The following is a 277,019-nucleotide window of genomic DNA, read 5'->3' as shown; positions in this document are numbered from 1 at the left end:
TATACATGGGCCCACAGGTAGGGTGAGCATGACTGTGGGAGGAAGCTGGCAAGCTGAGCATGTGACAAGGAGACAGCTTCTACTTAAGAGAAGGGTGCCGCTATGAGCGTGGGGGCATGGAGCTGGTGTGCTGATCGTTGCCACAGGAAAGAGAAGGCAGGAGGAACTCTGTCCAGCCTGAAATGCTGACAAATCGCAGACTCTCAGAAGGGGTGAGATCAGGCTACAAGAGGGTGTCTCTCAGAATGTTTGTCACTTTTCGAAGAGCTATGCTCTACTGCTTTTAATGGTGAAGTGAGTGGGGCTAAGTCTGTGATCCTTGCTTTCCCACCATATTTTTCCCCCCAAGAGGTTAAACTAGAAGCCCAGAACAACCACAACCTCAGTGGAATTCTGTGTGAGCGTAACTGTGGGAGAAGGAGGGTGAGCTGGCTCAGGAGGCCCCAGGCACTGGTTTCAGGGTCTAGGGTGGCTGGATTAGAGTCCTATGTCCCAAACAAGGATATCAGACCAGAGATCTAAGTGTCTGAGGGTATCCTGTAGACCCAGGTCTAGAAACCGTGACTAGACTCGACCCAGGCCACTTGACATGCAGGCAGGTGGGTTCACTTGAACAGTCTGGTGACCATACAGAGAGGTAGTGGGCCTTGTTATAACAGTGACTACAATGGGTCAGGGCCTCAGTTTCATGCCTCCTTTGCAAGATACTCTCTCTGTAACACCATTCCATAATATTGATAGGAAAACCCTTAGGTAGATTGATAGAACATGGATAAAACTAGAACTGTTTTAGCAACACTGAAATGTTCCATGACTAGGATACTGACTGGGTATGTGGGAGACCCAGGTTCAAATCCCTGCTCTCCAAGATCAGAGTACCCTTGCATGAAAAACTCTGCCCTGAAGCAGACAGAGCACGTGCCCCATGCTTTCTCTTCTCCCCTTCCTATAAAACCTCTTTTGACCCAGTTTGAAAGGTTCGGGTTTGGATTAGGAAATTAACATCTCAACCAAACTCTGTTTTTCTGCAAATGTAAACTTTGGGTGGGCTACTTTACTTCACTGCCCTTCTCCTAGTGCCTAAAAGCAACTCCCATAGAAAAGCACATGGAGACCCAGAATTCAGACATTGAGACTTTTCAGCAAGGATTGCACAGGGTCAACCTCCCCACTATCAAGTCCAAAAGGAATGAAATTAATTCTGAAGTACCAGCTTTATAAAATCTTATGATGAAGAAACATAAATAATAATTACCACTTAATTTCTAAAACATAGTTACTTTATAATCCACATACGTTATCTTGAGTCCCCCTCTGCTGAAATCACTCAGCTAACTAATTAACCAACCGCTCAGTTTAAGTATATAGATAAAAAAAAACCTCTTACAAGAAAAATACACACCTGCTCCTCTGAAACCTGAAACAAAATATAAGTAAAAAGAACAGGAGTACTTGTGGCACCTTAGAGACTAACAAATTTATTTGAGCATAAGCTTTTGTGGGCTACAGCCCACTTCATCAGATGCATAGAATGGAACATAGAGTAACAAGATATTTATACATACAGGGAACATGAAAAGGTGGAAGTACCCATACCAACTGAAAGAGGCTAATTAATTAAGAGAAGCTATTATCAGCAGGGGAGAAAAACTTTTGAAGATGGTCCATTTCGGAAAGTTGACACGAAGGTGTGAAGATACTTTAACATGGAGAAATAGATTCAATATAAGTGACTCTTTCCCCATCATGACATTCAAATAAGAAAAAAGTTGGCAAATGATACTAGTTGAGACAATTTAACTAAAAGAGTTTGGCTAAAGTCAAATAACATTCAAATACACAATTAAAATAAAATATTTCCCCCTCCTAATTTCCCATCTATAATTAACACTGTCAGGGCTTCCCTGTTGGAGGGTTAACAATATCATTAACCTGCTGCAAAGTGCTTCAGATTAAGGGGAAACAGCCTGCTTTCTGTACCTGTGGCTCTACTTCTCCCAATCCACACTCTGCCCATGGCCTTTTGCAAAGCAGCTGCCCTGATTGCTTGCCCTCATGTAGTCTCAGTCCAGCAACAAGGAACCTATTGAGCATACCCAAAATTACCACACCCAATTCCAGATACTTCTGATGGCTAGTCTACACTGGCAACGCTAGTGGCTTGTGTGGTCATGACAGAGCCACCTCCATGAGAGGCGAAGCTACCAGCGCTGGTGCGCTGTTTACGCTGGTGCTTTACGGCGCTGAAAATTGCTGTACTCAGGGGTGTGTTTTTCCACACCCCTGAGCCAGAAAGTTGAAGCACTATAAATTGCCAATGTAGACAAGCCCTGAGTGTAAACAGCTAACTGTGCGTCCGCCTAGCAACCATGACCCAGACACAACTCATTCCTACTATAAGGGGCTACTATAAGGTGGGTGCATAACTGGCTGGATAACCGTACTCAGAGAGTTGTTATTAATGGTTCCCAATCCTGCTGGAAAGGCGTAACGAGTGGGGTTCCGCAGGGGTCTGTTTTGGGACAAGCTCTGTTCAATATCTTCATCAACGACTTAGATATTGGCATAGAAAGTACGCTTATTAAGTTTGCGGATGATACCAAACTGGGAGGGATTGCAACTACTTTGGAGGACAGGGTCATAATTCAAAATGATCTGGACAAATTGGAGAAATGGTCTGAGTTAAACAGGATGAAGTTTAACAAAGACAAATGCAAAGTGCTCCACTTAGGAAGGAAAAATCAATTTCACACATACAGAATGGGAAAAGACTGTCTACGAAGGAGTACGGCAGAAAGGGATCTAGGGGTTATAGTGGACCACAAGCTAAATATGAGTCAACAGTGTGATGCTGTTGCAAAAAAAGCAAACATGATTCTGGGATGCATTAGCAGGTGTGTTGTGAGCAAGACACGAGAAGTCATTCTTCCGCTCTACTCTGCTCTGGTTAGGCCTCAGCTGGAGTATTGTGTCCAGTTCTGGGCGCCGCATTTTAAAAAAAGATGTGGAGAAATTGGAAAGGGTCCAAAGAAGAGCAACAAGAATGATTAAAGGTCTTGAGAACATGACCTATGAAGGAAGGCTGGAAGAACTGGGTTTGTTTAGTTTGGAGAAGAGAAGACTGAGAGGGGACATGATAGCAGTTTTCAGGTATCTAAAAGGGTGTCATGAGGAGGAGGGAGAGAACTTGTTCACCTTAGCCTCTCAGGATAGAACCAGAAACAATGGGTTTAAACTGCAGCAAGGGAGGTCTAGGTTGGACATGAGGAAAAAGTTCCTAACTGTCAGGGTGGTTAAACACTGGAACAAATTGCCTAGGGAGGTTGTGGAATCTCCGTCTCTGGAGATATTTAAGAGTAGGTTAGATAAATGTCTATCAGGGATGGTCTAGACAGTATTTGGTCCTGCCATGCGGGCAGGGGACTGGACTCGATGACCTCTCGAGGTCCCTTCCAGTCCTATAATCTATGATTCTATGATTCTATGATTCTACCTACCCCTCCAATAGATTTCTTAAGGAGATATCTCCCTATTAGGCCATGTGGGTTACACAAGGTTTTTGTTTTCTACTCAGCGTGGAATGAAAACACATTCTGAAACCTTGAAAAGTTCCTGTGAAACAGACTTGTCATCCTCTGATCAGCTCTAGATGTAACCAAAGACCATGCTGTAATAATATATACATATAAGGAGGCAGTATCAAGTTGCTCTCACTAACTTAACTCTTTTTTTCCTGACTTTAAACATGCAACCTTCACCCTTTGTTAAAGTATTTTGCATAGACTGTATGTATATGTGTGTTTTAGTCTGTATTTGTGTAATTAAGACATACATATTAACTTTTCAGCTGACATAACAAGATACCATTTCAAAGTATTAGAAATTTACTCAGGAAAGAACACATCTTCATGTCCTCCATTCTATAAAAAAACAAGTGATATTTACAGGAATGCTTCTCTATGTAATTACACAATTATTAAAAACATAGTAGTGAAGTAGGAGCTTTTATCAAGTCATTTAAATTAGAGCTTTTCATCATAATCACTATCTACTTGAATATGTATTGCTTGGATGTAACTGTAAAATGCTCATTAAATAAATTTTTCTTTAAAATTTAATTACTGGGAACTTCTTCAGAAAATAATGATTGTGGCTTATAATTAGGATCTTTGTTTCTGTTTGTTTTTATACGAAAAGGTATAGACTAAGAGAAAAAGAGAGAAATTGCAGCCCCAGCATTTGGAAAAGGAGCTGTCAGAAGTGGAATGGAATGTTAACAAGAAGAAAGATGGAGCATAATTTGATGCATTTATTTAAGTCATTCGTTTTGGGTGTTAAGCAGGTTTTATTGCAGTTATCTTCTTGGAAATGTGGGATGCCGATTGGATGGTGTTTCCATTCAACGTATCTGTGTGCACTAACTTCAAACAATGATGCACTTGCAACTTTACTTTGGCAATTAGAGTTTATCCAATATGTGATTTTTTTGTATGCCTCAGAACCTGTGTAATATCCAGCACTTACACCAATCGAAATATGGAAGCATATCAAACTAAATCCCGATATATATATATATATATATACACACACACACACAAGAACTGACAGCCATAGATATGCAATTTAAACTGCAGAATACTCTGCAAACTCCTGTTAGGGAATAAACATAAAATTTACAGGCCAGGAATATTTTTTCAGGGAAGACATAAAAAGGTAAAAATTATTTAAAGCAAAAATGGAATATCCCTTAAGTATGATTAATTAAAAATAAAGAGTTTGATCTCCCAAATCCTTCCAGGAGTATAGCCCTTTACCACAAATAGGCCTACTGAAATCGGTGAAACAGCTCAAATCCGTGAATATTTTTTTCTGAGTCAGGGTTGTAAGACATTAGACTTACAAGTAAAAATTAAGTGACAAAAGTAACCATTCATTTTCTTACTGATTTCTTTCATTTCATTTTTAAATTGGGTTTGTTTTAAGAAATTTACTTAAGTTAGAGATGTGAAGAAATGATATAGTATGACATTCTGTGCCCTAAAGAGACACCTGACACCCCCATATTCACCACTATCATATAATTATATGTTTTGTACAAAGTATGCCTTGTGAGGGATCATTCTAAAAGTCTTAATCTGCTAAACATTAATATCTCATTGGATTATATGTGCTATCAGGGTATGTGAAGTTACAAAGTTTTGCTATGTATGTGTTACTGAAAGATGTGAAGTTGGAAACACCCACAACTAGCCTTTCAGGTACAACAATGAAGATGCTAGACTGTGCTAATGGCCTATCAACAAAGACAATGGACCATGGAAAAGGATTGTCTTCACCCGGGGAAGCTTCAGACAGCCTATGGGCAATGGCTGCCATAACTCATCAGGAGCATGGAAGGACGTGTGACCAGACCACATGATACTGAACTCCATTTTGGTACCTGTATTTTTCCACAAACTGGGCTGGGAACTTAGCTTGAAATGAAGGGTTTCCGCCATATGGAGAAACTATATAAGGTGGGGAGTGACATCATGACTTGGCCTCACTCCACACACAAGAAAACACGTGGAAACATCTGAGGAACAAAGACTAAACTGGAGGAAGTGCTGGTCCCAGGCTAAAAAGGTTTGTAGCCTATGTATGCTTTTATCATCAGTCAGGGTGAGATATTGCTGATTCAAATCCTATCTAGTATATTAGGTATAGTTTGCGTTTTTGTTTAATTTCTTAGGTAACCTACTTTGATCTGTTCGTTATCACTTATAATCACTTAAAATCTATCTTGCTGTAGTTAATCATACTTCACTCAAAACCACACTGGTTAAAAAAAGGTTAGGTCAGACTAGATGATCATAATGGTCCCTTCTGACTTTAAAGTCTATAACTTGTAATAACTTGTTTTATCTTAACCAGTGTGGTTTTGAGTGAAGTGTTAGCAAAAATCTCAGCTCCGCTAGCAAAGGCTTGGGGCATATCTTTCTCACATCGCGGGGGAAGCGATCTATATTAATGAGCTTGCATTGTATAGATCCCTGTGCAGTGCAAGACAGTATCATTCTGGGTCTATACTCCAGCAGGGGTGCAAGGTGGGGGAGCTGGGAAAATGGCTGGTGCTCCATTGTTGATCTATGAGCGGCTTAGGTAAAGCACTCAGGTAACTAAGTTGGGTGTGTGGCACCATGTGCTGTCATGTTGGGTGATAACAGGGCCTGGAGAGGCTGGCTGAGTCATCAGCAGAGCAGTGTGAGAGGCGCCAACCCAGTGGAATGGTTAGGTGGCACAGCGGTTCCAACAGCTCCCAGACTGCACCCCAGGGGGTACAACCCGTCAAAATAGGTATCTACAAAGACACTAGAAAGACAGAGGACAAAAATGGAAACCTTAATTTTCATTTTCCTCCTAAAACTCAGAGGACTTTCCAATAATAACTTTCTGTTTACATTAAAGACAGGCCTGGCCATTTAGCACCCTGAAACTACAACTCTAGATCCGATATTGGCATTCGGATCTGCATTTGATTTACCTACCCTATTGTCCCCCATCCTAAAAATGGTAAAGAATGCTAGATACTTTATGGGCAAGAGTATGACACTTTACTCAAGTTTGGTAGTAACTTGCTGGGAAATACAAGCAGACTCTGCCTTACTGATTTATCCTGTTCTGATCAGCAAGACTCTGAACATCTTGTACTTCAGTGGGTGTGTCAGAACTGATGTTGAAGGGCCAACAGGAGCTATGTCAGTTAACGCCACCTGAGGATCTGGCCCAATGTATTCAAGCTAGGATCTTTGCAGAGGATCCGCAGTTTGAGTCTTTTAAAAGGAGACTGGATGAAGAAATTGAATATATAGTGCAGGTACTAAACCTGCATTGACAAGAGTATGCACAAGAAGATCTGATATTTGGAGAAGATAAACTATAGTGGTTACCACTAAAGATTTAGCATTTGTCCATGCATACAGCACAATGATAGCTGAGTTAACACAATTTCTCCTTCTGATTAGAATGATAACACTGAGATAGCTGTTGGCAGATTTTTATGATCATGTAGGAGACCGAGAGACTGATAGCAATAATAGAAACCTACCAAACCCACCATGCCTGACTTTTTTTCTCAGGGGAAGGCTAGGGTTATTGCAAACCAATGAAAATAAATAATGTCACCTCTTGCATAAGGAGTGCAAAATATTTGACTCTTTACAGGAAAACTGTGCCTAGAAACCAGCAGTTGTTATGTGTGTCCCCTGAGGTAAGAGCACATGGTTACTGACATCATGGAAAAACTGACCAGTTACATTATTTAAGAATGATTGCAACATCATGAAAGTCATAGAAAATGGCATCTTTACATATAGCCCCGGGTTTAATGTAATAGCATTGTTTAAATCACATATGAAATTTTCTCGGGAGCAATAAAAGTAACTTAACTAGCACTCAAGAATGTGTTGTGTTGTTGCTTCAGAAGTACTTCTGCAAATACAGCTAAAACAAACTAGGCCCACAGATTGAAAACCCACAGAGGAAAGCAGTACGAACACGGTCTCTACATATTAGTGCACAATAAAGCAGAAGGTATTCATTGGATCTTTGAACAATGGGTGCTAATGGATCATTTGTGCTGTATACTATAGCCTTTTGAGTCAGGAACAAGAGAAATCAGCTCTGATGATGCTTATATGAGCCAAATTCTCTTAATCAACCAGATTAGAAAATGAAGACATCAGTGAATAAAACCATCTTTTATAAAATGGAGAGCAAATTTGGTACTCAATTGTAAATAATCTACTGGACAGGATGGAAAGTGATTTTTAGATTATATGGGATGGTGTATCAGCAGGATATATACTGTCTACTTTCCTTAGTCCATGCTTTAAAAACTTTCTTCTTCTGGATTAATGTGAAAGGGCTTGATTACAATCTTAGATGAGGAATGCAGTGTAGCAGCATTTTTTTTCTAAAACAGCTCGGATTCTTTCTTTTGTCTGAAAGATGAACCCTAAACATTTCATTCCCATATCCAGAAGAAGAAGAAGACGTTTAGCCAGAATGTTTCATAATCAGCAGCACTGTCAGTCTCTGAGGACAAAAATATTCAGGAGCCCTTATTTCCTATAGAATGCTACCTAAGAAAATGACAAAATCTGATCGGTTTGTTGTTGTTGTTATGATTTGTTTTAAAGGCACTTTGCATGCACTTTTTCCTTCAGAACTGGAGGTCAAAATTGAAAACTGAGGTTAGGTTAGGAAAATGAAATGAACCAGCAAATCTCGCCAGAGGACAGGAATGATACATTATAAACCAGTATGAGCAGTAAAATTCCCTCTCCTCTCATGGGAGGGATACCAAGTGAAAATTATGATTAGAAAATTTTGCCCACTGGTCTCACAAAACAAAACTGATGAAACCGCAAAATGCTGGACATGTCATTGTGTAAGGAATCATCTTCCTAGCCTCTGGGTTTTCCCAATTTGAGATTAGTAAACTAATTCAAGATATATTTCAGGTATATAGCCCCCACTTTCTTTTAAAGGATGGGCCTGGGAGATAAGGTTCCAGTCTCGAGATGTGTTAGCATTAGGCTAGAATTTATGTTTCAATCCAATTCAGGGGGAGTGTTCTGTCTTGGTTTTGAATTCAGTGGCACCAAACCTTCAGTCATAAGTGATTATATGATCATTCAAAAATGTAACATAAGACTGAATCTCTTGCACCTTTTGGCATAGTTTTTTCTGGTGCCTATTCCATACTCTAGCTATCTACCTACCTACCTACCTACCTACCTACCAACACAATATGGAATTGTCAGTGATCATTAACTTTTGGGTTCATGGTAGGTTTAGAAACAACAGGGATCAAATCGCATGGGTAGTCATGGAAACAAGACAATAAAAGCTCATACAAAACCAGAAAGATTTTTTAAAATCTTTATTTTAACTATGAAACCTTTGGCATTATTGGCCACTGCTGCATAAAAGCCTCAGCAAAAGTTTGATTGTATCAAACATATACATATCAGCCCTGGCCCTAATCCAAGCTCATAAAAATGCTACCATCTCCTTGATCAAAGAAATGCCCGAAACATGCCGTTCTTAAACTGCAATTCTACTCTGAAAAATGACTGCATTTGAGTAGCATCTTCTTCCTAGCATACATTTTAATTTTTGATGTGTATTCACCCTGCTGTAACATATCTGCTAACTTAACTAGGTCCAGGGTCAATTTACAGGGCCTGCATTTAGGAAAAACATACCTTAACCTGTAAACTGAGCAATGATCTAAAAACCATGGAGAAATCAACAAGGAAACCCACTATGCCAGTTTTAGAGACACTTTTTAGAGCAGAACCACACTTTTAATATTATTGTGATGGTTACACTGCCACCGTTCGTTTATGGTAACTGATCTGGGAAAACTGAAAACATTCTTATGTATTTGTTTCTGCAGCATGGTTTCAAAAGTGGCTCACAGTTAGGCGACTTGTCTCCTTTTTCTCTTATAGCCAAATGTATCAGGTTACAAGGATAGGATAAAAAAGTTTGATTGATTTATAGTTGTGAGGCTGTATGGAATATGGGAGACACTTTGATATGGTTAATACCAATATTATAAAATTGCAATGAATTGCAAATATGGCATGTGAGGTATCCGTGAAATTGTTATAATTTGCCAACTATGATGATCTTGTTTATATGTTTGTATCACCTTTGTATCATGAGTTATAGATATGTAGGTTATATCTGTATTTCCAAACTTGTGCTGTGTTTCTGGGTGACACCCCTAGACAGATTTCAGAGTAGCAGCCGTGTTAGTCTGTATCCGCAAAAAGAAGAACAGGAGTACTTGTGGCACCTTAGAGACTAACAAATTTATTAGACTAATAAATTTGTTAGTCTCTAAGGTGCCACAAGTACTCCTGTTCTTCTTTTTTCTAGACAGATTGGCATCAGCACTGTTTGATGCCCATCAAGGGTCATCAGCTGTACAATGAACCCATTGCCTGTTTGATGGCCCATCAAGGGTCATCAGCTGTACAATGAACCCATTGAAAGGTGCCAGGGCTACACCTTATGACACAGCAGGACTTGTAGGGGCATGCCTGTGGGCAGAGAACTCTAAGGGCTTGTCTACACTGGCAATTTACAGTGCTGCAACTGTCTCGCTCAGGGGTGTGAAAAAACAACCCCCCTGAGCGCAGCAATTTTCAGCTGTAAAGCACCAGTGTAGACAGTGCACCAGCGCTGAGAGCTGCACTCCCAGCTCTGGTAGCTATACCTCCTTGTGGAGGTGGATTTTTTTAGAGCGCTGGGAGAGCTCTCTGAATTCTGAATTCAGAGATGAGTGGTTCTTTACAACCAGTCTGATCAAATAATAGATTCTTCTGATCCCAAAGGACCAGCCACACACCAGGTCAATATGTAACTTAGATCTTACCCAAAAATCACGCTGATGCCAATCCTCTAGTATCTAAAATCGAAAGGTTTATTTATAAAAAGAAAGAAAGAAAGGTGAGAGTTAAAACTGGTTAAAGGAATCAATTACATACAGTTCTGGCAAAGTTCTTGGTTCAGGTTTGTAGCAGTGATGAAATAAATTGCTGGCTAAAGTCAAGTCTCTGGAGTGCATCCACAGCTTGGATGGGTCATTCAGTCTTTTGTTCAGAGCTTCAGTTTGTAGCAACTCCAGAGGTAAGAAGCAGGATTGAAGACAAAATGGAGAAGATGCAGCTGCTTTTTATAGTCTTTTGCCATGCAGCCTATGCTTCCTTTATTTCAAACACAAGTTTCACAGCACATGGCTTGGAAGCCTTAGAGTTCTGTCCATGGGCATGCCCCTGCATACCTTGCTGAGTCACAAGGTGTATCTGCCTTCACTCAATGGGTCAGTTGTATAGCTGATGATCCTTAGTTGGCCATCAAGCAGGCTAGGCAGTGCTGATGCCAAACTGTCTGGGGGTGTCACCTAGAAGCATAGCATAAGTTTGAAATACAGACGTACATACAATAGGGTGATCAGACAGCAAGTGTGAAAAATCAGGATGGGGGTGGAGGGGGGGGGGTAATAGGAGCCTATATAAGAAAAAGACCCAAAAATCGGGACTGTCCCTATAAAATCGGGACACCTGGTCACCCTAACATACAAATCCATAACTCATAGTACAAAGGTGATACAGACATATAAACAAGATTATCATCTCTGGCAAATTATAACATTTTTGCAGATATCTTACATGGCATATCTGACTGTGACTGGTGTCCCAGTGTGGGATAGCTATGGTCACTCAATTAGGGTGAGCTGCAAAGAATGGAAAAAGAACAGGAGTACTTGTGGCACCTTAGAGACTAACAAATTTATTAGAGCATAAGCTTGCGTGGGCTACAGCCCACTTCTTCGGATGCATATAGGCTGTAGCCCACGAAAGCTTATGCTCTAATAAATTTGTTAATCTCTAAGCTGCCACAAGTACTCCTGTTCTTTTTGCGGATACAGACTAACACGGCTGCTACTCTGAAACCTGCAAAGAATGGGGCAGACAATCCCCATAAAGCTGGTGGATATTCCAATACTTATAACTTCACATACAAAAATGATACATGCATACAGATAGCATAATCATAACCAGCAAAACATAACCTTTTCATAGACACCTGACTTGACAACCTTTGTACAATATTTGCTGCAAATATATAACAGTGGTTGCAACAATGATCTATATGATCATATTTTAATCAGATAACATCACACTTCCTAAATCCTATAGTCCTAAAAACTATTTGTTCTTATCCACGAGCATGAATGTCTGCTGTAGAAAGAATAAAAGCAACAGAACTGCTAAACCCACATCAAAGCTGGGTAATCTTTCATCAGTAGCCAGAGGTTTGTTAGAAACAATAGGTGTTAAATTTAGCATTGAAAGAGCTAGTTAATCTGCCTGCTAACATATAGTTATTTGTGACACAGCTAACTGAACAAAACATTTGTCACTTAAATTATGTCAAGCTGTATCGTAAGGTCACCATTATAAGCTGGGTGTTACAAAGAGTACAAATGTCACCGTATCCCTGCCAACTCACATCTTCTCCTTAGAGTACGTCTATGCTTACCTCCGGGTCCGGCGGTAAGCAATCGATCTTCTGGGATCGATTTATCACGTCTTGTCTAGACGCGATAAATTGATCCCGGATCGATACCGGAAGTGCTCGCCGTCAATGCCGGTACTCCTGCTCGGTGAGAGGAATACGCGGAGTTGACGGGGAAGCCTGCCTGCACGTGTGGACCCGTGGTAAGTTCGAACTAAGATAGTTCGACTTCAGCTACGTGAATAACGTAGCTGAAGTTGCGTATCTTAGTTCGAAGTGGGGGGTTAGTGTGAACCAGCCCCTCAGTCTTAAATGCTGCATTCACCTGCAAGTACCCATTGCAATACATTGGGAGAGGACACCTGTGTGCCTGCCTCATTTGACTAAAGTGTATACGGGATATGTGAGGAAAGGTTAATCTTCAGAACTCCTATTGTTCCTCTCTTTAGAGGAGGAGGAATTCTTGTTTCTTTTTGGTGCGGTCTGCATAAAACACCCATACAGCAGAAGTTTTCTTAAAAACAAGATTTATTAAAAATTAAGAGAATGGTAGTAAAACCAATGACACCGTTTGCATTATATACCTCATATGAATACTTTGCAAAAGCCCAGTCACCTTTGTTTCAGAGAAAATAAAATCTTGCATTTCACTAAACCGGTCTCACTCTGGTCTCTCTCTGGTTAGCCTGACCGACTCTAGTCACTGTGTCCACAGATCTCTCCTACCTCTCTTCTCCACCCTCTCTATATATCAAATCCTCATCTTTAGATTTCATCATTATATCAGGGTGAGGTTTCATCAACATTTCCACAAACAGTGTTTTGTCAGAATGAAATGCCACATCTTTGTCTCCCAATCCAGCAACTCAACAGGCCAGCTTGCTCTCCAGCTCCCTAGAAATACCATCCCAAGTGAAGGTGGTTAGCTTCTGATTTGCATCTTCACTGTTCTCAACTGTAGGAGTTCTCAACTTCATGCCTCTCTCTCTGTTCCTTTGGAACAGGAAATACACTGACAGACCCCACGTGATCTGTCACATGTTTATATTTTATTAGATAGGACAGTAAGGCGATGAATTCTGTAATTTATATAGAAGTGCTTGGACTAGAACTGGTAAGAGAAAATTTTACAGAGTAGAGAAAATGGGGTCTGTAGAGGGGCCAGGAATCACTAATCAGTTGTTCCTTGTTATTTAGAACCAACTATTTTATTCCTAATGTAAGCACCTTTGTAGTCTAATGAATAGTGGCAGTATTTGTGAAGGGACACCACTGATATCAAGGCCAGTAGCACAAGCCTCATCCAATTTAGCTATTATTTTATTTTATTTTTATTTCTTATTTGTCTTAACATAGCACCTATGAACTCTAGTCATGGACCAGGACCCCATTGTGCTAGGAGCTGTACAAACACAAAATTAAAAGATGGTCCCTGCCCCAAGGAGCTTACAATCTAAGTATAAGACAAGAGGTACCAAATGGATACAGACAGACTGAGGTGTATAAAAAAAGTAAAGATACAATATTTTTCAGCATGCTAGGCAGTGGGCTCAACACACCAGCAACCTAGGCAACATGGTAAAGGAGTGTTTTGAGGAGGGCTGTGAAGGTAGTGAGGTAGCTTTGTGGATATTCACGAGGAGCACCTCTCAAGCATGTGGGGCAGCATAGAAAAAAGCACTAAGGTGCTTTTTTGAAAATTTAATAAATGGTCAGTGGAGGCTGGCATCATGATCCAATCGGAGCTGAGCACCGGCAACTTGATAGCAATCTCTTTACCTCAGGCTACCAGCTTTGAAGAAGACATGAGCACATGCACTAGGGCAATGTCTTACACTCACCTGTAGACAAGCTTGTCCTGAATATCTGAGGCCTTCAGGAGTTCAAGTTTCATCTTGGGTGCCATTTGCAATGCACCATGACAGCCTACATACAAACACTGCATTACACTGCCTGGGACTTGCAGCACCAAAAATGCAGGCCCTTGTTACTTGAGCTAAAGGAAGACTCCTTTAGGTGTGAAAATCATTGCAGGTTCTGCAATCTGTGGGGTCTCCTACTGGAAATGGACCCAATGAAGCACCCAACTCATTGTATTGCACTAGTAATAGCAGAAAATGGCCTTTGTGCTGTACCAAAATAGATAAGATATCCCTGGTATGTGACTTAAGCAAACATCTCCAGATCCAGAACAAAAATTGATTATTTGCCTCTTACACCAGAATACTTTAAATTTTGTTGGAAAAAAAAGCAATGCATGCCCATGTCACTAGGTTTCATATTCAATATGTTTAAATCCTGTAGGATGCAGAGTTAGCCATTCCTTCCTTCCCAAGTTAATCATGTTTCTGAGAGTTCATTTGCAAAGTATTATAAGATGTATTAGAGCTAAGATGTGAAACAATTATCTAACGGGTGCATTTGAATCATAAAGTATAGAAATTGTGATGCACTAACAACAATTTCCTTTGGGCCTTATTTCACGCTGAATAGTACCTTACTTGACAAGTGGCCCATCGACGGGACTACTCATGGAGGAATGTACTAAGCACTGTGAGTAAGAATATTACAATCTGACTCTTTGTATTTCTTAGGCTTGGTTACTCCCTTCTTCACCGGTCTGGCCAAACGAACCTATGCTATTAAGCTAACATACCTGTTTGCTTATGTCTCAGTTCATGTGCTGTTTTTGTCTCATGCTATGGTTCATTATTATTATTTATTATTATTATTATTATTCACTCATAACCTCTGAAGGTTTTTATTTATTGTTCTCTGTAATAGAACAGTGCCTCCATTAATGCTCTCTATTTTTAATGCCTTCCTTAATAATATGTTTTCATGAAAGCCCTTTTATTACAGATGGATGTGACCATAATTACTGGATGTATTATAATGTTATTTTTGAAATTCTATGATGCAAAACTGTAGGCCTTTTTGTTTATTTATTTATATATTTATTTTGAGGTGGTGTTTTGGGAAAAAAACACCAAAGCGCAAATTCGTACATTTTTCTTTTAGAGGTGAATCATAGGCAATTAACAGGAACACTTCTAATTAACTGACATAATTAAAAAACTAATAATGTTTAACATTATTGTTTTATACAATGACATTAGCTTTAACAGCCTAGCAACACATCAAGACTTCATTTACATAGTCACTGAGTATATTATTTATTCCTGGTTTCTTTGGTAACCAAATTGACAATAGGAACAGCAGTGTGAATTCCTAAATTGTTTTGCCATATAGTTTCATAATTTATGCCATTGGCAGTAATTGTAATGTCTGTATAATTTCCTTTTAATTATCAACTAATGAAATTTACATTCATTTGGGTAAAAAACAAATATTCACATTCAACTTTCAATCACCTGTCCAAGTTTTCATTCAGTTTGCTGATGTTTGGTACCTTATATTTATTTATATTTTAAATGTCAAACTGTGAAAGATGTATTGAAATCTCTTTGATTATTATTGATTGGAGGACTATTGATTACTGTATATATTTCTATGGCACTCTTCTGCCTTCAAAGTTTTAGAAGATGCTTCTTTCAGAAAAGAAGAGATACTACTGGCTTTTCCACATTAAACTCTAAGGATCTTAAGTGGAATTAATTCCGTAAACTTTAATTGCAGAATAATCTCTGCCTGTTCCCTTATCTCTTGATTTATTACATGCATTTATTTCTAGTTTGAAAAATTCTCATCAGTTTCCCAGGGAATTAATTTAGATTTCCAAAAAGAAAAAAAGAAAAAGAAAAAAAAAAGGGGGGGGGAGGAAATTGCTTCTAAATTCAAATTAAGATGCTAATTACAATAATTATTTCATGAAATTATATAGAAACTTTATCCAAATGAGTATAGTTATTTTGGAAAAAAATTGATTTGCAAATAATCTTAATTGAACTCAACTTTTGAATGGAACAACGCTTCAATTCAGTTTCTCTTAAATAATGACACTTGGGGAAAAGCAGAATAGACCTATTAATCTGCTTTTAGGCCCCGATTCTGCAAACACAAGCCTTTAAAGCACATACCTAGGTATCTGCAGGATCAGAAACTTACACTGATGCAACCCCATTGAAGCCAAAGGTATTCCATCTGTGTAACTAAGTTGAGAATTTGTCCAGGTGGACCAAATTCTTTGCCTGGTGCAAGCTCATTGTTGCATCAGGAATTGATTTGGCTGACTATGTTTAGTGGGCATAAGTGGCAGGGTCATCTCAGGCAAGATGCCAGTGAGACAAGTGAAACTACTGAATTTAGTGAGACCAGTGACTCAGTGGGCCAGGTTCTGGGAAACTCCCAGAAGCAACTTGTTAAAATGTTGAAAGGAAAATTAAGATAATTTCCCTGATTCTGGTGGAGTTGCCAGTTCCTCACCCTTTTTCTCTCTGCAACAGGTTAAAGGGGAGAGTGACTTTTAGTGAAAGCCCCTGGATGCAATGCTGGCAGCACACCAGTGAATGGCCTACATATCAAGTGAGTAGTAAAGTCCATTATTGCCAATTGCCTTTAAGCGATTAGAACATAGATTTGATGTGAATCCATATGAGACAAATTAAATCAATTAGCGGATAATCTAGGCCAATCCTTGATGTGAATCACTCATTGTTTGTGTGGGTTTTTTTTTTTTTTTTTTGTCAAACATGAGTCTTGCACATAGAACCTATTAAACCTTTTTGATTAAAAAAGGAAAGCTTGACAATAATAATTGCTAATGTGCTGTGTCCCTTGACAGATGATGTCTGTTGCCGTTACTGTGCTGAAGACTGAATCCAAACCAAGATTTATGCATGGCTCCCCAAAATAGAACAATCTACGTATTTAAGGGGCCAGGAAAAGCCCCTTAAAAGCCCCTTTTTTACAGTAAAAAACCACAGTAAAATAACTAAAGAAGAGCCACCGTGGCTTAACAACCATGTAAAAGAAGCAGTGAGAGATAAAAAGACTTCCTTTAAAAAGTGGAAGTCAAATCCTAGTAAGGCAAATAGAAAGGAGCATAAACGCTGCCAAATTAAGTGCAAGAATGTAATAAGAAAAGCCAAAGAGGAGTTTGAAGAATGGCTAGCCAAAAACTCCAAAGGTAATAACAAAATGTTTTTTAAGTACATCAGAAGCAGGAAGCCTGCTAAACAACCAGTGGGGCCCCTTGATGATCGAGATACAAAAGGAGCGCTTAAAGATGACAAAGTCATTGCGGAGAAACTAAATGGATTCTTTGCTTCAGTCTTCACAGCTGAGGATGTTAGGGAGATTCCCAAACCTGAGTTGGCTTTTGTAGGTGACAAATCTGAGGAATTGTCATGGATTGAAGTGTCACGAGAGGAGGTTTTGGAATTAATTGATAAACTTAACATTAACAAGTCACTGGGACCAGATGGCATTCACCCAAGAGTTCTGAAAGAACTCAAATGTGAAGTTGCGGAACTGTTAACTAAGGTTTGTAACCTGTCCTTTAAATCGGCTTCTGTACCCAATGACTGGAAGTTAGCTAATGTAACGCCAATATTTAAAAAGGGCTCTAGAGGTGATCCCAGCAATTACAGACCGGTAAGTCTAACGTCCGTACCGGGCAAATTAGTCGAAACAATAGTTAAGAATAAAATTGTCCGACACATAGAAAAACATAAACTGTTGAGCAATAGTCAACATGGTTTCTGTAAAGGGAAATTGTGTCTTACTAATCTATTAGAATTCTTTGAAGGGGTCAACAAACATGTGGACAAGGGGGATCCAGTGGACATAGTGTACTTAGATTTCCAGAAAGCCTTTGACGAGGTCCCTCACCAAAGGCTGTTACGTAAATTAAGCTGCCATGGGATAAAAGGGAAGGTCCTTTCATGGATTGAGAACTGGTTAAAAGACAGGGAACAAAGGGTAGGAATTAATGGTAAATTCTCAGAATGGAGAGGGGTAACTAGTGGTTTTCCCCAAGGGTCAGTCCTCGGACCGATCCTATTCAACTTATTCATAAATGATCTGGAGAAAGGGGTAAACAGTGAGGTGGCAAAGTTTGCAGATGATACTAAACTGCTAAAGATAGTTAAGTCCAAAGCAGACTGTGAAGAACTTCAAAAAGATCTCACAAAACTAAGTGATTGGGCAACAAAATGGCAAATGAAATTTAATGTGGATAAATGTAAAGTAATGCACATTGGAAAAAATATACATACAATATGATGGGGGCTAATTTAGCTACAAGTCAGGAAAAAGATCTTGGAGTCATCGTGAATAGTTCTCTGAAAATGTCCACGTAGTGTGCAGAGGCGGTCAAAAAAGCAAACAGGATGTTAGGAATCATTAAAAAGGGAATAGAGAATAAGACTGAGAATATATTATTGACCTTATATAAATCGATGGTACGCCCTCATCTCGAATACTGCGTACAGATGTGGTCTCCTCATCTCAAAAAAGATATACCGGCACTAGAAAAGGTTCAGAAAAGGGCAACTAAAATGATTAAGGGTTTGGAACCGGTCCCATATGAGGAGAGATTAAAGAGGCTAGGACTCTAGCTTGGAAAAGAGGAGACTAAGGGGGGATATGATAGAGCTATATAAAATCATGAGTGATGTGGAGAAAGTGGATAAGGAAAAGTTATTTACTTATTCCCATAATACAAGAACTAGGGGTCATCAAATGAAATTAATAGGCAGCAGGTTTAAAACAAATAAAAGGAAGTTCTTCTTCACTCAGCGCACAGTCAACTTGTGGAACTCCTTACCTGAGGAGGTTGTGAAGGCTAGGACTATAACAGAGTTTAAAAGAGAACTGGATACATTCATGGTGGTTAAGTCCATTAATGGCTATTAGCCAGGACGGGTAAGGAATGGTGTCCCTAGCCTCTGTCTGTCAGAGGGTGGAGATGGACGACAGGAGAGAGATCACTTGATCATTGCCTGTTAGGTTCACTCCCTCTGGGGCACCTGGCATTGGCCACTGTCGGTAGACAGGATACTGGGCTAGATGGACCTTTGGTCTGACCCGTACGGCCTTTCTTATGTTCTTATGTACTGAAAAAGGTAGCTGCATCTGCATACTCTTTTGTAGCTATTTTGATATTTTTTACGAACTATAAAAGAGCATCCATCCACATAAAAATATACTAAATAAACAGACCTATCAGTTCCTCCAGATCAAATCAAATGCACTGTGGCAAGAGAAATGTATTGACCACATACACAGTCCTCAGAGTCCCACACCCAGCCCACCCAGCATTCATCTGCCTATGGGCAAGGGAGAAAAGGTGGGTCTTGCAATGCACCTTGAAAGCTGATCTACATGGTCAGTTATGGATCTAGGTAGGAAGCATGTTCCAAGGATCTGGGAACACAATGGTCCCTATCTATCACCCTGATCCATGTTGAGAAAACTTTATTCTGCAAATTTTTCTCTCATAACCTGATTCCTTCACCCTGACTCCCACTGAGTAGTTTCCTTACTTTGCAAGTAGTCGCCTGCAGAATGGGTACTATTCAATGTGAAGCCAAGTCCTAGAACTGGGGTTTGGGGGAAAATAGTCCTATGCAGAAGGAGTTTCAAAGTTTTTAATATGATCACAGTGTTCTGAGCTCTGCTTTGTAAGGGCTGCTTCAACCATTGTTGACACGCGATCTTGTGAAGGACCTATTTGTTGGGATACCATTAAAATAAAAAAAAATCCCAAGGCCTAAAAACCAGAGCACCTAAAAATTGTAACAGGAAAAACTTTGGACTTTGAATAAAATAAATATTCCCTGACAAATTTGTGTTTGCAGAATATAAGAAATGTTGACTTTAAAGAATCCTAGTGTGTTCTTCAAAATCCCCCTCCTAATAGATTAAGGGGGAGAGTAATATACACATACTGATCTACAGTAGAACCTCAGAGCTACAAACACCAGAGTTAAGTACTGACCAGTCAACCACACACCTTATTTGGAACTGGAAGGAGGCAATCAGGCAGCAGCAGAGACAAAAAAATAAAATAAATAAAAAAAATACCCCCCTCCCCCCAAAAAATGCAAATACAGTACAGTACTGTGTTAAACGTAAATTACTAAAAAAAAAAAAAAAAAAAAAGGGAAAGCAGCATCTTTCTTCTGCATTGTAAAGTTTCAAAGCTGTATTAAGTCAATATTCGGTTGTAAATTTTTGAAAGAAACAATCATAATGTTTTGTTCAGAGTTCTGAACATTTCAGCGTTACGAACAACCTCCATTCCCAAGGTGTTCGTACCTCTGAGGTTCTACTGTATAACATGAAATGAAGAATTTCTAATGATAACATTAAACGCTTTATTAGTTATATTATTAATACGTTGTAATTATGGATAGTGAGTAAGTATATACATAAGGTAACATGCTGGCCAAGGGTTCACCTAGCATAAGTGTATTTTTGTTTGTTTGTTAATTTCTCTTTGAAAAAAATTGCTGATTTATTTTAAATGATATTGTTGGCAAGCTATGTAACATGTTGTTTTGGAAGATGTAAGAAAGAGGTACAAACATGTAATGATCAACAAAAACTTCCTTTTTCTGGGAAACTGAGAAACCAGGTGTCCAGGGCAACATGACCCAGAAATTGCAAATTCAGCAGAGAAAATTTGGACATTAGGAGATTAAAGCTTGCGCATACGTAATGTAAAGGTTATGTAAAAATAAATGGGTAATGTTTTGAATGGTGATTGGAGGGAAATTAGGTAATGGAGAATGGGAAAATGTTTAAGAGTACGTGTCAAATGGGCTCCCAAACTGGAAACTGAAGAAGGATCCTGAAGGATCAGACCAGGAGAACAGGTAAGGTGATGGCTATCCTGGAGGTGCCCCAGTATACAGTAACTTGGGCCCGTTTACCTATTCCGTCTTGTCTGTTATTACTTGTCTGACATGAATGTATATCCAGATATTGCAAGTGACAATAATTCTGTCTGAAATTGTATTAAATAAAGGCAAATTAAGCTTAAATTGGGTAGATGCGTGACTCAGTTTCCCACTTTACACTCCCAACATAATAGCCTGCAAGCTCCTTAAAATAAAAGGAATGGGGCACTTTTAAGAAATGAACATCTGTGATCAAACGAATTATACTCAGTGAACAGCAATGGAGATCCACGTCTGGGTCCACTGAGCAGCATTTCTGTAGCAGTTGAAAATTCATTTCATTTCATTATCTGAACGGTTCAAGCACCCCAGTTTGGATCAGAGAAATCTTCTTAAATCTGCAGGAAACCCATTTACCCCTGCTGAGGCTGCAGCTTCCTTTCTTTTATTTAGGTAGAGTTGTCTTGCTTACTCACTCTGGCAGATAGATATATATATAAGATTTGTATCGAGGAGAAAAGGAACATTTGCTGAAATCTGCAGTGAATAGGAGCTGTATTATTACCCTTTTCTGTTTTATTGAAGTCTGTTTCAAGGCTACTTTACTGATCTCTCATCTGTTACAAATACAGTTCTTGATACATTAGGAGGCAGAGAGCTGTCTCTGAGGTGATGCAGTGTAGAACAAAGAGAACAGCATCTGCCCTCTGAGATTTTACTAATGAAGGAAGTTGTGGTATCGTTAACTCAGAAAGAAAAAAATGCAGCCATCAATGTGGAATTTAGGGAGAAATTAATGCATGAAATGTTTGTAGCTGCATAGGTCCTGCTTAGTTCACCTGCACAGATCAATGCTCTGCTCTCCACTCCACACTGCAAATCTTGACCTAGATGCAGCTCTCGGTTACGTAGGTGTAAATTCACAGTAACTTCACTGACGTCAATGGATTTATTCCAGATTTGCACCGATATAAATAAGATTACAATATTGCATGTGCTGCACCCATTATGAATATTGAGCTCCCACAAGTGTTGAATATGTAATAGGTTTCCACAGTCTGAGTCAACATCTCAGCCCTGGTACAGCTGTATAAATCCAGCCTGACTGCATTACCCTCAGTGGAACAGAATTGGATATCTGTGGTGTCACCTGCAGCAGCGACCTTTGTGGCCTGAAAGGTATTCTACATTTTGTATTGAGGTTACCCTCAAATAAATAACTAAATGTAACCCTTCTGCCAATGGCGTCAGCAGCAACTAGGTCCTTATTTTAGGGGATTCTCTATCATTTCTTAATGTTTTTTTACTTGAGCCCCCACCCACTAATCTGGGAACCTATAAGCATTCTGGGCACCTTTGCTAGGCAGATCTCTATCCACTCGCGAGCACAAAGGTTTAAACAAACAAACTTTATTGGGGGGAGGAAAGAAAAGGAAAGGCTTGGTTGAACTGGGACAAGTATTTTCAGTGTCGCACCTTCCACCACCATTTACCTCGGGGTGCATAATTCACACTTCCTAACAACTGGGACCTAGAATGGCTGATGCAGTTTGTTCTGCCTACCAGGCTCCCACTCTCAGTTCATGGGTCCCCAACTTCCTCACTTACAGCTTATAGTTCCAGGAGTCCAGGAAAATCATGGTCCCCATTTTGTAGGCAGCTCTGGGGCTCCACCACGTGTCCTCCTATAATGATTTCACCAGCTAGGACAGGGGGGACTCACCTGCATCACTAGGCTGATGTAGACAATTGCTATGAATTTCTCTTCTCCCACTATAGTGCATGCAACTGATCTCCCTCTGCTGCTCGCCTGCTGGAAGCTGTGGCCCAGGGGTGAATCCAACCGCTGTCTTGCTCTGCCTGCTGTCAGGTGACCAGAACTGCTGCTCGGGTCTGACCGCTGTTTTCCACTAGCTAAGACAACCGGGACCTCTGGTGAGCTCTGCGGTAATTATAGCTCTTAACTCTGCTCTTTCAGATTTGAGGTGATCAGTAGCCTTAAGAACTCTTCAAAGTCCCCACCCTCCAGAGAGGTATTCCCAGCAGCAAGCCACGAATGTGCAGTCTTTCTTCTTTCATTTCCTAGCTCTGTGCAGGTCCTCTTACTCACCTTGGCAAACAGCAGTATTTTTTATCAGGGTGATTCTATACCTAGTCATTGCCCAGGCGTTGCCCAGCAGAATAATCTCCAAAGTATAATATGTCATCATACCCCAAACTACCTGCAGTTCATAGGTAAATAAGGTACTGACTCACTCAGTCGACTCCCCTTAGTCTCCAGTGGATGCCATAAAAGAGCTCACTCAATCATTTCCCTTCTATCATAGGTTTCAGGCTACACAGCTTAAATAAAGTTGAGATGATACATACACACATGGAATAATGTACTGAGTCCAATTATTGCAATCAAGGGCAGACCAACGTGTTCCAGAGAGGAATTTCCATATGGGAATATGTTTCATGAGTCAGATTGAGTGAACTATAAGTCCCTCTTGAAATCTTTTTCCAGATCTGGGCTCCAATGGGTTCCAATTATGTAGGAGAAGAATCCTAGGCTATTAGGCATTTCCAGGTTATTTTGTGACCTTGGACAAATCACTTAAGACTTGATATTCAAAACACCAGACCATGCTGACTTCTAATTTCTGCATGCATATGGCCAGTAAGACACACAAAAGAGAGGGAGTTTGAGAGACAGAAGAAGAAGGGAAGAAAATAATAAAAGGGAGAAAGAAAAGAAGAAAAAGGGAAAATGCTACAAAGGTGTAAATGGGAGATAGTAGGAGAGAACAATGGAAAAGATTAAAGAATGGCGAGGAGAAGATAATCTTCCTATGTGTGGGGAGATGGACGAGTTGACCTCTTGATGTCCCTTCCAGCCCTACATTTCTACAATTCTATGGACATTAAGTGTGTGTGTGTGTATGTGTGTGTGTGTGTGTGTGTGTGTGTGTGTGTGTGTGGCATTCTTACAGTGTTGTTTGTATTTCCCTGTCAGCAAGGGAAGGGTTGGTGTAGGGTTGGAGAGGGAAGAGTATGGTAGACCCACCTCAACATATTTAAACACAAAAGGTAACTCTTTTGGCCTATCAAAATGTGTGCATGTGTGTGTGTAGAGGAGTGGCTATATGTCACAGGTAAAGAGGAATATTGGGGTCAGTCTAATCACTGCCTGAAATGAACATACAGAGATGGGGGTGAGGGGCATACTACTATATTCTTTTTTCCAACCCCGGCACTGTTTTGGAGATTAGGGCCACTGTTCAGTCCAAGAAAGCAGTAATGAAATTTGTGTCTGTCCATCTGTTACGTTGGCCTCTATCTTTCATGGAGTGTGTCTGTGCATGTGTTTCTGTATCTGTAAAACAAGAGTGAGAAAGAGAAGTGTTCGCCCCAAAAATGCTACATTAAGGGAACACTTTGGCTGTACAATTAAGTACTCAAAAATAAGAAAATGCCAACGTTGATCTCAACTCAGCCCCCTTTTACATAAATATGATGATAGAGTGTGAGCTTTTCAGAGAAGGGACCATCCTTCTTGTGTGCATGGAAAGCACCTAGGAGTCAGTGAGTGCATCATAAGATACTGTGGAAGCAGAGAAAGAACTGACAGGAAGGGGATGCAATGCATGACAGTTCTTTCTCTGCTTCCACAATACACAGATGTAGTTGTAGTACTGTATTTACACAGCATACTACCGATGAAGCACCTGAAATTGCAAACGCCTATGGACATACTTAACCTTAGTCTTGTCAGTAGCCCCGGTAAAGTCAGTTCTTGGTTTCAGGAAGTTCAAGTTTCACTGTTGTCAGTACTAGATTTCAGGCAGTTCTACGCAGAGCGAGGTGATCAGGCTGATATTTTGATGTGTTGTATTGAGACAGTACTAATGTAATGCAAGAATTGTGGAAAACGTTTGGTAAATGGTAAATAGTAGTGCATGAATATTCTGAAATCCTGACTAGACATTTCCAAAAGTAGCACGCTGCGAATGACAATATTGCACAAACTTCCTGGTTATTGTAAGATAATTGATAAGGTCAAATCTTTCCTTATATTCAGTTAAAACATTTTGAAAGAAATAAGAGGCATTTTTTATTGAAAAAAAATCAATTAAAAATTTCACATTTTAGGTCTAATAGTTTGGAACAAAGCCGGCTGAAGACCCTGCACATACTGATGCTATTATCTGCCAAAGCATGAAATAAAATTCAGCAATGAAGTAACCAGCATAGGCCAGGACCCTACAAATACTTAAACATGTCTTATTTTTATTACTATTTAATCATTGGGAATATTCATGGTAGTAAAGTTAATCACATATGTACGTGTTTGCAGGAATGGAAACACAGAGAAAACCAACACGGAAAAAAAATGTTTAAAGAAAACGGAACCAGTTAAAGCTGTTTCTCCCCAGCACATCCTATTTCACAGCTTTCTCTCTTAGCACAGCCCATATTCAGTTTAAAGGAAAACTGATTTCATTTACTAGGACTCTGGGTAGGCAGAAGAGTTTCAGAAATATTGCACCTGCACAGACTCAAGATTTGGCATATTTATATGGAAAATGAATCCTGGCAAAAGTTGGAGACAACAAATGGTCTTGCTTAAAATGTTGTGGGAGGGAGGAACATAACACCCTTCTTCTGATTGTACCCACATCAGTGCTAGGTGGTTTGGATTGACACTTGGGCCACCTGACCAGGAGTAACATTGTATGACACCCATAACACAATGGATTTGATGCATTGCAGGTGGGTAAATGCACAAATTCACTGGAGACAGAAGTGCACATGATTCCATTAGTCTTTAATGGACTTGGCCTTGCTTATCTCATCAATGAATTTGCCCTCCTGGAGCAAAGAGTCTGACTGGATAGTGTTCCACAGCTACTTTTCTGTGACTAAAACTTTCTATCTAATGATGTACCTCCTTGCCTTTTGTAGAAACAACACTAGGTGGCAATATATTGTCATATTACTGGCATGTTACTCTCCAAATGCAGCTCATGCAGCTATCATTAAAGACTATCTGACTGAAGAATGAGGGCTGCATTGATTCTTACAAATGGTATTTAAAGCAAGGGGGACTGTATTATTCTGGAAAGACTCTTTACACCTTCCAACTGTCCCACCAAGATAGGATACTTAGTTTTAGCTATCTGTGAGTATTCATTTAATGTTACCTTTTCATATTTGGGGTCTGTTTCTTTCTAGGTAAATACCACACACCCCACTATGCAAGGTCACTGCAGATAGAGGCCCTTGATTTAAAAAATGGTCTGAATCACTAACATGGCTTCTCAACCCTCAGGCCACTGATTTCAATGAGCTTTGAATCAAGCCTCAAGAAACCACCCGAAGTATATACCTAAATCTATTAAGTGAAATTGTAGCACCATTAAACTCAATGGGAGAACTCCCATTCACTCCAATGGGCCCAGGATTTCAGTCAGTGAGCACTATTCTGCTCCTATTAGAAGCAGAACGGATCTTTGTTGGACCCTGGAGGGGTCACATACACGGCAAACCGTTTATTACAATTCACTTTCAGTTACAATGAATTACATGATGGCACATTGGGAGGTAACAACGTAACTGGCCTTGACTGCCTCCCATTAAAACCACATATAAATTCAAGGTAACTGTCAACTTTACTGGAGTGAGTTCAACCTCTGGAAATAAGGACTTTAATTGAACACTGATCATCAGCTAAAAATGACGAATCCTTTCAGAAATCATTTCAGACCACAAGCCACCTAACAGTGTTTAGCAGCTGCTCTTTGTCTTTCTGGAGCCTAGAGATAAATTGCACAGAGACTGAATCAGTTTTCTAAGCCAAAATTAGTTGGTCCTTTCGAGTCCTATGATCAATTTTATATTGCTCAACTATAATTATGGTCTTTGAAATTCTGGTACATATATTTCTTTCTCACACTCTGTATTTGCTTTACTGTCCACCTTAGACTATCCTACCTTCTTATATGTTGGTGCCCAGTACTGTGTTCTGGCCTCGCTCTGATCCTCCAGCTGTGTCCATACTCTTAAGAAGAATAGCTGAATAGCAAAATATTGACTCTGAATAGAGTGATCTCATCTTTAATTATAATAACAGTTATTTTACATGAAAATATTCATTTGGGGCAAGCATGACACTTGCCAAATGTTATTGAACAGAGGGTAAGAGGACTTTAGATACCCCCACTGCCACTTCATGGGTTAATCACATCAGCACAGGTAAGACAGAAACCTCTGCAAGGCTGCTACTTGAATTCCTGAGTAGCGGTGGGAAATGGGTAGAGAGGCTTAACCTTCTGCCATCCAATGTGCCAGTAGATCTAAGCTGGTGGGGAGGAGGAAACCAACTGTGCTGGTAAAGGGAGAGCTGAAATTATTTTCCTCGTGAAATAGGATGGAGAAATGAACCAAATTGTGACTCTGAGTCACAATTTGTTCCCTGGCCTGCTCCTTTACTCCAGCTTTCGGGACAAGAAGTTTTTGAAAGTATGTGTGAGGTTGGGAAAGTTAGAGAATGAGCAAGAAAGAGCAAGAGATTCATGTTTCCAGCTTTTTAGTTTTGTTAAGCTTTTGGCTATAATGGTAACTGATCAGGTTACAAGTAAATGTCACCCTGGTAGTTTGTCAAAATCAGGCTGCTGTAAAATCAAAGCAGAACATTTCAGCAAAGGGAGTATGTATGATCAGCAATCATGTGTCAATGCCTAACCTCTTGCTATCACAACTCCACCAATCATTCACACAGACATACTGTAATCTCATTTCCACCTCTGAGCATTCAAGGTATTGTTAGTCACAAGTAATTATTTGTAGAAATAGTAAGTATTATATCCTGGATGTACACCTTAAACAGGCTCAGATGTTGTTTTGATCAGGGGGCTGGGGCACATGATTTAGGAGGAGAGGCTGAGGGACCTGGGGTTATTATAGAAGAGAAGAGTGAGGGGGGATTTGATAGCAGCCTTCAATTACCTGAAGGGGGTTCCAAAGAGGACGGAGCTCGGCTGTTCTCAGTGGTGGCAGAGGACAGAACAAGGAGCAATGGTCTCAAGTTGCAGTGGGGGAGGTCTAGGTTGGATATTGGGAAACGTTATTTCACTAGGAGGATGGTGAAGCACTGGAATGGGTTACCTAGGGAGGTGGTGGAATCTCCATCCTTGGAGCTTTTTAAGGCCCGGCTTGACAAAGCCTTGGCTTGGATGATTTAGTTGCTGTTAGTCCTGCTTTGAGTGGGGATTGGACTAGATGACCTCCTGAGGTCTCTTCCAACCCTAATATTCTATGATTCTTCCCCCTTTCTTAAACTTGGCCTCTAACTTCTTCAGTCTTTGAAACTGCACTAGATTATTGATATTTTGGATTCCTTACTTCCTCACCTTCCCAAATGAAATTCTCAATCTTCCCTTTCTATGTGTGCAAACAGAAAAAAAATCATTTCAGTTTCCAGGGGGTGGCAGGTGACTATTTTGAGCCTACAGAACTTCCCCAGCCTGAAATCAAAGATGCGTCTTTTATACTGGCAGGTGAAAAATAATGAAAAAGCACCAAAAATGGTTCTGTTACAGTTTAAAACAAATCTTAACTTATGCTGCACATATCAATATGGAATAATGAAATCAATACAGCCACATTATCTTCCAAATTAACACGGCATAACACTGTGCCAGAAAGATGTAGGGCCTGATCCAAAACCCTTTGAAGTTAATCAGGGCCTTAACTTTGCCAGTTATTATTCAGTATTTGATGTCATAGTCTGGTTACAAAAAGGGCACAGGGCTAGGTAAACGATAGGACCATGAAGTCCATGGAAAAAAGAACATGCCCTCTCTGCCTATAGAGAAAATGTGATTAAACTGAACCTCAGGTTGTTTAGTTCAATTTTTGCATTGATGGGTGCTGTTGCACAAAAAGAAAAGCTTCACCGGTGTTATGGTAATGGTACGCATCATGCTGCCACCTCCATCTTATCCATGGGCAAATTACAACTGTGTCATGTCCCATAGGTCATCCTTTCTAATTACACAAAGTGCTATCCTTCTACTGTGCATCTGTCTGCTGAAAATGTTGGGAAAGGAACAATTCCCCACAGTGCCATGTGCAATTCTCCTATAACATTGTAACTGTGTATTTGCCGTAAGAGCTGAGAAATGCATGTATTCTACATACTTGGACACGTATCACATTATAGATTTTAAAAATATAAGTGGTAGCACAGCCATTTAAAACATATTTACCAACATCTTTCAAATGAAAGACTAGGGTTCTGTTTTTAGCACATGTATCATCATTCACATGAATTATTACAACTCTTTTCACACTGGTAAAAGATGAAAAATTACTATCTATTTGTGGATCAGTAACTTTATTTCTCAAAGATGATCGTGTGGTGGCCTCAGTGGTTCCCAGCCAGGAACAGTCAAAGAAGAAACTGCTCCAGGTTTCATGAGCCCAGTGATTTTGGGAGCATAGTCAGCACAGTGTATCACCACGGTTATATCAACAGACCGGGCTTGATAGCATTTTCTGACACAAGGTCAAAAAAGAAAAAAGCAGGAGTTGCCACATTTAGGATCAAAATGTGTCTCTCATTATGTGCCCAATAAAAACACCAAGTGACAAGAATATAGACCATGAGTCAAACCATCAAGAGCCAGAGATATAAATGTCCATTACTTGGTCCATTGCTTATGGCAAAAGCGGCAAGTCTTAACGCTACAGAAACTGAGCAGAGAACTTTCACCTTCAGAATCAGACATAAGGGCTAATGGCACATTTTTCAAAACTAGCTAAAATTTTGGGATGCTTTGAGTTTGGGGGCCCAATATAAGCCCCTGGGCTTGATCTGCAGAGGTGCTGAGCACTCACAATCAAACAACTTCAATAGGAGCTGCAGGAGCTCATCACCTCTGAAAATGAGGTCCAAGATACTTCAAGTTGGGTACCCAAAGATGGAGGCATTCAAAGTTAGTGACCACTTCCTACCAATTTCCCAAACTCAGCCCTGGTGAAAGTGATTGCTACTCTGCTGATGCCACACTATGACTGGGTTTTTTTTAACCTTTAGAACCTGATTCTGATTTCAATCACAGCGGTGTATTTCAAGAGTAATTGGATTGAAGTCAATGGAAATCACCGTATAAAACTGATGTAACTGAGATCAGAATGGGGCCCTTAGACTCTACAGAAGCTGAGCCATGAAATTTGGAAATCTGACATCTTGCCTGGCTAAACCCCACAATGTTTTGCATCTTGTTGCTTTTTTGATGCTTTGTCCAAGAGATGCAATTTGATACTGTTGAAACAGTTGGAAGCAATGGCACATCAAAAGATTAAATGGCAGAAATGCAATCACTTCACAAATGCAGAATTAAATGAGAGTCTTACATTTTCAGGAACTTTCCCCCATTACTACAAGAACCCAGATTGGTCAGGACTCTTTCTGTCATTTTTACAGTACAGTTTTGTAACCCTAAGTTTCTGAAAAGTAGAATGAACTGATCTTAGCCACAGTAACTTGGGGCTCAATTTTGAATGAACAGCTTGATTTTACAAAATCAATCTCCAAAGCAGCAGCTGTAGGAAGGGGACAAAGAGACTGATATGGATCGTGGACCAGTCTAGTGGGAAGCAAATGAACAGAAGGGAATTTACCGACTGCTTCCAAGGCAGATCATCAGTTCACCGAAACCACTCAAGCAAGTTGTTGGTGAGTGATTGGTTTGGGGAATTCATTATTCATGTATGTTAACAGCCCTGTGAGAGCAAATAATATAATTTTTTTTTGATATAAATTCATCAAATCAAACGGACTCTATAAGTACAATGTTTCACTTCTGAGGTTTATTTTATCGAAAAATTCAAGGTTAGAGGTTAGATAGTATCCCCGGAACACTTTGAAGGCAAGACGGTGTCATTTAAAACGTACTCTGACCCTGATCTTGCAATCTGATATGCACAGGCTGACTAGTCCAGCTAGGGACAGCCCCATAGGCTTTGCTAAAGCCCCATATGGGCATAGGAGTTCATCTGTGTGTGGAGCCCTATCAAAGTCAAATGGAGGGGTCTGCCCATGCAGATCTGGTTGCACCACTTGGGCCAATATTTGCATGTATAAATCACAGGCAAAATCCTGGCCCCACTGAAGTCAAAGGCAAAATTCCCATTGACTTCAATGGGTCCCACATGCTTGCAAGTTTTCTTCTGATCAGAATGAAATTATTGTCATCTAGGGACCAACAGTGCAAATACACAGGCGAGTAACTTTATTTACATGAGTAAAATCATGGTTTGCAGGATTGGGCTCCTAAACAGAAGACTCAGCCCACATAGAGTAGCTGCATTTAGCTTCATCATCATAATTTATCAAGCCAGAGCTTGAATCCAGAGTTTCTATCACCAAACAACCTAAATATCGCACCTTTTCACTGAGGACTACTGGGTTTCTGTGTAGTGCCTTTAAGATTTATATGTCTATTATATTCATTCACATCAACAAGTCTGAATGATTTCATACATGAAAAAGTAGTAAACCTACATTTCAGTCCTAAGTAAAGTTTCGTGGAGGAGGGTTTTTTTTTTTTTCGGAATTGATGAACCCATTTCTAGTCATAATCCTACATTTTTGTTCCAACTTTTACTAAGAATATTGTAAATATTAATCCAGTGTTAGGGTAACTCAGGGCAGAATTCAAACAGACATGACCCTTTGGCTCAAGTGGTCAGCCAGAATTTAAGGCTACCCTGCTAGGGTAGTTTCTGTTATGAGGAGAAATCAGTAATGTGACACAGATATATTCTTGGTGTAATCTTGTTTATTTACAAAAATGTACAAAGGGTCCCATTTGTCTGAACACAGTAGAAACAAAGCATAGCAGGCAGTTTTCTTGCTCAGGAATTCCTAGGTCTGCCATTCGTGTGAGCTCTGTGCCCAAGAAGCAGCTCTGTTTCTTTGCTTCCTCTCATGGTCATGATTAAAACTCCTTCTCTAGGCTTTTCTGCTTCCAGCACACACAGGCTACAAACAAATATCCTAGCCCTTGTGTTTGCAACCAGGGAAACCTCTCAGGCCACATAGCTTATCTCTGACTTGTCATGTGGTCTAGTGCCTTGGGTGGTAGCCTCCATTGTTTGCAGCTCTCTTTACTACATAGAGGGATTTCATTGCATCTTCTGTTGAGGCTGAAGGAGGGTGCTGGATGCAGCCATTGGCTTTATCAAGGTCTATGATTGTCTTCAGAACCAAGACTCCACTGATGGCAGCCATTAACACCTTTCAGAATAGCAATTCTTTTAGGATTCCTTCTAATGTAGATCAATCTAGGAAGTTTCTGAAAGTTCAAAAAACAAAAATCACTTGTTATTTTTTCGTATGTTTTGTCCCTTTATTAGTACTTCTTCCTCCTCAATAGATAGAGACCCTTCTAGGAGCCTTACACATACATGACATGAATAGTTCCATTGCCTTCAGGGGGTCAACCCACATAAGAGCCATCAATGTGAATAAGGGTTTGCAAAACTGTGTCCTTTATGGCTCTCTCTAAACTGCAAGTCATTCAAATAAATGTAAATAAAATAAAAAATATTCTGAGAAAATTACATATTTACGAAGTGCTTCATCATGTTTTTGCATGTTCTTGAGTAGTTTTATCATTTCTCATTGGACACTATTGGCAAAATATTTCCTGGCCTGAGCACACATTGAAAACAATGAGAAGATGTGATAGGCACATTAGATCAAAGATGAAAGTGTCTGCAGAAACAAAGGATAGTCAGTCCTACACATATGTGAAAAGTGTTTCAGTGCTGGTTCAGATACATAAATTAAACTATCCAACCAGTTGGCTATGGGTTGGTTGAAAAAATGGAAGTAAAATACCATGACTTATAGATATAGGAACAGTAGGAGAATGCAGCTGTTTCCTTCTAGCTCAAGCTCTTTCAATGGCCTCTATGGAACAGTACAAGACTCTGCTGAAGATTTATAGACACTTGAATCCCTAAAAAGGATTCTGCTAATACCCTTCCCTAAATGTAGACAAGTACTTGTGTGTTTTGGAATTATCTCATATTTTCCAAACTAGCTTAGCATATCTAACTTCATAACATTCATCTAGCACATCTAACTCTTCATGTATTTTTGGCAGCTCAGTACAGTGACTTTGGCCCCAATACAGTAAAGCACTCACATGCTTACCTTTAAGCTTGTGAGTAATCCTAGCAAAATAAGTGGGACTACTCATATGCTTAAAGTTAAGCATGTTGTTTGCTGGACTGATGCCTTTCTTGCTTCATTCAGCCATAAGGAAGACATTTAAACATTAAAAAAAAGAACAAAAGGCAGATTTAAGAAGAGTATAAAATCAGTAAAGAAGAGTATAAAATGCAGAGTATGCTGTAAGCTAATTCATAGATTATTTTTTCATTTGTCTATTCCAAAATGTTCTAGAGGCTGGCGAAAAATAAAGACTAAGAACCACCTAACCAGACAATTCAGGACGCAAACTTTATTTGGTAGCAGGAGAGGAGAATGTGTTTGAATCAGTTGTTAGCTTACCAGGTCTTCTCCTTGGCCAAAAAGGATTTGCCTTGGGATATTCTTCTTTAGCATTAGGCTACGAGAATTATTTTAATGTCCAAAACAAGAGCTACATTTGCTGTGAAGAAATTCAGTGACTATGATGACCAAAATTTTCAAAAGAGCCTAGTGATTTTGGGTGTCTCCATTTTTGGGTGTCTAATTTGAGACATCATAAAGGGGCCTGATTTTAGAACAGTATCCTTTAAGGCATCTTAAATTTGGCAACCAAAAACAGAGGGCACCCAAAAACACTAGTCACTTGTGAATATTACTTAAGCCCTTATGTTTTCCTGCATAGTTTGTTGATTGAGTGCTTTCAACAAGGCACATATGGGGAATAGCTGCCATATTCTTCACTATGCATGGGCATCAGCCCTGGGTGACTCATATTCGTTGCTTCTTTGGTTTTGCACCATGATCTGCTACAAATTAATGTGCACTTGAATTTCCCTGAAGTTTTTCTTTTCCCTTACAGTACTGTGAATTCTCTTTGTTTCATTATACTTTACAGCTGTTTTATATAAATACACCTCTACCCCGATATACCGCGACCCGATATAACGCGGTAAAGCAGCGCTTCAGGAGGGCGGGGCTGCGCACTTCGGCAGATCAAAGCAAGTTTGATATAACGTGGTTTCACCTATAACGCAGTAAGATTTTTTTGGCTCCCGAGGACAGCGTTATATCGAGGTAGAGGTGTAGTTTAAATTATATTATGAGACAATTACATAATTGTTTTGATTAGATAAATTGTTGCAAACATTTTTCATTGAGTTCCAACATTCGGTACTTAACACGTCTGATACGCCATCACATTTACATAGCTCTCTTTAGAGTGCAAATCAGTGGGAGAAGTGGTCTCTAAAACTTAATGTCCAGTGTCAAGAGCCAATCGTGCATCAGGGAGCATGTTGCTTCAGCTATTGTCCACTGGTGAATGGGCCATAACCAGTGGGTATATTTTAGAGAACCCCTAGATTGCTTTGAAGTATCTCAGGCCTGGCATGGGAAGGGTCCCAGAATCAGAGATCTGCAGCACCTACTTCCCATTGCGCAGCAGATATAGGGCCCTATAACTCTTAGGAGGCTACTAGGCATGCTAGGGAGGAAAGGAAGACCAGGTCTTCATCTGAAACTGAAGGTTACACTCCTATTAACAAAAGCAGATGGGAAAATGTGCACCTGGCCCTGACTGCCACTCCACATCTAGCACCAGTGTTGGGTCTGCACATTGAGATTCAGACACAATGGACATAAGCCATCAATTGAGGGTGCCTGATTTGAATTGAGCTTCACCCAGCTAGCTCTCATGCAAATCCCTATGTCCTGTATGTGGTTGGTCATCCCCATGAAAGATCATTGGAAAGGACAGGAGCCCTAATCAATAAGGTAATGTGTCTTAGATGTCAACCCCTTGGATTGCATTTGCCCAGACAAGGAAGCAGATAGACAATTTCAATATTTTGAAGAGCCATCAGTGTAATAGGATGAGAATATTTCGAAAAAGAAAAGTAAATTTTTGTGGGATTGTCTGTTTATTAACAATGGGCCAAATTCATCCCTGTTGTAATCCTCTGATTTAACTTCAATTAATTAAAGTGAGATTATCAGTCACTTATACAAAGCACAAATATTTGCCCCATTTACCAATAAGAAACATCCAGAGAGGTGCCCACTTAGTCAGGAGTAAGCAGACTTTTTCTGACATGATTAATGGCTTTTTAAATTGGGATGCCTTTTATACAATACAGGAAGAATCAGGACTTCATTCTTCGGTTAGCATTATGTTTTCTGTGTAGGCAGGATCAGAAGAACTCTGCAGCCTTTTCAGTCTCACCCAAGCTACCCATGCAACAAAATTCTTATCTTAAAAAAGACATTGACAGGAACAGTACTGTATAATTAAAGCAATAAATTAATTACCAGGCTTCCCTGGTGACTATTAAACACTTGAGGCAAAATTGCTGTCTCTTACTCCTTGTTGAAGGATTGTTACTATTTAGTTTCAACACCCGGCTTTAACAATTTAGGTTACTTCCTTTGGGGAAAATGGGTAGTCACAAAACAATATTTATGTGCGTGTAAGAGCAATTGCCACAATACATTTTTCTTCCAGTAGCTTTGACGCCATTCAACACACACTAACATTTGAGTGTCTGGATATTTTTTTGGAGGTTGGCAAAATCCCACAGAGATGGACACATTCATCAACTACAGACATAGCAGAATGGCTGAATTGTGCCTTTAAACTATAATTCGACATAATGCTGTATTGGGAACTTCAGGAGCAATCCGAGCTGAGTCAGCTAGAATCCTTCCTGGCATGCATGCTGAACCCTTGGGAGGAGGGCAACACGTGCTCCTCTTTACACCCAGCTTGCTATGTCATGGCTCCTTTTGGGAGGCTAGCGCTGATACAATCAAGGAGGATGCCAGAATCTGGCCTTTAATGCATGGTTCTATTCCGTTTGGGAGCAGTCCTGAACAGAGGTAACTCCTGCCAGGAGTATGACTAAACTCAATGGTGTGTGTGTGTGTGTGTGTGTGTTTTGCATGCAGCTCTGAGCAGTATTTATTAAATTATTTTTTTTACCAAAGTGAAGTTTATTCTGTAGTGCTCTTTTTCATGAAGGATTTAATTGGGTGGAAAAGTGGTTATACAGGGGCCACAGCCATACAATATATTTGCTCTCTCTCATGCCTTTTCTTGCCTTTTGGATTGAGATCAAGTGAACTATTTCCCATGTGAGGGCAGTCAATGTACGGTTTGTGTTAAACCAGTCTGATGCCAAAATGTCGTCTGTCTGTTATTGAAATAATTCTAACATGAATCCTTTAGCTAAAGAACATTTTTCTGAGGATGTGTGGGTAAATTAAAATGGCTATTTAACTGTTGTGCAGAGAACTCTGCTGGAAGGAACTGCTTTTAAGGTCTTCAGAAAGACTGGTTTCAGCTATGTTATTTTTAGCTCTGGCTAAATGATGGCATTATCTGTGATATTTGAAGGATAAAAAAATTAGTAGGTATGCATTTGGTGGGATCCATTAAGAAGTGGGCATTCCAGAATAATATAGACTGACGTTCATGTTATGTATTAGGACTGGAAGAAACATGAATCAGCCAAAACTGGTTTTCAAAAGGAATGTATTTTGTTCTAACAGGTGTACTTCTCACCAAGGAAATTACTACCTTGGTCTGACCTGAAAAGTGATGTAATACCAAATGCTAATTAAGACTTAAATCTGAACTTCCAAAGCCAATAGATTATACCCAGAGGGCATCCAGTTAAACCCAGAAGACAGATGCACATGGACATATGATCAGACTGAGCTAACAGGCAGAAACAGATAGCTTTTGACTGTGCAAGGAAAGGAATTTTTTGTGTATCATAGGCATTTCAATATTCTTGTGAAATTTACACTCAATACCAAGGCTACAGTCTTCACCCCTTCTTCTCCAAAACATGCCTCTGTATTTGTCATAATCCTTTACCCCAGAAGTTTTGCCTGAAAGAACATTTTGTCCACCTCCATTTATGTTCCTCTGGTGATTAATCCATATAATCTTATCATAAAAGAACTCTCCTCCTCTATTTCAAACGGCTTTCCTGTGCAATAACTAAGTTCACCTGTAGTTCACTTGCATTTCTATAAATTGCTCTTGTAACTTGTATAAGAATGATTTTTTTAAAGAGGATGTTAGTTCCTAATTGTGACAGATATGGTAATTTCCTTGAAAAATCTTAATGAATGAAGTTGAAGTGTCTTTGGGGTCCATTGTACTAAATGCAAAATGTTTGGATTATTATGGGCCAGAATTGTATGCAACCTCTCTAGGAGGAAGAAGTGATGTAAGGCCTGGGTGATCAAAGGGTAATGTGACAGACAAGAATGGACTTTTAGGACAATCTGTGTGAAGTGGATTTCCTGGAAAATACCTAAGGAGAGGTTAATGCAAATTCCTCACCTATGCAAAAACTCTGCCTTTTGAAGCCTTTTCTGCTGATCACATGTTATATGAGGTCAAGATCAAAGCCCCAAGTTGTATAAAGGAAAGACTGAACTATTCATGCTTGTTCTGGTTTGAATCTGAAACCGTTTTGAACTTGTAACCATGGGAAAAACCCAGCTCTGGGTTTTGAAGGCCTGACAGCTACCAGAGCCCAGAGTTGGAGTTGGGGTGAGCTTATTAACATGTGCGTAGGTTCTTTTATTGTTTTTACTATGTTTTCTCTTTAATGCTTTCACCTTAAATTAAATGTGCTTTCTTATAACAATCTATGTGGTAACTTGTGACTGCTGGCAATTATAGCTGTTCATAGTCTTCAGAAAGAAAGCAAAATGCAGACACTGTCCTGTTTAGAACATCTGGCTTGCTGGGGATATCACAGTATAGTTAGGGAAGTGGTCAGCCTGAAAAAAACCCAGTCAGGAGGGAGACAGACATGTGTCTTTATCCAAAAGAGGTGATGTTTGAGGAGTGGGTGCCCTTGGCGGACCATCAAGGGGGAATACAGGTGCATTTGCCCTGCATTGTGACACTAATATGTGTGTTTTTTTTTAATATTTTAAACTCTTTCCTCACTATTTTCCATTTGACATACACTTGCAAATTTAGAGCTAAATCAGCAAGTTTACACATACTGTGCTCTACATTATACATATCCGTGGTCTCAGTCCAGTTCTTAATGAACAAATATCCACATCAACAAAACTACCACTACAATTGCTTCTAATTGGCACCATTGGGCCAAATTCTGCTTGATTTAATTTTTGCCTGATTAAGACCACACAGTAGCCTTTTTTTGCAGTTTAGAAGCCAATGACAGGAAAGGTATGAGACTAAACTATCCCCTCAGAAGGCATCAGGGTGGGTCTTTCTAGATCATGGTTGAAGCATAAAAGCAGAGATGTGAGAGTAACCTTTTGCTATATCACTGTGTTATTGTTCGGATAAACAGTGCACCTCCTTCTCCATCTCCAGGATGCCTATTTGGCTCCTTTCATGAGTACTGAATATAGACAGAAGTTTTGTTTATTCTTGGGCTAAAATGGGCATCACATATGGAGAATAATTGATCCAGATGATTTATTAGACTTTCAGTAAAATAACAATCCAGTTTTCTTTATCAAACTATGAACAATGATCCAAAGGCCATTCAAGTTAACGAGAGTCTTTCCATTGAGTTCTACAGGTTTTGGGATCAGACCCCAAAATTCCGACTAAGCTTAAAGTTTTACTTGTAAAAAACACAAATGTGTAGAATAGGGATGCGGGGAAGAGCAAGTCTATGCCAAAATATGAATTACGCATTCCTCTTTTAATGGATGTGTGGACTTGACTCTGACATTTTATGGCTTACTTAGATGGATAGCAAGATTTAGAACTAAATCCATTGAAAAGCAATACAAGGGTTGAAACCTTAGAGGATTAGAAAATGAGCCTTATAGTGACAGACTCAAGGACAGGGCTGGCTCTAGCTTTCTTGCCACCCCAAGTGGCGAAGCTTTCATTTTTCGGCGGCAATTCGGTGGAGGGTCCCTTGCTCTGAGAGGGACTGAGGGACCCGCCGCCGAATTGCTGCCAAAGACCCGGATGTGCCACCCCTTTGCATTGGCTGCCCCAAGCACCAGCTTCTTGCGCTGGTGTATGGAGCCGGCCCTGCTCAAGGAGCTTAATCTATTTACCTTAACAAAGACAAAGTTAAGGGGTGACTCGATTTCAGTCTATAAGTATCTACCAGGGGAACAAATATTTAATAATGGGCTTTCCAATCTAAAAGAGAAAAGTATAACGCAATCCAATAGATGGAAGTTGCAGCTAGACAAATTGAGGCTAGAATTTGGAATTTTGTATATTTTTAATGGTGAGAGTAATTAACCATTGGAACAATTTACTGAGGGTCATGGTGGATTCTACATCACTGACCATTTTAAAATCAAGATTGGATGTTTTTCTAAAAGATCTGCTCTAAGAATTATTTTGGGGAAGTCCTATGGCCTGTGTTATACAGGAGATCAGACTAGATGGTCACAATGGTCCCTTCTGTCCTTGGACTCTATGAATCTATAGTCTGATCTTTTATACATAAGCTTTTGTGTATCATAGAAAACCAGCTTCATGGTAGCTGATTCAATACAGTATGTAATGAAAAAGTCCAATGAACCCAGGACTAAGTTTGAGCCCTTATGGTATTTCACAGCCCTCCTGTGCATCTTGTTTGTTATGTGGGCTCTAGAGTTATTATAAGAACCCATTCCAGTCTCTGGTGAAATACCTGTTCCTGCGTGACTGCACATTGGACACTCAAGATTGCTTATTTTGCTGGAAAGAGGCATTTGGATTCTGGATATCTTTGTGCTGAAAGGAGCTGTCTTTTAAGAAGAATCATGTTCTATAACTGTGTGGGAGTCAGTAGGACTTAAAAATATTGATTCATTGGATGATTCTACAGCACTCCTCCAATTCTAGTCTGATCCAATTATACCTAAGGCAAGTATCCTCACAGAGTATTTCAAATACGACTATGTTAGGGCCTCACTGCTGTTTGGTCAGGTGGCCTATTCTTAGCTAAATGGAGTGTGGCAAGATGACTGAAGCCATCTGACTGGCTCATGTGCAGGGCATTAAATCCTACAATGTCAAGAGAAGTGTACATATTCATGTACACTCTTGGCTTAGGAACAGCTCTTTGAAAGCTAAAACCTCAAGTCCTAATGCTTTAATGGGACCTGTGTGGGTAGAGTCTTATTCTGCGTGGAACACATTGCAGGTTTGGGGCCAAGTCAATAGAAAATCCCTGTACAGATCAATTGAAACCACCTCTCCCCTTAAAAGAGATTCATACTCCTTCCCCTGTCCCAGAACTCAGCAACAGCAAGATACATAACACTAATCTCAAGTCACTGCTGAGTGTTCCTTGCCATTGAATGCAATTGAGCCATCACATACTCTTAAATGCAACTTCAAAGGGCTTTGGGATTGCACTTTGCCCCAACTCACTGGCACATTAGGCAGCAATGAAGTAGTTAGTGACGACTGGAGTTAATGATTTTGGCTTTTGCACACCTGGAGCCCTGGCTTTCATCCAAGATGGTTATTAACCCCCTGGAAATGCACTGCACCTTGATCATTATTGTGTAGTGATTTATAGATGCTTGACAAAGCCCTGTTAACAAAATAAGACTATTTGTCACTCTAGAGACATAGGGTGAAAAAGAAACTGCCCTGCCTGGCAGTACATTTGCCAAGAGAGATTGTTAATCTTACAAGGGGCAGCGTTGAATATTAAAAAAAAAAAAAAAAAAAAAAACACAATGGCTTTACTCACTGCTCTGACACTCTCACCTGGTTAGCTCAGTGGCAATAGACTTTGAAACTGCCCTGCCTTTCCATTGTGTACATAGCAAACACAGAGGGAAGTGGGTCGAGTTTCTCTCTCCCAGGGGACTCAGCCTCTGCTGCTAGGAGGAGAGAAGGGAGGGGCCGGGGCCGGGGCCGGGCTGCACCGTCCCCGGACGTGAGTGCCCGGGAGAGGAGCGAGTGAGTGGAGAGAGCCGAGGAGAGCAGGCGGCTCAGCAGGTAAGGAGCTGTCGCCCACCGGATTCCTCCATAGGCCAGCGAGCTGGGGAGGAGAAAGGGGCATTTCAGGGCCCCTGCAGCGTGCCCAGGACCTGGTCGCCCCTCCTTCCCCGGATCAGTGAGAACAAGGGAAAGGGCTGCCACTTCCTGTCCCTAGAGATTCAGGGCATTGATCATTTGAGGCTGGAAATGCGCAGGTGTGGAAGCTGGGTAGAGGGGACTCAGCTGATTTTTATCACTCATGATCTGCTGTGTATGCCAGCTCTCTAGGTTGGGGGCTGCCTCTCCTCCACCCCCCCCCCCATGGATGGAAAGCACCGGACACATCTTGGATGCCACTGCATAGCACAAGATTTAATAGGTTTTCCTCTCTCAGTCAGAAATCCTTTGGGGTTTCAGTGGGTTAGGTTTTGCACGCTCTCCCTGGGCAGGAATGCTGTGGGTGTTTACATGTGTGACAGGTGGGAGGTTAGAAATGTGAACAAAGTGATGTGGCGGTGAGTTTTACATTTAGCAGATCTTGTTGGTGGAGAATGTGAGTGCTTGATTGGGACCCATCCTCCCAACCCTTTACTTGTTCAGATCCTCCTGTGAGTAACACTAGTAACTAACACGAGAAAGGGATACAGAGTGAGTGAGGTAATATCTTTCATTGCATGCCAGCTTCTGTTGGGGGAGAGAGACAAGCTTTCAAGCTACACAGAGCTCTTCTACCTCTAAGCTTGTCTCTCTCCCCATTAGAAGTTGGTTCAATAAAAGATATAGCCTCATCCACCTTGACTCTCTAATATCTGGGGCGCAACAACAACACTGTCTACATGAGAAAGGGACAGCATTGCAGACCTCTTAATGTTTGTGGTGAGTCTCTGGTCATGGAGAGGTATTTCAGGGACAGTAACATCTAAGGGTGATTTCATTAGAATAAAGGAGGAATAGAAGCACAAAGAAGGGAAAAGATTGTGCTTAGATGTACAAACAAGGGCACCGATCCTGCAAAAATGTACATATGAGCTTAACTTTACTCATTGATGTCAGTGGGGTTACTCACGGTGTGTAAAGTTAAGTATGTGCAGCATCAGAGCTTAATTAATTGAATTGTGTATCTTCCATCCAACAATATCAGTCTAGACAAAAAGTCAGAGGGGAGACATGTGATTGTGGCCCGGGTCCGTTAGTGGTGATGTTCTGGGCATTTACAGGCTCTGGAGTGTGAGGCTGACCTTGACAGCTTTAATTTTGTTGTGCTGCTGCATCTATTTCCAATGGCACTTTTACTATAATTCTTTGTTTTCAGGTACTTAGAACCTTCTGGAAAAAAATACCACTTCACATGTCTCCTCCCAAAGGTGAGATTTGTTTTTGTTCTGATTTTTTTGGGTACAGTTTGGGAAAATCCTTGTTTATTATTTGTATTACAATAACATGGACAGGCCTCAAATGAAATCAGGACCCCATTGTGCTAGGCACTGTACAGGTATGTAGTAAGAGTCTCTACTCTGAACAGCTCACAGTCTAAAGAAGCTTGACAGCCAGGATGGGAGGGAAAACGGAGGCACCTACAGATGATGTGACTTCATGCACCAGATTGGTGGCAGGAGTAGAACTCCTTTCTTCTGAGTGCTGTCCAGTGTCCCATCACCCTTATTATGGGAATCATTACCACCCCATTTACACATGCTACCTATATACAAATTCCCCTCTCCAGAAGAGCACTGCAGCATATGATTAATTCTAAGTGTGTGGGTAGTCCCATTGAAGTAGATGGGACTGGTATAGTGCTTTGCTAGAGTGGGGCCCCAATTTTAATGCCTGTACCATCTATAGTAAAAGTAAATGCACTTTTTTATTGCTACTGGAGGACCTAACCATTTGATAACTTCAAAAAATCTGAAATAAACATCTCAACCGTAATCCTGTATTAATTTAGCTTTTTGCCTAAATCAGGCATGTACTAGAGATGAAGATTTATTTCAGAGGATGCTTACTGCATCATCTCTTGCAGTTACAGGCAACACAGATAATTGTCCCTTGATACGAGGAACTTTGCTCCCTGTGAATGTAGACACCCTCATTGCACCTAAAGACAGAGTAAATATTTGCATGTTTGTTTGTTTATTAAGTTGAAAAATCCAGGCATGTCTTGGCCCCCGTACTCCCGCCCCCTCCCACCTCCGCGCACACATGCTTTTGGTAAAGAGTAAAATAAATAGCTGATTATATTCTCATGGGGGGAAAATACTCTTGTATGATAGTTGCCTGAACTATTTATTGTAAATAAATTATCCAGTGAATCTAGGTCATTTAGCAGTACACATATTCTTCATGAACCTATCCTGCTTTCTATAAATATATTTGCCAAACGACTCAGAAGAACAATTTTTCAGTTTATGGGTTGTTTACGAATTGTTCCCTTTGACTATTTGCAGTTATATTTGTGCTGTATGATTAACAACCAGCATCATCTGATACTGTTTCTGTACCATGATTGGATGAGAGAAACCTTTTAAATTGGAGAATAATGAACAGTAAACATTCTTCTCTGAGCACAAATAGCAGCGTTCACGTGTAAATACAGGTATTCATACAAACTATTGCTCAAACATGCATGAGAACAAAATAGCCCAAGAAACTTTCCAAAGGTACTCATGAATAGCAAATTAAAAGGTGAATACATTTTTACTGAGTATTGTTGAATCAAAAGGCTACTTTTCACTGAAATTAATGTATGCTAACACTGCATTGCAGTCATCATCCAATTCTAATTTGTAGCATTCAAATGTATTCTATACCGAGAAAAGTTTACAACCAAGTGGAAAATATGTGCCTGCGTCATGCTGGTTGTCTAAAGATTAACTTTGAATGATCCAATTTGGATACTCAAATTCATGCTGCCCTTTAAAATAACTACGAACCAGCCAACCCCTAGACCCTAAAGCTAATCATGTAAAAGAGATTTCCATAAGCAGGTAACAGTAGAGAGTAAAAAGAAGAATCAAACTATGACACAGAATAGGTATTTCTACTTTTATGGGACCTATTCTGAAAAGATGTTTATAGTAAAGGAACTAGTTGTCATGCTTATATGGCGAACAGTGCTTTCGAACTTTTTAGTCCTTCTCAAGTGGACCTTTAAGTGACAGGCTGGGCTTGCCGCACCTCAAACTGGATGGAATTGCGTGGTTCATCCATTCTGGGACTGCGTCTCTGGGTGTCAGCTCCCTATTTTCTGAACCGTGTTAATGCAACAGGCCCGACTGCATTTGCCTCCTGTAAACCCTTTCACTCCAGGGACATGCGATGGTTTAGGGTTCCCATTGAGCTCTCTTCTCAGCTTTGGCAAAGCAGCTCTGTCGCCAGGATTGGGGTTGTGGAGTTGCCTCATCATGCTGTAATTAAACCTGCCGGTTGAGTGTGAGTGTTGGGATGCTCCTTTTCTGGGCCATTTTGTTGCCTTTCTCTTTGGTTCCCCTAACAAGCCCTTTGGATCTAACTCCATAGCAAGTAACCCATCATAAACAAACACAGAAGTATGCACTTTATTCACAAACTATAACACAGATGTTTCCCAGCTTGTCACACCTGGCAGCTGCAAAGCTGACAGAGAAAATGTAACTTACTTCGCAAGTGGCAATTTCAGAATATTGCAGTAGGACACCTATGGAAGATGCAAGTTGGCATCTATCCAGAGTGCCAAAGGATTTCTCCATGAATGTCATGCCCTTTAGACTGTGCTTTCTGAGTGTAAGGCCAGTGAATTTCTTTCTACTCCAAGCTCTGAGCTGCATAAAGTGTGTGTGTGTGTGTGTATCTGCATGGTGGGGCGGGGGGAATCAAGTTCCCTGTATCATTTCATTCTGTTAACATGCTTTAAAACGTAATAGAATGTCACTTCAAAAATTATCTTTAACAAGCTAGTGGTGCAATGTTAATTGTTGGCATTACAAGGTCAATACAGTTCTATTAAGGATCTTATACCGTATCCTTTACCACGGTATCTAAATGATTTTTATTACTCATGATCTGCTTTTTGTGCCAGCTCTCTAGGTTGGGGGCTGCTTCCTTTGTCTTTTCAGGTGCAGAGAATGTGATGGGCAGAGAGAGGGGGTGTTTTGAGGTATTTGCCCCTGCTTTTTATAACTTGAGTCCCCCTCTTGAAAAATATTTCCAGCTGGGAGCAAGGTGACAGGCAGTCTGTGTGGAAGGTCATGCCATTCTGTTTCTTTGCTAAGATGTACCATATATACTCAATCATAAGCCGGTTCGTTTATAAGCCGACCCCCCCCCCATGATGGATAAGTAAAAATGGAAATTTTTTATGACCCATTCATAAGCAGATTCAGGCAAACTTTGGCTCCCGAGCCATCAGGATAAGCCGCTGGCGGGCCGAGACGCAGGCACGGAGGTAAACCTAAGTAAACAAAGTGACCCAGCCTGCCAGCGGCTTACCCTGATGGGCTGGGACAGCAACTGGTAGAGAAATTTTGGGGGGAGAAGCTGGGGGTCAGGGGAGTAACCCCTGTGACCACCCCTGACATGACCCCACCCCTAGCCTGGGACCCCCACACTCTCCCCATCCCATCCCTTCCCACCTTATCTGGGGAGGGCCGGGGAGGATGTCTCTGGCCTGGCTGGAGCTGCTCTGGCAGGCTGGGTGACACAGCCGCAGCCTGCTCTGGCGGGCCAGACCGGGTGGCGCAGCCGCAGCATGTTCCGGCAGGCCGGGTGGGCGGCGTGACTGAAGCCTGCTAGCCCTGGAGCTGCTTCGGAGGCTGGGGAGAGAGCAGCGTGGCCAGAAGTGGAGACACTCTGGCCCCGCCTCTTCCCTTCTGGCTCTGCTGGCTGTGCTGCCTCTCCTTGCCCCCTTTGTTGGGGGGGAGGGACTGTGTCCCACCTCTCCCTCTCTATACCTGTTCATAAGCCGACCCCCTTCTCTGGTGCTTCCATTTTTTACTAAAAAAAAATTTGGCTTATGAATGAGTATATACGGTAGATTTTTTTTGTTCCTACCCACTTTCCTACCAAAGAACGATCACTTAGCAGGTAGTGGTCCATCAGCCTTGTTTACATCTGGCAGAGGCGTCGTCTTGCTCTTTGTCTCTGAGGAACTGGTTTGGCCACCCCCGGATTTATCTGGAAAACATACTTTTGATCATTATCTCAGCTTTATGTTTATAACTTCGCATATAACACATATGTGCATTTTACTGTGATATTATCGATCAGCAAATTATGAGTTTTTAAATGACACCCCACAAGGTGCACCTTTGTGAACATAGGTATATATTCTGTCACATATTTAATGACTTGGAGACCAGGCTGGTTGCATTGGTAGATGGTCTCCTCCTTGCTATGTATGAAGAGGCAGTGTCAGAGCTGACATTATTCAATCTATCAGCGCCTTCAGTACTGTTGATTGCAAGGTGGTGTTGAACAGACCTCTGGACCACAGTAGGAATGGAGGAGGCTATTTTTTTGGGTTGCTCCATTCTTGATGATCATTCACAACTAATTTTTGAGGACAAGTTTTCCTCCTTCCTGACGGTGTTTGTATAAGGGGTTCCACAGGGTTCTGTCTTGTGTTCCCTGTGGAACGTGTACATGGGATCTTTAGGAGGGTTGGTAAGGAGACATGAGTCTTCAGTATATTGGTGATACACAGATGTCTATCACCATTCTGTCCAACCAGGCAAGAGCTGTGCTTTCCCATAATTTTGGTAAGACTTGGGTATACATGACGGCTAATCTGGGAAGACTCAATCTGGATAAAACTAAGGTAATTTTGATTGGGGAAGCAGCTACAAGACATGGCCAGGATTATCTCAGTCTCTTAGACCATGGTATATATCTGTCCTCCTTTAGTTTGTGTTCACAAAAATCTAGGGATATGGTTAGATTTCCAGCTACTCTTAGGTGGCAGCAGTGGTCAGGATGATACTCATCCTCATGTGATTCTAGCCAGGAGGTTGTAAATTTTGGTGCTGGATGCAAGCCTCAGTGCTACTGGTCATGTTTTTGTCATCTTGAGGTTAGACATCGGCTGTGAGCTCCACATGAGGCTATGCCTGTTCAAGACCATTTTGAACTGAAGCAGATATTAAATTTGGCAGTCCACTGATTGTATTATCTCTTGCCATGATCTTCCCTGACTGCCTGGTAGTCTCCTGGTGAAGTTTAAAATCTTGTTCTATGGGTCAAAACCATCAAGTGTTTATAACCCATCTGTTTGAGTAACCATCTTCCACCATGCAGTACTGCTGTAGCTGTGATCAGCGGAGATGTTGGAGCTTATAAGAAAGGGGCTGCTGGTGGGTCTTTCTCAACTTTGGACCCCTCATCTCTGGGACTCACTCCCTGACTCCTGTCTAAAATAGTCCAAATCCCTTGACGTTCAGGGCACTCTGAAATGCCTGTCTATGATCCCAACTTTTGGGTGAGTGGGGAAAAATTGTGAGGTGGTAATGGTGAGTTCTTTATTTATTTTTCTTTGATTGTTGGCATGGGAGTGACTTGAAATTGCTGGATTTGTAATTTTGTAAACTTTTTAAAAACCGGAGTCTTAAATATTTGTAAAGAGCACCCAAAGCTCATATGTTAAAGAAATTACAGTTTCTTTCCTTTTGTTTTCTGCTGGAGATGGGTACTTGAAGTATATGGCAGTTAAAACTTCTGTAGCATGGATTAGTTGCTGATGATTCTTTTAGCAAAATGTGCAAGCCAGGTCCATGCTGCTCATGGTGGTGGTGTCATCCCTCATTTATTACAGCGTTAAGAGTTTCAAATTGCCTAACTGGGTTTCATGAGAAAATGCCTTAATTAATTAAATGTGCTGACTTGATGGTACTTCCTGTTAGTAAGGCAATAATTTCAGTCTGGGATGAATAAACAAGTGCTGATGCTGTAGGCCAAAGCCTCATGTAGCACAGGAATCGGATTGTTGTTGCTGAGTTAAATGGAACTTACTATAATAAGTAAGTTCTTATTAAATTGACATTTTGTGTTTAAATAATCACATTTTAAATGAGATTTTACAAGTACAAAACCCAAAAAATAAGCTGTAAACTTTGGAAAAATCTCACTCTATATCTACTGCTTCCTCTTCCTCCACTAATGTTTTAAACCTTAATAAAACTTTGCACACTACAATTGGATCTTATTGTTGCAAGAGCAATCGTTAATTCATTTAAGATACTCCAAACATAGACATTTAACAACCTGACTTTTTAAAAAATATATACATTAACCTGATTCTGTATATGGCAAATGGAGTGCAATATATGCATATCTTCTGAGATATATTTATATCTGCTGTTTATATACATGTTCACTTGAGATTAATCCAACTGACACTGGATGTCACCATTGTATCACAGAAACAACTGCAAGCAGGTTGGGACCTCATTCTTGGTGTGTAAAGCCAATTTCCCTTGCTTTAGAAAAAAGTGTTTTGATTTGTGACTCTCCCACTGCGATGAAAAAACTCATGTTGTGGAATGCTATAACATTGTGTCCAGTCTTGCCACTTATTCAAAGTGAGCTGTTGTCTTTCAGTGTGAGTAGTCCCACTGATTTCAATGGAACTGACTCTGCCACTCTTACATTGCATAGTCTTGGTGAAATCAATGCAACTACTTGTGGAGTACAGTGTTATTCAGTCTGAGTAAGATGGCAGAGACAGGAACTCCTATAACATTGGAGTTTTGGGGTGTGGAATGAAGTGACAGGTGGAACAATAGTTTTGAATAAGCAAATACTTAAACTGAAATTATTTGGATTAACAATAAAAAAATCACTGATATGTGTTATGCTGCAGCACATTTGAACATACATTCAGTTGCAACAATTGGATAGGGGACTAGGGTGACCAGATGAGAGGAAGAAAATATCAGGACACATGGGGGGAGGAGTCGCCGGCGGAGGAAAAAAAAAAAAGCGGAGTGCAAAATATCGGGACGCGGGACAAACGCCTAAATATCGGGACGGTCCCGATTATATCGGGACGTCTGGTCACCCTATAGGGGACTTCCTTAAGTCAGTTGGGGGGTGGGGAAGTAACAAATCTTGAAGACTTGAGAGGTCCTTTAAAATATGGAAATTATGCACAAGGTCATATTTGCAGCTGTCTTCTTAAAGGCATTTAACTGTATAATATGAACCTTACTGTATATGTTATTAATGATGCAATGGATGTGTAGCTGCATGTACAAAATTAAGTTCGTTCTCTATGGATATTTGTATAAATAAAAGACAAAATTCACTTCTGTCCCAACTATACAGAGCAGTGAAGTGCACATATAATGACTACTGCAGTGAGGCTCACAGAACATGTAACAAGAGAGGACCAAGGGATGGAAGGAAACTCTGTCCTTTATGGATCTTCTTGTGCCCAAATCACTGAAGAAACAGAATACATAAAAAAGGTACAATTTTTTCATTATTCTTATTGTGCTGTCTTGTCCTCTGATCCGGAGGAGAACAATGAATACATCCCATTGCAAGTAAGAAAATAAAAAATCTGAATCCTTCTACACGGTCTAAATTTTCCAAGCTAAATAAGTGTGTGTAAACTTACTGGGAAAATTCACAGTTCACTGTCCCTTAAACTCTTTCTGGTCTAATACCATTATAATGGAGTCTAACACACAACCTCAAGGAACATTGATTAGTTTGAGACAAGGATTTAATTGGGGTATGCACAGCTGTCTTTATAATGAGTCATATGAGGGAGCAGACCAAATGCTTGTCCGAATGTCACTCTGAAAATTTTGTACCAAAATTCTCAAGCGTCCCATGATCCTAAGTCATATTCGTGATGCAATATCTGAGGAAGGGATGAATTTTTGAAACATGTGCGAGACTTATAGCATATGCCCTCTTTTGGGTCAATGTTGATCCTGACACTAAAATAAATAGTTAAGTTCCATGCATCCATTTCTGCATCAGAGATCTCTTGGACAATGTGGTTTGGCTTGTTGAGGACAGATGTTTTATTTCTAGTATCCAAGCAAAAGAGCACAATGGTGATCATTCCCAAAGGCAACTTTTCTGCATTGCTGCTGACCTAAGGAGAACGTCCTGGAATAACTAACCTGGCAGATTGACAAGAAAAAATCATCTTTCTTTTTGTGACCTATTTCTAATCTTTTCCCTGCAGATCAGATCCACACTAGCAAAGATTCAAAATCAGGTATGCAAAGAAGCAGCAAACCATAAAATTGCAAATGACAAATCAAATGCATAGGCTTCCCTTTCCCTGCAGCTCCCAGTCCCAACCCTCCCTGCACAACCGCTCACCATCTCCCGTCTAGCTCCCAGTACCGCTCCCCACTTTCATCCCCAGTCACAGTTGCTCTGTTCACACTCTAAACTCCTTCAGTCTGTCTCGAGAACATGCTCAATCGCTCTGTGGGGATGGCACATACACAGCCTTGTCAGCACTAGGAGATAGGAGGGGCTGGAGCGTGCTCAGTAAGGATGGAATTTTGGAGATTTTAGCAAGGTCTAAGACAGGGGTAGGCAACCTATGGCATACGTGCCGAAGGCGGCACACGAGCTGATTTTCAGTGGCACTTGCACTGCCCGGGCCATGGCCACCAGTCCAGGGGCCTCTGCATTTTAAATTAATTTTAAATGAAGCTTCTTAAACATTTTAAAAACCTTATTTACTTTACATACAACAATAGTTTAGTTATATATTATAGACTTATAGAAAGGTACCTTCTAAACATGTTAAAATGTATTACTGGCACGCGAAACCTTAAATTAGAGTGAATAAATGAAGACTCGGCACACTACTTCTGAAAGGTTGCCGACCCCTGGTCTAAGATCTCTACAGAGCATGTGAAAATGGTGATTATTCAAAGGCTTAGCGCTTGACCAAACTTTGGTGAATATTAAGAAGAATATCAAAAGGCACAGCACTGATAGAAAGGCCACTCTCTAGTCTATGCTCCAAAGCAGGGACTTTCTCTAGCATCATTCTGAAATGGCTGAACCATTTTGGCAGAAACATTCCAAAAATACTCATCCTGAAGGAGACACCTGGCATGAAAAATATTAGCCCAAATGGATAAAGTCTGGCAAATATAAGCAACTAAAAGAGGGTCTTATAATGGGAAGTGTCCGGCAACCTTCATAATAGGCGTTGCTGCTAGTCCCAATACTATAATACAACATATGCTGCAATATTCTAAATGTTAATTAACCTCATGTACGAAGTAACACTCTGGAGAACCAAAGGCAGTTATTTATTGGTAATGATGTGCTAATGCTTTCAAATGTAAAACCCTGGAGAGCTGCACAAATAGAACACTGTTTTATGTAATATTGAAGGTGGGGAATTAGTCAGTACCTGGAAACTGTGGTGATTGTTGCTTTGTAATTATTCTAGACCATGATCCTGCAATGAGCACCATGCAGGCCTGGGTACCTGGAGCTCATTGCAGGTTGGGGGCCTGAGATAGGAAAGTAGATGAGGGCAGGGTTACCTTCATGAACCCAGTCTGCTAACGCTGTCGTTTACAAATTATTTTCATGTTTGTTCATTTTCAGCAACCTTTCCGAGTGCCCAGAAATGAGTTGGAGGGTGAGAAGGACACGCTTAACTCCAGCTACAATCTAACCCTGGAAAAGCTGAAAGAGACTGACCAGCAGCTCTTGCTTGTGAATAGGGAGAATGAAATACTAAAGATCAAGGTGCATTCCGTTTTAACAGTCTCTAATGCATATTTCAGCTTGTCAGCTGAAGAGAAGATCCAGTTTTACCTGGATTAAAGTTGCATCCCAGCAGTGGCAGGAAAGCAATCGTTCATCATGGCATGGCCCTCTCTATGAAGTGCAATAACCCTGCAGAGTCTCATCAGATTTTCTTATTAGGATGAAATAGATTTTTAACTAGCTGATGGTGGAATTCATACTGAAGCCGTTGTTGGGAACTACAGCTTGTCGGGCTGTGCTCTGGGTTTGGATTTTCTTGCAGTGGCTCCTGGCATGAAGTCTGCTCAGCCAGTGGTCTAGAGCAGGTGTGCTTGTAACCAGTCAGAAATGTATCAGTCATTTTAAACCCTCAACCTTCATCTCTGGTCAGGAGGGGCTTTTGTATCACATAGAAAATCTGCATCCTTTATTCAAAAATTAGAATTTAAATTTTATTTGCCATATATTTTTATGGGTTTGTAGGGTTTTTTTTCCCTGCAAGAATTGGTGCTAACAGCTGTTCAAACAGGATAGCAACTGCATCATTTTTGTGCTACCCGATTTCCACACCAAACTTTTAAAGTGTGACCTACGTTATTAATCCTATTGCAATGACCTTTTCCAGCTGGATGCGACAAGAGAAGCAGGTGCACAGTCTCTAAGACATGCCTCGAAAAGTCTATATGAGAATTACTGCAGTCGGTCTGAAGAACTTAAGAAAAAGCATGAAGATGATAAACAGCTGATGCAGGTACAGCACTCTCCTGTGTGTGGAAAAGGCAAACATTGGAGCATACAGGGATACAAGTGTTCCTTCTGTCCAATATGCTGGCAACTCCATATGTCAACATAATAAATCAGTACCTTGGCTGTATAAATAGAAACCTAACTCTTTAAAAACACGACTCTGTGGGTCCAACTGATGGTTCCTTAAAGGGGCCTGATTTTCAGAGGATGCTCAGCACATTCTGAAAACCAGGTCCCTTTAAGGTGGAGACCCAATGTGGAGGGGTCCAAAATCACTAGTCATTCTTGAAAATGTAGGTCAGGGCTTCTAATGCAGACTTCCATTGTCTTATAGGCTTAACTTTAACTACAGTACAATATAAAAATGGAAAGCTTAAAACAAAACTCTTGTTCTGTTTTCCCTGTGTCCAGTCTCAGATTTGATGGGTACAGTGCTCAAAATAAGGCAGGAATAAAGGGCTGGAATTTGCCCTATTCTCTCACTGCTCACTGTTGGGGGGGGGAAATAGCATGGATCTTTCTTGACTACAGGTGGTCAGGATTTTCACAGAGGGCCTACCGGTGGTCAGTTGTGGGACTGGCAACATACTGAAGAATAGCAGCAAAATGGTTTTGCTGAAAATGGAAATCATCTTCATTCATTGGTTTTGGCTTTTTTTTTTTCCCTTCAATTTTCTCTAACCACAGGCCTGCAAACTTGAGCAAGAGCAAAAATTGAAACAAAATCTAGAAAACGTCAATTGTGTAACTGAAAGACTCGAAGAAAAGTACAGCCGGATTGCCGACATGGAGAAACGAGTGCAACGAATGGAAGAGGTATGCTCATAGGGCCCAGTCATGCAGTTCCTGGATAGGCAATAGGAAACTTCCCTATGCAAGGATCACAGCCACTGTCTCTGAGGCCATTATGTGGCTTTTGTTAGTATCTGTTGCACAATACTGAGGCCTGAGCTTGTGGGCTGTTAGCCATGTGGCCAGTCCTTGCTCACTTGCATATTCTTCTTGATCTGGAACAGGTGCTATGAGTAAAGGTGTCAAGCTCTGTGGAACTACAGTAAATATCAATTTCAATTGTATTAGCTCCTACCTCTTAAGTAATAGAACTACAGTGTAAAGGGAAGCCTAAGCACTCTTTATTGTCAGTCTCATGTTGCAATCTAATTCTAAAGAAGAGTTCTATTTCTTTAAAAAGTTTTTGGGCCAGATGCTCAACTGGTATAAAAGTCCCCTTGATTTCAATGAGGCTATCTCAATTTACATCAGCTGAGCATCAGGCCCTTTAAATGTAATTTGTAAATGAAATGAGGGGTCAGGTTTCTTTTTCTTTCTGTTATTTAAAAACTAGATTTTTAAATCAATTAACTTACTTAACCTAAGTGCCAGAAATTAATTCTAATTTACGAGACTTGAAATGTCCTGGTTCCCAATGGTTTCTAAGAGGAAACACCTTCAACTCCTACTCTTGCATTGTCAAAGTACTCTGTATTGCAATATGCTATTAATCTCCTCCCCTTTGTAGTGAACTTCTTTCCAAAATCCTTCCCAAGTTCTCAGCTGATTCAGAAGCAGTGAGTGTTTATAGAGAACAACGTTCCAATTGTAGTAAATAATCGTGAGCCAGTGAAAGGTATTGCAATGAACATATCACATAAAATTGAACTTTCACTATCTGTTCTGGAGTAATTAAGAATGCAGCAAGATTACACATCACTAATACAGTTCTGCCAAAAAGTCAGATTAAAAGCATTTAAATGCAATGTGCTTTCAGGACATTTTTGTCACTTGTCGTGCCAAGCTGTGGTAGGCTCCTGCTACAACTAAGCTGCAGCCTGTGATGGGGCAGTAGAAGAGTTCGGTAGTTCCCCCAGCAATTATGAGTGACTAGAGATAATTCGGTGGGGGAAGCTCATTCTGCAGTGGCTGCTGCAATGTCATTTAATAGGGGCAGCATGTGCACTCTCCCACCCCCATGCTGGATCAGCTCCAGTATCTCACCAGTACAGGAGCTGGGAGGTGGGCCATGTCTCCACCCTAACCCCATTCATCACTCCATCAGTGCTGCTAGATTCTCTCCCTGTTCTTGTGGTTAGGTTCAGATGGACTGGAAATGTGGTTGGCTTATGCTCCTGCAGCCAAGTGGAGGGACAGTTCCTTGTCCCCTCTCCTCACTTTCCCTGATCCCTATCTTTTTGCACACCTGAGTAGAGTCAGCCACAATAACTCATCTTCCGATATTTTTAATATACCTCTGAACATCTTTCTCCCGGAGTATAATGCCTCCCAGCTCCTGAAGCATTTCTCAGTGGTGTTCCCAAGCCCTTCCCTCTGGTACACCCAGGCAATCCTCATGCACATCAATAGGTTTCTTACCCCATGGCCTTTCTTACCTCACTCCAGTTTCTTACCCCATGGCCTTTCTTACCTCACACCAGTTTCTTACCCCATGCACTGAAACTTTCAGAGGTGCCTCCTATACCTCACATCTGACTGGCCAGGCTGATAGCAGATGTGGTTTAGCACTATGTAGTTTGGCATTACAAATCTGCACACAATCTGTTGCACTGTGGAGCTGGCTGAGGAAAGGTGCTGTGGGTAGAACACACAAAGCTTCATTTTCATGGCTACATGCACCACAGCTAGGATCTCTTTCAGCCAGCTCCATAGATAGACAAGGCTTATATGTTGATGTGTTTGACTCATATCTCTTGCTCCTAAAGTTCTTTGCCATATTGAAGTCAGTTGTAAAACTCTTTTGTACTTCATTAGGGTCAGGATTTCACCCTGACAGGCTAAGAAGATACATCATGGGGTGGCTGTATGTATTAATGTACTCTTTAAATTTACAACTAGGAATTATTGTACTTTGGTAACTGACATCTGACTATTTAGTGACCTAAATTTGTCACTTAAGAAGAAGTTTTCTAGTTGGATCAATTTTAATCTCTTGACCCTCAGATCCATCTTTGCAATGCAAAGTACCACTGCCCTTTTGGTATAGTTCCTGGAGCAGAAAGTGAATTGAACACATATCAGTCAAAAAGCTAATCTTCCTTACTGACAGGCTTTCCTTTTAAAAAAAAAAAAAAGATTTCTAATTGAAATAATCATTTTTTCCACTGTAAATCAATACACAGCTGCTCCCTGGTAACCCTGCCTTTTCTGACCCAATTCAGAATGATGACAGATGCTTCTGGACCTCGCAAGGGGATGAGGGTATATCTGTAGGTAAATTTCCAGCTGGTTACACCTGACGTATCTCTGATGGTTTTGTATGTTTTCAGATAGTGATAGAAAAAATAGTTAATCACTTTACATATGTTTTGTATGTGCACATTATTACTTCTTCATTTTTCCGTAGGAAAAGAAAGCATTAATAGAAAAAAAGCAGTCATTTGAAGAGAAGCTTCTATCAAACTCTGAAGATACAAAGAGGTGAGCAAATTGCATATGAAGAAATGCTTTTTCTGTTCTGTAGGATTATTTCAACTGAAATACCTAACAATAACTTGGCTAAGTTCTCCCAAGTAGTGGATATATACATGATGTTAGGCCTAACGCCTTCACTGTCTTTACTTTTTAAAGAAGAATATAATTTCTCCTGTGACATGTCCAGTAGGGTTTCCAGACCTGGGTTTATTTAGAGAATAAGTAATTGTTCTCTACTACTCTGACATCTGAAGGCATGCGCTCAAATCTTGCTGTCTTTACTCTGGGAAAACTCTTGGTTCAATTAACAGGAATTCTGAGTAAAGACTAATTACGGATTGCAGGATTTGGCCTGCAGAGCGGAAACCATTCTACCCACTTCAACCCCCACCCTGTTAACCAGAATTAATATCTTAATGGCTTTTGGGGCCTCTTCCAAAGAATACATTTTAATAATTTCTATCTTCAGTTCAATTTCCTCTAAAGCCCACCTCCCTCCCTAGGCTTCAGAGCCTGGGCTCCTGCCCAAGCCACAACTTCAAAGCACTTTCAACGTAGCTAGCACAAGCCCTACAAGCCCAAGTCTGTCAACCCAGGCTGGGAGGCTTACTGCCACAGGCTATGTAGACGTTCCCAAGTTACTATGCAGTACACTATTACTTTGGCAGTATGTGCCATGATGAACTGTTGAAGAATTACTCCAATATATTATACCTAAACTTTATTCTTCCAGTATGAAGTATGAGTGGTGCTGTTTTTCCTATAATTGAATATAGTTGTTAAAGATAATGTAAGAAATAAACTACAATTGTTCCTTCTTTTATATCAGACTGCGCTTATTACCCATGAATTAAATTAGTTCACATACAGCTGATATGAGTCAAGGCCGATATAATGACTTGGAATCCCATGTGGAATGCAAATTTTTGGATCTGATCACTAAAGGAATCTTAATGCCTGTATTTATAATTCATATATTAATACAACTTTGGCCAAACCCAAAAGGTTGGTGCTCAGATTGCTAGTTGGTATATTCTTAGTTCAGAAAGCATATGTCAGGCCACTCATTAGATCTTTTGGGAATAATATATCCCCTTAATATCCACTGAAAAAGTTATTGGTAATCTGTCTTTTCCCCACCAGCTGTCTTGATCTTCAAGTGGAGATTTTCACGGTACAAGAACAGATTTCTCACTTGCAGCATGTGATCCAGACCCAGCATCAAAGCCTACGCAGTGTGATACAAGAGGTCAGGTTAACCAAGCACGTTTAGTGTATGGGGAACAAAAATTGGAGACTTGTTTTAGTGCTTCCTTCACTTTGTGAAGTTTATTATTGATGATGTGATGATCTCCATCACAGGACATGCAAAAACAGTTAGACATAGATGTTATGTACTATTTTATATATAACTTAAAAGAAAAGAAAGCGGCAACACTTTAAAAAATGGGGGTGATTCTAACCTCCAGAGTGACAGTGATTGAAATAGAATGCTTCAAGGAAGGAAGAAAGGAAGGTTTTTGTGTCCTGCAAGTGGGATGGAAGGACTGAGGTAGCTGCCCAAGGAGCATAGGAGAACAGGCCCATACCGTAGGGTTACATCAGGAAATACTGAGTCCCCAGCCAATTTAAGGTACATTGGGAATATCCCTAAAATGTGACACAGCATGGATACTCACTCCCCAGGAGAAGACTTAATGTAGCTTCTGAAATAGTGTTTGGTTAGCTACTACTGCAGAGGCAGCAATGAATACAAGAGCTGCAAACCTCTTATGTATGTTCCACAAAATGAACCGCCTTTTTATGGGGAACATTGAGTCTCTAATGATGCTTGGCTGCTGCAGTTATAGGCACTGTGTAAGACAGTCAATAAAATAAACAGGTGTCTGGAAATCTATAGGCTGTTCCTTACTAGAGGCTCAAATCCTGCTTGCCTGATGCACACAAGCGCTCCTAGTGAAGTCAGAGACTAAAGCAAAAAGGATTTGGTCCCAGATAAAGCTGGCACAAAACTTGAAGCTATTTTAATATTTATTACTTGACATCCCATGTAAAGAGGGTACTAATATGAGCTACTATCACAAAGAGCTGTGCTCAGCTAATCTACCTGTACAAAATCTAATTCACATTTTGTGAATCGTCATAGGATCATCAGAGAATCGTCTCATCAGCCTTAGCTTGCTTAGGCTAAGAAAGCTGCGTGTGGGGAATAAATGTGTGTTTGGGCACAGAGACCAAGAATAAAAAAGGCAGACGGGTTACCCTAAATGGAAGTGTGACTTCATGATCTGTTTAAAAATAAAAACAAGTCATTACACTTTCTCTAGAGCATTTTTGTTATCATGTAGACTTCAGACTGTATTGACTTTCTTGATCCTCATGCTCTGATAGCATATCCCCCTACTTAAAGTTCGGTTATTGAAAGTGTATCTAATATATTACAAGGTTTGAAAACCATTGCTAACTTTACTTTCTAACTCTTAGATTGAAGAACTGAACAACGGACTACAAAACCAAGATAAAAAAATTAAGGCTATGAAAGAAAAGATAAATATGCTTGAAGCTCAGGTAAAGGGAAAGATTGTATCATAGCAAACTCTACAATTGTGAGCCTAAAACTATTTTAAATCTGCATCTTTTTGAGTCTCCTTTTTTCTTCCCCCAAGTAGTCATCAAGAGATTTATATCATCATCTTCCGCCAACTGTATGGTACAATAAGATTCTTAAAGTATTTTTCTGATGACACAGAAGTGGGAGTGGTTGGTACAGTTGCAGGTGGGGTTTTCAAAAGCATTCGGCAAGGGTCTAACTCTGCTCCTATTGAACACAGTGGTAAGTTTGGTCAAAGTTAGATCAAAGCAGAGTGCTTTTGGAAATCTCTCACCTACATGTCCCTATGTCCCTAGAGCTATTTCTATTCAATATACAATATTGGTGAGTTTGGGGGGAAGAAAGTCAAAACTGCTAATTTCTATTTATCAGTTATTATTTGCACTATGGTAGCACCCACTGCCTGCCAATGCACTTTCCAAATACGTGCTAAGACACTGTGCCTGCCCCAAAGAGCTCAACCTGAGAACACAAACAACGTATGAAAGCATAAAGGTGAGGGATGAAAGGATAATTGCTTTTTTTGTATCCACTTTCCCCAGCCAGCCTTCTGCCTAATCATAATTCCTTAGTAATTTCTTTTAGGCCACAGGCTGGAAGTGGGAGTTAGGGAGGAGAGGGACCGCGTTCTGCATTTCATAGGGACTGGAGGGAAGCAGTGTGCATTTTGGGGTGGCTAGAGAGGAGGTTGTTGCAGTAATGCAGATATAAAATGAGTGCCTGGAAGAGAATTTTAGCAGTGAGGATATAATTTAGGCCCTGATCCTGCAAACACTTACCCACATGGTGAACTTTACACACCACAAATAAAGTGAAGCATTTGTGTAAATATTCTCAGCATAGGGCTTATAATATATATTTTGGGCATCATTAAGAAAGGGATAGATAATAAGACTGAAAATATCATATTGCCTCTATGTAAATCCATGGTATGTCCTCATCTTGAATACTGCGTGCAGATGTGATCACCCTATCTCAAAAAAGATATATTGTAACTGGAAAAGGTTCAGAAAAGGGTAACAAAAATGATTAGGGGTATGGAATGGCTTCCGCATGAAGAGAGATTAATAAGACTGGGACTTTTCAGCTTGGAAAAGAGATGATTAAGGGGGGTATATGATTGAGATCTCTAAAATCATGACTGGTGTAAAGAAAGTAAATAAGGAAGTGTTATTTATGCCTTCTCCTAACAGAAGAACTAGGGATCCCCAAATGAAATTAATAGGCAACAGGTTTAAAACTACAACAAAAAAGGAAGTATTTAGTCACACAACGCACAGTCAACCTGTGGAACTATTTGCCAGAGGATGTTGAGAAGGCCAAAAAAGAACTAGATACGTTCATGAAGGATAGGTCCATCCATGGCTACTAGCCAGGATAGGCAGGGATGGTGTCCCTAGCTTCTGTTTGCCAGAAGCTGGGAATGAGCGACAGAGGATGGATCGCTTGATGATTACCTGTTCTGTTCATTCCCTCTGGGGCACCTGCCATAGGCCACTGTCAGAAGACAGGATACTGAGCTAGATGGATCTTTGGTCTGACCCAATATGGCCCTTCTTATGTTCTGATAGTCTTAAAACATGTGTATTTGGATTTTCTAATAATGTCCCTTGCTCACTTTCAGCTTCTGAGGAAATATTACATGTTGGTATTTTGGAAAGCATTAGGCTACAGTGAAGAACTGTGCATTCTGTCAAAATAATTACCCCATATTTTCAGCATTGCATAGAAACTAGCCTCTTGCAATTTTACATAATCTTCAATAGCAATACTGTTATTGTTTTGTGTGGTTTTTGGCAACATTTTACAGTTTGTAACAATCTTGTGTAATGACACATTGCAGCAATATAGTTCTTGACATCTCATTGTAAACACTAGTCTATAATTCTGGAATTTACATTGGTACAAACATTAAATATATTACAAATAAAATGCTTTTCTGTTATTCAGAATCTTAATTTCAGTCATAGCAGATCCAGTAAATTGATTCTAATTCCAGTATGTGTGGGGCATTATATTTAATCCGCACACACATATAAATATAATAAATACATATGCTATGTTAATTATAACTCTAATTATATAGTTCTAGACATTTTCAAAGTGACCTGTATAGGCTAATTAGTGTTCCCATCCAGCCACCGTATCCCATCCCCTCCCATCCACCACCCATCCAGGTCATGCCTGCCCCCAAGGATCTCAGTCTAAATAATCAAGACAGATCAAAGGATAATGATTGCCATGTTTCAGACAGACCAGAGTCGGGAGATTAATGCATGATGCAAGATGTTGTCCAGGCCATCGAGGAGAATGAGGCACCACAGCAGAATACCCAAATCAAAATATTTTGGGGGCATTGGTTTTTTGATGGAAGAATATATAAATATATAAAAAATTAGTGTAGTCAAAACCTCTTCTTTGTATTGGAAAAACAGATTTGATGGAAAGTTTTTAACCCTCAAAAATGCTTTTCAACTAACAAAAATACTCCTAAACTTCAAAACAGCTGGGCAGGATTTTCTTACCAAGAGAGCAAAATCCAAACAGTGACAGTAATGCTGGGCACAGGAACTTGATGTTTCTTCAGGTTTTGAGGCTCGGCCAGCATACCAAGATTTGCAAAAGTCACTGCATTGTATCCCTCAGTGCCTGTAAACTGTATTGACATTCTGGAAGACCCCAAAGGGCCAAATCCTAAACTGGTGTAAACTGGAATAGCTCTATCAAAATCAATGTACTAATTGGACTTGTTTCTATTTATCTGTGTTGTTGATTTATACAAGCTGAGGATTGCACCCACAAACAGTATCTTTGACTTCCTTAAATGCTATAATGTACTGGTGGAAATGCAATTAATTTAATGTCTCAATTTCAGAATAAAGAACTTAAATACAAGGTGGAATTCTGGTCTGGTCAACCCAAGATTAAAGTTTCAAAAGGTGTCTCAACAATGTAAGATTCTTTTAAAGTTATTGCCATATATCTGAAATCTCTCTTCCTACACTGTCTGCAAATGTTGTTAATCGTAAAAAATTGTGTCAAATGATTAATAGGTGCTATTTGTGTGTTAATGTCACATTTATTCCAAACTGCTTGAATGATTCTATTTTGGTCTTGTTAGAAATAGTCATAACGTTTTTATGCTGTAGTTTCTTTATAAAGAAAGAAAACAAAAGCCTCAATGTGAGAGAGAAATTAAGTAATTGACATTCTAAATAACAGGGGTCTTAAATGTCCAATTGGCAATAAGTCCATCAATGGTGTATCCTTCTGCCTAAATCTCATGTTGCATTCTGACCTGCAAATGTGAATGCCCTCCGTCTTGAAAGAGATATGATGTCTGTCTTATTTACTGAGACACTTATGGAGTCAAAATCATATAACTACACCAACTAGTGAGCATCTGCACAAAATTTTGTCAGATCAACACTAAATATGAAAAGCAGCTTTTAATAATTGGTGAAGAAGATGCTGAATACTGTGATTAGTATGGGCTTAGAGGCTTGCAGTTTCTACTGTAAAAACATTTTACAGTAGAGGAATGCCATCTCCATTAATGTCACTTTAATGATGTGTGTAATTACATAGGAGAGAAAATTACACATTCACCAAAACAAATGTCTGGAGGAAAAAAACATTAAGACCCTTTCAGAAAACCCTCAGGTCTTGTGTGGGATCAACTTTAATTGCATTAGAGGAAGTGAATTGTTCACCCGAGGACCAGCACTGATGGGCTCTGGAGAAGGGAGAGAGTCATTACTACAGAGGGAAGGCAGCCATGATTCAGGTCTCTGAGGAGAGACTGTAAGGGGGGAAGAATGGGAGTGGAAAAGTGCATTTCACACCAATATCTGGGTACAGTAGAAAGTCTAGATGCCTATACTAAGTTTGTTTCATATTGGTGTGCTTCATATTCTGAGTAATCTTTCTTCTCTTTTTTTAGTTCATCCAGGATTGATGGGGTGTCCCCCTACTCATTGCTAGCTAGGCTGCGGAAGCAAAATGGCTAGATGAGGCCATCAGTGGTGTCTGTTTCCAGCTTCCTCATAAGAACCTCTGTCTCTCTCTGCTAATGACCCTCCATTCAGTCCTTTTACATATCTTGTTATAACACAGCATGCTTGGCCACCAGGAATGGCACTTGGACAGAAGAGGCGTCATTAAATGAATAAACAAATTTGGATTTAAGGCAAGAACTGAAGAGACATTGTGTTCTTTAATGGATAGTCAAATGACAGCAGCATCCTGTGAACATTGCTGATGGTGAAATAGATACCATTGTAACAGCTTCTTACATATCGAAGAGTCCATCTTCAACAAGCATTTTATGGGCCAGGAGGTACATCAAACAGTAGTTAAAAGCATATTCAGGATTAACAAACCAAAATTTGCATAATTATATCCAAAAAGGATCGGTGTTTATCAGATTTTAACACAATACTGTAATGTAACTCAAACTTTTTAAAATTGAGATGTTAATTGTAAAAGGCTATTTAATAAATTATATTTCATCTTTTCAATCTTTACATGTTAGCATCTTAAATTTATCATTTCTAATCTAGAGTAAGTGTGTGTCAATGTTTTTTTTTTTTTTTAAGCTATCAGAACACTATATACTAATAAGTTACTTTGGTTTTTATATAAGCAGTTGGTAGCTTCCTCTAATGGTTGCACAAGTGATGACATGTGCTATGCATGTTGATTGCAGTATTTTCAGACTTTGGGAAAAGTCTAATTAAACAGTTTTAGGCAAAGCAAAAGCTTACCTTCTATGACACTTAAAACAGAATTTATTGCTCTTCCAGACAGATGATGTTAAACTATTTTGCAATAACTGTATGTAGGTGAAAATGGTCATCTGACTTAAGTGGGAATGTTGTAGGTCAGCTACAGTATTTATATTTTGAAGCTTTTCCACGGTAAGCTTTCTTCCCAGAGCCTGCCAGTAAGTCTTAATTAAGCTACTGCTACCATCTTCAAGGAGACAGAGTAATTGTTTCTGTACCCTTTCACTGCTAAGAGGGTCTCCCTGGCTGTTTTGTGAGGGAATAAACATTCTAAGACCTGCATGGAACTGAGCTACTTTTACATTGGCTCTATTAGCTGGCAGTGACCAGAATCCAGTGCTAAATTGACTAGATTCAAACCATTGGTTTAGATCAGAGGTGGACAAACTATGGCCCGTGGGCCACATCCAGCCCATGCCCCTCCCCCACTGTCCCCTCTGCTTGCTCTGCCGCCAGCACAATGCTCTGGGCGGCAGGGCTGTGATCTCCTGGGGCAGCGCAGCTGCAGAGCCCGGCCTGACCTGGTCTCTGTGCTGTGCGGTAGCATGGCTGGCTTCAGCCTGGCGCTGGGGTAGTGAGAATTGGATAGCGGTCAGGGGAGTTTGGGGTGGTGGTCGGGGGTGGGGTGGTTAGAGGGTGGGGAACAGGGGGCTTGAATTGGGGCAGGAGTCCCAGGGGGCAGTTAGGGAACGGGGGGGTTGGATGGGGCAGGGGCAAGAAGCAGGAGGGATCAGATAAGGCACAGGACCAGGCCACACCTGGCTGTTTAGGATGGCACAGCCTCTAACTGGCCCTCCATACAATTTTAGAAACCCAATGCAGCCCTTTAGCCAAAAAGTTTGCTAACCCCTGGTCTAGATTCTATGATGCATTGCACCTTTCTACTCCCTCACACCTCTTCATAATATTGGAAGTACTGTAGTATAGTTTGACAGCCCTGCTGGTCACCTTGTTTATTTTCACATTGGGGGAAGTTGCTTATACTAGTGATGGATGCAGCATATAAACTCTCAGAAAATTATTACAAACCCATACATTTAAATGAAGGGGACAATGAAATATCACTTTGCTGTAATCAATGCAAGGCTTACCAAAATGCTAGTGATTAAAGTTAGGTTTTTTTTTTTTAAAATAATTAACCTGTACTGATACACTAGTTTGTGCACTGGTAGAAATGTATATGCTGGGGCCAACCTAGTAGAAAACAGGGAAGAGTAACTTATACCCTCACTACATTTGACCTGTGGCTAAGATGATCTCATGCTGACATTTTATGAATTCTGGCACTTTTACTTTCTGCAAGGAGCTGACTTTCCTGATGTTTAGACCAAATATGACAAGTGGAGGGCTTCGTTCTAGTTACCCAATGTGTGAGCTTTAAGGGTTATTCTTTCCAGCCCAAGTTTACAAGGCAGTAGAATCTCATCAGGAAACACTTGCAGAGGAGCTGAAGATGTGCATTACATACAGGACACAAATATAATCAGGGCCGGCTCCGGCTTTTTTGCCACCCCAGGCAAAAAAGCCTCCGGCCGCCGCCCCTTCCCCCCCCCCCCCCCAGCAGGGCAGGGGAGGGTGGCCGGAGCCCTGGGGGGAGGGCGGCGAGTCCCGGTCGGGGCTCTGCTCTCCCCAGCGGCAAGAGCGCCAGGGGGAGGGCGGCGAGTCCCGGTCGGGGCTCCGCTCTCCCCGGCGGCCGGAGCCGGAGCACCGTGCCACCCCCCTCCAGGTGCCGCCCCAAGCACAAGCTTGGTGGGCTGGTGCCTGGAGGTGGCCCTGAATATAAGTCTCCACTCTCAGCTGTTAGAGGGTTATAGTTTAACGGAGATGAGCAAACTGAGGACTCATCTACCTTAGAAGTGTTACAGCAGCAGACTCCCGCTGGCATAATAAAACCACCTCTTTGAGAGGTTGGCGGGAGACGCTCTCCCACAGACATAGTGCTGTCCACACCAGCTCTTAGGTCAGCATAGCTTATCCCCCCCCTGAGCAACATAATTATGCCAACATAACCTGTAATGCGGACAAGCCCTCAGGAACACAGGGGTACTCTGCAGCAGTGTAACCTTCAATGTTTAATGCCAAGATGCAGACACGCTCGGCGAGATACCCTGTGAAACAGCTGTTTAATGGGAATGGTTGTGGTAGAGATCAAAAGGCAGGGCTGTGACTGCTTAGCAACACTGGCAGTTGTTGGCCATACACCATTTTTCTTACTCTGGCTATATCTTACATCACATAAACTGAGTTGTCCATGCTCTCCTTCCTTCTAGCTCAGTGGCTTGAGCATTGGTCTGCTAAACCCAGGGTTGTGAGTTCAATCCTTGAGGGGGCCACTTAGGGATCTGGGGCAAAGTCAGTACTTGGTCCTGCTAGTGAAGGCAGGGGCTGGACTCAATGACCTTTCTGGGTCCCTTCCAGTTCTATGGAGATACACCTATCTCATAGATGTCAGTAGTTATAGTCGCTATAGGCTGCTGATGGAGGAAAAATATACACTATATGTAGCTAGGAGTGGAATGCCCCATGATCACTTTTGGGCACACTACAACTCCTATTAGTCATCTGTCTTAAAATGAATCTAATTTCAACAAGATCTTAGTCCTGCATGACTTAATGGACTTTGTATTCATGCAGCTTGTCACTTCATTTGTACCTTACAGTGGGCTAATCCTGAAGTTTACCTTCCAGCTAGTCCAGCAGTTAATTCAGATATCACACTGTGCATGATTGAACAGGCTTAGGTTAGGAGGGAAAAAAACAAAAACACAAAAACCACTTGACTCTTGCATAATTACTAGACAATTGTAGAGTGCTAGCCTTGATCACAGCAATTGCTCTGCCCAATGCTGTCAGTCAATCAGATACGCTTCAGTCTCATCAAGCCAATCTTTCTTTCCTCAGTTAAGTGCATACCTCTAAACAGATGTATTTGTATAAGGCTTCAAGCAGCATCCCCTACATATCTATCCGTATAATTATTGAGCCAAATTCTGAATGAGTTTCCAGCCCCTTGAAGGACTCAGTATTTGGCTCTTTGTCATTTCGCAAGCTGATACTTCACTCAAGAGGGAGATTTTTGCTGGAAATTTGAACTGACTTGGCTATCCGATCAACCCTCTCTACAGAGATTGAAAGTATGCCTATTAATAGTACACCATGTTCTATGTCACAATGCTGTATAGCAACCGAGTCATTTTCGGTGACCCTACCAATGTACGGAGTTAGAAGAACTTGATCTGGTCTAACTCTTAGAGACCAATTAGGACCTGCTATATGGAAACAGCCAGTAAAAAATTGTTCCTCTCTCCCCACTTGGTCAGTCATTCTAAACCTGGAAATTTTCTGTTGAAAACACTAGACAGCTGGGTCATTTCATTTATGGAAGAGCTTTATTTTTCTCCCCTCTCCACTCCACCCCTCCCCTCCACACACAGCCAATACAACAGATATAAAATGCATTTTTATTTTGAAAAGAACAGTGCAGAAACTGAATCACAGGATTACATTCCTTGACCATATCATACAAACCCAGACACCAGAGAATCATTTGACAATATATTTTGAAGCCACCAGTAAGTTGGTACAACAAAATAATGTTAACAGTGTTATGCAGGCACCACAGTCTATTAAGGGGCATACATAATAAAAATACTATGTTCAAGAGTTTAAAATCACATTCATATCACTAGGTATAACGTTTACAGATCTGTTGCAAAGACAAACATAAAACATGCTTAAGGTAACAGAACAGAACATTTAAAAAGGTAACAATAAAACATTGTTAGCATTTGTCGGCTGGTTACCTTTAACAAAATCAAAGAACAATTTAACTTCCATAAATAAGGTCCAGTAAGATACAATTGGTATCAGAGTTTACAGTATGTACATTAAAAGCCCTATTGAGTAATGAGGCTTGACACCTTTAGGGTATGCTTTCTAAAGAATATTTTCAGTTTTTAAATTACCATACGAAAAAGCACACAATGAAGTTACCATCTGTATTTTCCTGAACTAGAGAATATAGACAAAGGAAAAAAAATATATATCTAAAAACAGATCTGTCCAACAGCCAGAGGGATGGTTCTCAGCTGACTGCCTAGTTTCCTGTCCAAAAATTGTCCTATATGCAGTGAAGGGAGGGGCGTAGAGCAGATGGCTTACATGCTCTTGATGACAGGAAAGCAGCTATGAAAACAGTTTCCTATTGAAAATACACCAAAAAGACATTGCAAGCCTGGTCTTACTTGATTCACGTGGACATCTTTGGAGTTACACCAGTGTAAAAATGGGGTTTTGAGCAAAATCAGAATGAGGCCTGAAATCAATCTCTCTATATAGTGTTTTGTTCCTGTACTAGTGTAGCAGTTGCTAATTTCTGTTTCCTGTCGAATTACCAGGATCCTTCAATCATGGCACCACTCATACAAGCGACTCCATTGAAGAAAGTAGAATTGTTTACGTGTCTGAAGACAATTCACAGCTAGGTTTGATTACTATTGGAAGTACAGTTCTAGCTGGATATTTTGGTTCTATGTCTCTAGAGGCTGGATGTTGATCAAGGGATCTATTTGTAAGCCTTACAGTATTAATCTTAGGAGATGAACTCTCCACTTTGAGTGAAACAGGTTTTGAAATATTTGCTGTCAAGCAGGTATCAAAATATCTCTATTATATATATTTTTTTAAAGTTAGTCATATGGCCCAGTGTTCTCTAAAGTCTAAACAAGTGTTTGATAATTCTTTACCTATTCAAAGTGTTAACTAAGATTTAGCCTTCACAAAATATTTCTAAGGCAACAGATTTTACAAAATTAGCAGTATAGCAAAACGGCAGCTTCTCTCAACTACATGTTGTAAGACAAGTGATTTAATTGTGGATTTTTGGTACAGCATATCCAACATCAGTCTCATCTACATAATCATGGAAATATGGGAGTAACAGCTGAAGAGGCACCTATGATCAACTACAAGAAAAATGAAATATCTAGGCTCCTTTTCACATCTTTTAAAGAGAGACAGTGTATGTCAAGCTCCAGAAAAGTGCTTTCTTGCCTTCAAGGGCTATGGTATCATATACAAGGAATTTTATATATTTAAGTAAGCAAGTTTTAGTTAAAAACATGCTTAGGCTATTAGCAACCCAAGTATATCTTTGGATACCCAATATATTTTCAGAGATAACACTATCTTTTTAAACATAAAAGGATATGCTCTAAAGAGGAAACATGGGATTTATACTCCCCAAAGGAAGATAGCATTTGGAGCTTATATAAATTGACAGTGACAATTGCAGTAAATTCTCCACCGTATGCAGTTTAAGATTGATTGTTTTGCATTCTAATTTTGGGGGGGAAAAGGTCAGAATTAGAACAAGAGAATTAGCATAGAAAGTTAGACAGATGGATGTATTTTACAAAAAAAGGGGAGGCTAATAGTAGGTTTCATAATGATGTAAAGTATGTAAACAACAAAACGTCGAAGAGCATTTTAAGTTCAAACTTTTTTTGCTGTCACCTTGAGTAGGAGTTTAATCCTGTAACAGTTCAGGATAGGCAGTGGTGCTGCCACACACAAACAGGTGAGTGGCTATACTCCTAAGCATATGATTTATACTGATATCATGTAAAGGCTGCAACCAATCTTTGAGGCAAGTTAATGAAAAAACACTTAGCATTTTCCCTAGTGATGATTTAAGTTTTTCAAATCACTGGATGGTAAAACGCACACCCCACAAAACAAAAACACCCTGTTCACAAACTTCCATAGTTTAAAAAAGTAAGTATTTTCTACACAATTGCATTTTTAAGGATTATTTGAACTATGGTTATTCTACTCTGGCAGTTCTATTTCTCTCCATAAAGGTGCTCCAGCTCCTGATTCAGCAAAGCACATTGGCATACTCTTAAACGCTTTGCTGAGTTGGAGACCTGGTGAACATTTTATGCCAGGTCTAGAACCTAGGGGTAATCTTAGAGACAGACTCAACCCCCTTGACGATGTCACTATGGAAAAACCTATGCACCATGTGAACCCTTAAACTTTGAGATTTAAGTGGTGCACTGGTCCATGTTTGGGCTCCTGTCCTGAGGACAATGTCACCCATAGAGGACGCCTTGTAACATGCAGATTCCATAGGCGACAATGAAGGATTTAAGAAGCCGAGACATCATTTTAGAGCAATGTAAACATGGCCAGTGTAAACTCACTGCAGAAATGGTTTCTATATTTGAAAAGAAGTTTTTGATTCAAGTACCACCACACCAGCCTTCCTTAGTTTTTCCCCAGAGATACATTTGGAACACCCTTAAAATTCAGGCTAGAGGTAGAAAATAAGACTAATTTAGAACAAATAAAAGATATGGAAATGGAGAACCAGGATAAAAAGGGTAACTTTGGCTAAGAGGACTTTCAGCTTTGGGGCGTGGCTGGGAAGGAAGGCTTGTCTAAAATATTTCCTAAAGGAGTTTTGTGGACTCTCAAAATGGCAGTTTTCATGCAGCAGAGCACCACTTATTTCAGAAGCTTAAAACAATGACTTTAAGACAAGTGTATTTACCCGTCTGCACTGGTATTCTTCTTACCCATTGTTCCACCTCAACAGATGGAACTGAAGGCTGGGGTGAAGGTTACAGAAATAAAGATTTTTATAATCTATAATAAATACATTCTAAAATAAATCTTCCTACAACGCTGTGGTTGCTTAGTGTATTAAGCAATGTCACATTTTTACATTCGTGTTTGAGATTAGGAGGACAAAAAATACTTGTAGATCAGGAAGAAATAATGGACTACTACCTGGAGCTCAGAAATGATTTCTGACACTACAGTGAATCAAAAAGTGAATTGAGCATGGATGGAGATGATCAAGAAAACAGATGAAAGACAAAAATCTGATGACCTCTGATTTGTATAAAGCCTGGAGGTTACCTAAGAAGAGAGATGATGAATTTAAGACATACCGGATTCAAATCCAACAATTAAAAAGAAATCAGCATATTAAACCCAGCAACAGAGTCCTTGAAAGTCAGAACTACATAGGTTTGGCAGTATTGTCATGCTGGGTGCTGCATGTCATTCCTTGATTAAGTAGTTACCATGCTCAGGGTTGGTTCATACATAGTGCCATGTATAACTGCAAACTCAAATGAGCACTGCCTAGAGCAGTGGTGTCCGAAGTGGGGTGCATGGCAGAAGTAGCAGCTTTTTTTATTTTATTTTTATTTATTTTTTGCGCGCTTCGGCAGTTCGGGCGGGAGTCCGAGCGGCTTTTTTTTTTTTTGTTCTTTGGCACGGCAGAGGGTGCGTGCTCAAAATTTTTTTACTGATGGGGTATGCAATCAAAAAAAGTTTGGAGACCACTGGCCTAGAAGAGTGTTACAAAAAGGGTATTAAGGAAGGGAATTTTGGAGGAAGGCACACATTTCTAGGAGAGGAGACAGAAACCAGCAGGACACAGGGATCAATGTGTGAATTAAATTTAAAAACAAAGGTTAGCAGGAGCAGAAGGTTTATACTGATATTAAGTACTTATGTATACGCATGTATAACTGCAGGAGTCCTTGTTCCAATACCCTTGGGATAGTTAACCAAGCTACAAGCCTTCTGTGTTTGTACATAAAGCAGATGTTGAGCTTCTGATCTAACTGTGAACCACATAATTTATGCAATAGCAAAATTGAAATACTGGAGTCTAGATTACTTGAAAATGAGAGTGGTCACTCTTGGCTGGACATGGTACATGAAAGTGAATTCATTTTAGGGCCATGTGGTCCTGGGGGTATTTGAAGGAAGGATTATGCTCAAATGCAGTTCTCCAAAGAACAGGTTTTGCAACTGCTAGACTCTGTAGCAATTCAGAACGAAAACCTAAAAGTTTGAACTGGTAAATAGTAGTGTCATGGCAAGGGACTGAGTTCTCTCTACTTCATCATCGCATCTGTGTAGAAATTGAACTATTCTATTAATGTCTCAGCTGCCACCTGGACATTGGAAACTAATAGTTGCACAAACAATGAGTCACAACCAGTCATATGTCACTCGGTATTGTCAGCTCAGTAAGCTATCAGTTATGGAAAAATTACTGAGTGGGATCTGTGCATAGTGAACCTCTAGTGAGTGAAAATCGAAAAGGCTTCAAACTGCAACTGCAGCCATGCCCCCTCTTTTCTTAGAGGAAGGGGTTAAGGAGTATAGGAGCTGGGGCAGTAGGGTAAGACTTCACTACATTAGAGTTCCACTGGATACAGGCACTTTAAGAGCTTAAGACACACTGTTCTCAAGATAAGCATTTCAGGGTAGCTTACAGTAAAAGGACACTAGCATGGGAACTTTCACACTTCTATCGTGTGCAGCAATGGAGACATCTTCACTGACATAAAGGAGTGATCCCTCAGCATCTCGATCACCCATTGAAGGGAATGGGGAATTGCACCTGCTCCGTAGTTAGGATAAGGCCCAAAAGGCTATTACACGAATATAGCAGCCTTCTCTCCACTAGAATGTGACCCTAAAAACAGTGGTTAGGAGGAACAAGAAGGGTGTGAGGAAGTGGAAGCAAGCTGGGGAGACGTAAGAAATAAGCAAGTTATCCAGTTTCTGGCGGAGAAAATGAATCTGGGGAGTTCTACAAAGCAGTTCGTAGCTGATTGGAGTTTATTTTTAATACAAGTTGAATGCTACCCTGCAAAACTTCCAGTGTATCTAAGGGGTAAGGTATAGATTTACTTTTCTTCCCCTCCCTCCACACTATGGTTTGGTGGCTACCAGCCCATCCATATTAATATCTGAAAATAATTTATGGCGGCAGCAAGACAGTGATAATTAAAAATTGATGAGAGCTTTTTGGATGAGCTAGTACATTAAGGCAATAGATACTATACCATACTCAACTGCCTACCGTTCTCAAGTTGTGATTGTTACACATTCAACCCTCAAGCAGTGGAATGTCTTAGAACAGTTCAATTTAGCGGGCCAGTTCTGAGACAGTCCTTTTCCTTGGGAGTTGTCAGGCAATGGAGTTTAATGGGGAGGACTATAGGGTCCTGCTGTAGAGCAGTCTACTTTGGATAACATGAGGGCAAAAGCCATGTTTTCAAGCGTGCTGGCCAAAACGGGGATACTGTTAACTGGGGGTGATTCAGCATCTTTAGGCTGCTTTGTAATTGGGGGTATGAACTCTTCACAGCTTTGCATGCAGTAGTCTCCCTAACTCACTATTCTGTTGGCTAGCAACAGCCATTAGAATTCTCTAACAACTTTAAGACTCTAAACACCAACTTATGTCACTTTAGGAAATGTATTCATACTGAAAGTAAATAAGTGAGCTATTCTGAACTAGGCTCCTCACCCTGTTTGAATGGGCAAAACCAGATACTGTAAATTAAGTACTGATTCTACATGGTTGAGGATTTTAAAAAATGAGGAGGCAGGAAATCCCAGGTTACAACCATTCCCACCCTTATCACAGTCTTTGGAGGACTTAGCTGAACAAAGCTCTGGTATTGTTTAGTATTAAAAAGGAAGAGAAACTCCAGTAACTCAGTTTCCCTCAGTTTATTTTGTGGGACTGTGCTTGAAGTTTAAACAGCCTACTTCAACTATTTATAATCTTTGCCTAGGCAATAGCTACCAATTATAACAGTGGCTGTCTTGCAGCCACTGAAGTTCATGCGTAACGTGTGCTTTGGCTTACAAAAGGGCAGCAGGTATTTCAGAACTTGCTGCATAGGGTATGTCTTCATTTAGACACTTAGCAAACTGAATTTTTTCTCCGATTTGTTTATAGTGGCTATTTGGTTACTCACCTTACAAAAATGGCTTCCCTTATTGTCAGACCATCTGCCCTGTCTACATGCCAAATCTTTCAGTAAGTATCATTGGGAGGGATGGGCAGGAAGTGTGCTGTCCAGTCACCAAAGCAGCTGGTAAACCCTCAATATTTTTTTTTGAAAATGTATTGAATCAGATAGTTTGTGGACTAGCCACCTGGTAAGCTTAATTGGTTCAAAATCACAGTACTTCAAAAACTAAAACTGAAAACCCTCACATTTGATTTAATTTTAAAGCAGCAGAAGTCTGCCTCCCTTCCACCATCTCCCCCAACCCAACCAATTTAGTTTTGCTCTTTGGTAGAGCTCGTCTGTGAAACATTTTTCCCTGGAGTGATTTTTAAAAATTAGTCTGGAAGTACAAATTCATGGAGTCCTTTGAACATCTTGTTAGATCCTTACCTATTTAATAGAAGTAAACCCTAAATATTTTCTTATACTCTTTGCTTTTAAATGAGAAGCCAGTGATGAGAGAGAGACATGCTGTTGTAGAAGAACTCTCATTCCTTCTCTCAGCCACGCTCAGATACACTGAGACAATACAAAAAAATTACTCACATTTTACCTTCCTGCTTTACTTTTTAATGCAACTGGTGGTGCCTTCTAATTACCTGCCATAGCACCCCACTTCTATAGGCTCTACACAATACAATACATTTTATCTAGTGTTAGATCACATTTAATATGTTGGCATTCCAATTCCCCACTCAAGTATTTTACAAGGAGGGTCACTTTCTAGTCTATTTTGTATATGCGAAAATTGTGCTCATTTGAAAGCAAAGCATACTGGCAACATCACAAAATCATGGCAGGTGGTGAGTTCCCAGTCAACAACTCAATAACTTTTTAGAGGATCAGTAAGTGCTATACAATTTTTGCAACTCTTTTAGACAGTGACACCATTTTCACAATTCCCCGTGCACGCCCTACCTGATGCACACAGCCTGTTTTCTGGTGTTGAACACTGAATTTTTCTGACTAGCAAAGAGTGCTTTTGCTTATAGTGAAATTTGTAAGACACACCACGAAATGCATTCTGCGGGCCTCAAACAGCAAGTATTGCCACTTTTCCATGTAGTGCTGGAATTTGAGCATCTTCTCCCTATCCCCCTCACCCTCCAAAGCCTGTTTGATTATTTACTAGCAACACAAATCATGTTGCACGTTTCCCTGGTTTTATTTTTAAAAAAATAGCCTCCACCCCTTTCTCCTCACACATAGCTTATTATCAGTCAGTCACACCATTGCTTGCTTTGTGCAAGTAATACACCACATAACATTCTCTTTACTCATATCTCCACTTTAGCAGATGCATGGTCTCTGATGTAAATACAAAATAGTATAAAGAAGCAAGATTCAATTAAGACAGAGACCTAACAAAGTACTCCCTTTTTAGTTTATCATGATATCCAAATTATTTATCTTTCCCCTCCTCCCCCTATACAAACAATAGTTTTCTCCTTCCAAAGTAGGAGGGAACATCTCTCCTACATTTTCTAGCCTGATTGTATTAAGATGAGGGCGCTTTTAGATCTTCCATGGTGCCATATCAGGAATATTAGTTCCAGCACAGAAGCCTCCCTGAAAACTCAGTTCTCTGGAGAACAAAAACCCAAACAAGACAACTTTGTTTCTGTGCATGGCCAGGTTTGAATTTAGTGGTAAATCAGCCATTTTCAGATCAAATATTTGTATTGGTTCTCACAGTTTAGAGTGAAGTCTAGCAGGCACACTTCTTCTCCTCTGGCTTTGCTGAATCTAGCTTCCCCGAGCTTCCTCCATTGGCTGTGTCAGATACTTGTGTCTTGTCAACACATTGTTCCATGCGCTTCATTATCAAGTCCAGGAGCATTTCCACAGCTTTATCCACGTTTTGCCCAGTAGCTGCACTTGTTTCAAAGTATGGTATGCTAATATGTAGGATATGAAAAAAATTAAAATGAGAGATAGGCCCCAGAGCAAAACTCTTGATCCAAATACCCTTGAACAATTTTCTTGGTGGGGGAATAGGGAATTTTGGAATTCAAATCTGGCTGGCCTTTATTGCACTAAGTGGGCTGAACAAACCCCCAGATCTTTAACATAGAGGGTTGGGGGAACGGGTATTAATATCAAGGTAAGTTTTGCATCTTGAACCAACTGCCAGTTTTAACTAACTTGAAAGTTCTGGCTTCAAACCAGAATGGCAGCATTTGCATAAACTACAGCTGAGAGAAACAGGCCTTCATAAAAAATTTACTTTTTCCAAGGTTCTGTAAAGAAGAACTGCAGTGCCGTCTCATAGAGAGATGGAACAGGAAACAGAGACGTATTGACAATCACTGTTTAGTGCATTCAGGAGCATTTCCAGTTAAGTTTCTACAGTCACCCTCCCTCAATATTTGGCAACATGGATTTCCAGGCTTCAGAACTGAAGTATCTGCAAATTTGAAGTATTTTATACTTTTATCACAGGTATTTTATGTCACCAGAAGTTTCCAGGTGGAAAGTGAAGACAGTCTGCATCTACAGTAGCTCTCAAGGAACATGGAAAATGCCATATCTCCAATAGAAGCATTTATCTGAAGGAAAAAGGTGCAATAACTATCTACTAGACAGTTAGGGAGAAGGCGACCCATAATGGGATAGGATTAAATTTTTCCCTGTGGTGAGCAAGAGAGTTTTAAATTTCTATTTGAAGGTTTTGTTTTTGGATTCTATTTAATGTAGCTGTGGACAGTATGAACTTTGCCTCTAATATCCTGCGTCTGTAAGTTCCACAGGTAGATTCCTGCTTTACAGATTTTAAATTGTTGCCTTTTGATTTTAATGGAACGCATACGGAGAACAGGTAAGTAGGAGTGGCCACAAGGATTTTTAAAATATATATACACCCTCTTATCTAATCTTTTCAGAGAGGAGTTTATAGTCTCTTCATAGGGAAGTTTTCCCATGTTTCTGATCATTGTTGTCTACCTCACAAATCCCTCTATTTCTTCTGTATCCTTTTTGAGATGAATGACCAGAATTGAACACAGCATTCTGGGGCGGGGGGCACACCATTAGTTTATGTTACAGCAGTACATTTTCAGTATTGCTGTCTTCTCGTTCTCTATGCATTCTAGTATTTTGCATCAGCCATCAAACAACAACAGCAAGCAGAAGTTCACATTGAGTGATCACCCATTATTACCAGTTCACTTTTGAGTTGTTACAGTTCATTTAGAGTGTAGCAGTGTGTATGAGTAGTTCAAATTATCCCTTTCAATATGAATGAAAATATAATCTAACAGTGTTCTCTAACTTGTCAAACTTTGAAACATGTGGACCACTACTTTCAAAGTGTGTCAGGGTGGGCAGCACTGTAGAAGATTTTGCACACCAGACGAATTTCTATAGCATATCAATGTATGTAAATCTCTAACCAACCTAACTGGTTTCCCAAATTTCAAAGCTGCATGGTGGCAATTTAGGTTTTAAGAACATTACACTGATGTAGAGATCAGCTGGAGTAATTTTCCATCACAATTTACTTACCCATATTTATCTGCAAGGTCTCGTGCTTGTCTCTCATTGACTTCCCTCTGATCTGATAAGTCAGCCTTGTTACCAAGTAATACTATATCGGGATTCTCACAATATGCATTGGCTTGCAGTTGACCTAAAAAACAAAAAACAAACCTAGAGTAAAAAGTATTGAAATGCCACTAAGGGCCAGGATTTTTTGTTTAAAAATAATAAAAAAAATGAATTCTTGTACCATATGGACTTTTCATAATACATTGGCTCATTAAAGTAATTTTCTACAGGGGAAAATGGAACAGATGTGATTAGGAATTTATTTCCAGTGAACTAGTCACTTCCCCTCCATACAACCTAGAGAAAGAGGAGAATCAAATGCAAAGATGTGTTCTACATACAGTACTTCAGTCTACAAATAACAGACATCAGTACATTTTGGTTAGGTTTCCTTTAGTACGGATAGACATTTTCCTATTCAAAGAAACCCATTAGGAGATCACAGAAATAAATTCCAAATGCTTTTCACAAGCAGTTATTTAGAAATTTGAGGCCAAATCTTCAGCTAGGCTGGAACTATGTAGATCCACTGGTTTCAATATTTAAGTAATTGCCTTATCTCAAAAATTGGGGGTAAGAAAAGATGAGTAGCTGCAGTATATATTATGTGGAAGAAATTTAGAGGAGCAGTGTGGCAAAGGAACCACTGAAGCAGATAGATTCCAATGCATTAACTTTTCCGTAGCCAAATAGCGGACTGAAGTGGGAGCATGGCTATTGTTATTTCTATCAATAAAGCTATAGCTTGCTATGAAGGGATTTATTTGTATTCCCATATTGCCTTTCACAGTGTTCTTCTTGTGTACACAGGCCAGAATACTCCCAACTAGCATGCAGAAGTTAGTTTACTAACAAACAGCACGTTTGAATTATACAGAACCTGAAATTAAGTCTGGTCACCTTTTGCATGTTGTTTTTTTCCTCCACTATAATAGCTTAACCAGTACTGGACAAGAACACACACCCACACCTCCCTATCTTTTAAACACCTTTATTTTAAATCAGGATGATCCATGCTCTCTAGCAATTTTGGTTTAGCCCTCGCTTCAGGTTCTCTCACATGTTGCTTCTGCCTTGCAAAATAAAATAAATAAAAAATAGCCCCCTCAATTGAAATATGCATAAAATACACATTTATTTTCTCATTTTGTTTGGTAGGCTGTGTTTAAAATCGGATGAAACACCTAACCAAACCTTAGGCACTGGACTGTATTAAAGACCAATAAATATCTTTTATACAAATAAAAATACAAGTAGAAAAATCAGAATGTAACACGGCCCAAATAGTGAGAATACAAAATGTAACAGTCCATAACCAGTACATAAGATCATAATAAGCACATATATAGTATGATTGATTTTATTTTACAAGTCCCCAAAATTGACCACCACAAACCTCTTCATACAACCTCCAACCCGTCCCAGAAAAGGCCAGAGGAATAGATGTGCTTTGCAAAATGCTCTGAAGTTTAACAAGTTTATGTAATTTTCCCAGAGCTGGGACTTCAGAGCCCACCTACTCAAGCCATAGGTTTATGACCACCTGAAAAATATTGGACCACTCTTTGAAATTAACATTACGTAAATGAAGACATGCAATATACAGTAACCTAAAAACCACAAGAAGTTGCTAGTTATCGGATACATGCAAGCTGTTCTATTTTACTTACTCATCCAGTTTCTGACATTTAAGAAGCTCTGTTGACTGGTGAGATCAAACATTAATAAAAAGCCCATGGCATCTCTGAAAAATGCTGTGGTGAGACTTCGAAATCTGAAGGAAGGAACAAATAAGCAGCCCTGTTAACACAGACTGACCTCTAATATTACTAGGTAATCATTTTTAGTGAATGACTTATTGGAGAAAAATAAAACAAACAAACCAAACAGACAACCATCCATCAAAGGGGAGATACAAAAAAAGCTTTTTTTGTATCTCTTTTGCAACAGGCAGTTTTAAAAAAATAAAGTCCAAACCCAGAGAAGTTGCACAATTTATCAGCCAAATGTTTTCATAATAGTCAAAACCCTGTGGCCCTCCTTTTGACTAGATTTATCATAACTATCAGTAGTTACTTATCAAAGTGGGTGTAATTTACCAGAGGATGCTTAGATGTGTGAGAATGTTACGTTGTCAGTGACGCATTGCTAGTTCAAATTCTCTGTCCTTTGGACTAGCCTAAAAATTAACATGTTGCTTTTTAAAAAAAATCACAAGAATACAGATGCATTGAGTGCATCCTTAATCACTGGGACACAAAATTGGTTCAATTGATGAACATAAGAAGAGCATTGTGAGGAAACTTTTACTTGATGGATAACCACCACCTAATATGGCAGAGATTAAAAGTATCTGGCCATTTAATCATAGTTTAGAATAAAAACAGTTTACTGGGAAGCTCATCTACAGAGGCCCTGATTTACCTGTAGTTGACAAGCTGAGCTCAATGAAACTTGAGTCATCTCTGAATGCACAAAGCCATGGACCCAGCACCCAAAATATAGCCCCAGTTTGCTGCCACAGGACCACAAGCCAGAGTCTCAAATAAATTAGGAAACCAAACGCATTAAGAAACTTTCCTACAGAGCTAGAAAATAGAAAATGGAATTCGGTGCTCTGTCTTAAGCCACCACATAATCTGGCACACCTATCAGTAGCAGATGTGGTAGATAAGATACCCCAGGGCACATGCATCAAAATTAGAACAGACTACTGCGGCAGAAGAGAGCCACGCATGAGGTTTCCCAATGACAAGTTAGCTGCAAGAGTGCTACCATAAGATCTCTTTTGTAGAAGTGATGCCTTTGACAACCACATTTAGCCATACTGTATAAGAGACAATGGGACAGATTCAAACCAGAAAAATGGGTGTGTCTTAATAGAGGCCAATTTTAATATCGCACCACAGTAAGTGTGCTCGCTATCTACAAAAACTATGAAGACAAGGTCCCTACCTTGAGGAACTTATAATTTAGACACAACACAGACTATGGACACAGGGATAGGTGCTTTAGCTGTGATATTTAGCATGCATCCAGTTCCTCATTTGCCAGTCATTTATTTTGTGTGACCTCTCTCAGGGGAGGTCCAGGGTACAGAGCCTATGAGGGTCAGGAGGGCTTGAAAGAGAAGGATGGAAACATGGTGGTTCAAACCAAAATTAGTCTTTCCAGGTGTGGAAGCCACACAAAGGTGACAAAGGCACAGACAATGCAATTGCACTTGTTTTCCTCTATCCATTGAATTTTGCTGTAAGCAATTTCCTTCAGTGCTTTCAGGTTCCCTTTAGAAGCATGAAGACAGCTTGTACTCATGGTTTCCCCTTCTCCATTTAATGAGTTGTTTTAGGCTGTTTCCCACTCCAGTGCCTCAATATTGTTTCCTGTTACATGACTGATTTCCCTTCCCCTGCCCACTTCCTGTCTCTAGGCACAGCCAATATTTAATCAAGAGTAGGCCAAGCCATATACTGTATGCTAACAAACCACCATGAACTTTACTGCTACTCCAGAGTAGCTGGGGGAAGCTTACAAAATAAGTGAATACAGTATTTCAGTATGATCACAGCAAAGCAGCAACAGTTTAAAGTTATCTTTCAGGATCAAGAGATGGATTTTTGTTTGTTGTCAAAACCAAAATCTGTGACAGAAGAGGAGTGTTTTTTCTGACTCACCTATTAATTTTTCTAAAATTTAGACAGAATTCTGATTAACTGGGTATGAGATGCTGAACTCTGTACATTACCTTTCCTGCCCAGCGGTGTCCCAAAGCTGTAGATGGACCTTAAAGGTTTTTCCTGGAGATCCATTTGGTCCTCTGCTATTGTATATCTGACAAACAGAGTAGAATGAACAAAGAAGTAGTCTTTTGCTTAATTTATTAATGTCTTTCCCATTACTAAAATTTACCCTTAGCACATAGTGCTGTACTGAAACAAAAAGATTCTTCAAAAGCAAATGGAGAATAAGTTGGTTTATTAACCATAGCTTATACTTGCTAGAGATTCACATTCACTAATATTCCACTTCAAAGGGCCTCTTGCAAAACAATATTTCAAAACCAGAAAACCAATACTGTCTTCTGAAGATGATTGAGTATACTTAATACTGCCATTTAGATCCCGATTCTGCTCATCTCATTATACAAAGTGTGCTGAAATCACTTCCTAGATTTAATTTCTTTAATATGGCCTGCTGTGCATTAAAGACCTGCTTTTTGCAAAATGCTCCATTCTGGCTATGATTAATGCTTCCAAAACACTTCACAATGCCATGCAAGCACTTTACATACACTAGTGAGTTTAGGCACTTCCCTTTGAGTTAGGCAAGTATTAACATCCAGGGTTAGAGAACAAGTCAGTTGTAAAACTAGTAATAGAGCCCAGACTTCCTGATTTCCGATCCTATGCTTTATTATGATTGCTATTGTGCTTCAAGCAAACGAAGAGCATTCTTATCTGAAGGCAGAACTTTTTTTCTACATTGTGCAATAAAAAAAACTATCCATTTTTGTCAAGGTCTGTGGACATGCACAATAGTTGTATTCTATTAAAACAGTGGCAATGAATGTTAGTACACATGAAAGGAATCAGGTTGACAGCACGGAAGATTGTTATCTTCCATTTAACATTAAGGAACAAATACACCACAGTACAAGCTAGCCTACACTGTTCTACAAGTGTAGAACTGTAGCCTGAAAGGGTCACCTATAAAGGCATGAAGATAGTTCAATCTACAGCCACATTACTAAAGCGAGTCAAAGAAGTCAATAGTTTGTGCTATAGACACCTTGGGAGGCAGTATTTACAGGGGTTGGCAACCTTCGACACGTGGCCCATCAGGGAAATCTGCCGGCGGGCCACGAGACATTTTGTTTACATTGACCATCTGCAGGCACAGCCCCCGCAGCTCCCATTGGCCGCGGTTCACCATTCCTGCTCAATGGGAGCTGTAGGAAGTGGCATGGGCTGCAGGGACATGCTGGCTGCCATTTCCCGCAGCTCCCCTTGGCCGGGAACGGTGAACCGCGGCCACTGGGAGCTGCGGGGGACCATGCTTGCAGATGTTCAACATAAACTAAAATGTCTTGTGGCCTGCCGGCGGATCACCCACATGGGCCGCGTGCTGAAGGTTACCAACCCCAGATCTAGTTGGCTGAGCATTGGGCAGGAGTATCAAGACATGGGTTCTACTTCCAGTTCTATCATTTACTTGGTGTGTGATCTTGGGCAAGATACTATCGCTGTGCTCTTTCCCCTCCCATTCTTTTTCTGTCACCTTATCTCTTTAGGCTGCAAACTAATTTGTGGCAGAGGCAGTCTCTGTAATGTGTTTGTACATCAGCTAGCTAGCACAGTGGGCCCCACTGGAGGCCTTTTGTGCTAATGTAATGTAAATACATAATACCCCACTAGGTTACCAGGCAGCCATCTGAGGGCAACAGCTTCTCCCCCACTCCCTTCTAATTTTGACTGGACTCAAGCCAGAAACTAAAGCAGAAAAGGCATTCTCAACACACCTTAAACCTTTCAGGAAGAGGAACTGTATACATTTACGTAAAGCACGTTCTCAACACTATTGGAAACTAGAAGAAGTGAAGACATTGACGACTTGAGAAACTTACCACACGTTTTTCCCGAAAGTCTATTCCTACTGTTGTGATGAATTTTGGGTTGAATTTGTTGTCGGTGTATCTGTAAAGGAATGTTGTCTTCCCAACCCCAGAATCCCCCAGGGCTAGGAGTTTGATCAGATAGTCATAGTCCCCATCAGTCATAGTGCTGATCTTTATGAACCTGCAGAGAGAGGAAGAACTGGTTTAAAAACAGTGATAAAGATAAGAACATCCAGACTGAGTCTGACTAATGGTCCAACTACCCCACAGTAGCTTGTTTCTGACAGTGGCCAAATGCTTCAGAGAGAATGAACAGAACAGGGCAATTTTGAGTGATCCATCCCCTGTTGTCCAGTCCCAGCTTCTAACAATCAGAGAATCAGGGACTCCCAGAACTTGGGGTTGCATCCCTGACCATCTTGGCTATCCTCTATGATAGAGGTGGGCAAACTAAAGCCCGCGGGACCCTCCTGCCCGGCCCCTGAGTGCCTGCCCTGGGAGGCTAGCCCCCGGCCCCTACCCTGCTGTACCCCCTCTCCCGCAGCCTCACCTTGCCCCACCGCTGGCGCAATGCTCTGGGCGGATGGCTATGAGCTCCTGGAGCAGCGCAGCTGCAGAGCCCGGCCTGACCTGGTGCTCTGTGCTGCACAGTGGCGTGGATGGCTCCAGCCGGGCAGCACGGCTACCCGTCCTGGTGCAGCCGCGCTGCTAGCCACCAGTGCTCCAGGCAGTGCAGTAAGGGGGCAGGGAGGATTGGATAGAGGGCAGGGAAGTTCGGGGTGGTGGTTGGGGTGGGGGTGTGGATAGGGGTTGGGGTGGTCAGAGGGTGGGGGAACAGGGGGGTTGAATGGGGCAGGGGTTCCAGGGGTGGTCAGGGACAGGGAGAAGGGGTGGTTGTATGGGGCAGGGGTCCTGGGGGGGGGTGAGGGTGGCAAGTCAGGAATGAGAGAAGGGGTTTGATGGGGGGGCAGTCAGGGGCAGGGAGTTCCTGGGGCTGTCGGGGGACAGGTAGCAGGGAAGGTGGATGGGGCAGGGGTCCCGAGGGGGGCCCCCGTCAGGGAACAGTGGGGTTGGATGGGACAGGAGTCTGGGGGAGGAGGGGGGCATCAGGGGGCAAGAAGCAGTGGGGGATAGGGGGAGGGGGCTGGGCCATGCCTGGCTGTTTGGGGAGGCACAGCCTCCCCTAACCAGCCCTCCATACAATTTCCGAAACCCGAAGTGGCCCTCAGGCCAAAAATTTTGCCCACCCCTGCTCTGTGAAGTTGTCTAATTCTTTAATGCCAGAAGTATAACTGGGTTCAACAAATGAATTCTTAGTATACTTAATTTTAAAAACAACTTTTGTTCATTTGACTGAATTAAATTGCTGTTGCCTGTACTCAAGATTGTCTGCTAAAATGTTTACATAGGAAGAGAGCAGAGGAAGGAAACCTTTAGTTTTAGGTTTTAGCCCATGTAACATGAGAACTCAAATCCTAGTTTGAAAGTTTTAGGGCACGGCCAAGGCTAGTCTAATTTTTAAATCTTGTGAGTTGGTGGAGGCTGGGACAAAATTTCAATTATACTTTCAAACACCTCAATTGAGTCAGAATTTAATGCCAAAAAGGACCACCAGATCATCTCGTCTAACCTCCTGTATGCCACAGGCCACCACCCTCACACAGCACCCATACACAAACCCATCAACCAACATTATACCACAAGAGACTAGACCAGCGGTTCTCAAAGAGCAGGTCGGGAGCCCAAAGTGAGTCACGATTAGGTTTTAATGGGGTTGCTAGGCTTGGCTTAGACTTGCTGGGGCTCACTGCTTCAGCCCTGTGCAGCAAGGCTCAGGTTACAGGCCCCTGCCTCAGGCTGAAGCCCTGGGGCTTTGACTTTGACCCCCACTCCACCCAGGGTGGTGGGACTCAGGCTTCGGTCCCCCGTGGGGTTGTGTAGTAATTTTTGTTGTCAGAAGGAGGTCACAGTGCAGTGAAGTCTGGGAACCTCTGGACTAGATTATGATGCGCCACAGACCGAATAGGAGGTACCTTCTGGTACCCACAGGGCAACACCAAAACTCAGGGATACAACCTTCTCATCAACCCATTATTTTACTGTAAATTAAAAGAAAAAGGGTAATGCAGATGTAGTTGCATGTTCTTTAAATTCCTCTAATCCTATAAACAATAATAATCCTGTTAATCGTTCAATGGATATGCCATCTGTACTCAATCTTCACACTGAAGAAGCTCCCACTCACTAAGGTTTACACTGTTTAAAAATCACCAACACTGTAGGAAAGTCACAGACACACTCTTCTTCACATCACTTAGAATATAATTGGGTAACAGAGGAAAACGGCATAGTCTTCTCTTGATGATTTGGTATGCAATAGGCCTTCCAGGCTAAAATCAAAACATTCCTCTAGATTGTTGGATTATTCCTACGAATGGCTTTGTAAACTTCTCTGTATCGTACAAGTTGTGTGGCCTGTTCTACAGATGCTTCATGGGAGGGTGTGGGGGAGGGGGAAGGAAAGGGGAGGGTAGAATCAAACTTAGTTTAAAAACCGATTTACCTTCATGTTCCAAAATGGGGAAAAAAGAGGTTTTCCTTTTCCAAGTACAAGAAAGAAATTTCTATCTTCAAGATCAAAGGAGACAGTCAACAGGAAAAAGAATCTCAACTGCTGTATGTGATCAGAGGACACTATCAGTGCTAGACTCACATACATAGGTAGGAGGTGGTCTACTTTTGCTACTCCATGATTTAAGTTAAATTTCAGTAAGCAACTGTCCAAAGGTCATTACTAAATGCAAGAACACATCTAAAGCCAAGTTTACTCTTTGGCATGGTTATATGGACAGAAATGTGTCTGTCATGTAGATTTCAAGTGGTATATACTAGAGATGCGTGAAATTTTTAGGAGGAAGTTTTTTTTAAATTTTTAAAAATATAGATTTGGATTAACTGAAGTATTTCTTGGATTTGTGTTGAATTCACCAAATAGTTTTGGCTAATTTAAAAAAAAAAAAAAAAAGGGTGACATTCAAAAATGTCAAAATATTTCATTTCAAAATGACATTCCATTTTGGAATTTGGCCACTATAAAAGCCAAGAAGCACCCTAAAATGACCAAATCAAAATGCAACACCCAAACTGTTTCACTTCATTCAGAATGAATTTTCTCCTCAAGTTTTTAAACTTGGGGGGAGGTGAAGGGGGAGAAAGAAGAGAAAGATTTTGGTTCAAAGCGAATCAAATGTTTTTAGGAAACTTTTTGGTTCAGTCCCTGTGACCAAGTCCCAGGGAGCTTCACTGAGGCTACTCAATTAGGGTGAACTGCAAAGAATGGGGCAGATAATCCCCAAAGCTGGTGAATATTCCAATACTTAGATTTGCCAAGCCAGCACAAAACAGCTTCAAAACAGTAACACTTTACTGGTTTCCCAGAAGCCAACACCACAGTCCCCTTAAAGAAACCCAACCTTAGGCCTCCACCCAGACACCCAAGTCAAATATGATGAGGATTACTGAAAATCTTATTCGTTAACCTGGGAGGTAATGTGTCCGATCCTTTGGGATGGTAGAACTTTAATATGATGACTATTTCAAATCATACCCAAACACATGCTTACAGCCAATTCTTATTAACTAAACTAAAATTTATTTAAAAAGGAGAGAATGCGAAAGTGAGTATTGGTTAAAAGATCAATATACATACAGACATGAGTACAGGTCTGAGATCATATTCATAGTAGAGATGGTGAGTTTTGTAGTTGCAAAGAATTCTTTCAGAATTAGTCCATAGGTTTAGTCCAATGTCCACATTCAGGGTGATCCAGTTAGGACTGGAGATCTGTCTTGTGACTTAAGCTTCCCCTGCATGAGGCATCAAGCAGATCTGACATAAAAAGGATCAGGACCCAAAAGGTTTTTATATAGTCCCAGGCCTTCTCTTGACAGAAGAGAGTCCTTAGGCGAACAATAGGCAATCATGGAGATTTTGAAGTAGACCTATTTCCTAAGCATCACTAGTAATTAGCTACAGATTAACATAACACAATTGCCTGTTTTTCCACCATTTGCAGGTGATTTGCTATACATTTCAAAGAGATGAATAGAGTGATATTACTCTGTTTACAGTTCGTTTAAATGTTAAAGTGTCTTTTTGATCTCTGAATTAACAAAGAATGAGGAGTACTTGTGGCACCTTAGAGACTAACATTTATTTGGGCATAAGCTTTCATGGGCTAAAACCACTTTCCACTTCATCAGATGCATGGAATGGAAAATATGCCAGCAATGCCCCTCTGTCCATGTACACGTACATGGACACAAATCAGATGTCAAGAATTAACAAATTAAAAAAAAAAAACAGCCGGAGAACACTTCAACCTCCCTGGAGACGCAATTACAGACCTAAAAGTCACAATTCTTCAACAGAAACTTCAAAAACGGACTCCAACAAGAAACTGCAGAACTGGAATTAATTTGTGAACTGGACACCATTAAATTAGGCTTGAAGAAAGACTGGGAGTGGATGGGTCATTACACAAACTAAAAACTATTTCCCCATGCTAATTTTTCCCCCCTACTGTTACTCACACCTTCTTCTCAACTGTTGGAAATGGGCCATCCTGATTATCACTACAAAAGTTTTTTTCCTCCTGCTGATAATAGCGCACCTTAATTGATTTGTCTTGTTAGAGTTGGTATGGCAATCCCTGTCTTTTCATGTTCTCTGTATATACACATCTTCCTACTGTATTTTCCACTCCATGCATCTGATGAAGTGGGTTTTAGCCCACGAAAGCTTATGCCCAAATACATTGTTAGTCTCTAAGGTGCCACAAGTACTCCTCATTCTTTTTGCTGATACAGACTAACACGGCTACCACTCTGAAACCTGAATTAACAGAATACAGCACAGACAGGGACTGTTTCATATATATTGTTAGAGGTTAACAATGTATATGTAAACACACAAAAATTATCTACCAAAATGTCTAACGGTTGAATCTGGGTCAATTGGCCAGAAAGGATTAAGCAGCTTGCAAACTATGTGTCACACTTTGTAGAAGATTCATTGCAATTATAGAACACTGGTAGCAACAATGATTTGCATGGTGATACTCTAGTCAGATAATGTCACAGTATCCAAACAGAAATAGTTCACTCAGTTCGACTCCCTGCCTTCCCTTTTCTCCTTCTACGTTCCCCCGCCAAAAAGAACAAAAATAATTATTAAACCAACAGTATTAATAAAGTTTTAGTTTAATAGTAGTTGGGAATGGCACGAGGAAAGTCATATGTTCAGGTAGTTACTTGCTTAGGGAGCGTGTACATCCTGATGCCTCCACTAAATTGTTTAAAAAACATATATGGTAAGTTATTCATATATTGAAGGCAAGTAAGAATTTTGCCTAGACTCCAAATAGGTAATGTTAACACAAAACCAACTATCATTTATAATATAAATGCTCAGAATTTAATGTTGTGTTTCTATGTCTAAAGAGAACAATGGAGTAGATCTCTGGAAGCTGCATCATCATACACCTCTGCTACAAATATTTAAATCATTAAGTTATAGAGGATAGCACAGAGTCATGCAAGAGTGAGAAACATTGAACAAGATCTGCCAGGTCTGTTCAGCTTGCACTGAGCATATGCGCTTAGAACTAAATAGCTGCAATAGTAACACTTCTGAGGGACTTCCTTTGCCCCACACAACAGCTGTCTAATCTTGTTACTTACACAGTAGGGCCTTTGCAGGTTGGCAGAGTTTATTTGGGGAACCCAAATACAGCTTCAGCAGAGAGGAAAGGATGGTTGCGAAGCCTCATCCTTTTGTGACAAGGCATATTTTATTTCACTTCTCTCTCCGTCAGCCACCCGGATCACTATTTGCTGGGCACACTACCAATCAATAGAAGCATTATTCTCCAGACCAGGACAGGAACTACAGTATGCCAGGAATCATGATCATGAAAGTGGAACAGTAAATCTCCAAAGTGCTATGTGTACTAGCTTTAGTTATAGAATTGGAAGTCAATATCAAAAATATTCATAGGAGCTGACTGATTCTCCTCTTCTTTTCATAGAATTCATGCCCAGAAGGGACCATTGTGATGGAGTCCAACTTTCTGTATAACAGGTCATAGAATTTTCCCCAAAAATAATTCCTAGATCATCTCTTTCCCCCCCCAAACACCCAATCTTGATTTAAGAAATTGCCAGTGATGGAGAATCCACCCTGATCCTCAGTAAATTGTTCCTAAAGTTAATTACTTATCAACCAAGGGCAGAAACTGCTCTTTTGCTTTCTTTGCAGTAACTTGAGTTGCTGGATCTGGTTGACCAGACCTTGGAGGTATGTTAGTTACTTCATCATACTTCTCCCTGCCACTTTTGTTTATTCAGTTACTCCCTCTCCTTATGATGGCAACCTCAATACCAGGAACTCCCTCCGTCCCCCCAAGCAATAGGGAAAGATGCAGCACCCGGTGGCACTGGTTCCCGCCTGAGCAATTCAGGTGCACACTACAAGGTCTAGCATCTTTCTGTACTAATGAATAACTTCAGCAGGACACTGTGTGGTGAAAGCATGAGAGTGGTATGCAAAGATCAAGTGCCATTTATTAGTAGCCATGGCTCTTACTGGTTTGGGAAAAGAGATGATCACAGTTCTTAACAGTAGTTCTGACCAATTGGGGTCCCAACTAGCCCTCTGTTGTGGTTAATTTGCAGGATGCAAGCACAGAGAGTCCTGCAACCAGACAGTGAACTCTTAATTGGTCAATACCACGCTAGTGTATGTGCCTGACGGCTAAGAAAATGCATTTTTGCAAGATGGTGAACATGTTCACCATCTGTTCTTGCTAAGAAGCACTTATGAAATTTAGACATTGGCTATGGTCCCAAATCTGACAAATTAAAAAAAAAAAAAAAAAGTCTTCAGATTAGCATCAACTTCAAATTTAAGGCACCATAGTTTAGCAGTGAAAACAGGGGTGAATGGAGATTCAGTAGACCTGGATTTCATATCAAGTTTTACTGAGGACTGGTTGCATTATCTTGGGTATTTAAAGCAACAGGGAAACTATCCGTAACAATGTTCCTCAGCTCAAAGGTCATGACCCCCAGGAGTCCCAAAAGGCAAATGGGAAGGAGGGGGTCACGAGGCATTGAAAATTCTATTGCAATTTAAAGCAAAGAAAATCTTGTTCCCCATTCCCTGTGGTACGCTCCATCAACCTCTCAAACACACACTAATTATATGGGCCTATTGTTATCAGATATGTTTTATTCTTACTTTTATAGTAAATCCAATGTGGTTTTCTATTTTTAATTTATTTATTTTTACTTTGAATCAGGTTGGCAATCCCTTAAGAAGCGGATAAATAAAATAGGGGTAACAATACATATCTACTTTTGTAAAATGCTTTAAGATCATGAGATGAAAGACTATGTACGTGCAAGCCATTTTACACGGCCTCTCAGTCTTAGTACTCTTCATAAGTAAAAGCTTTCGCTTCCTTATGAATAGAGTCTAGTGAATCCTTAGTGTAGAAGAGGTTCTATTCTATTCAAACTCTTGTATTGTGTGCATCACCATGGCATCTGAGCTGGATTCCCTGGGTCAAATTCTGTGCTCAGATACTCCTATTTGCACCAGTGTAATTCCAGTAGTTTCAATAAGAACAGAATCTATCCCCCTTGGCACATGAATAAGGAAGTGCCAGCTTGCTTTAACTAACAAATTTTGACCAACCTGAAATTCAATTTGTTTTCATTTGTTATCTGTATGGCTGTGAGAGCTTCCCGAATACAATACAGTTTCGTCTCCATACGTGCTCTTTGACAAATACGAAGCAGCCCAGTGACTGCAAGAGGCTATTTGGCATCTTCCGACTTGGGAAAGATCAAAAGAATTTTTAAAAGTCTAGCAGCATCAGTTTTTGAGACAGTTTATTCACAGACAGCTTGGTATCTCCTTTGTTCTGTATATTGCAGAGAGAGGACAGAAAATTCACTGGATCATTTTAGTTCTTGCCAGAGTACAACAAGCCAATTGCATGACAAGAAATTCTACAGAGTTTTTCCTCATCCAGCATGCATGTCAAAATATGGATCAGAATTACATGGCCTGAAGTACTGTTCTTTACAACCATAATCTCATGTGACCTATTAGATAAAGCAAAGAAAGAAAGGCATCTTGGAAGTGGCCATTATTCATTCACAATCTCAAGTAGAGGTTGTGTACTCTACACCTATTGTATACAAATTTTTGTGTACTACACCTACTGTGGTGCTCTGTCCTCCACTATTCTGAGCCACTTATTAGAGGCTCATAAGTCCACTTTGGCCTTGGCTAACAGAGTTGAATCTTCGATCAGGCAGAATGGAGCATTGAAAACTATCTATAGACTCAGCATTAGTCCCGAGCTTCATGTTGCTTGAAAGCAGTGTTTTAAATTTCTCTATCAAATAAAAAGGTTTCAGTGTACAAAGTGAATGGTCAAATGTACACGTATGGAACTACAACCTACTACTCAGGGTCTCATCGTCAGAATGCATTGGATCTACAGGTGTTGGACAAAGGATACTACCAGATTAGCAAACTGGGTGTGAAAATTAAGTTTATGGGTCTACTGACATGAGTGCATGTGGGAGACCACGACCAATGGCATCAGGTCATCTCCACTCAAAGTCTACTGATAAGCACTAGAGGCTGTGTTGATTGAGGGCACACCTTAATAGCTCAAGCCCTAACAATAAGAAAACTGAGCAGCCACCATCCACCGTCACATGAGGGAAAAGGACTGGCTATTAACTCTGCACTCAGCCAATCTATTATGAACCTCTGTAGACAAAGAGACAACATGATCATTTGTCCAATATATTACTTTTTTTTTCCTTCCACATTTTAAAACAGGGACAACTGGGCTAAATTAATCTCTGCTACAGGTAGAAATTTCCTCCTGAAGTTAACATATCTTAAATCAGGCAGCTTGATTAGCTGTTTGATGGGGAGTTTTACACCTTCTTCTGAAGCATGATTATCCAGTCTCCAATGACTCACAGACTAGATTGCCCTACTTCTATCAAGTGTCCAAAGGCTATTTTAACACACTGTCAACACTTGTATTGCTTGTCGTGCTAATTAAAGTCTTATGGCATTGAAGTTTTCTATATCCCAGACCAATGGCAGTCCTTGCATTCTTTGATTAGAATTATTCAAGATTTGTCCTGAATAATTGTGTTTTTTAAAAGGTTGCTTTAAATCCGTCAACTCAGTCCCTACACCAACTTTAAAGTACTTAAATGTATTCGATTGAGCACACCATATTTTACAAATCCACTTTGGTTTGCCTCTACAATTGCACTACTACAGTGCATTTATGTTGAGTGCACTCAGAACAAGGAATGTTTTACTTTGGTTTATGTGCACAGTTTGTGTTTTGATATTACATAGTATAAACAACCTAATGGATTGTCTCTTAGGAGAAAGGTCTTCTCTAAGAGTTGCCAGCCAATAATTGTATAACCAACAGTAGTGCTAGATGACACCGAAGGTCACACACATTCAATGGTGCACCTTGATGATAGGTTTTTTCCCCTGAACTAAAAACACCTAACAGCTTCAGAAAAAAGTGTTTTTTTTTTTTTGTAAACAGTATTTAGAGAGAAGTGAAGTGATTAATAAGAGGTCTCCACTGGTCATTCATGAGTAACTTGGAAGAGGCATGGCCTTATGTCTGAATCGTGATTCCTGAGTCATGTCTCCCTGATCTGTGATAAATGAGTGCGGTACACATGGGATAGTACAACTCTATTTGTCTATTGCAGAGACCAGTACAAGAAACACAGCATTTCAACTCATTGAGCTCATTCCAGTACTGCCTGTAGCAATGTTATAGTATTAGAACTGCAGCATTTAAAACCCATGGCTATGAGAGCCACGTCACTAAGGCACCCATATTTCCACTTATTCCCTAGCACATTCCCTCCTCAACCCCCTGTCCGCTCTCGTTCACACAAGAAAGGGTCAACAAGATCCACTGTAACTTCCTCCGGCTCCTTCCTGGTCACTGACAGGGTTCTTAGGTGCCCTGTTTCACTAGTGCGGCATTTCTCAGACCATTCTCTCTGGTTTTCCTAATACCTCTCTAATTGCTCCTTCAACATCTCCTGCCCTCCTCCATTCAGTGAGACCCTGCCTGCCTGCCCCTCCTCCCCCCCCCCCCCGACTCCTTACATCCTGTCTAGCGATCTCATTTGCTCACACAGCTTCCAACTAGCACCTATACACAGATGACTCAACTCCACTTTTTACTCCTCACCATGCAATCTCGCCTTCTAGCCAATTCCGTCTCTCAGCCTGTCACCCTGACATCTCCTCCCAGATGGCATACCGTCAATTAAAAAATTTAACATGCCTCAAACTGACCCCCTTACCTTTCCTCCAAAACCCTCCTGTCAATCAGGCCAATAACCAGGGAGGGGTGCATATGTCATTTTTGACACTCTTCTTTTAATCTCCCCCCACCCCCTGCCACACTCAGACTAAGTCGAATTCAAATGTGTGTGGGGGAGGGGGGGTAAGGGGGAGAGAGGGGAAAGAGAGAACAGATTTTTTTTTTTGTACAGACAGCTAAGGCTCTCATCCAGACCATCATTCTCTCCAGTCTTGATTACTGATTTTGCTCTAATATTCTATAACTGTAGTATGGCAGATAATTGAAAGTCTGCCATTTGTCAGCAGATATTCCAGAGTATCTGTGTTGGATCATGATTACTTACGGTGCGTAGATGATACTGCTTCAAATAAGTCAACTGAATATCTTGGAGGCTGGGCTATAAAAATTGCAAGTGGAGGGTATCTGCTCCTTTTATGCACAAATGTGTAGATCCATCACTGTAGTTGAAGCAGAGTGCCTTTTCGAATATCTGTTTCAATGCATGGTTAAACTGCCTTATTGTACTTTGGTGTCTTGATTAATTTGTGTATGCTAGCCTATCAAAGTGCTTTCTGATCCCAATTCTCTACAGAAAATTTGAAACAAAGTTGAATCAAACCACATAATTTAGGTGAAAAGGGTCAGTCTGTTTTAATTATCCAGCCTATTTCAAGATTTAAAAAAAAAAGTCAGCTTGTGGTCAAAGACTACATGTAGTTTGGGGAATGTAGCCAAAATGTTACGAGAATTTGCCAATATTTGAAATTTTACTTTTTCAGTTTGAGATCAGACAATATGAAAGCGGTGGCACTAATTTTTAATGTAAGTGTCCCTTCCCAGCCAGCTTCATTACTCTAGTCCTACATGCTTAGGGCCCTACTAAATTCATGGTCCATTTTGGTAAATTTTACGGTCATAGGATTTTAAAATAGCAAATGTCATGATTTCAACTATTTAAATCTGAAATTTCATGGTGTTGTAATTGGAGGGGTCCTGACCCAAAAAGGAGGTAGAGAGAGGTGCGTGTGTTTGATTTGCAAGGTTATTGTAGGGGGGTTGCGGTACTGCTACGCTTACTTCTGCACTGCTGCTGGCTCTGCCTTCAGAGTTGGGCTTCCGGCCAGCAGCCACTGCTCTCCCACTGCCCAGCTCTGAAGGCAGCGCTGCCACCAGCAACAGCACAGAAGAGTAGTAGTACCACAACCCCCCTACAATAGGGTAACATGGTATGGTATGCCATCCAGCTCTGAAGTCAGCACAAAAGTCAGGATGGCAATACTGTGACCCCTTAAAATAACTTTGTGACCCCCCTGAAACTCCTTTTTGGGTCAAGACTCCCAATTTGAGAAATGCTGGTCTCCCCCCATGAAATCTGTATAGTATAGGGTAAAAGCAAACAAAACCCAAAAGATTCCATGATCCACGACATGTTTTTCATGGCCATGAATTTGGTAGGGCCCTATACATGCTCTATTCATTACCTTTTCCACCCTCCTCTCCTTTTCGCATCCCTTCCATGACCTAGGCTGTATAAAGCAGCAATTTCCCCCTTCCCTCAAATCCTAGAAGTAACATTATCTCTACCAACCATCACTATTCTTGCATGTTGCATCCTTTCCTCCCACCCTTTTTCAGTCTTATCTACTCAGATTAAGCTATTCAGCTAAGGAATGGTCTTACATGCATTTGTATAGCAACTAGCCTCAGTCCTGCTGGGCACTCTAGGTACTACTGTCATGAAAATATAACATGCAGTTTCAGGGCACTGAATCTGAAACACTTCCTAGAATAAAACTGCACTGTTTAAACAACATGACCTGGTACTGTGCTGAGCTGAAAAAAATGTAACAGGGCAAGTACGACCAACTGTCAGCAAGCCCATTAATGGCTGTAGTGTTCCTTGAAGTAACCCTATTCTTTGCCTTTGCTATAATTAAGGTTAAGATTTTGTCACAGGAATTTTTAGTAAAAATGTCAGGGACGGTCATAGGCAATAAACAAAAATTCATGGAAGCCCGCGACCTGTCCCTGACTTTTATTAAAAATACCCCGGGGTGGGGGGCGTGGGGCGCAGTGGACTCTAATAGTTGTGGGTTCACTGCTGCCCCCTGCTCCAGCCCTGCCACTCTGATGGGGCCTGAAGCCAAAGTAGTCATGGAATCGGTGACCTCCATGACAAAAATCATATCTTTAGCTACAACCATAAGGCTCCTCTCTCTGTAATGAGAGAAAGAAGCATTCAACCAACTATATTTTCTGGATGAACCAGACTGTTCCCTAGTGGACTGCACAGGATTAAGGCAGGTGCCACATATTGCTGCTTTTCTATGCAAGGAGGGAATGAGGTGCAGGGAGGAACACATACCAATTTGTTTTCTTCTTCCAATTAAGACTGTACATATATATTGATTATTCCTACCCTCATCACAGAAGCTGCCAAGAACCGAATAGTAAACAACACCTGGTAGTTCATCAGAGACTTTGAAAACAAAATTTCTATGTAAGAAATAAATGTACTTATCAGATTTTCTGTCGGTCGCTTTTCCCCTGTTAATGGGGATGTGTGTGAAGACAGGATCTCTTAATATTCAACCCCTGCAATATTATTTGTGATGTCACTAAGCAGAGCATATTCCTAGAGCAAGAGGAAAAAATGAGCTCTTAAAAAACAAGAGATCTTGTGCTTGTCATTAGTGGGAGATCAGGGAAGAGCTGCATGAACAAGAATCTATTGCATAAACACGATTGGCTCTTAAGAGAGCAGGATAAATTCCCATAGACATATGGGTACAGGGCACTAAGTGTGCTAGTGGGATACTATCCCTTGTGGAGGAGTGACATTGGCAACACTGCTGGGGTTCTACCAAGGATGGCAGCCTTAAGCTCCAGAAAAGACACCATGGGAAACAATGCATGAAAGACTGCCCTGGAGATACACGTCTCTAAGGTTTTCCTATAGGAACCATCACTTCAGTATCCAAGGTTAGCATCTCCTGGTCATACTAGGCCGGCCTACTTTGGGAACTACACTGGTTAGCTCTACGCTCTGCTGGAGTGGGACTTGTGGAAATTTGCACTGCTGTGCCCCCATTCCCAGTGGACTTTCTTCTGCTTGGGCCCAGAGCCTGGCCTCCCCTAACACCGCCAGGCCTTCACCACTGCCTCCTCTTTTTTATAGTCTCTGTAACTTGTATGATATCCAGCTGAAACATATTTAATGCACAAAGAAAATAACAGTGAAAATACAAGTGTTCTAGGTGCCCTGACAATTACTCCTACAAACGCACAATGCAGGCAGCAGCATTAAGGAAAGTCAAACCAACAAATTATATCAACTCAACCATCCTGCGAGAGTCAGCCACATACATACCCTCAACCTTTCATTTATTTGCTCAGGCTCTTGGTGTTTTTAGGAGGGTTCCCATTTAAAAAGAGATCTCCAAAATTTTACCCTCCCCTCTTGCCTTCAGTCATCAGCTTTACCAGGAGATGCATCTTTCAGAGATGAAATGTGTAGTTGCACTACATGTATGTCTGCAAATCCCAGCCAACAGTAATTTTGGAAATGACTAGTAGCTCCATCTAGCGACTGAAATAAACAGGACCTGGGAGAGGATGGATTTAGAAGGATTAGAGACTGCTTATGCAAACATCCTCCCTAGAGCAAGTCTCTAAGAGGAATTGTCTTGGATTTCCCTTGCCAAGCAAACTAATAGAAAAAGTATTAGTGAGAATCCTCCTCTACTCCTCCCATAATTAGCACCTTAAAAAGAAAAAATCATGGAAGGCTATTGCAAGAGTTGATAATTGTATTTGCTTCTGAAATTACATCAAATTATTTCTTCTTCCCCACCACAAGCTAATTTAAAACTCCTGCAAAATACAGAGAATTGGTAAATTCCATATAGCATATGCACAATAGTTATTCTTTATGCTCCACTCAATGAGACAACAAGCAACTTTCCAGATGGATTTCAGTTTTCGGGCACACATTGGCAAAAGGATTTCCCTACCTTTCTATCACCGAAGTAAGTCCCTTACCACAAACCAGATCCTAGCAAATGAGTGTAACCAACTGCTACTAGGATTGTTCCATAATAGAACTTTGATCATTATTCAAAAAGCCTTCAAAGCGCCCAGTGTCTAGGACTGAGTCTCAAGATGGAGTTTTGAGTAGCATATGTAAGAACCCGGACTTAAGAATGACGTTTGGGCTATATCTAAATTCAGAACAAAGGTGCTTTAAAAAAAAAAAAAAAAAAAAAAAAAAAAAAAAACACCCACACCACACACACACACACACACACACTGAAACCCCCTCCCTCCCCAGAGTTCTCTCTTCCTCATTTGAGACATGTTTCCCCAAGGATAGATAAAAGGTGAGGTCACGGGTGCAAAACAGGATGAGGGTGCAGGAGCCAAATTTTAAGGGTTTGAGTTACCCATGGATGGCCTCAGGGCTGCTTCCTGAAAAGGGGAATAACTAGATCGATCACTCACCTTTCTGTTCTAACCTCAAGATAAAACCTTTTCCACCAATCATACCAAGCAAGTTCATACTACTTCATCTGGAATCATGTGGCCAAAAAGGAAATCATCAAACCCCACAAAATAAAAGTTGAAAACCTTTGCAATGAGCCAACACCGTCATCTTTTCTGAAGGAATACTCAACCTGCTGGAATTGAAACAGCATCAAGTTAGTGTGGGATCACAATCAGGGCCCCTTCTCCCACAATAGGAAGAAAACCAAAACCACACATGCACACACTATACTGGAGCCCTTTCAATCCAAATGTGTCATTCTGGTGCCTGTCAATCTGAAAGTGAAATGGATCTCTTGTCATTTTCCAAGCTCAGAGAAGACAAAAATAATTCGCAAGAGTACCAAGCAGTAAGTTTGGTTCACTGGGCAGCACTGGGGACCTTGGAGGGCAGAAATTCAATACATGTATGCACCACTGAAATCAATAGGCTTCTGCATGTGAAAAGCTTTTTACGATCAGAAGCAGACTTCTCACTCCTTCTGGGATGATAAGCCAAGGTGTTATTTGTAGCACAGATACAGATGTATATACAGTCAATTGAAAGTGTCCCTTTAACACAACATACCATCAACATTTAGAAGTTTGAATGCACTTGCTTTGACAGCTCACCAACAACAAAAAGGAAGACACTCTAAAGTACACCCTGTATTCATTTCTTTCAACAATACACGTCAATATTTACAAGGGCCAATTAATTTAGTATGCATACTATAATACAGACTTGCAAAGAAGCCAGCAGATCTTAAGACTCAAATCCTGCTCACATTACTCATTCAAGTAGCCCCACAATGAGTCTATTCATGCAAGTAAGACCAGCGGGATTTGGGTCTAAATTCAGACATTAACAAACATAACTACAAACACCACTTTTAAATGTGGTGGTTAAACAGAAAGAAAAAATGCAACAATTACCCATTCAAATTCACTTTTATTCTAAGGGTCATTCATAAACGCACTATAAAACATGTTCTGAGTCACCCAAGGACATCAATATTTCCTAATGCAGCTTCTTGGTCTCTTGCGTTTAAACAGTCTTCTTTACAACCTCAGGCCATGCTTAAATAGGCCTGAAGCAACACTGAATTCCTTCCCCAATTCCCTAAACAAAAGTTCCATGTAGCACTAGTTCCCTCACCATATGTGCACACAATAAAGTCACATTTGCACGTCTCTCATGCAAAAAGAGTCTGATTGTCTAATGCAATACAGTAATAATTTTTCAGTACCAAACAATATGAAAAATAATTGAAATAAAGAAAATAGTTGATTGTTTCTTAAAGTTATCATTTAGAAATACACTTGGCATTTTTGTTCCATGCTGAGTGAATGGTAAGGCATTAGTTATACCACAAGGGACCATATAAATTCTTCTCCGTTTCAAAAACCTGTTCAGTAAGTAGATGATTCAGATCTGTGGTTGACTAGTCTAAGGTATGCCTGCCTCTAATATGCAATTCATTCTGTCATATTTGAGTGATTGAATAGCGTAACTGTGATTACTGCCAATAAAAATAATAGTATAGAAATACCTACCAAGATTATAAAAAAAAATATATATAGAAATGCTAGGATTGACAATATCAGAAGAAAACTGCTAATGAAAAGTGATGAAATATTTCCAGTTTTTCCACCCACATTGCAGAAGGAAGAAACAAACAGGTATAGAGATTTAAGCAGATTTTTATCAATATCGTCCAGAGGAAAAGAAAAAGGATGGAGGGGACTCAGAGGGTTATTGTACAGAATCATATCTACCTAAATCTAATCCATGGGCAGTCATACATCATCTGAGACGAAATGTTGTGCAAGGACTAAACTTCATGGGGTAATCAGACCTAATGTAGGTGTGATCAGGATACCTACTATAAGTGTGATGTCACCTCTCCTTTATGCTTTAGGGGCTGAATCCAACTCATTGTGAAGTTAATGGGAGCCTTTCAAAATACCACTTTAGCTGCTTTTTGCTGACTTGCAACTTGATTGCTGATCAAAACCTCTAAATCCCTTGCTATCAAAGTGAAAACTATCCTTAATTTTGGTATTTATCTGCCAGAGTGCTAGGAAAAAATAATAATTCTGTGAAATCTTATGAGCTAGTGCAGTTATCTGAAAGACAGAAACTGGGTTAGACTTCCCTTATAACTGCATAAGCATGATATCATTATCCATATTTCATCTGTTTGACCATAGCTAAGTAAGATTTTAAATCTGAAATCATAAGATATCTATAGGACTTCTTTGTAAAGACAAAGTCCTGTCATTAAGATGGAGTACACTGGCTATGCCATATTTTAAATGAATGCGAACAATTAAAAACCAACCAACAGAAATACAGTGATTCAAAACTTTGAAGCATAGGTGAAGAATCCAAACCTGAAAATTACACAAAAGAGACCCAAATATTTGCCAGCTTCTCATGTTTTTTTAATCTTCCTACCTCTTCCTTTAAAATTAGTGCCTGGGTGTAACCAAGGGTTACAGACAGATAAAAGGAATACACTCTAAACCCTAGAATTTGTAATTGAAATTAAGCACTTGTTTGGGGCCAAATCCTCAGCTGGTGTAAATACAAGGAGCTATGCTGATTTTACACCAACCTAGGATACAGCTCACAGAGTACACCCAGATCAATTTCATTATCCTAAATCCCTTTTTAGGGTCTGTTTTTTGTTTTTTTAACTACTTAAATAATGTTTTTGAAGCAGCTATAGTAAAGAGGTGGGAATACAGAGCTGAAAATGATTGGGCCTAGTGATCCACCTAGCTAAGGACTCACCTGCCCACCGTGAGACTTGAGAGAGGCACTGTTATTATGATTTCTATTCAGTAGCGCCTAGTGGCTCCAGGATCACCCGATTGTCTCGTATAGTTTCAGTGTCCTGGCTAGTCCCATCAACAGCCATTTCCTCCCCATCTCCTCCAGTTTCAACTTTCTGGCCGCCTCCTCCCCACCCCCTCCTGTTCCTTGCCTGCCCAACCACCTCTCCCAATATTACATCTCTACTGTCCCAGATCCTGCTGTGTCTTTGTTGGGCCCAAGTGACCCACCTCTGCCAGCCACAATTCCATTGTGTTACCACATTACATGTACAAATAGACATACCCTACAATCCATGGCACTGTAGCCTCACTACATGCATATCAGCAGCATCAGGTCCAGTGAAGGCAGCTAGGGCTTGAAGCGTCTAATAGCAGACAAAGAGGCTGGTAAGGTAGGGGTCAGGGAAAGCGGGGAACGGGAGGAAGTGAGCTTGGTTGTATGATAGAAGAGTGGAAGAATTGGTGACTTGAGGAGTCAATCTCATCCCTTCCTCCCATCCCTGCTCACCCCAGTTGTTAATGCCGGATCACGTGTGCATTCTCTAGCTCCCTGCGTAGTTCCACCCCATTATAGGTTTCCTGGTTTGGTATTAAAAAAAAAAAAATCTAATCATCCTTTACCACCACTCCTGGGGCTGTGCAGTTTTCTGAGGCTCCAGAATTTCTAATGACACCACATAAGCTGTTAGATTCATTTGCTGTGTCTAGCAAACCCCCACCAAGAGTGAATTAGGAAAATGCTGGGCCAGATTCTGATGCCCCATTGAATGGGTCTGTTCAAGGTCAATTGAGGGGAACTGTCTGAGTAAGGTATTGAGCAAGGTGAGTAAGGGGTATCAGAATCTGTCCCTTTAGTAATCAAAGAAAGGAAGGACAGAAAAAGCACACACAGCAATAAAATGGAAGATTAGTGTGCCTGGTATTTTCAGAAACTGCTGGTGGGACTCTTGAAAGAGATTAGTTTTCCTTTATTTGTATTACATTTTAATTTTTAAAGGCTATTTGAGTACTTTTTTGAAATGTGGATCTTAGTTAATCACATCTTAGCTTTCATTTCCTATATTGCTCCAGTGCGGTTCTGCTCTGGCTCTCCGTGGACAAACTTTGATAATTTTCTATGTGACATGTTTCTGTAGCTGAGTGTTCAAAGTCCTCAAACTTTCTGCCTAAACTGTAAATAAAAGAAAAGGGCAAATCTCAGATGGTCAACTGTCTGTTGGAACAGGGGAATAAGAAAGGGAAGGCACCTGAAACTAAATTGTACCTTCAGATACACAGATCTTCCATTGGGTTTAACAGGAATTGTTTATGAGTATCTAAGCACAGAATTTGGCCTCTGGTGACAAAGCTGCCTTGACATTTGCCAAATGGAATGTTGTGCTTCGGACTACAAGCCTGGCCCCACGAACCACAGCGCCTTCTTTGACAGAGGTGAAACTAAATTATCCTCTTGCTCCCACAGCGCTACCCTTAGAGGTGGCTGGATCTCGGTTTAGTTGAAAAATGCCAGTTCGTCAAACCTGAAATTTCTTGTGAAAGCAAGATGGATCCAACGAACTTTTACGGAATCACAGGCCGGTTTCACTTCTTGCTAATTGCAGCAGTGACACTGACAAGAATCTCAATTTCGCGCCGCAGCTGGGAGCAAATTTTGTTTCAGAAACACCATGTGTCAATGTTTCCAAAACAAAGGGTGTTTGTTTGTTTTGGTTTTGGGGGGGTGGGATTTCAGGTTTGGGGGGAAATGTCTAAATAACAAAAGCTCCCATGTCTGAAATGTGGGATTTCCAGATCATCTCTGGTTACTGACTACAATGTGCTTAACCAAAGGAAATGAGGAAACATTTTGACCTCTGTTACATATCTACGGCTAAATACTGTATTCTATACACCAGAATCTACATTCTTTATACCAGAATTCTAAATCCAGAATCACTCCACATTAGCCTTTAGACTGAGAATAGATTACCTGCAAAGTCATACCACATTGTGCTGTCCAACCAGTGGCCAGAAGAAAAGATACATGGCCAAAAATTTACTCTTGCACATATACAATATTTGTGCACAGTTCCCAATGGCTTCAAAAGGAGTTGCTCCTATCTATATGAGGATAGAATTTGGCCCATGATATTTTTATTGGCAGATAAAAATATGTTCTTACTTTTAGAAGAAGGAAGTGAGGAACAGAACAGTCTCTGCTCACAGGATAGAGATGAAGCAAGAAAGACAGACCCTAACTGGAAACAGGAATCTGACATATCAAGGCCCTTCTGTGTGCCTAGGGAGGAAAACAGATATGGGAGCATCAGAGCTCCAAAAAGATTGAGTAGCAGCATTAAAATGACTGGTTGGGTAGGAAATATTCCTTGATTTAGGGAAAGAGAATTGATTGAGTAGGGAGGCAGAACTGATTGGGGAGAGATTTAATTGGAATAGAAATAGACAGAATTGACTGGAATTGAATGGGTTTATTTGTCGAGCACAATAGTGAATGGGGAAGTGAAGATCCAGTAATGGAAATTAAACATCCACTGATGAGCAGAGATGGTGTGGCTTTGGGGGTGCCATTTTTCACCCACTTAGTAGGCTTGGATGAGAAGGTGTTGGTAAAATTTTTCAAGCCCTGTCTACCTTAATTACTGCCTAGTCCGACAAAATGGGTGGGAGAAAATCGAAATGCATATTGTCATTTGGTTTTGGGAATATTAAGGGTAACTAAAAATAATTCCTAAACACTTCTTTAAAATTTGAAGAACCACTACACTGCTGAATCATTTCTTAGACCTGGTTCTAATCTCACTGATACTGGTTTTACACTGGTGTAATTCCATTGGCTTTAAGGGAGTTACTCCTAATTGACACTCCTGTGAGTAAGATCAGGCCCCATTATCCATTTGCAGCAATTTATTTCCAGGCACTGTGGTAGGCTCCAGACCAGGGGTGGGCAAACTACAGCCCGTGGGACGGATCCGTCCCATGAGCTGTTTTAAGTCGGCCCACGAGTTGCACCATATGGCTTGGACCTGCTCTAGCCGGGGTGCCGGGTCAGGGGCCACACCATGTGGCTCCTGGAAGCTGCGGCATGGCCCTGCTCCAGCTCCTACACACTCCAATGGGAGCTGCAGGGGTGGTGCCTGCAGATGGGGCAGCGTGTAGAGCCGCCTGGCCGTGCCTCTGCATAGGAGCCAGAGAAGGGACATGCCACTGCTTTGGGAGCCGCTTGAGGTAAGCACTGCTCGGAGCCTGCACCCCCTGACCCTCGCTGGTCACCTGCCTGGGACATTCTGAGTAATTTCCATCCATGTCAAGGCCTCTTTATGCTACCAGAAAGGCATAAAAGAGCCTTAGCGTAACTGAAAATCAGGTCCTTTGTCTCAGGCTGTAAGTTCTGTGGGATAAGATAAACGTTCTTTAATGTTTGGAATGCACCTAGCACATTGTAAGTGCTACCAGAAACAAATAAGAATATTAATAACTAAGATAAATCATGATAATAGCTGATCCCTCTCCCTACAATATTTTCAGGCAGATTCACATTTCCTGTATTCTGTTTAAATAAAAAATGTACAATAGCAATCAAAATTGTTTGGCTTGTCAAATAATCTTCTATTTAGCGTGACTCTTAAAGGACTGCACATAATGAAGGAAGGTTTCTAACTGGTAGTGGCATTTTAGTCAGGAGTGAATTCTAAAGCATTGGAGGTCTTTTATGCCTTTAAATCATCACTTTTGAAATAGTCAATTATTTCTTCATTCTACGGGAGGCCCACATGAATATTCAAGCAATTTGATTATTCAGTGAAAAGTTCTTGGAGTTAAAACTTATTCCGTTCTGCAGACACAAATGACTACACCAGACTGCTTAACACTTTGCAGTGCTGAGAGAGGAAAAAAAAAAAAAAAAAGCTCTTTCTCAGTGAGCTGTACAGAGGCAACGAAGAGTAAAATATTTCAGCGTATCCTAGAACTGCCCCCTAACATGTTCACTATCTTTCCCCAGTGCAAAAAAGCATGGACTCCACACACCAACAACTGCAATCTAAACTCTAATGTCTCCCATCCACAGCTTCTCCTACCTGCTGCTAGCCAGATCGTGTGCCTTGTTTTCACTTATGACAGTTTTACACACGTGGAACTACGTTGACTTCAATGGAGCTACTGCAGATATATACAGGTGTCAGTGACAAGAGAACCAGGCCCTTAAAGTTTGCATCCAGTAGGTCCCTCTCTCACCTCCAGAAACATCCATTTCTGGTCTCACCCAGCTAATTGCCCAGCCCAAGGGTGGAGATGCAGGTTCCTTGGGGCAGGTAGATTTGAGATCAGTGAGAGACTGTGGCTGCAGGGAGGTGAAGTGAGTCAGGACCAGCTTCAGGGAAGATTAGCAATTTGCTCCACCTCCCTACTGCCAAACCCTTCCTGATACCAGAACCCTTCTGACAACCATCAACTGGCTGTGTTAGAACATAGAATCATAAAATATCAGGGTTGGAAGGGACCTCAGGAGGTCATGTAGTCCAACCCCCTGCTCAAAGCAGGACCAATCCCTAGACAGATTTTTGCCCCCCGATCCCTAAATAGCCCCCTCAAGCATTGAACTCACAACCCTGGGTTTAGCAGGCCAATGCTCAAACCACTGAGCTATCCCTCCCCTAAATATGTACAGTTCCCAGGTACCATTCCTTAAGGTTTAAATGAAAGCCAACATCTTAGATACTCTTTTAGTACAGAAAATGTAGTTTATGTGACCTCTACAAGATTAACAAGCATATAGTCCATTATCTATTGATCCACCAAGGAATCATTTATTGCATTCTGAATTTGCTGTGGTTTAACCCACAGAAGCAATTCTATCTCCTCCTTCTTTCAGGTCAGCAATTAAATCTGTCATTTAATAAAACAACATTAGCTAAAATAAAGACACTTTGCAGATTATTTGTATTACAATACAGGATACTAAGCTGTATACAAAAGGATAGGGGTAAATGGGAAGAAAAATCAGACTCATTTTTCTAACACACTTAGGGCCAAATTCATCATTGCTATAAATCCACTGAAGTGAACGCTATTGCATTTATGTTTCCATGTACAAAGTGCAAAACAAATACTTTCAATCTAAAATGAATGTATTAGATTGAAGGGGGAAAAACAACCTAAAAGAAATAACAGTAAAGTCTCAATGAGAAAGAGCAGAGTGTGTGTTCTCAGATTTGAGGCTACAAAATATAGCTGTACTGTGCTCACCCAGTGAGCTCAGAAATTTAAAGGTTCAGCACAGAAAAAAAAACCCAAAGGACTGTAGAGATTCTCACATCATGACTTAATTCCACTCTCTCTGTCTAAAAGCCATAACAATAGCATAGAAAAATCATGGGTGTTGATATGGCATATGATATATACCACATACTGTACAGTTGTAATTTCTTAGGGGCAACACATTTTACCAGCAGTTCTTAATCATGCCATTTTCTAAATAGCAACCTCTACATCTAAATTCACGTACTCTGGCAGCAAGCACATTGTGTGTCCTGGAGTCCTAGTATACTAAGGGAGAGTTTATTTTAAATGGGTTGCTACACCCTGATGCAGATTATAGTGTTGTTTCTCTGAATGCAAACATGAAGTGCAGTGCCATGAGAGCTGTTGCTTATCTCTACAGCTGTTCAAACTTTAACATCACAACTGAGCCGGACCTGCAAACATTCTGTATGCAGGGCTACCAACTCTGGCTTCTTTAGCATTCACACACAAGCCCTGACTTTTGAGAGTATTGCACCACACTGAAATTCAGTTGAGTGTTTGGAGCTTGGGAAAACTCTCCTGTTTTTAAAAAGTCTGAATCAAGAATTAAAAATGTTTTGGGACAGATCCTCAGCTGGTCTCAATGGGCATAGCTCCAGGATTCAGCCCTTTCTTTTCACACGCCTGAAAGCATGTGATTTATTTTACCCTTGGGTGAATGCTTTTTGCCTCCAGACTGATGTGCACAATTAGTTTAAAAGATCTTATAATACAAAGTTCAGGAGGGAAATAAAATAATGATCTAGTTCTACACCTTCCTAAACACATAAAAACAGACTGCAGAATGAGGTTATAGCTAGAGTTCTGCTTTGTTATCGTTTAAAGGACTAAATATGTTTCCTTGTGGCTGCAAGTGCATGAAATGCTATCTGAAATGGTGTCAATTTACTCTAAACGGATATGTTGTGGCAATAATATTTCTCAATCAGTTACATTGTGAATGAAAAGCTGTGTGTTTTACTTCTACATAGCTGATTTTCTTGTACACGCCACACTATATTCTAGCTTTACTCATTCTCCCAGCAGTGGGGCAGAAGAAGTGTTAACTACAGCAGAATTTGGTGTTCTATGAGTTTGCCTACACATGGAGTTATTCCAGAATAGCTATTCCTGAATAATTCCTTGTATGGACAGCTTTATTCCAGAAGAAGAGTATCGGGTTTTGGTTTTGCAACTACTGTCTCTCTTGCCCCTAATTCAGAATGACCCTGTGCCTCCAAGTGAGTGTATTACGGGTTTCATCTCAGCAGAACAGGAAATTGATTCTTAAAATATACAAGAAGCCTTTTCTCCCCTTCAGCCCACCAAGAGATCAACTGCTTCAAAGGAATGAATTGGGCCACTCAAAATGTAAAATGTCCCACAAATGTATCCACCTATAAAACAGATTTAATATATCTATATCACCCCTTTAATGAAAAAATAAAAATAAAAAAAAAAACTATAAAAAAAGGTTGCAGATCGCTCGCCAGTCGACCCCTGTACTCTACCCCTGGCGAGAAGTATAAGGTAAGTTGATGGGAGATTTTCTCCTGTTGACCCACCGCGGCGTAGACCCCACGGTAACTTGACTTAAGGTACGTCAACTCCAGCTACGTGAATAACGTTGCTAGAGTTGCGTAGCGTAGGTCGATTTACCGCAGTAGTGTAGACATAGTCTGAGTTGCCAAAGTGGATTTGCACCTCTTCTCCTGTACTCCTAGCTGTTCTGCTCTTTCTGAGCCTGTTAAGATTGAAATAGACAGGAATTCTCTAGAGATCACTTGTCAATTTCACTTATCTCCTTCCTCAAGGACAGATTTCCAGAGGAGTAGACAGCTGGCATGATATTTAACTTAATTTATTTAGACATATATAAATGTGTCCACTCCGGCCTCTAAAATAGAAAATTAAATTAGTTATATCCAGACATATACAGACTGGCCCAACGTCCCTTACTAAAACCCCATGACACTCAATCCCGTCCATACCACACTAAGATTATGACCCTCCACTCCTATCTGCCAAGGAGATTAGTGCATCCACAATCACAACAAACCCAACACTCTAGGGCAGTGGTTCTTAAGCTTTACTGCAGCCTGCACCCCTTTGGTTCTCAAAATATGTTCTTGCATATCCCTTAAACCTAGATATTTTTTTTTGTTTGTATATTACAGTAGTCGTTAAAAAATGTATAATGTTAATAAAATACATAGGTTTGATGAAACAAAGTAGTTGTACTTACGTGCCTGAGCTTAAATTTGTGTTTTCAATAATTTACCTTCTAAAAAAAATCTGGCATATCTCACACCCCCAGAAAGGGCATCGTGCACCCCAGGTTAAGAACCACTGCTCTAGGGTTATTCTAAGTGGATCACTGAATTATGGTTTATTTTTTTATTCGGAAAGCTAATTGAGAAAAAAAAATGGGGAAAGTGAAGGAACGAAACATTTTGTGCATGTCAGCCTTGACAGTGTCCATTTAAGTGACATCTGCCAGGAAAATAGGATAATCCAATTTCTGGCTGAAAGTTTGCATAGTCCCCTCATGAGCAATAATGGTGAAACTCAAATAGCCTTTCAGCGTAGCAGAATCAATATAACCTTTTCATTATTGTGAAGCAACTTGCTATTGATTGCAAGGAAACCTCTCTGCTCCCCCAGGAAAACCTCTTAATACATTGACCATTCAGCAGCAGGAATTTATTCCAGATACAACAAGGTTTCAGAATGCAGGAATAGGAGGGAGACAATGTCCATTTTGGTATGCAAGCCACAATTTGAACTGCTCACATTTTATACACAAAAACTAGCCACTATAAACAAGAAGCAGATTTCTGCTCCCTTTTATGCCAATGTAAAACTTGCTGTGAATTCATCTGCATCCTTCAGCTAAATTTGATGTAAATCCAGACTACCCATCAGCAGACCTTGCCCTTAACTGTCCTACATTTTAAATAACACAGAACTAGGGAGACCAGTTCTGCTCCATTTACATGTCATGCAATCCTACTGACTTTCATGGGGCATAACTGAGGACCAAATGATTTCCAGGTTGTCTTGTGCTAGTACTTAACTACAATCACCCTCGACAATGAGTAAAAACTACTGTCCGCCATGACAAAATTATTTTATTTTATTTAAAACTGGAGGTAGAACATAACAAGAATGCTTCAGCAAACATCAGCAGTAACCTCTTATTAAAGTAAAGCAGAACCTTATCAGCATTCAGAAAATATAAAAGAGTGCTGGAAGTTATAAAATCATATACAAAAGTCAAACAATAAAGCGGGACAAAGTGGCAGGGGGAAAAAATCACAACTAAGTTCATAATAAAAAGTTTAAAGAATGGGGAAAAAACATTGTGCCAACCTCTTTTCGTTTTCCTTAGAGCTCTTCAGAAAGCACACGTGTAAGTTCTAACAGCAATAAAATGGAAGCATTGACACCTTGATGCTTTTTTAAACCAGCTGTTTGTTTAATATGCAAATATTAAGCAGAGGGCACCAAGCAACAGTTTTCTAGTGACCTATCCCTGAAGATGTATACCTGCTGGCATATAAATCCACATGCCTTAGAAAAGTGTGATCTTTGCGATCAAATAAAAAGCCTTTACAATATAATCTGAAATGACCAAAAGGTAGAAGAAGCAAAGAAATAAAAAAAAAGCTGTTTGCCATTTTAGGCCTAACTTCCTTTTCACATAATTACGGAGCAGTTATGAACACGCTAGATGGGTGTGAGGACATTCCAGCGAGCAGTAATACACAGCCACTCTCTCTCGCTTTCTCTCCCCTGCTTGACAAACTCACCAGCTTGTAAACTTGGGTGTCGGATTTCAGGGACCGATGTTTGCTTTACCTTTCCGTCCCGCACTCAACTCCTCCTAGGCAAACCCAGTTTTTGGTTGGAAAAGTTTAAAAGTGCCAGCCAAGAAACTTACTCTGATAGTCCTGAGCGATTATGTAGATCCCGCTGCTGTCAGGGCAGGGAAGGAGTTGAAGTCTGTTTTAGCACCACCCCTGGGAGCTAGCCTGACAAGGCTTCTGTCTGAAAGGTTTGTGTGAGAAGAAGGCGTGCCCTGAGTGCCTGTACACGGATGTAAGGAACTAACCTCGAGCAAATCTTGCTTGTGACTCAACTGCATGCACTAACTGCTAAATACACACTCTGCCCTTTGTTAAAGGCTCTACCCTGTTTGATGTTCTGCACACAGGCTAACAGCTGTGTGGTAGCAGTGTCAGGCTTAATAAAATGTGATCAGCTGCTGCAGGTTATCAGCACCAATTTAAGACCCTTTTTAGCATGGGGGGGTTGCATTGATTAACCTAGCAGTATGGTATCGAGATAGAGAGATGCCACTTAGTATGCTTGGGGTGGTATTTTTGCATTCAGTGTTACTTTTTGTGTTTGTAGTACTCTGTGTTGCTTTTAATGATTGTTTTTATGTAACTATATGTTTTATTGCATTATCACCAGACCTCTGAGCCTGCCAAAGGCCAGACATGGGGCACAGTGGATGAAAAAGACCTACAGGACACCAAAAATTATTCATGCAGGAAATTTAAAATGCTGTGATATCCCTTTCTTTAGTGTAAATGACTCTTCCTATAATCTCTGGTCCCTGACTCTTTATGTCTGATTTAAATGATTTTCTATAATAAAAGCAAGGGGGTGCCAAATTTGTTGGCAATTTTGAGAGCAAAAGGAGTAATTTCTCTCCAAATGTGCTAAAGTTGAGAGGTATGCATATTATCTGCTCCACAAGCGGCACCATGCATAGGTTGTGGTCAAATACCCAATGCTTTAGCAAAACAAAAGAAAGTCAAAAAAACGTTTCCCTGGACTGTTATATGCCCATTAAAAGGAACATAGTCAAAAGTCCATAATAGCAGAGCAAAGGGTTAATACTTATTTCCTTGATTAGTTTCATTAGGTGATCTCCCAGTACTTGTGTTATGTGAAGGGGTAAATAACACTTCCTTATTCACTTTCTCCATGCTATTCGTAATTATATAGACCTCTATCATTACCCCCCCCCTTAGTCATCTCTTTTCCAAACTGAACAAGCCTTTCTAATCTCTATTCATATGGAAGCTGTTTCATAATCTTAATTTTTGTTGCCCTTCTCTGTACCTTTTCAATTTCAAATATATCTTTCTTGGAGATGGGGTGATCAGAACTGCAGGCAGTATTCAAGGTGTGGGTGTACCAAGGATTTATACAGTAGCATTATGATATTTACTATCTTATCATCTATCCCTTTCCTAATGGTCCCTAACATTTTGGAGGGGGGAGGGAAGCTACCACTACACACTGAGCAGATGTTTTCTGAAAACTATCCACAATGACTCCAAGATCTCTTTCTTGAGTTGTAACAGCTAAATTAGACCCCATCATTTTGTATGTGTAGTTGGGATTATGAATTACTTTGCATTTATTAACATTGAATTTCATCTGCCATTTTGTTGCCCAGTCACCCAGTTTAGTGAGATTCCTTTTTTAACTCTTAGCAGTCTGCTTTGGACTTAACTATCTTGAGTAATTTTGAATCATCTGCAGGTTTTGCCATCTCACTGCTTACCCCCTTTTCCCAGATCATTTAGACTCCTAAAAGGAGTCTCTGCTTCCATAAGACTCTTGGGGGAGCGATAGCTCAGTGGTTTGAGCATTGGCCTGCTAAACCCAGGGTTATGAGTTCAATTCTTGAGGGGGCCACTTAGGAATCTGGGGCAAAATCAGTACTTGGTCCTACTAGTGAAGGCAGGAGGCTGGACTTGATGACCTTTCAAGGTCCCTTCCAGTTCTAGGAGATAGGATATCTCCATTAATTAGTATTAATATAAGTCCTTGAGTTGTTCTTTGTGGTATCCCAGAAGGAAATAAGACAGAATGCAAGCAGAAAGGAACATCTTGCAGCTCTGTCTTAGAACAAGAGTTAGTCTCAGCTTGTGGGAGACCCAGCTTTCATGTCTGTGTGTCCAACATTGATCTGTAATCTCTCTGGGGGTGGCAGCTAGATCTGCAATACAGGTGTGTTTCTGAGAAAGAAGAAGACTATAGTATTATCAGAAGTAAAGGCTGAGAGATTCAGAACAAAGCACTGCCCTAAATATTCAGCCCATTCATCTACTTATCAGTCTCTGAAATCATTAAGGAATGGCAGTCTTTTAGGTTATAAGATCTTTGGGACATGGACTGTCATTTACTAAATGTATATACAGTATCTAGCACAGGTCAGGGGTCCTGACCTGCTTGAGGACTCTAGATGTTTCTACTATAATATAAATAATAAATATATTTCTATCTAAAGCATTGTCTAACTTTCTAACTAGTCAATATGGGAGGAGAAAGCATATTCTTATGGAATACTGTCCCACTAAGTATACAAAATCACTAGTTAGTGCATAGATAAGGGGTCTGTATATTGTATAGCCTCACTATATTGTAACCAGAGTAATAACTATTGCATTCAGAACGAATTGGAGTATCATGAGGAACTCAGACTACATGATCACAGTGGTCTCTCCTGGTCATAGAATCTCTGAATATAGTTTGCTTTAGGCCATGCAATAAAGTTGTTACAGTATGGTGTGGCCTAAAACAAACTATATGACAAACACTGGGAAATCCGATAATAACAAATGAGAGAAGGAGGAGCTTAAGGAGGCTGGTTTACACTATGTGTTAATGCACATTAACTTTTCAACTTCTGAGACCTGGGTTCAAATCCATCGCCTAGCACAACTGAAAGTGAATTTGCTGGCCTCACCTTAGTCCACTCAAGCAGCAGCTCAGGATTGAGATAGTGAAATGTATTCTAGATCAGTATATTATGCAATGCTGTGAAGGGAAGTTTGGTGGTAGGATGAAGAAACTTGCATCACACCGCTACTAACTGGTACAAGTGAGACCCCAAGCAAAGTTACTCTCCATTTTAAAAATAAAAACACGAGGAAGAGAGAGAGGCAGAGCTGTGGGAAAGGAAAAGCAATAACAGTAAATAAGAAACAAGTGTTTTGATTATCTCACTTTATTTATTTTTCTACTTAATACATAAAAGGAAACAATTGTATCTTGAGGCTCTCATGAAAAATCTTCACTTAGGAGTTATAGTTTTCCTGGAATTCATTGATAAAATTGCAGCCTTCCATATAATAGCATAATTGTCTATTGGTGTGAGTTCAGAGCTCAGAACTGACCAGGAGCTCAGATACCATGGTGATGAGCATGGTATAAATACCTAGATAGATTGAGGAGGACTGTACATATAATATAACTGTATATGGGATATCAGAAAACTAACTGCCAAATGCACTGCTCACTTACCTGTGGAAAACTCCATTGGTATCTGTTAATGTTTGCCCATTAATGCCACTGGTGAAACTGGTTTGAATAGCATTGATGAAGTGCTAGAATTTTGCATTTTTGCCTTTTCTATTTACAATGCTGGACCCAACGGTTAGTGAGTGGTACCTATGGCACATTTTTGGTTTCCATGAAAGTCTTTCAGTGTTTAATTCTTTGGGGTCCTTTAGACTCTGCCATCCTGTCACCCCTCCTTGCCCTCAAAGAGCCAAAAACGGTGGAAAAGAAGAGGTGCATAGGAATTTCCACACTGGATCAGACCCTTGGTCCATCTAGCCCAGTAGCCTGTCTCTGACAGCAGCTAGTACAGGATGCTTCGGAGAAAGGTACAAGAAACACTACAGTAGGTAGATGTGGGATAATCTGTCCCCCAGGAGTGTATTATCCTAATCCCTAATAGAGTCTGAGTAAACTCCGGAGCATGAAGTTATATATCCCTTTTAATGCTCTTTTTTAGGATTAACTATTATAATTCTTGTTTATCTCATTGAGAGAGAGAATAGTGGGGCACAAACTAGGTTGGGAAAGAAAAAAACAGAGTAGGGTTACAAGTCAGGGGAGAAAGGGGGGAAAAGAGAATGGGAGAAGTAGGGCAGGCAGACAGAAGGGGAGCGAGAGAAGAGACAGATACAGGTGGGGAGAAGTGGGCTCCAGGTGAAAGAGAGGGGAGCAGAGAAGTGAGGGAGCAGGGTTGAAAGAAATAAGGGATAAGAGGAAGAACAAAACAAGAAGGATATGAAAGAAAAGAGGTGAGAAACAAATACAATGGAAGAAGAGTATCAGAGGGATAGCCGTGTTAGTCTGAATCTGTAAAAAGCAACAGAGGGTCCTGTGGCACCTTTAAGACTAACAGAAGTATTGGGAGCATAAGCTTTTGTGGGTAAGAACCTCACTTCTTCAGATGCAAGTCTGAAGAAGTGAGGTTCTTACCCATGAAAGCTTATGCTCCCAATACTTCTGTTAGTCTTAAAGGTGCCACAGGACCCTCTGTTGCTAATGGAAGAAGAGGGCAGTGAAATTCTCAAAGCTGGAGGAAATGGGGCAGGGACCCAGTCAAGGGGTAGCTTTCAGGTGGGAGGAGTGGTGTAGGGGACAATGTGAGGCTGAGGTGGATGGACCTAGCCACCCAAGTCCAAGATTGCCTGACCCCCCAAGTCCGAACTCAGGCAGCTAGCCTGAGCTGCCAAGCATGCAACAACATCCACACTGCTCTTTTTAATGCGCTCCCGTGAGCAAAGTTAGCATGAGTCTGTCTACCCATGCTGGGAATCCCATCTCCGTGCTGCAGTGTAGACATACTCAGAGATGCTCCACTTATTCTTCATGTCTCAGGCCTGGTAGATCTTGGCTGGGGGCCTGAATAGATTTATATGATAAACTGTGTGGAGCAGCTGCTATTGTTTTGTAGAGATGTGGGGTGTGTCTGGAGAAACAAAAGGTCTCTGATGGAAGGGGGTGGCTCTCACCTGCAGAGGGGCAGAACAGCTGGGGGCAGGTTGTAGCGGGGTCTCAGTTCGTTGTTATAGAATGTCTAGAGAAAATAACTGAGCGCTCTCTGCCTTAGTAAGAAGCACAAACAACACTGTGATGGCTGATTCTAGTATGCAATTTGAACATGCAGGACCCCTGCTGATTTTGTTTGGTTGGTTTTTTTGTAATTGAGTGGGTTCAGAGAGGCATGCAAAGTGGAATAGCTGCAAGTAAACTTTCATAATCCTTCTGGGCAATTGGTCAAAATGCACATGCTATGTCCAGGACCGAGGGATTACTAGCTTCTTATAGTTCGGTGTAAATGATATCTGGAGTTTGTTTACTGGCTACATTTACAATTGCACCGTCACTACCACTGGCAGATGGTCGGTTTCATCTGGGCTTCTCCACATAGTGCTGTGAGTGTCCTTTTTTATGGCAGTTCCAACACCGCTCACCTGTGAAATGACAGCTGCTCACTTCCGCTCATGTGGCATGCATCACTCTTCCCACAGGTCACTTCCCCTGGTACTTTTTTCCCCTGTAGTCTCCACTGATCCAGTAACAACCAGGGCTTGTGAGCAGATGAAATCAAACTCTGTTGGCAAACACTTCGGTAAGACCCCCTGCTTCAAAGCAGACACTCTCTGATCCCTTAAAGCATCCTCCAAATTGGCTTAAAATTCACAGTGCTTCAATTCTGCCATGTACACATTTACTGACTCTGCAGGTTACTGGTTCCATTTATATTGCTGGAAATGACAGAAGACTTTAGAGACAAGTACCTTCACAAAAAAGTTCTAATTTCTGGATAACTTTTCTCTTTTAGTTTGAATTGGCTGTGAGTACATGTAACAGTCCATATGTTCTGCTTCTTTGGGTCTCTTAAACAAAAGGAATGTCTCTCTCTCAAGGGCCACCTCGATTTCCTGCCTAAGCCTCTGCTAATTAAAATTAAGTATTATTTTCAAGAACAGGAAATGTGTCTGGACCCTGTTCTTTCCAGATACAGAGAAATGTCACACTGTACAAAGTAACTAAACAATTACTTAAAAAAATGACTACAGTAAAAAAATAAATAGATCTCATGTATTGAATGAACCTTCTCTTAGAAGAAAGCTTTGGATCTGAATTTATCATCCCTTTGAATAGAATATTTGCATTAACTGTTATATTACACCACACTAAAAGACAAACACATTATTTTACCTCTTCTGTGAGTACCCACATATTTGACTGAGTGTCCCCAGGCAACTGCTGACTGAATCCTAAGATATGTTTTCCTTCTCTTTAAGAGCAATTTGCAGCCCTCTCTTTCCCCTCATATATTACTCGTCGACTTATCCTTTATCTGGTCCAAACTACTATCATCTCCCCATTCAAATCCCTCTTTAATGCTTGCTCTACATTGGAAAAAATTGAATTTGAATAATTAAATTAATTTTAATTCAATCTAGTTAATCCAATGCAAGCCCCCTAGTGAAGACACACATAAACAAATTTAATTCTGGCTTAAATTAGTTTAGCTTAATTTTGTAATTTCCTGATGCAAACTAAATTGATTTATATTCAATCTAGTTAAACTGATGAAAACCCCTCATGCAAACTCCTAAAACTGGTTTAACTCTGGTTTAAACCAGGTTAGTGTAAATTACTAAATTAAGATAAACAGATTAAGCAAGAGGTGAACTAGTTTAAGTGCATCTACATTAGGGGTTTGCACCAGTTTAGCTAGACTAATTATAAATCAATGTAATTAAAACCAATGCAACTTTTCTAATGTAGACAAAAGAAGATTTACTTCTTCCTCAATACCTTTAAGAAGTCAGTCAATAATTATTATTATTAAAATCTCAGTAATTAATTAAACCATCCAGAAATGCACATGCCTAAAAACTGAGTAATGACATAATCTCACTGATGTAATTTTTATTCTCTACCCTCCTATCCCATGATTTATAGTTTCCTATTTGCCCTTGTCTCATCACCTCACAAATTCGATTGTTAGATCCTCGAGGCATAAACTGCATCTTTCTGTTTGCCCTGTAAAGCATTTAGCATGTTCCTGGGCACTGTAAAAATAAACAAACAAACAAACAATTCCTGGCTCACAATCATTATTTTAAGACCAATTCTCTGAAAACAAGATTTATTTAATTTCGAAAATATACATTAGATTGAAAATCAGCGTGAATGCATCAATTCTGGGTAACGGCCTCATTAGGTAGGCCACATTTTTGGAAACCAACATTTTTTATCTGAAAGCTGACAAAACCAATAAATGGTTTGGCCACAAACTGTTTTTGTGTTTTAATTTCCAGATGAAAAAACAATTTTTTTTTTTGAGGAAAGCCGCCACTTTCCATTTAATAGAAAACCCATATTTCCATCAGAAAAAAAGTTTAAATGGAAAATTTTCAACCAGCCCTAGTAGTGCACTTTGAATAAACATTTGGGCTAGTATCTGTGAAATATTTGACATTCACTAACATTTTCATGACTAAATTAGAGACTGTCCTGATAGTTGCAGATGGGGAATATGAGCCAACAAATAACAGCAGAGAAATCTACCATATTAAATCATTGCCGTATTTAGACAAGACCTCTTGTAACTTTGCCTGTAGACAGATTGATACCTGTCATAATTAGAGACGTTTTAGTGATTAAACCATTGAGTTAATTAGGACAGAGTAAAAGAGAAAGAAACTGAATAATTATCATCACTCCCTAGCAATTGTCATCAGAACTAGAGTGTGCCATGTAACGTGTTATGAACTTTGCTGTAAGAAAGGCCCAGATTTGATTAATTAGGCAGAACCAAAAAGTTTCCATGCAGCTACAAGACATTCATGTTGCTATCACGCCCGAGAAACGTTCAAAATCTGGGCAGAGTATTAGAAGATCATATTTCAAATGTTACATCATTTAAGTACAGGCGCTTGGCACTTATGTAATTTGGCACTTATGTAACACACTTGGGTCCTGATTCACCAGCTTGCACCTTTCGGAGTCATTAATGCTTGTGCAATGTAAAGGGCAATAATTGGCCACCCTGGATGCTGTTTTTTAAATTGGTGCCTCTGCCCGAGCACCACTGCTCCTCCCCTCCCCCCACACCAGCTAGAAACCACACCAACAATGCTCTGGGACCTTAAAGGGTATCCTACACCCACAACAATGGCTTGGAACAGTGCATCCCAAAAGTGTTGCCCCATTAAGCACACAGACACACACACCAGTTACAGGGCTAGTGCTGAAAGCTGTTGCACCATTCCAGCTCTGGTCTGGCCACTTCTTTTGCAGTTCTCCGGGAGAAAGAGGATGACTGCCATTTTAAATGGACTCCTTAGTCCCCTCCAAGACACACACCAGCCACTGCACAAGAGTATCTCCTGCCCGGCTGCCCCATTCCTCCAATATCTTTCTGAATTGATAGTTTACATCCATTTTTACTGGAGTAGATGACTTCACAAGGTTAGGGTTGCCATTGGACAAATTCCTGGAGATTTCATCACATGACATAATCTTTAATTAAAGATTAATCTTGAATTCCTGGAGGTCTGGCAACCCTACACAAGGTGCAAGGCTATGGAAAATCAAGTCCAATACCTAACTATCCCAAAGCACTTTACAAAGGTGGCAAATACCATTGTCCCTAGAGAGGAACTGAAGACTCAGACGTTAGGGTCAAAATTGGAAAACTTGAGTGACTAAAGTTCAGTGTCTAAATCGACATGGTCTATTCAGAGGCTGCTGCTCCTGTTAACTTCAGTGCAAGTTATGGGTGCTCAGCACCTCTGAAAATCAGGCCACTTTATTTCAGGTGCTTAGCACAGTCCACTCCCATTGGCAACTTTTCGCCTTAACCTCTCTCTGTCCTAGTTTCCTACTCAAAGATAATAATACTTTGGTTGTTTTATGGTACAATTTTAGGGAATTGATTTTTCTGTAGTCTAAATGGCTGTAAACCAGCATACAGAGTCACCACCCCGGGAGGGGAAAATAAAGGCTCAGTTACAGGTCTCTTCAGGGCTTGCTATAGTTCCAAAACACAAACTCAAAACCAGAACCAATCAGCTCAAGCTACAGGGTGATAATTACCCAAGGCCTTTCCAGCTATGAGAAGAGAGAGGACACAGTATTACCCTGTGATCCATAGATTGTGAGACCAGAAGGGACCATCAGATCATCCAGGCTTATCTGTAACACACAGACCATAGAATTTCATCCAGTTCCTCTTATTGAGCCCCAAACTTGTGTTTGATTAATGTATATCTTCTATAGCCCATGTCTTGGATAGCTTCCTTTTACCATCTTCCCCCATCCTTTTATAATTCATCCCAGGTCAGCCATGTAATGGGCACAAATCCGGTAATCCCTTATTTATCAGCCAACCTCTACACTTCGTCACAGGTGCCTAACTTTAGGCACTCCAATTTGAACATTTTGGCCACCACTTTTACTTAAGTGGGATACATCAGATGGGCTGCCAGGGGCTGCCATGTCACACAAATGGATCCCTTTTTAACTGTAAAAGCATGATGCACCGAATACTCTCATTTTTGATGCCATATGCAGTATGGGAAAAACCTAAAATGCTTTAAACTAGATTAAATCTCTAATACCTAGAAACTGAGAGCTTTTTAATTAAACTTTGCTAGTCAATGGAAAATATTATTCAGTCTATGGAGTTCTGAGCAAGAGGAACTCTTCACGCATTGTAAAGATTAATCTAACAAAATTGTCAGAAAATCATGATCCTCTCAAAAAGAACCTCTAAATATATCTATGACTAATTCTGTGAAACTGCTGCAAGATAATGTTATTGTTAACAGAGTCCAGATAATCATTTGCTGTGAGTAAGGATTACAGTGTAATGTGTGATAAAATATAATGAGCAATTTTGACCTACCTGTCAACACTTCTACAAAGAGACCAAACTGCTCCCCAGTGTACTCATACGGCGGAGGTCCTGGATTTATGAATTGTAAGTAATGAATATTGACCTCTCTCTCAACAAGAAGCCTAGTGGTAAATGCTTGGACCAACTATTGATCCCTTTTCAACATTCAGGGAAATTAGGTACATTGCAGCAGCCAGAAAAGTTCTGATGATGGAGAAAATTGCATGCTAAATGTGAGGAATCAGCTACAGAAAAAAATCTGTGGAAAAGAGGTTGATGAAGCAATTAGGAGAGTTGTTGAGGGAACAGGAGTGGCAGTCCCCCTGGGAGCCTCATAAAAATTAGAGAGGAATGTGGAGCAATTTGAGTGGATAAGGCAGGGATATGTTAGAGACATGGCCTTACTACAAGCTACAAAGGCTGGAAAGGTGGTTGAGGAAGTTGCTGGAGACTGCACCTGACTATAAACAACAGAAGCAAAGGGAGGGGTTTATTGGGTAAAAAGAAGTGATGCCCAGTTAGGAGGAAGATAAGGAGAAGGAGATTTGGCCAGAAAGGAACAGGTAAGACCATAGAATCTGCAACGCAGTGGGAGAGCTGCAAACTTTTGACACACAGTAGGCTGTAGCACTTCAGATTAAAAGGTTTAACAGAGAGTAAAAATGACCAGGTAAGTTTTCCAGTCTGACTGCTGCATTTTGGAGACAAACTCACTGTCAAGATGTCCTTCGGTGGTTCAAGAGCATGAGTACCAACCTCAGGCCACACTGTTAAAACCTGGGGCACAAACCCCAAACTGGTGGTGAGTACCATACTTAGATTTCACCAACCAATTATCAAGTGTAAACTCCTCAGGCACTAAAAACAGCCTTAATGTGGACTCACAGACAGTCCCTTGGGGTACTCCGATCTGTCTTGCCAGCCAGGCAAGTATCACAGCTATATTCAGGTTATTCCCAGTCCCAAAGGACTAATTGTTTACCCCAGGTCAATTGTGCTTAAGATCTCACATCAAAGACAATGCTTGTAGCCAGTATCTAAAGAGTTACTATATAGAAAAAGGAAACGAGAGTTATTTAGAAGGTTAAAGCAGGTAAACATATATACACACAAATGAGTTCCAAACTTAAGTTTCAAAAAGTAAAAGACACTTCTATAATAAGCACACTCTATATGTCCTTAAGGATGAACTCAGGCTAAGCACTAAGGATCTTTTTCTTATGCCAGGAAGTCCTTGTCTCCCAGAGTCCAAGCAGCATAAAAATACAGTTCTTCCTTGTTAGGGGACTTATACCCTTCCTCCTTTCTGCTTTGAACTGCAAACTCAGCCAATAGAAGGAATTCATTTGCATGACCACCTTCATTAGGGGTGAGCAGACAAAGAAGTCTTTTGTCTCTGTAATGTTCCACTCTAGTCTGCCTGGTGTCGATGGGCCCTCCTTGTCCCCGACCCGCTCTGCCTCTTCCCCCGAGGCCCTGCCCCACTCCCTCTCTTCCCCCGAGGCCCTGCCCCACTCCCTCTCTTTCCCCGAGGCTCCGCCTTCCGCTTGTTCCTCGCCACCCCTGACCTCCGTCACTCGCCCTTAAGGCCATGGCCCATTGTTTCCCTAGCCCGTTCTGGCAACCCTGCCTGCAGCAACTTACAAGCATTCAATAGTCTAAACACTAAACACATTCTTATAATTCTAATACCTATTTTTAGCAATACTAACCCATAAGTGAGCCAGACTGATTTCAGTGATGTATTTGTAAGTATTGTATTGAGCCGTGGGGTCCTCGGCCTGAGCTGGCACCTGGTTGCCAGTGTCACACTCACTAGCTTCCCATTGAGGTCTTATCTAACCAGTTCTTGGACGTCTGCATCGATGATGTCTCTTGTCTTATCAGAAACTTCTCAAGTTCTGACACTGCCTGTTTCCTCTAATTGTAAAGCTAGTTAAAAGATTTCCTTCTTTACTCTCAGGCTATTTCTTTCTTCTTCTTTCTTGTGACAGTGAATAATTCCTTTCTTTTCTTCAGCGCATACTATAATCATGTCCTGCTCTAATCTTTTCTATACTTTTAGCTCCTTCAGTCTCTCTAATCATAAGCATTGTTCTGTTTAGGATAACAGTGTGTGTAAAGTTAGCTTTCTCAAATCATCCTCCAATGTCTATAAGATTTTTGTTACTCTTTGTGTGTGTGTGTGTGTGTGTGTGTGTGTGTGTGTGTGTGTGTGTGTGTGTGAGACCTCCCACCCCGCCGTTTTCCAAGTTTCTGGTTTCTATGCTGTGGGACTACAACTATTTATGATTTTCCAAATGCAGTCACATCAAAGACAGTGTTACAGGATCTATCAGGAAGTCTCAGCCCCCTACTGCAGATCTCAACACTCAGGCACCCCCGGCTTAAAGGAAAACCTGGGCTACTAACAAGATTTAGTCCACCAGAGGCCTAGAAAGGACAGGAGGTGACAAAATCTATAGAGAGCCAGCAAGCCAATTAAGAAGGCTTGCCTGCTTCCTCTGACAGTAGCGCTGGGTGAGACCAAGGCAAGAAGGAGCTCCTCAGAGCTAACCCAGAACCCCTGTGCCAGGTCAGGTCTTGGGATTAAAGCATTGCAACTAGGCACCTATCTTTTATGTTTGTTTGTTTGTCTGTTTATAGGCCTAGACAGCCAGATTCTGATCTGGTTATTGTTTAACCTTGTAAGGCCTATCCGCTGATCTTATGGCCTGCTCTGGACCGATTGCCAAACCTTGTAAACTGCGACAGGATGCGCCTGCAAGGCCATACCCCAATACCAGGGGTGCAATAGAAATGTGTGGAACCACTTACCAGTCAAACTTCTTTTACACCGTATGAGTTGTAGTGCTTTTCACATTTAATTTTATGGTACTGGCTTTTAAAAATGTTTTTGACCCTGCATTAATTAGTATTATTTTTCAACAGAAAATTTTTGACTCTCCCTACTATTAAATCTAGGTCTTGCTGCTTTCCAGAGCTCTGTCTCCTAATTTGCATCTGCACTATTTATTTGCTCTTCCTGAGTATAAGGCTGTAGATTAGGGCTTCTCAAATGTTTGCATAACGTCGACCATTACTAGAAAATGGTCTGACCTCTCCTCCCATTAATTATTATATTATTATAACCATCTCTCCTCCAATGATGAATTCTGATTGAACAGTGATAGTACTATATAATTAAGGATACGCTTTGGTCACGGAGGTCACAGATTCCGTGACTTTAAGAGAGCTCTGTGACTTCTTTGGCTCCAGCTTCAGCCCCCAGCGGCGGGGCTCCAGCTTCGGCTTCAGCCCTGCCGTGACCATACCCCAATTTTGTACATTTTTACCATGACTGCTCTGTGAATTTTGCCTAATTTTACTCTGACAAAATCGTATTGATAGATATACACCTCTACCCCGATATAACGCGACCCGATATAACACGAATTCGGATATAACGTGGTAAAGCAGCACTCCAGGAGGGCAGGGCTGCGCACTCTGGTGGATCAAAGCAAGTTCAATATAACGCGATTTCACCTATAACGCGGTAAGATTTTTTTGGCTCCCGAGGACAGCGTTATATCGAGGTAGAGGTGTAGTTCAATGTTGTTTAAAAAAGAATTTTAAGAAACTTGGGGGAAAACTGATATCAATTGAAATCTATAAAAATATAATAAAAATAAAATCCTTACAAACTGGCTTTTATCTATTCCTTCCAGTCTCTTTTTTTCTTATATCGTTTTTTTCTTAATGTTTCAACTCTTTCACCAATAGTGCCAAAAGCACAAACAATATTGAGTGCTTTGCACAGAGTGATCCTGTTCTCCGTAAAAAGCTAATATATTGTACTTTCCAGAGAAGCATTCTTAAGTACTTTTATAATCTGAGTGACTAAAGGTTTGCTCCTACAAACCATTACTCAGAGCAGTTCTTATTCACAGGAGCTGTCCCTTTTGCTTCAGCTAAATTAAGGAGCAAGCCCTTAGCTGATCAAACTGAAAGATCTCAGCAGTTGTGAGTCCTGAGACTAAGATGTGAAGAAGCTTTGTGACATATGCATTGGGACTAAAAAGAAGCGTGACAGATTGGCCAACGAACATGCATGTCCTCCAGAAAACTGCACTTCTGATTTGACAGCCCAGCTGCATGAAATTTTCTGGATATGCCAGCTTCTGTTCTTTTACAATGTTGCTATTAGAGATGGGTTGATGCAATAATATCTGGATGCAGATGTCGCCAGAATTAGAATTTGGGGCTCATTTTTTTCTCTATTCACTCTGAGCTGTATGGATACAGAGTTTGGATCCAACATCTGAACCAAAGACGCAGAAATCTTCTTCGAAGGTTTCTGCCATTTCCCTATGAATTTTGAAAGGACTTCTGGGATTTGATATTCCAGTGAGCAGCGCTAGCATTGTGGGGCTAACTGCACCATTCCCAGCCGTAAAGGCTGAGGGAAGCTTGTGACAGCTACTACACGCTGGAAGATCCTTGTTGTACCCACGCAGAGTTACTCCCATTTTACACTGGAGTAAGTTATTGGAGAATGAGGCCCAATAGCTGGAAGAGAGGTGTGACCTGCCCCGCTCATCTAAATAGGCAGCTGACTCTGACGTCTAATGAAGATAATTAAGATATCTATCAACATCATTAACTCATTCACTGTTGATGATTCACATATGATGGGCTTGTGAGCGGCGTGGAGTGCAGTGCCAACGTTTTCCCAACCTAGCCCCTGTGGGGTGAAAAAAGAACTATGTGTGTGTGACCATTGAGTAGGCCAGGGGCGGGCAAACTTTTTGGCCTGAGGGCCGCATCGGGTTTCGTAAATTGTATGGAGGGCCGGTTAGGAGAGGAGGTCATGGCCCGGCCCCCACCTCCTATCTGCCCCCCTGGCCCTGGGACTCCTGCCCCATCCAATCCCCCCTGTTCTGTGACGGCCCCTATGGGACCTCTGCCCCATCCACCCCCCCCACTCCCTGTCCTCTGACTGACCCCAGAACCCTTGTCCCTGACTGCCCCCTGCCGCCCCCATCCAACCCCACCCCTTCCTGACCGCCTCCTGGGACCCCTGCCCCCATTCAACCCCTGTTTCCCTCCAACCACATCCACACCACCACCCCCTGAACACCACCCCGAACTTCCCTGCCCTCTACCCAACTCCCCCTGCTCCCTAACCCCTTACCGTGCTGCCTGGAGCACCGGTGGCTGGTGGCGCTACAGCCGCGCCGCCCGGCTGGAGCTGGGCCACGCTGCTGCCGCCGCCACCACACAGCACAGAGCACCGGGTCAGGCCGGGCTCTGCAGCTGCACTGCCCAGGAGCTCACAGCCCCGCCGCCCAGAGCATTGTGCCAGTGGCGGGGTGAGCCGAGGCTGCGGGCGAGGGGGAACAGCGGGGGAGGGGCCGGGGGCTAGCCTCCCAGGCCAGGAGCTCGGGGGACAGGCAGGACGGTCCCGCTGGCTGGATGTGGCCCGCAGGCTGTAGTTTGCTCACCCCTGGATTAGGCTGTAGTCGGTCTGCTCTTTAAAAAAATGAATTCTTGCACACTGACCTTTGCTACAAATACAATTATATCAAGTACCATACAAGTGAGTCATGCCTTATCCTTCCTTCCTCCTCTCAGCCACACCCAAAATTGATAGTGTAGGCAGACAGTGACTAATATTTCAGACTGAAAGCTAATCCAGCCACAATGATTTCAAGTCAGATATACCCCATACCTGCTCAGCACCTAATCCAGTTTCCCTGCATTCCCTTTTCACTCCCTTCCTGCTCCCCTTGAATATTTCTCTCAGGCTTGGCCATAAGCCTGTTCCAAAGAAGGCATAAAATCTAGTATTCTCTTGCTTAAGAGCTAGCATACTCTTCTCTCTCCCTCTCCATTCTCACATTGGGAGCAAACTGTTCAGTTTTCTTTGTCCCAGAGCATCTGGATGCTTTAATGAGCCAAGTGGAACATGCCTATATTCCTGCTCTGGGACTGGGATTCCACACTCAACATCTTGCAAGCAGCCTCATGACAATGCACCGCATTATTTTTTTCCTATTCCAAAGCTCAGGGGCATACTCAGATGGCTCCAGTGTGCTCACATCCATCTTAGTCCATCTTGAAGGAAAATAACTGCACACTAGGGCAACGGCACCACTATTCAGTCCTTTTGATGATCTATGTTCCCATGAGCAATATAGTGCTAACAGTGCGATCTCAGGGAAGAGCATATCAATGTGTACTGTGCATTTTGAGTCACTGTTTCCTTGTCCTCTTGGGACTTCTCTTCATACTCCACCTTTTCGATATACTATGGTTATTTTGCATGGGCACACTGGGTAGCCTCATGAGATACAAATCTCAGGAAGCTGCCTGAGGGCATCAACAGTTGTACAATGTTACACAAGCATAAATCAGTTCAACACATACAATATAATGCTGGGACATTTAGCAGTCATCATTTCAGTCCATTTATACACTGACAAGACTGCTTCAAAATTATCAACACCCTCTACAACGCACCTTTCGAGATCCATGGGTCCTACACATGCCTATCACAAAATATGTGATATCACAACATCATCCAGGGCACTAAATGCACCAATAACCATTATTTGGGTGAAACCAGACAATCACTACTCTCTTGAATGAACTCACACAGGAAAATGATAGAAGACAAAAACACCATATAACCAGTGGGTGAACACTTTTCACAAAGCGACCACTCTATATCTCACCTATCAGTCTTCATCCTCAAATGAAACCTGAAGACAAGCCTGGGAGCTTAATTCATACCTTTGCTAGAAACTGAAAATCATGGTCTTAATAAAGACACTGGATTTATTGCTTATTACAACAATCTATAACTCACTAGCCCCTCTTTTTTGTCCTGTGACTACAGGAGTGTTAATTGGCCACTTCACCTTGAATGATCCTTACAATATGTGCTAACTACTTGTTCAATCTTTTATTTAGCTGTGACACTCTTGGGGCTGGTCCACACTACCAAGTTTTGTTGACAAAACTTATGTCGACACCCAAAAGTCGACAAAACAAAAATCGCCCAAGGGTGTCCACACTTGCGCCCTCTGTCGACAGATCATGTCCACATTGGGGACACCATCATCGACAGGGTGAGCAATGCACCATGGGTATGTATCCCACAGTGCAGTGTTGTGGGAAGGATGAGCTGATCACTGCGCATCTTGGGATTCTCTCCGAGTTCTCCCACAGCCTCCTCTGTGAGCTCTCCATGCTGAGGAATGGCAAAGCAGGACAGCAGTCTGTCCCTCTCCCCCTGCAGCAGCAGTCTGCCTGACATTGTGTTCCTAGCTCAGGGCAGAACAGGAGCATTCCAATGATTTGCTCTTTGTTTGTTCCCCAAACAGAGTAGCACACAGATACTTCCCCGAGCTTTGAAGGGGCACATGCCTGCAGGGCAGCAGTGATCAAAATACTGAGCAGAGCAACCAGGGCAGGCATCGTGGGATATTGGCGGAAGCCCGTTCTGTCAACAAAACAATCAGCAGTGTCTACACTGGCTCTTTGTCGACAATAAAGGGAGGGGAAAAGACAAAAGTCTCTCGTAGGGGTGGAAGTTTTTTGTCGCCAAAACTGGGTGTTTTTTCAGACAAAAGTCCCATTGTAGTGTGTACACTCGTGCTGTTCTGTCGCCAAAAGGCAGTTTTTGGCGACAAAACTTGCCAGTGTAGACAAGCCCTTAGTACAGGGCCAGCGCAACCCATTAGGTGACCTAGGCAGTCGCCTAGGGCGCTAACATTTGGGGGGTGGCGACCGCGGCGGCCGGATCTTCCACCGCTTCTGTCAGGGGCGGCATTTCGGGGGTGGGACCTTCCACCGCCTAGGGCGGCAAAAAAGCTGGTGGCGCTCCTGCCTTAGTGCCTTTCTCAGAACAGAAGAATAGCTCTGTGTAGCTCAAAAGTGTGTCTCTCTCACCAACAGAACTTGGTCCAATAAAAAATATTACCTCACCCACTTTTTCTCTCTAATATCCTGGGACCGACATGGCGACAACAACACTGCATTCTTCAAATTTAGGTATCAGTGTTTCTTAATGAGGGTGGCTGTTTCAGTGGTACTGTAACCAATCAGGAACTACAGCTGTTGCATCTGCCAAACACACACACATGCAGCCTGCCTTTCATTGCAATTTAACTCTAGGCACTCTAAAATGAAGAGGCCGCTTTGAGCAAAGGGCATCTCTGCACTATGCACTGAGAAAAAGTAAATATTCAGTAACTGTGAGGATGTCAAGTGATGAATACAATGGGCCAGATTCTTACCTGGTGTCATTCCATTGAGGTCAACAGAGTTACACAGATATGAATTTGACTCACTATGTCTTTTCATCTCACTGACTTGCATTTTTTGGAATGTGTGATTCTGCTTGTTCATATCTAGCTTTTATTTGTTTGTTTTTGTGGTCTAATGTCTTCTGCATGAACAGCCAGGTACTATGAGACTGTAACTTCTGAATTGTAAAATACTCACAGCATACACCAAGATTAGTAATACTAGTGGTTACAGCTATGTAAATAATGGATTTTTTAAAAGTTCTCTGAAAATTCAAAAAAAAAAAAAAAAAAAAAAAAGGCACACACAAACAAAAATGTTATTTCAGGTCAAAACAAAACTGAAATTTTTTTGAAACTTCCAGCTAATCAAAAAGTTGAAAAAATGTCATTTCTGGTCAAACAAAATGTTTCATTTGAGCTGAAACAAAATGTTACAGTTTATTTTGAAGCATTTTTAATGTTTTTGATTGTTTTTAAATAAAATTAAGGGAAATTTTTAAATGAAAAGCAGTTTTGAAGCAAAAAGTTCACATGCTTCATTTAAAAAATGTTGAAATAAAAGTTTTGAAATTTTTTTATAATTTTTTTCAGGTGTTTTTTCTAACGGAAAATATTCAGTGAAACTGATACAAATTCTCAACATGTTTTGGGGTTATCTAATCTGCATTTTCACAAAGTTATGGTAAAAAAATGTCACCCATCTTTACGGATGATGATGTAGCAATACCTCACTGTACTCCTTCAAGACTCATCTGCATCTTAAAAATGGAAAAGTAGTTTCAGTCTTACGAGGACAAAAAAGACTTCAGAAAGAAACACTATGTGATAGCTACATTTTCACAATGTCTCTCTTGCAATTTTATTAAGTTATTGCTGAAAAAAGTATGAGGCAAAGCAGCAGAAATAGGTACTAAATCAGCAAATTAATTCAGATATCAAACATTTTTATTGAATTTGAAATGAAAATGCCCAGAAAATTAGAGATAAAACATGCAGTCAGCAGGAACAGTGATCAAACCGCACTGTATCTCCAGCAAGTCTTCATGTCAACATTTACCTTTTCCCTTGCTGTGTGTACTTTTAATATCAATGACAAATAAAATACATTCCAAGCAAATCCACTCTGAGGGGAGAAAGCTACCTGAATGACAAACCAGAGTAGCTGGGCTCCCAATGGAATGATGGGTGGAATCCTACCACTGGCCACTCTATTGCTACAACATTGATGAATTAAATTTCACCAATCATGATGTCCCCATTTTAATAAAAAGTAAACTGAGGCATGGACAAACACATTGGCATGCTTGTTGGAACACAGCATAATTGGGAATAGAACTCAGCACTTTCGATGTGCTAGAATGATATAAAACCATCATCCATTGAGGGTATTTCTTGCTGTGTCCTGCGGGGATCAGTTCTTAGCCCTATGCTATTGAACAGTTTTATCAATGACCTGAGAGAAAACATAAAACCATTACTGATAAAGCTTGCGGATAAAGATTGTAGGGTGGTAAATAATGGAGAGAACAGGTGTCTGTTACAGAGCAATCTGTATCACTTGGTAAGCTGGGTGCAAGCAAAAAATGTGTGTTTTAAATATGGCTAAATGTAAAGTTAGACATCTAGAAACAAATAACGTAGGCCATACTTACATAATGTGGGACTATATTCTAGGAAGCAATGATTCTGAAAGACTTGAGGGATAAACAGCTGAATGTAAGCTCCCAATGCGATGCTGTGGCCAAAGGGCTAATGTGATCCTTGGCTGTGTAAACAGGGGAATAGCAAGTAGGAGTAGAGGGGTTATGTTACCTCCATATTTGACATTAGTGGGACCACTACAGGAATACTGTGTCCAGTTCTGATGGCCACAGTTCAAGAAAGATGTTGAAAAATCAGAGAGGATTCAGAGAAGAATGATTAAAGAATTAGAAAACATGTCTTAAAGGGAAAGCCTCAAGGAGTTCAGTCTATTTAAGTTATCAAAGAGAAGGTTAATGGGTGACTTGAGCCCATTCTGTAAATACCTACATGCAGAACAGACATTTAATACTAGAGGACTCTTCAGTCTAGCACACAAAGGTATAACAAAATCTAGTGGCTGGAAGTTGAAAAAGTTAGACTAGAAATAAGGATAATATTTAATAGTGAGGGTAATTAACTATTGGATCAACAAAGGTTGTGGTAGATTCTCCATCAGTAGAAATTCTTACATCAAGATTGGATTTTTTTTCTAAAAGATATGCTCTAGTTCAAACTGGAATTAAAACAGAGAAGTTCTGTGGCTTGTTATACAGGAGGCCAGACCAGATAATCACAGTCCCTTCTGGCTTTATAATCTATGAACTGTCCCTACCAAAATTTTCCACAGGAAGGAGAGTTTGGGGCGGTATTTTGTTATCTAGAAGAAAGGAAGCAAACAGGAATCAGATAATCTGTGCTTTTGAGGCAGAGGGCCACCAGAAACCTGGTTATCAGTGTAACCACACAATCTTATTTTCATTACCCTCATCCTTCTTCTTTCCTTTCATTTGTCACTTCTGCCTCAAATTATACTGTAAGCAATTCAAACCAGGGTCTGTCTCATGCCATGTGTTTGTACAGTGTCTTGTACAAACTAATAAAGTATAAATTTGTAATCACTAATCAATTATTAAGAATGTGTTAATACAATATATTGCAATATATAATTAAGATATGAAGGATTATTAATAAGTAATCAGACACAGAAGGATACTTCACTGATAAAACTGAAAAATAAATGAGGTCTAGACAGACATGCTAAAATATCAATAAACTTCTATTTAAGTGTTTAAGGAGCAGGGTACTAGATCTGTTCTGTCTTTGTACAGCACCTAGCACAATGGAGATCTGGTCCATGACTGATGTTTCTAGGCACTAGCACAATAACAAACAAACAATAATCCTACTTGAAAATTGATTTAAAAAAATCAGTCCTATCAAAATGTTGAGCTGCAAAATAAGGACTGCTATGTTTTGTAATTTTTAAGACACATTCTAGTCAGAAACCAACAATTACCCTACTGTCACTAAGTGCTTTTAACTACATTGCTGAATAGAGTGTTACAGGAAAGAACGTATGAGGAAGCAAAGTGGGATTAGTGTTTGCACCTAAAAGAGCAAATTAAGGGTTGCATAATAGGGGATATAAATCATAATGCGTATCAGAAACTGAAATGTAATTTTTCAAACAAAGCTTTCCCCCTCCACCAATTATACCAACTACTATGCATTCACTTACAATAACAGAGGATAAAAGTTGGTTTTTGTTTCAGAATCAACCAGACTGCATAATCTATGCCCAGAGATGAACTGTCCTGATTATCTTTAGCACACACAAGTGTGGGAACCAGCAATTTACTCTAGAGATAAAAAATGCTACTGGTATCAGACACCTACTTTTACTACGTTTTATTAGGGACCCACTACTACTAGATCTGATAGAAATCAAGACACAGATTAACATATTTTACAGTAGTGTTAAATTTTATAGACTTTCTTTGGAACTTGTGGTGTATATAGGCCAATAAATTCATTTTGGTCAAGGCTAAATGATCAAATAGATATCTCTCGCTGCTCTGATGTATCGCTGCAAAAGGAATGTTAATCATAAGAACAGTGAGGAAAGGAGAAACATATAAATGTAGGTATGTCAAATGATACAATCAAATATTCGGTTTAAAAGAAAGTTACTTATAGTGATAGGATCCTTTTCTCTGCTCAGAGATGCTTTCTTGATATGTTATGTAGGGTCCTTTTTAATGTCATTAAGAATTTTTGGATAGCTTCTCCTTCTAGATTACATGCTAAACTCCTGGATTACATGCCAATCTCCTTCTGGATTACATGCCAACCCACTTGCAAGGCAATGGTTTTATCATCTTCAGGAACATGCCTCTTTATCACCCATGAATTTACAGTTTCTGAATTTTGGAAAAAAAAATCCCTTAAATAACGGCAGACTAGATTCAACTTTCTCTGGTCTCATCGATTCCCAAGTCATATTTGCACTGATTCCACATACCTCATCTTTAAAAATCTTTTAACTGGCAAATAGAATGCTACGCAGGTGGAAAATCCAGTATCAGTACTGTATTTCTGAAGCTGCTTTCATGCATATGGTAAGGTCCATTTCTTATGCCAAAAAGTCAGCTAATTCTGCTGAATTAACCATTTCAACTAACTAAATAACCAAGTGCCTACTTCTGTTTTTTTCAATACAACTAAGTGTTCTTCCAGTGCTCTGGGCACCTACAGCACTCCAATTCCTGATTGGAACTTAAGGCATTACCTTAATACAAATAAATAATCATAATTAATAATCAACAGTTCTCTTGTTTGGGTATCTAGAGGCAGGCGATAGTTACAGAGGAAATTGCTTGGCGGATCATATGAACAAAAAACAAGAGCTAAGTGTAATTTATTGTTATCAACTGTCCAGATTCAGTGCTGACTTACCAGAGCCTCTGCTTTCACTATAGAAAGAGATGGCTGCTGATAATAAGCACAGCGAAAAAAGGGTAATATTTTTCTTTATCTGATCATGGAAACTTTTGTTTCTCTGCTTTATTCAGTGATCTAAAGAAAGATACACAGAAAAGCTATAAAGGCTTACACTCTCTGTACAAAGATGCACACTATAATTTCAAGGTGCTTTTTTGATTTTACTTATGCCAAGCCAAAAGGGACATGGAAGGCTTTGCTATCATTGTTCTTGGGTAGAGAAGTGATAATTACCATTTGTCAAAGCATGTCACTAATATCTCGTGGATTATACGTTCCAGAAGCATGCAGCATTACTGTATTTTGACACTGCTTGAAGGATCTCTTACAATTCATGGAGGCAGTGTTTAGAGGTGGAATAAGCCTAATAGACCAACAAGCCAATGCACATTGTTCCCTAAAGTATATTTCACCATGGTTTTTCAACCTAGTTTTAAGACCCAGGTAATGAGCTTTGAAGCACTTCCCATGTGAATTTTTCCACAGCACTGCCAGGAAGTTTTCCCCGATATTCAGTTGAAGTTTTCTTCATTCTTAGTTTCATCCTATTACTTCATGTTACATCACTATGTCCTCTACCATACTAAATAATTCCTCTACAGTCTCAGTGTCACATGTATCTGAAGATTATCAGGTACCCCTTGGTAACTGCATAGCCAAACTACACATATTTAATGTCAAATCTTTCCTATCATCCATCTGATTATTTTGTTGCTCGTCCCTGAGCTCCCTCCATTTTATCAAAGCCATGCTTGTTATGCACTGCTCAGAAATTAAGATACTAGTCCATGTAGGGTGACCCCAGAGCCTTATGAAAAGGGACTCCTGCTTTCCTAGTCTATAACTGGTTGCCTTTGCTCATGCAGCCTTAAACTGCACTGGCTATTTCTGTAGCCATATGACATTGGAAATTAAATTTACCATCCCATATCACCACTCCGCAAGCCCACTGTGGTTTGCTAGATATGTGCATAGTGGGCAGGTCCCTCAAATGAGCAGCAGGGTGAGTGTATAGTGGGAGCATTGATAAATGCTTCACTCACTCTACCTAGTGCATGTAGCTGAGATAAAACCTCTTGCTCATTCACTCTTCTGGACACTTGGTGGATTGAGCTGTCGAGGTGAACTCTACCCACCCACCCCGTTTCCACCCCAATAATTCAACCCTGTCCCACAAACCTAAGTAATTATGCATAACCATCATTTTCCTAGTCATATACATGGAGTGGAAGAAAAAGAAATCTCGAATTCCCTCCACCTTCTGTCTTTCAGGATGAGAGAGAGCAAGAGAGAGAGGAGGGGTGCAGACCCATTTCTGTAAAGCTGCTCTCCTTTGCTCCTGGAAGTTCCAAATGAAAATAATTGTGCTCACAATTAACCATGGGCACAAGACTATGGGTGAATTTATTTGTGGGCATGAACGTGAGCATCGACTCCAGTGGAGCTCAGCTGATTTAAATCAGTTTAGAAGCTAGTCTTATGTGTCATTCAGACACCCATCAGCTGATTTAGAGCGTTTCATCCCTCCCAGACTGGAGCTAGTGAAGGTGACCTGAGGAATCTCTGCAGGGAGCCTAAACCCCCTCTACTGGGCAAGCCATAGATTTAATGGCTCCTGAAATATTCACATCCATCATCCTGGAAGAGGGATTTGTGTATATGTTGTATATAGTACTACAGGAATGATGCAGGACAGCAGGTGCTGGAGATATGGAAATCCATCAATGCAGGAAACAGGCCAATTAAAAGAAAAGGGTTAAAGAAAGCAAGGAGGCTGCACTTTCCAAGTGTAATACTTTGTTGTTACATCTAAAAGAAGAAAGGGAGCATGGAGTTTACCTCTTATAGCCAAAACAAAATGCCCTAGGGAACTGTGAAAGGTTGAGGATTACATGATTTAGGGTGCCTTTAATCATTTGCATATTCATTTCTCTAAGAACATTCAAATATGCTGGGAAATGCAGGAATGAAAAATATTCAGAGACATGGGTGGTGGTGGGGAGTTGTCATTCAGGAGGGCTGTAGCACAGCCAGTCTTTGGGCAACCTAACGAGCGCAGATGGCCTGTATTAGGCTGCCTGACTAGCGGGAAGAGTCAGCACCGCAGACCAGCTCTTAAGACCAGCAGCAGCAGCAGTTTGGCGGCTATTTGTCCATGGCTGAGATAGCTCCAGCCTTAGCTCCAACCTTGTTTCTCTCCACGTAACCCTACTCTGACCCTCAGCTCTGATTCTTGACTCCTGCTCTGACTCTTGGCTCTGGCCTCTGAGTCTGGCTCTGACCCTGAGCTCCTATTCCTAACTACTGACTCCTGCTCCAACCACTGGGCATGATTGCCTGGTCTCTGATAGGAAATGAAAATGGAAATGTCAGCATCTGGAAAACCTTGACATGGCATGAGACGCTCTACACTCTTAAATAAATGAAGGGGCGTAACATCATGGCTAGGGCCCTACAAAATTCACGGTCCATTTTGGTCAATTTCACGGTCATAGGATTTTAAAAATTGTTAATTTCATGATTTCAGCTATTTAAATCTGAAATTTCATGGTGTTGTAAGCGTAGGGGGACTGACCCTAAAAGGAGTTGTATGGGGGAGGGGCCGCAAGGTTATTGTAGGGGGAATTGCAGTACTGCTACTCTTACTTCTGCACGACTGTTGGCGGCGGTGCTGCCTTGAGAGCTGGGCAGCTGGAGAGCAGCGGCTGCTGGCCGGGAGCCCAGCTCTGAAGGCAGCGCAGAAGTAAGGGTGGCAATACCATGACCCCACTACAATAACCTGGTGACCCCCTGCAACTCCCTTTTGGATTAGGACCCCCAATTTGAGAAACGCTGGTCTCCCTCATGAAATCTGTATAGGATAGGGTAAAAGACCAGATTTCATGGTGGGAGACCAGATTTCATGGTCCGTAACGCATATTTTATGGCCGTGAATTTGGTAGGGCCCTAATCATGGTAATCACGGCAGGCCACTGCTCAAGTGCAAGCAATAAAACCGACTTTTAAAATGAGAAATTAATTCTCCTTCTCATGTTAAACATACATGCAAGTTTACGTAAATGAAGTAGAATGACTGTCATGGCAACTCCTCACATTTAATTTATTTTACTGTTATGAAAAGTGTGTGTCAAAGCCATCTGATATGCTGCACAAGCTTTAAGGGAAAAGAACGCTGAAATCATCCAGTTAAAAAAGACACATGCAAAAGAAAACAAACAACAGGGACAAAAGTCTGTGAGGAAAAGCTGGTGAAAACAGAAGGCCAAAATAGTCAAGAAGGAATCCACATGACCCATACTGACAGCTACAAAGGATGTATACAGAATAGGTCATACTGATGGGATCCTCCACCAAGAATGCCCAGACTCCACCCAAATTAGAAGGACCTCAGGAGAAAGTATGATCAATCCAGTTGATCCCATTTGTCTTGGAGTGACACAGGGGAGAGGCAATCAGGTACCTCTGATCTAGAATATTAAAGGGCTTATCAGTGGTTTAGGCCTTGGTTCTACAAGCTCTTGTGCCGTTCAGAGCAGAATGTGCTAGTTTATTGCCCTCCAATGCTAATGATGACAGTGAAGACTCTGCCTGGGCCAAAATAAGGTTAAGTTCTAGTTATAATCCCCCCACGCTATCAACATCAGTGCTACCATCATGTAATTGTAATCGTCATCCCCAACAGCTGCTGCATGCATACACTGTAAGGGAGGTGCCGTGCTCAAACACTGTGATTCTTACTCATAGACTCATAGACGCATAGACTTTAAGGTCAGAAGGGACCATTATGATCATCTGGTCTGACCCCCTGCATGCTGCAGGCCACAAAACCGTCCCTACCCTTCCCTTGACTCTGCTGATGAAGTCCCCAAATCCTGTGTCTTGGTGACTTCAATTGGCAGAGAACCCTCCTGCTAGCGATCCCTGCCCCATGCTGCGGAGGAAGGCGAAAAACCTCCAGGGCCTCAGCCAATCTACCCTGGAGGAAAATTCCTTCCCGACCCCAAATATGGCGATCAGTAAGACCCCGAGCATGTAGGCAAGAGTCTCCAGCCTGACCCTTGTTAGCCATTATACTATTTACCTGCTATTGCTCGGTATTCCTCAGCTAATATGTTTTACCATTAAACCATTCCCTCCATAAACTTATCTAATTTAATCTTAAAACCAGACAGGTCCCTTACATTCCTGTGTTGGTCTATCACAATGGGATCAGCAGATCTAAAAGCTGAATTTTTAAGATTTTATATAATAAATAAAATAAGTATCAGAATTCTCATTTAGATAGTGTCATTGATGGGCATGACAAGTACAAAATGATGGGTTCTTGCCTTGGGGAATTTATAATCTATGTCCCCAATTCAGCCAAGTACTGAGGCACGTGTCTATCTTTAAACTCATGAGTAGTCCCATTGATTCAATGGAGCCCAAATAAATACTGGTCAGTGGGACTACTCATGTGTTTGTTAGGCACATACTTATGTAGCTTCTTGAGTCTGTTGAATGGATGAAAATAAACAAGGGAGTTGGGATTTTTGGCTGCAGCACATGAGTTCATTAGAAAGGATGCCAAATGTGTAAAGAAATTATCTAGCATTCCTGTGAATCCTGCCTGCACACTTCTACACTGATCAAAACTGGACTGAAAGTTGTTTTATAATACAATTTTAGAAGAATTATTTTGAAGTTATAGAGAGGACTCTAATACACTCTAATACACATGTACAAATTTGAAAGGAGTTAAAAATTTCCCCAAAGTCTCCATCTAAAGAGGGAATGTATAAGCTAAATTAACAGTATCTAAATACAGTACTGTTTATACACAGGTTTTTTTCTGAATGAGCTTTTAGTTATGAAATATATTACAGGATTCAAATGTCTGTGACAAGCATGTATGGTCCTTGATAACACTGTAAGAGGCTCCTATACTGCTCTAAGAGTTATCATCAACATCAAGGATTACTGACAAACAACATGGATCAACACAACAAGTCTCTAGCAAGTTGTCATATATAATTACTGGGGTTATTTTCCAACAATGTCTCCACTGATTTGTAATAAATTGTTGTTTTTTTCCAGATAATCCAGGAATTTCCATGATAGTAAATGTTTATCTTCCCATTACAGTGTACAAAGTAGGAATTCTGATTCAAGAGCTATCCCAAGCCAGACCAGTAAAATTAGAGCAGAAATCTAGGCAGGAAGATACTGCAAGACTGCTTGAAGGGGGAGGGATAGCTCAGTGGCTTGAGCATTGGCCTCCTCAACCCAGCATTGTGAGTTCAATTCTTGAGGAGGCCACTTAGGGAGTTGGGGCAAAAATCAGTACTTGGTCCTGCTAGTGAAGGCAGGGGGCTGGACTCAATGACCTTTTGGGGGGTCCCTTCCAGCTCTATGAGATAGGTATATCTCCATATGTTATTCTTTATAAAGAGAAAAATATAGTAGTGATAAGGGAATTGGGCTGATTCCTGTCATTCAGGCTCCTCCTTTTGTAAAGACAGATTGTGGCCCTACCTTGTATATAACTGTGCAGAGGTGTAAGGAAGGATGGGGGTAAGACCCCACCAGACACAGTCCTCTCCATGATCTCCCTGTATAGCAAGTTGCACGGAAGAGGAGCAGGCTCCATCAGGCTTTTCACCATAAGGTGGGAAGAGGGCAGTGCTTGCTTTGACTGTCTCTCTACCTCCAAGTTCCAGCCTGCACATCTCAGCTAGCATGGACAGGTGGAAGTGAGTTCTGCTGGCAAGGGACGAGTGCAGATTTTTCCCAAAGAGAAGGTGGGAGCAGGAGAGGAATACTGACTTCACAAATCATAACTTCTGCCCAAGGCTATTCCTCAGAGGAAGCAACTACTAGAGTTGGGTGAAATTTTTCAACTGAATTTTTTTTCCAGTGAAAAATGCAGATTCAGTGACACTGAGGGCTTGTCTTCACTACTGAGGAGGTCCATGCTGCGGGTGTTGATTTAGCGGGTCTAATGAAGACAGGCTAAATCGACGGCAGAGTGCTCTCCGGTAGACTCCGGTGCTCCAGCTCCCTAAGAAAAGTAAGGTAAGTCGACGGGAGAGTGTCTCCCGTCAACACAGTGCAGTGAAGACACCTGGGTAAGTCGACCTAAGCTACGTCGACTTCAGCTACGTTATTCACATAGCTGGAGTAGTATAACTTAGGTTGACTTACCCCAGCAGTGAAGACAAGCTCTAGGCCACTGCGTGAATTCATGTCAGTTTTGTCAAGTTCTTTCAACTGGGGGAAAAACCTCTAAAATACAATTCTGAAACAATGTAAACATTTAGTTTTGATATCTTTGAAATGAAATGTTGTGATTTTTCAATTCAAAAAGACTTCATTTGAAAGTTCCTTTAATTTTAATATAATTGAAAAATATTTAAAACACTCAATCTAAATGAAGTGTTTCATTTCAGGGCAAATGAAACATTTTGTTCAACCTGAAATGAATTTATTTTGATTTTTCAAAATTGCCAGAGAACAAAAAGAAATCCATCCTCACTCATCTCTACAGGCTGTATACTAAAGTTATAACCTAGCCCTTAGTAGTAAAATGATTACAATATAATTTGGCTACACCGTGATTCACCTTATGTACTGTGTTTTAAAGTGTTTCCCCAATCACATTGACATGACCCTTCTAACATGGCACACATTAAATGAATTAAAAACTGTCTGATAGGTCTTAAAATGTAGCCGTAAACCGGGAATCATCTGAGCTGGTCTGTTTCCAGTGGGGTTCCTCTGGGATTGGTTCTTGTCTCTACTCTATTTAGCATCTTTATCAATGATCTGGAAGAAAACATAAAATCATCACTGATAGTTTGCAGATGACACAAAATTGGGGGAGTGGTACAAAATGAAGCAGACAGGTCATTGATTCACACTGATCTAGACTGATAAACGGCGTGCAAGCAAATAATATATTTTAATATGGCTAAATGTAAATGTATACGTCTGGGAACAAAGAATGGAGGCTCTATTTACAGGATGGGGTACTCCATCCTGGGAAGCAGTGACTCTGAAAAAGTTCTGGAGGTGGTGGTGGATAATCAGCTGAACACAAGTTCCCAGTATGATGTTGCGGCCAAAAGAGCTAATGTAATCCCTATGCATAAACAGGGGAATCTGAAGCAGGAGTAGAGAGGCTATTTTACCTCTGAATTTGGCACTGGAGCAACCGCTATGGGAATACTGTGTCCAGTTCTGGGGCCTGAAGGAGAATGCACTATAGTGCTAAACTCAAGGACTTGATCTATTTCGCTTAACAGAGAGAAGGTTAAGGAGTGACTTGATTACAGTCTGTAAGTACCTACATGGGGAACAAATATTTAATAATGGACTCTTCAGTCTAGCTGAGAAAAGTACGATGAGATCCAATGGCTGGAAGTTGAAGCGAGATAAATTCAGACTGGAAATAAGGTGTAACTTTTTAATGATGAGAGTAATTGATCATTGGAACAATTTACAAAGGCCTGTGGTGGATTCTCCATCACTGACAGATTTTAAATCAAGACTGGAAGTTTTTCTAAAAGATCTGCACTAGGAATTGTTTGGGGGAAGTTCTATGGCCTGTGTTTTACAGGAGCTGAGGCTAGATGATCAGAATGGTATCTCCTGGCTTTGGAATCTCTGAATCTAAGAATCTATAGCTACATGCTCTGAATTAGTTTGACATTAACGATAGGATTTTAATTTTGTGATGCCACCCATTCTTTGCTTTTCCAGGTTCATCCTCATCATATTATGTAGCTTTGAAAATTCAGGTCACATTAAAAAGGTTATGATAAAAAGGCATTTAGGTAAAATAATATGCAAACATGTTTAACAGGTATCGACCTATAGTATTCAGCAAAAATGCAAATTTTATGCTATATTATTCACACCAAAATGAGTGTAAGGGCACAAATGATTAATGTAACCCTCATAAATATTCATAATACCCCAGGGCACCAATGCATCGAAGATGATCTAGGACATGTAGCATTTGTATTCCTGAATAGTAATTCTCATTATGAACACTACTCTGGCTCTGCCGGCCTACAATCTTCTAATCCACTTTGCTGCACCATGTAGCCAAGCCCTTAGACACTGTAGTGTGATAACTGTTGGTAAACTGTGACTTCTTAAATGGCCAGTACTGTAAGTCTGGCCATTCTCTTACCAGGATGCAGAGACGGTCCTGCACAATACATGTGAGCTACTTGGATTTACTGGAAACAGGTGTTTAGAACTGACAAAAGCCTTCCCATACTTCTGCTCCTCTTCCAGGGTGTGAACACTGCTTCCGGTATATCCTGAGCCATTGGTACCAGTGTTTTAGAGATGAAAGAATGGCATGTCTGGATAAAAGCCCTCCCTGCCTTTATGCAAGAGCTCTGGAGAATGTGGTATCTCCCCTTAGAACTCTTACACTGAGCAATACAATGTGACACCCATTCAGTGCATGGAAATTGAGACCCTCTCATAAAATCTTTGCTCAAGGAAACAAGAGAATGTTACATACTAAGAACCAGGGAGAAGTGATGGAATATGGTATTTTGGATGGCATTTCGCATTTATTTTATGATGCCCTTTCTTTTTTCTCTAAGCACGGCATTATCCTGTTCCCATTAATTTTCTATTCCATGATAATCAAGATGAGTGCTTGCTGAGGACTTATTTTGTTCCTGGCCTTTTTCTTTTAAAAAAAGTAACAAAACAGCACACATTGAAGCTTCACATACCCAAATAAAACAATGCAGTCTCAATACTCTTCCATCACTTTATTCCTACACAGAAGTTATAAAAGTAGGGATGGCTTCATGGTCTAAACATTAAGTTTGTAATATCTAGACCTTTCTGCAGTCACAGGTTCAAATCCCTGGGTAAAGCGAATTGCAATTCTTTACTGTGGATAGGTTCTCTCTGCCCTGCATGAACATTAAAGGTCCCAGGATAATTTCCTAAGACAAAGTTTGCCCTGATGCCTTTCACCCATGCGACATCTCTCTGTAACAATGCTTTGTACCAGCCGATGGCAGCAATACTGTAGTGCATGATTTGTGATGTGCAGTATAGATATGAACTATTATTTAAAGGATAATACATATTAATTGCTCTGTTACAGTAGGGTCTTAATGGAAAACCATTCAAAGCAGCAGGAAAATGAAAAATAGAATTCTATTTTCCATCACAATGTTTCCTGTGATATTGTAGGAGGGAGACAGGGGATCATTAACAAGCAGGTGAGCTTTTCTTGCAATGGCAGCCTAGCATACAATATGCTGGTTGAAGACAAACACAAACCCAATGCTAAGTAAAAGCCTCTTTGCTCCTAGTATAATAGAGAAAATGTTTAACAATCCATCCTCTAGTGATGCCAAGGTCAGTGAGAATCATAGATGTGTTGAATAAATGCTGGGCATAAAAGCTATCTGGAGGCACCTGCAGAATAGCCACCTAATATTTTTAACAGTGCTTAACGAAGAGAATGCAAATACTATAATCTTCTAATATTAGAGAAATTTACACCCTTTCCCACTGCACATCCCCCTATAGGTACCCTATGCATGATATGGATGAAAGCCTTGCTCAGTGCTACATTTTTATTTAGACTTAAAAAAAAAAAGAGCCAGTCTAATGATATTATAAACTACATGATAACAAAACGAATCAACCTCCCTAATAAGGCTGTTAAACCAACCTCACCTCCCCACTAAAAGTCTCTCCAGCCACCCCTGCATATCTAGCATGCTCCTCCTTCTCTGGCACAATAAGAGCAAAAATTCTATCTGATTTGAAGCCTTCTTATCCAGGAAGCACAACGAGAAATAATGGACTTTGCTGCTGAATGGAGTCAGTGAGGATTAACCAACTATCCACTAACTTAGGGGTTCTCAATCTTTTTCTTTCTAAGGCCCCTCTAACATGCTATAAAAACCACACAGCCCACCTGTGCCACAACTGGTTTTCTGCATATAAAAACCAGTGCAGGCGTTAGGGGTTAGCAAGCAGGACAATTGTTTGGGGCCCCATGCCAGAGGGGGCCCGGTGAAGCTAAGTTGCTTAGGCTTCGGCTTCAGCCCCAGGTGGCAGGGCTCAAGGCCCCAGGCTTCAATCCTATGCAGTAGGGCTTCGGCTTTCTTCCCTGGGCCCCAGCGACTCTAACGCTGGCCATGCTTCGAGGACTCCCTGAAACCTGCTCACAACCCCCAAGGGGGCCCTGGACCCCTGGTTGAGAACCACTGCACTAACTGGAACAGGTCAGCTGACAAGGAATTCACAGATACAATAGCAGAAGAAAATGATTCGTGTATCACTAGCATAAGATTTAAAGTCCTCTGTATTTCTAAAAATAGTCAGGAGCAGCCCTAGATTTCCAACACCAGAGTTCTGACCATTTGCCTCAAGATGACCTGTGGGAAAAGGGTGTTTGGGAGCTGCCATATACAGGGCCGGCTCCAGGCACCAGGCACCCAAGCACATGCTTGGGGCGGCACCTGGTAAGGGGTGGCGGGGAGAGCGCGGCGCGGCATTCCGCGGGGGGAGGGCGCGCCGGCGGCGCAGCGCTGGGGGGCGGGCTCCGGTTGCGCGGGGCTCGGCAAGGGGGCGGCGTGGGCGCGGCGCTGGAGGGGGGTTCCGGCTGCGCTCGGCGGGGGGCGGGGGCGGGCTCCGGCGGCACGGCGCTCGGCGGGGGGGGGGTAGCGCAGGGCTCGGTGCTCGGGGGGGTTCCGGCGCATGGCGCTTGGTGGGGGTGCGGCACGGGCGCAGCGCTGGAGGGGGGTTCCAGCGGCGCTTGGCAGGGGGCGGGGGTGGGCTCCGGCGGCACGGCGCTGGGGGGGGGGGGGGCGGCGCGGGGCTCGGCGCTCGGGGGGGTTCCGGCGGTGCTCGGCGCGGGGGGGGGGGGCGGCGCGGCGCTCGGCGGGGGGGCTCGGGGGCGGCGCTTTTTTTTGCTGCTTGGGGCAGCAAAAAAGCTAGAGCCGGCCCTGGCCATATAGATAATTGTGGGCAAAAGACAATTGTAATGTTGTATTAGACTATTTAGGGCAGAAGAATCCCATGCACCGCTACAGGCTGGGGACCGACTGGCTAAGCAGCGGTTCTGGACCTGGGAATTACAGTGGATGAGAAGCTGGATATGAGTCATCAGTGTGCCTTTGCTGCCAAGAAGGCTAACGGCATTTTGGGCTGCATTAGTAGGAGCATTGCCAGCAGATCAAGGGAGGTGATTATTCCCCTATATTAGGCACTGATGAGGCCACATCTGGAGTATTGCATCCAGTTTTGGGCCCCCCACTACAGAAAGAATGTGGACAAATTGGAGAGAGTCCAGCAGAGGGCAACAAAAATGATTATGGGGGTAGGGAACATGACTTATGAGGAGAGGCTGAGGGAACTGGGTTTGTTTAGTCTGCAGAAGAGAAGAGTGAGGGGGGATTTGATAGTATCCTTCAACTACCTGAAGGGGGTGGTCCAAAGGGGATGGAGGTAGGCTGTTCTCAGTGGTGGCAGATGACAGAACAAGGAGCAATGGTCTCAAACTGCAGTGGGGGAGGTTTAGGAAATATTAGGAAACACTATTTCACTAGGAGGGTGGTTAAGCACTGGAATGGGTTACCTAGGGAGGTGGTGGAATCTCCATCTTTAGAGGTTTTTAAGGCCCGGCTTGACAAAGCCCTAGCTGGGATGATTTAGATGGTGTTGGTCCTGATTTGAGCAGGGGGTTGGACTAGATGACCTCCTGAGGTCCCTTCCAACCCTAATCTTTTATGAATCTATGATAATTGGAAGGCTTTTCAACCTAGCAGACCCAGGTATACCAAAATCTAATGGCTGGAAGTTGAAACTACAAAAATAGACTAGAAATAATGGACTAGTATTTAATAGTGAGGGTAGTAAATGTTGGCTCCACAGAAATCTTCCTCCCAGCTATCTGAAACCAAACGGTTCCACAAGCCTCCAAAACTGGATCAATAAAAGAGCTTCTCCACCCCAGTGGAAAAGTTTGTCCCCAAATCAAAATCAGCAGGTGGTAGTTCAAAGCCAGGCTAAAAAAAAGTCATATACAGCATAAACTAGATCCAAATACCAGCTAAGGCGTGTCATGATAATTGGGCCAACAAATTTAACCTAATTGTGAGCTCAACTATAAAAAGTAAGTGAAAGTTCAGAAGATGTCACAATAACCTCTAATAACAAATATTGATGGGAAAAGGTACAAAAGGAAGGCGCACAGATTGATTTAGTCTAAACAAAAAGCCCTACTGATATAAATCAAGGACTGCTCAGTAAACAAGAAAATCTGGGTCTAGAAATGCGTAAACCAAAACTTGTGTGTTGGGTATTAGGCCTAATGGTGGACAACATCATGAAGGGATGGGCTAATCCACCCTTCACTCTCTTTTTGGGTCCTTAAGAAAGATTTTCAGGGGAAAATACAGAAGAACAGACAGAGGCTATTGGAGCAAGCATCACCATCATGTGGGCTACCCTCACCATTCCCTGGGACCCTGGACCTTCGTCATCCTGATCCTGAGAGATGTCCTGAGCAGATCAACCCAGAAAGAGGGACCCACATGATATCACCACCCCTTCCGGCTTAAACTGAATCCCAAACGTTAACAGCATCAACAGCAGCTCCAGCCCATCGGAACTAACCATCTAACAGACTTTCAGCCAAGAGGGGTTTTCCTTCTAAAACTCTCTCCGGCTAGAGCAAAAAGAAACAAATGATGTTGTTAAAATGAAAATATTTTAACTGTTTTTCCTTCTTTTGTTTAGCTTTAATAAAAGGTTAAAAGGATTTTTAATGGTGTGTTTACCATGGCAAAACAAACTGTACACCAAACTCCAAGCCTCCAAACACAGTTTAATGTTGTACAAGGACAAGGTTTATACCCATATATGCCATCTAGATTAATACAACAGGCTTGATACTTCTTTCATTGAAAGCTGTCTGTGTTTTGGAATTAACTTCACTGACAACAGATCCAATTGTGACAACAGAACTCAGATGTATGGTTGTGCAGATCTACAAGTCTTTTGGCTGTTGCTTAAGGCAGCAGCTGATTTTCCTGGAGGCAGTACACAATGTGCTTATGTGTCTGATGTAAGAATCTATAGTTTTAGAGATTTACTGTGCAATTTATAGTCAGAGGTACAGTGTGAGGAGTAGAGCTGGACACATTTTTCAGTCAAATAGTAAATTTGCCTCCAGCTTGTCAGTAAATCCAGGATACATCTTACGAAGTTTTGCCATTGCAAGTTACGTTGGCATAAAGCCACCAGAGTTAGTATAGTGCTTGTGCACATGCATACTTGGCTCTTTGCGTCAGTGCTGTGCCTACTCACCAGGAGCGCTTGTGTCAGTGGGCAATTTTGGGGCACTTTTGATTTAGTTGGGGTTGGTCCTGCTTTGAGCAGGGGGTTGGACTAGATGACCTCCTGAGGTCTCTTCCAACCCTAATCTTCTATGATTCTGTGAATGCACAGTGCGGTGCACTATGGGTAGGTATCCCAGTGAGCAACCCACGACCATTCAGCACACTGTCTTTTGGGTAGTTTTGGCAATGCATGGTGAAACAAAAATGAGTCCTGCAGAGGTGACGGAGAGCAAGGGGTCAACTTTCCATAACACAGTGTTCTTCGTCCCATAATATTAGCTCTGTCCCATAATTTTTGCACCTATTTCAATTTCCTATGAACCTGCACTGGACTTGTTGCTGTCCGCTGCCTCTGACAGAAGCATGGAGCCTGCACAGCACTGCACTATTGTCATGAGCACTACAAGCACAGGATGCATGATCAGCTGGTATTTGCAGAGCCACCAGAAGAACCGTGGGGAACCTGACAATTTCTTGGAGGACAGATTGTGTTGGGACCTAGCACAAATCAATTCACGGCTCTTGGCGGCATTCATGCAGATGGTGGAGCCCAAGAAACGAGCACTGGCTAGTGGGATTGCATCATAATGCAGGTTTGGAATGATGATCAGACTGCTCTGTATATTCATTATTTACCAGTCCCTCAATCTCTGTGTCATCTGCACAATTTATCAGAGATGAGTTCACGTTTTCTTCTAGGTCTTTGATAAAAAATATTAAATAGCATAGGCTCAAGAACCAATTGCCGTTGGACCCCACTAGAAACACAGTTGCTGGATGATAATTCCCCATTCATAATTACATGTTGAGACCTTTCAGTGTAATGTGTGCTCTGTTGATTTTGTATCAGTCTAGCACAGGGGTGGGTAAACTAAGGCCCGCGGGCCGAATCCGGCCCGCCAGAGATTTTAATCTGGCCCTAGAGCTTCCGCTGGAGAGCAGGGTCTGGGGCTTGCCCTGCTTCAGCGCTGCAGCCAGGAAGCAGGGTCAGGGCCCGTTCCGCATAGCTCCTAGAAGCAGCGGCATGTCCACACTCCAGCTCCTACGCATAGGGGCAGCCAGGGGGCTCTGCTCTGTATGCTGCCCCCGCCCCAAGTGCCGCCCCTGCAACTCCTATTGGTCGGGAACCGCAGCCAATGGGAGCTGCAGGGGGGGTGCCTGCGGACATGCCAGCGCGCAGCAAAGCCGCCTGGCCACGCCTCCACAAAGGAGCTGGAGGGGGGACATGCCACTGCTTCTGGGAGCTGCTTGAGTTAAGTGCCGCTTGGAGCCTGCACGCCTGAACCACTCTCCCGTGCCCCAATCCCTTGCCCCAGCCCTGATCCTCCTCCCACCCTCCAAACCCCTAGATACCAGCCCAGAGCACCCTCCTGCACCCCAAACCCCTCATTCCCAGCCCCACCCTAAAGCCTGCACCCCCAGTCGGAGTCCTCACCCCCCGCACCCGATGCCCACTGCCCAAGCCCAGAGCCCCCTCCCACACCCTGAACTCTTCATTTCTGGCCCCATACCTGAGCCTGCATCCCCCAGCCAGAGCCCTCACCCCCTGCTGCACCCCAACCCCAATTTGGTGAGCATTCATGGCCCGCCATACAATTTCTATACCCAGGTGTGGCCTTCGGGCCAAAAAGTTTGCCCACCCCTGATCTAGCATATTAAACAAACTGTTGTGAAATATCAAGGCTTACAGAAGTCTAAGTATATTACATCAACATTATCATTTTTTATGAAGTTACAAGTTTGGTTGATAAAGTTATCAAGCTATTTTGACAAAAATCTATTTTCTACAAACCTATATTGATTGGCATTAATCATATTACCTCCTTTAATACTTCATTAATCGAGTCCCATATAAGTTATTCCATTATTTAGCCCTTGCTGACAGGCTTACAATTACCCAGGTAATTCTGTTTACGCTTTTAAAAATTCTAGCACAATATTAGCTCTCTATCAGTCCTCTGGAACTTCCCCAGTGTTCCAAGAATTATGGAAAATAATCAGTGTTAGTTGTCTAGAGTGCTCTTTAGATAGTTCTTTCAAAACTTCTAGATGCAAAATATCCAGGCTTGCTGATTAAAAAATATCTAACTTCGTAGCTGCTGTTTAACATCCTCCTCAGTTACTGTTGAAATAGAAAATATTTCCACATTATCAATCATCATACAATATGAATACATCATCTGGCTTTTTTTCCCCAAATACAGAACAGAAATCTTTATTGAATATTTCTGCTTTTTCTATTATTGATGATTCTACAATTTCTATCTGGTAATGGAGCAATATTATTGTTAGGATTCCATTTGTTCCTAATATACTTAGCAACTCTTTCTTATTGTCCTTAATACTACTGACCACAGATTTCTTCTTGTGTCCTTTTGCTTCCCCAATCAATTTTCTACAATTTCTAGTTTCTCATTTGTATTTACTGCTATCAAGTTCCCTGCTAAAACAGATTTTTTTAAAGCAATGTAGCCTTCTTTCTTGATTATGGGATTATGGATCATTAACAGTTTTTAAAACATTCCCAATTCTTTCATTTTTTTTGTTTGAATTCTCCCAGATGATTTGGCTCATAATTCTTTTTTGGCTTTGTGAAATTAAAGCATCAAGTGTATATCTCTCTGCCTTTGACTTTATTCTGTTTTCATATAACAGATGTAATTAAGTCATCACTTGCACCTAAGCAGCCACTAATTTTGAATTCTGGAATCGTTTCCTTTTTTTTAATCTATCAAGATGAGGTCTAATATAGAATTCCCTCATAGTGGATGCAATATTTTCAGTTAGAAAATTATCATCTATAATTTTTAGAAATTCTGAGGATATTTTAGGACTGACTGCATGAGACTTCCAGTACATGTCACTCAGATTGAGGTTCCCAATGACAATGCAGCTTTTTGTCCTCTACATTATAGCCAGGTGCATAAGGAGCCAGTCACCCTCTTCTCTAGTGTGATTTTGCAGTCTGTATCAGCCACCATCTAGTACTTCATCAGGCACTTTATCTGACAGAACATTAATATGTAACCTTTAAAGATCATGAGCTGTCAGTGACCTGGAAACAGATAATGCAATTTTTAACAGAGTGACCCTCCCCTTCCCCTTAACCCACTCAATCCTTCCTAAATAGGTTTAACTAGTGATTTTAACATTCCAATCATGCAAATCTTCCCACCAGGTTCCAGTAATGCCAACTGAGTTGAATTTATTCTCATAAATGAGCAATTCCTCGTGTTTATTACGCTCTTTCCATTAGTTTATAGGCAGTTAAAGAATTTCTTCTTTTCATGTCCAATGGTGCCTTGAATAATTTTGAGATCAACATCTTTATTTTGTGCTAAATGAGTGCTCGTTTGTGCCCTTTTTAGCCCTCCCCTAGTTGGAAGTATTCTGTTTGTAAGGACTGATGCAACCAGAACGCTTCAACAGGTCCTGGGGAGAAGCATATTTAAAAGTGGCTCTGTAAGCTCAAAAGTTTGTCTCTTTCCCCCAAAAAAGTTGGTCCAATAAAAAGATATTACCTGAGCCATCTTGTCTCTGATAAATATATTTCATCCAGCTTTGCTGTAAGGGACAGAGAATGAGGAAAGAGGGAAATAATATACCACATCATCCACAAATTCTCTACATTGTTTCAGTCATGTCATAATTAAGGCTACATTTTAGTCACAGGTATTTTTAGTAAAATTCATGGACAGGTCATGGGCAGTAAAAAAAAAATTCACGGCCCATGACCTGTCCATGACTTGTACGATATACCCCTGACTAAATCTTGGGGAGGGAGGCGTCCCGGGGGTGCTGCGGGTGTTTCAGGGGGTGGCTCGGGGGGCACCACGGGTGCTGGGGGCAGCTGGGACCCCTGCTGGTGTGTGTGTGTGGGGGGGCTGGCAGCCCATGACCTGGGACCCCCGCTGTGGGGGAGAGGGCAGGGCTGGCAGACTCCCTACCCAGCTCCGCGCCTCCCCATAAGCTGCGACATCCCTCAGCTTCTAGATGGAGGTGCAGCATGCAGCTCTGTGTGCTGCCTCCTTCCCAAGTGCTGGCTCCACAACTCCCATTGGCCAGGAACCACAGCCAATGGGAGCTGCGGGGGCGGTGCCTACAGGCAGAGGCAGCGTGCAGAGCCTCCTGGCTGCACCTCCCCCTAGGAGCTGAGGGATGTTGCCACTTCCGGGGAGCACCCTCTGAGGCAAGGGTTGCCCAGAGCCCTCACTCCTTCCCACATCCCAAACCCCAGCCCTGAGCCCCCCATCCAAACTCCTGTTGCTGCTGGGAGGGGGCTGTGGTTGCTGCAGAAGTCACGGATATCACAGAAAGTCACGGAATCCGTGACTTCCATGACCTCCATGACAAGCTCTCAGGCTTAGCCATAATATACAAGAACAAATGGGTATAAACTGGCTATGAGTAAATGCAGGCTGAAAATTAGAAGAATGTTTCTAACTGTCAGAGGAGTGAGGTTGTGGAACAGCTTCCTGCTAGAAGCAGTAGGGGGCAGGTAACCTGATTGGTTTTAAGATATAACTTGATAAATTTATAAACATGATTCTATCCCATGGTTGCTTGCAATAGCAGAGACTGGACTCCATTGATTTAAATCACTTTTATTAAGTGTGTGCCTTCAGCCCTGTCACCTCACACTATGTGTTCATTAGATCTTGCAAGCCAAATAGGATTAGGCAAAATCAGTACTTAGGGAACATTTGCACCGAGTTGTTTTGGGTGATTTATTTGTTGGCATTCTTCCTTCGGGCGTCTGTACTGAACAATTGTCCATAGCATGGTGCTAGGAGGCACTTTGCTGATAGAGATGAAGTTTTTTGGATCAGATGTAAAAGATATTTGACCTTTAAAGATCCCAGAGTCAGAGTGCTTTCAGGAAGAGTAGTGGCATTCTCCCTGCTTCTACTGATCACATTCCCACTCAGGTAAATAAATTCTGACTACCCTAAATTCTTCTGCGCTCCCCATCTGCAGCTGTTGCATAAATACAGTGTTGCTATATGCTGTCACACGTTTTCATATCCACATCAGAGGTGATACCATTTAAATGATGATTCAAATGAGTTTTATGCATCCCTTACATAATTTGCAGGATCTTTATAAGGCTTAATTAGTTAATATTAGCTAAGTGCCAGAAGACACTTGGATGAAAGAAGTAGAAGGAATTTGTATTATTTGTGAAATGTGACTCTACTGTGCTTGGAATATAGTATAACTGATGCCTTGACTCCTGGGTCCAAGAGGTTTTATGAAGGCACAACTGACAGGAAGGAAATATAGCCTGTCTAATTTCAGTCGTCTGTCTCTAGTTCATATTAGTGCCTGCAGAAACCAATCTAAGATTATCTCATTCTCAAGCAGTAAAGATTACTCACAGCACAACTGGAGACCAGTTTGACAAGAACATATATATCAGATAAAGAATGTCAGTTATAGCGATGCTGCACTTTCAGAATGGAAAGGCAGCTTACTGTAGCTGCATGGATCAACAGGCATTGTCAAAGAGAAAAGGACATGACATAAAAAAAAAAGCTGTTGTATTTGGGAGGTTTCTCAGGTTGGAACTAAGTGCATTTTCCCAACCCTGTGAATGTAAGTGTTAAACCAACAATACTTGCCACAAGAATGACTCAGAATGCTCCTCCTGAATTCCCCTTAGCTGTCATTGCCTTTTTAACTCACCTCTGATGCCTATGAGAAACTTGCAATCTGATACTGTCATGCTGGTCAAATAACTTGAGTATGATTTATTTGTTCCATTTATTTATTGCTCCCCCTGTTGTCTCTTTCTTTACTTGTCTGTGAGTCACCAAAGTCACTCCTTCTTCTGTGTTTCGTAAGTGCCTACAACGCCCCATCTCAAAAAAGATAGATTGGAATTAGATAAGGTTCAGAAAAGGGCAACAAAATTATTAGGGGTATGGAATGGCTTCCATATGAGGAGAGATTAATAAGACTGGGACTTTTCAGGTTGGAAAAGAAATGACTAAGGGGGGATAAGATAGAGGTTTATAAAATCATGACTGGTGTGGAGAAAGTAAATAAGGAAGTGTTATTTACTCCTTCTCATAACACAAGAACTAGGGGTCACCAAATAAAATTAATAGGCATCAAGTTTAAAACAAACAAAAGGAAGTATTTTTTTACACAACACACAGTCAACCTGTAGAACTCCTTGACAGAGGATGTTGTGAAGACCAAGACTATAATAGGGTTCAAAAAAGAACTAGATAAATTCATGGAGGATAGATGCATTGATGGCTATTAGCCAGGATGGGCAGGGATGGTATCTCTAGCCTCTGTTTGCCAGAAGCTGGGAATGAGCGACAGGGGATGGATCACTTGATAGTTGCCTGTTCTATTCATTCCCACTGAGGCACCTGGCATTGGCCACTGTTGGAAGAGAGGATACTGAGCTAGATGGACCTTTGGTGTGACCCAATATGGCCATTCTTTTGTTCTTATGGTGAGATACCAGGAAAAAAAATGATAATAAAGAAACAGGCATTGAGCACTGTTGTCTTCCAGGAAGTTCTGTGTAGTCTTAGATGACACAGACTGAATATCTATATAGATTTTTCCTAGCCAATGTTTAAAATCCCAGAGGCCACTGGACATGACATAACACCTGAATTTTAATGACTAGAATTTACATGATCAAATGCCAGTGAATAAATAGGGTTTAGCTTGGGATATTTTAGAAGGATCATTATTTTCAGCATTATATAAATCACGCTGTACATTATGTTCCATAACTATAGAGCTGGAAACAGTACTGCACTAAGCAAGGAAGTACATTATTCACTATAGCTTTGATATATTGGAAGTTCTTGATTCTTGTGCCACCATTGCTTTTTCTGGAATTTTCAGTTTGATATAAAAATGTTGATTACTTTAACCCCCTATGGATTTATGCATTACAATTTAATGTCATTAAGCAGATAAATATTCTGGGAATATAAACTAGGCCTGTTTCCTTCTAACTAAGAATCCAAGTGTACGTAGCCAAAGAGCTATAAAATTGATGGGCTAAATCCCGTAACAATTACTCTGTCATAACTCAGGCAGAATTCAATGAGAGTTTTATCTTGGAAAGGCAGAAAGAGGACTGCAGGCTGTGGGGCACTAAGAACATTGGAAGATGTGTGTTGTTGAGCCCCTGGGGTTATTGGTATATCGTACAATTTTCAAAACTCTTCAGTGACTTAGGCTGCTAAGTCCCATTGAAAGTCAATCATACATAGGTTCTTAAGCACTCTGGTGCTTTTGAAAATTTTACTCACTGTGGTCACAGCAGGGGAGTTCAGGATTCATTGGTTCTATTCCCACCCCTGTGACCTTTGGCAAATGGACTTCACCACTAAGTGCCTCAACCTTTAAAATTAAGATCATGTCTTCCTCACACTGGATCTGTGCAGCTTAATCAAAGTTTGTGAAGTGCTCTGAGAACCTGGAATGACTAGCCCTACATATGATTTGATAATACTTGGGTAGAAAATAGTTTGCTCTAGTTAACCACTGATTCCAGTGGAAAGATTCAAAGAGAGGGCAGGCAGTGACATGGTCAAAACAATGGGAGAGAAATAGGATTCTTCTCCAGGCATTTTGGAGAGAGTGAAGAGAGGGTCAGATAAGTATCTAGGAGGATAAAGTAGCCGTAGTCAATATAGATTCTGATTAGGGCATGCACAAGTGATTTTGCAATGGGAATGGAAAAGGACAGATTTAAAAATTGTGGAATAACAAGTGATAGGGTTGTCTCATTGTCCAGATGGGAGAGGAGAGAAGAAGGACTCAACCATGCCATCCAGATTATTGGCCTGGGTGGCATTGGAAGGTGCCAATAGCAGTGGAGAATGGAGGAAGCAAAGCAGGTTTGGGAGCAAAAATTATTAGCTATACCTTCCTTTCAACAATAGTGTCTAATATGAATGATAACCCCTTTCCTCTGTATTATTTTCCATCCTTTGAGAAGATGTTGCTGTGAGGCAAAAATTAGTTGCTCTGCTTGAAGTATTCAACATTTTTGCCTTATGTTACAATAATAATATTCCACACTCATCTAGCACCTATCATCTGGGGGATTTCAGAGTGATCGCTACATTTTACTGAATTTTCATGAATTTATGAAAGAGGAGACATAAGGCTTGTACACACTAGCGTTTACTTCAGTATAACTTAAGTCGCTCAGGGGTGTTAAAAAGCCATTCTGAAGCTCCCCCGCCAACATAGCTACCGCCGCTCGGGAAGGTGGAGTAATTATGCCAACGGGAGAGAGCTCTCCCATTGGCATGGAACATCTGCACTAGCAGCGCTACAGCAGTACAGCTGCACCATTGTAGGGATTCTAGTGTAGACCAGGCCTGAGACACAGAGTGGTAAATAACTTCCCTAGGTACACAGGGTACATCTATACTTACCTCCGGATCCGGCGGTAAGCAATCAATCTTCTGGGATCGATTTATCGCGTCTTGTCTAGACGTGATAAATCAATCCCGGAAGTGCTTGCCGTCGACGCCAGTACTCCTGCTCGGCGAGAGGAGTACGCGGAGTCAACGGGGGAGCCTGCCTGCCGCGTGTGGACCCGCGGTAAGTTCAAACTAAGATAGTTCAACCTTCAGCTACGTGAAGAACGTAGCTGAAGTTGCGTATCTTAGTTCGAAGTGGGGGGTTAGTGTGGACCAGCCCACAGTCTGTGGCAGGGCTGAGAACAGAATTCAGAGTAACAGCCGTGTTAGTCTGTATCCGCAAAAAGAAGAACAGGAGTACTTGTGGCACCTTAGAGACTAACAAATTTATTAGAGCATAAGCTTTCGTGGACTACAGCCCACTTCTTCGGATGCATATAGAATGGAACATATATTGAGGAGATATATATACACACACATACAGAGAGCATAAACAGGTGGGAGTTGTCTTACCAACTCTGAGAGGCCAATTAATTAAGAGAAAAAAAAACTTTTGAAGTGGTAATCAAGCTAGCCCAGTACAGACAGTTTGATAATAAGTGTGAGAGTATTTACAAGGGGAGATAGAGTCAATGTTTGTAATGGCTCAGCCATTCCCAGTCCTTATTCAAACCGGAGTTGATTGTGTCTAGTTTGCATATCAATTCTAGCTCAGCAGTCTCTCTTTGGAGTCTGTTTTTGAAGTTTTTCTGTTGTAATATAGCCACCCGCAGGTCTGTCACTGAATGACCAGACAGGTTAAAGTGTTCTCCCACTGGTTTTTGAGTATTTTGATTCCTGATGTCAGATTTGTGTCCATTAATTCTTTTGCGTAGAGACTGTCCGGTTTGGCCAATGTACATGGCAGAGGGGCATTGCTGGCACATGATGGCATATATCACATTGGTAGATGTGCAGGTGAACGAGCCCCTGATTATGCTCTCTGTATGTGTGTATATATATCTTCTCAATATATGTTCCATTCTATATGCATCCGAAGAAGTGGGCTGTAGTCCACGAAAGCTTATGCTCTAATAAATTTGTTAGTCTCTAAGGTGCCACAAGTACTCCTGTTCTTTTTGAGAACAGAATGAAGATCTCCTGACTCTCAATCGTGTGCCTTATCCAGAGAAATCTTTCTTAGGGGGCCAAAGTAACTTCCAGACAAAAATAAAATTAAAAAAAAAGAGTATAACAAGTGAGAAAGAAGCTGTCCCCAGGACTACAGTAGAGCCTTTTGCATTTCTCAAAGCCCCAGGGAGATTGCACAAGAAGGTGTGCATAAAGCAGAGCCACTTGCATGAACAAATCCCCATTTTATGCATGCACATGTGCAACCTCTGAGGACACAATGGCAGCATATTGATTTTTTGCTGGAGTTCTTGTAATTCCCTTCTTTGGGAATGCTGCAGGTAAACACTGAAAGTCATTTCCTATAATGGCAAATAAGCATGACTACATCCCTCTTCGGTTATGAAATTTTAAATAAGTATAACTAATCTGGCAAGGCGTCCATTTTCCAGCTTGATCTAAAAGCACAACACAGAACATAAAAGACACTGGAGGTAGGGAGGAGGAAAAGTGGTCAGGCTCAAATAAAATTAATACAAAAATCTGTAAACATTTAGCATAATGGGACCCTTTACAGGCAGTGAGCTTGGTAAAATTCAGAGAAAATGGTTTATGAATTGCTCCTGGAGGGACGGCTGGCTTTATTGAAATTAGAGCATAATCTGTAAAGGTTTAAAAATAGTCGGGTGATGTTTTCTAGGCAATGGATTGTGCTTTTTAAAGTAAGAACAGTGCTTGAGTAAGCTTTTAAATGAAAATCATTACATGTTAAGTCACAGGATTAGCGGGAATGTCAAATTGAATGCAGTGGACTCTTTGCCCCAGAGGACCTAGAGAGCCTATAGACCAAGTCTGACAACATCTTTGAAATCCAGCAATAAATTAACAGCTGGATTTAAGTGGATGGAATTCACATCAATCAATAATGACAGTGGAGATGGTAAGAAACTGAATGTTCCACAATAGAGAAAAAAGTAGCTAAGTGCAGACTGCAAGCCAAACAGCATTAATGAAGAGCTTCTGTTTTTTGCACTTGACCACCAAGTCAAACTGCAGATTTATTCAGGTAAGGGGGGTGAGGAGGAAAGCTGCACACTTTTCATTACCCTGTCCACAAGTCTCTACTGGCAAGAAAGCGAGACTTCTTTTCTGAATTCACTTCCTGAAAAGTATATCTGCATTCAGTAATAGCAAACATTATGACTGTCTTTACCTGACAAACCTCTGAAGAATCTTCCAGTCATACACCAAGCAAAGGTTAAAATAAAATGCCAAATGTCTCTGCTAATGGCCCTGAACCTATACAAGGAGTCCCATGACAGCACAGACCACTTCAAGACTGACACAGACCTAAATGACTTGACATATGGTAATCTAATAATACTGCTATCAGATAGAACCATGCCAAAATGACCCTAGTACCTAGAGATGCTCAAATGAAATTAATGAAAATAGGATTAAGCTCCAACCAAAATCATTAATAACTTTGCTTCAGCATAATTATATTCTTCATCTATAGCTTGGGCATGAACTTTGAGAGAGATTAAACTAGGCAGAAAGCTTGCAGGATAACAAATAGGCCAATTTTGAGCAAAAATGACTCAAAGAAACAATAGAAAAATGTAAACATTTACAATTGTGACTGCTAATGTGTTATGGTTGGTTTCACATATCTGCAATGTCTAGACTGCCTGTGCAGTTTATGGGATATTTGAGATGACATTATAAGGTAAATAAAATGTTCTGTGGAAAATGAAGGAATTACTATGTTTTTATAACACTGATTACTATATGAAAAAATTAAAGTAACAAAAAAAGAGTATAGCAATTGTACACTTGTGCGACGGAGGGGAAGGCTTTCAAACCCACTGAAGTAAGTAAAAGATGTGTTCTTAATTCAGGTTAGCTAACTCACAGTAACTAACCCAGGGTAAAACAGCAGTGAAGACATAGTAAGTCAGGTTTTAACTCAGGTTAGCAGCTTGAGTTCAACCCCAGGCTCCCCTATAGGCTTTAACTCAAGATGCTAATCCATGTTAAAACCCAAGTTGTTGTGTCTTCATTGCTATTTTAACCCAAGTTAGGTAATGTAGGTTAGCTAACCAGACTCAAGAATACACCTTCCGCTTGCTGCATAAATATACTCTTAGTGACTCAGGACTCGTAGCACGCATTCCACTGACTTTCAGTGGGACTTTTTCTCCTAAGTCACTTAGGTTTAGCTCCTCAAAGATATTTATGCACCGAACTTGCATTGATTTCAATGAGACTTAGGTCTTTAATTACCTCTGAGGATCTGGGACTTACGCCTTTATGAAAATCCCACTTCAAATTGTAGCCCAGTGACCTAGTTTGCCTTTATTATATTCACATTATATTCTGCTTTGCATTATGTTCAGCAGTAATGCAAGAAACCTATATGCCTGTATCCTGTAAGATATTTGCTTCAGCAAGCTAGCATAAGACTTGAGGCCTATGAACTTTGAACAGATAAACTTTGCAAAGATAAATGGCCCAACGGAAAACCCCAAGTATTTGGGGAGCTGGAAATAGAGTTTCAGGGAAAGTTCTGATCACAGGTAAAATGATTCAACCACAGAAGTGTCCTGGAAATGAACTGATGTACATAACAGATACATGAGATAAGCAGGCTAACCTTAGATGTGCTTGTCTATATATCTTTTCTTATACCTTCTGATGGGTTTGATTATTTGTTTTATTATAATAGGTTATTATATAGGTTTATATGAGAGTATATTTTGGCCATAACGCAAGGGACCTACAGGCCACATCCTGTATGTTGAGCTAAGGCAAAGTTAGCATACATATGCTTGGGACCTTTCACCTAAATAGATGGTGATGAGCTAAAGCATAAGGTCCATATATGGTTGCAACCTTTAACATGGAGAAGTAGGTTGGCATAGGGGGCTTCCTAAGTTCATACCCTTTTAAACTTAACAGGTACACCACAACTTGAAAAGAACCAAAATAACCGGTTAGGACAGAAATAACAAATGTGATACCTAACCACAAAAGGACCATGGTAATGAATTAACATATACGATAATAAGTTGAGATTATTGATATACTAACCTATAGAAAAAAGACACTCCAACATTAGTAAGGTGAGAAAATACAAATAAGGAAAAGGGGAAAATCCCCTACTGAATATGCAAACATAACGGCGTTAGCGTAACATATTACAAAAGTGGCATCCCAGGTTAAGGGCAATAGGAGAAAGAGATGTAGTGCTTGGGAGGTGCCAGAATTATGGCCACTGATGATGATGGGAAAGGTGATGGTGATGAGGAAGACAAGGGCTAACATTTCAGGTTGTTCTACAAGGGATGGTGTGAGTGTTTGGATGTGCAGATGTACATTCTGTTTTATCTCTATCTACCTTACTGAGTTGGGGTGTTTGTGACTGTGCTAAATATATTAATAAACTAGATTTGTAAATATAAAAGAGTTCCTATAGTGTGAGTGTTGCAACTGTGCACATCAGGGTTCCCAACTATATAATAATTTGAATAATACTGGGCCTGATCTTGGAGCAAGGACCTGTCCATCCTCAAAGTGATAACTGGGAATTCTTGAGTAATAATTATAATTAATCTAAAGATCAGGCAACAGATTGGCACCCCAGATGGGACCCTAAGAGGCACACCGGGACAACCTCCCTACCGGGATAGGAAACTCTAAGTAAATCTAAGTTGAAATCCAACTGATCTCAAAGTCAGAATTTGATGCTGATCAAAAACACTGCACAACTCACCAGGGACTTCCTCTTTTTCCTCAGCTGTTTCCTTTCTGTTTCTTTGCCTCTATCATACTACTAGGTCTCTTAACTGATTAATTCTGCAATAGAGGGAGGAATATGTCCTCCAGGGGGCAGGACCAGCTCTAGGCACCAGCAAACCAAGCACGTACTTGGGGAGGCACAATTCCAGGGGTGGCATTCCGGGTGGGTTTTTTTTTTTTTTTTTCCTTGGGGCGGCAAAAAACCTAGAGCCGGCCCTGCCAGGGGGAAATAGTAGACATAGACACAAAGGAGCACTCGAGGTCTTGACCATCAGTCTAACTTGGCATGTTGTGTGGGTGACCACCTGTCTCCCACCATTAGGTCTCCATGAATATTGTAAGTATGTAAGGACGTCTCATTGCACTCTGAGGATATCCTCATTGGGTATTATTGACTAGTCACTGGGGTTTAGTATCTTGCAAAAAGGAGATTCCTTTATACATGTGTTAAGGGGGCTTTGTAAGTTGAATTGTGATAACATTATGGTACCTGAAGTTAAAATGGCAGACACACAGAGCTCAGTGACGCACACTCCATGGTGGAAGGAGTAGCTAATTGATGTTTTAATTTATGCCAAAAGGCCACAGTAACTCAGAATTTGTGCAGTTCTGGCTACCATATTTCAGCCCCCTCAGCTCTCCCAGGCTGTGTCCAGATCCATTTATCGTCAGCCTGCCCCTGCTGCTCGGTAGGTCCTGACTGGGTAATAATCTCTCGAACAGCTAAGTGCACATTAGACATCAAGGGAAGAGAGAAGGAGAAGACCACCCTCCCCCCCCCCCCCCCCGCCCCGCTTTTTTGGGGACTTCTTTAAGTAATTGTTGAAACCGGTTAAGGGGTTAATTATTTAAGCAGGGAAGCCTCCACATATGTATAGCATGAAGTGCTAATTAGACTAGCTAGTAGAATTTAATTGAGCTCATTTGAAGTAGAAATTAAAGATAAGTGGAGTAGAATTAGCCAAAATTTCTGGGAAACCAGTTGTGGTCAACCAAAATATAGCATAAAAATACATTAAAAATCACAAAGGAGGTTTCGTATGAATGCAACATAGCCAGGTTATTTTAATCACCCTAGTTGGTAGGGTTTGATCACCCTTACTGAGTTGGGGTGTTTGTGACTGTGTTAAATGTATTACTAAACTATATTTGTAAATATAAAAGAGTTCCTATAGTGTAAGTTTTGCAACTGTGCTCATCGGGGTTCCCAATTGTATAATAATTTCAATAATACTGGGCTTGATTTTAGGGCAAGAACCTGTCAACCCTCAAACTAATAACTGGGAATTCTTAAGCAATCAATATAATTAATACATAATCTAAAGATCAGGCAACAAAATGAACTCAGTGTGGGATTTTCAGAAGTGCTTAGATTTGGCTTAATTCTGCTCCAGTGAAGTCTCTCATAAAAATTTAATGGGAGTAGACAAAGTTAGGACCATGTTAAGCACCTTCTGAAAATGCACCCCTTAAGCTCCTAAATCAGTGGCAGAGCTAATACAGGGGCTGTCAGGAATTGGGCCGGGGATTACCCTCCTTGGCAGCCTTTAGGTGTATGTGTGTGGTGCCTTTTCACATGGGGCTGGAGAGCAAGCCCACCCTCACCATATCCACCTGGAAGCAGCCGTTCCTGTCCTGCAGAGCTAGGCCAGCTCCCTGATTGGGCTTTGCAACATGGGGTACAACCCTGTGCACCATGTTGCAACACCACTCATTAAGATTTAGCCTGCCACCCCTCCATCATGTCAGGATTAATACCCAGCGTAGGGAGCTGGGCCAAGCCCCGCAGGACAGAAGCCCCCGTTCCAAGGTGTGGGGTGGACTCGCTCTCCAGCTCCCCTCCCGTGATGGTTCTCGGGGTATCCAAGACTGAGTCATCTCGTTACTCCCTGCCTCCAGCAAGAGGGAATCTTGCCCACGGTAGCTGGGTGTCAGCACCCTAACATAACCAGCCCTCTAGTCACTCAAGCACTTTCCTCAGGGCTATGCCAGCCTTGTCCTTACCATGCAGTTTAGCAATAGGTGCACTCCAGTCCCCAAGTCCCTTTTAATTGCTCCCCTGTGATAGCCAGCTCATGCTGGTTACTCAGAGAAATCCCAGATCCTGTGCCCCAATTTACTAGTTGTACCTTAAATCACCGCTCCTGTAAACCACACAGCACTTATAATAAAACAAAAGCAAGGTTACTTAAAAAAAAAATAGAGATACCACTAGAAATAAGAGAGTGATGGAAACACATGACTATAATATGAAACAAAATTATAAAATTCAAATCTGGGTATTTATTTATCAATAAAGTAGGTTTTTCTTCCCAAAGTTCAGTCTGTTGCAAAGCTCGCTGGCTTCAAGAAGCCATGATCCAATTTTTCCATGAGAACATCCCCACACCCAAGATGTCTCCTCAGCGAATGGATCCCAAGTGCCTTTCCCGCACTCTGTATTATACTGAAACAGCCTTTTGTCTTTATTCACGGGCAGGGTTATTGTCTGCCTGTTGTAATGTTCCTCTTTTGCCTCCAAGTCGTTTTGATTGCTGGCAGTTGTCTCTCACGGTTTTTCATTTAAAGTACTGGGACAGAGCAAAGCTTGACAACTGAGCCTTGCAACATTACCAGCTAACCTGGGTGAGGTAACAACTCTCTCCAGCTTGAATGGGCCATCACAGAGAGACATATTATTCCCTGGTGACTAACTTTTTCTCCAAGTCCATAAAGAATACTTTCAATATAATTATATTATTCCTTAAATATTGTCCCTACACATATGTCTTGCCATGATTATTAATCTTGACAAGCTACGAGTTTTCTGTAGATACCTTACATATTACTCTTTATGGAGAAATATCCTGCAAAATGTGTGTTTGGTGTCATGAGTTATCAGGCCTGAGACAGGAGTTGTTTGCAAAGAACAGGGGTCCCTTTGCCAAGGAGCGTTGATGTCATAGCCACAGCCCTCTCTCCCCCACACACACCGCCTCCCCTCTGCACCACACTCTGATTAGCATTGTAATGCCAGGGCAGAGGATGCTGCTCTTGGTGGTCAGTGCCCCCTCAGACATACCCCCCCACACACACCATGTTGCAAAACCTGGCTCAGCCATTGTTCTAAATAATCATTTTAGGAACTCACAACACAAGCCAACACACGTTTCACTTTGTAAATCCATTAGTCAAAGTACGGATGGAAGGTGTATTTGTGTGAATTAATGAATGGGGAGAAGGGGGTAGAAAGCTTGTTACATGCCCAGTCTTCAAGTCTTTGCACCTCCCATTCTTTCTTTGATTTCAGAGGAAGTATAGCCCTATATGCAGCGCCGTATTATTGCCTAGGCTGACAAGGCCTAGGCCTAGGGCGGCAAATTTTCAGGGGCGGAAGCTCCCCTCGGCGCCCCGCTCCCTTGCTCCAGCTCACCTCCGCCTCCTCTGCAAGCGCGCCGCAGCGTCCTGTTTCTCTCCCCTCCCAGCGCTTGCAGAGGAGGCGGAGGTGAGCTGGAGCAGGGGGGCAGGGAGGGAGGAGGGAGGAGAGGGAACGCCAGCGCTGGGGGAAGAGGCGGGGCCGGGGCTGGGGATTTGGGGAAGGGAACCAATAGGGGAAGGGAGGGGGCGGAGTTGGGGCGGGGACTTTGGGGAGGGGGTTGGAATGGGGGCGGGAAAAGGGCGGAGTCGGGGCAGGGCCAGGGCAGCAATTATTTCCCGGCCTAGGGGCGACAAAATTATTAATCCGCCACTGCCTATATGCTATAAAGCAGTGCCGTCTAATCCCACTGGGTGTCAGTAGATTTTTTCCCCTTGATCCATAAGCCAATAAAGATTGTGCAGTATGCCACACAAGCTACAAAATTTGACCCCAAAGCTTTTCTTAAGAAGTGAGAAGTAAATGTACTGAGGTAGAGAAATGTCTACTAGAAACCTCTGCTTTTGCATTTATGGACATTGAAGACCTCAAAACTGTCTCCTTTGGCAAGTTAGCCTTCTTTCTGCTACTACCACCACTCGGCGCTACCTCTGCAGTGCATATATGGCAATCATGTAGGGCCCAATTTCTCACATGGGAAGGTGTCAGGCTTATGCATTCATTTAAGGCAGCAATTAGTATTATGCAGCTGCTCTTGAATGAAAAAGCACCTCCTTGGAATAGGAAGTGGCTTCTCCAGCTGCAGAGATAGTGACTGACCTTTAACGAGGTACAAAATATCCTAATGTCAGAAATCCAGAGCACTCAAAAGCCCAGCATGCAGGAAGCAAGACCCTGTGTAACTGAAATGCCTGTGGATAAGCAGGAGGGTGCACAAGAGCAGAAATAATATCAATATCAAACTCCATAAATTATAACAGGACAAGCAAATCAGACACTGAAAAGTACTGCCTGAAGTCCCCAAGTCCTGCTCTCCAGCAATAATGGCCTGTTATACATATATCAGGTCTTAAGGTATAGTATACATTTCAAGACACTTAAACCGTCAACCTTCCCTCTGAAAAGCCAAGAACAAGCTCTCTTTATAACATTATAATACTTAGTCCTGCCATGAATGCAGGGGACTGGACTAGATGACCTCTCAAGTTCCCTTCCAGTCCTATGTTTCTATGATTCTGTTTTGAATTTTCTGAATGAATGTACTGGCATACAATATTCAAATGCTGTAATTGAAATATTTGAAATCTGAGTAGCCCTCTCCAAGTTTGGGGGAGAGAGAATTTCATGCTTTGACAGACTCTCCCAACCCCGTACTTGCTCCACAACCAATCACAAGCCAGCTCCCTCTCTTTGCACTCGAGGGGAGAACCTGCACTGTTCACTTGGCAGAATGCTCAGCAAAGTGTCTGTTTTGTATTTTGCCAGGATTCTTTAGAACTGAACAAACCCACAGGCAGGCCCGTTGATGGGGAGGGGGCAAAGGGGGCAGTTGCACGGGTGGGCCCCAGGGCTCCTAGACGCGATCAGTCTCGGAAGTGACGGATTCATCACTTCCACCCCGGGTCACCCCCGGGATGTCCCTGGCCTTGGGGCTCGGAATTGCTGTCAGCAGGCCTGATCATAGGAATCTACAAATTATTGAAAACTGCTCTGCAGGAAACCAAAACTCTTCAGCTGAGGGTGCTCAGTAATTGAGTGCTCATAACACAGGGTCTTTCCCCAATTGCTAGCCCACACATACTTAAAGAGGAACAGCAAAAACAAACCAGCCAAACACACCCACCCTAAAATAATTTACTATGTAAAAATCACAAAAAACTCATGTATGTGCCTTATGTATGCTTTTCATTCACCGGGACTGATGCTCAGCTGGTGTAAATCAGTGGAGCTTCACTGAAGTCAATGGTTCCATGTGCCACAGAAAGCTTTTGACCTCTATTAGTAGTGGGAGTTTCTGTGCTTTTGGTTAGCCTACTGAGCACATGGCCATGATCAGAAAGAACCATCTACAGCATTCAAAAACACAATTTTGAGAGGGTTTCAATGCACCAAGTCCTCAGAACTCCTACACAGAAATACTTATGCATATTGCTCTTGATGTTTAAGAAGGCAAAAGTCTTAGTGGAGGAAGCAGATGCCACAAAGTACAGCATGCATGTTATAACACTAGCAAATGGGAGGAAGCATTTTTGCAGCTACTGAAGTGAGTGAATGAAAGGTGGGTTTTTTTTGTAGAATATGAAGTACAATAGTGCTTTGTAAGAAAGGAGTTCTGGTAACTGAGCTCCAGGTTGCATCAGGTTATGAACGGTTTTAGTGATAGGCAAAGCTCTGTCTTATTCAGCACCAACAAAGATGAAGACCAGATGTAAAGAAAAGGGTTTACCACTGGAACTGAAGGTCAAGCCAATGGGAGCTTTGATTCAGCCCTTGTCATAAATCAGATAAGCCTGTCTTCTTTCCCTCAGAGCTGATTAATCTCCCTTTGTTTCTTTTCTACTTCCCTACCTCTTAAGAAGTCCCACATCTTGGCAACTCATTAGAAGAGAGTGGAAAGTAACCTCAATACCCGTTAAAGTTGCTCGTGGGGTCAGCCAGAGAAGACACTACAAAATAATGTGAAATATTCCATCCCTGTAAGGCATGAACGTGGCAGGCTGGATGGTCATTTACACTGCTCTGGCAGTGTGAATGGGTCTTAAAGTGGGCCCAGAGCCGTGTAATAGGATCTTAGTGTGAATGAGAATCTCTGCACTTGACCGTCTTGTAATTCTGGTCCCAAATCAAGGTTTCCACATGTGGTAGCAAGTTATATTATTATTAGACTGCCAGGTCAGCACAAGATTGAGTCTTAAAAAATATGATAGTAACACTTTATATTATTGATTTGTATAAAAATACAAGAAATGGGTGTCTTCTCTCTTTACACCTTCTCCATTATCCATTCACAGAGACCCTGCTATGAGCTCTATGCTGGTATTCCTAAATTTGTCTCACCACACCTCTCCTGTTTCCTTCTGTCCAGTCCTGCAAATATCTGAAACTTTATCCTGTATCACCAGCTGTCAGTTCAAGCTAAACTCAGCCTAAGCTGAGCTCGTTCTTCTTCCTAAACCCTCTCCACTCCTACCTTTCTGTCAGCTAGGACATCACCATCACTCAGACTCATAACCCCAGGGAAATCTTAAACTTCTTCAACTCTTCTGCCAGGTTGTTATGAAGCTCAGTTCTTTTCCCACAGTATATAAAAGGTACCAAATGCCTAAAACACCTGTCTACCCCTCCCACCTCATTTACTGCAGCCTCCTCATCTCTAGCTCTTGACATCCCTTTCACTGTCCTCCAATCTGTCCAAAGTGTAGCTGCTAAGAATGTCTTTCTTGGTACTGATTGCAGCACAGTTCCTCTACAGGCCTTTCATTTCCTACTAGCTTCTTCTCCTTACTCTCAGATCCTTACAGTGCCTCACCCCAGCCTAAATATCAGATCTTGTTTCTTATTGCATCCAGCCCTCACTTTCTTCCCTCCAGCAAGAACAGCCCCTTGGGAGTCCCTTGGGCTCCTTCTCCTACCTTCATACCTTCTTCCACACTTGGGATAACTTCCCAATCCCATCATCAAGACCCCTGCATCTCTTCCTTTAAATCACTCCTAAACAGTCACTTTTTCCTGAAGATCCACATCATGGGCATGATAAGGCTGTTAATCGTTTTAAGAAGCAACATCTTTGTCAGGAACCCACAGCGGAACTCAACCCGGCTCATTGCGCTCAGCTGATTCAGTTAATGAACCTGGCCTCTTGATTGGTTGTAGAGTCCAGCAGGCACATTCTTAAACTCTGCAGCAGGCCTGAGCGTCTGGCTGGGCAAAAGCATTCTATGCCTGTAGATGTGTTTTTGGGCTCACTGCCTGTTCCTAGCTTCCTCCTGGCCCTTGTTCCTGCTTGCTGCCTGGACTTTGTGTTCAGCTTCTGCCCTGGCTCTGACCCTTGACTCCTAGCTCTGACCCTGGCTTGCTGCCTGGAATTGGTAACTTGGTACCTGATTTAGGCTTAGGCCCCTAGGCCAGGTCACCCTGTTCCAGCTATTAGACAAGGCTGCCCACAGCCTAGTCCACAACATTTTTTAAGCTAACACCATCTCCAGCCTCCTGGTTTTTCCTGTTCTTTTTAGAGCTGTGTAAACTGAAGTTCTCTGGGCCATTTTCTTATTTGTTGAGTGCTACTAAGGAGCTTGGTACAACATGAGACTGCCCTGAGCAGTTTACAAAGTCCTATGTAAGTCTAGAAAGCTCCCAGTTTCATTTACAGTGCAATGAATGTATGAAACACTTTTTGAGAAGACAGTTTATTAACTTAGCCTCCAGTCCACACACAGTCAAATATCCTATGGCATAGGGACAATGGGCACTTTGCCACTGTATCCCTTGAGGGTTACTAAGATTTATTCTGGCCCATTTCCATTTATCTTGGTCAGAAGAAATAGTTACTAGCTTCTTACTTCTACTTATTTTTCTCCTTGTCGCTTGTCACGTCTCAAGGTCATTTTAAAGCATGTTCTACTCTGAAAAATGACTGTAAAGATGGCTCCGTAAGAGCATCTCAGTAGCGTATGGACATCTAGGGCCAAATTTGCTAAACTTAGATTTAACAAGATGGTTTAACTGCTAACCTTGGAAACAGCCACAGAACTGAAAGTCAAGTTGTGTTCTTTTGCACTCTGGTATCATCATCAACAATAAAGATTATGCAAATCAAAATCTGCTCTCAGTTACACCCATCAAAGTGGTATATAACTATTAGTCACTATGGAGCCCACTTCAGACTGACATTGGTGTAAATGCTAGAGAGGAGGGTATGGATCAGCATTCATGTCACACTCCCCATCAGTACCTGGCCTGGGCCAGGGAAGCTAATGATCTAACCAGCAGACCAAAGTCAGTCATGTATCCTGGTCACTAGCCAGTGGAGGCATGTTGTGTATATGCTAAGAAGAAGAATACTAGAAAGGAAAAGCTAGTATTTTCCAAATCAAAAATGTGGTATTGGTAAGTAGTCACCAAGAAGTTCGGACACACTTTCAGACTATGGGTTGTTTGTGATTTGTTCTCTTTAACTATTTGCTGTTTGAAGAGTGATTGGTCACACAGTATTAGTTCTGTTCCCTGATGGGATGCCTTTTTTTTTTTTAAACATGAGACAAATGAATGACAAACAGCAAATAAAATACTTCTGGTAGGGATTCCTGAAATTGTTGGGATTTGAAAACATCTTAATGAATCCCCACAAATATCTATACACTTGCGAATAATGAATAGGATGACCTTATGAATAACAATGAATCAAATTCAAATTGTTTATTCGAGAATATATTTGAGAATCTGATATTTTTCTAATGGTTTGGCCAACTCTACCCAAAATATTAACGCCTTTTAATACTCAAGCAGCCATGCTCAAATCAATATATTTCCTCTCAGCAATATTGATGGATCTGGTTAAACATGAAGGGATTAAAGAAAACTCTTAACAGAGGGCCCAGTCCTGTACTGGCCAAACTAGGAAAGGAAATATGAACCTGAGCAGTTGTAACCTTACTTCTTAGCCTGGTCACTGAACACTCTAATGTGTGTTACAATGGCCAGAGCAATAGATGAAAGGGGCAGCTCATTACATTTCTTTAACTCAATCTGTACATACAGCTGGTCCATTCTCCTGTGGAATGGAATTTTGAAATTCATCTATTAAATGGAATCTAACTTTTTGCATTGTGGCCTGCCATGACACGGACATAAAGATGAATAAGGCTTAGGCATGTTGCCATACATGTAATTTTGTAATTGAATGTGTTTTATCTGCTTAAAGGACTGTTCATGTAAGTATGCCTTAGAATATTACTTTTTAATGAGGACTGATTAAAAAAAAAACAACTTCTGCTCGTGTATAATTTATGGTGCATCTCCAGCAATCTAACTACTGTTTAAGCAAGAAAAGCATCCCCCAGTTACATAACACTGGTTTGGACAATATTGATATTGTAGATGTAAATCAGTGATACCAACGAGCAATCCAATGATTATAATTGTTACATTAGCTGGTTATTCTGAAAGAATTCCTTTTAATTAGCTCATCGTAGATTATATATGTTTGCATAAACAGCTATGCTAGAATGTCTGAGAGAGGACATGATAACAGTTTTCAAGTATGTAAAAGGTTGTTACAAGGAGGAGGGAGAAAAATTGTTCTCAGGCTTAAATTGCAGCAAGGGAGGTTTAGGTTGGACAGGGGGGAGGGATAGCTCAGTGGTTTGAGCATTGGCCTGCTAAATGCAGGGTTGTGAGCTCAATCCTTGAGGGGACCACTTGGGGATCTGGGGCAAAATAAGTACTTGGTCCTGCTAGTGAAGGCAGGGGGCTAGACTCAATGACCTTTCAAGGTCCCTTCCAGTTCTAGGAGATGGGATATCTCCATTAATTATTATTATTAGGAAAAATTTCAGGGTGGTTAAGCACTGGAATAAATTGCCTAGGGAAGTTGTGGAATCTCCATCATTGGAGATTTTTAAGAGCTGGTTAGACAAACATCTTTCAGGGGTGGTCAAGATAAAACTTAGTCCTGCCTGGAGTGCAAGGTACTGGAGTAGACCTCTCGAGGTCCCTTCCAGTCCTATGATTCTATCATTAGACAAGGAAATTTGTGATTCAATTGAGGACTTAAGGGTATAATTTGGTTCAGATAATAGCACTTTTAAAAATCAGTCAATTATGTCTGCTTAGACAAAATTGACTACAGAATGTATTAACACTTTTACAGCAGGACTCAAAAGTTTCCTGAAAACATAATATTGATGTGGATGGGATCCTATTTTCACTGGCTACAGTACAGTAGCTTCAAAACTTAAGTAAGAGTTGCAGCTCCAATTTTAAAGGGAGGGCATCTCTTCTGAGCACTGATACTGAAGTTGTGTCGATCATGCAAAAGAAAAGCCTCCAGCAATAGTTTGCAGAATTAAAACATATGGGATTTACCTACAAAACACAGAGTAAGTGAACATCCTTCATGTGCAGTGTGGTAAGCAATTTCTTCCTCCTACTCAACCTCAACTTCAGTGCTTTCAGAAGAAAAGTGCTGTAAACATATTACTTTATGTCTTCCTCAGACTCAGCATATAAAGTGTTGGGAAGGAAGTTATTAAATAAAGCACAAAACAAAACACAAAGAAACTCCATATGAGGATAAAAGCATATCCAGCTACAGTTTAAATTTCTTGCATACCAGCGGTGTCTGACCGTGTTACCTCTGCCAATAGTTAGAATAGCTATGAATATGACCTTTGGATCTTATTCCCTTAAACAGACTTTTGTTTAATGTCTCATTTTTCAGCAGTCGTTGCTAACATGCTTATAGACTTCCACCTGTTTCTTTGGTAATCATGTGTGTGCAGGGAGAAAGGATGGTTGTGTGATTAGGGCACAGGACTAGGAGTATGGACACCTTTTTAATCCTCAGCTAAATGACTGGCTTCTTATGGGCCTATAAGCAAGTTACTTAACCTCTCTCTGTCTCAGTTTCCTCATCTGGAAAGTATTGTTAAAAATGTTGATGTCTGGAGGCGAGAATATATTCTCAAAGAGGCGCAGCACACAATGCATAGGAGAAGTGGAGGCCAAAGTGTTAGGCCACACTTTCATCCACCTAGACCTCAGCTACTCAGGCCCCCTCAGTACAATTTAGGATCCCAGGTTTGCCTAATGATTACAGCTCGTTGGAAAGAGTTCCATCAGGAAATTTGCAACAGCAAATGCCATTTCGTTATAGTCAAAACTTTCTGCAGGAATGTGTCAATCTGAAATTTTGTTTGTTTGTTTTTTTAAAAATGGAAAAATGTTATGTCATAGGTAAGACACAGCAGGTAATTGTCCTGCTCTACTCAATAGGGTGAGGCCTCTACTGGAGTACTGTGTCCAGTTTTGGGTGCCACACTTTAGGAAGCATATGGATAAATTGGGAGAGCCCAGAGGACAGCAACAAAAATGATAAAAGGATTAGAAATCCTTACCCATGATGAAAGGTTAAAAAAATTGGACGATTAGTCTTGAGAAAAGACAATTGAGGGGGGATCTGGTAAGTCTTCAATTATGTTAAGGGCTATTATTAAGAGGATGGAAACGAAACGTTCTCCATGTCCACTAAAGGCAGAACAAGAAGTAATTGACTTAATCTGCAGCAAGGGTGATTTAGGTTCGATATTAGGAAAAACTATCACTATAAGGGTAGTTAAACTCTGGAATAGGCTTCCATGGGAGGTTGTGGAATCCCCTTTGAGGTTTTAAGAATAGGTTGGACAAACACCTATCAGGGATGGTCTAAGTTTACTTGGTCCTGCCTCAGCACAGGGGGCTAGACTAGATGACTTCCAGCCCTACATTTCTATGGTTATCAGAATGGAACATTCCAATTTTTTGTTTCAAAATGACTTTTCATTTTGAAAAGTATTTCATATTATAATGTGTATTATCAAGTACAATATAAAAAGTCAATCAGAATAAAACATTTTGGTTTAATTGAAACAGAATATTTCAATTGACTCAAAATTAAATCATTTTGAAAGTTTTGCTTTTCAGGGAATTCCAAAATTTGTTTTTTGTTCCAAATCAGAACAAAATCAAATTTTGAAATGTTGGAATTTCCCATGGGATGGAAATTGACTTTTGACCAGCTCTAATTAATGACAAAACACCTTTTAAAAAAACAAATGTTACTTGTTATTGATCTACATTAATGTATTGATCTACAATAAAAGGACAGTACAACTTTTCTTAAACTCTGTGTCTGCCAATCCTTCATTCTAGAAATGCATTTGATTTACATACTGTTGGACATCAGTTCCCCTAGTTTACCTGTGTCTTTCAAAGAGACATGGGTCCCCAGACTACAGAGAGAACTAGTAAAAATGGACAATGCCAGTGTGAATTTTAGAAAGCAATGTTCTATTTGCTAGAATTGATTTTCCTTATATTTTAACATAAGAACATAAGAACGGCCATACTGGGTTAGACCAAAGGTCCATCTAGCCCAGTATCCTGTCTACCAACAGTGGCCAGTGCCAGATGCCCCAGAGGGAGTGAACCTAACAGGTAATGATCAAGTGATCTCTCTCCTGCCATCCATCTCCACCCTCTGACAAACAGAGGCTAGGGACAACATTTCTTACCCATTCTAGCTAATAGCCATTAATGGACTTCACCTCCATGAATTTATCCAGTTCTCTTTTAAATGCTGTTATAGTCCTAGTCTTCACAACCTCCTCAGGCAAGGAGTTCCACAAGTTGACTGTGCGCTGTGTGAAGAACTTCCTTTTATTTGTTTTAAACCTGCTGCCCATTAATTTCATTTGGTGGCCCGTAGTTCTTGTATTATGGGAATAAATAAATAACTTTTCCTTATCTACTTTCTCCACATCACTCATGGTTTTATATACCTCTATCATATCCCCCCTTAGTCTCCTCTTTTCCAAACTGAAAAGTCCTAGCCTCTTTAATCTCTCCTTATATGGGACTCATTCCAAACCCCTAATCATTTCAGTTGCCCTTCTCTGAACCTTTTCTAGTGCCAGTATATCTTTTTTGAGATGAGGAGACCACATCTGTATGCAGTATTCAAGATGTGGGCGTACCATTGATTTATATAAAGGCAATACTATATTCTCCGTCTTATTCTCTATTCCCTTTTTAATTATTCATAACATCCTGTTTGCTTTTTTGACCGCCTCTGCACACTGCGTGGACCTCACTGTTTACCCCTTTCTCCAGATCATTTATGAATAAGTTGAATAGGATTGGTCCTAGGACAGACCCTTGGGGTTACCCCACTAGTTACCCCTCTCCATTCTGAGAATTTACCATTTATTCCTACCCTTTGTTCCCTGTCTTTTAACCAGTTCTCAATCCATGAAAGGACCTTCCCTTTTATCCCATGACAACTTAATTTACATAAGAGCCTTTGGTGAGGGACCTTGTCAAAGGCTTTCTGGAAATCTAAGTACACTATGTCCACTGGATCCCCCTTGTCCACATGTTTGTTGACCCCTTCAAAGAACTCTAATAGATTAGTAAGACACGATTTCCCTTTACAGAAACCATGTTGACTTTTGCCCAACAATTTATGTTCTTCTAAGTGTCTGACAATTTTATTCTTTACTATTGTTTCAACTAATTTGCCCGGTACTGACGCTAGACTTACCAGTCTGTAATTGCTGGGATCACCTCTAGAGCCCTTTTTAAATATTGGTGTTACATTAGCTATCTTCCAGTTATTGGGTATAGAAGCTGATTTAAAGGATAGGTTACAAACCGTAGTTCCGCAACTTCACATTTGAGTTCTTTCAGAACTCTTGGGTGAATGCCATCTGGTCCCGGTGACTTGTTAATGTTAAGTTTATCAATTAATTCCAAAACCTCCTCTAGTGACACTTCAATCTGTGACAGTTCCTCAGTTTTGTCACCTACAAAAGTCAGCTCAGGTTTGGGAATCTCCCTAACATCCTCAGCCATGAAGACTGAAGCAAAGAATTCATTTAGTTTCTCTGCAATGACTTTATCGTCTTTAAGCACTCCTTTTGTATCTCGATCATCCAGGGGCACCACTGGTTGTTTAGCAGGCATCCTGCTTCTGATGTACTTAAAAAACATTTTGTTATTACCTTTTCTCTCATCTTTTCCCAACAAATGCGAATATCGCTTTATGTTTCACTATAGCTAGCTTGCAAACTGTCACCATTACTGATAATATTGGGAAAATAGAACAATCCTAATCCAGAACCTCTTCTAAGAAGTTGTTCTGAGGTTCAATTATTCCCCTTGCACACCTCCTTTTTTACACATGTGCCTTGTACCTCTCCTTCCCCTATCCCCACATTTGCATACAGTATAAGATAGTCTTTGGGTGAGACGTAAAGGCCGAATTGTTACTTCAGTGGCAAGTCCTAGAGGTGGAGGGAAGTGGGCTTGTTATCTCTCTGTCTTTGGTAGCAACAGGTGTGTGGCAGGATGCAACAGTCTCCTCACTGAGCAGTATAGTCTTGGCATGCTGGTGCTGTGCCAATGCTTGCTCTCCAAGTATACTGTGCATTTCTGAAATTCCAACATCCTCAGAATCACGTGGGATGAGCATCAAACAGGCTCTAGAATCCTGAAAGAGAGCTGCTGTAGTGGAGTCAATCACAAAGACTACTGGCTCCCAACGAGGTTCAACCTAGGGATGGGGAAATGGGACATTTAGCAACTCCTAAAGAAGGAATGAGGAAGCAGATGCTCTTAGTAGAGCACCTAGGTGAGTTGAGGCAATGGGCCATATGAGCAGTGGATCTTCAATAAGAAAAGTTACTTTTTGGGAAGGGTGTTACATTAGAAGGGTCAAAGTGAGAGGAGGATGGAACCGTTTTCCATCAGAAAATGCTGATTCGACACAATCAAAATATGCCACAGCAACCTCTCAATTCCATCTAAACTTTCTATGCAAAACAAGAAAAATTACCTGGATTCCTGCCAGCCTACCCATCTCCCTGAGATCCCCGGTTCCTCTGCAACCTGCCAGGCAGAATAATATCCCCAGAATATTATGGAATTTCACTACTGTGAAAAATTTAGTATTTGGTTTTTCATCTTGATTTGGGATGAAAATTTTCCCCAAAAAACTTCATTTTGCACAGAATGGAAATTCTGTTTCCCAGCCAGCTCTACTATTTAACTCACTTTTTGATCTTCTGGTCTTACACAACATGTTTTTTTCCCCGAGAAGTCCAATATAATGCACCCCAAATGCAAAACCAAAACACCTTGCATCTCTCGTTCTTTATAGCACTAATAAAGTGCTAGGTGCTTTAAAGGCATGTTTTTATGGGTGAAATATTTCATGCACACATCATGCTACACTCTGAGTGAAAAGTCTTTCAGTGCCCCTAAAACATCATAACAGCACAAGAGGATTGTTATTAAAGCCATTCATTTTTAAAGTACCATTGTCCACAGTCTAGTACAGCAAAGTGTCTAATGAGCAGGTCACCAGCAGGTTCTTCCAACACTGGTCTAGTCACACACCAAACCAAATTTGTAAATTAACCTCATTACCAGAGTTGCAATAAAAAGCAGCATGAAGTATCCCATGATTGGGGGGAAATGTTGCCCTAGCAACAAATTACCACTGTTCCTGCCATGAAGGAAGTCACTAATGTTTACATATGGGTCAATAATTCAGTGCTGCTTTGAAGAATGATTTACAGTAAAAAAAATACATATGGTAGAGCATATTTAAAATGAAGGTTAATGATAGTTAAAGTGGGTATTCCTGATACAACTAAGAGCATGCTTATGCTAAATATTTCACAAGCTTAATATGAGTCAACAGTGTAACACTGTTGCACAAAAAGCAAACATCATTCTGGGATGTATTAGCCAGAGTGTTGTAATCAAGGCACGAGAAGTAATTCTTCCGCTCTACTCTGCGCTGACTAGGCCTCAACTGGAGTATTGTGCCCAGTTCTGGGTGTCACATTTCAGGAAAGATGTGGACAAACTGGAGAAAGTCCAGAGAAGAGCAACAAAAATGATTTAAGGTCTAGAAAACAGGACCTATGAGGGAAGATTGAAAATATTGGGTTTGTTTAGTCTGGAGAAGAGAAGACTGAGAGGGGACGGGATAACAGTTTTCAAGTACATAAAAGGTTGTTACAAGGAGGAGGGAGGAAAATTGTTCTCTTTAACTTCTGAGGATAGGAGAAGAAGCAATGGGCTTAAACTGCAGCAAAAGAGGTTTAGGTTGGATATTAAGAAAAACTTCCTAACTGTCAGGGTAGTTAAGCACTGGAATAAATTGTCTAGGGAGGTTGTGGAATCTCCATCATTTGAGATTTTTAAGAGCAGGTTAGACAAACACCTGTCAGGGATGGTCTAGATAATACTTAGTCCTGCCTTGAGTGCAGGGGACTGGACTAGATGACCTCTTGAGGTCCCTTCCAGTTGTATGATTCTATACATGTAGTTTATTTTAGGGTGTTTCATTTATAAGGTGCATATATTACTGCAGTAGCCACTGAATTCTAGTCCCTTTCTCATTATGATTTCAGGTTCAGCATACTATATAAGCACAGTTTTACCACTGAACAAAATATTACCTTTTAAACTGCACCTGTTCGGTTAAAAAACACAGAAAATATGATCTGATAGGTCTTTTTCTAGCTAACAGCCCATCTCTCTGCCAAAAAGGGTTGTTCCCTGCTGTGCACTTTTTATTGTTTTCTGCAGTCTAGTTTTAAGACTGCCAAGTGATGGGAGGTAGGATGGAAAGTGAAGCCAAGAACCATAGTACCCACTTGATCCAAATATGGGGTTCCTCCAGAATAGGACTGAAGCACACAGGTGGGCCACGGAAGTTTGCAGTGTTACTGCTAATGTTATTCTGTGGATAAATACTGTAAGAGCCTTCTGTCTCAGGGGTTGTCAATCTGACATTGTTTGTGAGGCCTATATTCATGATTTTTTAAAATGCAGGAGAGCAAAAAAAAAAAACCAAACAAACACTAATTGGCTTCCAGTGAATAGATTAAGGTCACATTCCAGCCACGGCATGATGAAACATATTTAAGCCTCCTTCTGTGTACTTTTTAAATGGAAAATATTTTTATCTAAATACTTAGTTAGATCCTTACTAATCTGATTTGCATGCACATAATAGTTTATTTAAGCTATTGTATGAAATACGCTATTGGGAATAACTTTGTAAGTGAAGATAACACAGAAATTCTTTAGAAACCAGACAGCCTTTCAGAACAGAGATGGATAATGGGATCAAAATTCATAACTGAAACATGCTTATCTGGGGTAGGAAGGAGATTTAATTTCGCACCCATTACTTGCAGGCTTCCCATTTCTCACACTAAAAAATAAGCCAAAGAGCAATATTTCCAGTGGAGATCATAACTCTTGGCAGCATTAGCTCATGTTAACATTAAAAATAATGTGAGTCACCAATATAATCAAGACTACATAAAATATTAACTCAGACATTTTCAAAGAGGTACATTGGTTGTAGCATCCTGGGGAGTCATGGGACTAAATCCTCACCTACTGTGCTGAAAAATATAGTTTCAAATTCTCATTTCATTATTATTTTGTATTCTGTATAGAATTATTTATATTCAAATATTTCAACTAGGAAACATTTCACTGAAGTTCTTCCTTTCAACATGCACTGAAAACATTGACCCAAAACTTCCTGGGCTCTGACACTCTTGACTGAGTTGAATAAGAATTGCACTCATGTGAGTTAGGGCTGAAATAAGCCCAGTGATTAGTGCAGGGCAAAATTTTTCAACTGAAACTTTTGTCAGAGAAGAATGCACATTTGGCAACACAAACATTTTGTGGATTTGAATTGGGTTTGCTGAATTGTCTGTTTTAAAAAATCTGAAAAATTCAAAACATTTCATTATGACATTTTCAAAGGGAAACATTTTGATTTTTGGTTCAAAATGACTTTGCTTTGAAATTTCATTTAATTTACATAGAAACCCTTTAAAAATGGCCATAATTGTACTGAAACAAAACAACCTTCAACTTTTTAATTCACCAAAATTTTTGAAATTTTGTTTTTGAGTCAACCCAAAATATTCTTTGTTTCAGAATTGCCAGCAAACCAAAAAAAGTCTGTTATTCCTGCAGCTCTATGAATGATTTAATTTTACTACAGTAAATTGGCTATACTTTTAGGTTGCATCCAGGAATGCACTTAGACCTAATTCAGCAATGTACTGAAGAACACACCTAACTTTAAGCACATGAGCAATCTCATTGATTTCATTGATATACATATGTGTTTTACAGGATCCGGGCCTTAGTATTTTTTATATTTAGGAAAACCAGTAAAGAAATTGTATACATTAAGGCTAATGCAGGTGGTTTATAAATTTTTATATAAAGTAATTCAAGAGTCTCTTCTAATTACTTTGTGTGGGGGACAATCAGAGAATTTGACCAATCAAGTCCTCTTTTTGACCACTCTTTCAATCCTACTCGAATAAAATAAATAGGATTTGACCCCAGATAGTGACTAATTTGCTATAATCACATATAATGCTGCACACTATGTCTGAAAGTTCCGTTGAAGGTGGAGTTGGTAGAATAGTATTTGGTAAATAATTTCCTTGACAAACTTTACATATTTGTTTGCCCATTTTTCTACATTAAGTCAGCTTTATAGTTGTTCATATATACTATTGAGTGACTGTTTTTCAACAAACAATGACATTCAAGTAATGCATTCTCTGTGTATTTTTTTCCCTATTCAACCAGCTCTGATGGCAGGTTATGAAATTAAAACTAGAAATAATAATATGGAACCAAGTACTGGGGAAGTTGTGAACTCTTTACTTACTAGTGAGCAGTTACTTGCCCAAGCAATAACTTCAATAAGAATACTGATGTGAGTAAATCCTCACTCACATTGGGCTCACAAACTAGTGCCTTGAAACCTTTTTTCAGTTTTTATTCAATCAGCTAAAGCCAAAGGACATTTTTCTACAGCATGAACTGAGTACTAAGTATGAACTTCATGTCTGTGGAAAATAGTTCTATCAGTGCATATACCAGGCAGTAGTGACTAGGATAGGAGATCACGTAGGGTATGTCTATACTGCAAATTAAAGTGTGATTGTAGTACAGGCAAGCGTAGTGCAGATAACAATAGTAAAGATGTGGCAGCATGGACTTCAGCATGAGCTAGGTACTCTAGTACAATCCCTCTGGGGACTCTGGGTAGGTATTTGAGTTGTTGGATCATATCTTGGTCCGTTCCATTGCACCTTCATTGCTAATGTTACTTGCATTAGCTATATTATATCTAAAGTGAGTATGTCTACCTGTGTTACAATTACACCTTAACTTGACTGTAGAAGATGCACCCATTTAATCAAAAGAGGTAATTCATGTCCAGAATTTTGAATTCCTTTAATAAACATCATTGCAGTTCCTGTTTTAAGTTAAAAATCTCTTTATAGAAATTAAAAAAACAAAACAAACCACAAGCCAAAGCTTGCAGAGGAAGGGGAGAAAGGAACTAAATAGGCAATACGTTACCAATAATTGGCCAATTCTTAGAGCCATATTCTATCTGCAATCCTTGCCGAAAAAGAAATCCTTAGATCCTTTCCACTGACATCAAGAGAATTCTCTGAACATGTAGGGAAGTACAAGGTCCTTTGAATATAAACATGAAAGTCTAATGAGAAGGATGAGTTGAAGGAATAATCAAGCTGGGGATAGGCACATCAAAATAAATGAAAGATAATAGACTGTTTCAGCAGAAGAATTAGGTGATACTACCTTCCATGGTAGAAAAAAAGACAGTAGATAGAATACTTATGAATTTCCTCTAAAGCATGGCCACTGTCAGGGAGAAGACAATGGACAAGATGGACCTCAGGTCTGATCCAGCGTGGCTATTTCTCTGTTCCTACAACTATACAAGGCGGTAAACAAGGAACTGTGGCTATATTGAGTCAGTACGAATCATATAGCTGAGGCAATAAATGTTCACATCATGTTTCTCCACGGGCTGACATTAACCATTCTTTAGGATCATATTTGAGGCTTAACTTTTAGGCTTAATGTAATTAAAAAGAATTGTTGAACCACCTCTGATCTGTTTGTCCATTTGCCAAAATATATATTTTGAAGAATCTTATCTGCTACATAGTCCAAGAGTTATACTTTTCCCCCACAGTTTCTACCAGGGTTATTTTCTTTCTTTATTAGTTGCCCACTCTGCAGCTCTCAGATGCTAGCAAGTAGTCTGCTTCAATGCTTGCAGATGTGAGGAACTGTATGATATAATAATGTCACTATATAGAGCCCAGTACACCCATACCTTGAATACCGCATGTAGTTGTGCTTGACCCATCTCAGAAAAGATACTGGAATTGGAAAAAGTACAGAGAAAAATGCAATGAAAATGATTAGGGGCATGGAACAGCTTCCATATGAGGAGAGATTAAAAAGACTGGTACTGTTCATCTTAGAAAAGAGATAACTATGAGAGTTATAATCAGAAATGGTGTGGAGAAAGTAAATAAGAAAGTGTTATTTACCCCTTCACATAACAAGAACCAGAGGTCACCCAGTGAAATTAATAGGCAGCGGGTTTAAAACAAACATAAGGAAGTACTTCTTCCCAAAACACAGTCAACCTGTGGAAATTTTTGCCAGGGAGTGTTGAAGACCAAAACTATAACTGAATTAAAAAAAGATTTAGAATTAGAGAAGTTCACGGAGGATAGGTCCATCAATGGCTATTAGCCATTAGATCAGGAACGGAACCCCATGGTTGGGCGTCCCTAAGCCTCTGACTGTCCCAGATGCTGGGACTAGATGACAGGTGATGGATCACTTGATAAATTACCATGTTCTGTTCATTCCTCTGAAGCATCTGGCACCAGCCACTGTCAGAAGACAAGATACTGGGCTTGATGGACCATTGGTCTGACTCAGTATGGCCATTCTTATATTTTTCAGAAGCTTTGTCAAGAGCGAATTGGAACCAGTTATGTTATGCAGAGGCTCACATTATACATTTGCCAAGGCTGATTCCCCACTCTGGCTCTTCAAGTGCAGAAGGTGGGCACCTGCAATGATTCTAAAAATTAATACTGGCCACTCCACGCTTGTATTAAACTCCCAAGGTTACAGCATCTCTCTGACCTTGGATGGGTAGATGCTGCCCTGTGGGGTACCCTGAAGCCCTTTCACCCCCCCCCCCCCCCCCGGAGAAGAGCTGAGAAAGAAAACAAAGGGAATCAGCTGTTGCCACCAGCTAATTAAACAACATATGCACAAACCTCTTAGGACCCAAAAACCCAATCCTGTTCTTAAAAAAAGATAAATTTTATTTAAAACAAAAAGAAGAAAATACATTTGGAACTGTTACCTGGTTTACATCTTTGAAATTTTCCACTTTTCATTCAAGTTCATGCAACATTTTTTGCCAATAGCTTTTATCAAAATCCTATTTGAATCATTATTGAACATTTTCATTCACCAAAACCAGTTTTTGGTTAACAAATATTTAATAACAATTTTGAAAAGAAAAATGTTGGTGAGTGAAATGCTTATTAAACTTTAATTTATATATTAATAAAAATGTCAATTTTATTGAAGTCAATGGGAATTGCAGATGCTCAGCATATCTGAAAACCAGGCTACTTATTTATCTTCAGTTATATTGACTTGAGTGCCTAAAGTTGGGGACCTAAGTTTGGAACGTATGGCCGGCATGCCCAAGGAGACAGACAAAGTCCAGTAGTTCCCAACTCCCAGTCCTGTGCTTACATCAATGCACCCCTCCACCAGTATTAGATATGTATCTTGGGTATTGAGCAAAGTTGAGTGGTGCCATATTTGGATTTCTGAGTTTCAGGTGATGACGGTGCTTGGTTTCCTAGCACAACCTAAAAACAATTTACAAAGCAGTGGGGTTTACAATAGCTAGAGAGCTAGTGCAGTTATGTTCCTTGAATGACATCATGACACATTGCTGCCTCTGGAATGTAATTGTGGCTATTGTGCCATTTACAGTTAGGTGTGCCTCAGCATTATGCTAAACAGTGCAAAAGAAATGAGATAAAAGCATCAGAGAAATTGCAGAGTGGAGCTGCTGAGAGAAGACCAGACAGCATTTAGAAACGAGAGAGAGAGAGTGGGTACGATTTGATTTAGCCTACAGCTAACCTCATAATCAGATTGCTGATCATACAGTAGCAGATATACTTACACGCATGAAAAAGCTTCAAAAGGAAAGTGTCAAATATGATAAAATGCTGCTAAGCACCTTAGAAGACAAAGCATTTCTAAGCCTTATCTACACACAAAAATTGCCCAGCTTTAAGTTTACCAGCAGAGTGAAAGATGTTCCTAGTGTGGACACAAATGAACAATTGAATAGCTTATTCCCCTTTCCATACAGGAATAAACTATACCATTATAAGGCAACTTCATATCAATACAATTGTGTCCGTGGTATGGGCTGTACCACTATGTCAATTTAGAACATCACTCCCCTAACTGACCAAGTTATACCAGTACAAAAACTGTGTAGACCAGCCTTAGTTACATTATTCCCTGCCACTGTATCCAGAGGCAGATTACAGTGTTGTGGGGCCCTGGGCCAGAGCAAGTGGGGGCCCCTCTCCACACCTTCCACTTGTAGTTCTCTCCCCCCCCCCAGCCCTGGCGGTCCTGCAAAATGGAATTGGGGCTCCCGACGAGGAGTGGGGTCGGGGCACAGGGGCATCCATTTTCCAGGGCCCCTCAATTGGCTGAGGCCCCTGGGCATGGCCCTGTTGGCTCAGTGGTTAATCCACCACTGTTGTATCAATATGTCCAGCTTCCTTTCACATCAGCTTCTACCTAACAGTAGTTCTCTCAAAATACTGTACATGAGCCCCTCAAAATTTACTCTATTGGGGATTCTGGCCCCCAGCTATTCACACTCCTTCCTTGAATGGATAAAGACTAGGGATGACTGTGCATTTCTGAACTTTACCCAGCATACTCTGACAAGCGCATTGGGTTGTGGGACCACCTAAAAAATAAATATTGTATATTTTTAAATTAGTCAATATTTAAACTCCAGCTATAGCCTGCTCAGATCATGAGTCAAGTGGGGTTAATAAAACAAAGGGCAGGAGAGAGTCTGCTTAGGTTAGATTAAAGACACATTCTTACAGGAAACTGGAAGGCAGAGAGGATTGTGTGTTTTTTCTCCCTTATGGCAGTAAATCAAGCTTATTGAAAATGATGAAAACGGGGGGCTGAGTGGTTTTGTGGTGGTGCAGTGAAAGGCATTATAATACTAAATCAAACAAAGACAAGCATAAAAAAATATTACTCTCACAATGGCTGGCACAAAAAAATTAACATCTAAAAATATTGTAATGTTCTGGGCCTCTTCCCTCTGGGAAAGCTCTAAAGCCAGCAAGATGAATACAATTAATTCCACCTAAGATGGGGATGGGCTGGCTGAACCAGCAGACAAACTGTTCCAAAGCTATAATTCGGTATGGTTTGGGAAAATCACTTAAGCAATGCAATCTATTTAGGCAGCTACTTCTGCCACAGTCACTTTTGCCACTTCTTCAAGGCTACTGTGTGTGTAAGTAAAGCCCCCATACCCACATGTGCCTGCATAAAACCTACCTGGTTTACAGCCCCGGGCACAGGGGGAAAGCCGTGGAATGTGTACCCTATACTTCTCCCCAAGAGTAAGTGGGCAGAGAGGGTCAGGAAATAGACATAGCTATGGCTGCATTACCCCTATGCCCCATCCAGAAAAGTGTCTGGAGGCAAGTGGGGCAAGTATGCAGCACCTTGTAAAGGGCTGACACAGCATGCTCCCCCCATTAATGGAAAAGGCAAGCTCCAGATGAGTTGCTCCTCAGAGGAGTATCTCTAAGCCCATATCCACACTGCACAATAGCATGAGTACAGGGCCGAGCTACAGACCTGAGGTGTGTTTTTACCCATAACCCCTCAGGGGTGCTACCTTACTCACCCCATACTCAACTTCAGACACATTCTGCCTGGATTTAGATATGGACAATAGGGGGGTTATGGCACAACCACATGCATGGACATGTGTACGGTCACTAATGTAGATGTACCCTGTAGCACAATGTGCTTGTCCTCGCATAGTGAAACTATGCACTGCCCCCTATTCGTGGCTCTGCCTGAAGGCTCAATCTAGCCCTTGATTTCTTTCCATCCCCTAGTAGTTCCCTGCCCTGTCCTGCCATTCTCTATGGTTTCCCCATCCAACACCTCCTACTGCCCATCCTTAGTAGGAATTATTACACCTTGACTTGTAAGTCTGTGTCAACTGGCCAACACTCTGCTCTACATTTTAGAAACTTTGGGTCAGATCCTACATTCAATTACACAAGTGTAAATCTAAAATAAACTTAACTTACTGTAGTGCAGTACCGCTGGAGCCATGCTAATGTAATGGAATTGAGATCAGACTCTAGACTTACTTATAAGTTCAGCTACTCTTTAGAGGCAGTTATACGGGCATCATCTAGAGAGAAGTGTAACCTGAAGAAAGAAAACTATTCCTTTTTTTATTCTGGGGTGAAAAGCAATTATCATATGACAAGAATGCATATTATCGTCTGAATATCACGTGGTGATGCCATCCCAGTGTACGACAATCATTCACTTGATTTACTGGAAATGTCTCCTTGTAGGGGAGGAATACATATCTACCTCAACCGCAAAGGAAAGCCATAGGCATCTTAAGCAGCTTCGGAGTCACCAAGAAATAGTAATGAAACTCTAAGAAAGTTGGTGAGTGAAGCACTTTCAGCACTTTAAGCACTTTCAGATGAAGCCTGGATTTACTTAGGGTGATATAACTTCAGCAAGAGAGAAAAAGGAAATGAAACACCATAAGTTATTCCAACACAATGCCTAATTCCAAAGCCAATTTCCGGGTGCTATATACAAGATGAAGCCTACAACATCTTCAACTCACTTCCATACATGGTCATAACAATAAGGTATAAAATGTCAAATGTGTGTTTTGTGCACATTTTATTTGCATTATATGATTAAAACGGTAAGATAGACTTAGACTTGTTTCACAAAATTGCTGATCTAACCAGCCTAGAAACATAGCAGCCTATGTTTTTCTTCAAAGCGCAGTCAACCTGTGGAACTCATTGCGTAGGGATGTTGTGAAGGCCAAAACTATAATGGGATTCAACAAAGAATTAGATAAGTTCATGGATAGGTCCATCAATGGCTCTTAGCCAATATGGTCAGGGATGCAACCCCATCCCTCGCTCTGACTGTGAGATGCTGGAACTGGATGACAGAAGATGGATCACTTGATGATTGCTCTGTTTTGTTCATTCCCTTTGAAGCATCTGGCATTGGCCACTGTCAGAAGACAGGATACTGGGCTAGATGGACCATTGGTCTGACCCAGTATGGCCATTCTTATGTTCTACAAAGAAGCACTCAGATAGGACATGCAATCTTATCTGCCAGGGTCAGCATATTTATTGTATCATTCATTGTGCATTATAGAAAGATCTTATCTTGTTTTGAAGGCTATTATAGCCTGCACACTACTGATACAGTAGGCAGGGGATGTGCAGATAAAAACTAGTGAAAACATTGATTATCTGCATGTATAATATATAGTTCTGCACTTAGGAAGGAAGAATCCCATGCACTGCTACAGGCTGGGGACCGACTGGCTAAGCAGCAATTCTGCAGAAAAGGACCTGGGGATTACAGTGGACGAGAAGCTGGATATGAGTCAGCAGTGTGCCCTTGTTGCCAAGAAGGCCAACGGCATATTGGGCTGTATTAGTAGGAGCATTGCCAGCAGATTGAGGGAAGTGATTATTCCCCTCTATTTGGCACTGGTGAGGCCACACCTGAAGTATTGTGTCCAGTTTTGGTCCCCCTACTACAGAAGGGATGTGGACAAATTGGAGAGAGTCCAGTGGAGGGCAATGAAAATGATTAGGGGGCTGGGGCACATGACTTATGAGGGGAGGCTGAGGGAACTGGGCTTGTTTAGTCTGCAGAAGAGAAGAGTGAGGGGGGATTTGATAGCAGCCTTCAACTACCCGAAGGGGGGTTCCAAAGAGGATGGAGCTCAGCTGTTCTCAGTGGTGGCAGATGACAGAACAAGGAGCAATGGTCTCAAGTTGCAGTGGGGGAGGTCTAGGTTGGATATTAGGAAACACTATTTAACTAGTAGAGTGGTGAAGCACTGTAATGGATTACCTAGGGAGGTGGTGGAATCTCCATCCTTAGGTTTTTAAGGCCCGGCTTGACAAAGCCCTGGCTGGGATGATTTAGTTGGTGTTGGTCCTGCTTTGAGCAGGGGGTTGGACTAGATGACCTCCTGAGGTCCCTTCCAACCCTAGTCTTCTATGATTCTATGATAATGTCCTTTCCTACGTATGGGAGTGTGTTCTATCTCACCCACAGCTGTGGCAGCACTGCTGTGTTTTCACTGATTCCCAGATGGCAGCTGTGCTCCTATGATTCACAGGGTAAGTATGATGTTAATATTAACTGACTCAGCCTGCATTAACATGCACAGTAAAGAGCATAATTTGCACCATGTTTATAGGGAAGCACCTTTTATATACAACCGTTGCCCTCTGAAACTATCTTCCATTATCCTGATTTGCGAGATTAACTATATGTAATTATGAGGAACACCCTAAGAACCAACAATAACTCTCAGACTGGAAGAAACTTTTAAGTGGAACCACTGCTGTTCCCTGACTGCTCCCTCTTCTTGAGGGCCACAACCCTCTTGGTGTGGCACTCTTCATGCAATTGGAGGGGAGAGCTTGGCTGCACAGTAGCATGATCTGCTAGGGACAGGCCATATTTCCCCTCTGTGATTAAATCTAGAGCTGGTCAGGAACTTTTTGACAATTTTTGGTGTGTATAAAATCTGAGTCATAAAATCCAACTCTTTTCAGGAAAGGATCAGTTTTAATGAAAGTCTCATTGGGAAGGTTTCTCGGCCCCATGATGGAATTTCTGGTTAAAGAGAGAATCATCCTAGAATAGTCAAGTGGTCTGGGTATTCGCCTGAGATGTGGGTGCCTCAGGTTGAAGTCCCTCTCTACCTGATTTGGAGCAGGGGCTTGAAACTGCATCTCCCATACCCTAAGAGAATGCCCTAACCGCTGGACTGTTTAATTGTGGCTCTCTCCCTTCACACCTCCCCCCAGTCACCAAAAAGATTTCATATTCATCCTGATGTGGAACAGGAAAAAGTTCTGAAATCTCAAACTTCAGCAGGACAGGACACCCAGCTCTAAAGGCTCCAGCCACCCTTCCTATCTGTCCATCTTAGGTACTAATGTGGCCCTCATTGCCACAGCATTTGAACACAATAGTCTTTAATGTCTCAACATCTTTGAGAGGTAGGGATGTGCCAATATCCCATTTTACAGGCAGTGAACTGAGGCACAGAGAAGCTAAGTGACTTGCCCATGGTCACACAGGAAGTCTACTCCAGATCAGGGATATTTTCCATATTATTTCCATGTCTTCTCGATACTCCACACTCTATAATGAAGGTGAGCATATAGACCATAGATATTACCAATGGAGAAAGTTATTAGGCTATCTTGTCAGTTCCTTTTCAACACAATATAACATTTTCATTGATTTCACCCAGCAATCTTTCTGCTCTAAATCATTAAAAGAAGCTGTATTTTTATGCTTAAAGTTCACAGTAGAGATAGAAATGTGTCTCTTTTTTTAATTTGAAACTAGGACTAAGGGGTTCGAAAGGATCAAAGAACTGTTTTCATTATATACATGTATTTATACAGCCACCCATACACACACTAGTTGATAGTCTATCATGGCTTTTAACAGTGTCTGTGGTTCACTTGCTGACTCTCACTAAAACTTGGTTGGGACATAACTTAATTTGAATCCAAGAGATGGCTGACAGTCAGTAAAGCCTTTTAGTATTTCTGCTTGCAATTTCTTCATACGGTAAAAGTGGAATTTATTATTTAACATCTGTGTTGAGGACTCCGCCAACTCAGAGCCCCACTGGCCCTAGATACTGTACAGACATTCAGTAAATGTCCCAAAGAGCATACAGTCTAAAAAAGGGCAAGGCATAATAGCTGACTGAGGCAAACCAGTAGGAAGGAGAAGATGGGATTAAAAAAAAAAAAGGTAGATGTGTGCACAATTCTTACCCAAAGCAGCAGCATTCATATCTCAGTACCAGAATAGTCATTGTCACTGTACCTGAAAACACTGCAAAACTGTAAGAGGGGCTATATTAATATCACCAAGAACGACAGGCCATTTTCAGTGTTGTGGAAGTAGTAATATTGCCCAAGGGTAGGAGGTCGTTCTCCTTATTCTGGTGTTCTAATACTGTATTAACAGCCCACAATCAAATACACCCTAGGGCAACACACAACTGCCAAAGAGCAAACCGTAATGCCTGGTGGCTGAGGCAGGCTAGGGGGCAGTCCAGAGCAGTAGTCAAGTGTCAGGAGGTCAATCAGTATCACAGGCAGCCCAGGGCAATGGTCAGAGTGTTTGCGGGGGTCGGTGGCCAGAAGATCCAATCCAAGGGGCCATGGCAGCAGGTTAGGGAGGCAAGCTTGGGCAAAATGGCAGGATCAGTCTAGGCAGTAACCAGCAGACAATGGTCAGTTACTCAGATAGCTTCTGTGTCCTTTTGGGATCTTTGTATAGTCCAGATACCCAATGAGAGTGCTGCTTCTCCATCCAATCAAGGGCTTGGGGTGTGGCTGCTGTGGGTCTGTAGGCCTTTAGCACTAAGGCTGTTGGTCAGGGGCAGCAGCTAAGTCCACCACCATGGTGCACTGGCTAAAGATGCTACCTAATGACCTGGTGGGCTTGAATTCAATACCAGGCTCTTGCCACTCATACACTGACTTGCAGATAGCCCATAAATAGAGCTGGTTTAAAATATGAGGAGAAAGCCATTTTCAATTATTTTATTAAATTGTTTTTCCAGCTTTTGTTGAAAAAGTCTTTTAATGGAAACCTTCAAACCACCTCGACATACAACATTGACATTAATGCAATTTTTGTAATCCGCTATCCAATGCATTTATTTATGGAAACGTTCTTGGCTGAAATCCAATAAATAGCACTGGTGTCCTGAAATGACCTTATTTTCACCAAATTAATAAACTTTTATCCAACATGATCACTAACAGAAGATTTTTAAATAGTTTTGTCAATGTAAATGATTTTTATGGGTAACATTAACATTGACAAAAAATAACTCATGTAAGGGCACTCGAATGGATGAAATCTTGTAAAAATGACTGATGACTTTTTGCTGATTTCCGATGGAAATGTCAGATTTCACTTTGGGATTCTTTTCTCCTCCCAGAGGCCTATTAATTAATTAATTAATTAATGAGTGTACATTTCAAGAATCTTGCGTCAGTCACTTCGTTATCTAAAGGCAGTAGCAGCTTTAGATAACTACAAAATTCTCTTCAGAATCTGCAATATACCTTATGGCAAGTGAAAGGAAGTATCGGGAATACTACAGATACTGAGATAACCCTGTGTATTTGCCAAGTATTTGAAGTCACTTATTGTAACTGATCATGTATGCAGACCACAGTATAATAAACTACAGTGGCTGCCTATATATAACAATATGTAAGATACACTGAATGCCAGTGGTTACTAATTTTGCCTTATGTTTGTGTATAAAAATTCTTGTTCTAAGCTCTAAGGAATGAATTCTGCTACCATTTAATCATGTTGAGAGGTGTAGTTGTGCCACAGGTAGTCCTACTAAAATCAGTAGGTCTATTTGCAAAGCAGCCAATTCTGAATGTGAGTAGGACAGGGAAATGAGGCCCTTATAGACTTAGGGCATTTTTAATAAGCATTCTCAAACACACACACACACACACACGAAGTCCTAGTATTTCAATGGCAACTGACACCTGCATTTGTAGGTGCAGTCATGGTAACAACTATACGTGTATATTTTCCACTCACCCTGGACTTCTCAAGGTTTGAAAAGCAGACCTTCAATATCATTCTTGAAAACAGGAAGCAGGCATCATATTTAAGAGGAAAATTTCTTATCTCCAGTTAAAAGGTTAAAAAAATATTGCAGGTTAAAAAATAATTCCCATGGTTATGACTGACAAGCCTGAAGAACAAGTCTGAAGAGAATACGGTTAATCTGAATAACAAACACCAAGTTAAACCTTTCGGAAAGAACAGTCATGTGAAAATGCTTTCTTGCCTCTACATTTTCTGGCTTACTGTGCCATAGTGTAGGAGAATGTGTCATATAAACCCACAGCAAGATTGAGAATCATTCAAGGTTTGAATTGTTCATTGGCCCTAAGGGGAGGTGAGCATTCACAAATTCCACATGATTAATAGCTACTTTGTGTTGACTGTAGTTCATTAAACCCCTAGACTTATATAGCTGTTACTTTCCTCAGGTTTCCCTTTGGTGAGACAGTACAGTCTAGAGAATGTAGATATTTAGGTTGAAAGAGACCCTGTAAAAATGAAGAAAAATACAATTAAAATAATCTTTGCACTGTTTAAGGATTTAACACTGTGGCAATACATTGTCGTTACATTTAATAGTCAGTGTTAGATGCTTGACTGCCAGCAGCACTATACATCTTCAAGAATATTCTCTGTTGACATCAGTGCTAGGCAGTGAAAATATTGTAATCATCTTCAGCCCCCTCCTTCCCAAAGTTAGGTCTGACTTTTTAAGATTATGTACAATGTGTAATGTTTTCATAGTCAACACATAATTGCTACTGTAATGACATCATGGTTATGACATCCAGCACTTTCAAAGCACTTCGGGCCTGATCCAAAGCCTATTGATGTCTTTTTATTTACTTCAGTGAATTTAATTTTGGAAAGGACTCTGAATCAGGCACTTATGATTCAACCCCTTTTTGCAAGGTAAATACCCTCCCCCCCTCACATTGTTCTTATCTTCAGAAAGAAGCCAGTACGGTGATTAATCCAGTGTTGCAAGGAATACAAGGTTTAGCAACTGAAGAGAGGTTTACAATTTGTAGTATGCAGGAAATAGCACGGTTGCTTAATGAAACAAACTAAAATTAACCAATAGAGTTAATAAGCAAGAAAGGAATCAGTATATGGGGAAGGAAATCATTTGTTCTGAATTGTTAGAAACCACCACTAGCCCTTCACAATTTTTCGAACTGGGGAAAGTTCCAGGTTTTTTTAAGCATGAGCAACTTTTAAATTGGTATTGTCCAAAGTGTATTGAAAGACATGCAAAAGAGAGCTAAATGTTTAATAAAATGTCAAAAATTATAATACATTGCAGTTAGAGATTTGGGATCTGTGATCGCGCATCCTAACCATTATTCGTGTTATTTAATTTATTTATTTTTTGCAACGTATTAAGTTCCTGGTGTGTCTTATTCACAGTGTCTTTATTCATGTTCAGTCCAAATAAGGATGTGTTTAATCAGCTGGAAGCTGTCCATTCATTAGGTCACCTGTAAGATAGCATCTGTTGAGAGCAACTGACGGTACCTCTACTAATGGTCGATTATGAAAAAAACACAAATGTAGAAAGCCCCGCAGATTGCCTGTTGCTCCATAAAAAGGCATCAGTCCATCTGTAGGTGTAATCTGTTTGAGGTAACAATACCACAATAGCACATAGAAGAAAATGAACAGCAATACCAGCTGAAAGCTGTTACAACACCAGTGGCTTACCCAGTGCAATGAACTAAGTGGAAATCCCCTATGGAGATGACTTATAATGGAAATGGACAGTGCTATATGGTGATTAACCACAAAGAATTTCAATACGGTCAGCTTAGGTGAATGGTCACAATGCAAAACTTTTGTTTTAGGCGAAAAATATATATGGCCTAATCTCTCCTGCACCTGTCTTCAAAAATGAAACCTGAGAGGGTGGAGGGTCATGACAGAGGGGAAGCCAGGCCAAATATTAGTGGCATTGCAACCCCGTGCTCCAGGTTGCAATGCCACTGACTCAAATGAGTGAAGTTCTTTTGGTTCACACATAAATCCTAGTTAAAATAACCATTTTGGGGCCCCCCATGAATTTGGGCCCTAGGCATGTGCCTAGTTTGCCTATATATTTATCTGACCTTGCCAACTGCTGTGCATAACAACAAGAGCTCCACAGAACCCCACCCAGATGCGCTGTCTGGGAAGCTCAGCCTTTAGAGGACAGAACTCAAAACCATACTATCTCAGTGATCAGTTTTGAGGGTCTATATGTATAAAGAATCACAAAAGTGGAGGACTTGAAGGGACCTCAAGAGGTCATCTAATCCAACCCCTTGCACTCAAGGTTAGACTATGTAATAACTAGACCATTCCTGACAGGTGTTTGTCTAACCCGTTCTTCAAAACCGCCAGTGATGGAGATTCCACAACCGCCCTAGGCAATTTATTCCAGTGCTTAACCATCCTGACAATTAGGAAGTTTTTCCTAATGTCCAACCTAAATCGCCCTTGTTGCAATTTAAGCCCATTGCTTCTTCTCCTATCCTCAGAGGTTAATGAGAACAATATTTCGTCCTCCTCATTGTAACAAATTTTTATGTACTTGAAAGCTGATATGTCCCCCACTTAGTCTTCTTTTCTCTAGACTATACAAACCCATTTTTTTCAATCTTTCCTGATAGGTCATGTTTTCTAGATCTTTAATCATTTCTGTTGCTCTCCTCTGGGCTTTCTCCAATTTGTCCATATCATTCCTGAAATTTAGCACCCAGAACTGGACACTATACTCCAGTTGCGGCCTTATGAGCGTGGAGTTGAGCAGAATTATTTCTCATGTCTTGCTTACAACATTCCTGCTAATACATCCTGGAATGATGTTCACTTTTTTTGAAACAGTGTTATACTGTTGACTCATATTTAACTTGTGGTCCACTACAATCTCCAGATCCCTTTCTGCAGTACTCCTTCCTAGGCAGTCAGTTCCCATTTTGTACGTGTTCAATTGATTGTTCTTTCCTAAGTAGAGTCCTTTGAATTTCTCCTTATTGAATTTCATCCTGTTTTCTTCAGATCATTTCTCCAGTTTGTCAAGATCATTTTGCATTTTAACCCTATCCTCCAGAGCACTTGCAACTCCTCCCATCTTGGTATCATCAGCAAACTTTATAAGTGTACTCTCCACAAGCGTCAGCTTCCCCCGGGCCCGGGGGGGTGCTTAACCCTACGCTTCGCACCAGGCCCAACCCCCACCCGATCCCTTCCCCCAAGCCTTCCCGCCCCACCTCTTCCCACCCCTGCTCCACCCCTGCCACGCCTCTTCCCACCCAGTTCCGCCTCCAACCCCAAGCGCGCCCCATCCCCGCTCCTATCCCTACCTGCCAGTGTCTCCTACATGGAGGAGCGTCTCCTCTGCTGGTGGTTGGTGGGTGCCAAGCACCTACTAATTTTTTTCTGTGGGTGCTCCAGCCCTGACGCACCCACGGAGTCGGCACCTATGGTACTCTCTATGCCACAGAACCAGGACCGATCCCTGTGGGACTCCACTCGATATGGGCTGCCAGCTTGACTGTGAATGTTATATTCTGACACAAGGTCTGTAGTCAGTATCATGAGGCAGGCCCTCTTAACATCGTCATTACATTGGCTCAAAAATCATGAGATTTAAAAAAATAATAATTGTGGGATTATTTTTACTGCCTTCTGTTTTTTGAGCCTTTAGATTTCACATTTTCAAAATTGTCTCTGAAGCCATGAGGGCTTAAAACTTAAAAAAGAAAAAGAAAGTTGAGAGTCTCACATAATCACATGACTCCAGGAGCTGGGGCTTTAAGAAAAAACACAAAATATCATGGGGGCTCATGATAAATATAATGAGATTTGGCAACATACAGTATCTCTTTCTCTAGTACAGGAATAAAAACAAACTATTTTGCAAAACTACTGTATTATTATGGATATGCCCTCTGTTATTCTACTCTCACTGTAATGAACCTAAAGTTAAAAAACTGTAAATTCATGCCTGCTTTTTCACTTATTAATTTACACTTTTATCGCACTCCTTTGTTACTATCTCCCCTGTTTCTTTGAGCCGAAGAGAGCCTACACCCAAGAGTTCCTGCTGAGGAGACATGGAGATGCAGTGCCATTTCCAAGGCAGGCTTCCTCCTCCCCCTTCCCATGGAGCCCCTTCAGGAGGCAGAAGTGGAAATAATAAAGTCTACACCAGATTCTCCACCCCAAAACCAACAGGACGAAACAGCATTAGGTACTGCAATGTATGCTACCTCCCACTCTGTGCTCTTGAAACAACTCCTGAGTGCATTTACAGAGGGAGTCAAGCAGGTGGGGAAGGAGGAGCAGCAATGCGGGGGAGAGGCTTTCAGGGAATCTATGCTCTTGGAGGTAGAACTCTGAGATGCTTCTACAGAGATGGAAGGCACAACCTACCCTCCTCCCTTACCAGTGATGAGCTGCCAAAAAATTAACAACCGGTTCCCTCCTCCTCACCCCACGAGGGGGTTGTGGCCCCCTCTCTGCCCCCCAGGACTCCTGCCCCATCCAACCCCCCACGTTCCTTGACGCCCCCCGGAACCCCTGCCCCATCCACCCCCCTTCCCTGTCCCCTGACTGGCCCCTGCCGCCCCATCCAACCCCTCCTCTCATTCCTGACCTCTGCCCCATCCAACCACCCTTCTCTCTGTCCCCTGACTGCCCCTGGAACCCCTGCCCCTGCCTGCCCCTTGCCGCCCCATCCAACCCCTGCTCCTTCCTGACTGCCCCCCCTGGGACTCCTGGCCCCATTCAATCCCCCTGTTCCCTGCCCTCTGACCGCCCCAACCCCTATCCACCCACCCCATGCCCGAACTCCCCTGCCCTCTTCCAACACCTGCTTCCTGCCCCCTTACTGCGCTGGAGCCGGGCCGGAGCCACTCGGCTGGAGCAGGACTGGGCTGGGCCGTGCCTCCCTGGAGCCCTCCTTGCGCCCCCCTGCCCCAGCTTACCTTGCGAAGCCGCCGCTTGTTTCTGAACCCTCCCAGGCTTCCCGCGCGAACTTCTGATTCACGGGAAGCAGGGGAGGGGGAGGAGGAGAAGGGGGGCAGAGCGTTCAGGGGAGGAGCTGAGGAAGCAAAGGTGAGCTGAGGCCGGGGGCAGGGCGCTGGAGCTTTACCAGTTGTTAAATTTAAAAGCCCTTTTTAGAACCAGTTGTCCTGCGTGGGACAACAGGTTCTAAAAGGGCTTCTAAATTTAACAACCGGTTCCTGCAAACCGGTACAAACTAGCTCCAGCTCACCACTGTCCCATACCCTCGGCAAAAGAAAAGAAATGCCCCTCCCTTACATAAGTTATTTTCAGTTTATGGGAGAACGGGGATCCTAGATTATAGGATACATTTTGAAAATAAAATCTAACATTTCATCTGCAAATAGTTGTGCCCGTAATGTTCTTAATGCAATCGCCTGTGTGTACAGTTTAGTTGTAGCCATGTCAGTCCCAGAATATTAGAGAGACAAGGTGGGTAAGATAATATCTTTTATTCAACCAATTTCTATTGGTGAGAGACACAAGCTTGAAGTTGGTCCAGTACAGAAGCTGGCCCAGTAAAAGATATTACCTCACTCACCTTGTTTTTCTAATCATCTGTGCGTGTCATAGAAATGGGACATCTATCTATCTGAGGAACTTAAACATCTACATTTTATTATATGCAGCTGAAAAGATTTGTATTTGCAAAACTACAGGTGCAAATAACAGTGCGTATATTACACGTGCACAAAATTATGGGTGCAGTTTCAGAGGTCAGGCTGCAGCCCATTTATTTAAAATATGTGGCTCTCATTATCACTAGTTAGTATTTATTTTGCCGTTGCATCTACAGGCCTCCATCAGGAACTGTACAAACACATATGAAGATACAATCCCTGCCCAAGAGCTTACATTTAAAGAAGATATTAATTACAAAGTTATTTGAAAAACCTTCATTCCTGGTAGCATAACTCAATAGAATACTATCGCAGCTAAGCAAATCTACCATGAGATACTGATAAGAATGAACTTTACCGTCTCTTAGGGATGCACCAACCTGCATAACAGGTTTCTCCATTTTGTAAGCCTGTTTTGTTTGGCTGAAAGTCATCTGCGAGCCAAAAATTTGCCTTGACCTGTTTGGGTGGGAGGAACCCAAGGACACACAAAGGGGGACGGGCTTTATTTTACGGACTTTCTCGGTCTTGCACAAATTTCCAGCCAGTTACACGCAAATAGTCAAGAAGCCCCCTCAGTAGCAATAGAATATATATTTAATATGCATGTTAATCTAGCTCTTAAATAGCTCCGTGACAGCATTTTTTGTTAACCTCATATTCAAAACCCACTCCTTGGAGGGAAGCCTGTCCTAAACACTGATGTTACTGCACAGCAAAGTTCTCCAGCTATTTAAATGTTACCCTTAGCATTGTGCCTGCTTATACTGGGCCCTATCTGAATAACTGGAATTTATTCAAGCCAAACAATTGGCTGATTGCTTGAACAAGGTATATCTTAGTTTTTGATACCAACCAACAAGAATGAATTTCCTTTAAGTGATTAAATACTCACATGCACAAAGCATTTCTGTACAATACTCCCAAATCTGGAAACCAAGTTGTATAAAGCCCTGACCAGAGCTACTGCAGCCAATGGGAATCTTTCCATTGACTTCAATGGATTCTGGATCAGGTTCTATATATTGAAGAATAAAAGAGCACAAAAGCAGCCAACAAAGCGATAAAGAAATCATCCAATTTCAATTTTAAAATAATAACAGTGCTAATAGTATTTTACACTTTAATTTAACATTGATAAAGAAAACAGTCATTAATTTGAAGTTGAAGTTGCCTTTGCCAACAAAATGTAATACAATAAATGTAATGTGTTATACATTATATAAAGTCTGAGTTTCCTCAGACCTGCAACTCCAAAGCTTGATCACTCCACTACTGTTATGCTGGGGAAAGGGTGGGGGGTGGCGGGGGAGGGTGAGCAATCACATCACCTCATTGAAGCTGTTGGATGTGACAACCACCTTTCAATCAGGCTAAATGAGGGAACAATTAAATGACCCTTTTACTTTAGTGATAGCTGAAACAATGGAAAACCACCACCCAAGGACTAGACTTTACACAATATATAGTTAATGAATAGGTTAGATCTCTTAATATATATTATTTAAAACATCTAGCAAATAATATATGCACAGACAAAATTTACACTGAGACACATGCAAATTAATGCAAAACAGCCATAGATCCTAAAGTATAATAAATATGCTTATTCAAAACTAACTTTTAATATTTTATAGCCTCTCATGTCTTATTTTATTTAGCATGCAGAGCAGTGACCCACATGCAAGCCGAGCAGCTTCCTAGTTCCCCAGTTCCTGGCTCTATCCTCTAACCTGACACTGCTTCCTCCTGCCCCCTTTCTATTAAAGCAAGAGTATCAAATCATCCATGCATAGAAATATCTAGCTAGTATAACATAGCAGATGACACTGCCAACATTACATTTTTGTGGTATGTAATAAACACTGCTACTGTGCTGTCATTTCTGCTGGGTCATTTAATATCAGAAGGGTGCAGTAAATAGCATGTTACCTCTTCAGAGTTCTAGGACTGCAGAAAGAGTTAAATATTAAAAAACAACTTGTCACTCTTAATGTAACTTTTTTCTGGTTATTTATTTTCCTCAGATAGGAGATTTGATATTAATCAAAATAAGTAATCAGTTAGTATTAAAACATATCATTATGAAGCAAACAGACTCTGACCTGCCAGAAATCAAACCAAAAGTGTAATTCTTCTATTTCCTTGTGCTACTTCCAAGTTCTAAGCAATAATTTATTGTTTCTGCATAAAATATTCAAGGCTGTGCATGTAGCATTGCCCTATTTTCTAAGGACTCTGTTCTGCTGTTTCCAAAATGCTATAAAGTGCCTATTTATTAATAATTTCTAATAATAGAAAAATAATAGTAATAAATAATAATAGTTTTTTATTAAGCCACTCATCTTCAGTATTTCTGTGGTATGCCATATATGGCAGCTGGGCTTGGATTGGAAAATAGCAAAATGTACTCCCCATTTATTCTATGGAAAGCTGGTATATAGTCATCTGGAGTTTTGCGAGGTGCATTGAAATGAATGCATAGTATGCAAAATGGCCGTGTCCCAAAGGCTGTTAGGTAATTTCTACTTTCATATTCTTTTCACGTTGTAGGGTCTACTTACGGCTTTATATACAGTCATCCATCACCATAGCAGGTCTTATTTCAACAATTCACTGGCTGGAGGGCTTTTTTTTTTTGGAATGGAAGATTGAAAGTTCTATCTCCCGTACCTCCAAGCCCTGTTTCACACATGTATTGAGTCAAGTAATTACTGTTTGGTTTACATATGCATGCAACCATAGACCTTCAGATGCTGGAAATGGCTCATCTCTGTTTTTCATGTCTATTAAAAAAGGACAGCATGCAGCTATGGACAATGCTCTCCCCAGCAAGGAATTATGCAGTTTTTCAGGAGCCTGTCTAAAGATCCATTATGATACTTTACAACTTAGTGTCAATACATCAGAAGCTCCTGCTGATTTCCTATTTCAAGGGGCTAATTGCTATACCTCCTCCTAAGAGGGAGAAAAGCTAAACAGGCCCAACTCTGGCACCGGTTATTTCCTTCCTTGTGAAGAAATATTAAAACCTGCTGTGAATTTCTGCTAGGAGGATTTTCTAAACATTGCATGAGACACACAGGGACAAGACCTATTATTTGTTTATCCAGTTGTGTGTATGCACATGCAATGCTCCATGTTTATAATAGGCCTCTTACAACAGAAGAAGAAAAGAGGAAAGCACTTTCTCTTTTAAGACTTCAGAAAGTTAAAATAAGGTTATCTGTTGTCTTAGTTTGGTCTAATTCTTTCGCATACTTTCCCAAATCCCCAGTAATCTGTTTTATGGACGCCTACTGTGATGGGTTAGATCACAGAACCCCCTTGGAAGCTGCCAAGTGATGTGCCAAGACTACTTCTGCCCCTGCTTTCCTGCCCCATCAGCTTAGGACTTCAGTGCCCTGCCTGGTTTGAGCCAGACTCGCTAGCCTGCTGCAAACCCAGACCTAGGTCTGAATCATGTCCCCTAATAGCTGTAGGCTTACCTGAAAGCAACTAACAGAAGTGTTCTTGTCTTTAACACTCAAATGCCCAACTCCCAATGGGGTCTAAATCCAAATAAATCCGTTTTACCCTGTATAAAGTTTATGCAGGGTAAACTCATAAATTGTTCGCCCTCTATAACACTAATAGAGAGTTATGCACAGCTGTTTGCCCACCCAGGTATTAACACATACTCTGAGTTAATAAGTAAAAAGTGATTTTATTAAATACAGAAAGTAGGATTTAAGTGGTTCCAAGTAGTAACAGACAGAACAAAGTAAGTTACCATGCAAAATAAAAATAAAACACGCAAATCTATGTCTAATCAAACTGAATACAGATAATCTCACCCTTAGAGATGCTTCAGTAAGTTTTTTCCTCAGACTGGACACCTTTCAGGCCTGGGCACAATTCTTTCCCCTGGTACAGCTCTTGTTCCAGCTCAGGTGGTAGCTAGGGGATTCTTCATGATGGCTCCACCCTTTGTTCTGTTCCACCCATTTATATATCTTTTGCATAAGGCGGGAATCCTTTGTCTCTTTGGGTTCCCACCCCCTCCTTCTCAATGGAAAAGCACTAGGTTAAAGATGGATTCCAGTTCAGGTGACTTGATCACATGTCAGTGTAAGATTCCAAGCCTTCATTCCTCCCAGCCTGACTCACAGGAAGGCTTGCCTGCAAACAGAGCCATCCACAGTCAATTGTCCTGGTTGATGGGAGCCATCAAGTTTCCAAACAACCATTAATGGCCCACATTTTGAATAATTACAATAGGCCCTCAGAGTTATATTTCTAGTTTCAGATACAAGAGTGATACATTTCAGAATAGCAGCCGTGTTAGTCTGTATCCGCAAAAAGAAGAACAGGAGGACTTGTGGCACCTTAGAGACTAACAAATTTATTAGAGCATAAGCTTTCGTGGACTACAGCCCACTTCTTCGGATGCATAAGTGGGCTGTAGTCCACGAAAGCTTATGCTCTAATAAATTTGTTAGTCTCCAAGAGTGATACATTTATACAAATAGGATGACCACACTCCATAGATTATAAGCTTTGTAATGATACCTTACAAGAGACCTTTTGCATGAAGTGTATTCCAGTTACATTATATTTGCTCATTAGCATATTTTTATAAAATCATATAGAGTGCAATGTCACACCTACTCTGTGCAATCTAAAAACCTGTCTACATATAGCAATATTTTGAAATAAACTTGGTGAGGACTAGAGGTGTATTTTGGGCATTGCTTATAAAAGAAATATAACTGTATATGTATACAGTGAATGTTGAAAATGCCTTCTACAGGCACATGAGAATTTGAGATATTGTTCATAAATTTCTTGGCCAATAAAATTACTGTTGTGCATTGCAAACAGTGCATTGTGCACAGCTCTTAGCAGTATGGTCATTTACTGAAATAGCTTTTTTATGCCTCCCGTGTAAGCTTTCTGAAGCAGAGAGATGAATAACCAATTTCTCCACATTTTCCTATGTGGTAATCAAGGCAACTCTTTCCCCCTTAACCTGTATCACTGGCCTTTATATCTTTCCATTTCCTGTTTAGGCTGATGAACTAAAAAGGTAGTACTAAAGTATATTAAATATGGGGAAGTATTTCTTTTTTCTTAATAACATTTGCAATGTCACTCAATTTCATCACTAAAGGAAAGGCTAGCTTTCATTTAAAAAACAAACCAAGAAGTGCTTGGATCTACGGGGTCAACAAACTCTCCTCCCTTCCCCAAGAACTAATGGAATCCGTAGGAAGCTTACCTCCTCTGTAGGCCAGCCACTAAATGGTGAGAGAATTCGACATTTCAGCAGTAGAAGGGCCACCAGGTAGAGTACAGTAGTAAGCACATTACCCAGTGCATGACCTTGGCTCCAGAGATGCAGTAGGTCCACTTGCTTTGGAACCTCTGGGTACGTCCACACAGCTGCTGGGAACGAATCTGGCAGCCCAGGTGGACAGACTTGAGTTAGTGGAGTTTGTGCTCGTGTGCTAAAAATAGCAATGTGGATGTTCTGGCTCAGGCTGCAGCTTGGGTTCTTAAGCCTAGCGGGGTCGGCCTTAGGGAAAATGGAACCCTGGGCGAACTTGCATTTTGATGCCCCCTGGCCCCTGTGGGTGTGGCACCACCCATTGTTCCTGGCCCCCATGAGCTCCCCAGGCTCCCCACCCTCCCTTCCCCCCTAGCCACTGCACTGTGCCCCCTTTGCCCCTAATCCTTGCATCCCCCTCCTGCACCCACATGCGAAAATTGACTGGGATGCACAAAGCAGCTGGCATTGCTGCTCACTCCCCCACTGAACTGCTGCTCCTCTGCGACGCACAGCCTTAGGGGGCTGTGAACGGGGGAGCAAGGAGCGATGTCAGGGCTTACTGCATCCAGGTCACTTTCCCTGTGGGATGTGTAAGGAGAAGGCAGGAGAGCAGCAGCTCCTGATGTCTCAGCACAGCCCAGGTGGGGAAGTGACCTGGATGCAAGGAGCCCTGGTGTGCGTGTTGGGGGGACTGTGTGAAGGAGAGTGTGTGTGTGTGTGTGTTGAGGGGAGTGTGTGTATGAAGGAGACTGTGTGTGTTGTGTTGAGGGGAGTGTGTGTTGTGTTGAGGGGAGTGTGTGTGTACTTGAGTGAGTGCACTGTCTCTTTAAGAAAGCACTCAGGGTCAGGAGCCTGAGCTAGGCTCGTTCAGACACAAGCAGCTGCCAGCAGCTCCAGACCCAGAGAGGGAGCAGCACACACAGATTCCCCCTGTCCCGTCACCCCAGCTCAGTGGAAATTGGGTGCACGTGAGAGGGGGCGGGGGACACTCCGCCATCCGCTTCCTGCCCCCTCCAGAGCAGACAGGAGGACTCTCCCAGTCCAGTGTGGCCATGGGCGACTCCAGGGATGAATGCGGGGAGGGGACAGGAACAGCAGCGGCTGCATACGTGGAGCAGGGTGGAGGGATGGAGGAGGGGCATTCCTGCTCCAGAGGAGTCACCTGGCTCCGACGGTTGGTTGTCCAACTGCCCCCTGCAGCTCAGGTCTTCCACCACGCCCCCACTGCTCGCCTGCCTGCCTGCCATGCCGCCTCCATCAGCCCAGCTGGCCTCGCGGCAGCAGGTCAGGTGGGAATCCAAACCTTGCGCACGGCGCCCCCTTGGGTGGGCCGCCCTGGGCGGGGGCCCATACAGCCCACCACAAAGCCTGGCCCTGAAGCCTAGGGAGGGGAATGGGCTTCAGAGCCTGAGCTCCAGCCCAAGCAGGACTCTCAAAGCTATTTTTAGAGCACTAGCCCAGACCATGCTAGTGCGAGTGTGTCTGCCCGGGCTGCGAGACTCACTCCAGCACCTGTGTAGACATACCCAGTGTGGCAACATACTAGGATTACAGTGGCTACTGCATGGCTTTGGGGGAAGGTTTCCTTCTCTAATGGCTCTGCCAAGAATGCCGCTGCTGAATAAAAATGTTCAGGTTCAGCACTAGGAACTAGATTTGCCCCATAAACCACAAATGAAGAGCATTATTTGCTGATGAAAATTGCCTTCTACTTGGGAAAAACTGGCACAACCACACAAAGAAAATGATTCTCTCCCTCTCTTCCCCTGCCTTTCCATGAACCCCTTCTAACTGGCCTCTGAGAGTACCACTTTAATGAGAAGCTTTTCACACAGCTCCATTAAAGGGAACAAAAAGATACACACTTCTATTTCTTCTCATCAGAGTGACTACATACGTAGCGGGAAGTGGGATAGTTTAAAGATAACTTTAACTACAAGCAAAATGTCAACATGTTGAGCAGATGGCAGGGCTCTCAATTCCAGTTATAATTAAATATACTGTGACAGCATCTTTCCTTTAAATGATGGGAATTTACTCAAAAATAACATTTTCATTCTTTCCTTTTGAAAAGGGATGTCACTGACGTAAATACAGCCTAAAATAACCTCTCTGTATTTGTCAGATCAAAGGATTGAAAAGTAGTTTTAAAAAAATTCCAAACCCAAATGGTATTTTAAAGTAAGTTGTAGGGTGTGGGGAACTCAGTGAGAGCTTTCTAGTGTACTTTGCTAATTAAAATTACATGATAATGTAATCTGATTTGATGTCAAGTGCTACACTGATTTTTAAGCAAAATAATGTACTCTTGTACTATATAGGAATAAAAATTAAGCAGTTCCCTTTTGTTTTATTGGCAAATATGTTTAGTTTGGACCAGCTTCTCCATGGCCTTGCACCTCATCTAGTCATTTACACCAGTGCAAAATGAGCTTCAAAGGCTACCTAATCAGAATGATAGTATCTAACATTTATTTTGAATCCATTTGCACAGGTGTAAGTGGTTAAATTCATAACCTCACAGATATTTAGGCCAGAAGGAGCCACTATTAAATCATCTAGTCTGACTTCCCATATAACACAGGCCATAGAATTTCATCTAGTTTCCCCATTACCGAGCCCAATAACTTCTATTACCTGAAGCTGGTAGGTACGATCCCATGGGCAGCAAGTCTAAGGGGGAAATCTGTTCAAGACAGTTGGCAGTTTTTCAAAGAGACCTTATTAAGGGCACAAGAGCAAACTATCTCACTACGTAGGAAAGATAAGAAGTATGGCAAGAGACCACCCTGGCTTAACTAGAAGATCTTAAATGATCTGAAATTCAAAAAGGAATCCTACAAAAAGTGGAAACTAGGTCAAATTACAAAGGATGTATATAAACAAATAACACAAGTATGTAGGGAGAAAATTAGAAAGGCCACGGCACAAAACGAGATTAAACTAGCTGGAGACATAAAGGGTAAAAGAAAAAATTCTACAAATACAAGAGTAAGACCAAGCACAGGCTCATAACTCAATGAGGGGGGCAAAAACAATAACAGAAAATGTGGAAATGGCAGAAGTGCTATATGACTTTTTTGTTTTTTCTTTCAATTTTCACCAAAAAGGTTAGTAGCGATTGGACGTCTAACATAGTGAATGCCAGTGAAAATGAGATAGGATCAGACGCTAAAATAGGGAAAGAACAAGTTAAAAATTTCTTACTCAAGATAGATGTCTTCAAGTCACCAGGGCCTCATGAAATACATCCTAGAAAACCCAAGGAGCTGACTGAGGAGATAGCTGAGCCATTAGCAAATGTCTTTGAAAAGTCATGGAAGACAAGAGAGATTCCATGGGACTGGAAAAGGGAAAATATAGTGACAATCTAGAAAAGGGGGAATAAGGACAACCTGGGAATTACAGGCCAGTCATCTTAACTTCAGCACCCAGAAAGAGATAATGGAGAAATAATTAAATCAATCAATCAATTTGCAACCCCCTAGAAGATAATAAGATGATAAGTAACAGTCAGCATGGATTTGTCAAGAATAAATTGTGTCAAACCAACCTAATAGCTTTCTTTGACACAGTAACAAACCTTGTGGCTGGGGAAAGCAGTAGATGTGGTATATCTTGACTTTAGTAAGAGTTTTGATACTGTCTCACATGAGCTTCTTATAAACAAATTAGAGAAATACACCCTAGATGGAGCTTCTATAAGGTGGGAGCATAACTGGTTGGAAAACCCTTCCCAGAGAAGAGTTATCAGTGGTTCACAGTCAAGCTGGAAGGGCATATCGAGTGGGGTCCCACAGGGATCAGTTCTGTGTCTGGTTCTGTTCAATGTCTTCATCAATGATGTAGATAATGGCATAGACAGTACACTTAACAAGTTTGTGGACAATACCAAGCTTGGAGATGTTGCAAGCACTTTGGAAGATAGGTGTGACACATGGCTAGAAAGGGTTAAACATCCTGCAAAATAAACCACGCTCAAAAGACATGTGGGGAGATAACGTTTGTGGTTTTGTGTATTTACATATGTATGAGTAGGGTCAACCATGTAATCAACAGTCCCTGTCTATGCTGTATTCTGATAATTCAGAGGTCAAAAGAACATCCTATCATTTAAATGATTTTTAAACACGGGATATCTCTGTATTCATCTCTCTTTGAAATGTATAGCAAATAATCTGTGAATGGTGGAGGAACAAGCCAATTGCCTTATGTTGATTCTATAGCTAAGTACAGATGATGGACCTCCTTCAAAGTCATCCTAATTCCCTTTTGAACTCCCAACTTGTCAAAAGACCTGAAATTGTATAGAAGATCCTTGGGTCCTGATTCTGTTGTCTCAGATCTGCTTAGGCTTCATCAAGGGAAGTTTGAGTGGGAAGACTGAGGTCCCAGTTATGCTGGTACGCACTGAATATGAAATTTGGGCATTGGACTATAACCTATAAACTTTTTCTAAACGAACTCTTTCCAACTACAAAGCTCACCATCTCTGCTATGAATCTGCACCTAAAAGAATTGAACTCATGTCTGTATGTATATTGCTCTTTTAACCATACTCTCTCTTTTGTTTTTTAATAAAATTTAGTTTCGTTAATAAGAATTGGCTGTAGCGTGCATTTGGGGAAGATTTGGAATATTCAATAACCTGGGAAGTAATGTGTCCAATTAGATCCTTTTCTTTTATATGATGAAATAAGATTTACAGAAATTGTCACCATATTTGACGTGGGTACCTGGATGGAGGCTAGAGGCTGGATCACTTTAAGGGAACTGTGTTGTTGGGACTTCTGAGTAACCAGTAAGGTAATAAAGAAGCTGTTTTATGCTAGCCTGGTAAATCTAAATAGTGGACTATCCACCAGCTTTATGGGGATTGTCTGCCCTATTCTTTGCAGTTCACCCTAATTGAATGATCATAGCTGACCCCCATTGAGACCCCGGTCACAATAGGATTAAAATTCAAAATAATCTGGACAAACTGGAGAAATGGTCTGAAGTAAACAAGATGAAATTCAATAAGGAGAAATGCAAAGGATTCCACTTAGGAAGGAACAATCAGTTGCACACATACAAAATGGGAAATGACTGCCTAGGAAGGCGTACTGCAGAAAGGGATCTGGGGGTCATAGTGGATCATAAGCTAAATATGTGTCAACAGTTTCAAAAAAGGCAAACATCATTCTGGGATGTATTAGGAGGAGTGTTGTAAGCAAGACATGAGAAGTAATTCTTCCGCTCTACTCCGTGCTGATTAGGCCTCAACTGGAGTATTGTGTCCAATTCTAGATGCCACATTTCAGGAAAGATGTGGACAAATAGCAGAAAGTCTAGAGAAGAGAAACACAAATGATTAAAGGTCTAGAAAACCTAGAAATGACCAATGAGAGAAGATTGAAAATATTGGGTTTGTTCAGTCTAGAGAAGAGAAGACTGAGAGGGGACGGGATAACAGTTTTCAAGTACATAAAAGGTTATTACAAAGAGGAAGGAGAAAAATTGTTTTTCCTTAACCTCTGAGGATAGGACAAGAAGCAATGGGTTTAAATTGCAGCCAGGATAGTTTAGGTTGGACATTAGGAAAAGCTTGCTAACTGTTAGGATGGTTAAGCACTGGAATAAATTGCCTAGGGATGTTATGGAATCTCCATCATTGTAGATTTTTAAGAGCAGGTTAGAGAGACACCTGTCAGGGATGGTCTAGATAATACTTAGTCCTCCCTTGAGTGCAGGGGACTGGACTAGATGACCACTTGAGGGCTCTTCCAGTCCTATGATTATATGATTTTTGTGACTCTTATCTGCACTTTCTATTGTTAAATATTTTTTTAAAATGGGGACACCAGAACTGTATGCATTATTCCAGTATCAGTCTCATCAGTGCTGCAAACAGAGGTAAAAAAAATTACCTCCTTACTCCTAACTCCCCTGTTTGTATATTCAAGGCTCACATTAGTCCTTTTTGCTACAGCCTTGCACTGAAAGCTCCAACATAGACTCTACCTCTTTTCCTAATCTGGACAAACCCTATTTTTTATTAATTGTAAACTTAATAAGAGTTCATCAAAAAAATGTAAACTCTCTTTCCATGAGTAATATTTCCATTATTTTTTTCAATGGTTAAATCAAGCTTTCAGGGGTATAAGGGTTTATTGGCTCTTCCCTGGCTATACTCTTAAACAGAAGGGTTTCATTAGCTTTTCTTCAGTTCTGCTTCCAAAGATGTTTTAGTTTTTAAAAGACATTTCCCCATCCGTTTCATGGGAATGCCAACATGGGATCTATCTCCCTTTGGGATTTGTGTTGATTCTTCTGGTACTAATTTCTTGATCACCTCTTCTGGTAGGAGCTAAATCCTTGGCAATATGTCTTCAGGGAAATAGACATTCTGCTTGTTTCCAGCATCTCTCCTCTATTCTCTTCTTTAAACATCAAGGCAGATCAGTCATCTAATTTTTCTAAGCAATGTCTATTGCACGTGTCACTACACTTATCTCAGAGGGAATCTACTGTTCTTTTCACCAACTTCTTATTTTGTATGTAACCGAGAAGATATCTTCTGTGAAATTCTCTGATTGTCATCATTGTTTTATTTTTACTTTTATATTTTATTAATGCATTGTAATAATAACCATAATTATAACAATCATTTAATATTAATACCTACAATGTGCGTGGCACTGTAAATAAACAAAGATAGTACCTGTTCTGGAGAGTTAGAATTTTATGGATAGACACTGTTGAAGATGGGACCCGTTGTGAAATCCAGAGATAGGAGTGACTTAGTATTTAGTACTGTAGATGTACTGAAAATGGTGCTTCTTATTGGGAGTATTCCTATTGACTTCCAGCAAGCTGCTCCTCTGTTCTATCTATGTGTGTGGGCTCCATCACCATGGTTGCTGAGCATCTCACAAGCGTGTATTCTTATAACACCCCTGTGAGATCGGGAAGTATCATCCCCATTTTAGAGACAGGCAACTGAGGCACGAAGAGATTAAATGCTTCATGCTTCATAAGTAATAGCCAACATAGATTTGGGAAAAACAAAATCATGCCAAGCCAACCTAATTTTATTCTTTGACAGGGTCACTAGTGAATGGGGAAAAGCTGCAGACATGATTATCTTGATTTTAGTAAGGCTTTTGACACAGTCGCACTTGACATTCTCATAAGCACACTAGGGACATGTGATCTAGATTAAATTACTATAACATGGGTGCAAAACTGGTTGAAAGAGTCAAATGGTAGTTATCAATGATTTGCTGTCAGACTGGGGACCATACCTAGAGGGTTCCCCCAGGGGTCTGTCCTGTATCTGTACTAGTAAATATTTTCAGTCATGACTTGGATAATGGAGTGGAGAGTATGCTTTTAAAGTTTTCAGATGACACCAAATTGGAAGGGGTTTCCAGCACTTTGGAAGAAAGGATTTGAATGCAAACTCCCTTGACAAATTGGAGAACTGAGCTGAAGTAAACAAGCAGGGCCAGCTCCAGGCACCAGCCGACCAAGCACGTGCTTGGGGCGGCACCTTGGGGCAGGGCGGCGCTCGATTTCTTATTTTTTATTTTTATTTTTTGGATTTGGCAGTGCAGCGCTCGGAGTGGGGGCTTCAAGTGTGGTGCTGGGGGGCGGGGCTTCGGGCGGCGCAGTGCTCGGAGGAGGGGCGCGGGCTTCAGGCGGCGCTCGGGGGGGCGGGGCGGAGCTTCAGGTGGCATGGCGCTTGGATGGGGGGCGGGGGCTTCGGTGGCGCTCGCGGGGAGGTGGGGTATGGCAGGACGGCTCGCTTCTTTTTTGCCTGGGGCGGCAAAAAAGTTAGAGCCAGCCCTGCAAACAAGATAAAAGTCAATAAAGACAAGTGCAAAGTACTACACTTAGGAAGGAAAAAATCAAATCCACAACACAAAATGGGGAATAACTGGCTAGATGGTAGAATGGCTAAAAAGCATATAGGGTTACAGTTGATCATAAATTGAATATGAGTCAACAACGTGATGCAGTTCCAAAAAAGTCAAATATCATTCTGGGGTGTATTAACAGGAATGTTGTATGTAAGACACAGGACATACTTGTCCCGTCTACCCAGCACTTGTGAAAACTTAGCTGGAGTACTGTTTCCAGTTTTGGGTGCCACACTTGAAGAAAGACAAATTGGAGAGGGCAACAAAAATGATTGAAGGTTTAGAAAACCTGATCTGTGAGAAAAGGTTAAAAAAACTGGGCATGTTTAATCTTAAGAAAAGAAGAATGGGGAGTGGGGAACCTGGTAAGTCTTCCAATATGTTAAGGGCTGTTATAAAGAGCATGGTGATGAATTGTTCTCTATGTCCACTGAAGGTGGGACAAGAAGTAATTGACTTAATGTGCAGCAAGGGAGATTTAGGGTAGATAGTAGTAAAAAGTTTTAAATTATAAGCATATTAAGCACTGGGACAGGTTTTCAAAGGTGGTTGTAGAATCCCTATCACTGGAGGTTTTTAAGAACAGGTTAGACAATCATCTGTCAGGGATGATTTAGGTATACTTGTTCCTACCTCAGCACAGGAGACTGGACTAGATGATCTCTTCAAACAAAGTCTGTAGTAGAGCTGAGAATTGAATCCAAGTCTCCAGAGATACAGCCCAGTGCCTTAACTACAAGACCATCTTTCCTTTCTACTGCCTGCTAAAGGTGAAAGTAGGTGGCCCACAATGGAGCACACACAGAAAGTTGTCTGAAGCTTTTGGAACATTCTTGTTTCCATCATGAGAAAAACAGACTTTTGTTTCAAAAGGTATTCCAATCTATACACACTACACTTTTTTTTTAAATACTTTTGGCCTCTCTAACCATTTTCACAAGGGAAATCAAAGCACCACATTCCAATCCCATTGTTTTGTCTTTAAATCAGGCCTCTTTCCCCCTCTACCCCTCCCTCTCCCACCCTCCCAAGAATTCTGCTGCAGATGACATCACAAAGTCATTTAGTTCCAATGAAAAGGATCTCTTTGATTACCTGGTCCACAAGAAAGCAGATATAATTTGACATTACTTGGGGACTTTCTGACATTTCTTCAGGATTAGCAGCAACTTAATTATTTAAAACCTGCTGTTTAGTTTATGTCCTACATCTTCTGAGTCAATTAAAAAGCACAGAAATGTTGATGAGGCATTTAAACTGTGATGGCAAGCTACATAGTTTAAGCTAATCAAAGAAAAGCTTTCTAAGCAAAACAAAAGTGAAAAAATAACATGGTTATACAAGGCTAAATGAGGTGTCCAATGTAAAGCAAATATAGAATAGCATAAATCTCCAAACCCTGTAGAACAGTGGTGGGCAACCTGCAGCCCGCGGGTCACATGTGGCCCATCAAGGTAATCCATTGGCGGGCTGCAAGACAGTTTGTTTACATTGACCATCCGCAGGCACGGACGGTCGATGTAAACAAACTGTCTTGCAGTGTGCCAGCAGATCACCCTGACGGGCTGCATGCGGCCTGCAGGCCGCAGGTTGCCCACCACTGCTGTAGAAGGTACATGACAAGGTACATGACAATATTATTGGTGTTTGCATGTAATATTTCAAATTATTAATGTGGGGAATTGAAGCTGCAGGGCATATGAAAATGGAGAGACCAGATTGTGGGCTGACCTGTGGATCTGCAAAAGGTAGGAGTCCACTTGTACTGCCCTGCATCACTACTCACACGGTATGTCTACACTGTAGCTAAAGGTGTAATTTCCAGCTCAGGTAGATGTATACGTGCTACTTTTGATTAAGCTAGCACAGGGGTGGGCAAACTTTTTGGCCTGAGGGCCGCATCGGGTTTTGTAAATTGTCTGGAGGGCCGATTAGGGGAAGGGGTCGTGGCCCAGCCCCCACCTCCTATCTGCCCCCCCCCAACTCCTGCCCCATCCAACCTCCCCGTCCCCTGACATCCCCCCCAGGATCCCTGCCCCATCCAACCACCCCTTCTCCTTGTCCCCTGACTGCCCCTGGAATCTCTGCCCCTAACTGCCCCCTGCTGCCCCATCCAACCCCCCCTCCTTCCTGACTGCCCCCTGGAACCCCTGCCCCCATTCAACCCCGTTTTCCCCCCGACCACCCCAACCCCTATCCACACTCCCACTCCCTGACCACCATCCTGAACTCCTCTGCCCTCTATCCAACCCCCCCCACGCCCGCTCCCTGCCCCCTTACCACGCTGCCTGGAGCACTGATGGCTGACGGCGCTACAGCCACACCGCCCGGCTGGAGCCAGGCCACGCCGCCAGCGCTGCTGCCGCCACGCAGCACAGAGACCGGGTCAGGCTGGGCTCTGCAGCTGCGCTGCCCCAGGAGCTCACAGCCCCGCTGCCCAGAGCACTGCGCTGGCAGCAGAGCAAGTGAGCTGAGGCTGCGGGGGAAGGGGGACAGCAGGGAAGGGGCCGGGGGCTAGCCTCCCAGGCCAGGAGCTCGGGGGCCAGGCAGGATGGTTCCGCGGGCCAGATGTGGCCCGCGGGCCATAGTTTGCCCATCCCTGAGCTAGCACATTAAAAATAGCAGCATAGCTGGCGATGGCATGGGCTAGCCACCCACATACCTGCCTATGGCCTCGAATGGGATTGTATTCAGCCAGGTAGCCCATCCTGCCACACCCACTGCTGCGGTTATGTTTCTATTTTTAGAGCCCTCGCTCAGTCTAAGCTATTGTGTCTCTGTTGATCCAAGCTGGAAATTACACCTCCAGCTGCAGTGTAGATGTACCCTAAGGGCTTGTCTACACTTACCGGGGGATCGACGTGCGGCAATCGATGCATTGGTGGTTGATTTAGCGGGTATAGTGAAGATCCAATAAATCGACCACAGATCTCTCTCCCGTCGACTCCTGTACTCCACTGGATCGAGAAGAGTAAGGGGAGTTGACGGGAGAGTGTCTCCTGTCGACATAGTGTAGTGTGGAGCCCGCAGTAAGTAGAGCTAAGCTACGCTATTAACATAAACTCAAATTGCGTAGCTTAGATCGACTTTCACGCGTAGTGCAGACAAGGCCTAACAATGCAGGACAACGCAATCTCTGCAGAGCCACTGCATCCTCACGAGCATGAATTGGTGTGTGGGGAAGGGCGGGAAGGCAGTGTAGTTGAGCCAGTCCAATCTACAGATGTGGGCTGTGCCAGGTATAGAGCTGGCATAGTTTAATCCCTCTGTCCCCAGAGCAGAATGAAGACTGGCAGGGAAATTGTCACTCTCTGAGCACCACAAAACCATCCTTTGGGCGCCACAACAAAGTGCTGCCCCTTGTTAAATTATGATCTAGCATTGAGGAAGCACAGTATATTAGCCAGATACTTTCTGTAAAATATGATTTAACCAGAATGGCAAAGACACTGCTCTTACTTATGGCCAGATCCAAAGCCCATTGAATCAATGCAACAACCGTCCCTTAAATCCTGTGTAAATTCACTTCCTTCCTGAACTTGCCTGGGTGTAACAGTGAGCAACTTAGGCCCAGTAATTATTAGAATTGTGCAGAAATTGGAATTTCAACTGCCCAGGAAATTCCACAGTTCTGACATTTGTTTTCATTCCAGATCAGAACAAAAACAAAGAATTTCTAAGTTTCCTGTGAAAGGGGATCTTTTAAAAATTTTTGATTTCAGAACAGAACTAAGTGAATATTGCAAATATTTTTTATGAATATTCATTCAGTTTTTAAAAGAATTCACTTTGACTTCTGACCCGTTGCCTTCTGTGAATATTCTAGCACATGAGTTTACTGACACAACCTTTGCTGTTTAAGCAAGTGTTCAAGTAGATTTTGCAAAATAGTTATGGAAAAAAATTCTTAATTTGTAAGCATGCATATTCACACTAGAAGCCTCATAAGAGGTACTCTAATCCAATCAGGGAACAAAAAACATTCCATATAACCTATGTGTCCTATTATTTATATGACGATAGTGCCTAGGAACCCCAATCACAGATCAAGACCCCATTTTCTAGGTGCTGCACATATGATTTGGTGTAGGTATCAGACAGGACTCAACAGGCTGACAAGACAGTGGGAGGATCAGGTCACAAAATTATCACAGTTTAGCAGAAAAACTGAGTATCATCTCACCACTTGACCATTTTACTTGAATTTAAAATATCAAATACTTGTAACAAGCTTCTCATGAACAAGAATTATTTTCAGAAATTATTCACCAAATTATTCTTAATTAGGAAAACATTCAAGAAAATCACAACCTGTTTTTAGCTGTTTTCATTTTTTGGGAGGGGGGCAAGTGGGTGCTGGGAGAACCCTAAATACTGAAGTATCCTCAACTATCTAAGGCAAAAATGGCAATTGTTTCAGGCAACCACACATGGGGCTACCTATCTGTCTAGGCATTTAAAACGTACCCATCACTGCAGTACATGATTGCAAGAGGATTAATTGATACAACTGAGGATGGAATTTGACTTCCTGAGTTCATACAAAAGATGAAAACAGCTATAAAGCAATTATTTCCCTGAAGAAGCCTTATTTTGTGTTGTTTCACTGTAAAAATCACAACCTAGAATATGTATAGAGCTAATATATAGAGAAAATTTACTTGTATTACTGCTGCTGCAGAAGCATAACAGTTAAAACTAGATTAGTCAAGCACTAGAAAAATATACCATAGGGTAAAATCCTGTACTAGTAGAGGGATAGATTAGAACAGTGGTTCTCAAACTAGGGCCGCTGCTTGTTCAGGGAAAGCCCCTGGAGGGCCAGGCCGGTTTGTTTACCTGCCCCGTCCGCAGGTTTGGCTGATTGCAGCTCCCACTGGCCGCGGTCACTGCTCCAGGCCAATGGGGGCTGCAGGAAGCGGCGCGGGCCGAGGGACGTGCTGGTCGCCCTTCCTGCAGTCCCCATTGGCTTGGAGCGGCGAACCGCGGCCAGTGGGAGCCGTGATCGGCCGAACCTGCGGACGCGACAGGTAAACAAACCGGCCTGGCCCTCCAGGGGCTTTCCCTGAACAAGCGGCGGCCCTAGTTTGAGAACCACTGGATTAGAAGACCTGATATTGTAGGTCCTTTTCATCTCTAACATTTGATTTTAGGATTCAGACAAGAGTTCTGACAGGAAAAATCTACTCAGTTAAAAAGTCCACTAGAAATTTTATATATAACTCTCCTTTTATCATCATCGTCGTCTCTCCTTTTTATATCCCTTCTGGATGTTAATTACCTTTCTATATATATCTAATTATTCCTAATTGTCCCTAGTCTATAACTCCAGTCACTCCCAGTATGGCATTCAAAATCAAAGAGTTTTCATTTCTCCTTTCTTGATACCTTAAATATGGGTGTGATCTTATCTACTTTAACATCTTTAGGTACCTCTCTGGTTTTCAGCGACCAGTTCTTTTTTTTAATCTGATCCCAATCCTGTACTTCTCCTCCATTGACTTGAAGGGGAACCCCACCTAAGCAAAGAGTACAGGCCCTTTGGGTGAAATCCCTTTAAGGATTTTGAGATTCAGCTTTCTAGTCCTAAAAGTTTCTGAACTTTCATTTATTCCAATTATTTGTCACCTGTTTAAGAATCTTCTATGTCTGTATTTAATTTTTTTATTTTCTGCACACCTGAAAATTTATCTCCATTTCCAGCATTTTTTCCTTGGTCTCTCTGATGAACTTTGAGGAAAAGCAGCAGTTTTGTTTCACAGCAATATCTACCTTATATGTAATAGTACCAAATATACTTCATATTCCCATAAGAGTTAAGGTCTTTATAGCTTCGCTCATTTAACTTATACATATTTATAACAGGTTTTATTTGTCTTCTCAGCCAGCATAGTCTTTTTTTATTAATATTAGCTTTCTTGATCTTTATTCACATTCTTTCACTGTGTGCTTGTATGCCTCCCTGTGTGCAACTGGCTGTTAATTTATATTTCTTGTACAACCCTCTCTTATTGCTTTCCACAGCAATGATTATTTTCCATTTCTAGCATGTTTACTCTTCAATAGTTTACATAATTGCTAACCCCCTTGCTAGTCTTGTTTCAACTCACCTCAGATGCTTAGTAAATGGGAATAACTATATTTGCCTTTGGGGTGTGGCTGAGCCCAGTTATTAGACATGATGAAAAAAGAACATGCAGTCACACATGCCAGCACCTAAGGAAGATCTACCTAATCAAATCTGTCCAGGTTTTTATACTAAGCTTATCACTAGGCATTTCTGAGCCCTAAGCCACCTTTTAATCTTCCCAGCCAAGATATTATCGATTCCCAGACCTAGCACACTAGATCAGGGAGAAGCAATATAAACTTGCTGTGGGGACTTAATGTCACTACCATTGCTGGGAGCAACAACATTAGATTTTCAAAATCAATTTCTAAAGTAAGGCTCCTAAGCCTGTGTTTAGGCACAGAAATAAATAACCTGATTTTCAAAACTACTGAGCACCCACCCACTTCCATTTACTTCTTGTAGTCTACTCTCTCATTAATGATACACCTCCCAACCTCTTCAGTAAATGAGGCAGAGGTCCTCCAGGCCACACCTTCACTCACTACAGAACTCTGATTCATTCCCTGAATATCCTTCATCCAATGCAATGAATGAGGCAGAGGTCCTGAGGAAAAGGTAGTATGTGATCATGTATTTCACGATGGTATCATAAATTAAATACACAAGGAGTTGAATTAATAAAGAAATAGACTGGCAGGATTGTGGAGAGACAGTGGAACACAGGAAGGTATCAAAAGGACAGAAATTTGCATGCAGAGACCAATTGGAAGAAGGGGAATACACGAAAGAACAAGAAAAAGGAAAATGAAGCAGGGAGAGCGGTGAGTGGACAGTAAAAGATGGTGTGAATGTGAAAGATAAAGTATCAGAGGAAAAAAGAGGTTTCAATTAGAAGAGAAGAGAAAGGAGATATTAAAAGAAAATACAAGGGAGGGAATGGTAAGGAGGTGGATAGAATAGGCTGGAGAGAAAAAGAGGAAGAAAAATGAAGAATGGCTCAATCAAGACAAAATAGCTATCCCTTTCCTGCACTCATGTGACCCCCCCCCCCCACTCTAGGTCTCATATACCACTCTGGCACCATATTGTGGACATTAGTGAACTACAAGGGGCAGCATATAGAGAACAGGCCAAACATCCACCCCTACACACAGGGCCGGCCCTAGACCAAATGGCACCCCAGGCGAGGAGCATCTTCAGCACCCCCCACATCCCACTTGTCAAACTTTTGAATACTTTATTTTTTTTGCATTTGTTGCCCATTTCACAACTTTGATGCACGATTTGCATGCATGATTTATCCCTATCATAGAAGATGATAAATTTGCATGCTAGGATCTGTAAATCTGTATTTATTCATTCCACATATAAACAAATACAAAAATTCATTTCCTCTAAGCTTATAGAAACTTTATAATTTTAAGAATAACTGAAATGTACTAACATCAAGAAATTGAACTGTGCCCCAACACTGGGTAGACCAGTATTAAATAGTGTTACAGTAGGTAACCGACAATGTAAGCAAAATCTTCAAAGCTATACACACATTGGGAAAAGTGTCCTTGAGCTCTGCATCATGAATGAATTGGAGCCTTAGAATGTTAACCCTGGCCTAGTCCTTTAGTTCAAAAGGTCACTTAATGCAAGATAGTATGAAGAGATGGTAATGACAGTGATAGTTAGTCACAAATCAGAAGGCCGTAGTCCCACTAATATGTTAGTGATAGTGCCTAAAGTAGAGCAATCAACATCAACATCATTCTAGCTAATGTACCCTCAGTGTTTAAAGGTCAATCATTTAATAGGGGAAATAAAATCCTATCTTTTAGAATTCCACTCATATCCACAGTTATTCACTTATGGCCCAAACTTGCAAGTTGTTTCATAGACTTTAAGGTCAGAAGGGACCATTATGATCATCTGGTCTGACCCCCTGCACGCTGCAGGCCATAAAACCGTCCCCGCCCCTTCCCTGGACTCTGCTGCTGAAGTCCCCAATCCTGTTATTAGTGACCTCAATCGGCAGAGACCCTCCTGCTAGAGATCCCTGCCCCATGCTGCGGAGGAAGGCGAAAAACCTCCAGAGGTTCAGCCAATCTGCCCTGGAGGAAAATTCCTTCCCGACCCCAAATATGGCGATCAGTAAGACCCCGAGCATATAGGCAAGAGTCTCCATCCTGACCCCTTTTAACCATTATGCTATTTACCTACCATTGCTTGGTTTTCCTTGACAACTATGTTTTACCATTAAACCATTCCCTCCATAAACTTATCTAACTTAATCTTAAAGCCAGACAAATCCCTCGCCCCCACCGTTTCCCTCGGAAGGCCGTTCCAATATTTCACCCCTCTAACGGTCAGAAACCTTCGTCTAATTTCAAGCCTGAACTTCCCCACGGCCAGTTTATATCCATTCGTTCTCGTATCCACGTTAGTACTAAGCTGGAATAATTCATCTCCCTCCCTTGTATTTATCCCTCTAATATATTTAAAGATAGCAATCATATCCCCCCTCAGCCTTCGCTTTGTCAGACTAAACAACCCAAGCTCCTCTAGTCTCCTTTCATACGTCAGGTTTTCCATTCCTCTGATCATCCTAGTGGCCCTTCTCTGCACCCGTTCCAGTTTGAGTTCATCTTTTTTAAACATGGGAGACCAGAACTGCACACAGTACTCCAAATGAGGTCTCACCAGCGCCTTGTACAACGGAAGCAGGACCTCCTTATCCCTACTAGATATACCTAGTTGAGAAACTTCTGAGTGATGCTGAGAACCCTCTGTTCTCGTGACTCTGCCACTTGCATGACCAGGCTTGACACAATCAGAACTGGATTGAGGGGCAGATGACCCAGGCTAACGCCTGGGATGCTTGGTTTGGGGGGGCGCCACACCCAGGGTGCTGTTTTTGTTGTTAGCGACAAAAGGGAAAATAGAATGTTTGAAGTAAAATGTTTCAGGATTCATTTTTCACTAACCTCCTAGAATGTTCTGGACCTTTGTAGAATCTCATGGAACCTTCCAGACTTCATGAGAATTTTCCTCAAACCTCCTAGAATGTTGTCAGCCATGTGCCCTCATCGGTATATAAGGCCAGGGGTATCGCCAGTCAGTGAGATATAAGAACAAACTGAAGTGAGGTGAGATCCCAGTTGCGATATTGTGAACCTTGTTTTACTGTATAATTGTGAAAATGTACTTGTGTTTTTTAAGACTTGAAGAGTGGATGTAGCAATTAATAAAGGACATATTTAATGAGATGCTAGAGATATCTATTGAACCCCTATCTACACAACAATATAAAAGAAATACTGTTACTTCATCTGTTAGTCTTTAAGGTGCCACCAGACTGCTTGTTGTTTTCGTTACTTCTTTTGCCATGCTTAATGTTTATGACTTTCTAAAACTGCAGAACATAGATTTTTGCTCCCCCTAATACTGTCTGTTTTCCCCCATAGAAAATAAAAGATGCCCCCAAAGAAGACTTCAGGAACTCAGTATAGAAAGTGAAAAGTTCAATTGCAATCTAATTTTCCCATCAAGTTTGCCCCCAGCTGAAAACATCTGAAACAGAACAACATAGACCGGACTTTAAGCAATAGCGATCATCCCAGTGCAGAAGAAATTGAGGAGTGAAGTGTAAACGACGGAAGTCTTATTACTAAGGAATAAGCAGATTTACCTGAAGATAAGGAATGGAAATGTGAGGAAAGTGATGGAGAATCATCAAGTTTTCCTGGTGGCATAAAGGAGAGTGATGATAAAGAAGAATATGGCTCACATAAAAAGGAGAATAATGACCAAAAAAAATTGGCTTACATAAAAAAAAAAAGAGAGAGAGAGAGAGAGAGAGAAATGATGAAGAATCAGCCTCACATGATGACAGAAATAGCAGTGAGAAAAATTGCACACCACAAATCGATACATCAGATCCTGCTTTATGGCTGGCGATCCTAAGCTCTGCCAATATTGATTGTACAATTTTGAACAGGCTGGGCAAAATCGAGGATATGATGTTTCCAGTAATTGAGCAGAAGCAACACTTCTCAAAGTCACACTGCAAAAGAGTGCTCAAGATGTCTGAGAAACTGAATCAGCATTGGCTAGTTTACTTGAAATCAACTGACAGAGTGTTCTGTTTTTGTTGCAAAATATTTGACAAGAATGCCAAATCATTGCTTGTGCTTTCCTGGTACAATTACTGACATAACTTAGTTGATGCTCTGAAGCAACATGAAAAGTCACCTGGCCATTTTACGGCCTACTCCAAATGTATGGAGGTCAAGTTCAGGCTCATGCTGAATAAATGCATAGACGCAGAAAACAAGTGCATTATTAATGTAGAAACCCAGCACTGAAGGAACGAGCTCGAGCATCTGATCTCAATTACCCTCTTCCTTGAAAAGAATAATTTGGCTTTCCAGGGCTTGTCAGACAAGTTGTTCATTGAAAATAATGGTAATTTCCTTGGCTTGGTAGAGTTCCTTGGGAAATATGATGATGTCATGCATGAGCACCTACGTCAAGTAGTTCATAAAGAAGCTATGGACCATTACTGCAGCAAAACAATTCAAAACGAATTGATAGACCTTATAGCAAGGAAGGTGTTTGAGAACATATTGATGTGGTTCGGCAAAGCGAAGTACTATGCACTCCCGACATTAGTCACAGTGAAAAGATGTCATTTACAGTAAGGTTTGTTGATGACAAGGATGGCTGTATCCAAGTAAAAGAACACTTTATCTGTTTCCGGTCTGTGGATGACTTTACTGGAAAAGGCCTAACAGAATTGTTTATGAACATTTTGAATGAGAATAAAATAAAGCTTCAGGACTGCCAGGGCCAAGGCTATGACAACGGTGCGAACATGAAGGGAAGAAACAGTGGTGTCCAGGCTAGGATCCTTGTGATGAATCCAAGAGCTTTCTTCGTGCCTTATGGCTTCCATTCCCTCAACCTGGCTGTGTCAGATGCAGCATCATCTTCTTTAGATTCAATATCTCTCTTCAGGATACCGCAAACGATATACATCCTGTTTTCAACTTCAAGCATCAGGTGGAAGATGCTCACAGATAATGTTACAAATCTGACCATGAGACCGCTAAGTGACACTTGCTGGGAGAGCTGCATTGACAGTGCAAGGCGAGTGAGGTACCAAGTAACTGAGATTTACAGCGTCCTGGTAGAACTCAGTAAAGCCAGAGCCAGAATCCAACACGAGGTATAAAGCCTGGCAAACCAGATCACTGATTTCAAATTTCTTGTCTCAATTGTGGTTTGGCAAGATATCCTGTTCCAAGTAAGCAAGGCATTATAAACTCAGCCGGTGGACATCACGACCACTACTACTTTGATGAGACACCACCTTGATTTCATTGTGGCCTATGGAGAAAATGGATTTGAAGATGCCATCATAGCTAACAAAGAAATGGTGGAAAACTTAGGAGTTAAGTCGATCTTCAAGGAAAATTGTATTCATCACTAGAAGAGACAGTTTGGTTATGAGGGCAGAGATGAGGTGATGGGAAGCTCGGAAGAAAAATTCAAGGAGTTTTTTTTGGTTGCTCATTGACACTGCTTGAGTGTCCATCGAAGAAAGGTTCGGACAAATGAAGCACCACAAAAAGACTTGTGGGGTTTTGTATAACCTTAGTAAGCTGCAGACAGACAGGAAAACACACTTGAACAAGGGAAGCACTTTCCACTCCAAGTTCTCAAAATTCATTCATGATGCAGAGCTCAAGGACACTTTTCCTAATGTGTGGATAGCTTTGAGGATTCTGCTCATGCTGTCGGTCACAGTCGCAAGTGGTGAGTGCAGCTTTTCAAAGCTCAGGCTCATTAAAACATATCTTCAACTGACAATGGCCAACAAGAGATTGACATTGCTTGCTATTTTATTGCTTGAAAATGCCATTGGCCAGTCTTTGGACCTCTGACACTGTGCTTCAGTTTACGAGGGCAAAGGCGAGAAAAGCGACCTTTAGAACTAAAGGACTAGGGTTAACATTCTAAGGCTGTCACCCACTGTAACACTATTTAATACTGGTCCACCCAATGTTGGTGCACAGTTCTATTTCTTGATGTTAGTAACATTTCAGTTATTCTTAACATTAAAAAGTTTATAGAAGCTTAGAGAAATGAATTTTTTTATTTGCTTATATATGGCATGAATAAATACAGATTTACAGATCCTAGCATGCAAATTTATCGTCTTATATGGCGGGGATAACTCATGCTTGCAACTCGTGCATCAAAGTCATGAAATGGGCTACAATAGCAATAAAACAATAAGGTATTCAAAAGTTTAACAAATGGGGGACTCCATTTGGTCTAGGGCCGGCCTTGGACACAATCAATGCCAGACAGAAATAAAATAAAAATAAATAAAATATAGCTATTGGTGCAGCAATTCTGACTATTCTGAAAACATATTTTCTGTTCATGCATGCCCTGTCATTGTAACCATTTTAGTGGGTGGGATGGTCTGAAAAAGTATATTTGCATTTTTAGGCACAAGAACTTGGCCAATGGTGCTATTTCTCTAACTGGAAAGGAAGTTTGCTGAGTAAGAGTGTTCCTGATAACTATCTCTAATGCTTTACTGTTTTTTTAATAACACAGCATACAGTAAGGAAGAGTCTAAATGCCTTTATGAAATCAATGGGTGTGGTGCAGTGGTGCAGTGGTATGAGCATGGCACTAAAAATCAGGAACCTGTTCAACCCAATTCTTACAGCTCACTCCCTTGGTGGCTTTAGGCGAATCACTTCACTTCTCTGACTCGGGTTCCCATTATGTAAAATGAAGATCGCCAGGCTTATTTCCCTACCTCACAAAGTATTGTGAGGATTTGTTACGTATTCCCAAGTGCAGTACAGAGAATGTTTTTAGCTTTCCTTTGCCATTCCTTGTGTGTGTAAGGGCATGAAATAATAATTAGGAGACCATTGTCTATCAGATTCCTTACTGTGCTGTGCCTTTTGCCCAGTTCTTAAATCCATCCTGCACAGGGAATATCTACAAATATTGGATTGGACAGTGTAGTGGGGCGTATGTTTTAGTTGATACAGTAAGAATTTAAGGAGCAATTCATTGCCACTGAACTGAACTGGGAAACACTTTAAATGCAAAGAGCCTTGAAAAAATCTTTAGACTGCTTGTTGTATTAATCTAAGTGTCTCACATCAGCATGACTCATTGTTATGGAATTGTTGTCTCTGTAGTTACTAGTCTGGCTGGTTTTGGAAAAGGAGGGCATAGGAATGCTAAACTCCTCATTTTCAAATGGCTGGAGGTATGTTTTCACCTGCTGTGCATTCAGATCCAACGCTGCACTTATGCACATAAATCAGGCATGCCCAGTTACCATGTTTTGTATTCTGTGCCTGTCTGCAAAAATAGTGGATATATCTGTAAGTTCTTCAGGCATGCGTGAGATACCTCCATTTGAAAACTTGGCTGAGAACATTTCCGCTACAGTTCTTAGTCCCATCTGAACTAACACACTCTAGGCTACTGTTGATAGATGTTGTTAGATGTTTGGCTGCATGTGTGTTTTCTCCATGTGCTGTCCCAGCTCTGTGCAGATAGTTGGCACAGCAGACCTCGATTGCACTGCCCAGTAACCACAGACCCATTTGTAGCGAAAGAACTTGGTCAGATTTATTGTCAACGAAGCCCGGTCCTAATGCCCTGGCTCAATGGTTACAGATACACTAACACATGTACGCCTGTTGCAATGGACTAGCTCAGTTAATGGCAGGACTTTTCAATATCCTCTACACCAGCCAAAGACACTCCCTCTGAGACTCCAGTTTATACACCAATACAAACAAGTTACATGTTACCCCTCTGCCACCCATTACCTTGTACCTGCTGGTTTGATAAAAACATCTTTATCCATCATGCTATCATCCTGATCTTATCTTTAGGATGGGTCAGCATGTTCCTGTTATCTTTGGGAAATGTGTTGGTCTCGAGGTGTTCTGGTACCACCCTTCTGGAATGTGTTTGCCTGTGTGTTTTGTGCCTGACATTTTCTTAGGAATATGTGTTTCTACAATATCAGCCCTGTTCTTACCAGATTCTGTGAGCTTGCAGGCAGGCTGAATCTGACTTCTGTTCACTTTGCTTCTTTTCTTTATATCAGCAAAGCTTGACCACTACTTTAGTTCAGGCTTCACACCAGGCTTCTGATGGAAGGCCTTATGTTTCAGGCTCTCTTCCTACTACAGCTTCTTGTGGACACCTTGTGAATGGCAGCAGCACTGCCTCAAGTTTCAAGAGTGACTCACCAGAGCCAGACACTTAACTTTCACTTTTTTAGAATAGGAACAGAACTAAACTGGGAGCATCAGACATCTACAAATGTTCCTGTTAAACATAATGGGCCTGGGCCTGCTCCCACTGATAGAAACGGGAATTCTGTCATGGACTTTAATGGGAGCATGTACAAGTCTAAAGCTCAATTTAAAAAAAAAAAACATCTGCACAGGCCCTGAAAAAGGTTATCATTGCAGTGCCTGAAGGTGAGGCCTAGAGTGTAAGAAATTATATTTTTCACTGGGAAGCATAACAGGGAAATCAGTTACAGGCACAGACAATATCCTGCAACATGATATGAATGCAGATTGGAGTCCTTATTAAATAGTCAGACAGTTCCTTTTTTTCCCCAACCCACTTTATAATGCGCTGTGACACTTGATGGAAAAGGAGACCATTGTAGGTCTTTGCTTCTGTTCAATTAAAATGTAAAATTATTTCCATATGCTGAGCCAAACCCTGCTGTCTCTATGCAGTCCTCACACAGGGAAAACAACCATTAGCTTCACAGGCAGTTTTTTTCCTGAGTAAGGATGGCAGGATTCGGCTCAAAGTATTTTAATATAATCATGACTGACATATAGATTGGGCCTGATTCTTATCCAGGGACCCCTTTCCATCCACCTTGACACCCATTTACACCATCAGGGAAGATTAAAAGGGCTTTGGGAAATGAGAATCAAAGTCCTAGATTTCTGCTATCTCATTTAGTTGAATGAGTCCTTGTTGCTCATGGCAAGTAATGAACAGATTCATAGATTATAAAGCCAGAAGGGACCATTAGATCATCTCATCTGACTTCCTATACAACATAGATCATAGAATGTCACCCACTTAGCCCTGCATTGAGTAGGGTTACCATCCGTCCGGGTTTCCCCGGACATGTCTGGCTTTTGAGTCTTTAAATAGCCGTCTGGGGGGAATTTGTAAAAAGCTAAAGATGTCCGGGATTTCCCCCTGGATGGCTATTTAAAGACCCAAAAGCGGCTGACAGGGCAGCCGCACCGGATTGAGCCGCTCACTTGCGGCCTCTCCAGCAACAAAAGCCCCTCGCCTGCAGCTTCTGCACGCCGGCAGCACTGTGCGGGGCATAGGCACCGACTTTTTTAGCCGGCGCCGGTGGGTGCTCGCACCCCCCCTGCTCCGCCGCTTCCCCACCCCATTCCAACCCCTCCCCCAAATCCCAGGCCCCGCCTCCTCCCCCGGGCACGCCGTCTACCCCCCTCCCTCCTAGACTTTTGTGCGGCAAGCCTGGGAGGCGGAGGGAGAAGCAGAGCGCTCAGGTGAGCTGGGGCAGGGGGCGCAGGGAGGACTGTCTGCAGCAGTTAACCGGGGGGGGGGGGCGCAGGGGAACCGCTCCCCGCCCCAGCTCACTTCCGCTCCGCCTCTGCCTGCTGCCTTGAGCGTGCAGCCGCGCCGCTCCGCTTCTCGCCCCCTCCGTCCCAGGCTTGCCGTGCGAACAGCTGATTCGAGGCAAGCCTGTGAGGGGAGCGGAGAAGCGGGGCAACTCGCGCTCAGGGGAGTAGGCACAGGCAGAGCCAGAGCAGAGGTGAGCTGGGGTGGGGTAGGGTGGGATGGGGTGGGGCAGGGAGCGCGGCGAGTCAAGGAACAGGGAGCAGGGGGGTTGAATGGGGCAGGGGTTCGGGGGGGGGGGGGGACACCTGTCAGGGGGCGGGGATGTGGAGAGGGATTGGTGCAGTCAAGGGACAGGGAGGGTTAGATGGATTTGGGGTTCGGGGGGGCAGTCAGGGGGCAGGAAGTGGGAGGGAGTGGCTAGGGGGTGGGGCTACCCCCTCCCGGTGTGTCCTCTTTTTTGAAAGTTCAAATATGGTAGCCCTACATTGAGTCCAATAACTTGTGTTTGGCTAAAGCATATCTTCCAGAAAGGCACCCAGTTTTGGTTTGACATCAAGGGATGAAGAATTCTTCCCTTGATAGTTTGTTCCAGTGGTAAAAAAGTTACTGTTAAAAATCTGTGCTTTATTTCCAGTTTGAATTTGTCTGGTTTTGATTTCCAGCCACTGGTTCTTGTTATGCCTTTCTTTGCTAGGTTAGTGAGCCTGCTGGTAGCCAGTATTTTCTTCCCAAACAGGTATTTACACACCTTCTTGATCTTCTTTGACAAGCTAAGCAGATTGATCTCTTTAATTTTCTCACTATAAGGCATTTTCTCCAGCCCTCAAATCATTTTTATGGATCGCTTCTGCATCCTCTCCACTTTTTCAACATCCTTTTAAAACCACTGACACCAGAACTGGATGCAGTATTCCAGTATTGTTCTTATCAATGCAGTATACAGATGTAAAATCGCCTCCTTACTCCTATTCACTACTCCCCTATTTAACCATGAAAGGATGCAATTAACTAATTATTGGACATTATTAACATGACGTATGAAGTAACTTCATGCTAATAACCAACAGTAACATGCAGTAGAAACATGTAGTACAGTATCTGTTCAGCACTATATCCGATTAAATTTTACTAGTCCACAAATGTGTTGAATTATCTGCAAAATATTTTGGTCTGGTATCTGAGCGCCTAGAATTTTAAAGTATCAGGGGGTAGCCGTGTTAGTCTGTATCTACAAAAACAACAACGAGTCTGGTGGCACCTTAAAGACTAACAGATTTATTTGGGCATAAGCTTTCGTGAGTTAAAACCTCACTTCGGTTTTAACTCACGAAAGCTTATGCCCAAATAAATCTGTTAGTCTTTAAGGTGCCACCAGACTCCTGGTTGTTTTTGTAGAATTTTAAAGGGAAATAATAGTATTTAGTGTTATGTAAATAACAGAATTTAAGATTTTTATTTTATTTTTAAAGAGAGGAAAAGGTTTGGTGTACCCAAAAAAGAACCCACTCTTGTGTAGATTTTTTAACCATCTCAGACCAAAAGCCCCTGCACTTATTTGAGATTGAATCTCAGTGAGCAATTCCATTAGACACATTTGATTAGAAAGAAAGTAATTGAAGCCCCGATAGAGGAAAACATCCCTATTCAGGACAGAATTTAAGCACATCCTCAAGTTTACGCATATTGTCTCTGAAGGCAATGGGACTTACATGTGTGCTTATAGTTAAGCATACACTTAAGTGCTGTCCTCAGTAGGATTGGACACAGGCGCTTGTTTAACTATTTTTCTAGACCGGGATATGAAAGAGGAGCCCCCCTGTAGGGACTATTGCCCTGTTACGCTGAGGAAAGACAGCAGGCAATGGTTGTAGTTTAAATAGGCGGCAACCTTACTACAACGTCTGGGAGTACCTGGCAATAAATATTGCAGTGCAGGTCGTCATCATTTCCATCATCCCCAATCATTTCCACGTAATCCCCAGCCAGACATCCTGTTGCTGGGACCCTGCCATCCTCCCCTTGTATGTGGATTAAGGGGGCTCTCCACTGCACCTGATGTAGCAGCACCCAATCCCACTTCCTCAGATCCCTCAAGGGATGCTTCACTTTAAATCCTTTTCCAATCCATTTTATACAATTACTGCTTCCCTTCTGTAACAAGTACCTCCAATGGACATCCACCACAAGGATGCACCAGCAGTTAGCTTGGCTGCCTACCTCCATCCCACTCTGGATTCCTAGATATTTACTGATTCATTCCTTAATATAGGACAAAAAATATATCCACTCCCCAGTCAGACAGTGAGACCTGCGGATGGTGGGCGCTAACCAGAAGGGGAGCAGCTCCAGACCAGAACCTTGGCCTCCCCCAACAATTACTGAGACTACCTGGATGTGTTTGAAAAGAAAAACGCAGATTCACTACCCCACACACTACTCCTACAACTCAGTGCAAAGGTGCCCTATAGATGAATATGCACCATGGCTGAACCAGACCTAGAGGCACTACGTGCGTATATCCAGGAAAATCTTGCAAAATGCTTCATCTGGAGATCCACCCCTCTAGCAAGGACACCAGCCCTCTTTGTGTGGGGGGAAAAGGAGGGATCATTATGTCACTGTGTAGACTACCACACGATTAATCAGGTGACTATTCGTAGCTGATACCCCCGGCACCTTATCCCAGAATTGTTGAACTGTCTGAGGACTGCCAGGATCTTCACTAAACCAGTTCTGCAGGGGGCATACAATCTAGCGTGTGTAAGGCCCAGGGATTAGGGTTACCATCCGTCCGTATTTCCCCGGACATGTCCGGCTTTTGCGTCTCTAAATCGCCGTCCGGGAGGAATTGGTAACATGGTTAAAATGTCCGGGGAGGTTTTCTCCCTCCCTCCCTTCCATGCAGAGTGCGGCTGCTGATTGGGCGGCTAGGCCGATTGACCCACTCCCATTGGCCTCCAGCAGCCAGAGCCCTCCTCTGCTCCCCCCTCCCTCTCTCTGTAGTCCTGTGTAACACACAAACCGACCCACGTGGAGCCAGAATGGTAAGAGGAGTGGGGGAAGTGCTGGATGGGTCCCCAGCCTCCACCTGCCATCCCCCCTCTGCGCATCCCCCCCTCCGTGGGTCCCCCCCTCCCTGTCTGCCTCTCCCTTGTCTGCGTGTACTGCCAGAGCCAGCAGCAACTGCTGTCTGCTGCCCCCGGGTCCTAGTGCCCCCATCCACTAATGGGAAGACAGGCTGCCCTTACCCTGCCCTTCCACCCTAGCCCTAAGCCTCTCCAACACCCCAAACCTCTCAGCCCCAGCCCTCATCCCCACACACCCTAATCCTCTGCTCCATCCCTGAGCCCCCTCCTGCATCATGAACCCCTCATCCCCAGACCCACAGCCCTCACCCCTGCATCCCCTCCTATCCCCAAACTCCCTCCCAATCCCCCTCCCCCTTCCCACACACCCCCTCCTGCCCTCAAACTTCCTCCCAAAGCCTGCACCCCCTCCCTTTGTACCCCCTCTCACCCCCAAACTCCATCCCAGAGCCTGCACCCCTCACCCCCTCCTGCACACCCACCCCCTGCCCCAGCCCGGAGCCTGCACCCAGCACCCAAACTCTATCCCAGAACCTGCACCCCTCCTGCACCCTAATCCTCAGCCCAGGACCTGCACCCCAGACCTCCTCCCCCCACCCAACCCCCCTCCCAGAGCCTTAGGCAGGTGGGGTGGGGGGTTCTGGGCACCACCAAAATTTCTACAACCCTGCCACCCATGCGAGTGGATAAGGGTCAGGGCAGTCAGGGGACAGGTAGGGTCCTGGGGGGGGGCAGTTAGGGTAGGGGGTTCTCAGCAGGGGGCAGTCAGGGGACAAGAAGCAGGGGGGGTTGGGGTTCTGAGGGGAGCAGTCAGGGGGTGGGAAGTGGGAGGGAGTGGATGGGGCGGGGCGGGGCTAGGGCGGGGCTTCCCCCCCCCCAGTGTCCTCTTTTTTGTTTGTGGAAATATGGTAACCCTACCAGGGATGAATGGAAGACCTGTACACCAGGAAGCAATGCAGACTTCCTGCCTCCAGCCCTGATTCTGGCTACTGACATTTGTTTGTCCCTGAATCTACTATTTGCCTGTTGGCTGTAACCTGGTGCCTGCCCCTGACTCCCTGGTATCCTGACCCAGCTTGTCCTCAACCCTGCTACTTGTCTCCTGACTACAGCTTTGTAACTGATAGATGCACATAGACCACACACAGTCTGGTCCTGACAGTGCCTCTCATCCATGCTGCCTCAGAGCTGCCTCACTGCTAAAGGCCAGTAGTGAACCTATGGGCCAATGGCACAATATTATTCCCACACATCCAGCTCCTGTGTCTATTCATGTGATCCTGAAGAAAGGAATAAACACAGAGAATTTAGCACATAGGCCTCTGAATTATCTTCCTTAACAGGGGGCTCCAACCTTGTATGCATTTGGATGCTACCACTGATAGGCTTAATGTGCTGGCCTGCCATTCCAGGCTGTGCTGCGGCTGTAACCCATGTAATCCTGAAGCAATTCGCCAGAGGCACCTCAGCAATATGCATTCTTTGACATTGCCATGAACAGAAATTTCCTTCTCCAAGGTAACTCCTTTCCCTGTGAAGAGAAAATGGCACCTATACTAAGCGAGTCTGTGCTGCTTTGACTGGGCAAATCCTAGCTTCCCCCATGCTCTGGTAAGTAATATGACTTTCCTTGCTATGCCTTAATTGTTTTATTTACATACTGAGAGACAGGGTGTCAGTATTGCCAAACCCCTTATTAACCAGATAGCAAAGTGGAGGAAATTCCCACCCAATTCAAATATACACTTGAATGTTCAAAGTGCAGGTTGTTTTGCATAAAGACAAAATTGGTGAATAAAGAACCAGGCTTTCTGAGGTCTCACTGCACCTGAATGGGCTCCTCACTGGTTCCCTGCACAGACTCTCAAATCCCAGGACTGCATGGAATATAAATAAGCCCCCTTTCCAGTCAGCTGGAAGGACATCCCTCCCTCCCTCCCTAGACCTGGTCCGGCTGCTTCCTGATGCTCCCTACTCCAGGTAAATTTCCCCCTTCCTCCTCCTCTGCTACCTGTCACAGAAGGGGCCCTTAAAAGGACAACTCCTTTTCTTCTAGGTAGCAGGACAAGTACCCACCACATATCCCTGCAGTGAGCACATTTGATCCATCCAGCACCTAGTGGAGCCAAAGAAAGTTTTGCCAATGTATTCAACAGGATCAGCATCTGACTCTACAGATGAGGAGCAAACTTCCCTAATCGCTATATTTTCACATAACTATTTCTTAACGGTCACCATGTTCAGTCTGGTCACTTAATTAAGTGAAATAGTTAAGTCTGAAAGCAAGTGGTGTCAAAGAAAGATTTTCAATGCAGCCTGCTTTTTTTCCCCCCTCTCCCAATGCCTAGTGGTCGCCTAAGTGATGTGCTCAGTTTGCTGCAGCCTGATAGTGAGTGGTGTAGATAAAGTATGCCTCGCTACCTGGGGAAATGTGTTTGCTTCTAACATTTACTGGGCAGAATCATTTGTAAATCACTTCAGTTAGCAAAATGGTGGGGAAAGGAGGCAATAGAGTCAAACAATATTTGATCTTGGCATAATTCATGGCAACATAAAGGGTACAATCATGTTATGAACATGATGGGCCAAATTTTAACTTGACAAGTGATTCCTATTGAACTAAGTATGAGCCTCACATGCCTCATAAAATCTGGCTCAGTAAAAAGCAGCCAAAAGAAAAAGCATATCACTTTATAAATATATCTTGTGACAAAATTCCTCACTTCACCACTGTAGCACTTCAGTGTAGACATTACCTATGCCGACGGGAGGGGTTCTCCCATCACTGTAGTTAATCCACCTCTCCAGGAGGCAGTAGCTAGGTCGATGGAAAAATTCTTCTGTTGACGTAATGGTGTCTACACTGGAGATTAGGTTGGCTTACCGACACCACTCAGGGGTGTTGATTTTTCACATCGAGCAACATACGGTAGTTAAGCTAACTTAATTTTCTAGTGTAGACCAGGCCTTATCCAACAAAGGAATTAAAAATGTAAAGAGGAATGTTGGGAAATATGGAGCATATGGGCCCATGTTTTCAGATGTGGGTGAAATGAGCACACCCCCAAAAGCATGTGTGTGTCTGTTATGATAGAAGTAACATGTATTTATGCATACCACATAGCTAGCTAAGCACATAGTTATCAGACTTGCCTGAGTAAACACCCAGTTGCTGATGCAGATATGGACTTCTTGGAATGCATATTCATGCCCACATTTAAAAATTTGGCCCAGAAAGCAGAGAAATAAAATTACTAATAATGCAGAGTTCTGATAGAGATCTTAGTAAAGAACATCATGAATCACACCCTTTAAAAGTAATGCACTGATGTCTAAAAGGAAGGTGTTTTAGCTGGTGGTGACCAAGAATTTAACTCTCAGTCATTTGCACAGAATCAAAAGTGCTGTGATAGTGTTGCACTACAGACCATAGCATCAAAAACCATTGCCTTTTAAAGAGTTGAGATGAACAGTATTGAACAGCCATCTGTTCCCAACCCTCACATAAAACAAACATATTCTGCTCCAAAACAGAAAGGTGTGCACTACATTTTCCAAAATAAAAAAGTTTCAATATGTTTCTTCATACACTTACAGGAAAAACTCAGATATGGAAATAGGTTGGTCAAAAACTGAGAGGAAAAATGCAGTGAATAAAAGACCATTCTCAAGCTGCTAGAAATAGTACTAGCTCTTCATTTCTGATCCCCACCTATTACAATAGCCTAGCCAGCTACTAAATCACATCACTGCTTCAAAGACTCTGAAAGATATAAAGTCTCAGGTTGAGAGGAAATAGAGATTTCTGTCTCCTGTCTTCTCCCCTCACAGATTCCAGTGCAACACAAAATGAACAATGGAGTGGAGAGGAAAGTTCTACAGAAGTTTCAGCCAGCAGCTGGGCTGGGAAGAGATAGATAACTCCTAAGTTAAATGAACATAAAAGTTTTAGGTTTTAAGGCTGACCTACTTGCTATCAAGCAAGTATATCAATGTAGAATGAACCTGCTCAGCTCTTGAAAGTTCCAAGCAGGCATGTTCAGGAATAAAGTGTGTTTGTTGTGCATATAAAGGTGCCCTCTGGGCTGCTGAATGTACCAGGCATGTTCCCATGTATGTTCAGTAGAGTGCACCTGCTGTGCTATGGAATGGACCAAACAAAACTCCCACAATTCTAGTCTGACTGGACTATCCTTTCCTACCTTTTTATTCATACCAAATAGTGCGTTAACTGAGAAAATAGAACACAAAGTCATATTTTTTACTAGTCTGAGTACTTTCTGTAATGGCTCCATGTCACAACTGAAACCATAAGGCAAACATCCACTTACTTTGTTTCTCTATATTACAAATCAAACTGCTAATGAAGGTTCATAGAATCATAAAATATCAGGGTTGGAAGGGACCTCAGGAGGTCATCTAGTCCAACCCCCTCCTCAAAGCAGGACCAATCCCCAACTAAATCATCCCAGCCAGGGCTTTGTCAAGCCTGACCTTAAAAACCTCTAAGGAAGGAGATTCCATCATCTCCCTAGGTAACCCATTCCAGTGCTTCACCACCCTCCTAGTGAAAAAGTTTTTCCTAATATCCAACCTAAACCTCCCCCACTGCAGCTTGAGACCATTGCTCCTTGTTCTGTCATCTGGTACCACTGAGAACAGTCTAGATCCATCCTCTTTGGAACCCCCTTTCGGGTAGTTGAAAGCAGCTATCAAATCCCCCCTCATTCGTCTCTTCTGCAGACTAAACAATCCCAGTTCCCTCAGCCTCTCCTCTTAAATCATGTGTTCCAGTCTCCTAATAATTTTTGTTGCCCTCCGCTGGACTCTTTCCAGTTTTTCCACAATAGCATTTTGGGGCATTTTCCAGATTTAGAAAGCACATACTGATTCGATTATTCGTGGAAAAACTACTGCACTCTGTCAACTTAATTAAAACTAGGAACTGACAGTTTCCCAGATGAAGTGCAACACCAAGCCTATGTACAGTGTAACAGTGCAGAATCTGTTACTTTCTTTAAATAAGTAGGCGTGGCTCATCCAGAAAAACTCAGTTTAAGTTCAATGAAATTTTGCTATGAATCACTGATTTATATCTTTTAAGCCAACCATATTTCATTGTAGTTAAAAGTGAGCCAAATAGTAATGTAGATCCTAGCATTGACTCAGTAACCATATGTATTAAATTACGGCAAAGATAAAAGACCACAATATAACTAGGAAGAGGCATTGGTTTGAAAATGAAAGGTCACAACATCACAGTTTTAAGCAAGACACAAAACTCAATGGCTAGGAGTCTATACTGACTATACAAGCTGCCCTAAATGATATATTTTCATCTGTGAATCCAAGAAATTATGAGAATTTCAGACACCCATCCACCACTATCATCATGAAGAATTTGTTTAGAGGATAACTTACTTGAAGTAACAGTTTCCTCTTTAATAGTAATCTGGCTGTGCCAATGAAACCTAAACTAGGTGTGAGCTAGAGATGGGCAAAATATTTTAGCTTAAAATCTTTTAATTGAAAATTGCAGATTCAGCAACACCAAAACATTTCACAAATTTATCTTAATTTCACCAAACTGTATTGGTCGAAAAAAAGTCTTTCCTCATAGGTCATGTTTTCTAGACATTTAAACATTTTTTGTTCCTCTCCTCTGGACTTTCTCCAATTTGTCCACATATTTCCTGAAGTGTGGTGCCCAGAACTAGACACAGTACTCCAGTTGAGGCCTTATCAGTGCTGAGTAGAGTAGAGGAATTATTTCTTGTCTCTTACTTACAACACTCCTTCTAATACATCCCAGAATTATGTTCTCTTTTCTTTTTAATAACAGTATAACATTGACTCATGTTTAGTTTGTGATCCACTAAATCCCCAGATCTTTTTCTGTTGTACTCTTTCCTAGGCAGTCATTTCTCATTTTGCACTTGTGCAACTGATTATTCCTTCCTAATTAAAGCACTTTGCATTTGTCCTTATTGAATTTCATCCTGTTTATTTCAGACCATTTCTCAAGTTTGTCAAGATCATTTTAAACTCTAATCCTGTCTTCCAAAGTGCTTGCAACCCTTCTGAGATTCCAGGGGTAGGATGGGGGAAGACAGACAGACAGACACACACACACACACACGGTGGACTCTTGAGTCCAGTACCTGGAAGAACATACTAGGAGTACTAGTGTGCATTCCAACATGGCACTATGAAGTATAGCTTCCTGGATTCAAAGAGAGGAAGTGTGTTGTTCAAATATATTAATTATAGGACTTCACCAGAAGTCAGCTTACTAATTCTTGCAGGAGATAATGATTTCTACTGGGTGTGCATTTTATTAAATATTAAAATAGACACTGAAGATACCGTAACTATCCACCCAATATGTTTAATTATATTTTATGCACAGGAGAGAGAACTAATAGATGCACAGATGAAATCCATGCTATCATTCAGACAAGATCCTTTATGAATTAAATACATTGTTGCTTTTATTATAGGTCACAAAAAGTGACTTTTGGCATTCAGACAACCATACATCAGTCACTTGTCTTCACTGATCTGCATATCTTACCTTAGAAATGACAATTTCATGGTCTACAGAAGAAATGTTCTGTGCTTTATTAACATCCATGTTCTGTGCTTTATTAACATCCAAAGTCAATTATTTCCATGCAATATAGAAGAATAACTAAATTGTAATAATTCTGAAGAGGCTCTTTTCAGAACACATCCCCACGTTGGGGGAACTGGAATCACACAGCCCCCATAGGAAACTTACAGAGGCAGACTCCCCAGTTCATATGGGGAATGCATACTGCTACACCTCTCAAGGGGTGCACCAGCCCTTCCCTGAGTGCCCAGACATCACCTCTGGCTGATGTGTAGTGGGATCATCTCCTCCCCACCACTTTTGGAATGCTTTAATTGCAGAGAGGAAGCAGGGACTGCAGTTGTGCCTCACTGGGAGAGAGTTTAAAAATGGTGAGGCTGAAAAAGACCTGAGGTGATATGGTAAAATTCACTCCTGTCCACAAGGCCCACACAAGGTGCATGTGTAACGGTTGTTACACTACACAAGCCCTTGTTACAGGAGTGTTCTAGGCCTGTACATATGTAAATAGTTGATTGATAAAGTACCAGTAGATGGTGCTTAAGAACACATAGCAACTGCTGGATTTTATAAGACCAATAAAACTTGATGTTGTGCCCTGCAAACAGCTTCCTGTGTACAACTCATAACAGCCATATTTTGATAGTTTAATAGGACTTAAGTGGTATATGGGCCTCATGTGGGCTCTCTGCATAGGAGTGAGTTGTATGCCTAGTGAATAGAAGACTGGATATTAGCTTTTAAATGTGATATGGTAAGAAACAAACAATGAAGAAAAAGCCAGGATTGCCTAGACAGTGGTTGGCTTTACATCATTGACAAGCAAGCTTCTTGTTTCTTTCTGTGAGTCACTTCACTAATGAGAACAATCCTAGAATATAACTGAAGAAACTCCTATTGATTTTGATGTGCTTTGGATCAGGGCCTTTCTTCTGGGCACCCGAGTATCAGAGACATCTATGTGTAGACTTCAGTGACAGATACCACCATTCTAAAGGATAACGATCAGGAGACCGGCCTCCTATGCTGCCAGGCCTAGCAGTCAGAGCAGGAGTCAGGCCTAGTGGTCGGAGTCCAAATACCGACGCCCAAAGTCCAAGCAGAATCAGAGCTGGGGATCTGAGCCAAAGGTCAGAACTGAAGAGTCCGAATGCCAGAGCCCACGATTGAGATAGAACCAGGGAAGATGGTCAGAACCAGATTACACGGAATCAGGAAAGGCAGGGACAAGACTGGGGGCAGGGTAGGGTCTTGGCTGGAGTGAGGCAAGGACAGGGAAACAGAGAATCCACAGATATGTGCATTAAGCAGCCACTGATCCTCTGCAGCTGTTGGGCTTACAAGCAAGCCACCTATGACAGCAGGTTCTGCTGTGCCTAGCTGCACTTGTTGGCCGCCTGATGACTGGGCAGGTGCAGCTGCAGGCCCCTTGAGGTGAGTGATAGAACGTGGTAATCATGTACAATACCAATATTGGAATTATACGACACCCAGGAAAGAAACTGAAGAGGGATAGGACTCGAAGGAGAGAGATGAGCACGGGTGAAGGCAAGAGCAAATTCTCTTAGAATGGAAACAATGAAAGCCTCATTGCCTGAGTCATTTAAAACTTAGGCCAAATGAAATAGTGGCAAACATACTGTAGAGAATAGTTGAGCACTGGCAGGGAGGGGGGAAGATTTACAATATGATTCAATAGGTTTTTATCCATCTCTGATTCTAAGACAGAGTGAAATAAAACTGGTAGAGAAGTAGAAATTGTATTTTAAAGCTTCTGAGGGTAAACAATAGAGTTTTAAAAAAATGTAAAGCAAGACTGCAAGATACTTCAAGTTCAAACTTGAAACTGAAATATAAACTGAAATGTAAACTGAAATGGTTTACAACTAAATTAAAATTAATAGATACAGGTTCATTTAAAAAGAAGTCATTTTTTGTTTTGGTTTGGCTTGATCCCTGCAGGATTTGAAACCCACACTATAGAGCATTGTGTTTGTGCATGACAACCAGGAAGCGTGACTGCCTAGAATCTGATAAAGAACAGAAGAGACAGTCTCCCTTTTATTCTTACTCATATGGCATGCATAGCTTTACAAAACAAAATATATACTGGTCAGATCCCATATACATACAGCTGAAATGGTGGAGAATTGATAGACATTGTGGTAGCTGCTTAGTGGTAGAAGATTAGGCAAAAGGAGTGGCTTTTAGGTAGAAATTTGAGAACCGAGTTCAAACAGCCTTGTTCAGGAGAGCACTTAAGCGTGTGTTTGAGTCTCATTGAAGTCAGTGAGTTCAGCATGTGCTGAAGTGCTGTTCTGACCTGGGATGGATTTAACTAACTAACTACAGGTGTAAGTGCTTTCCTGAATCATGGTTTGATCAAGGTGTGTGCTGTATGATTGAATATGACCATTTATATCACTGATATTACCACTGTTATACAATTGCAACAAATCCTGTACAAAGTATGTACAAAGGTGTCAATGGAAAAGTTACAAATCTATCAAATATGATTATCCTGGTTAAATCCATGTATCATCTTTGTATCTAAAATTATGAATATTAGCTATGGACCTGTATCTTACACATGCTGTATTCCTGGGTAACACCCACCAGACAAGATTTACATTAAGGGTAGATAGCTACATGTTACTGGCCCATTAAGAACACTCAGGGCCGGCTTTAGACCGATTCCCCGAATCGGGCCCCGCACCTAAAAGGGCCCCACGCCCTAAAGAAGAGTGCCTAACTTAGGCGCCTTTTTAATTTTTCTACTCACCTGGCGGCGGTCCGGGTCTTCGGCAGCACTTCGGTGGCAGGTCCTTCACTCGCTCCAGGTCTTTGGCAGCGGGTCCTTCAGTGCCACGGAAGACCCAGAGCAAGTGAAGGACCCACCGCCGAAGTGCCGCCGAAGACCCGGACCACCGCCGGGTATTCGAATCGGGCCCCGCACTTCCTAAAACCAGCCCTGAGGACACTTCTCTCTAACACTGGGCCATAGAAGAGACACTCATTTTGCCCAGTAGGTCTTCATTCAGATGCCTCAAAAAGAATCTAGGCAGTGGCTGCCCCATGTGTCAAAGCATGTAAGGACATGTGATATGCTCATGTGACCCTGGACTCCATCTTGGGCCAGTAACTTTCCATAAACAAAGACTTTGTTTCAGACAGCAAGTTTCCAGGCACATGGCAAAGGACATAAAAGACCCCTGAGATATCTCCATTTTGCCTCTTTCCTGCCCTGATTCTCTGGACTGTGGATTTACAACTAAAAGATGCATTTTGAAATATGGACTGAGGACTTTCCGATATTTTGAAAATTACCAGAGAGACTTTACAAGCCTTCTGGTGCCACCAGACTCCTTGTTGTTTTTGTAGATACAGACTAACACGGCTACCCCCTGATACTTTACAAGCCTTCAGTCTATTCCATCACTGCAATTATTTGTATGTATATGATCTATTAACCCCTTCTTCTATTATTAAACCTTTAGTTTTTAGTTACTAAAGGATTAGCATCATGATTATGAGGTAATATGAATTATATATCGACCTGGCTAAGTGGTTGATCTCTTGGGATTAGAAGGATCCTATATTTGATTAAATTGATTTTCAGTAACCACTCATTGTAGAGTCCAGTATGTGGGTGGGGAGCCAAAGGCTGGAATGCCTACAAAGACTGCATTTTTGGCTTCTTGTTAACCAGTGTGGTGAGACAGAAGTTTACTGGCATGGTATAAACTAATTGATAGAATAACCACCAGTTTGGGGTGAGTCTGCCTTATTTCTCAGCAGTTTGTCCTGAATTTGGCATCCTCAGCTGTGACCCAGTGAGAAACAATGATATGAGGGAAGGGTTATTAGTTTTCACCTGAAAAGAGGGAGGTTATTTCAACCATAGAAACAGCATGGAAAAAGGCACTGAAAATTGTTGGTACTCAGTGAAATAAACAAGATAAATGATGAAAAGTAAATTGAATGAATTTTTTAAAAATCTAAACCAAAGGAAATGGTTAAGCTGAATATTCAGAATATATTCCTTAAAGGAAATGTTAATCTAATTCCTAATAATCAGAAAAGGAAATATTTAAAAAAAAAACACTTATGATTTTTAACCAAGTGCTATTCCTTTAAGAGAAGTGGCTTGGTCCAGGGGACTTTCATGCAGTGTTTTATATGTATAAATTCAACAAGCTGTAAAATATCCAACTATCTAAGTTCTTGCATAGGTGAGTTTCAAAAAGAGTTTATTTAAACTAGAACAAAGGAGTAACTCAGAACAATAGAAAATGTGCGAATTACAAAAATAGGAACAATAGCATATTGACAATTATTCCACTATCCATCATAATCCACAATTTCCACCTTTTGTTCCTCAGAATTAGTGAACCTGAGTTTAAATCTAAGTGCTGCAATTTAAACACCAGCCATGATTTAAAAAAAAAAAAAAAAAAAAAAACCACAGGTGTTACTGTGGCATTTAAGCTTTGTTTAGACACTTATTTTAAATACTACTATAGTCTTGCAACAAGTTTAGGGAGGCTGTAAACCAACATTTAGAGAAATAACAAGGTTCCACAAGTTATAAGGTTAATTCAAGTCTGCATGTCTCCAGGTGCAATCCCAATACAAATTCTTAAGAACTCATTTGGACTTCAGTGGGATTTGCCTAAATAAAGAATTCAAAACAGCATAAAACTGACCATAACTGGCACAACCTTGATGCTTGTTAGAAAAGTGCTATAGAATTGACTCAAAATCCTACATTTTGCAAAAAAGAGTTACTATTAGATTTGGAACATTGCTATAGAACATTGGCTGTAGTATCTGTAGTATTGAGCAGCGAACAGCAGAGGCTAACAGCGGGAGTTTGCCTGGGAGTTCGCCTAGGGAGAGCGCACTGAGGCTTTCATCTGCAGGTTTCTCTGAGTAGCTCCTGCAACAGTTGAGGAAGCTCTTAAGAGGACGGTGATATGGAAGGTGAGCGATCAGCTGTTGTCACCTGCACAGGCTGTGCCATGTTTGTCTTTCTTCCACAGGACAGAAGCAACTTTGTCTGTACAAAGTGCAAGCTGGTCTCCATATTGGGAGAGAAGGTTCGAGGGCTGGAGAAACGAGTATCAACTCTGCGTTGCATAAGGGAAAATGAAGATTTCCTGGACAGACGTCAGGAGATGCTTCTACAGCCACAATGTTCTGAAGATTCAGAGCAGGCGCAGCAGGGACAGAAGGATTGTGAGGAGGTTTGGCAGCATGTGACCTCCAGAAGGAGAAAGAAGAGCGTCCATGCACCAGCAATGGAGATACAGGTGAGCAATCGTTTCCATGTTCTCTCTACAGGTACTAATGCGGAGAGTGGACTAGATGACCCATCTGAGGGAAGGGAGCAGAAGGAGACTCCACCGATTGGAAGGCAAAAGATGCACTGTCCTAGGGATGGGGGTTCCACGACCACCACTCCCAAGAGGAGAAGGAGGGTGGTGGTGGTCGGGGACTCCCTCCTCAGGGGGACTGAGTCATCTATCTGCCGCCCCGACCGGGAAAACCGAGAGGTCTGCTGCTTGCCAGGAGCTAGGATACACGATGTGACGGAGAGACTGCCGAGACTCATCAAGCCCTCGGATCACTACCCCTTCCTGCTTCTCCACGTGGGCACCAATGATACTGCCAAGAATGACCTTGAGCGGATCACTGCAGACTACGTGGCTCTGGGAAGAAGGATAAAGGAGTTTGAGGCGCAAGTGGTGTTCTCGTCCATCCTCCCTGTGCAAGGAAAAGGCCGGGGTAGAGACCGTCGAATCGTGGAAGTCAACGAATGGCTACGCAGGTGGTGTCGAAGAGAAGGCTTTGGATTCTTCGACCATGGGATGGTGTTCCAAGAAGGAGGAGTGCTAGGCAGAGACGGGCTCCACCTAACGAAGAGAGGGAAGAGCATCTTCGCCAGCAGGCTGGCTAACCTAGTGAGGAGGGCTTTAAACTAGGTTCACCGGGGGAAGGAGACCAAAGCCCTGAGGTAAGTGGAGAAATGGGATCCTGGAAGGAAGCACAAGCAGGAGAGCGCAAGAGGGGAGGACTCCTGTCTCATGCTGAGAAAGAGGAACGATCGATGAGTTATCTTAAGTGCCTATACACAAATGCAAGAAGCCTGGGAAACAAGCAGGGAGAACTGGAAGTCCTGGCACAGTCAGGGAACTATGATGTGATTGGAATAACAGAGACTTGGTGGGATAACTCACATGACTGGAGTACTGTCATGGATGGATATAAAAACTGTTCAGGAAGGACAGGCAGGGCAGAAAAGGTGGGGGAGTTGCATTGTATGTAAGAGAGCAGTATGACTGCTCAGAGCTCCGGTATGAAACTGCAGAAAAACCTGAGTGTCTCTGGATAAAGTTGAGAAGTGTGAGCAACAAGGGTGATGTCGTGGTCCGAGTCTGCTATAGACCACCAGACCAGGGGGATGAGGTGGACGAGGCTTTCTTCTGGCAACTAGCAGAAGTTGCTAGATCGCAGGCCCTGGTTCTCATGGGAGACTTCAATCACCCTGATATCTGCTGGGAGAGCAATATAGCGGTGCACAGACAATCCAGGAAGTTTTTGGAACGTGTAGGGGACAATTTCCTGGTGCAAGTGCTGGAGGAACCAACTAGGGGCAGAGCTTTTCTTGACCTGCTGCTCACAAACAGGAAAGAATTAGTAGGGGAAGCAAAAGTGGATGGAAACCTGGGAGGCAGTGACCATGAGATGGTCGAGTTCAGGATCCTTAAACAAGGAAGAAAGGAGAGCAGCAGAATACGGACCCTGGACTTCAGAAAAGCAGACTTTGACTCCCTCAGGGAACAGATGGGCAGGATCCCCTGGGAGAATAACATGAAGGGCAAAGGGGTCCAGGAGAGCTGGCTGTATTTTAAAGAATCCTTATTGCAGTTGCAGGAACAAACCATCCCGATGTGTAGAAAGAATAGTAAATATGGCAGGCGACCAGCTTGGCTAAAGAGTGAAATCCTTGCTGATCTTAAATGCAAAAAAGAAGCTTACAAGAAGAGGAAGATTGGACAAATGACCAGGGAGGAGTATAAAAATATTGCTCAGGCATGCAGGAGTGAAATCAGGAAGGCCAAATCACACTTGGAGTTGCAGTTAGCAAGAGATGTTAAGAGTAACAAGAAGGGTTTCTTCAGGTATGTTAGCAACAAGAAGAAAGTCAAGGAAAGTGTGGGCCCCTTACTGAATGAGGGAGGCAACCTAGTGACTGAGAATGTGGAAAAAGCTAATGTACTCAATGATTTTTTTGCCTCTGTCTTCACGAACAAGGTCAGCTCCCAGATTGCTGCACTGGGCAGTACAGTATGGGGAGAAGGTGGCCAGCCCTCTGTGGAGAAAGAAGTGGTTCGGGACTATTTAGAAAAACTGGACGTGCACAAGTCCATGGGGCCGGATGCGCTGCATCCGAGGGTGCTAAAGGAGTTGGCGGGTGAGATTGCAGAGCCATTAGCCATTATTTTTGAAAACTCATGGCGATCGGGGGAGGTCCCGGATGACTGGAAAAAGGCTAATGTAGTGCCCATCTTTAAAAAAGGGAAGAAGGAGGATCCGGGGAACTACAGGCCAGTCAGCCTCACCTCAGTCCCTGGAAAAAATCATGGAGCAGGTCCTCAAGGAATCAATTATGAAACATTTAGAGGAGAGGAAAGTGATCAGGAACAGTCAGCATGGATTCACGAAGGGGAAGTCGTGCCTGACTAACCTAATTTCCTTCTATGATGAGATAACTGGCTCTGTGGATGAGGGGAAAGCAGTGGATGTGTTATTCCTTGACTTTAGCAAAGCTTTTGATACGGTCTCCCACAGTATTCTTGCCGCCAAGTTAAAGAACAAACAAAAAGCATTTCTCCAAGATCTAACCACCTCTACAGTCAGCTAAGCAGAACTTTCTACAACCATGCATACCCTCACTCTCTTCTTGCTTACACTCATTTTATGTTTCCCCTTCCCCGGTGCACCACACACAAGGGCCTGAAAGGATTGCCGTCACAGGGGTTAGCAATCAGCAAGTCTGTGGGAGGCTGACCATGGGAGGCTGAGGCGGGACTTAAGATTTGTGCAGGGAACTACAGTGGGGGGTTAGTGGGGAGCTGGAGTGGCATTAAAAAGGAAGCAACCTGGGCAGGAGACTAAGTTGTTAAAATCTGAATCACGGGTTGTCTAGGGAGGGGAGACAAGGAGCTGTAGCGAGAGTGACGTTGGCATCATAACAGAAGGAATCAGCATGGAGCAAGTGTTCCAGTGGGTTCTGTTGTGTAGAAGAGAACTTCTTACTCCTTTACAAGTAACCAATGTCAGTGCTCTGTGTAGCATTGGCTTTGAGCTCACCAGTCACATTACTTGGTTTCCTAGCATTGCTTTTCTGCTCTTTAGTTAAAAATCTGTACAAGTTACAGGAGTCCACCAGAACGTTAAGCTGTCCCCAAAAATTCCTTCTGCTTAGTAATAGGAAAATAATAATTTGGGCTTCATTGACAGAACTATATAGAAAATACATGTCTGTGCTGCTGAATAAAATGCTGACAGTTTGAAGACATTGCCTTAATTGTCAGGGGCTTCCTCCCTGCTCCAACTATAAATCTTAACATAAATCCTTAAGGAACCTGGAGCCTTAAAATTCCACCTCTCTTGTAGAGGATTTTCTTGCCTGCCAGTTGCATGCCACTGAGCTACGGCAATGGTTAAAGTCCTTTCCTGCAGGATAGATGAGATCTTTGGGATGCAGGACTGCACAGAGCATCTAGGATAATGCAGCCCTTGCATTCCAGTTCACAATCCACCAAGAGAAAATTGGTTCTCATGACCACAATAGCTTGGACTATTGCCCACAAACAATTCAATCACACATTACATTTTGCTAGGATGCTTCATGGTCGGTCAACTTCTTTTGTTACTTTGTGATTCTTATTATTCCTGATTTTAATAGACAGCAGGACTTTTATTTTAAACCCCTATTGACCCAATTTCCTTTAGAATTGGAGAACTGGATTACTCATCTCTCTCTCTCATGCTGGCACAGTCAACCTAATAAAAAATGATAATTTTACGTAAGTGTTCAGACCTATTTCTGGACATTATTCCTTGTGTCGCTGATGAACTCTGGGAATTTCAACGAGGCTGTCAGAGTTCCTCTGCGATGAGAGAAGAATGTTCTAAGCAGTTGTATATCATGAAAGTAGGCCTTCTGATTTTGATATGCTGTATACACCTCTACCCCGATATAACAAGACCTGATATAACACGAATTTGGATATAACGTGGTAAAGCAGTGCTCCGGGGGGCAGGGCTGCACACTCCAGTGGATCAAAACAAGTTCGATATAACATGGTAAGATTTTTTTGGCTCCTGAGGACAGCATTATATCGAGGTAGAGATGAACTAGAGATGAGCTCGAACTGCACATTTTGCCCCTGAATCAAGGTTTAGATCTGAATTTTGAACACCCCAAAGTGGAGCTGGACAGAACAGGGCTTTCAGTTCAGTTCATTATAAAGATAAAAGCCATTTGCAAAATCTGGATCTGGAGCCATGTTTGAATTTTGACCACCACCGAAGCTCTAACATTTTGATTTGGGCCCACCTGTCATATCATTTGGCCTTCTGCTTTTTAGAGCATACAGATGGTGACTTCCTGTTGGAGAAATGCACTAAGCCAAAGACCAAATATTAAAGATATATGAACATGTTGGAGTTCTGAAAGGAAAGTGGATGCCAAGGAGGAAAGACTTTTAGGAACTACCTGATTTCTGAGTAAAAGAAACAATCATAATAAAAATGATTAAACCCATATTCATCAGTCAAATCAAATTTGCAGCTGAAGTGCAAGGTGAGCAACATTAATCTGTGGAACTCACTACCACAAGATATCCCAGAAGCAAAGAGCTCCCCAGACTGCATAAAGTATTAAACTTGTATATGAATAATAAGTACATACACAATTACATTAAAATAAGATAACAAATAAGGGAACCTCAGGCTTCAGGGTATAATCTAATTACCAAGGATTGTAGCTCAGCGGGCCAGTTTGCCTCTATTATATTCATGGTTTTGCATTATATTCTGCTTTATTATATTCAGCTGTAATGCAAGGAACCTACAGGCTTGTATCCTGTAAGACATTGGCTTCAGCAGTTAGCATGAGGCTTGAGGCCTATGAACTTTGGCATAGATAAACTTAGGTAACCCATATATTTTGGGGAACTAGAAGTAGAGTGTAAGGGGGAATTTTGTCCATAATGACATCAGCAAACCACAGAAACATGAACACCATCTTCTGGAAGATTTTGGATGGAACAACCAAATCGCAAGAGTGCCATGGCAATGAATTGACGTATATGATAATGAGTTAAAATCATAAATATACTAACCTATAGATGGACACCTTAATATTAGTAAAGGGAGGAAATACAAATAAGGAAGAGGGGAGAAACCCCTACGGAATATGCATTAGACATGGTAACGTCCGCGTAACATACTATAAAAGCTGCAGCCCAGCCTGTGGGCAGGAGGAGAGGGAGATGTAGCCCCTGAGAGGGGCCAGAATGATGGCCATTGGTGAAGATGAGGAAGATGACAGTGATGAGGAAAATAATGGCTAACATTTCAGGTTATTCCCCAAGGGCTGGTGTAAGTATGAGGGTTCAGATCTACTTTCTGTATTATCTCTATCTATCTTACTGAGTTAGAGTGTGTGTGTGATTTTGCTGGGGGCTTGGGATGGGAGTGGGAGGGGGCAAGAGCTTCTGCCCTTCAGGGGAACTGGGGTTCAGCGCTTTAGGCCAGTGGGAGAACTGTGGCTGAGGGCTTCAGCCCCACAGCTCTGCTCCTGGTTTCAGCCCCATGGGGGTGCTGGGGCTCAGGGCCCCATGCTTCAGTCGCAGGGCCCCATGGCCCCCTGAAACCAGCTCACGGCCCCTTAGTGGGTGGCAGTCCCCTGGTTGAGAACCACTGACTTTCAGAAACCTGCAGTCCATCGTGTGCTTGCCCAGAGACCAAGAGAATTCTAGCTGAGCCAGTCAGAATTCCTCCTTCTAATTATAACACAGACCAAAGAGATGGTTGCGGCCCCAAAGAGTTTACAATCTATGTCAATTCTCCTCAGGCTCTTACTGCAAAGTAGCTCAGCTAGTGCTTATAGCCCCACTCTGCCCCACACAGAGGCTTGACAGATGTGGTAGTGACAACGGCAGCACTGTATTTAAGATGCATTTATTACTACAGTTAAAAAAATCTAGGGTGAAAGATGTGGCATCTTAGTCATCAGAGGTGTCATAAACCAGTTATAGCACCCACAGTATGCTAGCCACCTTGCGGACCATATGGGACAGACACTCCCTGCCTTACAGACCATGTAATCTAATGGGAGCACCAGTGGTTAAAGTAAATTGAAACAGGAGAAGGAGGGGGGATATAGGGGAACAGCACCCCCCAAACCAGGGAGAGAAGGGGGAGCTTTTTTTCCCCTCTACTTTTACCAGAGGAGGGAGAGTGGTGCTTCTCCTCTCCCCCACTCTAGCCCTAGCCCATCCTTCCCTTAACCCAGGGCCGGCTCCAGGCACCAGACGACCAAGCACATGCTTGGAAGGGGGGGGTTGTTACGGCGGGGCAGGGTTTGGGTTTTTTTTTGCTTGGGGCGGCAAAAAAGTTAGAGCCGGCCCTGCCTTAACTTGTAGTAGATATGATAGAACACAGACAAGCTTCAAACAGGTGAGAAACAGAACAAGCTGCAAAAATAAGCTCATGTGATAACTTGGTTGTTATGCACATATTCTAAAATATGTACAAAATTTGTTATTGTTATAATTTTATGCCCAGCCCACTAAAACCCCCTTTCCAGGGCAAAGTGCCCTTTACCCAGAATCCTCCATCATCCCTCACCATCCCACCTCTCTGCTGACCTCCCTCCCCATCCTCACTCTACCAGGCAACTGAACAACCACAGAGATTAATGGTGGATTTTAACTTCATAATCCTTCTTTGTGGGTGAAGACAACTTCAGAGATTTTGTCAGCATGGATACAAACACGCCTACGGTGGAAGATTTGACAGATGAAGTGTGCTAGCCACAGCAAGGAGAGATATTCCAGAGGATAGAAGACGAGAGACTGAGGAGAATGACATGGAGACTTACTGCTCCAGGCATGCTGCTGAAAAAATGTACTGCTTGTCCACAACAATGAAGTGCCAGTAATGTGGGTGAATGGCACAGACCTACTTGTTCTACTGGTGAGATGACAGTTTTACAAAATAGCAGTTTCTGAATTAAAACAAAGCAGAATGATTGGGGTTTCTTAATGTAATGATTACAGTATTTGTAAGAGTTTAATGTGACCCATATTTCTTAAACACCATGAATAGAAATTTATTCACTTAAATATACAGAAATCCATTATTGAGCATTTCACATAAAGGACTCCTCAAAATTAGCCTCACTGCAATGAAACTAACTGGGGAACAAGTAGCCCTTGGTTCCATTTTGAAGAACCCTTTTATCTGGGATGGCTGCTTATTTTGTACAAATGTGAGTGTACCTGAGCAAATATGTGGTTTTTAAGTTACAGAACCATATGGACCAGCTTTACCAGTCCATTCTGGCTGATTGTGCTGCTCCAGTAATGCAAAGCAGCCATAAACCCACATTAACTGTCCTGTTAAGACAGATTTATTGTTACCGTGCATCACTGGAACTGGGTAAAGCAGTTGGAGCATCCTAGTGAAAATGGACCATAGGTTTGTTTGGGTCACCGAAGAACTAAGCAGTGTTCTTAAAAATGTTAATGTCTTTTTAAATACATATCCCATGTCTGAGTTCAGAAAGGCAAACGCAAAGATGTAGACAGTGCGAGTGCCTTTAATAAAGACTTCCAAAACAAGCCAGCTGTTCTGAGCCTGTTGTGTTCTCTAATAAATAACCTTCTCGAAGGAAGCTATGGCTTTGATGTCTGCGAGTCACTCCCAGCTGCCTACAGCCAGCAAGAAAACATCACAAAATCCAATTTGATGAGAGTCGCCAATGACACTGTCAAGAAAGTACACTGCTGTACATCAGCCTTAAGTGAGTGAAGGAATTTCAAATTGTACACGTTCAAATGCTGCAATTCTGAGTTCACATGTGGTGACTCTGACAGATCCTTTTCAGCTGACCCGTCACCTCCAACTCCACCTTAAAATGAGAGCCAGAGTATTAGCAGCAAACAAGATTGTAGCTTCATTGCATTAGTGACTGTACAAGCCCTGAGTAAGACAGTACGCCTATTTACATGTACTGAGACGGAAACCACTTAGTCTCGTCCCATAATTAACATTCCTGCTGTGATAGCATTCATTCCCCAAACCACTCGCATTTAAATTCTTCTGACTGATCTGAACCACTTGGGCTTCTGGGATCCCAGAATGGCTGGGAAAAGGAAAGCAACAGCAGAACAGCAAACACTCTCAGTCAGGAAGAAGTCGTACCTCCTGGATGCTACTATGTGCACACAGATGAGATGCAGCACAGAGCAGCATTCGGAAAGCAATTTGTAGCCCTTTTCATTGTGATTGACAAGCCAATTAATGCCAAAAATTGCCTTTACAAAGTAGCTTCGGCAACTCTGAGCACCGCACTTCAGTGACAGCACACTCATTAAGTTTAATCTGTCCAGCTAAATTACAAATTCTAGGTGCTATCAAAGGGTATCCACATCCTGTCAAAGTGGTTTCAACTATGTGTATGCATAAACACATGCACATTAGAGCTTACAAACAGTTTGGGAATCCAAGTCCATATGCAATGGCCTTACTAGGCTCTGAACCAATGTCAAAGTTTTACAAGACAGTTTGGCAGGGACTTAGAGACCACTGCAATGCAATGGTCAAAGTGAAGTTACTCCGGATTTACCCAGTGTAACTGAGATCAGAATCTGGCCCTTACCATCTAATACTAGGTACACGCTGGATATGATGTTAGCTATCCCAGTCTAGTCAAGTGTCCTAGAAGGAAACAAACAAATCTGGATGATCAAAGCCGCTTTGTGGCTCAAGGGAAAATGATTTCTGGTGTTAGGTGACATAAAATCATCTCAGGTATAAATTATTGTATTTTGGGGAAAGGGAGAATAAATTCAAATTAACATCAACTGAGTTATTGCACTGCGGGTCTCTGTGCATGAACACTAATTTTATTCTGTGACACTGATTTGAGAATGCAGACTTGAGGGGGAATAGTCCTAACTCAATTCACAAACCTATTATCATGTAGTTCCCCTGAAACTAATGAGATTTATGTAACTAAAATCCCAACACGTGCATGTTCTTTTGTGCAGGAGATAGATTGTAAAGTATGATTTCTCGTACTCGTGTGCTTTTAGCTTTGATATATATATTTTAATAAAAGGAAGTTGCCTTCCTGCAAACTGTACTTAATGACAAAAATTACCATTAAGGACAACCATCACTTCAGTTGATGATGAGATATCATCCATAAAATCCGTCAAAAAATTGTTATTTCAAAAGGGCAGTTTCATGGCTTCCCAATTATAGTTATGACTCGTTTTTTGCAGAGGGGAGAAAAGCAGTACATTTATTTTGTATGTCTTGTGAACAGTTTTTTGACACATTTAAATTGCTTAGAGTAGGTTTCCTTTCAAAACAATAGTGGTGGCTTATTATTAGAGCTTATAATGGAAACATTCATAGATGAAGTTCAAGCACAGTACTTTTGCTTAGAAGACTATGGGTAAAATCCTGGCCCCCTTGAAGTCAAAGGTAAAAATCCCAACAGGATTTTCACTCTCTGCCTACCTAGGTCCCTACAGCCCATAATCACAGTATCAGAGCACCTTGCAAATATAAGGATGACTATCACGCTTCTTCCCTGAAGGCCTGGAAGTGGATTTTCATGTTGGTTTTTTGTTTTGTTTTTTTAATACTGCTCCCACTTTTGCTTTGACACTAACACATCTGGTGCTTATACTGACTCATTTCCCAAACACAGTATCAGTAGCTACATTCTCCCTAAAGCCCTGGATTATGGAGCAAGGTTCTCCAGTTTCATACAAATTGACAGTTTGATTTGAAATTTTCACCCAGAGTCAAGAGGAAGTCTCCCTATTAAGGACAGCATTTAAGCATGTGCTTAATTTTAAGCACCTGCAGTAGTCCCTTGAGACTTAAGTACATGACAAATGTTAAGCACCTGCTTAAGTGTTTTCCTGAGTTGGCACCCAGATTCTGATCTTTGTTACAATGAAAAGTGGTCTATAAATTGTGGTTGTTGTCATCAGTGAAAAAAAAAAAAAAAAGGATTAGAAACAAATGGCAAATGAAAATTACATGACTGTACTAGAAGGATTGATCTGTACACTTACTACTTATAATCACTTAAAATCTATCTTTCTGTAGTTAATAAATCTGATATATATTTTTTACCTAAAACAGTGTGTTTGACGTGCAAGGGAAATCTGCTCAGGAACAAGGGCTGGTGCAGGTCCTCTCCACGTTGGGGCGGACTGGGTAATAAATTTAAACTGGCCAGGATTCTGATCAGGGCAAGACAAGCTCTGGGGTCCTAGGCTGGGGAGCTGGGGGGAATTGGCTGGAACCTCTCTATTGTTGGTTCATGAGGAGCTGGTGAAAGCATTCATGTAACTAATATGGGTGTGTCCCTGCCTGTGGATGGCTGTGTGAGTGCAGGACTTGGAGGGGTTTGGAGCATGTCAAAATATCACAGTGTGAGAGGCATAGGCACCAACTCGGTGGGTGCTCTGGGGCTGGAGCACCCACAGGGAAAAATTGGTGGGTGCTCTGCACCCACCAGCAGCTCCCCACTCCACCCCAGCTCACCTCTGCCTCCAACTCCTCCCCTGAGCGCGCGGCGTCCCCACTTCTCCTCCCAGTGCTTGCCACCGCAAAACAGCTGTTTCGTGGCGTAACAAGCTGTGGGAGGGAGGGGGAGGAGCGGGAACGCGGTGCGCTCAGGGGAGTAGGTGCGGAAGAGGCAGGCCGGGGCTGGGATTCGGGGAAGGGGTCCAATAGGGGAAGGGAGGGGGCGGAGTTGGGGCAGGGACTTTGGGGAAAGGGTTGGAATAGGGGTGGGGCAGGGGTGGAGTCGGGATGGGCCGGGGGCAGGGGTGGGTCGAGCACCCACTGGCACCAGGAGAAGTTGTCGCCTATGGTGAGAGGGATCCCAGGTTGGTAAGCCAAAGGGTTCAGCAGTACCCCAGTTAGAGGTTGTACCCAGTGGAACCCATCACACTAATCCAAAGGCCAATGGAAAGATACCAATTGACTTCAACCACCTTTGGATCAGGCCCTAGCAGAGTAGACAAGGGAGAACCTGGCACAAACCTGACACAATAAATTAAACTATTTCTTATCAGTGAATTGTTACGCTTTAAAAATATACTATTTCCCAAGTACCACCAGTAATAATAATTTTGTAAAATGCTTAAAATGTGGATTAGATATTTATGAGAAAATGTGTATTTCTGTTTCATCATTATTTAGCCCCAGCTAATGAGCACTGAAAACAAAGTAGAATCTGCTAAAGTCTGGTCTGACACAATACAAATGATGATGCTTTCATTTAAAATGCATAGCCAGAGATTTTTAAATGGAGACTCGCTAGGTCAAACTCATCTCTGGTGTAACACTACTGATGTCACTAGCATTCTATCAGGGATTAATTTGGCCCATGATTGAGCTACGAAAAGAGTACAAAATAGTAATAGGAACTGAGTAGTGTTATCAAAAAATTGCACTTCTTTGCATTTGAGTCAAGCTTAGTAAGACCGTGAAATCCACTGGTTACCTACTCAACTAGACAGAAAATATTTACAATACTGTTGTTCCACAGACAAGTATTCCTTCATTGCATCATCTCATTCTCTAATGGATGGCCTTTGACCCAGTGACTGAAGGCTTCAAAGTGTGGCTACCACATTGCTAAAAATGATGTATTATAAATCCTTTAAAGGAGGATGCTTTACAAGTCAAATGGACCAGATAGAGGACTTACATATACACACCATAAGGAGAAAACCACATATCACAAAAACTGAATAGTGCTCCAGTTTTTAAATCTGCAGACCTGCTATTATATACTGGATAAAATAAGTCTTAGCTATCATTCAAAGGGCAATCATATTGAAGAAGATTTCTGGTTAGAAAAGGTTTTAAAATAACAAACATTGGATCAGAACAATCTAATGGAGTTACTCAGGCAGAAATAATGCCCAGTAAAAGTATTCTAGATTGCCTTCAGAGTATGGCTTTCACAATTTGACAGCTACATTTACTTCCACTTAAAAAGCCTGGCTACATGTTGAGATGGTACCTACCCAATTTGGTTTTTAATTTCTTTACAATTAAATAGTAGAATTAAAAGAAAAAATAAGACCTAGAGAAAATTCAGAGCCTCTTTTCAACTTACAGTAGAATTTTTTTAGACTGTAAACATCTAGGGGGCAAGATCAGGTCTCTGCTGTGTTCCATACTGCGTCGTAAATAAAAATGATCAGTTGCAGAGCATAAAATCTTTGAAGATTTTTTTTAAAGAGGGCATAAATTCGTTCCATTGTTAAGTAAATGATCTACAAATACTTTGCCCATGGATACAGCTACTTAGCAATTGACAGTGTGCGGTTGCAGGTGCTTTCTAGACAGTTTGAGATAGTAATACAGGTTAACAGGCTAGTGCATTAGTCTCATTGACATTCCAAATGAAAGGTGATGTTTATGGCTGTTTGATAATTTTAAATCTATTTTATATCTATATAATTTAATAAAATACAAACATGGTGTGGCATATTCTACTCTCAGTGGCACCAAGGAAACTCAACTGACTTCAGTGCTATCACATGGATATAACAAAGCTCTTAATCTTTGCTTCCTGAGCTCTCCTGGCTACCTCCTTTCTCAATTACTGTGGACATCACCATAATCCTGCCTGTCACTCAGGCCCATAACCTGGTGTCATCTTTGACTTGGACTTCTCTCTAGCTTCATCCAAGCTCAATCTAAGTCCTGCCAAGTCTTTCTGCAAAACGTCTCTCAGATATGGCCTTTCCCAGCCATCTGCATAGCTAAAACTATTCCAGACTCTTATCTTGCATGTCGATTACTGCAACATGCTTCTGTCTGGCCCTGACAAATGCAATCTTGCCCCACTTGTATCCATTCAGAATGCTGCTGTGAAGATCATTTTCCTAGCCTGTCACTTTGACGACCACCTTTGCATCCCTCCATTGGGGTTTTCTTCTATATTGCATCAAACATAAGTGGCTTCTATTAACTTCCAAGGCCCTTTATGGCCTATCCCCACCCTACCTATCATATCTCATTTGCTACTGAGATGTCAACTTTCCCCTCTGACCAGCCCAGGATGCTACTCTCCATTGCCCAGCTCTTAAATGTTCAAAGTATCACCTTTGTACTTTCTTCCAGGCTGCCCCTCACTCTTGGGAAGAGCTTCTGATAAACCTAACTCATTATCCTCCTTCCAAACCCTTCTTAAAGCTCTCCTTTGCTGTGATGCCTACAAAAACTGTAACAGTTTGCTGGTGCACTGATACCACTGCCTTTCATGCTGACCAATATTGTCCCATTGTTTCCTTATAACTCCCCATCTATATGCATCTGTTGTCTCTTGCCTTATACTTAGATTGTGAACTCTTTGGGGCAGGCACCATCTTTTTGTTCTGTGTTTGTACAGCGCCTAGCACAATGGGGTCCTGGTCCATGACTAGGGCTCGTAGGCCCTGTGATAATACAAATAATAAAATAATAATAACTGTAGACATAGTTGTGGAGAATGCATCATGCAAGAGATGGATAAGATACATAATCTTTCACATCATAATTGCCAGGTTGCCAGTATGAATTCAGCCTAAGTGAAAGTTGTTGTCATATCACAACGGCCAGTGTGAAACGCATTAATTAGTGGCTTCCGACTCATTCATCGTACGCAGGCAGCGTCATCATAAAAATCACCGCCATCCTGGGCAGTCTAGTAATCAGTCTCTACAAAGAGGCCAAAGAGGGGATGAGTATGGAGATGGGACGACCTTTTAATCCCTAAAGGAGAATGGGTGGAGTACACAGTCAGAGTAGTCGCAATGAGGCATCATCTGCTCTTCAGAAGTGTTAATCCGGCATATTTCAGACTAAAATTTTTTAAAAACAGACAAAGAATCCCCCAAATGATTCAAGTGAGTGGCTCACAAACATCCGTTTATTTTCACAGCACTCCTGTGAGATGGGTTGGGGAAGAGTGTTATCCCATTTTATAAATGGGAAACTGAGGCAAAGAGATCAGGGTCAAAAGTATCCACTAGTTTGGGGCATCTAAATTAAGATGTTAGGACCTGAATTTTCAGGATACTTTTATAGCACTTTATACATCCAAAGCACAGCTCTGATTAAGTCCAGTTGCAGCAGCGAGTGCTTAGCGGATGCCAGGGTCTCAAACTGGGCACCCAGAAAATAAGGAACACACAATTAGTGACCATCTGTGAAAATTTGGCTTAAGTGACTTGCCCAGCATCACACAAGAACTCCATGGCAGAGGCAGGGATAGAACAGAGTTCTCCAGGCCAGCATTCAACAGCCACAAGACCATCCTTTCTCTTCCTGCAGGCCCCTGCCTTAATCATTACTCTCCTTCCAACTTCTGTAGTAAATGAAGCAGGGGTCCTACAGACAAAAGTCTCTTTCACTGCACAACCCTGAGTCACCCCCCCAGAGCAGGATGAGGCAATGTATAATAAAAGACTGTATCATAATGCATACGCACGAAGGGCGGAATTAAAGTTGCAAAGGCAGGTGTTAACTTTTGAGTGCTTGATAATGCACCCTTAATAATGTTCTTTTGAACGTAGTTTTTGTGTATATAATTGTAAGTGTAGGACAGGTACACAAAGTTATACATTAATTCTGAGACACACATAGGCTCAAGTGAAAGCCCCAGGCCTTGACACCTCACACAGCTGAGGCAAGTGGATGAGAATTTGGACCCAGATTCAAATTTCACATCATGGGTGTTAGCTCTATAACAAGACTGAGCCAATTCATACACTCCTGAATTTTTGGAGGACTGGAGTTGAGATGGAGATCTAGATCCAGATCCAAAACTACATCGTTCTAATCAACATCTAATCTAAGGGTAGAGCTGGGAAACATTTTTTGGCCAAAATATTTTTACCCCAGCGACAAATGAAGATTCAGTGACACCAAAACATTTAGCAAATTTGTATCATTTTCACCAAATGGTTTTGCTCAAAACAAAATCCTTCAAAAAGAACCCCTCAAAATGTTTAATTAAAAGAATTTAAATGAAAATCAAAAATATTTTAAAATTATCAACATTGAAGTGAAACATTTTGATTTTGTTCAAAAGAAACCTTTTGTTTGATCTGAAACAATTTTTTTTTATTTACTTTTCAATTCATTGGAATTTCAAAAAAAACCTCTTTTCACAGTGATTTTTCTTTTGTATTTTTCAGAATTGCCAGTGAACCAAAGAATTCATTATTTGCACAGTTCTAATTCTGAGATACCGCCACTTTCTAAGTAAAGTGGGAGTGAAATAATAGTGCAAAAGTCAAAATAGCCTTGATTTGTGCACCAATGACAGGTGTTTTCTACTGCTTCAATGTGTTTGACTATACTATAATATACTATAAAATATAGAAATACACAGATTATGTATATTCAACAAGTATTAGACATGAAAGGTTGAAGAGGTTATTTAGTTCATTACATCCCCACAGTATGACATTGGAGGATTCATTCTGATTTCACTGTTTCCTGTCTGCAGAAAATATTGGATCATGGACTTTTATTACCAAGTAACACATAATCTGAATTGTATCTAGCTATTAAATTAAATCACGTGGAAATTATTCGCTGTATTTAAAATAGCTATAAGGGACACTACAAAAAAAAACCCTCATAAATCCTCAGGTCTCATTGTGACATCTTACTCTTAACTCTATGGGAATTTTGCATCTAAGTTGTGTTCTAACTCTCTTAAAAAGAGAAAAGAATATGGAATACAACATTCCACCCCTTACCCCAGAGAATGCTTTAATTTATCCGTCTCTGCAAAAATATATTTTAGATTGTTTAAATTATGGCCCAAATTTAGCAGTCATGCGCATGTTGTTATAAACTACAGCCCTTTTACTACCTATAAGGGCATGTCTACACTTACCTCCGGAGCGATTGATCCATGGGGTAGAGTGATTTATCGCATCTATTGAAGACGCAATAAATCGACCACCGAGCGCTTTCCCGTCAACTCCAGTACTCCACCGGAGCAAGAAGCGTAGAGTTGGCCGGGGGAGTGTCAGCAGTTGACCTACCGCAGTGAAGACACTGCGGTAAGTAGATCTAAGTACGTCGACTTCAGCTACTCATGTAGCTGAAATTGCATAACTTAGATCGATCCCCCACCACCCCCAGTGTAGACCAGGCCTTAGACTCACCTATGAATTTGGCCCATTGCCAGTTGAATTTTGGTCATTACAAATTAAAAACACTGACTTTTTAAATCAATCCATTTAAAGTTATAAAATCTGATTCTTCTTTAGTGTACAGTTGCCATTTATAAGTCATATTGGTTGTTTGGATTTTGGAGAAATGCAATCAAATTATTTTTACTCTTAGTAAAGTAAACGCTTCTAGCATAGATTGGGATTGGGCCAAATCCTTCTCTCCTTACTCACACACATAGTCCATTGACAAACAGTAGTCACATCCACTGAAGTTCAAACTGCAATCAAAACTTCTTTCATTAAACTTATTTCCAACTGGCATCCAGTGCTCTATATGCCCTTGAGCAATCTGTATGTCAGTTCTGTGGAAGCTATGTCTATACAGGCAGTGTAGTTAAAGGGAAATTGCAATCAAATCTATAAGATTATCACAAACCTTTTAATGGCCAACAAAATTGGCCATCTAGCCCAAATACAACTTGCTTCAATGATAGGGAAAAACTGGTCTATGATCTGTTTCCAAGATTACATCTGACTACTGTTAACATTGAATGTGAACCTTATACGTAGGAAGCAATCCATTGGCTTCACAGTTAAGATTCATGAATATCTCTGTACCCTTCTAGCAAGGAATGAATGACATATCTGAAGGGACTTGAGAAAACTAGAGATATGTTCAGAAAATATGCTGCATCGCATCAGTGATTACAAAGAAAATAAGCAGTTCTTCAACCCTGCGAATGGAGTACACGTAAAACAGTTGTGAGCTTTGCTCACAGCATCCAGCAAAATCCATTTCCCATCCCAGGCAAGGAAGAAAAAGTCACAATGGGGAAAAAAAAAATCAGCTATCCTCATCAGAATCTACCATCTCACAAGCTGGAAGAACACACAATGTCTTCCCAGTATTTAGGATTTTTCAGGCATTTGCTAGACATTTTCCACAACGGGCGAACAGAAGATCCAGGTTTCTCTTCCTAGATCAGCTCATCAACGGTTTCCTTCCCCTCTCTGAAGGGGGACTACAGTGCAAACCAAAGGAACAAGCAGTGATGAACAGCATAATAAAGATATAAAACACATACTTACACTTTTGGTGTACAATACTCCCAGGTCTCACTAGCAGGAAATAACTAGCCCATTTCTTTATGGCACTGTTGCTCCCATCTGAGCTACAGAAATATAAAAACATAACAACATGTAACAATAATATAAATGACTGAGAGGCTGGCAATAAATAAGGATGAAATAAGCAGCTCTAAGGCTTTTATAATCTAAGAATCCTTATGATAAATGGTAGATAAATGAATACCTTGCAGGTTTCAGGATGAAAATGATGCTCCAAATGCTGCTCCTTGTCTTGTGTAACAGCTAAGGAAGCTCTGTGCCACTGACATGCTGCCAGGCAGCATTTCATATAGGCATTCGTGGGGTCCTAGTGCCTACCCAAGATATTTCTATTCCCTTTTATATTCAAATAGGTTCACGTTTCACTGATCTGGTGCTAGTGACAGAATCCTTACGGAAAGCTTCCAGTTTCTGATGCTGATGTGCTGTTTCTCTTTTGTATGTATTAATAAGGACGTCTCCTCTGTAGTGTTTTGGGATTCTCCCTCTTTGCGATAAGTTTCTTCTACCTTTACAGCTGCACAGAAAGTTTGCAAAAGAACAGCCACATGACTTGTTCCTGGCTCTGTTGCAAACTCAGCTCCCATTGAGTAAGCCTTTGATTTATGGCTTCTTGGGGAAAGTAGTGAAATTTGCAGCCTTGCACAGTCAGGCTATGAAAGTAGGTAGAATTTCACATTTTGGACTTAGTTTTGTTTTCAGTTTTAGGGTTCATTCGGTCCTGAAGCACAAAGCAAATCACAATGGGTGCAAACGTTCATTGGTCAAAACTGAAGATTAGATCTGGACAAACCTCTGTAAATCAGAATCAGTTAAACATAGGATGGCCTCATGCATAATTTCCCCTCTTAGACTGTGATCCACCAAGTAAATACACTAGCAGGGAGCAGTGGAAGGAAGTGGGGACATTCAAGCAAATTTGAGGCTCCCTGTGAAACCACTCATTTGAGGTCTTCCACCTCATGGTGCATGGCTCAAATTTCATTGTGTCATTTTCTTCCCTACATCAACCTGCCTCAAACTATTCTGCCATGCTAGATGTGAGGGAGTGGGAAAGATCTGGGAGTGTAAAAGGGAATGTGCCCAGAACTACATGTGTTTGTGGGTGCATGAAGGAAATAGTGGATTCAGGGTTCTTGTTAAACAGGAGAACAGAAGAAACCGTCATGTTCCCCTGGCTCAAAGATATGAAAGATGTCCTGACTCCCCAGGGACCTCTACTCATCACCTGGGAGCCCTTGCTCCACAGGCAGTAGCTCACACTCCTATCCACATGGCCCTGGAGCAGGAGCATTAAATATGCCACCAGCTTTTAACCTGGCCCTGATGTGATGGAGCCTTCATGGCTTGGATCTGAACTGGCCCTGCAAACAAAAACACTTTCTTATAACCCTAATCAAGAAGGGAGACACCACCACTTACAGTGAGTGCACTGACATCACTTACATTAAGAGCACTTTGCTGGAATTTGTTCCTGAAAAGTGTACTGACTATATTGATAAAACAGCACAGTGTTTGGCTTGTGATATGGGAAAATGGTAATTACCCTGCAGGGAAAACATTTTAAAATACCTGACACATGATGTAAGCCGGTGCAGTCCAAAGATCTTCAGAAGTACTTTTATGAGTCTCAAGGATAAATCAGTTCTAAAGAGGTGGTGAACTCTGAGTGTTATTTAGAACAAACCAATGGAAATAAACAATTGCAAATGGATTGGAAGCGTGGGCATAGTTTATTTTTTAGAATGTGGATCAGGAATAACAAATATCTCTACACAGGGGTTCAAGCCAAAATGTATGTTGTTGTTTTTCTACTCCAAAGCTATATGGACTATTACCTAAAGTCTATGGAATTTCATAAAAGTTCCATGGTAAGTTTAATTGTGTTTGTATTTTACTTTACTCATCCACTATTGTAATGCTTGAATTCACTATCACAAACAAGGTGGAATTACTCCAAGAAATCAACATGTTAAACTGAATAGTCAGTCACATTTTTAAACAAACAGGGCAATAGAAATCTCTGTAGATTTTTCCTCAAATGTAGATATGAACAAGGCTATTGTTAGTAAAGAAATAACAATAAGAATTAATAAGCATCACTAGTATGTCCGGCATGGTACTAACACAGGGCTCCCACCTATGGCTAGATGAGCAAATATTTCCATCCCTCTTGGCCCCCATGAAAAATTTTGATGAAAGAAATATTTTTCATTTTTATCAAAAAATATTCAAAATTTCTCGTGTTTTCATCGAAGCTATTTTCCATTAAAAAACATTTCAACAAAAAGTTTGACTGCCTCTACTCCTGTCCCAATCTTATAATCTATGCCAGATAGAGATCATACATCTCACTACATAAAATACACAGGAAATCATTCAGAATATTAAATTTAAAACACAGGAGCAGTTGAATGTTAAAGCTCCCGTGCTCTTGTTAGTTTTGTTATTTATAATTTGTATTCCTGACAAATATACTATTTATATATTATTTTTTCTCCTTCCACCCCTTATGACTGGAGATGTGTTAACTGACTGCTTCACCAGTGGTCCCTTGAAATATGTGTTAACTACTTGTGCTAAAAAATCTGTGTCACCTTGTATTTAACTGTGACACTCTAAGTACATGTCCCAGACTTGAAGAGCTCTGTGAAAGCTCAAAAGCTTGTCTCCCTCACTAACAGAAGTTGGTCCAATAAAATATTTTACCTCACCCACCTTGTCTCTAAATTATAAAGAGAGAGAAAGAGAGAGAGATATACCACCATATCAGAACAGTCTGAGGATAACTGAAAGTAGGCATTAGTATCTCTAGCTTTTAGACCACATCCCAGAACACTTTTGAGCTAGGGCCCCAAAAAACTACATGGTCTGTTACTTATTGTTAACCCTTTCAGCTTCACAACCAATTTCTCAGGAATTTTCTTTGTCAATTAAAAACAGAAAGTTCAGTCATGTCCAATGGAAGTTGTTGTAGTGTAATTGAGAGAACATGGCCTATTGTCAAAAACTACCATGAGCATGTCTTGCCTACAACTACGGTTCTCTTTTTTATACCTTCAGTGGCAGACTCAATTGTAGACTCACAAGTTCTTAGACTTGGAAACTCTTATAGGAGGATTTGCTGGAGATGTGCAATAGTTGATTTGTTTCAGAGGGTTCCCACTAGAGTTAGTCAAATTGTCTTTTTTTTTTTTAAAATGGACTCATGAATATTTTCAGAAATAAAATCACCATGTTCGGGTCCTGCTGGTTTGATCTTATCTTATTTGTTTTAGACAATTGCTGTGAAAGAATTTGTAATATCAATGTCTTCATGTATTGTAGGATGCGCTTTTTCTGATACAAATGTTGGTATGAGTAAACCCATTGTTCATTATTCTCCTGTTTAAAATATTTCAGTCATCCAGTCAGAAAACAGAACCCAGGTCATGAGAACAGTCACATAATGAATATCAAATAGCTGTAGTGAACCGTTCACACCAACCAATAATCTAAAAATTCTTTGCTCAAACTATTCAGTAGCTGCTTGAAAAGAACATAGAATCAGCTAATGAACAAGTCACTAAAATGCCAATCAATACTATTCCCTCAATTTAATCCCAAAACAGCTGCAATGGTTGAAGTAGTAGTCTAGAAATCAAGAGGAGGTGGCTCTATTGCTAGGTCTTCCCCAATCTTCCTGAATGTCCCGGGGCACATCACAAACTCAGTGTTCTTCAGTTTTCTCATCTGTAATGTTGGTATAAGCATTATGGAGTGGGTATCACCTCTCCATTGCTAAGGTTGCAGCTAAGTTTCAGTTTAAATCAGAATTTTGCATCTAAATTATACATCAGATTGGCTTAAAATTTAATAAGGTAGGTCAAAGGCAAGGGTAGACTTGGTAGAGAAAATTTGAGGCTATTGATCAAGGGATGCCCAGGATACAGCTCCTTCCTCTACAGTAGGAGGAAAAGAGAAAAAAACCTTCCCCTACTAAATATCCTTTTTCCTAGGAGAATGTGCACTGAACTACAGTCCACAAGGTCATGAGTTCTAGGCTCACCTGACTCGTCTTCAGATGACGCCTACTCATATTGCTGAGCACTTTACAATCTTTATTATTGATCAAAACCTCATACCCATAACCGGGGGCAGGCAACTATCTCCGCACTCTGCTCTATTTCACAGATAAAATAATGGAGAGGTTGCACAAGGTGACTTCTAGAACTGGAAACATAACCTACTGCTTTAATATGAAAGAATCAACTCTGATCCACTTAGCCACTCTATCTTTATGAATGAATGTGCCAAAGTTATGGACTTGGCTAGCCCGTTACCACTAGACACCAGTCCCCAAAACCCAAACCCGAAACAGAACTCAGGACTCCTTGATTTCCAAAATTCTACTGCTGTCTAGCAAGCAGCTGTTAAAATCTCTTGAAAAACTGTGTGTTAGTTCTAGGGATAGAGGAGTTAGAGTGGATCTGAAGGTCCTTGATTCAAAAACTGCTGGTGACCTAATGCAGAGGTTATTGTGGTTCAACAGGACAGAATTTCCTTCCTCTCTCTCCCCCCCCCCCCAGCCACTTTGAATAAAGTTGCAGCTAAGTTTAAACTCTAACTTGGCATCTTCTCTAAAAAAATTAGGAGAAAAAAAAAAACACAACCAAATTTGTCTGAACAATGGGTAGATCAGGCTCCTGAGAGAAATGCTACCAGTTCATTCCTGGCACAGCCAGGAGTAGAATTGAGGTCCAACATAGAGCACAGCCAGGAGTAGAATTGAGGTCCAACATAGAGCAAAACCAACCCTCTGAAAGGTTAGGTGAAATGATAAATCTACATATTTTCTGATGCTTTCTGTGCAATGAGCCTTTTCCTGCAAAACAATGGGAGGTACACCAATGAATTTGCCTATCAAATAGTTTCACAGGGTGGAATATCTATGCAGTGAATGAGGCAGGCCACTATGAGAAGAAAAAGAGTGATCCAAAATAGAAGGCAATAAAGTGGTATCCTCAAAAGCTGTATTTTATCCCTGCCTCTGCCATAGACTACTTCTGGGATGTTGGGCAAGTCACTGAAGCCAGAAGGTTTGGAGCTGGCTATTAACTTTGGCCTTAATCTCTCTGTTTTAGTTCCTCTGCTGAAAAATGGCAAATAATACAGCACAGAGGTGTCGGGTGGATAAATTCAGCATTATTCATGGGGAGGAAAATATTGGAGCTGTGCAGAAAGACCTGGGAGGTTTTGGAGGAAGATTGGGTATACAGAGCTTTCCCACTGAGGAGGCAGGGAAGGTGGGAGACAGTAAAATAGAAGTGCACAGTACCTAAATCTGGGTTAAGGGCTAGGACAGAGTAATAGTGAGAGGGTTGGAACTGTGCTAAGTGTTGAGGTGGGAGGAGCTTGGACTTCTCTTATGCAGAGGAGGGGCAAGGAGCAGAGGAACCAGAAGTGGGCTAGAGAGCAGGCAACAAGATTAGGTCTATGCTCACCAGCAACTACGCACCACACAACAGAAACACTAACCCAGGAACCAATCCCTGCAACAAACCGCCTTGCCAACTCTGTCCGCATATCTATTCCAGGGACACCATCATAGGACCTAACCACATCAGCCACACCATCAGGGGCTTCTTCACCTGCACATCTACCAATGTGATGTATGTCATCATGTGCCAGCAGTGCCCCTCTGCCATGTACATTGGCCAAAGTGGACAGTCTCTACGCAAAAGAATAAATGGAAACAAATCAGACAACAAGAATTGTAATATTCAAAAAACAATAGGAGAGCACTTCAATCTCCCTGGACACTCAATAACAGACTTAAAAGTGGCCATTCTTCAACAAAAAAACTTCAAAAACAGACTTCAATGAGAAACTGCAGAACTAGAATTAATTTGCAAACTTGACACCATCAAATTAGTCCTGAATAAAGACTGGGAGTGGCTGGGTCACTACAAAAAATAATTTTCCCTCTGTTGATACTCACACCTTCTTATCAACTGTCGGGAATGGGCCACATCCAACATGATTGAATTGGCCTCATTAGCACTGACCCCCCACTTGGCAACTCCCATCTTTTCATGTGCTGTATATTTATACCTGCCTACTGTATTTTCCACTCCATGCATCTGATGAAGTGGGTTTTAGCCCACGAAAGCTTATGCCCAAATAAATGTATTAGTCTCTAAGGTGACACAAGGACTCCTCGTTGTTTAGGATCCCCTATATAACCCACTTTTGTAGGCTAACATGCTACCCTGTAACTTATTCTGTGACACTTAGTCATTTTGTTGAGGATAGTTGTTTGCTTCCATCAATAGGAGTGTCAGCCATTGTTTTGCGTAAATGAAAGCATTACCCAGCATTCATGAATGTCCTTGTCAAAGACCTGACACTATCCTGAAGTGATCACTCTTCTAGCCCATCCGAGCTAAATTCCTGTTTCTGCAGCAGCTCTGGTGTTGCTGGAAATGGTGTTGCTATTGGGTAATAGCTAGATTTGGGGGAGGTTTAGTTTGGTTTTCAATTGTTATTGGTTCTTTCCCCTTTAAAACTTTGTCAGTCTTACAATTCATCTACCTCTAGAGCTGTTGCTACTCCTTGTTGCTGTGGAGATGCTCCTCCACTTTTAGTTGCCATGCAACCAGTTCTGGGCAGCAGTTGTATGTACATTCCCTTAACTTGACCATTTTTTTTTCTTTTTACGACTGGTTTCCATCTCTCTCTCCACAGCCTGGATCTGTCTAAGAGTACACTTGACTTCCATTTTTCAAACATTCCCACGGGGAGGAATTTTTGTCATCTATTTTTTCTGATTAGCTTTCTATTGCACTTTTGTTATAGAGTAAATCACAGACCGTCTATCCCTGAATCACCCCTCCAGATGACAATCTGGTACAGCTAAAGAAAGAAAGAATCTGGGTTTATTTGGTTTATTGTTATGGATACAGAGCTAGTGCGACTTCTGAAATGACAAAGAAGGCACAGAGAAGCTCAAATCTCATCAGTGAACTTTGACCTAGTTCTTGCATCACATCCTGGAACACCTCTACATTAGCTCCAGAACTCTATGACCTAACTATGTGTTAACTCTTCTCTCACCATACAAAGAAACAAACAGCAAAAATATTTAAGTATTAGAGAAATTTTGATATGTTGTAAATTAATACCCACTCTGGTGTTTATACCTGCTAGGCTGTGTGTGTATGTATATATATATATATATATATATATATATACACACACACGGAGATTTTTGCCCTATATATATATATATATATATATATATATACACATACATACATACACACACACACACACACACACACATATATACCTATGTATATATAGATATACATGCTTCAGCACAAAATCCATAGTGTATTTGAATGATCTAGCTGGCTGGCTGATTGCAGTTGGTTTCTCCCTCCTTTCTTCCCTCCTCACACCCCAAGAATTCTAAATCTATATCTACCTGTGAATTGCAATCTTATGCTTTGGTTGATAATCCATTTTTGCTTAAGGCAATAACAAAGCCTATACACTTACTGTAAATAGGAATAGTTCAGGAAAAGAAATCCTCTGACTAGGTCTACTCATTTCTCCCCCAGTGAGGAAGTAACCCACTCTGGGGGTGAAATCCTGCCCCCATAGAAGTCAATGGGAGTTTTACCATTAACCTCACTGGTACCATTATTTCATCCCAGAAGTCCAAATGTTTGCCTGGAAGCTACGACAACATAATGTGTTACACAAACAATCCTACATTAAAAGATCATTGCAACTCTAATAAAATCAAGCACTTAAAAGTTGGGGAAATGCCAGAATGAAGGTTGTCTGTGCAACTAATTTGCCCCTCTTGTGCATATGTATTATGACACAGTCTTTAATTACATGACTACATACAATTTTTTCCACAGGACCCCTGTCTCATTCAGTGCACAGGATACCTAGTGGTCACTACAAAAGCAGTTGTTCAGCACAAGTTTCAGGTTGCAATTACAATGAATGCAAAGCTTTCATTGGGATTGCACAGGTGACCAAAATAAAATGCAGTTGTATTCTCCTTGGGTTTTGTTGTTCTTTTTTAATGCTGTTGCACATTGAGTAGACATCACCACTGGTACATCTATCATGATACCTAGGTCTTTTTCCTAAGAGTTCATAACTAATTCAGCACCCATTAGTAGACTACAAGTAGATTAAATTAATCCAGCCCAGTCATTATAACAGGATTTTAAGTATTGCAGCAGTATTGCCTCTAATAGAAATTATCAAACTGTGATCTCCAAACCCGAGTTTATAATGAGTTACAGTCACATGCTTGTTACCCAACAATATTTTGCACTTTCAGAAATATGTATAATTTACTAGACATGTAATTAACCAACAATACATGTTGGAAACACACAACTCATTTAATTAACCTGTGATTTCTCTTACTGACAGGCTGAGTGTAGGTGGGGGGGTCACAGAATCCAGCCCTGGGATTTTTCTCCTTACTCATTTGTTTTCAAAGTGATGCTGCCAAGTATTTTATAACCATTCCTATATTTTTTCAGTTCTCTACTGTAACTAGCTTAGAAAATAGAAATTTCTTTCCTCACTCTGATTATCCTTTTCCTCTTGAAAAAAAAAAAAAAAAAGACTTCATCCTCTGTTTCTGATACAGATTATAAACAGCAAAATGACCAATTTGATGTATATATATTTATTTATACGTAAGACCAGGTTCTCTCTGACTCTGGGTGGTGCAGTGGGGCTGGAATCTAACCACAGCTGCTCAGCTAAGATTTCTTTCAATATGTCTTCAGGGCTTTCAGCTGGTGCAAAGCCAGTGGAACTGGCTACTATGCCAACTACCTCTCAGCCTGTGGTGGGAGATCGTGTTGAGGGTCAGAAGGGGAATATTGGGGGCAGGGAAGAGTTTTGCTCAGCTCTGCCATTTCTCAGATGGTATAACATCCCTTAGGAGCTACAGACAGCTGGTATAAATTACAGTAGCCTTTAGTGGATCTTGGTACTGGAGAAAATCTGACCTATATATTGTAAACAATAGTGGATTGTTTGGAACTGATAGTAGCAATAGTACTGTGAGTGTTACAGCAGAAACAGCAGCAACCACAATAGTTAGAATACATGGGATGGTGCATTTTAAGTTGACCTTATTTCAGTTGCTCTGGACAAGTTTCTTTGTGACAGAATTGTTCTATGCTAGGTCTCTGCCCAGTGCCCCCCATTCACCTCCCCCCCCTTTCCCATCCCCTTCTTTTTTTAAGGTTCAGCAAAATCAGTTTGGCTATTTTTGAGTTCTAGGAGCAAAATAAAAAACAACTGCACACGTCACAAGTGTTCCAATCAGAAGTGCCATGCATGTACAAGTTAGTCAATGAACTGAATTCAGTCAACCTTGGTTTATTTGGTAGATTTCAGTGAGATCTAAGGAAGAGGAAAACTGAAGATTATATTGTAGAGTATACAGCATAAGGATGACATTTTCCTCTCTGTTTTGATAGTATGTGGCACATGGGAAGAAGCACTAACCCTTATTGGGGTCTCTGGATGCTACCATAACACAAGTGAATAATAATATATCTTAGGCTGAAGAAAATTGGTTTAGTTTTGAAATTATGACCTCTGAAAGTTTTCATGCATGCACAATAGGATTTTTTTGTTAACTTTCTTCACTCAACCTACAGTTTAGAAAATCTAGATCTACTAGGGGATGTTAGGTTCCAGTGGCCTTAATCAAAGATGACAGAATTCAAGAGGTGCCTCAAGGCACTGCTGGACAAAGAAACTTACCAGTTTGATAACTTGATTAAAAAAAAAAAAAAAAAAAAAAAAAACCACTTATCAGTACGTGATCCTAAAGTTGCTACCACTGGGTGAACTGATAGTAAAGCAATAGTGTAAGACATCCCAAAAAATGCCTAATGTAGGTGCAGTTTTAGCAGTTCAAATTCATCTAAACCAAACCTAAACAGTTCAAGTTCATCTAAACCAAAACCAAACCACATCTAAAACAGTCCAAGTGAAGCAACAGGGGTTGATTTGCCTCCAACACGTCAGAATTAAACAGCTGAGTTCAATTCATTACACATTCTGTGACAAGCTCTGCAGATCAAGCACAGCCCTAGGTCTAACACTTGTTCCCTTTCTCGGAAAGCTTTTAACAAGCAAGACTTGCTCACAGAGGAGACTTTCTGGAGTTTTCCCAGCTTCACTTCTGTACAGAAGATAAGCCATTTTGCCTGGATTATGGGGCTCTTCAGCATTGACATTCACTGTGCATTGGGACAGTCCTGAAAACAACCTCTTTGCCCTGGAAGGACTAAAACAATGGAGAAGCACAACAGAGACGTCTACTGGCTGTACTAGTAAGGCAACCTTTTTAACTCAGGCCAAATGGCTCTGGTTATTTTCTTCAAAAGGTCTGCAGTCATCTCATGTGCTACTTCCTAACTGTACCATCTGCCTCAAGCAAGGCGCAACATGTTGTTACGCTGTCCCCGGAGGATCTTAAGAGGGGTGATTGTGACTAGAGAATCACAGTCTCCCTCCAACTTCCTTTGCTGCCCTGGGGAGGAAGTAATCTGTGCTGGGTGCAGCATGTCAGCACAGCTCTACTGGCTGGAGCATTGAGAGCTGGGGGCACAACGCCACTATGTACATCCTTCTCGCCCCTCCTGCTCACCTACGTGAGGAATGAAGGAGGCATAGTGGCTCTGCAGAGCCCGATTCTCCCCCAGTGCTGCTACCTGTTGTATGGGTAGCCCACCGGAGGGTGTCTTATGCCTTGTTACTCCCATGCACGAATGGCCACCAACTACATATAAATTCCCACAAGCTTCTGAGGAGTCATCATGCTCACTCAGAAGTTATTATTGTTCATTTTATTTTCATTTTCATGTTCATCTATCTACAGGGTGCCTTGTAGTAGGTCTCTAAGTGCCATACACCCATAAAAAACTTACAATACTATAACTATTTTCACCCAAGCAGTTAGTCAAAGTACAGGTCCTACAGGTTGTTTTCAGTAGGAGGAGAAATTGATGATGGAATCAATTATCTTTGAGGAAAGCCTATTTTAAAAAGAATGTACAAAGACCTGCTTCCCTGAACACAGAAGAAACCCAACAGCAGGAGATAGCTGCTTTGCTCATAGTTCCAAGCCTCCTCCAGCCAGCACTCAGCCCAAGTTAAAACTCACTGGAGTTAAAATGGTGCTCATTGTCTGAGCAATGAATCCTTCTCTCAGCAGGTCAAGCAAAGCTTCAATGGACTGGAACAGCAAATCAGAATCAAGACCTAGAAGGGAGTTTATTCTGTGGAACCCTTCACTGGCAGGAGCCAGCTGAAGAGCCAGCAAGTTTACTGCCAGGTGCTGCAGAGTGTTCTCTGAGCTCTGCCAGCCTGCCCACTCCTCCCAAAACTTCCACTGTGTCCTTCCTTCATTGGCTGTTATTTGCTCCTTCCCCCCTGTTACCCAGAATTCCTTCAAGCATAGGACAACAGACTACAAGAACAAGTGTTTCCCCTTTCAGTGAACGTGTTGTACTATACAGTAGTACAGGGGTCGGCAACCTACGGCACGTGTGCCAAAGGTGGCATGCAAGCCAATTTTTGATGGCACGTGACGGCGGGCTGAGCCACTCAGCCCGCTGCCACTCTGGGGTTTCCGGCGCCAGCTCCTGCCAGCCGGGGTCCCACTGCTGGTCCCACTCAGTGCCCACTGCTGGCCTGGGTGAAGGAACCCCAGGCTGGCAGTGGGCTGAGACCCCGGCTGGCAGGAGCCGGTGGCCGGAACCCCAGAACAGCGGCGGGCTGAGCCGCTCAATTGCTGCTCTGGAGTTCTGGCTGCTGGTCCCTTGCCAGCCGGGGTCCCCGCTGCAGCCCCACTCACCTTGCTTCCGGTTGGAGTTCCAGCGCAGACCCCCTGCCAGACAGTGTCCAGGCCTCCGGCCCTGCTCAGCCCTACCAACCGCCAGCTCCACTCACCTCAGCTGCTGATCTGGGGTTCCAGCCGCTGACCTCCTGCCAGCCAGTTAACAACTGATCACTCAGAAGCCTGTGTGCAGCTTAAAGTATCCAAATGTGCGCCAGACTTTGGAAAACTCAGCAAGGAAAAGCAAGGGCAAGGCTCACACTAAACTGATAAGATCTGCATTTTAATTTAATTTTAAATAAAGCTTCTGAAACATTTTGAAAACCTTGTTTACTTTATATATAACAGTAGTTTGGTTATATGATATATAGATTTATAGAGAGACCCTCTAAAAAACGTTAAAATGTATTACTGGCACGCAAAGCCTTAAAGTAAAGTGTATAAATGAAGACTCGGCACACCATTTCTGAAAGGTTGCCGACCCCTGCAGTAGTACATACAGACAGATTTGCTCCTTAGATAAGCACTGACCAAGAGGTACATTTTATGGGAATAAGCTGCACAACAGGTAAGCTATAGGGAAGTTACATTGTTTATTATCTTGGTGTTAAGGTGTTTTAGAGAGCACTTAGCATCATTATCAGAATGGAAAGGCAGCTTGAAAGACATGTTTTTCAGGAGGGGTTTGAAGGTGGAGAGGGAGGACACATGTATATGTATACAGAGTGAGTTTATCCCAAACATAGGGATGTGAAAATAGGTGCAGAGTCGTGAGTGGGAGAAGGAGATAGATGGCATAAGGGCTGAGAGAGGAAGCGAGATCTCAGGTGTAGACAGCCACAGAAAGGAATTACTAGAAAAGTCATAGGTATAATTAAATTAGGTCCCTGCTATTCAAGAGCAGATGAATCAAAACATTGGTATGTTCCATTCTAGAAGCCAACCTGTTTTTGCACATTGTGCCTTTTATGAACTCAGCATTGTGACTGAGTGAACAATCTTATTATAACTGTGAGCAACAGGGACAGAGTTACAGAGACAATGATAAGAGACAAAGGACTGGTGACTAATAAGATGAAAATTCAGCAAAGTTCTGCTATTCCTCACACAGGAAATATGATAGATCACAGACAGCTATTACATTGTCTGGTAAACCTGGGTGTACAAATATAGTACCTATCAAACCTCCGGAACAAGGTGTGGGACCCTTTATTGTTGCAAAGAGCATTCACCTATTAAACAGTCAGATGCATCTCTTGGTTTGGAGGTTATGTTTCAAAATAGGAAAAAACCTCCTCTGTTAAAATGAACAGTATTAATTTAATACCCTAATGCAGGGGTCGGCAACCTTTCAGAAGTGGTGTGCCGAGTCTTCATTTATTCATTCTAATTTAAGGTTTCGTGTGCCAGTAATACATTTTAACGTTTTTAGAAGGTCTCTTTCTATAAGTCGAGAATAGACAACTAAACTATTGTTGTACATAAAGTAAATAAGGTTTTTAAAATGTTTAAGAAGCTTCATTTAAAATTAAATTAAAATGCAGAGCCCCCCAGACCAGTGGCCAGGACCTGGGCAGTGTGAGTGTCACTAAAAATCAGCTCATGTGCCGCCTTTGGCACGCTTGCCAGAGGTTGCCTACCCCTGCCCTAATGTGTGATGCCATCTTATATAATGATGGATTAAAACATAGGTTGATGAAGTTATGTTACAAAAAATTAATTTGCTACAAATACCCAGTTTGTGGATATGAAAAGCATTCCGTTACAGAATCTGTTATGGATTGTGGCTTGCTTTCTGAGGGTCTGGGCCAGATCCCATTCAAGTCAATTGAAAGATTCCCACTAATTTTTATGAGAATTGGCTCTCCAGTCTCAGATTAATATGATTCATGCATTTTGCATGTGTACTTCATCCATTGAGGCTGCCTTTGACTATGCCGGGTACCATGACTACCTTGACATCAGACTACTACTACTCAACGCTATTTTTAAAGAAGTGAAATGTTACTGCAATCAGTTACATGTTAATCAGGTTCTTTTCCAAGTAAGAGTAATTAGTAGGTTCAGTAACGAATACAGATGGGCCAAAGTTGCAGTGTTTTGATTCTGAATCCACAACCAGAATTCCAAAAAGATTGAGAGTTGGAATTAAAATTATTTGTACTTACAGTTTCTTTCAACTGAAAATTCTTCTCCCTGTAAGGGGTTTCCTACAACATGCATGGATTTCTATTCAATACCATTGAGTGCCTATAAAAGTTGACCCTGCCATCCTTCAGAGAAGTACTTTCAAGTAGGGCTGAGTGTGGAGAGTTTAAATTACCTGATTGTTCTCATGCAAGCCATGAGTGATTGTTATACTAAATTTAGTATAACTCTTCTAATTTAGAGAGTTAAAAATATACCAGGACGTAGGTGTTTAAATGCAATCCAGTGAAGGTGCTGTCCTCTTAAATGGAAAGCTGGTGGTTGGGGAGGGGGAAAATCTGCGTCCTGGTCATGTCCTCTCTTTTGTCCTGCCATGATTTCCTCCACACTCATGTTCACAGCAATGAAAACTTTATCATGTATATATTTTTAACTCTCTGCAGGAAATTTTGAATCTGAAGTGAAAAAAATGAAAACCAAAATATTTCAAGGGAAAATAAAAAATTTAAATTTGGAAATGCCACTGCAGTGCTCATGGGACTTGGAGTTTAGGCCCATCACACCACCATTCTCCTCTGGGATCTAGGGTCCCCAGGCAAGGATCTCAAAGTGCTTTTCAGATAAATGTAATTAATCTTCACAACATACACTGCCATGATTTCCTCCACAGACACTATGACTGCGGGATAAGTAGAGAGTAGGGAAAGCCATGAGGACCAGACATTGACGCTGAAATATAACAATTATTCTAAGAGAACAGCATCTCTCACAGACAGCTGATCAGTGCCTTATGACATTTTCTGGGAACAAGCAGTCTTGCCAGCTCCCCAGCCTTCTCTTACCCTATATTCCTTCAACTTATTGGCTTATTTGTAACAAAGTGTGGTTTTCAGTAGCCTTATCACTGGGCCAGCATTGCGTCTCTTGCAATGCTCACCCACATCCCCATAGTCCTACTTTTATTTTTTGTTATCACTAGCCATGCTGCCTGCCATGCTACATACAGCATGTACTGAGAATAAATTGGTTTATCCTGAGAAGCGGTGGGAGATTGTAACTAGCAGCAACATTGGCTAAGTCTACTCTCAACCACCTAGTCATTTCCCAGGGAATGAAATGGTTCTTTCTTGTTCTGTCCATATAATACATTACTGCACCAGTAAGAAAACTAATTAACAGTGTGTTTTGAAAATGGTTCTTTGCAACCTGCAGACCCAGTGGAGCCATATGCTCTGTCTCTATGAGCAGGGGAAGAAGAGGTGACATGCTTTGTTGGTGGTGACCACAGCTTCTTTGCTATTTCCTCAGCTTACCTTTTTTTCTAACATGCTCATCTGCATGGCATCTGAATGTCAACTCCATATTTCAGATTTAGTCTTGGATTATGAATCAGAAGGGATTCTTTTCTTGGGAGGAATTTATTAAAGGCACCTACATGGGGTTACAATTGGGGAAGAGGACTCAGGAAACTGGCACTGTTGCAGAGAAAAATACAGACTTTGCAAACCAAATTTCCATTTAAACCACAGTTAATGAAACCTCTATTTCATTTTTTACACTTCCAACTGGATTTAAAAAAAAAATCCAGTTCAAGCCAATGCAGCCGAATGTTATTTTTCAAGTTGTACAGGAGGTTAAATGTCTATGTCAGGAAAGGAATAAGTTTGTCCTAAATGTCAAATCTGCAAATTCTGAAATAAAACATTTACAGATTTAAAAAACACATCACTTGCTTGGATTCTGTTGTGCAAACAATCCTAGCTTTACAACTAGTTTGTAAATTTCAGTTCATTTTTCATTTAACTTACAAGAAAAGAAGAGAACAAAGGCAAAATCATTTCATACCTATTAACATGTAGCTTACTGGTCGTAAGTGACCAGATCTTCAGTGCCAATGAAGTTATGGGGTTATGCCAATTTACACCAGTTCACAATCTGGCCCAATGAATTTACTACAGCTGTCAATTAATGAGCTCTCATGGGAAATCATTAAATTTCCCCAGAGCCATATATTGCGATTACAATGCTAAGTGAAATGAGCAGTACATTTAGTAAATGTCAGTATATAATTTAGGTCACCAAAAGGAGAGTGAAGAGGTCACAAAGCTATTGCATACACAGTTATGCAAGTTATCTGGAATAAAGGATCCATTGCAATCCTCCTGATTGAGGGCAACCGGTATAGCTGGAAAATAGCTCTTATCTGATTTATCTTGCAGGGCAAGTACTGACATCACAGGGCTAATGGAGTTATGCAAATGCAAAGAAAAGCCTGGAATATGATTATATGATGTACACAGTACTGTACTATGTACCTGTTCTGATTTTCTGTGTAAGTTTCTGAGGCAAGCCAGTTTGCTGTCAGGCTCTCCATTTGGAGAGCAATTTCAGTTTAAGAGGGCTGCTGTGACATTGAGTCACACAGAGATATTCAGAAGTGAAGGGGGTGCCTCAATATTTGGACACCAAACTTAAGACACCTAAAATGGGGTTTTCACACACACACACACACACCTCCCCCCCCACACACACACACCCCAGACTAAAAGGAGTTAATGAGGCTGGGAAGAGGTCAATTAACCAGCAAAGTCACATCTGAGGGGAATTAGCTCTCCTAACTAGTCCCTGAATAATGACAGAACCCAGCTGGGAGGGAACAGGGGGAGCTAAAGAGAGCCAGGAAGCTGGCAGCAGAATAGGGCTGCAGTGAGGGAGCCTGTGGCCATGCTCTGGACAGTACAGAAGGACAAAAGAAAAAACTTGGTGGAGAGGCTGTAGGAGAAGGCTCAGGGAAAAGGTGGTAAGGTTTAAGAGGGTACAGGCATTGGCTGCTGATTAGAGGGACCCTGAACTGGAACCTGGAGTAGAGGGCAGGCTTGGCTTTCCCTACTAGCCTCTGGGAAAGTGGCACCAGCGGGGCAATGAAGGGAAAATTGCCATCTTGGAGGAAGAGGGTTTGATATCCTGGAAGGGGAAAAAAAAAAAAAAAAAAAACCACACACACAGTGACCTGGCTGGAGGGCTAAGCCACAATGACAGAGCACCCTAAGTCACAGACAGCGAGAGAGAAAGTGCATAGTGGCAAGGCATGCAACAAGCAGTAGAAGGGGATGTTGGACCTGGAAAGAGCTAATCCCCAGAGTGCCCAGGAGGAAGTGCTCCTTTAAGGAGTTGTTCCTGGGTCCACTCACCAAAGGGCACCGATGTTTGGAAAAAAATCAGTCCCCTTAAAAGTGTCTCAACCTGGTCACCCAAAAATAGAGGTACGCAAAAGTAGTTGTTTTTGAAAGTGTCAGACACTGTTCTTTCATGCAGACTTTGATTTTTTTTAGATTAAATCAAAAAAGAACAAATGTATTCATATTTTTGTTAGAAGAACAGGCTGACCAGGGCAGATTGAGTAGACGGGCTTCTTTATTGCAGTACTTGTTCCCCTTGACTCAATTGTTGAGTAAGCACTGCATTAGTTACCTCACACTCTTATCGAAATTAGTATATTAATACCCACATTTACTACAACACCCCCAAAACCCTTATTGAGTAATATGAACACCCATACAATGAATATTAATAGCTATATACTGAATATAATTATTCCTGCCCCTGATTACTGTTTACAGCATTAGCATATTTTACAGACAATTTTTACTTTGAAGATACATTTTTTTGCTATAATTGCCGCCAGGAATTCCCTTAATCAGCAGTTTGCAGGGAAGGGAGAAAGATGCCATGACCCTGAGCTCGTTTGTGTAGCTGGGAAAGGAAGGGAGGGGGAGATAACACTGCTTTACCCAAAAAGTATCCCTTAGATCCCCACATTCCTTATGCAGCTGCAATGCTGATCAATCCTTAATGAGCGGAAGGGAACTTTATGGCAGGATGATGCTTTATCTATCAAGCAAAGGAATAGTTCATGCCTGTGCCTGCTCCCTAATACCATACCAGCACACCAGCCGCCTCCCAGGTCTTTACTTTAACCCTTACATAGCCCAACAACTGTGAGTACCTGTTCTGCTCTTTGGATATAGACAAAAACAGTTACAACTTGTGCATTTATAATTACGAGGACAAAGAAAGCAAGAATGGCTTACATCGGCATACAAAGTACGTGTGCTTAGCTAAAATGACCCTAAGGCAGAAACTCAAAGGGATGCAGCAAAGTATTGTATTTCAGGTCAAATGTGTAGGCAGGAAAATTTATCTTAATAGGCCATATTTCAAAAAAAATGAATAAGATCTTTTTATATGTAATTATTCAAATATTCATTATTTGTTGGGAACCTAACAAAAAGTCATAGCATTGTGGTAGTGCAGGAAAAGAAAGTGAAACAGACTAAAAATAAAATGAAAGTGACCAATTTCTACCAATCAGCCAAGTGGAATTCAAAAAAGTAAATATAAACAGTGAAAAATCTTCTTAAATACAAAGGAAGTTTTAAGTTTATGATTTTCTCTCCTGGCAGCTTATTGTATACTACTTTTTTTTTTTTTTGGCATTCCAAAGTAACTGATGGAAACAAATTTGTCAAGACAAAATTTAAGTCATATAACATAAGAGAAATGTAATCCCCTCATTTGCTTTCCCTTTCTCTGTTGACTTCACGAAGACCTGGTAGGCTACCCTCTTTTAGACTAAGTCCCTGGAATAGTACTAACAACTCTCTTCTCCTCTATTTCTGTTATACCCCCATGTTAGCACAAACCCAGGTCACATGACCTGCCTCCATGGTGCCCCCCTGTGGGGCAACGGAGCACTACTCAGCTTGTTACAAGGTCTGCAACAGTTAATTGCCTCTTCTGATAGGGTCCAGTGCGATGGTGCTTTAGCCCTCCAGCTAAGGTATCCTCAAGTTTCACCTTTCCAGCATATTAAAGTCCAACAATAAAAGAACCACAGATAGGTCTGATTTTCAAACCCTGAGAAGACCAAGGCCACTATAAAAAAAGCACATGTGGACTTATGCACCTAATTGATACATACAGTTAATAGAATTTGCTCCCACAAATGGTCGTTAGGCATTTAACTAGGCCTTTGCATGTGCATACCAAATATGCATGTTCAATCTCAGTAACTGCAAGTGGAAATCCAGGCACCAGTCCAGCAACATACTTAACTTTAAGCATATGGTTAAGTGCTTTTTTGGATCTGTACTTAAGTGTGCAATTGCCCACATCCGGGTTTCTCAGATTTTTTTTGATAATGCCTCTCTCTCCAAGATTTGACAACACTCATAACCATTCTCAGCTGGAAGGAAAAATTATATTCAGTTCCAGCTTAGAATAGTTGACATAGGTACAAAGAACTAAAGTGCATGAACACAGCTGCATTATAGCCTTCTGCTCCATGCCAGCACAGGCAAGTCTCTTGGTACTAACTCTAGTGTTAGGGAAGTGGGAGAGAAAATAAACTATTAGGCATCTATTTCTGTGGAGAAGCACAGTTATAAAGCTTTTGACGCAGATTGCTTAGAGTGCCAGGATGGCAAAGAGACTGAAGAATCACCTGCATTTTGGTACCATTTAAACAGAATGCCACATAAATAAAACAGACAAGGTGGGGGAGGTTATTTTTTTATTGGACCAACTTCTGTTCATGAGAGAGACAAGCTTTCAAGCTATTACCTCCCCCACCTTGTCTCTTTAATATCCTAGGACCCACACAGCTACAGCAACACTGCATACATAAATGTAACACACATGCATAGCTAGCGCAGAAGTGGTTATGGAATTTATAGGAACTTACCTCGTAAGTGTTCTCCCTTTCAGTCAGCTTCTTGGCAAGGTGCTACATCAATTTACATTACTGATCTTCCGTGACTCAGCACTTTGTTCTACTGTTGAACAAAATTCACCACTTAGGTATTCTTCCCCTGCCCAGATCTTAATTATTCCTGCTTCCTCTCCACGCAGTACATTTTTTTTCTGTGTCACTTGAAAAAAAAAATGTATGAGGGAGTTTCTACAGTATGTCTGCTGTAATGAAAAACAACGTAGATGACATGAGGTCAGCACACCTGAAAGAGAAATTAAGTTCTTGTTAGTGACTTCAGGATTGCTGTGGACTGAGCAAATATATTCCGCGTGTTAGCACTAAGCAAAAAGAGGTATGGCTTTATGAACATCTGGCTGTATTTAGCAACAGCATAACACTAGCCATGAAACACTTATAATGTAATGTGAAGAGAGGAATTTCTCACTGGATTCAGTGCCACGTAAAGCAAAAATTAGCCTGAAGGGACAAGGGGACAAGTGGTTGCATAGAACAAACTGTCCTCCATCAGGAGCAACACACACACACAATGAATGAGGTATAATGAGGATGTTTTTCCATGCACAAAGAGCAAAACGAGTCCCTTTAGTCTAGGTCACTATTATTTTACATTAACAAAGGATGAACAAATGAAAATTCTCCATGAGAAAACGGAGGGTGAAATCCTGGCTGTATTGAAGTCAATGGCAAAATTCCCATTATCCCTTCAGTATGTCTCTCCTTCTGTTAAATCTCCATCTTTAATCCAGTTATGGTCCTGTCCCACAACTGGCAGATTTCTTACTCTTAAAAATGTAATCCGTGGAAAACCAGCCACTGCTATCTACATCACTGAAATCAGTGAAACAAAATTTCCACTGCATTTCTACATATCATATTTCATAGACACCTGTGGCTAAGGTATCTAAGTGTCAATATTATGTTTTATCACTAGGTTTTTATACTTCATTTTGAAACAGAATCTTAAAGGGACACTGCTTAAAAACATACCTTTTGGGAAATTCCTATAGAACTTAAAGAAGAATAGCTTTTCTATAGGACTTTTAGATCATCTTATAGAATTTAAGAATGGTATCGTTGCTGTAGAACGCCACAAGACTTCAGTATAATGTTGATAGAACATTATACAGTTCTGTATAACCTTAATGGTTTAATACTTATTAAATTCTAGAAGACTTTTCCATGGTGGATATATTGAAAAGAAGCAAAAATATGTCTTAAAGATTAATGCTGATATGTTTTAAAATCCAATGTTCGTTTATTTATTAGATTTCTCTGATTGAATACAAATAAATAAAGACCCTTTAATCCGGTTCAGATGATGCATCTTGTTTTTACATGTGCACAATTTCTTAACATATTTCTGGACCTAAATTTGACTGGCATTTTTATAAAAAGCTCCTGGATAGCTAACAATTGTATTATAGTCTGATGAATACTAGTCACCCATACCCACAGCTATTCCAACCATCCACTAAATGTTACTAAATAATTGTAAGACATGGATTTTAGAGTTG

At 41.4% G+C, this 277,019-nt stretch overlaps 2 protein-coding genes across 14 annotated transcripts; one reads left to right on the top strand and one right to left on the bottom strand.

Annotated features, from left to right (window-relative positions):
- Positions 1-35,946: 35,946 nt before the first annotated feature.
- On the top strand, positions 35,947-63,064 carry CCDC68 (coiled-coil domain containing 68). 7 transcript variants are annotated; one of them, XM_065598765.1, is made up of 14 exons: positions 41,582-41,692; positions 41,804-41,920; positions 42,357-42,408; positions 43,065-43,150; positions 49,337-49,479; positions 50,214-50,246; positions 51,611-51,754; positions 52,380-52,505; positions 53,189-53,317; positions 55,860-55,933; positions 57,071-57,176; positions 58,412-58,495; positions 61,414-61,490; positions 62,482-63,064. In XM_065598765.1, exons 5-14 carry the CDS (start codon positions 49,357-49,359, stop codon positions 62,546-62,548), a joined length of 963 nt encoding a protein of 320 aa, XP_065454837.1. In that variant the 5' UTR covers positions 41,582-41,692; positions 41,804-41,920; positions 42,357-42,408; positions 43,065-43,150; positions 49,337-49,356; the 3' UTR covers positions 62,549-63,064. The 7 variants fall into 7 exon arrangements, with proteins under 7 accessions (XP_023959136.1, XP_023959134.1, XP_005296916.1 ...); XM_024103366.3 differs by lacking the exons at positions 41,582-41,692; positions 41,804-41,920 and adding an exon at positions 40,926-41,062; XM_005296859.4 differs by lacking the exons at positions 41,582-41,692; positions 41,804-41,920; positions 43,065-43,150 and adding an exon at positions 40,926-41,062.
- Positions 63,065-66,772: 3,708 nt separating this feature from the next.
- Positions 66,773-275,496, bottom strand: RAB27B (RAB27B, member RAS oncogene family). 7 transcript variants are annotated; one of them, XM_065598761.1, is made up of 8 exons: positions 255,888-256,010; positions 255,665-255,747; positions 178,215-178,334; positions 82,334-82,505; positions 80,456-80,541; positions 78,381-78,484; positions 76,669-76,792; positions 66,773-75,062 (listed from the first exon to the last, which is right to left on the bottom strand). In XM_065598761.1, exons 4-8 carry the CDS (start codon positions 82,484-82,486, stop codon positions 74,873-74,875), a joined length of 657 nt encoding a protein of 218 aa, XP_065454833.1. In that variant the 5' UTR covers positions 82,487-82,505; positions 178,215-178,334; positions 255,665-255,747; positions 255,888-256,010; the 3' UTR covers positions 66,773-74,872. The 7 variants fall into 7 exon arrangements, with proteins under 7 accessions (XP_065454833.1, XP_065454832.1, XP_005296920.1 ...); XM_065598760.1 differs by lacking the exons at positions 178,215-178,334; positions 255,888-256,010 and adding an exon at positions 275,476-275,496; XM_005296863.3 differs by lacking the exon at positions 178,215-178,334 and having other exon boundaries at positions 255,888-256,251.
- Positions 275,497-277,019: the final 1,523 nt, after the last annotated feature.

The sequence above is a fragment of the Chrysemys picta genome, chromosome 6, assembly GCF_011386835.1.
Source record: "Chrysemys picta bellii isolate R12L10 chromosome 6, ASM1138683v2, whole genome shotgun sequence".
Taxonomy (NCBI): Eukaryota; Metazoa; Chordata; order Testudines; family Emydidae; genus Chrysemys; species Chrysemys picta.
The sequence above is the reverse complement of the archived record's forward strand: the minus strand, read 5'-3'. Positions and strand labels throughout refer to the sequence as shown.

What these genes read in the sequence shown, in the direction of transcription:
- CCDC68 (XM_024103368.3), top strand. Translation starts at nt 49,357, where the DNA reads ATGACTACTGCAGTGAGGCTCACAGAACATGTAACAAGAGAGGACCAA. An exon ending in AAACAGAATACATAAAAAAG is followed by an intron (nt 49,480 to 50,213) that starts GTACAATTTTTT and finishes TTTTCCCTGCAG; the next exon opens with ATCAGATCCACACTAGCAAA. An exon ending in GAGTGCAACGAATGGAAGAG is followed by an intron (nt 53,318 to 55,859) that starts GTATGCTCATAG and finishes ATTTTTCCGTAG; the next exon opens with GAAAAGAAAGCATTAATAGA.
- RAB27B (XM_065598760.1), bottom strand. Translation starts at nt 82,486, where the DNA reads ATGACTGATGGGGACTATGACTATCTGATCAAACTCCTAGCCCTGGGG. An exon ending in ACTTTCGGGAAAAACGTGTG is followed by an intron (nt 80,542 to 82,333) that starts GTAAGTTTCTCA and finishes TCTGTTTGTCAG; the next exon opens with ATATACAATAGCAGAGGACC. An exon ending in GACACCGCTGGGCAGGAAAG is followed by an intron (nt 78,485 to 80,455) that starts GTAATGTACAGA and finishes TCCTTCCTTCAG; the next exon opens with ATTTCGAAGTCTCACCACAG.